Source organism: Balaenoptera borealis (assembly GCF_965194805.1).
Source record: "Balaenoptera borealis genome assembly, chromosome: 6".
Taxonomy (NCBI): domain Eukaryota; kingdom Metazoa; phylum Chordata; class Mammalia; order Artiodactyla; family Balaenopteridae; genus Balaenoptera; species Balaenoptera borealis.
The window spans coordinates 61,597,820-61,886,177 of record NC_138863.1 but is presented as its reverse complement, the minus strand read 5'-3'; the positions used below and the strand labels follow the sequence as shown (position 1 = coordinate 61,886,177).

At 37.5% G+C, this 288,358-nt stretch overlaps 2 protein-coding genes and 1 pseudogene across 4 annotated transcripts; 1 reads left to right on the top strand and 2 right to left on the bottom strand.

Annotated features, from left to right (window-relative positions):
- The first annotated feature begins 13,483 nt into the window (after nt 1-13,483).
- Nucleotides 13,484-42,637, top strand: GORASP2 (golgi reassembly stacking protein 2). Its single transcript, XM_082395415.1, has 10 exons — nt 13,484-13,708; nt 26,093-26,173; nt 27,754-27,957; nt 28,669-28,755; nt 29,537-29,667; nt 32,635-32,767; nt 34,466-34,589; nt 38,685-38,771; nt 39,785-39,895; nt 41,497-42,637. The coding sequence occupies exons 1-10, from the start codon at nt 13,646-13,648 to the stop codon at nt 41,835-41,837; spliced, it is 1,362 nt and encodes a 453-aa protein (XP_082251541.1). The 5' UTR covers nt 13,484-13,645; the 3' UTR covers nt 41,838-42,637.
- A 37,424-nt stretch (nt 42,638-80,061) lies between these two features.
- LOC309630334 (elongin-C pseudogene) lies at nt 80,062-86,535 on the bottom strand (annotated as a pseudogene). Its single transcript has one exon. The product of its transcript is annotated as an elongin-C pseudogene (transcript).
- A 131-nt stretch (nt 86,536-86,666) lies between these two features.
- Nucleotides 86,667-240,959, bottom strand: TLK1 (tousled like kinase 1). Of its 2 annotated transcripts, XM_082395396.1 has the most exons (21): nt 240,210-240,958; nt 196,069-196,187; nt 173,117-173,188; nt 152,638-152,713; nt 149,563-149,609; nt 147,966-148,061; nt 146,112-146,201; nt 144,982-145,074; nt 140,737-140,847; nt 140,486-140,622; nt 137,298-137,486; nt 118,271-118,337; nt 105,208-105,305; nt 102,877-102,958; nt 98,930-99,021; nt 98,755-98,844; nt 98,426-98,595; nt 97,968-98,103; nt 94,763-94,874; nt 93,224-93,331; nt 86,667-88,441 (listed from the first exon to the last, which is right to left on the bottom strand). In XM_082395396.1, the coding sequence occupies exons 1-21, from the start codon at nt 240,346-240,348 to the stop codon at nt 88,265-88,267; spliced, it is 2,301 nt and encodes a 766-aa protein (XP_082251522.1). In that variant the 5' UTR covers nt 240,349-240,958; the 3' UTR covers nt 86,667-88,264. The 2 variants fall into 2 exon arrangements, with proteins under 2 accessions (XP_082251522.1, XP_082251523.1); XM_082395397.1 differs by lacking the exon at nt 144,982-145,074 and having other exon boundaries at nt 240,210-240,959.
- Nucleotides 240,960-288,358: the final 47,399 nt, after the last annotated feature.

Below are 288,358 nucleotides of genomic sequence, written 5' to 3'. Positions count from 1 at the left end.
TCCTCGAGGCAGAGCACAATTGTTGTAATTCAAAGTTTATCAAAGTCAAGTCCTTATTCTTCCTGAAAGTTCAGGAGGGAGGAAACTATGGTTGGCCATGTTCTTGGCACTGTGCTAGGACATTTTGCATATTATCCCACTTAATCATCACGATAATCGTGAAAGGTAGACACTGTTATCTTTATCCTTATGGGTGAGGATGCAAAGTCTGAGAGAACTTATGTAGCTTAACTTACCTCAGTTGGCTCTCAGTTGGTTGAGAGCCAATAGCACAAAGGCACCATATTGTTTACATTTTAAAAACTTTGTATAGATAGTGTCATCCTATACATTTCCTTGCTTTTTTGTTTAACTTTATACTTTTGAGATCTGACAGTCAGAATTCAGAGTCAGGTCTCATTCATTTTCATTCATTGATTTATTCATATATATGTCTGTGTGTGTATATATACACACACACACATATATAAGCACACATATGTAATTATGAGGATGGCTAAAATAGTTCTGGCATATGAAAAAATAGAGAATCATATAACAAACATAGGGAATAATTTAAAATATCCATATATTCACTTCCCAGCTTAAGAAGTTAAATATTTTAGATACAGAAGATGATGCCTATGTACTTATCCCTAACTCCATTCTGTTCTTTTCTATCCAGAGGGAGCCGTTATCTTGAACATGGAGTTTATCATTCCCATGCAAGTTATTGTTCCTTTGCTACATATGTGATTATCCATAAACTATACTGAATCAGTCACTGTCCAGTCAGGAAAACAGAAACTATGTAGTAGACACAAGGGAGATTTAATACTGAGAATTGGTTATAGAAGTATAGAAAGGGCTGGAGATGTAAACGGGATGAGGAGGCTATGATCAGTTTCATCCACTTGCCCCTCCAGGTCAATTCTGCACCTTTCTTTGAACTCAGAAAGCTGAGCTGTACACACTGCCCCACTGGACTCTTGACCTGATTTCCGGTCAGTTTTGGACAGTGGAAAGTGCTGGCCAGAAGTAGAGGGGAAGAGAAAAATGAGATCAGAGTATCTACTTACCTGCATTCTTCCCTGTTGGGGTGCTACAGGTTGGCACTGCCACTGCTAAAATAGCCACCGATACTACTGAAATGCTCATTTTCAGTCACCTCCTACTATTGCTGCTGCCACGTGTGCTGGAAGCACTGCCAGGAATGGAAAGGAAAATGGCATCTCCCTTTCTTTGGTTTTGCCTGGCACTGGCAAAACCTAACTAGAAGCCAGGTAACAAGGGAAACTGCAACATGTAGTTCACAGGTTTCCAGCCCTTTGCAATACAGAAGGGTGCACAGAAAGGGCTGGAGTGGGGTTGAGAGCCAACAGCACAAGTGCACAATATTGTTTACATTTTAAAAACTTTATATAGAGAGTGTTACGCTATTCATATTCTTGCTTTTTTGTTTAACCTTATACTTTTGAGATCTACCATGTTGATATATGTGGCTCTAGTTTATTCATTTCAACTGCAATATTGCATTCAATAATGGTATTTCTGCAAGGGAACAAGTGAAGATAGAAACATGGCATTGGAAGAAAAGAGGTATAAAGATAATAAATGGCTAACTACCAATACTAGGTAAAATTAGATGAAAGGAAAATGTTTCCCAAAGCTGTTGATTCCTTCATTCAACACAGATTCATTGAACTTCTGCCATGTCCTAGGCATTGTGCTTGACACAAAGAACAGAAAATTGAATATGACCTGGTCCCTGCTCTCCACTTGCTGATGCGTACACAATTAGATATACAATTTTCATCATGGTAATAAGTACTATGTAGAGGCATGACTAGTGTGCTATAGAGGCACAGCTTGATAAGTAGAGAAAAGAAAACTACAGAGCAATTTCAGTTATAGGTATAGATTTTAAATTTCTAAATAAATAAAATACAGTATTACCAATGGAATGCAGCAGCATAGTGAAAAAATAATACCGTATCCAAAAAAACTTATTTCAAGAATGTAAAATGCTTCAACATTTTAAAAAACCTATAAACATAACAAGTTAAATGAGAAAAATCATGGATTAAGTGGAATTACATCCAAAGGCATTTGACATAAGCTGAAATTCAGCAGCTTTTCCTAATAAAAACTTGAAATAAAGTAGGCTTAGCAGGATTCCATCTTAACATGATAAAGATTAGTTAGCAAAAACTGAGAGCAAACATCGTATTAAGTAATAAATTGTTAAATACATTTCCATTTAAACCAGGAGTAAGATACCACTAGTAATCACTTCCTTTTGGAAGTCTTAAATAATACAGCAAGTTTTTTTGGGTTTTTTAAATCATTTTTTATTGAAGTATAGTTAATTTGCAATGTTGTGTTAGTTTCAGGTATACAGCAAAGTGGCTCAGTTATATATATACATATATATACATACACACACATATGTATATTCTTTTTCAGATTCTTGTCCATTATAGGTTATTACAAGATATTGAATATAGTTCCCTGTGCTATACAATAGGTCCTTGTTTATCTATTTTATAAATAGTAGTGTGTATCTGTTAATCCCAAACTTCTAATTTATCTCCCCCACCGTAATTTATTTCCCCTTTGGTAACCATAAATTTCTTTTCTATGTCTGTGAGTCTATTTCTGTTTTGTAAATGAGTTCATTTGTATCATTTTTTAGATTCCACATAGAAGTGATAACACATGATGTTTGATTTACTTCATTTAGTATGATAATCTCTAGGTCCATCCATGTTGCTGCAAATGGCATTATTTTATTCTTTTTTATGGCTGAGTAGTATTCCATTGTGTGTATATATACCACATCTTCTTTATCCATTCATCTGTTGATGGCCATTTAGGTTGCTTCCATGTCTTGGCTGTTGTAAATAGTGCTGCTATGAACATTGGGGTGCATAGATCTTTTCAAATTAGAGTTTTCTCCAGATATATGCCCAGGAGTGTGATTGCTGGATCATATGGCAACTCTATTTTTAGTTTTTTAAGGAACATCCATACTGTTCTCCGTAGTGGTTGTACCAACTTACATTCCCACAAACAGTGTAGGAAGGTCCCCTTTTCTCCATACCCTCTCTAGCATTTATTATTTGTAGACTTTTTAATGATGGCCATTCTGACCGGTGTGAGGTGATACCTCACTGTAGTTTTGATTTGCATTTCTCTAATAATTAGTGATATTGAGCATCTTTCCATGAGCCTATTGGCCATCTGTATGTCTTCTTTGGAGAAATGTCTACTTAGGTCTTCTGCCCATTTTTTTGACTGGGTTGTTTGTTTTTTTGTTATTGAGGTGTATGAGCTGTTTGTATATTTTGGAAATTAAGCCCTTGTTGGTCACATCGTTTGCAAATATTTTCTCCCAGTCCATAGGTTGTCTTTTCATTTTGTTTATGGTTTCCTTTACTGTGCAAAAGCTTTTAAGTTTAATTAGGTTTCATATGTATATTTTTGTTTTTATTTCCATTATTCTAGGAGACAGATCCAAAAAAAATGTTGCTGTGATTTATGTCAAAGAGTGTTCTGCCTATGTTTTCCTCTAGGAGTTTTATAGAAAATAAAAATTAGACATTGTCACAAACATCTAATTGGGAACTATGATATTGCTATTAAAATAGAAGTAGGTTCATCACATATTAAATGAAAGGAAGAGGGAAAGCAAACTGAAAAATCTGGTGTATAATGTAACACTTTTGTGTGTGAGAGAGAAGAAAAGAACAACGCATGTGTATGTACATAGGTTTGTATCAGTTTGTATTTGTCTAGAGAAAGAAATGGTACTATACATACCCAAATCTTAACACTGGTTATCTCAGAGGGGTAGAGTTAGAGTATGAGAGTTAGTGGACTTTTTATTACTTTAATTATACACCTTTGTAGTATTTTAAATGAGCATGTATCACTTTTATCATCTGGTAAAGTAAACAAAACTTTTCATCAGATGGGAGGTAGTCAAAGGGAGGCTTCCTATAGTGAGGCTTTGAGCTCAGTTTAAAAGATGAGCTGTAGTTCACTGAAGATAGAAATAGTAAGAAGGGCTTTCTCAGCAGGAAACAGCGAAAGCAAAGGCAAAGAATATATTAGCATGAGAACTCATTGATTTTCTCTACCTGGACTGAACTTTCTCATTGAAAGAAATTTTCCTCCAGGATAGGGCTGGAGAAGCACTTTCTGGTTGACCAGCAGAGGCATATCTCCAAAGAGAGAGTCTAGGCCAATGGTGGGGGTGGCCTAAGGAACATGGCATCCTTGGCTCATGCTGGAGGGGGTTGACTGAGGACATAAGCTCTCTGGGGGCAAACTCTTCATGGGCCCTTCCCTAGTCCCAAGGGTAAGTACCAATTCGTCTAAATCAAGCCTGGTATTTCTATTCTCTTTGTCAGAGTCTGGTTCAGGCGTGATACAACCTTGGCTGATAAAACATATGTTCTGGATGGCTTCTAAGAAAGTGTTCCTTGGTCTTAAAAAAGATACAGGGCTTCCCTGGTGGCGCAGTGGTTGAGAATCTGCCTGCCAATGCGGGGGACACGGGTTCGAGCCCTGGTCTGGGAGGATCCCACATGCCGCGGAGCAACTGGGCCCGTGAGCCACAACTACTGAGCCTGAGCGTCTGGAGCCTCTGCTCCTCAACAAGAGAGGCCGCGATAGTGAGAGGCCCGCGCACCGCGATGAAGAGTGGCCCCCACTCGCCGCAACTGGAGAAAGCCCTCACACAGAAACGAAGCCCCAACACAGCCAAAAATTAAAATAATAAATAAATAATAAATAATTAATTAAAAAAAAAAAAAAAAAAGCAGGATCTCAAAATTGCCTGACAGTTTAAAAAAAAAAAAAAAAGATACAAAGCCAAAATATGTTCTCTTTTCATATGCTGTCACATGATAATGTAACATGTGGAGCTGCCACCACCGTCTTGTTTTCACGTATGAGAAACTAAGAGAAGCAGAGAGAAGCTCACCTTCCCTGTGCCCTGACATCATTGAGACCATGAGTTAACCAACTCTGGAATTTCTCTGTCTCCAAACTTCTTCTTATATGAAATAATAAAATTTCCTCAACTTATAAGCCACTTTTAGTTGGCTTATGTTACTTGCAACTGAAAGCATTCCAACACAGCCCACATTGAGGACAACACAAAGGAGAAATACTTTACTGGAAACATTGTAAGAAACACGAGGACAGGATTAAGAAAAGCAAGAAAAATGAAACAGAGATGAACAGTGATAAAGAGGATTCAAGAGAAAATTATATATATAGAAAATAGCCAAGGAATAGCTAAACACATAGACATTTAATGTTCTAATAATGAGAACTAAAATATTAAATCTGAATGTATATTTGAATATATAGGAAAAAATTAAATATTACTGAAGGATACCAAATGAGCATTAACCAAATAGTCATTTCCCATTCTATGATAGAAAGACTCAACATCATAAAGGTATAGATTAATTCTCTCTAACTGATCTATACATTTAACAAGATCCCAGTAAAAATACTAAGATTTTTTTTTAACTAGGCAAATGAGTTTGTCTACTTCAGGGGCCAGCAAACTATAGCCTATGGGCCAAGTCTAATGCATCCTGGTTTTGTAAATAAAGTTTTGTTGGAACACAGGCACATCCACTGACTTACTTATTGCTGATTGCTGCTTTCACTATACAATGGCAGAGATGACTAATTGCTATAGAGATATAGTGGCTGCAAAGCCTAAAATATTTGCTCTCTGGCCTTCTATGGAAAAAGTTTGCCACTCCTTGATCTGGTACATGTGGAAAAATAAGCAAGCAAGGATAGAAGGAAAATTCTGAAAAGAAAGAATAATAAAGTGACCACTCTACCAGCTATTGAAATATATTGGAAAACTATAGTAATTTATGCAATGTGACACTGGTTCATGAATAGACGATGGGACAAAATAGAAAGATTAGATATAAAATAGAATGAAATATATATTGGAATTTAGTATTTGGTAAAGGTTATATTTCAAGTTATATTTCTTCTGGGAAAATGTGAATAATGCACTAAATAGTTTTAGAACAACTGAGTAACTATTTGGGAAAAAATTAGGTTGGATCTGTTACTACTCTCATCATAATAAATTACATCGAGTGATTCCAACAGGATACGCATTGGTTGCCTCCAGGGAAAGGAACTTCCTGGGTGACTTGGCCACAGTTGTCAAAGGGAGACTTAGTTTTCACTGTTCATTCTTTTTATCTGTTGAATCTTGTTACAAATGAGTGTATTACCTATTCAAAAATTAATAAGTAAAAGTTATTTTTTTTAAGTAATAAGATCTAAAAATATCACAAATGACACAGGGAAGTTGGAAAGCCCAAAGCCCTCACAATTTTGTATGTATTTCTAAAAGAATAATTATTAACATACCTAAAATATTTACAATAATTCTTTAATATTATCAAATATCTAGTCAGTGTTCAAATTTCCCAGGTTGTCTTATAAATGTCTTTACAGTTAGTTTGTTCAAATCAGGAGCCAAACAAGAGCCATACATTGTGTTTTGTTTATATACCTCTTAAGTCTTTTTTTTTTTAATCTATAGGTTTTTCCCTCCCCTATCTTTTTTTTTTTTCCTTGCATTTTATTCGCTGAAGAAACCAGGTTGTTGTCCTGTAGTTGCCCACAGTCTGGAGTTTGCTTGCTTAACATGTTCCTCAGTGTGCTGTATTTACTGAATATGTGTGGTTAGTTTCCAGAAGCTTGATCAGATTGGAGGGTTTTTTTCTCACAATATCTTAGAAACATCAATGTAGCAATATTGCCATTAACATGTTCTGACTAAAACCTAAATGTAGTCTCTGAACTTTTCTAAAATGTATTCTATGGGAATTCCCTGGCTGTCCAGTGGTTAGGACTCCATGCTTTCACTGCCAAGGACCCGGGTTCAATCCCTGGTCAGGGAACTAAGATCCCCACTAGCCACGTGGCCAAAAAAATAAAATAAAATGTATTCTTCAATAACAGGGCTTCTCCAGCTAGCTCTGAGATTTTTAAAATGTTAATAGTGAGGTCCCTAGTTTAACTTCCCTATTCTTCTCCACACAGGACTATGAAATAGGACAAACCCTCCAGCTACCTTCAGTGTTCTCCTATGTAGCCCTGGGCTGAATTCTCCCTCCTCCAGCTTGGAAAGAGAGGTAAGCGTGTAAACTCAGCTACAACCCTTTAGTTCCACTTCCATTCCAGGGAGAGGCAGCATGGTGTAGCTAAATGGCATGAACTTTGAAACTGATACGTCTGGATTTGAACTCTGATTTACATTTACTAGCTGTGGAATCTTGGGCAAATCACTTAACTTCTCTGCATCCCAGTTTCTAAAAAAATGAAGTTACCACCTTTCATTAACAAAGTTATTTTGATGATTAAAGATAATGCTTATAAACTGTTAAGGGTGTAAGACATATACGGCTGTCATTCAATAAATGAGGGCTACTATTAGTGCTCTAATTGTTAGTGCTCTAATTATTAGTGCAATGGAAGGATTTCTGAACATATGGTCAAAGACTTTGGTACCACATCTGGTTCTGACACACCGGCTGCTTCAATTTAGGCAAGTTACTTAACTTCTCTCTTCCTCCACCTGTATCCAGCCCAACTCATTCCCTCCATAAACAAATGAGTTTGTGGCCCCTGGTTACATCAGTAATATGTTACTGTTCCTAAAGTATCAATATTTGCAAATGACATTTTATATGCACTAAAGCAAGATCAAAGTTTTCCTGGAATAATATTACTCCCAGCCACTTAGATTTCAATACACTTTTTAAAAAAAGGACTTGAGAGGTGTGGCCAAGATGAAAGAGTAGGAAGACCCTGGGCTCACCTCCTCCCACAGGCACACCAAGATTACAACTGTTTACAGAGCGGCGATCTATGAGAATCACTTGAAGACCAGCAGGAAAGATTTTCTACCACTAAAGATATAAAGAAGAAACCATAATGAGACAAATAGGAAGGGCAGAGACACAGTATAGGCGAGACCCACACCCCCAGGTAGGCAACCCACAAACGGGAGGATAATCACAATTGCTGAGTTTCTACACAAAGAGCAAGGGGTCCAAGCCCCACATCAGACTACCCAGCCTGGGGGTCCTGCATTGGGAAGAGAAGCCCCCAGAATGTCTTGCTTTGAAGACCAGTGGGGCTTGAGTATGGGAGAGCCAGAGGGCTGTAGGAAACAGACTCCACTCTTAAAGGGCACATGCAAAACCTCACACACTCCAACACCGAGCACAGAGGTGTTAATTTGAAAGGTGCCTGGGTCAGAACCTTCTACTGATCTTGGAGGTCCTCCAGAGAGGCAGGAGGCAACTGAGGCTCCCCTGGGAACAGAGATGCTGGTGGCAGCCATTTGGGGAACTCATTCTACCATGAGGACACTGGTGCTGCAAGGCTATCATTCAGATTTTAGGAGAGATAAAGAGCTTTACAGACAAGCAAAAGCTGAAAGAGTTCAGCACTACTAAACCAGATTTACAAGAAATGTTAAAGGGACCTCTATAAGTGGAAAAGAAAAGGGTACTACTAGAAATATGAACATTACAAAAGCAAAAGTCTCATTGGTAAAGGCAAACATACAGTAAAGGCAGTCGATCAACCAACTATAAAGCAAGTAGGAAGGTTAAAGGCAAAAGAAGTAAATCATCTATATCCACAATAAGTAGTTAAAGAATACACAAAACAAAAAGATGTAAAATGTGATCTCAAAAAACATTAAACATGGGGGGGAAGTGTAAAAATGTACAGCTATTAGAATATATACAGATAACATTTTATCCAAAAGCAACAGAATACACATTCCTTTCAAGTCAACATGCAACATTCTGCTAGGTAGATCATGTGCTAGGCCACAAAACAAGGCTCAATAAATTTAAGGAGAATAAAGTTATATCAAGCATTTTTTCCAACCACAATGTTAGGGGACTAGAAATCAACTACAAGAGAAAAACAGCAGAAGAAACAAACACATGGAGGCTAAACAATATGCTACTAAACAACCAATGGGTCACTGAAGAAATCAAAGAGACAAATGAAAATGGAAACACAACAATCCAAAATCTATGGGACTCAGCAAAAACAGTTCTAAGAGGGAAGCTTATAGGGATAAAAGACTGTCTCAAGAAACAAGAAAAATCTCAAAATAACAATCTAACCTTACACCTAAGGGAACTAGAGAAAGAAGAACAAACAAACTCAAAGTTAGTAAAAGGAAAGAAATAATAAAGATCAGAGCAGAAATAAATGAAATAGAGACTAAAAAACAATAGGAAAGATCAGTGAAACTAAGAGCTGGTTCTCTGAAAAGATAAATAAAATTGATAAACCAGACTCATTAAAAAAAAAAGACCCAAATAAATAAAATCAAAAATGAAAGAGAAGTTACAACCAACCCCACAGAAATAAAAAGACTCATAAAAGATTACTATGAATAATTATATGCCAATAAAATAGACTACCTAAAAGAAATGGATAAATTCTTAGAAACATACAATCTCCCAAGACTGAATCAGGAAGAAATAGAAAATATGAACAGGCCGATTACCACTTATGAAATTGAATTGGTAATTTTAAAAACTCCCAAAAAACAAAAGTCAAGGATCAGATGGCTTCACGGGTGAATTCTACAAAACATTTAAAGAAGAGTTAACATCTATCCTTCTCAAACTATTACAAAAAATTAAAAAGGAAGAAATGCTTTCAAACTCATTCTGTGAGGCCAGCATCAGCCTGATACCAAAATGAGACAAAGACTCCACAAATAAAGAAAATCAAAGGCCAGTATCACTGATAAACATAGATGAAAAAATTCTCAACAAAATATTAGCAAACCGAATTTAACAGTAAATTAAAAGGCTCCTATACCATAATCAAGTGGGATTTATCCCAGGGGTGCAAGAATGGTTCAGTAACCACAAATTAATCAACATGATAACACCACATTACCAAATTCAAGAATAAATATCGTATGATCATCTCAATAGATGCAGAAAAAGCTTTTGATAAAATTCAACATCCATTTATGATAAAAACTCTCCACAAAGTGGGTTTTGAGGGAATATACTTCAACATAATAAAGGCCATATATGACAGACCTACAGCCGATATACCCAGCAGTGAAAAGCTGAAAGCATTTCCTCTAAGGTCAGGAACAAGACCAGGATGCCCATTCTTGCCACTTTTATTCACATAGTATTGGAAATCCTAGCCACAGCAATCAGACAAAAAAATAAAAGGAATCTGAATTGAAAAGAAGTAAAACTGTCACTGTTTGCAGATGACATGACATTATATATAGAAAATCCTAAAGACACCACCAAAAAAGTGTTAGAACGAATAAGTGAAATCAGTAAAATTGCATGATACAAAATTAAACACAGAAATCTGTTGCATTTCTATACACCAACAATAAACTATCAGAAAGAGAACTTAAGAAACCAATCCCATTTACAATTGAATCAAAAAAAAAAAAACCTAGGAATAAATCTAACCAAGGTGAAAGACCTGTACTTGGAAAACTGTAAGACATTGATGAAAGAAACTGAAGATGACACAAACAAATGGAAAAATACACTGTGCTCATGGATTGGAAAAATTAATATTGTTAAAACAAGCATACTACCCTAAGCAATCTGCAGATTTAATGCAATCCCTATCAAAATACCAAAGGCATTTTTCACAGGATTGGAACAAATAATTCAAAAATTTGTATAGAAACACAAAAGACCCTGCATAGCCAAAAGAATCTGGAGGATTAATGAAACCCAGAATAGACACACAAAATTGCGTATCAGATGCTTCTCCTTCCAGAAAAATAGATTTCATCTCATTTGACTTTTTTTAGTCTGTAGATATTTGCTTTTGCTGGGCTTCGTTTTTCTGCTGCCTGTGATGTTTCAAAATACCAACTTGCCTGCAGCAGATTCCAACTTCAATTGAGACTGACTTGGACAATAATTTCCCATGTGTTCCCCTCCATCATGTTATATTAATTTATATTAGCTCTGGCAACATCGTTGGTTGTTCTTTTATTTATTTTATTCTCTTCCCTCTGAGCATACTTCCCAAGTAAAAGAGGGAAATAAGTGGCACCAGGAAAAACAGGAGCAATGGTTATCACATAGTCTCAATCCCAGATCAGGTGAGCCTTGCACCTCACCCTCTACCAATTGCCGATAAAGAAGTAACACAGGTTTTGATGAGGCACAAATAGGAACAGCAGAGGTAACTTATTAACTGATCCTGAAAAAGGAAAGGTTTGGAAACTCTTCAATCACACACATTCAATTCAAATCAACAAATAATAATACTACCATGTTCCCAACTCTCAACGAGGAACTGGGAATCTAAAGGTTAAAAATATGGTCCCCACCCTGAATGAATGGACTGTAAATGGTGGAAGACAGGCCTGTGATGATGATGATGATGCTACCAGAAATGAAAGAACTAACTATTCCAGGAACTCAGGGTAAGGAGAGAGTCGTTCTGAATTTAAGGATAAATAAGTAAACATTTGAGATAGGCCTTAAGGGATTAGTTAGAATTTTCTGAAGTAGAAAATGTAGGAAAGAGCATCCCAAGATGTATGGATGAGCTTGAATAAAATCAAGAAGGTAAGAAAGTAAATGGCTGAGATACATTACAGCTCTAAGGAAGGGCTGGAGTTGCTCATGGGCTACTTCAGGTCCACAGCCAGGGTTCTGCAAACCATGGCTAGTGTTAGATGTCTGGGAAACAAAAATTTTGACCACTCAACATAGCAACATCTTATGACCCCACCACGAAGAGGATTATAATTGCCAAGCAGAACAAGAATATTATCATGAAACCTAGCTCTTACACTTATTCCTTTGTGTCAAATTCATTAATTCATTAATTTGCATCAAATTCATTAAATTAGCTGCCAGGCACTCTGCTGAGTATTACAAACACAGAGCTGACTCCACTGCCTTCTCTGTCCTTGACGAGCCTAATAACTGGAGAATTCATTTATGTATGTACTAGGTCTCCTAAAAACCTTGTATTGGTTTATGGGCAGCAAAGAAAGAAAAATGATTTTTTTATTTTTAAATACTCTTTTATTGTTACAAAAGCAGTCCATGAGCATTTTAGAATGTAGAACCAGCAAAAACAAAAAATAAAACATCTCTGTCACCACCCAGGGATCACCACTGTAACCCTAAGCTGGCATCCTACCACATCTTCAATACATACTATGTATTAACACATATTTTATTTACAAAAATGTTTTCATATTGTTTACAGACATATCCTGTCTTATAACCTGTTTTTTTTTCCAGCCAATAATTTCCACTTCTCCATGACAGTAAACGCTTTTCTTCAAACACACAGTATTCACATTTTCCCAATTGAGCCCAAAATGTCCTTTACAGCTAATTTCTCCAAATCAGCCCCCAATTCAAGACCTTTCATTTCATCTCCTGGTTATGTCCTTCATATCTCTTTTAACCCAGTACAGGCCCTTTCTTATTATTCTGACTTGATGAAAAGAACTGGCCAGCTGTTCTAAAGAACAGCCCATTTCTTTTATTTTTGCCTGGTTGTTTCCTTATGAAGTCATTTTACTTGTTCTTCTCTCCTTTGTATTCCTGTAAACTGGAAGATCTAAATAAAGGTGTGAGAGGAGCAAGGTAAACATTTTGGTCTGGAATACTTCATGGGTGATAATAGTTACTTCATGTTGCTTCACATCAGAATACACATGTTCTGATATCTGGTTGATCCACCGTTAGTGAGGGTCAAATTGACCCCTGGGCAATAACTGGGGATTTTGGAGGGAAGGGACAAAAGGAGCAACCGAGTAGGAAAAGTGTGAATACAACTTGGCTACCTAAAGGAAGTGGAATGGGGAACCCAGCATCAGGCGGTGCAACGCCAAGGTCATCCAACTGTGTTTCCCACTCTGGCATCGCTCAGGTTGTGATAGACTGATCTTGTTCTCACAATTAGGGAAGACAAAAAACAAAAAGAGAACTTTGGTGGGTCCTCCATAACTCTTTAGGACATTTTCCTTTATAAAACTGAGCTAAGCTGAGCGGACACGGTACTCCGCCCACGGAGAGCCACTACCACGATCCTCTGTGCAACCTGGGGACAAGACCTAGAGGTTCAGAAACCTAGAAATTAGGGAGCTCGCTGTGTTTGCATCCGCCCCTATTCTTTTCAGCAGGAGCCCCTTCCCGGCCTCTGGGCACCAGGGGGAGCTACAGTCAAGCGACCGTTCTTTCGGGAGCGCGGGAACGCGTCTAGATGAATCTTGTCAAGCCCAGGGACCCGTAGTAAGGTGTAAAGACTGGATGAACCGTATTTCTGCTCTCTCGCGAGCACGAATAGGCCTCTCCCCGCCCTCCACTCCAGCCCTGCCTCCCGGGCTCAGACCCCTGCCGGTGGCACGCGGCAGGTGGCGCTGTCTGCGGCGTCGTAGCGGCCCTGGCTGCCGCGGCGACGATCTCCCAGCGGGCAGTGCGGCCGGGCTCTCCTGAGGCTGCGAGTGCCACGTCCCAAGTGCTACGCGGAGGAGCGGAGAGGGCGGTGCGCGAGGGGGCGGGGAGCAGCGCGGAGCCCGGCCTGGCCACACTGATCGCCCGCCGCCATGGGCTCCTCGCAGAGCGTCGAGATCCCAGGCGGGGGCACGGAAGGCTACCACGTCCTGCGGGTAAGGGCTTCGACGGCGGCCCGGGGGCGGCGGGCTCGAGGCGGGGCCCGGCCGCGGGGAGGCGGAGGCCCCGACGGGCTTCTTCCCGGGGCAGCCAGGCCCGACCCCGCGAAGGAGAGGCGACCGCGGGCGCTGCGTTGGCCGAGGCCGGCTCAGGAGGCCGCTCACATCCCGCCTCCCCGTAGCGCCCCGGGCCCGGGTCCGCCGCTCCGGGAGGACGGGCTGGGACCAGAGGAGGCAGCCGGCGACTTGGCCAGGAGCGGCCCAGGCGAGAGGGCAACCTTGACTCCTTTCCTCTTCACGGCCTTCTCTGCCCCCACCCCTTCATTCTTAGCTCCCAAAGTTAGGGAAGGCTCGGGTGCAGTCTGCAAAAGAGGTGATGGTGAAGGTAGCATTTGAGTTTTCCGAGAAAAGGAAGCCTGGAACCCGCAGACTAGAGGCGGTGGATGCAACGGCAGGTGTTGATTCTCCTCCGCGCTGTCCGTGTGTCCGAAAAGGCCAATTAAGCAAACAAAACGAAATGGCCTAGAAGTAGGTTTGACGGACTTAAATCTACTTGATTTTGACTGTAGTTTTTTCTCTCCTGTGTCGCTCCTGACCTTACCAACCCTCCTCTTCCACATTTCCTGGCGGTGGGAACTTCCGTTCTCTTTTTTCTAAAGCTGCTCAGGGTGTGGTGGAGATTAAGGTTTAGATCCACAGTGTAAAAGAGATAATGGAGAGGAACGTTTTTTTAAAAAAAAATCCAGGTAAATAAAGGAAAGCAACTTCGGTCACCAGGATGCAGAGAAACATAGTATCTCGAAAGGCGTTAGCTAAGCCCCAGTTATGAACAGCCTGGGTTGTACGGAGCGTGTGGTCCTTTCCTCAAGGAACTGGGAGTCTTTAAAAGTGTCAGTGTTGGTTGTGTGCTGTGACACCTGCGTTGAGTGATAACATGATGGACTGTCAACAAAGTGGCCCCAATCTGTAGCACCATTTCAGGACATAATATAGTGTAAATAGATAGCTCCTCACAGGCAAGAGCATTTTCACTGAAAGTGGGAAAGTGCACTTCCTGGTGCTAGTCATCTTCTTCCTTAGGTCCCATGTTTTAGGTGAGACAACATTCTTAAACTAAATTACCAGACATCTGCTTGATAGGACCGTTATCAATCACCTTTCTGATCTTCAGGATTATCACGTCTAGTTGTCTCTCCACTCTGCTAAAAATCCCTCTTGAAGCCATACGCTTGGTGGGAAAGGATGATTTTCCCAGAAAATAAAGGGAATCTATAAATAAACCATAATACTTTCCTGTTCTCTTTAGCTAAACCAACCCCCAAGTGCCACACTGATAGGGGAAATGGAAGGAGAATTGTCAGATCCCACATGTGAAGTGAAAGTTAGTGGCAGTACTTTCTCTATTCTCTGGTTTGATTCTGAGTTCTCTGCGGTATGTTATCCAGTATTACTAGCTGATTCTCACAGTTGCTGATTGTGGCCATGAATCATTGGAGATTCGTGATATTTTTATAATAACGTGCTAGGTAAAGCACAGTATTAATGAGTGTTGAAAGTCTGTAAGAAAGTTGTACACATCAAAAGGATTCCAGTTCAGTGACTTCTGTTGACTTTTGTTAATGACTACCTTCGACGGTAAACAAGTTGAAGTGTATTTCTTTACATAGGTGCACCTCCGAAAATCAGCACTCATACATATTCAGTAGTGCAGATGCTGTTATTCTATAAATATGATTTTTAGAAGCACTAGGGACAACCTTAGTTTCCAGTCTGCATCTGGAGCATAAATGTTGCAAAAGATGAAATAATTCTTTTTTCATTTGAATTTTATTAGAGGGAGCTTTAAAATAGTAATGATCATCTAGTTTAGGAGAATTTTTAAAAATGTTTCTGAGTTCCTAACCCACTCTGCCCTGATTCTGTAATTGGTTTCTTTATCTTTGTTTTTAGAGGGGAAAAGTACTCTGTTAAATCTCAACATATAAAAATTTTCTTTTCATTTGTTATTGCCTAAATTATGGTTGTATATTTCATCTCTGGGTTACTGAGATTGTAAACCAGGGTAAATATCGCAGGATAATCATGGAATAAAATCACCCATGTTTACCAAGTTCTAGAATGATTTAATTAGAAGTTAGTTTTCTTTAATAATTCCCTGGCCATTTCCTTGCTAGTGATAAAAACTTGTATGATTGTGTTTTGAAATACCAATTTATAGTGACACCCATATACACTGCTATTTTATTACTGTTATTTTTAAATTGTATTCCTACAATTCAGAGATTGACCTTTATGTTTTCTCTGTTATTTTTTCATATCCATTGTTAGATTCTGCTTTAAAAAATATTTAGGGGACAACCTTGAAATGTTTCCAGATTTTCTGCTATGAACAGTATACTTACCTTTTTATCTATTATGTATTAATGCACATTTTCATTTTGTGATCATATTATATACCCAACTCCCCATACTCACCCTAGAAGTAACCAACATAGTTTATGTATCCTTTCAAAAATGTTTTATGCGTGTAAAAGAATCCACTCCCCTCCCAACCTTTCACTGTTTCTTTTTGTTTCCTTTTGTAACTGTTAGAATAACATGCTACATACCATTAAACACCCCGGTCGTCTTTTTTGGCAGTGTCTTGTCTATCTTTCCATAGCAGCGCACAGAGATTTGCCTCTTGCCTTCACCTAGCTCCATAGTAAGTCTGTTATACCATAGTTTGGTTAAGCACCACCTCCTGGTGTTAGACATTTAGTTTTTCTAGTCTTTTGCTGTTACAAATACATGTCTACAACCTTAAATCCTACCTTTCGTTTTCACTTAAAATGTATTTTTCCATATTATTGAATTGTAATGTCTTTATATAAACATTGGTCTTCATTTTAGTAAATTACTATATTGTTTTCTGATTATCAGCACGTGTTCATTAGAGAGCATTTGGATAAGTTCAGAAAGTACAACAAAAAAACCTAAATTACCTGTAATCCTACCATCTAAAGGTAAATACTGTTGAAGTATTTTTCCTCGTCTTTTTTTTCCCTGTGCTTACCATTGCCCTTTAGCCATGTTTCACAAAGATTTTGAGTAATATGATATAATCAAGTACAATATGGCCAAAAGTTATCATAGGATGTTGGCTTTACAACCTAAATATCCAACAAATGAGTAACTGTTAAATAAATCAAGGCCTAACTACAGATTGGAATTCTGTGCATTCAGTGAAAATTATGTTTCAAAACACTCTGTGGTCATAGGTGTGCCTCCGTGTGTGTGCATGTACATTTGAGTGCCTAGGGAAATAAAATGGAAAGGTAATAAGCCAAGATATTAAAAGGATTATTGGTGGATGGTGACATTTTTATTCCTTTTAAATTTTAATATATTACCCCAAATTTTCAGTGACTATGAAATATTTGTATATTTATAAAAATATAGTTATAAAAATTATTTTTTGAAAGTGGACTCCTAGTGAAAGATTTTAAAATTTGTTCAGAAGCTTTCTTTTGAAAATAACATTATAGGGAATTCCCTGGCCGTCCAGTCGTTGGGATCCCTTGCTTCCTCTGCAGGGGGCACAGGTTGTATCCCTGGTTGGGGAACTAGGATTCCACAAGCTTCAGGGCATGGCCAAAAAAAAAAAAAAAGAAAAAGAACACTGTATTTCTGATTCCTTTATGCATTGGGTCCCGTTCCGCGTTCACCATGCATACCACTTTTATTCCCATTCTCTTATCCTAACATAAGGCAGGAGAAATGTTAGCCAGGACTTCTCAGTTTTGTTATAAGTTACTACAGTTGCAGTATGTTGAATACAGAATTCTTGTCTAGATTTTCTATTAATTATCAAGTAAACCCAACAAGACCATTTTCAAAATTACGTTTTTGGAGTTGCCACATGGATGCCCATTATAAGATGTTTCTAAATTAAAATATTCAAATTAATTCCACTCTACACTTAATATTCTTTGAAACGGAGGGTATCTGAGGACATTCTGGAACCAGTGTTCACACCAGTATGGGGATATGGAAAATGTCATGTTCACTGTTTCTTATAATTTCCTCTGAGAGAGATTTTGAGATGATGGATGTTTTGAAGGAAAGGCCATTGAGATGAATTGCGTCTACAGTGTAATAACAGGCCTTTATCTTGTGAGCCATTTGCTACAGGCTGGGCAGCATTAGGTACTCTGCTTAGAGGAGAAAGTGAGAGTAAGTGGAATTATTTCTATAGAAAACAGAATACCTAGACCGTATCTACTATTATATAGATGTGCTCTTTTTCTTTTTTTTTAATAATTGCCTATACTTTTTAAAAAAATTAATTGATTAATTAGTTAATTAATTTTATTTTTGGCTGTGTTTGGGTGTTCGCTGCTGCGCACAGGCTTTCTCTAGTTGCGGTGAGTGGGGACTACTCTTCGTTGTGGTGCGTGGGCTTCTCATTGCGGTGCTTCTCTTGTGGAGCACGGGCTCTAGGCCTGCGGGCTTCAGTAGTTGTGGCACGTGGGCTCAGTAGTTGTGGCTCACGGGCTCTAGAGCGCAGACTCAGTAGTTGTGGCGCACGGACTTAGTTGCTCCGCGGCATGTGGGATCTTCCCGGGACCAGGGCTCGAACCCATGTCCCCTGCATTGGCAGGGGGATTCTTAACCACTGCGCCACCAGGGAAGTCCCTAGATGTGCTCTTTTTTAATGGAACCTAAGTAATCTACATGAAATCCTGCAAGATTTCAACTTGGTACTTGTTCTGAGAAAGTGAAATCCCATTATTTGATAGTCATAATTTTTTTAAATTCTAACCCAGTGTTTCTCTAACTTTTTAAACTCATGCCTCCATTTGAAAAACATAAAAATCTCACTATTATTCCTTCTCTTCTCACTCATTCTGAAACAGTGGGTATAAAAAGAAAACAGTTGGGTTATTTGATGTTTTCCAAATATAAAGTTATAATTGAAAAAGCTTTATAAACACCATTTGAATATTCTAACCTGCCCAAAATTGATCTCTTCTAATAAAAGGCTGTGAAATTGTTTAATACACATTCTTTGATATTGCTTTCAAATGTAGGAATCAGAATACTTCATTTTATTATGAATGAATGTTTTATTAATGCCATGAAATACAATGTTTGTGAACCTTAGGACACTTTTAGGAATTGTCAGTATCATTAGACATAAACTTTTCCTGATATTAATAAGCCTCGAACAAATTAATAGTGTCATGTTGTTTGTATCCCCTTATATATTTTTGTGATGAAGTGTGTTTTAATGTATGGATCTTCAGGCTCCTCATTTGGGGAGACCTGCTCTTGGTGGGTAATTATGGTTTCTGTCTCTGGTCAGTGAGTAGTAGAGTGCACAGAACTGGCTTCAGTGCCTTTCTGGGTCAGATACTGACAGGGCTTTTTAATAATTCCCCTGAAATTTTCAGAAGAATTGAACTTAGAATAACCACTAATATCAGTACATTCATTTTGCTGGCTTTAATATTCTACCAAAAGGATTATATTGATTGATTACTAATAAAAAAGCAGTTAACAATCTAAACTAGAAAATATCCATGAAGATTTGATATGTGCCTTAGAATCTGACTATAGATTGCCTTGGGAGTTGTGATTATCAAGTAAGATGACTTTTTTCCAAACAACATATGCAAAAACAGAATAGTTACTTTGAGAGACTGTATAGGTCCCCTTGGCATCGCATATCAATTTACTACAGCATGAAGAGAATAATGCTGGGGTTTTTTGGGTTTTGCTTGTGTGTTTGTTTTTTTAAGCATCAGTGAGAGATCATGTAAGCACATTATCAGCAGTAAGGAACCTTGTCATCTTGTGGACATGGATACATTGAGAGACTATCATAGTAGACCACTGGAGACCACCCTTGTGAATCACTAGATTCTAGTGTCACTCCATCACCTCATTGTCTTCCCTTGGGCAAACCTTTGAATTTCTTTGAGCTTCATTCTTTTTATCTGAAAAGTGGAGATAAGAGTAGTGCCTCCTCCACCTCTTTTTTTTTTTTTTTTTTTTAACTGAAAACCACATTAGATAGTGTACATGAAAATATTTTGAAAAAAAATTGAGCACATTAAATTTCTTTATTAAAAAAATGCTGTCTACTTCATTGGTTATTCTGAGGATTAAATGGCATATTCCATGTAAAGCACTTAACATAGCATCTGGAATATGATAAAAGCTCAATAAATGTTAGCTGTTGCCTTTATTATTAGCATTTACGTTATTGTGTCACCTATTGAGAACAACTATTATAGTGCCAATACTGCTTAAAATATACTTGTTGTAAACATTTTAATTAGTATTTCCGTTTAATTAGTCATTCAGCAGCTACTTTTTGTCCATGTACCTAACCCTGTATGTCACTGCTGTTTAAGTTTTGGATCAAATCTGACCCATTAATTTTATAAATGTCCCTGTTAATTTTTAAAGATCCTCATTTTTGAGGAAATTTTACATCTGTATTTTAAAAGATAGGTGAGTGCCAGTGTCCTTTTCATTGCTTTGCCACAGTGCTACTAAACACCTGAACTAAAATGACCTACAGTCTGTATAATTAAAAATGATCTTGTTGGGTTTGATCTACACTGTAAAATCTATAGATAGCTTAACAACAGACTTCTTTCATGGTGAGTCATTCAATCTTAGAGACTATCTAGTCAGCCTCCTCACTTTACAGCTAAGGAAAAGGAGCACAGAAAGATTATTGCCTGAGATCACACAGCAAGTTTTCTTTCCCTAAGAAACAAATACCTGAGTTGGTATTTGAAGAGTATAAAATGAGATGGCATGTTGTCAGAGTTTTAGTTTCTTTTGGAGCAGACCAGTTTCTTTCAGCATCGTTTTTCTAACATGCAGATCTTTTCTAGGAAGCTATGATGTAGTGATGGGTTTTTATTTCATTTAATTAGCATTAGAATTTTATTTCAAATTTCTTCATATGTCACAAGTTACATCATTGGGTCAGAATCAGGAGAACATGCTCTTTGAGTTATTTTGATAAAACATGTGAAGAGAATGTTTTAGCAGGTGAGCCTTGAACTCCTCCAGTCTAGCTTGGGGCTGTTACAGATAGTGCTGCTGTGAATGTTACATTGTGTATGCCTTTGGAGAACATATGTATTCCCATTCCTACTGGGTATACTAAAGAGTGGAATATTTGGCAAAGGTGTGTGTATTTTAGTATAGATATTGCCAAATAGCTTACTAACGTACATTCCCACTAGCAGCAATTAAGGTTTCTGATTGTTCCATATCCTCATAACACTTAGTATTTTCCGTCTTTTTCATCTTGGCCATTCTGATAGGTGTGTAGTGGTATCCCATTGTGGTTTTAATTTGCATTTCCTGATGACTGTTGAAGTCGACCACATTTTCATATTTATTGACCACTTCAGCATCCTCTTTTATTTAGTGTCTGCTAAAATCTTTTCTCCATTTCTTTAAGTTGTCTGTCTTCTTTTTTAAACAGCTTTATTGAAATATAATTTACATACCATTAAATTCAGTCTTTTAAAGTTTACAGTTCAGTGGTTGTTTAGTATATTCACCGAGTTGTGCAGCCATCATCAGTATCTAAATTCCAGGACCTTTTTATCACCCTAGAAACAAACTCCCTACCCGTTAGCAGCTGCTCCCTTTTCCTCCTACTCCCAGCCCCTGGTCACCACTAATCTACTTTCTATGGATTTACCTGTTCTGGACATTTCATATAAATGGAATCATACAATATATGGTCTTTGTGACTGGCTTCTTTCACTTAGCGTAATGTTTTCAAGGTTCACTCATGTTATAGCATATATCAATACTTAATTCCTTTTTATTGCCAAATAATATTCCATTCTATAAGTGTACCACATTTTGTTTATCCATTCATCAGTTGAAGGACATTTGGGTTGTTTCCACTTTCCAGCAGCTATGAAATTTGTATATAAGTTTTTACATGGACATGTTTTCATTTCTTCTGGTTATATACCTAGGAGTGGAATTGCTAGGTCATACAATAACTGTTTCACATTTTGAGGATCTGCAAAACTGTTTTCCACAGAGGCTGCACCATTTTACATTCCCACCATCAAAGTATGAGGGTTCCAGTTTCTCCACATCCTTGCCAATCCTTGTTGTTGTCTTTTTTACTTTAGCAGGTTTTGTGAATGTGAAGTGGTATCTCATTGTGGTTTCACTCTCCTTCTTAATGATTTGCAGTAATTCTGAATTTGTTCTGAATACAGTTCCTTTGTTGGATATTATGTTGTATCATTTCACTCTCTTAATTGTGTGTTTTGATGAACAGAAGTTCATAGTTTTAGTAAAGTTTATCAGTTTTTAAAAAATTTATGGTTAGTTTTTTGTGTTCAGTTTAAGAAGTCTTGGGACTTCCTGGTGTCCAGTGGTTAAGACTCTTCCAGTGCACGGGGCACGGATTTCATCCCTCGTCAGGGAACTAAGATCCCGCATGCCATGCAGCGTGGCCAATAAAAAGAAAAGTGTCCATACTTGATGATCTCAAAGATATTCTATGTTTTTCTCTAAAAGCTTTATTGTTTTACATTTGACCTTTAGATCTGACATCTATATAGAATTGACTTTTGAGAGACAACATTTTAAAAAATGATTTATCTCCTCTTCCTAGCTGACTAATGTTCTATGTCTTTTTCTCTTTTTTTTTTAAGAGGTGAGAGATAATTAATACATGGTTAGAAAAATAATGTAGTGTCCAGGAATTAATTGGTTATAAAGATTTGCCCTCAGGTGGTGATTGTGGAGTTAGGAAGAGGAGCTTAAGATTTGTAGGACTCCTATCGTATGTCAGAGACCTCACTAGGCATTTCATGAACTTAAATTCATTCAATCTCTACAATATTCTTGTAAAGTAGATGGCATTTTCCCTTCCTTGCAGATGAGAAAATTGAGGCCCAGGAAGGTAAACTTTCCCAAGCTCAAAAAGCTAATAATTAGGCAAACCATGACTCAAAATCAAGTCAGTTTGGCTCTAAAATTCTATTATCTGTACATTTTTTCAAAATCATGTAAAATCTTAATTATTAAACTTTCAAATTTAATCTGTTCATCTTAAATTGCTGTGATATTTGGCCCAATAATAAATTAAATAGCCCATGGAGCCGGGTATATATATTTTTTCTTTTCTTTTTTTCTTTTTTTAAATTAAGATGGTTTGAAGGAAGCAGACGAATCAACAATCATGAGATCTCATAGGGGACAAAGTATTGAAGTGGTAATCTGATGCTTGAGAGATTAGGTGCCTGAGAGATTCTTGTCAGTGGCTAATACTGCCAGAGGAACTTACCTTTGTGGATGTTTAATTTGTGGTGTAGTAGAATTTATTTTCCATGCTATGAAATGTAGGAAATTTTCTTTAAATGAATTAGGGTCAAAGAGAGCATTTTCTAGGGCTCCCTCTGCTGGCTTCCTAGTAGTAATTAAGATACCTAGATGCCAGAATTGTGCTGGTACTAATGATGTAAATAAATTTAGGAAAGAAATTAATTTCAGGGTCCATTAGAAACAGAGATATCGATGTTTCTAGCAAATGAAAATAGAAAATAGAGAAAGGATTATTTACATTTATTTATTTATTTTAGAATCCAAATTTAGCTATTAAATCTTTTTAGAGTTATGGGGAAGAACAATTCTAATGGTATTGGAAACTTTCCATTTCAAACAAATTGTGCTAAAACTTGATACTTGGAGGGTGACATGATAAGACTCAGTGTGTGGGATCACCTTTCTTGGTTGGTGATGATATTACAAAAGTATTCCCTTTAGCCCTTTTTAACTAAAAGGTAAAGTGTTGGCAGCCTCAGTGGAGAAGTCTGAAATTGATCAATGGACTAGTTGGTTTCTAGATAAAATGGTCATTTGGAAACATTTCCAGTCAGAGAATTAGATGATTAGATGTGGACCCAGTTAAATGAGAAATTCCCTTCTGAGGGGGCTCCTAGGGTCTGTGCTAATTATCCTCTTTTCACACCTCAGGCATTTCGAACCTAATTGATAGGAACCTAATAGACAGGCATCTTACACCTAGAGTATTATGACTTTTTTTGCCAGCTAGCTGTGACTTGACGTCTCTTTTCTTGTCATAATAGCTCCAGGCAGCCACCATTTTCCTTTCAGAGTTGCCATTTGAGGAGAAATCTATCTGCCATTTTGGAATATAAAATAGCCCCCATTTAAGAAAACTGAGTATAAAGAAAATAAACAGTATGTGCTGATTATTTTTGTTAGAGAGCCAACACCTTTAAATAATAAGTCCCTTTGATATTTAACTCGTTTAATTTACAAAAATGATTTAACCCCACATTTGCAGGAAATTTTACATAAAACAAGGTCAAACAGTTTTATCAAGTTAAACATTGAGCCATCTTTATAATGGACAACTAACTATTCCTTACTGTGACAAATGAAGAAAATCTAGTTTTACTTCTTCAGAGGCAATGATAGTATAATTTGGCTTTAAATGAATAAAAGGTAACAATAGTAATGAATGTATCATTAATCCAAGATCAAGTCTCATTAATCCAAGAAGTCTGGTATAAGAGGGACATATTCTGGGAACAATTTGGGTTCCATTTTGAAAGCATTAAAATGATTTGTTACTGTGTGAATAGCTACAGATTGATGTATGTATGGATGTGGATCTATTATTTGCATTAGCCTCAGAATTGACTATTAGAACTATTTAGACTATTATATAAGTTCAGCCTACAAATATCAATGCAAACTCTTTTCATAGGATAGTTTTGATAGTATTTAGTAACATCAAGCAGGATAAAAATTCCTTAAAACATTGTGAAAATATTTTAGAGGAAATGCAAAATGTTCTGTATTAACTTTTTGCTCTTTTGTCATATTACTACCATTACTAGCTACTAATATTATATTACTGCAAATTTAGGAAATTTAATAGTTTATTTTAATCCATTTCAAATTGGGGGTGCTGAACATTTGAGTTGTTGAGAAACTAGGTAATCTTAATCTTCCATGTAAAATCCTCTATAAGTCTAGCTCCATTCTTTCCTTCCAGCCTTCTTACTGGGCTAATAGTTATATACTTTTGAGTTTCACCTCTACCACTACCCAGCTGTAAGATCATAGGCAAGTCATAAGATGGTTTCTTCACCTGTAAAATAAAAGAATTGCACAAAATCCATGATTTTAACACTTTATTTGGGTTGAGGAGAAACCCTTTGAGAATCTGATGAAAGCCATGGATCTTTACACCCTGAAAACTGCTGATTCATACAAAATGTTGCATATAATTTATTTCTATCCCATACCACCCTGTTGTCTCTAGGTATACTATATTATGATCCTCATTTTTCAGACTCCCTCTGGGTTTTTTTTTAAAGATTTATTGATTGATTGATTGATTGCTATGTTGGGTCTTCGTTTCTGTGCTAGGACTTTCTCTAGTTGCGGCGAGCGGGGGCCACTCTTCATCGCGCTGCGCAGGCCTCTCACTGTCACGGCCTCTCTTGTTGCGGAGCACAGGCTCCAGACGCGCAGGCTCAGTAGCTGTGGCTCACGGGCCCAGTTGCTCCGCGGCATGTGGGATCTTCCCAGACCAGGGCTCGAACCCGTGTCCCCTGCATTGGCAGGCAGACTCCCAACCACCGCGCCACCAGGGAAGCCCTCCCTCTGGGTTTTTACTCATATTATGTCTTCAACTTTCAAATGTTTTTCCTCATCCCCTTATCCATCTGCACCTTTGAAAGTTCTACCCCCTTTTAAAGCACAATTCAAATGTCATTTTTTTTTTCTGTGAAACTTCTTCAGTCAGATTTAATCTTCCCCTTAGAACTTTGTACCTCCATTATAACCATTAACATCTTTGGTCTTGTATTACAGCTGTTAGAGGTCTGTGTCCTCCATCTCCCCTTCTTGCCTGTTCCTCAACAGATTATAAATGTCTTGATAACAGCGGCTGTGTTCCTACATTAGTTTTGTGATTGAATAGTGCCTTGCTAGTAGTAGTCATGGAATAAGTAGAATAAATTAATTTGAATTTGCCGCTCAGTTGTAATGATTAACTGTCTGCTATGTCATGTGCTAAATGCTGGGAGGATTGTCCCCCACCCCCCCAAAAAGCAGAAAGTGGTGTGAAATAGAACGATAGAGGAAAAACCTCATGTACGAGATGAATTTAAAGAATGAGTAGAATTTAGGGAGCTGCAGGGGCATTATCTGGGAGATGAAGAGAAATAAGAGAACTAGTGGGTACCTGTATCAATGAAATTAATCTATTTTTACTGAAAAGTGATGGGTATTAAAATTTAGCTTTTGATTCATAATTAAGCTGTGCATTTTTCATTTTTGGCATTTTTGTTTTTACAGGTACAAGAAAATTCCCCAGGACATAGAGCTGGACTGGAGCCATTCTTTGACTTTATTGTTTCTATTAATGGTTCGAGATTAGTAAGTTCAGCTTTTTGTAGTTACGCCTATGGTATTTTGTAATCTTTTGAAAATGGAATTTTTCAGATTATCTGGGATAGATGTTTATTCATTGGTTACAAACATTATTTAGAGTATGATACCAATAAAATAACCCTGTGTTAGTAAACATGAGAATGTCAAATATAGAATACTATACCTCACACTCCAGTGATTATCTTAGGAGAAGAAAATCAGAGACTTTTACTTTATATGTTAAATATTTAATTTTTACTTTTACTTTATATGTTAAATATTTAATTTTTTTAAGCAGAAAGAGGTGGTTTTGTTGCTTTTTCAAAGATGCCAGACTTTTGTAGGTTATTGACAAATGGATTAGTAAAGACTCATTCTCAAGTAACTTGTCAGTTTTCTTGTTGCTCAATTCCCTGATATATCAATAGAAATAATGTTACAAAACTATACAGAGATGTGTTCCAGAAGTGCACAATTAAAACCACCTTTTATAAGTTGCTTTCAGTTTACATGTAGTAAAGTCCAATAGGAAGGAAACTATAATTTCAGTAAAGGAAATTCTTATAACAATGGCTGCTTGGTTGGTTTATTTTTTCACAACAGTCTTAAGTTTTTGTTCATTACTACCAACATCACTTACGTAATGGCCTTTATTCATTTATGTAATGAAATATTTAACATACTGTTTCCGTTTTCTTTTCCTGCCAGTTTGTAATAAATAAAGTGTATATGTAGGAGTAGAGTCCAAAATTAAACTTCAACTCTAGCAAATGTTTTAGATTTTTAAAATCAAAGTCATACCAACTCTGTTAGTAATATGTCTTCTTGTGGAGTATTTTGGTTTTTTTATCATTGAAGCCCCGGATCATTTCAAATAATGTTGGCTTGCAAATTCTGTAATTCCGTAGTCAGCTATGGAGTTGTTGCTAATGTTACTTGAACACAAGTTCATGTGCCTGACGCACAGTGGGGCCAGACAGTACCAAAATGTCAGAGTCTGGAGCAGAGAAAGGTTTATTGCAGGGCCAAGCAAGGAGAATGGGTGGCTCATGTTCAGAAAAACCCGAACTTCCCGAAGGGTTTCAACAAAGCATTTTTAAAGGCAAGGTGAGGGGAGGGGTGTCCCAGGGTATGTGATCAGCTCATGCACAATTCTCTGGTTAATGGTGATCAATCCTTAGGTGCCAGTAGGTCTGGAGGCTACCTGCTCATGACCTTCAGGTAGTTAATTTCCTCCTTTTGGTGGTGGTTTTTAGCATTTGAAAAACTCAGGAAATATGCATGAGATACTATTATCTGGGTACTTCAGAGAGGTACTACAGCAGAGGATAGGGGGAAACGCCTGTCCCAGGAAGGCCCCATAGGGTCCTGCTCTGTTACACTAACATAAGTTCTTAATTTCTTGACATTCTTTTATTTTGAGGAGTATTTGAATGTTAATGAAACTTCCACCTATTGAATGTTTTATTTATGTTAATAATATTATTCCAATAGGGCCATGGGATGCTTAAGGTAAGATAATTAACATTAGATTTTTACTGTTAAGTAAATGTTTTTTATTAAGAAAAATTTCTATGTGTTTACAGAATAAAGACAATGATACTCTTAAGGATCTACTGAAAGCAAATGTTGAAAAGCCTGTAAAAATGCTTATCTACAGTAGTAAAACACTGGAGCTGCGAGAGACCTCAGTCACACCAAGTAACATGTGGGGTGGCCAGGGCTTGTTGGGAGTGAGCATTCGTTTCTGCAGCTTTGATGGGGCAAATGAAAACGTTTGGCATGTGTTGGTAGGTATCAACTGTGAACTGTTACTTGCAGTTTAAGAAACAGTGTAGAAAGGTGTTTTAATAGTGGTTGTTTCCAATTTGGTGAGATTGTAGGGGTATTATTAGGCTATTTTTAGTTTCTGAAAATCAGAATTGATTGCTTTTAAAATATGGATTAATAAAAAAGAAAAAGAACTTGAGGAAGAGAAGCAAATATGATGCCTAAGAACTATTTTTCTAATGATTTATCCATTAGAAGAAGGTATTTTAAAGCAAATAGCTACAGGAACTTCCCTGGTGGTCCAGTGGTTAAGACTCTGCACTCCCAATGCAGGGGGCCCGGGTTCGATCCCTGGTCAGGGAGCTAGATCCCACGTGCCGCAACTAAAGATCCCGCATGCCACAACTAAAGATCCCGCATGCCGCAACGAAAATCCCAAGTGAGGCAACTAAGACCTGGCGCAGCCAAATAAATAAATAAATATTTAAAAATAAAATAAAGCAAATAGCTACAGAAATGTTTTAAATATTTATTAAATATTGTGGGTTGTTTAATGCTTGGGAGATTAAATATATATATATATATATATCCTATAGTTTCTGATCTGACATCTCTAACAAGAAAAATATAGGGGGGGTTAAATTACTATAATTAAGGACTGAACTATACAATTTGGAAGATTATTTTATATGCAATAATTTGATGGGGGGGTTGTTTTTGTGTCATCCTAGGAAGTGGAATCAAATTCTCCTGCAGCACTGGCAGGTCTTAGACCTCACAGTGATTATATCATTGGAGCAGATATGGTCATGAATGAGGTAATTCGTTTCTTTATTAATACTAACAATTATTTAACATTTTCTCATTAATGGTTAAGTTCAGAAGTATATTTGCACACTTTACATTTAAAGTTGAAATTTAGGTCTTTGCTGATCAAGATAGCTTACGCTCCAGGGTGTTAAACAGAAATCTGGGAGGTGTCTTACTAGGTACAGCTGTGAGGAAAAACATACACTCTGTGGCAATTGCACAGATTTTGTGTATGGTATATGTTAGAAATCTCTTGTACCTCAAGATTAAATCGAATCCTCGTCTTGATTATTGATTTCCTTTTCTCTTTTCCTTTCTAAGGTAACAAAATTGGCTTAGCTGTGTTAGTTGGATCCTTTTCCTTGTCTGTTAGCTAGTGGAAGTATATATTGCTAAATCACAAATGAGAGAAAAAATAAGGTGCCCAGAGAACCAGGTCTTAATAATGGATAGTAAGCAGAATATGTAGAATTTGGGTATAGAAGACTTATACTAAAATTGCTGACTAGGTCTTACAGAACTGGACATGAGGCCTTGCGCTGTGTAGATAGGTAAAATATTGAATTAAACCTCGTTTGGAGTATTGGTTTTAAGAAATGATTTTTATGTCTAGCAGCAGGGCCCAGAATCTGGGTTTTGTGGGTGTAGTTTTTTTCGTTCTTGTTGTTTTAGGTGTGTTTTTTGTTTGTTTGTTTTAGGTTTTTGTTGTTTTAGATATTAGTCAGGTTTGAGACCCACTATTCTAAAGTTCAGTAACAAAAACATTTTTCTCCTGTAATGCTTTTGCAGTCTGAAGATCTGTTCAGCCTTATTGAAACACATGAAGCAAAACCATTGAAACTTTATGTGTATAATACAGACACTGATAACTGTCGAGAAGTGATTATTACACCAAATTCTGCATGGGGTGGAGAAGGCAGGTAAGGTCATTTTTTAGACTAAGTTATGACTACTTAAATTTACCAGTCAGATATGTTGTAAACATTGTTTTTATTTTGAAACAAGTTATTGGTTTATTGTAAGACTTCTCTTGAGAAAAGGAAAGAGCTGACCTAGAATATTGAATCCAATAATTCATTTTTTTAAAGCACATATTTAGTGAGCATGGTACACATACCCAGTCCTTTTTTTTCTGATCTAAGAACTAACAAACTTTTTTGTTTTGTTATTTTAGTAAAATAGTTTTCAGTTTTACTTTATTTTCTCAAAATCCCTCCTCAGCAGTGGGACAATACAGTATAACTTTCTCTAGCTGCTGGGGAAATTTCTTAGCACTTTGTGGAAACTGTCACCTTTTAGAAATGGACAGGCTGATTTTAACCAAAAGTTAGACAAAATTGCAACAACAATAAAAAGCAATTTAGAAAGAGGATCAAGCCAAGCAGAAAAGCAAACTTTATAAAATCAGTTTTCTGGGACTGTTCATCAAGTCAGTTCCCTAATTTCAAAAGGCCAGACCAAAGCAAAGCATGATGACTTAACATGGTATCTTTAGGTCTTCTGTCTACTATTTAAATTGAAATTTTTCATTATTTTGAAAGTTCTAAGAACCTTTTTTAATTTGAGGAATTGTTGAGTGTAAACCAGAATTATAGGAAAGCCTGGAGTTTGGAAACTTCTACCAGTGTTTTATAAAAGTTCCAGCACTTGCTGGGAAAAGGATGACTTAGTTGATGCAGACGGAGAAAGCCTGTTTGCTCACAGTACCTTTACCCACACTACCTGAGGTTCTACAGCTAAATGTATATTGTCACCAGAATGCTAACTTGTTGCAATTTGAGAAAATGAGATAGAAAATGTGGCCTGTCTGGGGGCCATACTTGACCAAGTTATCATTGTCCTTTGTCCAGGTTTGTAAACACACAGAAAGATGATCTTCTTAAGGTATTCAAAGTTGATTTCATTTCAGAGGGACTGCCTCATATAAACTAAATTTGCAAAGAAGCTTCTGTCTTCATTAGAGTGGCAAATTTTCCGTTTACAATAGAAAAATACCCCCTCTCCAGTTAGAATAATACTTAGATCCTATTACTACCACAAGATTGCTTGGTGAGCATGAAATGAAAGTCTAAGGAAGAGATTCTAGATGGTGAAGTTCAACAGCAAAGAACATTACTAGTTCATTAATTTTTAATTCTGTTGACTAAACACTGCTACATTCTTGTTCTTGGAGCCCTTCTTTTCTAGACTTTAGCAGTTATTCCTTTTCTATGGAAGACATTTTTCCTATTGACATGGTTTAGTACCACTGATCAGCCGTTGCTTTAGACAGGCCCATACAGACCACTTTCCTGAGTCTGCCCCCGTTTGGCATATGTGTGCCTCTGGTTTTCATTCCTTCCTCAGAGGCTGACCACATTGCTTTCATTACAGCACATTTTTCTTAGCTTCATTCTTGGGCTGTCTTTAAATTTATGGAGGTCTCCCTCTTGCCTCAAGTGCCTTCTCTACCACCACTTAGTTCTTTTGATTAATAAGCACCTTGTTTTTAAATGTAGCTACCTCTGAAAGGCTTGTATTGATCAGTATAAATTATTTAATCTTTCTTTCTTCCTCTAAATCTATCTGAGATCCAGTTCAGTAAAATTTGCAGCTTGATGGTATAAGGGAGGAAAAGTGAGAGAAGAGGGAACAAGTAATTTTTTAATATGAAGCATTCTTATGAAATCAGATTTGGATAAGGAAGAGCCGAAGTTGGCCACTGCCTGCTCTCCCAGCTTTTGGTGGTAGTAGTACCCATGGAAATAACAGATGCCCTGGCAGGAGAGAGGCACAGTGATACCTGTGTATGTCCTACTCAGAAAGTGCAAGTAGTTTGGAAAATAAAAGCAATTGTGATGGAAACATAAGTTGGAACCTGATTGTGAAAAGCCTTAAATACCGTGGTCTGGAATTTGGATATACTTCGGGCAGTGTTAGTTCTATAATATTGTAACAGTGAGGGTTCTTTGGTTCCAAATAGTAGAAACCAGCTGCAGCAGACATGAATTTATAGCTACGGAGTCACTCATATAATCAAAGACTCAGAATGGGAAAGGACAGGACTCAGACACCTTTAGGGATTTAGAAAGGAAGAACTAATTGGCAATTTCATCACTTTCTACTGAAGGGATAAAGCCATTTTGGTATTTTCTGTCACTTCCAAGATTTGCAGCCCTGGGCAAGAGAGGTAAATTGGCCTGGCTCTGGTCATGAGCCACTCCTTGTTTTGGGCAGGACAGGCCCCCTGCTTGACAGTCCCACCCGTGCTCCACAGAACGGCAGAGGAGTAGTTCTCCAAAGGGAAGAAGGAAAAGGGAATGTTGGGAAGACAACAGACTCTGGAAAGAAGACAACAGACTATGGAAAGATCACTCTGTAAAGTGATTGTATCTTATTAGAAAGATATCTCTGGTGGCATTGGGAGGATGCATTAGAAGGAATCTGGATTAATTTAGATTGATATGTGTCAGGTTCTGAAATAGACCTATAGGTTGTGTAAATGACATCAACATACAAAAGTGCTTGGAGCTCTTCAGTGGAAAGGCTATATGTCATTCATTGAGCAAATAATTACTTAGTGTCTGCCATGTGCCAGGAACTGTTAAGGCAGTAAACATAACAAGGTCTCTGCCTTCAAGGACCTTACCATTTTATTGGGAGAGACAAAATAAACAAATAAATATGCAATGTGTTGGATGGTGATAAATACTTGAAGAAAAATAAAGGAGAGTACGGTTAGTGTCTGTGGTGGCGAGAAGGGTGCTATTTAATAAAGGGTTATCAGAGGAGACTTTTGATAAGATGACAGTATTTAAAAGAATGGAGATTTGTTTTTCTGTTTCAAAACCTCAAAAATGCAAGCTGTGATTGATAACAATAACTTTAAGAAAAAAATATCTTCATAGCCTAGGATGTGGCATTGGATATGGTTATTTGCATCGAATACCTACACGCCCATTTGAAGAAGGAAAGAAAATTTCTCTTCCAGGACAGATGACTGGTACACCTATTACTCCTCTTAAAGATGGATTTATGGAGGTAAGATAACTTTACTGCCTGATTATACCATAACTTTCCACCCAAATGAGTAGATGTGTGGGGTGGTAGCACTTATTTGAGACTGGGCAGATGATGAGTTAAATATTGAAGTGTTGGATTTGAAGTTCCTGTAGGATATCCAAATGGATATTTTCTGGTTCTAGATTTCAGGAAAGAGGGCAAGGCTAGAGATACAGATTTGGGAATCAGCAGAGAGAGGGTAATTTAATCCAATGAACATTGATAAAAATCATCAAGGGACTGGGCCTTGGTGGGTCAGAGGACCGAGGCCAGAATCTTGAACATCCCTAGTGTTTAAATGGATGGGCAGAGAAAGGGGATTCAACAAAGGAAGCTCAGGAGAAGGCCAAAGGGAGAGAACAGAGCTTCAGGAAAGGGGGCATAGGCAGCTCTGTGAGGTACTGCAGAGAAGTCAGGTGAGAGAAGGAGTGAAAAAACATGTCCCGGGCTAGAGCACCTTAAGGCTTGATGAGATGCAGATACCAACTTACAGGAGATAGAGGGTGAGTGGTGAGTGATAAGGTGATGATAGCTGCTGCTTCCTATTTCAAGAAACTTGACTGGGAAAGCAAAGAGAGCTAGGGGTGTGGGAAGTATTACAGGATCAAAGCGAGGCTTTTTAAAGAATAAGAGGTATCTGTGCAGGCTTATAGGCTTTTCAAATGTTTCCTGTGCAGGCCTTACAGGCCAGTTAACTCTTCTGCATGACTAAATAAAAACCAAACATTCAAAAAGAAAATGCTACAGTTGTAAAGAAAGGGCTGCTGCCACTGTCATTTTATGGTGCATGGTTGGGCCATCCACAATTCTAGAGGAAGTGAAGGGGAGCTATGGGGAAGTGTAACCTCTCCTCACCCCCATCCATCATTGGCTCATGACCAGAACCAGTGTTGTTGTATGTTTAGACTCCTGCTACCATATCTGCTGCCCCAATCAGTGCTCTCTGCCCCAGATGAGGCGCTATGGGCAGTCTGAGAAGACCAGAGGGTGAAATGGCAGCTAGGGAGAAGGGCCAGAATACAAGTTATGTTGGAATGTGCCAGAGGGCACTGGAGCTGGCATAAGTTGGAGGATTCAGAGGTGAAATCACCCATCCACCCATCTGTAGAGTCCATATAGATTCATTCCCACCCCCACCCCATGCTCCCAGAAGGTAGAGATCTGGCTGCCACATTCATTCATTGATGAGAAAAGGTAAGGAGGGCTCATGAGGTTAGACATCTTAAGAAATTTTTAAGGAATCTATCATGGTGTTAAGACTTCAGCTGACTTCTTCCATGAGCAGTGAAAATTGAAAACACGAAACTGGCTGAGAATTCAAAGAAGAAGAAAGCAGTGGTGCTTTAAGGGTTGAGTATAATCTTTTTTGGCTGGCTAGGAAGGAGGAGAGAGAATCTCCTCCTGGTGTCGAAGTGGCTAGAACAGTGTGTATGATGGGCTAGATGCCATGTGTTAAAAGACTGGAAGTGACAGGAGGGGGAGATGTTTACAGTGCGTGGTCCTTGGCACGTATCAAAATTAGGAAGGAGTGTCTGAAAGCCAAAGTGCCAGGTGAAAACTTTTGACAGTTAGTACATGATCGAAAAAGGTATCTGTAGGACCGGTGAGAGCCAATGTTTATATTCTCTTTTAAGTAAATTTGAGTAATTTTCCTTTTTTCTTTCTTTTTTTTGGAAGGTCCAGCTGTCCTCAGTTAATCCCCCGTCTTTGTCATCACCAGGAACTACAGAAATTGAACAGAGTCTGTCTGGACTTTCTATTAGCTCAACTCCACCAGCTGTCAGTAATGTTCTCAGTACAGGTGTGCAGAAAAATAGATTCTGTTTTCAGTCTACTTTGTTTTACACGATATTGTTATCTGTCCCAAGCTGTAGAATTTTAAAAGTTGATGCCAGTGTACTTTGAAAACTGTAAACGTGCTCTGCATTGACAGGCCCTGTCTGAAAGCTGGTACTAAATCATCACAGGCATTTGAACCTCTTCTCAGACAATTTTAGACCTTGGGCTTGTCTTGTTGTAGAGTCAGGATTCTACCTTTAATTTCTGTTTAATAGCTCTATTTACTCAACAAATGTTTGCATATCCCCTAAGTAGTAGACACTGGGGATACAAAAGTGAGCAGTTTACCATTCCTTTCCTAGGGACTCAGTCTTGCTCAGGGGACATACGCCTATCTCCTCTTTTTCTGTACTCCTTGTTCTACCTAATATACTCCTTTTTTGTTTGTTTGTTTTGGTTTTTTTCAACAGCTTTCTGGAGATGTAGTTCACATAGCATTCAATTTACCCATTTACAGTATACAATTTAGTGGGTTTTGCAACCATCACCTCAATCAATTTAGAACATTTCATTACCCCCAAAAAACACCCTGTACCCGGTCACTCCCTGTTTTCCCCCAATCCCACAGGCCTAGGCAATTACTAATCTACTTTCTCTTTCTAATCTAGACATTTCATATAATATGTGGTCTTCTGTGACCTTCCTCTCTGGCTTCTTTTCCTTAGAATAGTGTTATCCAGGTTCATTCATGTCATAGCATATATTAATAATTCATCTTTTTTTATGGCTAAATAATGTTCCATTGCATGGATATGCCACATTTTGTTTATCCATTCATCGGTTGAGGGACATTTGGATTGTTTCTACTTTTTGGCTATTATGAATAATGCTGCTGTGAACATTTGTGTACAAGTTTTTGCATGGACATATGTTTTCATTTTTCTTGGTTATATACCCAGAAATTAGAATTGCTTGGTCACATGATACAGTTCTTAACTTGGTATGTTGATAGAGTTTATTTTTCCCTTTCCTTTATTTATTTATTTTTAACATCTTTATTGGAGTATAATTGCTTTACAATGGTGTGTTAGTTTCTGCTTTATAACAAAGTGAATCAGCTATACATTTACATATATCCCCATATCTCCTTCCTCTTGAGTCTCCCTCCCATCCTCCCTATCCCACCCCTGTAGGTGGTCACAAAGCACCGAGCTGATCTCCCAGTGCTATGCGGCTGCTTCCCACTAGCTATCTATTTTACATTTGGTAGTGTATATATGTCCATGCCACTCTCTCACTTTGTTCCAGCTTATCCTTCCCCCTCCCCATGTCCTCAAGTCCTTCTCTATGTCTGCATCTTTATTCCTGTCCTGCCCCCAGGTTCTTCAGAACCATTTTTTTTTTTTTTTTTTAGATTCCATATATATGTGTTAGCATACGGTATTTGTTTTTCTCTTTCTGACTTATTTCACTCTGTATGACAGACTCTAGGTCCATCCACCTCACTACAAATAACTCAATTTCGTTTCTTTTTATGGCTGAGTAATATTCCATTGTATATATTTGCCACATCTTCTTTATCCATTCATCTGTTGATGGACACTTAGGTTGCTTCCATGTCCTGGCTATTGTAAATAGAGCTGCAATGAACATTGTGGTACATGACTCTTTTTGAATTATCCTTTCCTTTTTTTAAATCTCCTGTTTTCTGGTTTTCTTTCTTTATACCAAGAGTATATTATATACTCAATGTTGACTAAGTGGATGAAATACTGTGTCATTGTTTAGTTTTATTTCATTAATAGCCTTTTATTCTTGAGCTCTTTTTTTAATATTTATATTCCAAATTTGATCATATTCCACTTTGTTCTCGAATGGATTTAAAACAGCCCATCAAGATGCAGTTAAGGTCAACAGTATGATCCCTGGAGTTTGTCCCCTAGGTTCAAATCTCAGACCTTTTCAGAGTCTTTGTTTTATTTCCCAAAGATATGTATGAAATTTAAATTTTTTATTTTTTATAATTAAAAACTTGAAACATATTCAAAAGTAGATGACTATTAATAAAGATTCATTTGCGTAACAAGTAGTACAACCAGCCCCCACCGCCCAGCATCACCAGTTATCAGTACGGTAACCTACCTCCCTACCCCCTGCTCTTTGCTGGGTTTTTTTCCCAGCTTTATTGAGGTATAATTTGCATACCATAAAATTAACTCACTGCAAGTATAGAATTCAATGATTTTTAGTAAATTTATGGAGTTGTGCAATCATCACCACAGTCCAGTTTTAGAATATTTCCTAGATGACATTAAATGTTAGTGTCATCAGTATCAAGTCATGGATACATCTGGAAGAGATTTTAAAGTTTATTTCATTCAAGCAGTGTTTGAGTTCTTTTTATGATATTAAGATTTTTTTCTTACATCGCATCAGATGTAAGGAATGGTTTTTTAGTTTATTCCTGAATAGACTTTCCAAGACAGCAATCCAATCTGTGTCTGATAACTCTCACCAGGCTTTACAGTAAGTGTTCCAGTGCAAAGTGTTCTGGCTTTAGGAGATAGCTGACATCTCTCTTCAAGTTCCAGTTTCTTTTGAGAGGCATTTTAAATCTTCCCTAATTACATTACAGTTATATTGTCATGTAAGCACATGCACTGAGATCCCTGGTCTTATTACACTGTAGAGAAATGGTTTCTTGAATATTAAAAGACAGAGACGTAAATAAAGCAGAAATTGCTCAAAGGAGACTGAAAGAAATCAGCATTTTCACTTTGAGTAAATAAATTTAAAAACACTCAAATGTTCTAGCATTATAACATGTGAGAAACCACTTTTTGTTAAGCATTTATTTCTCTGTCTTTGCTTTAATTATATTGCTGCAAAGTAGCCCAAACAGTAACTGTAGAAACATTAAAGTATGTGGTTTAAAAAAAAACCTCTGTAGATTTGAAAATTTTGGATTAAGAAATTTTCAGAAAATGAATATATCATTTTGAAATGACATTAATCGATGTGACCCTCTCACACTTCCTGTCTCCCTTTCTTTTTCTGCCCCTTATCAGAATGTAGATTTCCAGAAGGTAGTGATTTCTATTTTCTTTATGCTGTAAAGTTCCTCAGTGCCTAGAACAATGTCTGACATATAGTAGGTGCCCCCCACCCAAACTTTAAAGACTGAACACACCAACCAACCATCCAACCCCTTTGAGAATCTGATAAAACAAAGAACCCTCTTCTATTTTTGCATGGCTCCAATTTCTGCAAAAAAGTGAATACATTACTAAATAAATTTTAAAAGCTATCTGAAAATGGTTGCTTCAGACTTTTAGGCACAATTCATTCTTGCTACCATATTTAAGCAGATCTCTGTAAGACAAAATCTAGAATCCATGTGCAGTATTACTGTTGTTTGGACATCAGCAAAACCTCCCACTTGAGTAGGTGGTAAACATTAATAGGTAATCTTTATTAGGTGGTATCGTAAGAGTTACTTGAATGTAAAGAACATGACCTCCTCAAACTAACAGCAGTAAAAGTGGGAATGTACTAGACTTCAAAGGAGTGTCCCAGAATCTAAGGTCAAAAGGAAATGAAGATTCAGGAAGCCAGGTCATTCTCCCCATCTCTGGAGGTCCACATGCTCTTCTGTCTCTTTCAGGCCATGTACATCATTCTCTTTCACAGACCAGAATTCACTGTTTCATGGGGCACATAGCCCCCCAGCAGCCCCAGGTGTACGTGGCCTTTTAGGTCAGGAGCCCAATAGAGACTGATTAGGATCCTTGTGTCCCATTTCCAAATTTCCAAAACAGTTTTCTAATCCAGCCCTGCTTAGGTCAGGAGTAAAACTCTTACCCGGTTTTACTTAGCTGCGGAGGGCTTGCAGAGCCCCCCGCCCTCTTGGCTCATGGTCTGCTAACAGCCATTGCGAAGGGCCAAGGGCAGAGCAGGTGGATGAGCTGTGGCAGTGATGCAGCCAGAGACCAACTGACTAAAGTCACACTGAGTGAAGACCTGACCACGGCGGGAGGGAAGGGACTGAAGACTGTCTGAGATAGTCTGCTCATTCCTTATCAACTGAAATTTTTAAAAGGTTGTGCTTTTATTTTAGGTGTACCAACAGTACCATTATTGCCACCACAAGTAAACCAGTCCCTCACTTCTGTGCCGCCAATGAACCCAGCTACTACATTACCAGGTAAGCAGCTGGAGACATATATGTAATAACAATAGCTTTACTGATATTTTGCATCTTAGAAAACAGTGAAAAAAATTTATACCTTTGCGGTGACTATTTATGTCTTTTACTCTCTTTCTATCTCTGCTGTAACTTTGTGATAAGTGAGACCAAGTGGCAATGAACTGCTGTCACCAGCTAGTCAGCTGCTGAGCCTTGGGCTCCTTAACCCCAGCCAACCATCCTCCCTGCCCCCAGTGCAACCTGAGGCAGGAATAAGGAGTATATAGACTGTCCGTCCTTCATCACAGGGCTTTCTGGTCATTGTTTAGTGAATAAGACATTGTGTCGTGGAGGAGAGCAGTCCTTACTTGAGTCTTCAGTAGCTCTAATGTTAGGTTAGATTTTTGTTTATTTCACTTACTGTGAAGACCAAGTCCCTTTATCCAGCAGATAACGATCAGATATTATTTCAGTGATCAAATATACTTGCATTGTGAGAGCCTTTAATTGTATGGCTAAAGATGTCATTACACAGACATATTAAGCCATTAACCAAATGTGTGCACACACAGAATGATAAAGGAAGTGTGGTAAAATGTTAACATTTGAGAAGTTTGAGTGAAAGATATACATGGGGATTCCTCATATAAATTAGCAACTGTAAGTCTGAAATTAAAAAGGAAAAAGAAAAAATAAAAGCTGAGAGACTGTAAACCTCAACCATCAAAGAAAATCAGTTCCATATTTGCTGAGATAAATCAGCCCCTTCTCCAAGACACAGGCCAGGATCATTCTTGCTTTCGGGTTCAGAAGTGTGTGTTTGTTTTAACCCTTACCCACTTAGCCATCTAATCACTTAGGTATAGAAGGATGCTTCACTTGGGAGAGATTTTGTTATTGTTACTGTTGTTACGATACAAAACTGCCACACGGTAAGTGGACTTCTGGTATTCTCACTTTGAAGTGGGTAGTATTTTCTTCAATATGCAAGGATTGGATGGTTTATCTTTTGTCTTCTGCCTTCTCTTCAGGTCTGATGCCTTTACCAGCAGGACTGCCAAACCTCCCTGCCCTCCCCAATCTCAACCTCCCTGCCCCGCACGTCGTGCCAGGTGTCAGCTTACCAGAGCTCATGAACCCGGGTATGTTGCCCATCTTGCCTTCCTAGGACTCTGTCTAATAAAAAGCTTTATCCAGGAAAGGCAGTCCTCTATTTCAGTCTTTTTCTGGCAAGGGCAGATCAGTTTAACAAATTTCAGCTGCTTCAAATAAAAATCAATCTTTTTTATTTAAAAAGCTTGAAAAAGAAGAGGAGGAGGAGTGTCTTTGTGATGCTCCTCTGCCTGGCTGCCTTCCCCCCGCCCCCCCCCCCCCCGCCCTGCTTTCTCCTCTCCTGCGCCTGACAGCTCAAGCCCCACAAAGGCCAGCTGTAGAAGTCAGGAGCAGTGGCGTGGCCTTGCTGGGCTGAGTTGGATGGGAGGTGTGCGCAGTTCACTCAGTGGGGGCAGATGAACTCCCTGTGATTCTCCTCATGTTTTGGGCAGCTGCCACCCGGGGAGTAGTGATACCTGTTTTGCGTGGCTGAGGCTAGCTGGGCCTGCTGCTTGATAAATATTCTTCATTATTAACAAATTTTTTATAACAAAAACTGTGAGAGATTTTAGCTACAAATAGTTAAGTTCACAGATATTCAGAGTGTTTACGCTCAGATTTTATGCACTGATGAAAATGAAGCAGCAGAATGTCCCCACAAGTCTGCTCTTCTGGTTAATGATTGCCCAGATTATCTTTAGCTTTGAGATGGCCACAAGTCAGGTCTGACTTTTAATTGCTAATCTCAGGAATTTGGCCTATCAGTGATGTCAACGAGTGATCTTATTACACCGTGGTGTACATTGCCACGTTTCTAACGGCCCCTGTTGTAACACTCATCATCTACACGTATTCGTTACCCATTTGCTTTTCAGCGCAATGGGTTAAAAAACAAATGAAGTCAATAAGTTCAAACTAATGTTTACTGTCTCAGTGCTCCCTTTGTCTTTTCTTTTGTGCCCTGTATTCTTGGCTTCTGGCTCTGCCCTTTCCCCAGATTGACAGACTCTTAAGAGCATTAAGGGTTTCACCAGGCCCCAGGTTGCCGCAAACCTGTTTTACAACCTGCTTTTCCTTTGTTTCTTAAAGAAGTAATACTCTTTCCCTTCATCTGCATTTTAAAATCATTACAATAAACCTGCCAAGTGTACTATGAATAGTTATACTATGAATAGATATAAAGGCTGAGTACTTCTGGTGAGGCTAATGCCAGGGGCTACGCAGCAGGCCCCTCCCTTGTGAAACGTTCACCGGAGGCCTGGCCCCTGTGTCTCCTCTTCCGCTTGTGTGTCCAGAGGGCAGCTTAAACCCACCTGCAGCTGGCCCGGGAGAGGGGCTCCTCCTGCTGGGCACTCCGTGTAGCTGCATCGCAGGCTGGGTGGGCTCCTGTCCATCCTGGCTGGGGGAATCATTTCCTCCCTGAGCTCTGGGCTGAGTCACACGAGGGAACCTTTCCTCCTGGCCAGCTGGTCCTGCAGTGAATATTTAACTCTGTCCTGGCCTCCAACTGAGGATAATCAGAAGTTGTGATTTGTATTGTCTCTCCTCAGCTTCAGTTTCCTTAACGAAATGCAAATTAATAGTCGTGTGATGCTGACTGCTGCTCTTCTAGTGCTGGGAGGATGTGTGATCTATGCCGTTTTTGTCCTAGGTTTGCCACCTCTTCCTTCCCTGCCTCCCCAAAACTTACCTGGCCTTGCATCTCTCCCCATGCCATCCGAGTTCCTCCCGTCATTCCCTTTGGTTCCAGAGGTCTCTTCCGCAGCAGGCTCCACAGAGCTGCTGTCCTCTCTCCCACCCACCGGCAGCCCACCCTCCGACCCTGTCCCGACCACTGCAAGGGCAGATGCCGCGTCCGCACTCACCGTGGGTGTGACGCCCCCCACTCCCAAGGCCCCGGCCACTGTTGAGGACAGAGTCGGCGAATCCATCCCAGCCAGCAAGAAGCCTGTCTCTGCGGTCACGGATGCAAATGCCTCTGAGTCACCTTAGCTTTGGACCGGCCTTCGGAATTGGCGTGGTGTGCTTATTTCACCACAGGAGTGTGTCTGGAAATGCAAACTATCGTTAATTTCATACTAGTTTGTACCGTATCTGTAAGCATCCTGTAAGTAATTCTAAGGGGAAAACTAAGCAAGAGGACGTGGGTTTGTATCCTGCCAAGTGGGGGTGGGGCTCATGGGCCGGGGAGGGAAATGTCAGGAAGTGCTTGTATTTTAAAACAACCAAAAAGAATTGTAAGGGTGGCTTGCTGCCAGGTTTCCACTGCCATTCTTGGGGGCGTCCGTCCTTGGGAAAGGTGGTGACAGGGTGTCTGCTAGGCCCCCTGTCCTCCTGCTGCTCCTTCTGTAAGAAAATGAAATACTTTATGCCTAATACCCACACGCAACATTTCTTGTATTTTGTAAATCATTTGCGAGAATGCAGACCACCTCAGTAAACCGTGAAAGGAAAAGATATTTTACTTTTTGGTCTCTGAGAGTCACATCTCTATTAAGGTTTACACGAAAATTCCAATGAAAGATGTTGTTAAAGTTACACTATGTGCACTATTAATTGAACATCTTTTTATTCAGCCTATACACAGATCTTTGTTTTGAGCTCTCAAAAGTACTCAGACAACATTTTGTAACTGCTGCCGTTGTTATACGTCCATCAAAAAATGGCATTTAAAAAGAAATAAAGATGTTGCACAGTTTTAAACCAGAAGGTGGCACTTTGTAGCTACTTATAATATTATAGCTATACTGGGAAGCATAGATACAGCAATAAATTACAGTAGTTTTGCTTTTCTTCTTGTGGTACATTTAAATTACAACTCCTGACTGCCATGGTGCACTCGTTCCTCTCCAGTGCATCACACTGCGTTCATGTAATTTTTCATGTCTGACGTTTGCTGTCTCCTGAATTTTCTAAGAGATGGTAAGTTATGTGGAATTGATTTATTGAATGAAATTAAATGCATATTATATCTCTGTTTTTAAAATAAGATGAAAGATTGATCGGTTATTGACCTGGCACTAGCATGAATGTTGCCAGGGTAGCAGCGTGCGGAACTGGTCTGTGATCACTAGCTGGGAACTAGAGTTATCAGCGCCCACCCGGTGCCAGCCAGTTTCTAGGATAGGTCCATTTCTGGAGCCAGGTTTATAGTTAAAGCTAAATGATAAAAGAAGGCTCCACCTCTAATCATAGCTCCTTCTGTTTGCATTATAAATATTTCTAGAATATTTCTCTCAGTTAACAATCCTGTTTTTTGAAATGGAGCTTATAACAGGTAGGGAAAATATTCACAAGCATAACTTAAATGTTACAACTTTTTACTTTCCAGGATAGGAAAAGTTGAGTTGTTATTACTTTCTAAAAGATGTTCATATTTTTTAAAAATGTTAAGGAGATACTTAATGGAAAGCAAGTAAGTAATTTTTAAGCTTTAAAGACAGTTTCTTTAACAGTAGTTTTTCCAGTGCAGTGATTCTTAACTCTTGTGAGGTCACAGTTCTCATCTGAGGATGACAGCAGCCCTGATGACATCTTCCCAGAAGAATGTCTATAAGCATATAAAAAATACTAAGCTCTGGGGAGAGAGAGGGATTCTTAGTACTCACTTGGAAGATGGGCACAGACTTGGCCCAGATTGGCTCATTGGATCTTCCTGAGGTGGAAAACACTTATTTTAGATATTCTCTGCTTCCTTCAGAAAAACCAGTTTCGGTGTTTATAGACAGTAGCATATTCTGTACCAGGGGCCAGAAACACGGATGTAAAAGATAGTGTCCCTACCAGTAGACCACTCACTGTGGCCTTGTAGAGGGACAGCATGGGTGGTCAGTGCTCAGGGCACTCGAGGATAGCGCTCTAACCATGGAGATGTGCCCCGCAGTGAGGATGGCAGTCAGAATTAGCTTCGAACCCCTGGGTGGCTCAGTGTGCCTACGTTCACGTGAGAGGCACGAGGCAGTGACAGGGAGGGCGCTGGTTTGAATAGGCCCGGTTATCAGAACAGTTCTCAATATAACAGTGGTTTAAACAAGCAAGTTTATTTTCTCTCCCATGTTCAGAGTTGGAGGTGGTCTGGCTGAGGCAGGACCAGCCCTTGGCAATGTCAGAGACCGCAGCTCCTGTCTTGTAGTTCTGCCTGGTGTGGTTTCCATTTCCAAGGTCGTCACATGGGCCCAGATGGCAGCCAGAGCCCCCACCATGCCCTCCTCGTTCCAGCCAGGAGAGAAGGGCCAGCCCCCCTCTTGGGGGACATTTCAGAGAAGTTTCACGCAGTACCTTGGCCTACATTCTTCTGGCCAGTGTGGAGTTATATGGCCACTTCTAGCTGAACGGGAGGCTGAGGAATGAAGCCTATGCTGTCATGTACTGAGGAGGAAGAAGAGTGACTAGTGAGGCCCCGTGAGCAGCCCCCGCCGAGCCCTCACGTGGCCCCCGCACAGCACCTCCGTTTGCCCAAGATTCGATGGAGCCAGAGGAGGCAGTTTGGCCAGGGTGCTGGGGCGGGAGTAGGAAGATTTCTGAGAGATGACATTTGACATGAAGAATTATTTAGGCAAAGGAGGGGCAGAGACCATTTGAGGTTAGAAGAATGAATGGTGAGGAGTAGAGCGCACGGGGCCAGATCCTGAGTGCCGGGCTGGGGAGTTGGGACTTTGTCTTAAAAACAGGAGTCACTGGAGGATTTCCGTGCGGACAAGCTCATCTGCATTTGAGGAAGCCTGTCCAGCAGTGGAAGCTGGCGGGGCAGTCAGCCCTGAAATGAGAGGAAAGGAGGGAGGAGCTTCAGAGCAGACGGAGGAGACTCGGGAGGCTGCTGTCACCTGAAGGCCACTTTGGTAGCTGAATAGTCTGTGAGGATAACTTCATCTTTACACTTTGTGTTCCTGTTTTATGCTTAGTCCCATACTAAACACGCTTACCTTAGAACAGCTGGCATTAGCTCAATTACTGAAAATTGAAGAAGAAGGTGAATTGAAAAAGACTTTCCCCATTTGTGAGGCAGCAACTAATGTTCAAGAATGGCTCGGCCGGGGCCTGTGGGTGACGGCCTCACCTTTAATTATCTGACCACCGAGCAAGGGGGGTCAAATTGGAACCACTTCTATGAGAATATGGATTCCTGGGTTCCTGAGTTCTGGAAAGCTTTTCAGGGAATGAGAGACACTAAACCCATTTGTCTCCTTCATTATACCTGCCCCTCCCCAGGTCCAGTTAGCAGAGGCCCTGCACCGCCTCCTGGGTGATAATCGAGACAGGCTGGTCTATAACTTGAAGTAATAAGGCAACAGAAAGTCCATTGTCTACTGACACTTTCACCACTTAGCAAAGTGCACACGTTAGAGAAGGGATCCTTTTATCAATGATACTGTTTGTAGTAGATCTAGGAAGAACAGTTTCTAGTCTTGCTAACCAACACGTTCCTTTGTCAGCTTCTTACACGTGAGCCAGTTTGATTAACTACAAGAATGGGGAAATAACGCCAGAACCACAGGCCAGCGGAAGGGCAGGTGAAACCACTCCCAGGCTGGCATCACTCTGGGAGCTGGAGAGGGACAGAGACAGAGAGAATGCATTGTTCACAGGGATGCGGCCAGTGGCAGAGGCACCCACAAGCTCCAGGGCTGGGGACAGAGTTCGCTGTCTGTCAAAGAGCAGCTGAGGACTGACCAGTGCAGGAAAAGCAGCCTCTCCAGGGAGTTACATGAGCACCGTGCCCTCTGGTCACTCTTCGCCAGTTCAAACAATGAGAAAGCACACTGCATCTGCTGGTGGACGTGGGCTCAGGGACTTTGTTATTAGAGTTAAGGTTGCACCATATTTCCTGGCACTAGATAGAAACAGGCCTCGGCTCTTGGGGTAAATACTGAAGTGAGGAGCTGAACCAGCCCTGTGCAAAGCCCTCTGTAGGACAGTCTACACAGTGAACAAGAGGTAGCTTCCTCCAGACTGGTTCCTTTGAGCCACACTGTATATTTTTAAATGTGAATTAATTGCTAACATTTCAAAAATCAGAAAATTTCACATAAATCCAGATTTCTGGTTTCTCTTACCCCACATCTGGCAACACTAGTTCCTCAGCCCCACAAGGAAACAAACGCCCCCTTGAGCCTACACCCGCCAGTTTGCCACCTGGCCCACTGGTTTCTGCCACCTGCCCGGTCCACGGGCGTCTGAAGTTTTATCCTGGTAGGGATGAGTGGGAAGCCTGGGCTTCAAAAAGTTGGAAGGTCCAGAGCCTAGGGGATCCAGGATCAGAAAACAAGATCTTTCATGGACATTATTTTGGATCCATAATTCATGGTGAAATGGGCGCTAAGGTTGACAAAATTTGAAGCAGTCCCTTAAACTATAAACCTGGGGGAGACGTGGGTGTCTGGACAATGACAGGGACAGTGACAGGAATTTGGGTCTCCCCAGCCTCTTCTGGGACCAAAAACCCATTAGTTATTTACCTTAACAACCAAATCTCTTGAAATATATCATCAGTTCTCTTTTTTAGGGACCAAGGAGTAGGTAATGAGAGGTCCTGCCTGAATTCCCGAGTGGCTTCCTTGCCCTGCGCTCTATGGCCTCGAATCCTGGTGAGAGGGAAGCCGCTTACAATTGCCTGGCTCTGGCCAGGCTGGCCCAGTTTGAGACTGGAACTAGTAAGTCTGCTTGAGGTTGGGGGGGTGAGGAAAGCATCGCCGAGGAACACTCGCATTGGGGTGCCTGGGGTGGGGTTATGGGAACTTCTCATACACTTGTACATCAACCGAATTTTTAAAGACGTATTTGAATTTACTTTTCAGTCAACAAAAACAATAGGGTTATTTTCACGTAGGAGAGAAATGGGAGACTTAACAGAGCCAGGACTGCCTAGCCTGGAGGGGAGGTGCTGGCCTTCAGCAGCGGCATTTAAAAGCTCGCCACTGAGAAATCCCTAGCACTGGCCCTAGATTAGAATTATCAGTGACATTTGCCTTAATAGACCTGCACTGTAATGATCTGTGATACTATGTTGTGTTTGTAAATCAGTTTGGCCGGAAATGCCCCTGTGTGGTTCAGATAGCTCTGCTGAGCACAGAGACATGATGGCAAGAGTTCACATTGTCTCTAGGAATTGTTCTGGCATTCAGGTCTCCGGAAATGATGCCAGCTGTCAGGTATATGAAGTATTCGCAGTTCTAACACTGTTTCATTTGAGATCAGCAGCTGAAAAACCTGTGTGCTTTGGGGCGGTGGGGAACATAAATGTGAGAGCAAACGCCATCTGTCTTGTTAGGGAGCTGAATAAAAGCAAGAAGAAGCAGGTTCCTATTGCCTGAGTCCGGGGGCTCAGAGCTCATTGTGATTTTAATAAAGCATTTACCCTCCGTCTCTGCCAAGTTTTTGTTTTTCTTTTTCTGGTATGACCAGAAATAAAAAGGGTATGAAACGTCGGAGACAGTGAAATCTATTTTTCCAAATTCAGATCTCTACTAGGCAAATGGTATCAGGTGAGATGAGAACCCCACCCACTGGGGACTTCCAGGAGGAGACAGGTGAGGGGTGACTATGGCCATGGAAGGAGGCAGAAGAGAGAGAGAAAGAAGAGGGGCTCCCTGGGCAGGCACAGGTTCTAGACTTGATCCCACGGACTGGTGTTGACCGTTGTCCATGGAGGAAATTTTTGTTTTCTAATTTTATTACCTATATATTTATTTTAACATATATTGAAAAAATAGAGCTGCTTCCTAAGATGAGGCTAAAGTAGCTTCCTTTATAAATAAACTTTAGTGAGAAAAAGGAATCAATTTAAAGAGAAGCACTGAGTTGACAACAGGTTCCAAGCGGCGAGTTGGGCACGTTTTTCTACTAATTCTCCCGGGCATCCCAGCAGGTGGTACTGCTCTCTCCATTTACCAGAGAAGAAACCTCCTCCAGTTCACGCAGCGGGAAACTTTGGGGTAGGAGCTGACTCCTGGTAGGTCTGTCTGCTCCCAAGTCTCAGTTCTGTCCCCACACACCGGGTCGGTCGCAGGGCCCAACACTGACTTCTGCCCAGGGACTTTTGTTGTCTCCAAGGCCACGTGGAACGGGAGGCCGGCCCGCAGTGTGCGCGCCGCGGCCACCAGGTGGCGCCGCAAGCCCGGAAAAGCCGCGCCCCGTTGGAGGCCGCGGGGTCTCCGGGCCGGCCTCGCAGGGCCACTGGGCGGGGCTGGGGCGTCGCGGGAGCGGCCCCAAGGGTGTGGGCGCTTTTTTGTTCTTTGGAAAAGGGCTCGGGGACTTAGTCCCGTACTTCCCTTCCACCGCAGATGAGTTCAGCTGGGTGGGGTTGCAGAAAAGCACGGGTGCGTTCACCGAAAGGAGTCCTCTTTCAACATAATTTTAAAGTAAATAGATCAACCTGTGGATTGTTAAGATAAAAATGAAAAGCCCTACGGGTGTCTGTGAACCCCTCAGATACTTCAAGAAAAACGTCAGAAGTCTGAGGACCCGGTGGGGGAGGTGCGGGGTCTGGCTCCCCACCATTCCCAGCCCCCATCCTCCCTCACCCTCGGCCCCCGGCCCCAGGCTCCCCACTGAGGTTACGGCCTGTCTGTGGTGGGTGCACCTCCCACCGCCCACCAACCCTCCGAAGGCAGAAGGGCTCGAGGCCCCGCTCATCCTCCGCGCGGCTCCGCGGGGCACACACTCCCGCCTCACAGGCCCGGGCGCACCTCGTGGGGCAGCTGGGTTTGGGCCCAGGTGATCTGAATCCACAAGCTTCCCCCACGCTGCTGATAATGAGCAATTTAGTATCCGCTGTGTTAAGTGTAAGGCACGAGGATCCCGGGAGCGGGATGATTTCCACGGGAGGAGGTCTGAGAAGGCTTCCGGGGGAGGTGACGTCAGGGCTTTGAAGGACGGAGAGAGGCTCTCAGGCGAAGTGGAACCGCATGGTCGGCAGAGGCAACAGCGTCCGCAGTGACACGAAGGTACGTGGCACACAGTGTGTTCTGGAACCGCACATTGCTCCGGGTGTCTGGAAGGCGAAGGGCGACGTCTGGAGTGGCAGCAGTTGCAGCTGGGGGTTGGAGGGGAGCCTTGGGTGCCAGGGAGCTCAGACTGTACCTTAATGGGGAGTTGATAAAAGCTTTTTTGTTTTGTTTTTGCAAGGGAGTAAAGAGTTTGCCCTTTACAAAGATCAGAGGTTTGAAAATCTTCCCTTTTAGCAAGCCTTTTTAAAATGAAGTAGGTGGAACATAGACTTAAAAACCAGAAATTAAGGTGGAACTGCCGGCAGCTTCCCTCTAAGCAGGAGGGGAAAGCGTGGGAGGCATCCCTGAGGAACTGGCCCCAGTCACCCCAGAGCTGCCCTGCGTGGGGAAGAGCTCATTCCCACCCCCAGCACCCTGCTGTCGGTGTGGCTGGGGAGCTCCCTCACTTTGTCCTGGTCTGTAGAGGTCTGGGAAGAGCCAGAAACCCAGTGGGGTGAGGCCTCTTCCTCTTCTGCAGCCCCTCTCCAGGCAAGGCAACCCTTTACACCTGGGTGCAGAAAAGCCACCGACGGACCCGTGCTTTCTCAGCCCTGCGTGCTTAAAATAATTACCGATGTACATGGCTCAGGGAGAGAGCTTGGGAGGCCTTGGAGATCTTCTCCCTCGATTTCTCATGTTACAGATGAAGAGAGTGAAATCCAGAGAGGTAAAATGACTCTCCTTCGGGCTCACAACTACAGGGCTGGTCGAGCTGGGGCTGGTACCCAGGTGGAAATAGGAACCATTCATTTGTTCTTTCAGCCTGGCTGCAACCTGTGCGGTGGGGGGACGGGGTGGGTGGGCAGCTCCCAGCCTCGTGGGAAACACGCAGATACGGAGGCAGCGGGAGAGCTAGGGTAGAGGTAAGCTCGAGGTCCTGTGCCCGCACCTAGGGGATGGTCTTAGCGCACGCCAGAGCTAACAGTACCCTCATTTTTGTCAGAATTTAGAATGCCAGTGATTTTGTCAACAGTGAGACAGTGCAGTCATCAGGGTTCTTAGCTGAGATAAGAACCCCATTTGAAGCAGCCTAGTCAGTCGGTGGCCGTTTAACCGCGGGCTCCTGGGGGAGCGTCAGCAGCTGGAGGGGAGCCACGCGTCTGGGCTGCAGCTCTCTCTGGACCACAATCGTCCCTCCCCCCGGGGTGACAGTTGTCAGTGGGGACGAGAGTGGGGTCTGGCGGTGTGCTGTGCATGTGACCTAGGGTGACAATAGGGTGAGGGCTGCGCACAGCTGCTCTAATACCCAAGTCACAGGCTCTGTATTCTCTCATTCCCCATCTAATTGGGGTGGGGGAGAGGCGTGGGTTTGTTTTTGTTTTAGGATTGGGGGCTTAGCTCTTTGCTTAAGAGGAAACGGTAAGTTGTGGGAAGGAATTGAATCTAAAGAGAGTCTGATGGGATTCTCGCTCTCAAAAGATGATATTCAGAGACTTATTCTTTTACTTATAATAGGTTGGGGGAATTCATAAAACTTTTTTTTTTTTAAAGCCACATTTCTTTTTATTTTATTTTATTTATTTATTTATTTATTTATTTATTTATTTATTTATTTATTTATTTATTTATTTATGGCTGTGTTGGGTCCTCGTTTCTGTGCGAGGGCTTTCTCTAGTTGTGGCAAGCGGGAGCCACTCTTCATCGCGGTGCGAGGGCCTCTCATCGCGGTCTCTCTTGTTGCGGAGCACAGGCTCCAGACGCGCAGACTCAGTAATTGTGGCTCACGGGCCCAGTTGCTCCGCGGCATGTGGGATCTTCCCAGACCAGGGCTCGAACCCGTGTCCCCTGCATTGGCAGGCAGATTCTCAACTACTGCGCCACCAGGGAAGCCCCATAAAACTTTTCTTATTAATTAATTAATTTGTTTATTTTTGGCTGCGTTGGGTCTTCGTTGCTGCACGCCGGCTTCCTCTAGTTGTGGCGAGCAGGGGCTACTCTTCGGTGCGGTGCACAGGCTTCTCATTGCGGTGGCTTCTCTTGTTGCGGAGCACGGGCTCTCGGCGCGCCGGCTTCAGAAGTTGTGGTTCCCGGGCTCAGTCGTTGTGGCTCACGGGCTTAGTTGCTCTGCGGCATGTGAGATCTTCCCGGACCAGGGCTCAAACCTGTGTTCCCTGCATTGGCAGGCGGATTCTTAACCACTGCGCCACCTGGGAAGTCCCCATAAAGCTTCTTAACTGAAAAAAAGTTAAAACCTTGAAATATCTGAACATGTGAGATACTGCCAGCTCTTTGTTATCTTAAGAGAATGGAGTGGTGTCTGGAGAGACCTGCATTATATAAAATATTGGCAAAAGTATCAATAACATAATCATGGGGGGATTTAAGTTCATACATGTAATAAAAATGACTCAAATTATTAGAGTACCTTTTTGGAGAATTACCAAGGAAAGATTTTTAGCTTAAGTGATTTCCAATTTTTCACAGCTAACATTTGTCCAAAAGTTTCTCTTTTGAAGAGTCAAGGAGAATGGATAGCATTAAAGTATATCTATGAGCTGCTTCAGATTAGAATTCCCTAAATACCCGGAGTCCTGCCAGCTATTATTGCCAATATTCTCAGTTTTCAGCCCAGGGTATGCTTTGGCACTTTTGATAGTTTGGGGGGTATGACTGTGTCATGTTATTTCATTTCTGAAGTGAGGGGTTGTTACAGTGAAATGATCTTAATTATTTTACGCTAGAGTACCATAGACGTTCGACTTTTCTATGTACCTCTTATTATTTTTTTCAGTAGCACTTATCACATTATTGTCTTGCCACAATATAATTTCACTTTTTTGAGTGTGATTCTCTAATTGTTGTCTGTTTCCTCTATTGGATTCTATATTCCAGAAGGACATTTTTCTGCTTTCTTCTGTATCATCAGACTCCAGAGTGTCTGACATAGAATATATGCTCTGTAAATTCTTGTTGGATGAATTGGAAGGATCTTTGAGGAATTTTAGATTAGGCTAGATAAGAACCCATTTTATAGCATCCCTGAGTGCATTATTTTCTAAATGCTCAAACAGCATTTGTGAAGGATGGGATTCTCATTTAGCAGCTTATATCATTTAAAAGATATAAGCTGCTAAATCCCTCCCATTTTGAAAATCCTTCTTTGATTTACTTGAATTTATTCATAACTGAAACCACTTAGATATGTTGACTTGTCTGATTTTCCAAGCAACTTTTTTCCTTGAAGAAAATAATATATGACACTTTACCTTTATTTGAAGATGAAGAGATTGGGGTGAAGTAATATTTCTTGAGATATAATTGACATATAACAATATATTAGTTACAAATGTACAATATAATGATTCCATATTTGTACATATTGCAAAGTGATCACCACTATGTCTCGTTAACATCTGACAGCATACAGCATTAGAAATTTTTTTCTTGTGATGAGAACTTTTAAGATGTACTCTCAGCAACTTTCAAATATACAATAGTATTAACTGTAGTCATCATGCTGTATGTCACATTCCCTTGACTTATTTATTTTATAACTGGAATATGTACCTTTTGACCCCCTTCACACATTTCATTCACCCCTTACCCATCAACCACCAATCCTCTGTATCTATGAACATGTTTTTTTGTTCATTTGTTTAGATTCCGCACATAAATGAAGTCATATGGTATTTGTCTCTTTCTGTCCGACTTATTTCACTTCCCATAATTCCCTCAAGGTCCATCCATGTTGTTGCAAATGGCAAGATTTTATTCTTTTTAATGGCTGCATAATATTCCATTATATGTATATTTATCCCATTTTCTTTATCCTTTCATTCCATCAGTGGACACTTAGGTTGCTTCCATGTCTTGGGTATTGTAAATAATGCTGCAATAAACATGGAAGTGCAAATATCTTTTCAAGTTAGTGTTTTTATTTTCTTCAGGTAAATATCCAGAAGCAGAATTGCTGGATCATAATGGTAGAATAATTTTTAAAATATTTATCTCTTTATTTATTTGGCTGCGTCGAGTCTTCATTGCAGCACGCAGGATCTTTAGTTGCAGCATTTGAACTCTTAGTTGTGGCATGAATGTGGGATCTAGTTGCAAAACCAGGGATGGAATCTGGGGCCCCTGCATTGGGAGCATGGAGTCTTAGCCACGGGACCACCAGGGAAGTCCTAGAATAATTTTTTTTTTAAACATCTTTATTGGAGTATAATTGCTTTACAATGGTGTGTTAGTTTCTGCTTTATAACAAAGTGAATCAGTTATACATATACATATGTTCCCGTATCTCTTCCCTCTTGCATCTCCCTCCCTCCCACCCTCCTTACCCCACCCCTCTAGGTGGTCACAAAGAACCGAGCTGATCTCCCTGTGCTATGGCTGCTTCCCACTAGCTATCTATTTTACATATGGTAGTGTATATATGTCCATGCCACTCTCTCACCCTGTCACATCTTACCCCTCCCCCTCCCCATATCCTCAAGTCCATTCTCTAGTAGGTCTGTGTCTTTATTCCCGTCTTGCCACTAGGTTCTTCATGACCTTTTTTTTTTTTTCTTTAGATTCCATATATATGTGTTAGCATACTGTATTTGTTTTTCTCTTTCTGACTTACTTCACTCTGTATGACAGACTCTAACTCCATCCACCTCACTACAAATACCTCCATTTCGTTTCTTTTTATGGCTGAGTAATATTCCATTGTATATATGTGCCACATCTTCTTTATCCATTCATCCGATGATGGACACTTAGGTTGCTTCCATGTCCTGGCTATTGTAAATAGAGCTGCAATGAACATTTTGGTACATGACTCTTTTTGACCTATGGTTTTCTCAGGGTATATGCCCAGTAGTGGGATTGCTGGGTCGTATGGTAGTTCTATTTGTAGTTTTTTAAGGAACCTCCATACTGTTCTCCATAGTGGCTGTATCAATTTACATTCCCACCAACAGTGCAAGAGTGTTCCCTTTCCTCCACACCCTCTCCAGCATTTATTGTTTCTAGATTTTTTGATGATGGCCATTCTGAGCAGTGTGAGATGATATCTCATTGTAGTTTTGATTTGCATTTCTCTAATGATTAATGATGTTGAGCATTCTTTCATGTGTCTGTAGGCCATCTGTATATCTTCTGTGGAGAAATGTCTATTTAGGTCTTCTGCCCATTTTTGGATTGGGTTGTTTGTTTTTTTGATATTGAGCTGCATGAGCTGCTTGTAAATCTTGGAGATTAATCCTTTGTCAGTTGCTTCATTTGCAAATATTTTCTCCCATTCTGAGGGTTGTCTTTTGGTCTTGTTTATGGTTTCCTTTGCTGTGCAAAAGCTTTTAAGTTTCATTAGGTCCCATTTGTTTATTTGTGTTTTTATTTCCATTTCTCTAGGAGCTGGGTCAAAAAGGATCTTGCTGTGATTTATGTCATAGAGTGTTCTGCCTATGTTTTCCTCTAAGAGTTTGATAGTGTCTGCCCTTACACTTAGGTCTTTTTTTTTTTTTTTTTAAAGATTTATTTATTTATTGATTGATTGATTGCTATGTTGGGTCTTCATTTCTGTGCTAGGGCTTTCTCCAGTTGTGGCAAGTGGGGGCCACTCTTCATCGCGGTGCACGGGCCTCTCACTATCGCGGCCTCTCTTGTTGCGGAGCACAGGCTCCAGACGCACAGGCTCAGTAGTTGTGGCTCACGGGCCTAGTTGCTCCGCGGCATGTGGGATCCTCCCAGACCAGGGCTCGAACCCGTGTCCCCTGCATTAGCAGGCAGATTCTCAACCACTGCGACACCAGGGAAGCCCCACACTTAGGTCTTTAATCCATTTTGAGTTTATTTTTGTGTATGGTGTCAGGGAGTGTTCTAATTTCATACTTTTACATGTACCTGTCCAATTTTCCCAGCACCACTTATTGAAGAGGCTGTCTTTTCTCCACTGTATATGCTTGCCTCCTTTATCAAAGATAAGGTGACCATATGTGCGTGGGTTTATCTCTGGGCTGCTTTCTATCCTGTTCCGTTGATCTATGTTTCTGTTTTTGTGCCAGTACCAAACTTTCTTGATTACTGTAGCTTTGTAATATAGTCTGAAGTCAGGGAGCCTGATTCCTCCAGCTCCATTTTTCGTTCTCAAGATTGCTTTGGCTATTCGGGGTCTTTTGTGTTTCCATACAAATTGTGAAATTTTTTGTTCTAGTTCTGTGAAAAATGCCAGTGGTAGTTTGATAGGGATTGCATTGAATCTGTAGATTGCTTTGGGTAGTAGAGTCATTTTCACAATGTTGATTCTTCCAATCCAAGAACATAGTATATCTCTCCATCTATTTGTATCATCTTTCATTTCTTTCATCAGTGTCTTATAATTTTCTGCATACAGGTCTTTTGTCTCCTTAGGTAGGTTTATTCCTAGATATTTTATTCTTTTTGTTGCAGTGGTAAACGGGAGTGTTTTCTTAATTTCTCTTTCAGATTTTTCATCATTAGTGTATAGGAATGCAAGAGATTTCTGTGCATTAATTTTGTATCCTGCTACTTTACCAAATTCATTGATTAGCTCTAGGAGTTTTCTGGTAGCATCTTTAGGATTCTCTATGTATAGTATCATGTCATCTGCAAACAGTGACAGCTTTACTTCTTCGTTTCCGATTTGGATTCCTTTTATTTCTTTTTCTTCTCTGATTGCTGTGGCTAACACTTCCAAAACTATGTTGACTAATAGTGGTGAGAGTGGGCAACCTTGTCTTGTTCCTGATCTTAGTGGAAATGGTTTCAGTTTTTCACCATTGAGGACAATGTTGGCTGTGGGTTTGTCATATATGGCCTTTATTATGTTGAGGAAAGTTCCCTCTATGCCTACTTTCTGCAGGGCTTTTATCATAAATGGGTGTTGAATTTTGTCGAAAGCTTTCTCTGCATCTATTGAGATGATCATATGGTTTTTCTCCCTCAATTTGTTAATATGGTGTATCACATTGATTGATTTGCGTATATTGAAGAATCCTTGCATTCCTGGGATAAACCCCACTTGATCATGGTGTATGATCCTTTTAATGTGCTGTTGGATTCTGTTTGCTAGTATTTTGTTGAGGATTTTTGCATCTATGTTCATCAGTGATATTGGCCTGTAGTTTTCTTTCTTTGTGACATCTTTGTCTGGTTTTGGTATCAGGGTGATGGTGGCCTCGTAGAATGAGTTGGGGAGTGTTCCTCCCTCTGCAATATTTTGGAAGAGTTTGAGAAGGATAGGTGTTAGCTCTTCTCTAAATGTTTGATAGAATTCGCCTGTGAAGCCATCTGGTCCTGGGCTTTTGTTTGTTGGAAGATTTCTAATCATAGTTTCAATTTTAGTGCTTGTGATTGGTCTGTTCATATTTTCTATTTCTTCCTGGTTGGGTCTCGGCAGTTTGTGCATTTCTAAGAATCTGTCCATTTCTTCCAGGTTGTCCATTTTATTGGCATAGAGTTGCTTGTAGTAATCTCTCATGATCGTTTGTATTTCTGCAGTGTCAGTGGTTACTTCTCCTTTTTCATTTCTAATTCTATTGATTTGAGTCTTCTCCCTTTTTCTCTTGATGAGTCTGGCTAATGGTTTATCAATTTTGTTTATCTTCTCAAAGAACCAGCTTTTAGTTTTATTGATCCTTGCTATTGTCTCCTTTATTTCTTTTTCATTTATTTCTGATCTGATCTTTATGATTTCTTTCCTTCTGCTAGCTTTGGGGTTTTTTTTGTTCTTCTTTCTCTAATTGCTTTAGGTGCAAGGTTAGGTTGTTTATTCGAGATGTTTCCTGTTTCTTGATGTAGGCTTGTATTGCTATAAACTTCCCTCTTAGAACTGCTTTTGCTGCGTCCCATAGGTTTTGGGTCGTCGTGTCTCCATTGTCATTTGTTTCTAGGTATTTTTTGATTTCCCCTTTGATTTCTGCAGTGATCACTTCGTTATTAAGTAGTGTATTGTGTAGCCTCCATGTGTTTGTATGTTTTACAGATCTTTTCCTGTAATTGATATCTAGTCTCATAGCGTTGTGGTCGGAAAAGATACTTGATACGATTTCAGTTTTCTTAAATTTACCAAGGCTTGATTTGTGACCCAAGATATGATCTATCCTGGAGAATGTTCCATGAGCACTTGAGAAAAATGTGTATTCTGTTGTTTTTGGGTGGAATGTCCTATAAATATCAATTAAGTCCATCTTGTTTAATGTATCATTTAAAGCTTGTGTTTCCTTATTTATTTTCATTTTGGATGATCTGTCCATTGGTGAAAGTGGGGTGTTAAAGTCCCCTACTATGATTGTGTTACTGTCGATTTCCCCTTTTATGGCTGTTAGTATTTGCCTTATGTATTGAGGTGCTCCTATGTTGGGTGCATAAATATTTACAATTGTTATACCTTCCTCTTGGATCAATCCCTTGATCATTATATAGTGTCCTTCTTTGTCTCTTGTAATATTCTTTATTTTAAAGTCTATTTTGTCTGATAAGAAAATTGCTACTCCAGCTTTCTTTTGATTTCCATTTGCATGGAATATCTTTTTCCATCCCCTCACTTTCAGTCTGTATGTGTCTCTAGGTCTGAAGTGGGTCTCTTGCAGACAGCATATATATGGGTCTTGTTTCTGTGTCCATTCAGCCAGTCTATATCTTTTGGTGGGAGCATTTAATCCATTTACATTTGAGGTAATTATCGATATGTATGTTCCTATTCCCTTTTTCTTAAATGTTTTGGGTTTGTTATTGTAGGTGTTTTCCTTCTCTTGTGTTTCTTGCCTAGAGAAGTTCCTTTACCATTTGTTGTAAAGCTGGTTTGGTGGTGCTGAACTCTCTCAGCTTTTGCTTGTCTGTAAAGGTTTTAATTTCTCCATCTAATCTGAATGAGATCCTTGCTGGGTAGAGTAATCTTGGTTGTAGGTTTTTCTCCTTCATCACTTTAAGTATATCCTGCCGCTCCCTTCTGGCTTGCAGAGTTTCTGCTGAAAGATCAGCTGTTAACCTTATGGGGATTCCCTTTTGTGTTATTTGTTGTTTTTCCCTTGCTGCTTTTACTATGTTTTCTTTATATTTAATTTTTGATAGTTTGATTAATATGTGTCTTGGTGTGTTTCTCCTTGGATTTATCCTGTATGGGACTCTCTGTGCTTCCAGGACTTGATTAACTATTTCCTTTCCCATATTGGGGAAGTTTTCAACTATAATCTCTTCAAATATTTTCTCAGTCCCTTTCTTTTTCTCTTCCTCTCCTGGGACCCCTGTAATTCGAATGTTGGTGCGTTTAATGTTGTCCCAGACTTCTCTGAGACTGTCCTCAGTTCTTTTCATTCTTTTTTCTTTATTCTGCTCTGCAGTAGTTATTTCCACTATTTTATCTTCCAGCTCACTTATCCGTTCTTCTGCCTCAGTTATTCTGCTATTGATCCCGTCTAGAGTATTTTTAATTTCATTTATTGTGTTTTTCATCGTTGCTTGGTTCCTCTTTAGTTCTTCTACTTCCTTGTTAAATGTTTCTTGCATTTTGTCTATTCTATTTCCAAGATTTTGGATCATCCTTATTATCATTATTCTGAATTCTTTTTCAGGTAGACTGCCTATTTCCTCTTCATTTGTTAGGTCTGGTGTGTTTTGACCCTGCTCCTTCATCTGCTGTGTGTTTTTCTGTCGTCTCATTTTGCTTATCTTACTGTGTTTGGGGTCTCCTTTTCACAGGCTGCAGGTTCGTAGTTCCCGTTGTTTTTGGTATCTGTCCCCAGTGGCTAAGGTTGGTTCAGTGGGTTGTGTAGGCTTCCTGGTGGAGGGGACTAGTGCCTGTGTTCTGGTGGATGAGGCTGGATCTTGTCTTTCTGGTGGGCACGTCCACGTCTCGTGATGTGTTTTGGGGTGTCTGTGGCCTTATTATGATTTTAGGCAGCCTCTCTGCTAATAGATGGGGCTGTGTTCCTGTCTTGCTAGTTGTTTGGCATAGGGTGTCCAGCACTGCAGCTTGCTGGTCGTTGAGTGAAGCTGGGTCTTGATGTTGAGATGGACATCTCTGAGAGATTTTCGCCATTTTGTATTACGTGGAGCTGGGAGGTCTCTTGTGGACCAGTGTCCTGAAGTTGGCTCTCCCACCTCAGAGGCACAGCCCTGATGCCTGGCCGGAGCACCAAGCGCCTTTCATCCACACGGCTCAGAAAAAAAGGGAGAAAAAATAGAAAGAAAGAAAGAAAGAAAGAGGATAAAATAAAATAAAGCTATTATAATAAAAAATAAGAAAAAAATTATTAAAAAATTTATTAAGAAAAAAATTTTTTTTAATTTTTTAAAATAAATTTATTAATTTTTTATAATAAAAAATAAAAAATTAAAAAATTTATTAAGAAAAAAATTTTTTTATTTTTTAAAATAAAAAAATATTAAAAAACTTATTAAGAAAAAATTTCTTTGAATTCTTAAAAATAGAAAATAAGGAAAAAATTATTAAGAAAACACTTATTAAGAAAGAAAATTTTTTTAAGTAAAAAAAAAAAAAAAAAATCAAAAACAGACGGACCGAACCCTAGGACAAATGGTGAAAGCAAAGCTATACAGACAAAATCTCACCCAGAAGCATACACATATACACTCACAAAAAAAGGAAAAGGGGAAAAATTAATATATCCTGCTCCCAAAGTCCACCTCCTGAATTTGGGATGATTAGTTGTCTATTCAGGTATTCAACAGATGCAGGTACATCAACTTGTTTGTGGAGCTTTAATCCGCTGCTTCTGAGGCTGCTGGGAGAGATTTCCTTTTCTCTTCTTTGTTCGCACAGCTCCCAGGGTTCAGCTTTGGATTTGGACCCGCCTCTGCGTGTAGGTCGCCTGAGGGCGTCTGTTCCCCACCCAGACAGAACGGGGTTAAAGGAGCAGCTGCTTCGGGGGCTCTGGCTCACTCAGGCGGGGGGGGTGGGGAGGGAGGGGTACAGATGCGAGGTGAGCCTGCGGCGGCAGAGGCCAGCGTGACATTGCACCAGCCCGAGGCGCGCTGTGCGTTCTCCCGGGGAAGTTGTCCCTGGATCACGGGAGCCTGGCCATGGCGGGCTGCACCGGCTCCCGGGAGGGGCGGTGTGGAGAGTGACCTGTGCTCGCACACAGGCTTCTTGGTGGCGGCAGCAGCAGCCTTAGTGTCTCATGCCCATCTCTGGGGTCCGCGCTGATAGTCGCGGCTCGCGCCTGTCTCTGGAGCTCGTTTAGGCTGCGCTCTGAATCCCCTCTCCTTGCGCGCCGTGAAACAAAGAGGCAAGAAAAAGTCTCTTGCCTCTTCGGCAGCTGCAGACTTTTTCCCGGACTCCCTCCCGGCTAGCTGTGGTGCAGTAACCCCTTCAGGCTGTGTTCACGCCGCCAACCCCAGTCCTCTCCCTGCAATCCGACCGAAGCCCGAGCCTCAGCTCCCAGCCCCCACCCACCCTGGCGGGTGAGCAGACAAGCCTCTCGGGCTGGTGAGTGCTGCTCGGCACTGATCCTCTGTGCGGGAGTCTCTCCGCTTTGCCCTCTGCACCCCTGTGGCTGCGCTCTCCTCCGTGGCTCTGAAGCTTCCCCCCTCTGCCATCCGTAGTCTCCACCCGTGAAGGGCCTTCCTAGTGTGTGGAAACCTTTCCTCCTTCAGAGCTCCCTCCCACTGGTGCAGGTCCCGTCCCTATTCTTTTGTCTCTGTTATTTCTTTTTTCTTTTGCCCTACCCAAGTACGTGGGGAGTTTCTTGCCTTTTGGGAGGTCTGACGTCTTCTGCCAGCGTTCCATGGGTGTTCTGTAGGAGCAGTTCCACGTGTAGATGTATTTCTAATGTATCTGTGGGAAGGAAGGTGATCTCCACGTCTTACTCTTCCGCCATCTTCCCTAGAATAATTTTTAACTTTTGGAGGAAACTCCATACTGTTTTCCATAATGGCTGCACCAATTTACAGTCCCACCAACAATGCATGAGGGTTCCCTTTTCTCTGCATCTCAGCAACACATTTATTGTCTTTTTGATAATAGCCACTCTACAGGTATGAGGTGATATTACAGTTTTTATTTGCATTTCCCTGATGATTAGTGATGTTGAGCACCTTTTCATGTACCTGTTGCCCATCTGAATGTCTTCCTTGGAGAAAAGTCTACTCAGATCCTTTGTCCATTTTTTTAAACTGGATTGTTTAGTTTTTTGCCATTGAGTTTTATGAGTTCTTTATATATTTTGGATATTAACCCCTTATATATATGACATTTGCAAATATTTTTCCCACTTGGTAGGTTTTTTCATTTTGTTCATGGTTTCCTTTTCTGTGCAGAAGCTTTTTTATTTGATGTAGTCCCACTTGTTTACTTTCACTTTTGTTGCCTTTGCTTTTGTTGTCAAATACAAAAATGTCCTCACCAATAGCTTTGTCAAGGAGCTTACCACCTGTTCTTCTAGGAGTTTTATGATTTTAAGCCTTAAGTTCAAGACTGTCATCCATTTTGAGTTACTTTTTGTATATGACATAAGATAGTGGTTCAGTTTCATTCTCGTGTATGTGGCTGTCTAGTTTTCGCAACACCATTTATTGAAGAGCCCTCCCTTTCCCCATTGTATATTCTTGGCTCCTTTGTCATAAATTAATTGACCATATATGCATGGGTTTATATCTGGGCTCTCTATTCTGTTCCATTGATCTATGTTTGTGTTTATGCCAATACCATACTGTTTTGATTACTATAGCTTTGAAATATAGTTTGAAGTCACAGAGTATGAGGACTTAAACTTTGTTCATCTTTCTCAAGATGGCTTTGGCTATTTGGGTCTTTTGTGTTTCCATATGAATTTTAGGATTTTTTGCTCTATTTTTGTGAAAAAAATGCCATTGGAATTTTGATAGGGATTGCATTGAATCTGTAGCTTGTTTTGACTAGTATGGACATTTTAACACTATTAAATCTTCCAATCCATGAACATGGAATATTGTTCCATTTATTTGTGCCTTCTTCAGTTTCTTTCATCAGTGTCTTAGAGTTTTCAGTGTACATGTCTTTCATCTCTCTGCTTAAATTTATTCCTAGGTATTTTATTCTTTCTGATGCAGTTGTAAATTGGATTGTTTTCTTAATTTCTCTTTGTGATAGTTTGTTATTACTGAATAGAAACACAATAGATTTTTGTGTATTGTTTCAGAATCCTGCAAGTTTATTTAATTTGTGATTAGCTCTAACAGTTTTGTGTGTGTGTCTGGAGACTTTGGGGTTTCTATATATCATGTCATCTGCAAATAGTGGCATTTTTACTTCTTCCTTGTCAATTTAGATGCCTTTTATTTATTTTTCTTGCCTAAATGCTCTGTCTAAGCCTTCCAATATTATATTGAATAAAAGTTTTGAGAGTGGGCATCCTTCTCTTGTTCCTGATTTTGGAGGAAGAGCTTAAGATTTTTTAATTTAATTTTTACTTTATATTATAGTTGGTTTACAATATTGTGTTAGTTTCAGGTGTATGGCAAAGTAATTCAGTTATATATATCCATATATCCATTCTTTTTCAGATTCTTTTCCCCTATAAGTTATTACAGAATATCGAGTAGAGTTTCTTATGCTATACAGTAGGTCCTTATTAATTATCTATTTTATATAAAGTAGTGTGTATATGTTAATCCCAAACTCTTGATTTATCCCTCCCCTTCCTTTCCCCTTTGGTAACCATAAGTTTGTTTTTGAAGTCTGTGAGTCTGTTTCTGTTTTGTAACTAAGTTCGTTTGTATCTTTTTTAAGATGACACATATAAGTGATACCATATGATATTTGTCTTTCTCTGTCTGACTTACTTCACTTAGTATGATAATCTCAAGGTCCATCCACGTTGCTGCAAATGACGTTATTTCATCATTTTTAATGGCTGAGTAATATTCCATTGTATATATGTACCACATCTTCTTTATCCTTTCTGCTATCAAGGGACATTTAGGTTGCTTCCATGTCTTGGCTACTGTAAATAGTGCTGCAATGAACATTGGGGTGTATGTATCTTTTTGAATTATGGTTTTCTCCAAATATATGCCCAGGAGTGGGATTGCTGGATCATATGGTAGTTCTGTATTTAGTTTTTAAAGGAACCTCCATACTGTTCTCCGTAATGGTTGTACCAATTTGCATTCCCACCAAAAGTGTAGGAGGATCCCCTTTTCTCCACACCTTCTCCAGCATTTATTGTTTGTAGACTTTTTAACAATGGCCATTCTGACCAGTGTGAGGTGATAACTTCATTGTAGTTTTGATTTGCATTTCTCTAATAATTAGAGATGTTGAGCATCTTTTCATTTGTTTGTTGGCCATCCATATGTATTCTTTGGAGAAATGTCTATATAGATCTTCTGCCCATTTTTTGATTGGGTTGTTTTTTTGATTTTATTTTTTATTTTTAAAATTTATTTATTTATTGGCTGTGTTAGGACTTCATTGCTGCGCATGGGCTTTCTCTAGTTGTGGTGAGTGTGGAGCTACTCTTCGTTGCAGTGTGTGGGCTTCTCATTGCAGTGGCTCCTCTTGTTGCAGAGCACAGGCTGTAGACACATGGGCTTCAGTAGTCGTGGCATGGGGGCTCACTAGTTGTGGCTCGCAGGCTCTAGAGTGCAGGCTCAGTAGTTGTGGCACACGCACTTATTTGCGTGGCATGTGGGATCTTTCTGGACCAGGGCTTGAACCCGTGTCTCCCTGAATTGGCAGGCAGATTCTTAACCACTGTGCCATCAGGGAAGCCTGGGTTGTTTGCTTTTTTGATAGTGAGCTGCATCAACTGTTTGTATATTTTGGAGATTAATCCCTTGTCAGTCACTTCATTTGCAAGTATTTTCTCCCATTCTGTGGGTTGTCTTTTTGTTTATGGTTTCCTTTGTTGTGCAAAAGCTTTTAAGTTTAATTAGGTCCAGTTTGTTTGTTTTTGTTTTTATTTTCATTACTCTAGGAGGTGGATCCAAAAAGATATTGCTGCGATTTATGTCAAAGAGTGTTCTGCCTGTGTTTTCCTCTAAGAGTTTTATAGTACCCAGTCTTATATTTAGGTCTTTCATGCATTTTGAGTTTATTTTGGGGTATGGTGTTAGAGAATGTTCTAGTTTCATTCTTGTACATGTAGCTGTCCAGTTTTCCGAGCACCACTTGTTGAAGAGACTGTCTTTTCTCCACTGTATATTCTGCCTCCTTTGTTGTAGATTAACTGACCATAGGTGTGTGGGTTTATTTCTGGCCTTTCTATCCTGTCCCATTGATCTATATTTCTGTTTTTGTGCCAGTACCATACTGTTTTGACTACTGTAGAGTTGTAGCATAGTCTGAAGTCAGGGAGCCTGATTCCTCCAGCTCCATTTTTCTTTCTCAAGATTGCTTTGGCTATTCGGGGTCTTTTGTGTTTCCATACAAATTTTAAAATTTGTTGTTCTACTTCTGTGAAAAATGCCATTGGTAATTTAATAGAGATTGCATTGAATATGTAGATTGCCTTGGGTAATATAGTCATTTGACAATATTGATTCTTTCAATCTAAGAACATGGTATATCTTTCCATCTGTTTGGGTCATCTTCAAATTCTTTCATCAGCGTCTTATAGTTTACATAGTACAAGTCTTTTGCCTCCTTAGACAGGTTTATTCCTAGGTATTTTATTCTTTTTGCTTCAATGGTAAATGGATTGTTTGCCTAATTTCTCTTTCTGATCTTTCATTGTTAGCGTATAGGAATGCAACTGATTTCTGTGTATTAATTTTATATCCTGCAACCTTATCAAATTCATGATGAGCTCTTGTAGTTTTCTGGTAGCATCTTTAGGATTTTCTATATATAGTATCATGTCATCTGCAAATAGTGACAGTTTTACTTCTTCTTTTCCAGTTTGAATTCCTTTTATTTCTTTTTCTTTGACTGCTGTGGCTAGGACTTCCAAGACTATGTTGAATAAAACTGATGAGAGTGGACATCATTGTCTTGTTCCTGATCTTGGAGGAAATGCTTTCAGCTTTTCACCATTGAGTATGATGTTAGCTATGGCTTTGTCATATATGGCCTTTATTATGTTGAGGTAGGTTCTCTCTATTCCCACTTTCTGGAGAGTTTTTATCATAAATGGGTGTTAAATCTTGTCAAAAGCTTTTTCTACATCTACTGAGACGATCATATGGTTTTTATTCTTCAATTTGTTTTGTTTTTGTTTTTGGCCACGCCACCACACAGCTTGCAGGATTTTAGTTCCCTAACCAGGGATTGAACCCAGCTCATGGCAGTGAAAGCCCAGAATCCTGACCATTAGGCCACCAGGGAACTCCCCTCTTCAATTTGTTAATGTGGCCTATCACACTGATTGACTTGCGGATATTGAAACATCCTTGCATCCCTGGGATAAACCCCACTTGACCATGGTGTATGATCCTTTTAATGTGCTGTTGGATTCAGTTTGCTAGTATTTTGTTGAGGATTTTTGCGTCTATGTTCATCAGTGATATTGGCCTGTAATTTTCTTTTTTTGTGATATTTTTGTCTGGTTTTGGTATCAGGGTGATGGTGGCCTCATAGAATGAGTTTGGGAGTGTTCTATCCTCTGCAATTTTTTTGGAAGAGTTTGAGAAGGATAGGTGTTAGTTCTTTTCTAAATGTTTGCTAGAATTCACCTGTGAAGCTATCTGGTCCTGGACTTTTGTTTGTTGGAAGATTTTTAATCAGTTTCAATGTCATTTCTTGTGATTGGTCTGTTCATATTTTCTATTTCTTCCTGGTTCAGTCTTGGAAGGTTGTACTTTTCTAAGAATTTGTTCATTTCTTCCAGGTTGTCCATTTTAGTGGCATATTGTTGCTTGTAGTAGTTGCTCATGATCCTCTGTATTTCTGTGATGTCAGTTGTTACTTCTCCTTTTTCATTTCTAATTTTATTGATTTGAGTCCTCTCCCTCTTTTTCTTGATGAGTCTGGCTAAAGGTTTATCAATTTTGTTTATCTTCTCAAAGAACCAGCTTTTAGTTTTATTGATCTTTGCTACTGTTCTCTTTGTTTCTATTTCATTTATTTCTGCTCTGATCTTTATGATTTATTTCCTTCTACTAACATTGGGGTTTTTTTTTTTGTTCTTTCTCTAGTAAGGTTAGATTGTTTATTTGAGATTTTTCTTATTTCTTGAGGTAGGATTGTATTGCTATAAACTTCCCTTTTAGAATTGCTTTTGCTGCATCCTATAGGTTTTGGGTCGTCTTGTTTTCATTGCCATTTGTTTCTAGGTATTTTTTGATTTCCTCAGTGATCTCTTGGTTATTTAGTAGCCTATTGTTTAGCTTCCATGTGTTTGTATTTTTTTTTTTAATATTTTATTTATTTATTTATGGCTGTGTTGGGTCTTCGTTTCTGTGCGAGAGCTTTCTCCAGTTGCGGCAAGTGGGGGCCATTCTTCATCGCGGTGCGCGGGCCTCACCATCGCGGCCTCTCTTGTTGCGGAGCACAGGCTCCAGACGCGCAGGCTCAGTAATTGTGGCTCACGGGCCCAGTCGCTCCACGGCATGTGGGATCTTCCCAGACCAGGGCTTGAACACGTGTCCCCTGCATTGGCAGGCAGATTCTCAACCACTGCGCCACCAGGGAAGCCCCATGTGTTTGTATTTTTTTTTTTTTTAATTTTTATTTATTTATTTATTGATTTATTCATTCATTTATGGCTGTGTTGGGTCTTCGTTTCTGTGCGAGGGCTTTCTCTAGTTGCGGCAAGTGGGGGCCACTCTTCATCGCGGTGCGCGGGCCTCTCACTGTAGCGGTCTCTCTTGTTGCGGAGCACAGGCTCCAGACGCGCAGGCTCAGTAGTTGTGGCTCACGGGCCTAGTTGCTCCGCGGCATGTGGGATCTTCCCAGACCAGGGCTCGAACCCGTGTCCCCTGCATTGGCAGGCAGATTCTCAACCACTGCGCCACCAGGGAAGCCCGTGTGTTTGTATTTTTTACAGTTTTTTTTTCCTGTAACTGATTTCTAATCTCATAGCATTGTGGTCAGAAAAGATGCTTGATATGATTTTAATTTTCTTAAATTTACCAAGGCTTTATTTGTGACCTAAGATGTGATCTATCCTGGAGAATGTTTTGTGAGCACTTAAGAAGAAACTGTATTCTGCCGCTTTCATGAGGAGTGTCCTATAAATATCAATTAAATCTATTTGGTCTGTTGTGCCATTTAAAGCTTGTGTTTCCTTATTTATTTTTTGTCTGGATAATCTGTCCATTGGTGTAAGTGGGGTGTTAAATCCCCCACTATTATTTTTTTTTAATATTTATTAAGACATAGCTTCATCTCTCCATTTCATTATTCATTTATTTTTGGCTGCGTTGAGTCTTCGTTGCTGCACGTGGGCTTTCTCTAGTTGCAGCTAGCGGGAGCCACTCCTCATTGCGGTGCGCAGGCTTCTCATTGCGCTGGCTTCTCTTGTAGTGGAGCACGGGCTCTAGGCACACAGGCTTCAGCAGTTGTGGCACGTGGGCTCAGTAGTTGTGGTTCGTGGTCTCTAGAGTGCAGGCTCAGCAGCTGTGGTGCATGGACTTAGTTGCTCCATGGCATGTGGGATCCTCCCTGACCAGGGATTGAACCTCTGTCCCCTGCATTGGCAGGCGGACCCCCAACCACTGTGCCACCAGGGAATTCCCCCCATTATTATTGTGCTACTGTCTGTTTCCCCTTTTATGTTAGCATTTGCCTTATGTATTAAGGTGCTCCTGTGTTAGATGCATAAGTATTTACAATTGTTATATCTTCTTCTTGGATTGATCCCTTGATCATTATGTAATGTCCTTCCTTGTCTCTTATAATAGTCTTTATTTTAAAGTCTATCTTGTCTGATATGAGTGTTGCTACTCCAGCTTTCTTTTGATTTCCATTTGCATGGAATATCTTTTTCCATCCCCTCACTTTCAGTCTGTATGTGTCCCTAGATCTGAAGTGGGTCTCTTGTAGACAACATATATATGGGTCTTGTTTTTGTATCCATTCAGCCAGTCTATGACTTTTGGTTGGAGCATTTAATCCATTTACATTTAAGGTAATTATGTATGTTCTTATTGCCTTCTTGTTAATTGTTTTGGATTTGTTTTTGTAGGTCTTTTTTCTTCCCTTCCTCTTTTGTTCTCTTCTCTTGTGATTTGTTGACTATCTTTACTATTGTGTTTGGATTGCTTTTTCTTTTTTGCATGTCTATCTATTGTAGATTTTTGGTTTGTGGTTACTATGAGGTTTTGATATAGCAGTCTGTATATATACAAGTTTGTTTTAAGTTGCTGGTCTCTTAATTTCAAATGCATTTCCAATATCCTGCATTTGTACTCTCCTCTTCTCACAATTGCTGGTTTTAATATCATATTTGTTTGTGGAAGATTCCTACCTTTACTGTATGTTTGCCTTTACTGGTGAGCTTTCCCATTCACAATTTTCTTGTTTCTAATTGTGTCTTTTTCTTTTCCATCTAGAGAAGTTCCTATAGCATTTGTTGTGAAACTGGTTTGGTGGTGCTGAATTCTCTTAGCTTTTGCTTGTCTGTAAAGCCTTTTATTTCTCCATTGAATCTGAATGAGAGCCTTGGTGGTAGAGTGTTCTTGGTTGTAGGTTTTCCCCTTTCATCACTTTACATATATCATGCCACTCCCTTCTAGCCTGCAGTGTTTCTGCTGAAAAATCAGCAGGTAACCTTATGTGGATTCCCTTCTAGGTTATTTGTTGCTTTTCCCTTCTTGCTTTTAATATTTTCTCTTTGTCTTATTTTTTGTCAGCTTGATTGTTATGTGTCTTGGTGTGTTCCTTCTTGGGTTTATCCTGCATGGGACTCTCTGCACTTCCTGGACTCAAGTGTGTTTCCTTTCTCATGTTAGGGATGTTTTGGGCTATTATCTCTTCAAATAATTTCTCAGGCCCTTTCTCTTCTCCTTCTGGGACTCCTATAATATGAATGTTGGGGTATTTAATGTTGTCCCAGAGCTCTCTTAGACTGTCCTCATTTCTTTTCATCCTTTTTTCTTTATTCTGTTCCCCAGCAGTGATTTCCACCAATCTGTCTTCCAGCTCACTTATTCGTTCTGTCCCCTTTATTCTGCTATTGATTCATTCTAGTGTATTTTTCATTTCAGTTATTGTATTGTTTATCTCTGTTTGTTCCTTAAAACTTCTAGCTCTTTATTAAACATTTCTTGGGTTCTCTAGGTCTGTGCCTCCATTCTTTTTTGACGATCTTGGATCATCTTTACTGTCATTACTCTGAATTCTTTTTCAGGTAGATTGCCTGTCTCCACTTCACTTAGTTATTCTTCTGGGGTTTTATCTTGTTCCTTCATCTGGAACATATCTCATTCTGTCTAACTTTCTGTGTTTGTGGTCTCCATTCCTCAGCCTGCAGGATTGTAATTTTTCTTGGTTCTGGTGTCTGCCCCCAGGTGTGTGAGGTTGGTCTAGGGGCTTGTGTAGGCTTCCTGGTGGAAGGGACTGGTGCCTGCCCACTGGTGGGTAAAGCTGGGTCTTATCCCTCTGGTGGGCAGGACCATGTCAAGGAGTGTGTTTATAGGTGGATTTTGGCTCAGGGTGACTTTAGGCAGCCTGTCTGCTGATGGGTGGGGCTGTGTTCCCCCCCCTGTTGGTTGTTTGGCCTGAGGCCTCCCAGCACTGGATCCTGCAGGCTGTTGGGTAGGGTCAGGTGTTGGTGCCAAAATGGCAACCTCTGGGAGAGCTTATGCTGATGGGTATTCCCTGGGGTGTCTGCCAATGTCCTTGCCCCTACAGTGAGCCACAGCCAGCCCCTGCCTCCCCGGGAGACCCTCCAAGACCCACAGGGAGGTGTGGCCCCAGCTCCTATGGAGTGACTGCTTTGCCCTGGGTCCCAGTGCACATGAAAACTTGTGTGCGCTCTCCAAGAGTGGAGTATCTGTTTTCCCCAGTCTTGTGGAGCTCCGGCACTCAAGCCCAACTGGCCTTCAAAACCAACGCTCTGGGGGCTCCTCCCAATGCCAGACCCCCCAGGCTGGGGAGCCTGATATGGGGCTCAGAACTCTCATTCCTGTGGGAGATCCTCTGCAATATAATTACTTTCCAGTTTGTGGGTTGCCCACCTGGCAGGTGTGGAATTGGATTAGATCATGACAACACCCCTCCTATCACCTTGTTGTGGTTTCTTCTTTGTCTTTGGGTGTAGAATGTCTTTTTTTGGTAGATTCAAGACTTTTTTGTTGATGGTTCTTTAGCAGTTAGTTGTGATTCTAGTGTTTTTGTGAGAGGAGGTGAGCTCAAGTATTTCTACTCTGTCATCTTGTCTCCAGCTCCTGAATCACTGCAGAAACTTTCTGGAAATGAAGCATGCTAATCTCCTAAGCCCATTTAGAAATACCTTTGATCATAAGATTTTTATTCATTTTGTTAATGCAGCATATTATATTGCATTGCAGATGATTTACTCCTTCCATTCCTGGAGTAAATCCCACCAATTCAGTCATGGTGCATGATTTTTTTTAATGCATTGTTGAATTAGGTTGGCTAATATTTTGTTGAGGATTTTCACATTTATGTACATTAGGGATATTTGCTTGTAATTATCTTTTCTTGTGTCATCCTTGTCTGGTTTTGGTGTCAGGGTAATGTTAGCCTTGTAAAATGAGTTTGGAAGTGTTCTCTCCTTTCCTGTCTTTTTTTTGGATGAGTTTAAGAAGAATTGGTGTGTATTGTTTAATGTTTGGTAGAATTCAGCAGTGAAGCCATCTGTTCCTGGACTTTTGTTTGTTGGGAGGTTTTTGATTACCGATTGAATCTCCTTATTAGTAATTGGTGTGTTCAGATTTTCTATTTCTTCATAATTCAGTCTTGGTAGGTTGTATGTTACTAGGAATTTATCCTTTTCTCTAGGTTGTCAAATTTGTTGGTGTATAATTATTCATAGCAGTCTCTTATGATCCTTTGTATTTCTTTGGTATCAGTTGTAACATCTCCTTTTTCATTTCTGATTTTGAGTCCTCTTTTTTGTTGGTTAGTCTAGCTAAAGTTTTGTCAATTTTTGTTTATCTTTTCAAAGAACCGGGTTAGTTTCATGTTTTCTATTGTTTTTTTAAGCCCCTGTTTTCTCTCTGCTGAGTTCATAATTTCCTTTCTTCTAACTTTGGGTTTTGTTTGTTCTTCTTTTTCTTGAAGTGTAAAGTAAGATTGTGATTTGAAATTTTTCTTGTTTCTTAAGGTAGGCATTTATCACTATGAACCTCTCTTAGAACAGCTTTTGATGCATCTCTTAAGTTTTGCTATGTTGCATTTCCATTTTCGTTTGTCTCAAGGTATTTTAAAATTTATTTTGAGTTATTCTTTGAGTCGGTTGTTCAGCAGTATGTTGTTTAATCTCCACATACTTGTGAATTTTCCAGTTTTCTTCTTGTAATTGATTTCTAGTTTCAAGCCATTGTGGATGGAAAAGCTGCTTGATATGATTTCAATCTTACATTTATTAAGACTTGTTTTGTGGCCTAACATATGATCTATCCTGGAGAATGTTGCATGTGCAACTTGAGAAGAATGTGTATTTAGCTGCTTTTGGATAGAATGTTCTATATACAGTTGACTCTTGAACAACATGGGTTTGAGTTGTGTGGGGGCACTTATACATAGATTTTTTTTCAATAAATATACAAAAATATATGTATAGAACATTGTGCACAACACTTGTATTGAAGTGGATAGTCTATCTTTACATAGACATAAGGTGAGTGATATTTAATATGAAACTAATAATGTGTTAGTTTTCTTACTGTTTTATAACTTTGCTTTCAAAGAATTATATTACCATACAGTATGCCTCTCTCTTGTAATTAGAGAAAACTGCGTATCAACCTATCATCACAGATAAATTAAAAAAAAATGTGTAACAGTGTTTCCAATACTATATTATGAATATGACTGATACTTTGTGCCATAAAATTTTCACAGTGATTCATTCATTAGTGTGTAGGCTAGGATACTGTGATGTATTCCTGTGGATTACAGAAGACTACCATAAAACAATCATATTACTGCTTCTTCATTATGAATGCATGAATTGTTATACCTGTAAATAAATATGAATTTTTTCATTTTTGATGTCTAGTGTTAATAATACATATATCTGCAGTGTTTTGTATAAGGCAATATTTTACTGACAGATGATTCATCTTTTTTTTTTTAAACATCTTTATTGAACTATAATTGCCTTACAATGGTGTGTTAGCTTCTGCTTTATAACAAAGTGAATCAGTTATACATATACAATATGTTCCCATTTCTCTTCCCTCTTGCATCTCCCTCCCTCCCACCCTCCCCATCCCACCCCTCTAGGTGGCACAAAGCACCCAGCTGATCTCCCTGTGCTATGCGGCTGCTTCCCACTAGTTATCTATTTTACATTTGGTAGTGTATATATGTCCATGACACTCTCTTACCCTGTCACATCTCACCTCACCTCCTCCCCATATCCTCAAGTCCATTCTCTAGAAGGTCTGTGTCTTTATTTCCGCCTTGTCACTAGGTTCTTCATGGACTATTTTTTTTTTTCTTAGATTCCGTATATATGTGTTAGCATACTGAATTTGTTTTTCTCTTTCTGACTTACTTCACTCTGTATGACAGACTCTAACTCCATCCACCTCATTACAAATACCTCCATTTCATTTCTTTTTATGGCTGAGTAATATTCCATTGTATATATGTGCCACATCTTCTTTATCCATTCATCTGTCGATGGACACTTAGGTTGCTTCCATGTCCTGGCTATTGTAAATAGAGCTGCAATGAACATTTTGGTACATGACTCTTTTTGACCTATGGTTTTCTCAGGGTATATGCCCAGTAGTGGGATTGCTGGGTCGTATGGTAGTTCTATTTGTAGTTTTTTAAGGAACCTCCATACTGTTCTCCATAGTGGCTGTATCAATTTACATTCCCACCAACAGTGCAAGAGTGTTCCCTTTCCTCCACACCCTCTCCAGCATTTATTGTTTCTAGATTTTTTGATGATGGCCATTCTGACCGGTGTGAGATGATATCTCATTGTAGTTTTGATTTGCATTTCTCTAATGATTAATGATGTTGAGCATTCTTTCATGTGTCTGTAGGCCATCTGTATATCTTCTGTGGAGAAATGTCTATTTAGGTCTTCTGCCCATTTTTGGATTGGGTTGTTCGTTTTTTTGTTATTGAGCTGCATGAGCTGCTTGTAAATCTTGGAGATTAATCCTTTGTCAGTTGCTTCATTTGCAAATATTTTCTCCCATTCTGAGGGTTGTCTTTTGGTCTTGTTTACGGTTTCCTTTGCTGTGCAAAAGCTTTTAAGTTTCATTAGGTCCCATTTGTTTATTTGTGTTCTTATTTCCATTTCTCTGGGGGCTGGGTCAAAAAGAATCTTGCTGTGATTTATGTCATAGAGTGTTCTGCCTATGCTTTCCTCTAAGAGTTTGATAGTGTCTGCCCTTACACTTAGGTCTTTAATCCATTTTGAGTTTATTTTTGTGCATGGTGTCAGGGAGTGTTCTAATTTCATACTTTTACATGTACCGGTCCAATTTTCCCAGCACCACTTATTGAAGAGGCTGTCTTTTCTCCACTGTATATGCTTGCCTCCTTTATCAAAGATAAGGTGACCATATGTGCGTGGGTTTATCTCTGGGCTGCTTTCTATCCTGTTCCGTTGATCTATGTTTCTGTTTTTGTGCCAGTACCAAACTTTCTTGATTACTGTAGCTTTGTAATATAGTCTGAAGTCAGGGAGCCTGATTCCTCCAGCTCCATTTTTCGTTCTCAAGATTGCTTTGGCTATTCGGGGTCTTTTGTGTTTCCATACAAATTGTGAAATTTTTTGTTCTAGTTCTGTGAAAAATGCCAGTGGTAGTTTGATAGGGATTGCATTGAATCTGTAGATTGCTTTGGATAGTAGAGTCATTTTCACAATGTTGATTCTTCCAATCCAAGAACATAGTATATCTCTCCATCTATTTGTATCATCTTTCATTTCTTTCATCAGTGTCTTATAATTTTCTGCATACAGGTCTTTTGTCTCCTTAGGTAGGTTTATTCCTAGATATTTTATTCTTTTTGTTGCAATGGTAAATGGGAGTGTTTTCTTAATTTCACTTTCAGATTTTTCGTCATTAGTGTATAGAAATGCAAGAGATTTCTGTGCATTAATTTTGTATCCTGCTACTTTACCAAATTCATTGATTAGCTCTAGGAGTTTTCTGGTAGCATCTTTAGGATTCTCTATGTATAGTATCATGTCATCTGCAAACAGTGACAGCTTTACTTCTTCGTTTCCGATTTGGATTCCTTTTATTTCTTTTTCTTCTCTGATTGCTGTGGCTAACACTTCCAAAACTATGTTGACTAATAGTGGTGAGAGTGGGCAACCTTGTCTTGTTCCTGATCTTAGTGGAAATGGTTTCAGTTTTTCACCATTGAGGACAATGTTGGCTGTGGGTTTGTCATATATGGCCTTTATTATGTTGAGGAAAGTTCCCTCTATGCCTACTTTCTGCAGGGCTTTTATCATAAATGGGTGTTGAATTTTGTCGAAAGCTTTCTCTGCATCTATTGAGATGATCATATGGTTTTTCTCCCTCAATTTGTTAATATGGTGTATCACATTGATTGATTTGCGTATATTGAAGAATCCTTGCATTCCTGGGATAAACCCCACTTGATCATGGTGTATGATCCTTTTAATGTGCTGTTGGATTCTGTTTGCTAGTATTTTGTTGAGGATTTTTGCATCTATGTTCATCAGTGATATTGGCCTGTAGTTTTCTTTCTTTGTGACATCTTTGTCTGGTTTTGGTATCAGGGTGATGGTGGCCTCGTAGAATGAGTTGGGGAGTGTTCCTCCCTCTGCAATATTTTGGAAGAGTTTGAGAAGGATAGGTGTTAGCTCTTCTCTAAATGTTTGATAGAATTCGCCTATGAAGCCATCTGGTCCTGGGCTTTTGTTTGTTGGAAGATTTCTAATCATAGTTTCAATTTTAGTGCTTGTGATTGGTCTGTTCATATTTTCTATTTCTTCCTGGTTGGGTCTCGGCAGTTTGTGCATTTCTAAGAATCTGTCCATTTCTTCCAGGTTGTCCATTTTATTGGCATAGAGTTGCTTGTAGTAATCTCTCATGATCGTTTGTATTTCTGCAGTGTCAGTGGTTACTTCTCCTTTTTCATTTCTAATTCTATTGATTTGAGTCTTCTCCCTTTTTCTCTTGATGAGTCTGGCTAATGGTTTATCAATTTTGTTTATCTTCTCAAAGAACCAGCTTTTAGTTTTATTGATCCTTGCTATTGTCTCCTTTATTTCTTTTTCATTTATTTCTGATCTGATCTTTATGATTTCTTTCCTTCTGCTAGCTTTGGGGTTTTTTTTGTTCTTCTTTCTCTAATTGCTTTAGGTGCAAGGTTAGGTTGTTTATTCGAGATGTTTCCTGTTTCTTGATGTAGGCTTGTATTGCTATAAACTTCCCTCTTAGAACTGCTTTTGCTGCGTCCCATAGGTTTTGGGTCGTCGTGTCTCCATTGTCATTTGTTTCTAGGTATTTTTTGATTTCCCCTTTGATTTCTGCAGTGATCACTTCGTTATTAAGTAGTGTATTGTGTAGCCTCCATGTGTTTGTATGTTTTACAGATCTTTTCCTGTAATTGATATCTAGTCTCATAGCGTTGTGGTCGGAAAAGATACTTGATACGATTTCAGTTTTCTTAAATTTACCAAGGCTTGATTTGTGACCCAAGATATGATCTATCCTGGAGAATGTTCCATGAGCACTTGAGAAAAATGTGTATTCTGTTGTTTTTGGGTGGAATGTCCTATAAATATCAATTAAGTCCATCTTGTTTAATGTATCATTTAAAGCTTGTGTTTCCTTATTTATTTTCATTTTGGATGATCTGTCCATTGGTGAAAGTGGGGTGTTAAAGTCCCCTACTATGATTGTGTTACTGTCGATTTCCCCTTTTATGGCTGTTAGTATTTGCCTTATGTATTGAGGTGCTCCTATGTTGGGTGCATAAATATTTACAATTGTTATACCTTCCTCTTGGATCAATCCCTTGATCATTATATAGTGTCCTTCTTTGTCTCTTGTAATATTCTTTATTTTAAAGTCTATTTTGTCTGATAAGAAAATTGCTACTCCAGCTTTCTTTTGATTTCCATTTGCATGGAATATCTTTTTCCATCCCCTCACTTTCAGTCTGTATGTGTCTCTAGGTCTGAAGTGGGTCTCTTGCAGACAGCATATATATGGGTCTTGTTTCTGTGTCCATTCAGCCAGTCTATATCTTTTGGTGGGAGCATTTAATCCATTTACATTTGAGGTAATTATCGATATGTATGTTCCTATTCCCTTTTTCTTAAATGTTTTGGGTTTGTTATTGTAGGTGTTTTCCTTCTCTTGTGTTTCTTGCCTAGAGAAGTTCCTTTACCATTTGTTGTAAAGCTGGTTTGGTGGTGCTGAACTCTCTCAGCTTTTGCTTGTCTGTAAAGGTTTTAATTTCTCCATCTAATCTGAATGAGATCCTTGCTGGGTAGAGTAATCTTGGTTGTAGGTTTTTCTCCTTCATCACTTTAAGTATATCCTGCCGCTCCCTTCTGGCTTGCAGAGTTTCTGCTGAAAGATCAGCTGTTAACCTTATGGGGATTCCCTTTTGTGTTATTTGTTGTTTTTCCCTTGCTGCTTTTACTATGTTTTCTTTATATTTAATTTTTGATAGTTTGATTAATATGTGTCTTGGTGTGTTTCTCCTTGGATTTATCCTGTATGGGACTCTCTGTGCTTCCAGGACTTGATTAACTATTTCCTTTCCCATATTGGGGAAGTTTTCAACTATAATCTCTTCAAATATTTTCTCAGTCCCTTTCTTTTTCTCTTCCTCTCCTGGGACCCCTGTAATTCGAATGTTGGTGCGTTTAATGTTGTCCCAGACTTCTCTGAGACTGTCCTCAGTTCTTTTCATTCTTTTTTCTTTATTCTGCTCTGCAGTAGTTATTTCCACTATTTTATCTTCCAGCTCACTTATCCGTTCTTCTGCCTCAGTTATTCTGCTATTGATCCCGTCTAGAGTATTTTTAATTTCATTTATTGTGTTTTTCATCGTTGCTTGGTTCCTCTTTAGTTCTTCTACTTCCTTGTTAAATGTTTCTTGCATTTTGTCTATTCTATTTCCAAGATTTTGGATCATCCTTATTATCATTATTCTGAATTCTTTTTCAGGTAGACTGCCTATTTCCTCTTCATTTGTTAGGTCTGGTGTGTTTTGACCCTGCTCCTTCATCTGCTGTGTGTTTTTCTGTCGTCTCATTTTGCTTATCTTACTGTGTTTGGGGTCTCCTTTTCACAGGCTGCAGGTTCGTAGTTCCCGTTGTTTTTGGTATCTGTCCCCAGTGGCTAAGGTTGGTTCAGTGGGTTGTGTAGGCTTCCTGGTGGAGGGGACTAGTGCCTGAGTTCTGGTGGATGAGGCTGGATCTTGTCTTTCTGGTGGGCACGTCCACGTCTGGTGGTGTATTTTGGGGTGTCTGTGGCCTCATTATGATTTTAGGCAGCCTCTCTGCTAATGGATGGGGCTGTGTTCCTGTCTTGCTAGTTGTTTGGCATAGGGTGTCCAGCACTGTAGCTTGCTGGTCGTTGAGTGAAGCTGGGTCTTGATGTTGAGATGGACATTTCTGAGAGATTTTCGCTGTTTGGTATTACGTGGAGCTGGGAGGTCTCTTGTGGACCAGTGTCCTGAAGTTGGCTCTCCCACCTCAGAGGCATGGCCCTGATGCCTGGCTGGAGCACCAAGAGCCTTTCGTCCACACGGCTCAGAGTAAAAGGGAGAAAAAATAGAAAGAAAGAAAGAAAGAGGCTATAATATAGTGAAGTAAAATAAAGCTATTATAAAGCAAAGCTATACAGACAAAATCTCACCCAGAAGCATATACATATACACTCACAAAAAAAGGAAAAGGGGAAAAATTAATATATCCTGCTCTGAAAGTCCACCTCCTGAATTTGGGATGATTCGTTGTCTATTCAGGTATTCAACAGATGCAGGCACATCAAGTTGTTTGTGGAGTTTTAATCTGCTGCTTCTGAGGCTGCTGGGAGAGATTTCCCCTTCTCTTCTCTGTTCGCACAGCCTCCGGGGTTCAGCTTTGGATTTGGACCCACCTCTGCGTGTAGGTCGCCTGAGGGCGTCTATTCCCCGCCCAGGCAGGACGGGGTTAAAGGAGCAGCTGCTTCGATGGCTGTGGCTCACTCAGGCCGTGAGGAGGGAGGGGTACAGAGGAGGCGGGGCGAACCTGCGGCGTCAGAGGACAGTGTGACGTTGCACCAGCCTGAGGCGCGCAGTGCGTTCTCCCGGGGAAGTTGTCCCTGGTTCACGGGACCCTGGCAGTGGTGGGCTGCACAGGCTCCTGGGAGGGGCGGTGTGGAGAGTGACCTGTGCTCACACACAGGCTTTTTGGAGGCGGCAGCAGCAGCCCCAGCGTCTCACGCCCGAGACAAGCCTCTCGGGCTGCTGAGTGCTGCTCGGCGCCGAGCCTCTGTGCGGGAGTCTCTCCGTTTTTTCCTCTGCGCCCCTGTTGCTGTGGGGTCCGCGCTGATAGCCGCGGCTCGCGCCCGTCTCTGGAGCTCGTTTAGGCGGCGCTCTGAATCCCCTCTCCTCGCGCACCAGGAAACAAAGAGGGAAGAAAAAGTCTCTTTCCTCTTCGGCAGCTGCAGACTTTTTCCCCCGGACTCCCTCCCGACTAGCTGTGGTGCACTAACCCCTTCAGGCTGTGTTTACGCCGCCAACCCCAGTCCTCTCCCTGCGATCCGACCGAAGCCCAAGCCTCAGCTCCCAACCCCGCCCGCCCCGGCGGGGGAGCAGACAAGCCTCTCGGGCTGGTGAGTGCTGGTCGGCACCGATCCTCCGTGCGGGAATCTCTCCACTTTGCCCTCCGCACCCCTGTGGCTGCGCTCTCCTCCGTGGCTCCGAAGCTTCCCCCCTCTGCCACCCGCAGTCTCTGCCCGTGAAGGGGCTTCCTAGTGCGTGGAAATCTTTCCTCCTTCACAGCTCCCTCCCACTGGTGCAGGTGCCATCCCTATTCTTTTGTCTCTGTTATTTCTTTTTTCTTTTGCCCTACCCAAGTACGGGGGTAGTTTCTTGCCTTTTGGGAGGTCTGACGTTTTCTGCCAGCGTTCAGCGGGTGTTCTGTAGGAGCAGTTCCACGTGTAGATGTATTTCTACTGTATCTGTGGGAAGGAAGGTGATCTCCTTGTCTTACTCTTCCGCCATCTTCTCTCCTCCCCGATTCATCTTGTAAACCATGTAAACTTACAGTATCAACAAATACAGTAATGTAAATGTATTTTCTCTTCCTTATCATTTTCTTAACATTTCTTTTCTCTAGCTTTATTTTAGGAATACAGTATATAATACATATAACATACAAAATGTGTTGATCAATTATTTGTGTTATCAGCAAGGCTTCTGGCCAATACTAGGCTATTAGTTTTGGAGGAGTCAAAAGTTATACATGAATTTGACTGCATGGGGGGTTGCTGCCCCAACCCGTGTTGTTCAAGTCTGTTAAGTCCATCTGGTCTACTGTGTCATTTAAGGCTGATGTTTCCTTATTTTCTGTCTGGATGATGTATCCATTCATGAAGGTGAATATTAAAGTCCCCCACTGTTACTGTATTACTATTTCTCCCTTTACGTCTGTTAATATTTGCTTTATATACTTATATGCTTCTGTTAGGTGTATAAATATTTGCAAATGTTATATCCTGTTTTTGAATTGATCCCTTTATCATTATATAATGCCCTTCTTTATCTCTTATTACATTCTTTGTCTCAAAGTCTATTTTGTCTGATACACATATAGCTACTCCAGCTTTTGGTTTCCATTTGCATGAATATCTATTTTCATCCCTTCACTTTTAGTCTGTGTGTGTCCTTACGTCTGCATGGGTCTTGCCTTTTTACCTATTCAGCCACTCTTATCTTTTGATTGGAGAATTTAGTCCATTTACATTTAAAGTAATTATTGATAGGTATGTACTTATTGCCATTTTGTTAATTGTTTCCTGTTTTGTAGTTCCTTTGTTCCTTTCTTCTTGTTCTCTTCATTTGTGATTTTTCTGTAGTGGTATGCTTAAATTCTTTCATCTTTTGTGTATCTACTATAGATTTTTGCTTTGTGGTTACTATCAGGGAAAAAGGTTTTTACTAATAACTATGTGTGGATATATTCCATACCTCTGGGAAGGAAGCTCACAGGAATAAAATTCTAAAACATTCCCACTAATGAAGTCTAAATTGTCAAAAAGAAACATTAATTTTTTTTTTTTTACATCAGTGCAGCAACCACCATGATGATATTTAGTATTCATGGTGGCTTGAACAGAAACAATCTTGAGATCCAAATAGCATTTCTAAAGTGAAGAAAAAAGAGTTCTGGAAATAGAGACCAGTTAGGTCTCCAACCCAAAATAGTCATGTGCCTTGGATGTCCAAGTCATTAGTTGTGTAAACTTCCAAAATAGCTGCATGTGCTGGAGTGAAGGGAGTCATTTATGGAGTCTACCTTATGTCATTGACGACAGGCAGGGCTCATACTAAGCAATTATGCACAGATACGAGTTAAAATACAGAAACATCTCCACATTGATTGATAAATGGCTGCTGCTTGGAGTCTCCCAAGTTCCTACCCCAACTGGTCCCATCCCTTCCTCAGAGTGTCCCACAATTACTCTTGACCCTCTCTTCTGCACTATGGCCAGTATTTGTTCTGACTGGTCAGAGCTCATGCCACATTAGTTGGAGGACCTTCTGAACCCACTTCTAGTGCTAGGTGCATGAAAGGCAAGTACTATTTTTTTTTTTTCAGTCAATAGTCTTTATTAACATGCAAGTATCATGTGCCACAAGATATACAGTTTTTCCTAATCTTTCAGTTCTATTTCAATATTTTGAACTTCAGGTAACTTCTGGACCTAACATATAAAGTAACCTACTAAAATGGATCAAAGTTAAACTGTATTCTAGCTATCACCTTGACCTTTAAGATCACCACTTAGGTTTATAATTGGCATTATTTGTCACCAAGTAGCAGAATATATTTTTTAAAATTTTATTTATTTATTTATTTATTTATGGCTGTGTTGGGTCTTCGTTTCTGTGCAAGGGCTTTCTCTAGTTGCGGCAAGCGGGGGCCACTCTTCATCGCGGTGCACGGGCCTATCACTATCATGGCCTCTCTTGTTGCGGAGCACAGGCTCTAGACACGCAGGCTCAGTAATTGTGGCTCACGGGCCTAGTTGCTCCGCGGCATGTGGGATCTTCCCAGACCAGGGCTCGAACCCACGTCCCCTGCATTGGCAGGCAGATTCTCAACCACTGCGCCACCAGGGAAGCCCCCAGAATATAATTCTTGTACTTGATAATTCTATACTAAAATATGTAACAGTATGTCTTAAGATGTTACTAAAATATATGCAATTAACATTTATATTTAATTGCTTTCAATAACAATGTTAGGTCTTCTAGGAGGAAAAATTACTTTTATCGATCTTGGTTGTTTATGGTTTTTGCAGATTCCAGAAAAACTGGTCCATACTGAACCAGTCTTAAAGAAGTAAGCTGAAGACTTAAAATTTTAGACCCTATAATAACAGCTTTGTTTTACTACTAAGATAGAGACAATAATAAACCCAACTCTAGTGCTTCTTTTTCCACGACTAAGCAGAGACACTCTATTATAGTTCTTCAAATTTTTTTTTGTCTTAGCATAAAAGCTGAATGACCTCTTTTATAAGTTTGAGTTCAGAAGACCCACATTATGGATATCATGTCTAGTGGGACATACTTTAATAGAGGATAATTAATATACTATATCAAAGTGCATTATTAGATTTGCACTGCATCTCTCCACGTTTTTCATATTTTATAACATTTCAGTTGAATGGAGGAAGACTGGAATTGTCAGAAGTCTTGCTCTTAGGATCTAGACGAAGTTCATAGTGAGTCTTTTAAAACATATTTAAATAATGAGAAGTGTAATCACAACAAGGGACTGTGTAAGAATGAATATTGCAAAGCAGACTTTATAGTCAATGGATTGGCCAAAATGCAAAATGCACGTGAAACTAAAGTCATGTAGTTTACTTGTTGACCACGTGGCTACAGTTCAAAAAGTCTCTGCTCCAAAAGCTGTACCTAGTAATCTTCCAAAATTGATTTTAAATAAAGTTCTTAAATTGTAGCAATAAACAAAAAGACAAGATACACTTAAACAATACTGCAGTTTATCAAAAGACATGTAAGAAATTTCAACTCTGTCTTTGACAGTTATAAAAATCAATATTTTGGCTAAGTTATAAATATGTTTATAATGCAATTATATGCAGTTGCATACGTCTAGTAATGCTAATGACAGCTATAAGATCAGGTTTTTAAAACAACACTAAAAACATAAAAACATGTAGCCCCATTATTTACCTGTAGAACGTGTTGAATTTATGCCTAAATTTCAGCATTTACTATATCACCACTGTTCTAATTTTAAAAATCACATCCAAAGGATAAGGCAAAACCACCTACGAGTTGGCATATTTGTTTATTTCTCAATTTGTAAAAATGTCCTTAATTTGTTGATGTAGCAAACAAATTTCAACTGATTGCTATGCAAAAGAACAGAAGGCAATCTGCTTTGCAACGAACTTTAAAGTTCAATTGCACACAGGCAACATGCTATATACGAAAAAACTACTAACTACAGGTATTAAATACTGAAAAAAGTTAACAGTTTATTATAATTTATTTTATTTAACAATCTAGGAAGTTTGCAGCCATCAGCAGTTCCAGTGCAATTTCAGGTGCAACTGGAAATTCAGGAATCTCCGTGGAGCTGTTAGTGTAGCAAACCTTGTAGGTAAAATACATGCATACTTTTGACAGCACATGTGAAGGGATCTCTCTAAAATTGACTTCATTAGTTTTGTTCTCAGCAAACTGACCTGGGCCACTCAACATGCCTTTTTTGTCCTGATGTTAGCGCATGTTCTCTTTTTACAATAAATTCATGACAATCCGAAGATATCAATTTGACATACATGGCATCAGGGCCCTCACAGCCACCAGAGGTTTTCTCTTCTCCATCCATTGTGTTCTCGTGAAATTCTACTTTGCGTCCACAGGAACTTTAGTAGCTTCTCTTCAGCCCCGCAGCCACTGTACTGGGTCCCCGCGCACTGCCAGTCACTACACCAGGCCCCACCCCCAGCTGCCTCCCCGCAAGTACTATTAATATATACACTTTACAGATGTGGAAGGTAAGCCGAGAGAGGTTAGTCAGTGACTTCTCTAAGGTCATCCAATTATTAAGTAGCAAAGCCAGGTGCAAAGTCAGGTGCAAAGTCAGGTCAGACTTCAAAACCCAGACTTTCCCCACTTTTTTATTCTTCTGAATACCTCCTTAAAAGGAAGTTATGAATTTGGTCATTAGCAGGCATAAAGAGATGAAATAGGATCAATATGAATGACATAAATCAGCCATACTCATTCTTTAGATCAGGTAATTTTAGTATCTAAGTTTGTCCCATCCTAGAAAAAAATCCTCATCATCTGATCGTGTCAATGGTATTTAAACCAAATATACCATATACTCCACCAAGAACAGTGGGGTGCTGGTCATGCACGTCTACTGTTTAGCTTAGATATTTGGTTATGGGAACAGCCTAAGTTCTTCAGATGAAAATGGATCACATATTTATAGAAAATTTTAATTACAAACAGACTTTTAAAAATCAAAGTGAGAGTCACTTGATGAAGTCAGGATTACTCATTTGTGATCTTGGCACTGGAGCACCACACACAGGTAATTTCATTAGATTTATAAGACTTTCTCAAGTTTTTGACTTAATAGAGTCAGTTTTCCAGATTTCTTATTAGAGACCAACCAGTACCATTGCAGGGAGAGGAAGGAGAATATTACCTTCTATGCTCATGAAAGTGGGCTGAGGAGGAGAAAGGTGAACTGATCCCTGCAAGTTAAGCAGAACCTAATCTGATTGTTGACTTAAATTTAAAATGCAATGAAAAACAAGTGTGAGAACAGGAAAAGGTCTGTGACCCACTCTCTGCCTTGCCTAGAATGAATCTGGACAGAAGCCCCTCTCTAACATGACTCACAGCCAGCCATCAAGGCACAGCTCAGGTGGCACTCCTGATCTAACAATTGAAGAATTCTTTATATTTGCTCTTTTATGGTGACAATTATGTTTCTATCTGTTCATTTTTGTCATTTTGAAGAATCATGATAATTTAACACAGTAAACAAGTTTTATAATAAAGAGGCAAGCGAAATGTTAGCATGGTAAGAACCTGGCTCTAGGACTCCAAAATCCAGGCTTTAGTTCTGATGTCATTTACTAGTTATGTGGTCTTACCAAGTTATTTCTTTTCTCCAACTGTTTCCCCCTCTGTAAAACTGGGATAATACCACCTATCCTACATCAAATGGTTGCTACTATCAAGGAAAACCCTGGGATGTACAGTAGAATTTCCTCTGATGAAATAGCCTAAATGGTTAAGGTATGATCCTTTGGGTAATTACAGTTGAGACAGAGTTACTTTTTCTTGTTGCTGCACCCCACCACCTTCCCTTTTCAGGTAATCTAATCATCATTTGAAATGAATGAAGTATTGTAAAACTGTTTCTTAAAGGAAAATAATTTATCACAGGAAGCAAAGTAGACTGCATCTTATATGTAGGATAAAAGCAATAGAATAATTTTTGCGTCTTAAAAAAGAATAACAGCAGCTTTATATACATGGTATTACAACGTGCTGGACTTTATATATGTGAGCTAATTTACTCCTTGCAACCACTCTGTATGGTCGCACTGTTATCTTCATTTTCAGATGAGAAACCTGAAACACAGGTAGTAAATGGCAGTCAACATTTAATCCCAAAGAATCTGGTTCTAAAATATGAATTCTTAACCAGTATTATTGTTACTGCCTTTTTAAAAACAGTCATAGGTATGTAGGTAACCTACATCTCTAGTATTTTAAATGAGTGAGGATTTCCAGGTGAAAACTATGCATTTTGATCCTAATGAAAGATGACTCTTCTAAGTTCTCCTCTGGCTCTATGCAATCGTTTTGAAGTTAGTTTATATACATTTACTCAAATCTTTCCCATTCAAAAATCCAAGAATTCCCAGGGAGAAAAATCCTCAAAAAAAAGAAAAAAAGGAGGGAAATGAAAGCAGGGGAAGGTAAATGGAGATGTGTATGTTGTAATTCAAATCAACAGATAAGTTATAGAAATTCTAAAACTGTTATAGAATTCCTGAAATCCAAAACTAGAATTCTAACAATTTTATTTAAAAACTAGCTGCTAAAACACTTTTTGAAACAGATTAAGCTGGGGAGGAAAATGATCAGATAACATGTCAAAATTTAAAGTGGGATTAGAGTAAGACGTGCCAATGTGATTTTAAAGGACTAAGAGTTAAGGCTGTCTTTTTCACACAAATCAAACGGTAATGTAAATTCTAAGAGTAAACTCACAATCTAATAGGACTGGACCATCTGCACTACCACTGCAAAACATAGCTAATAACATCTGATGGTAATCAGCATTATTGCATTTAATAAGTAATGATCAACAGCAAAACACAATATACTCGTTAAATTTGTTTCACTGAAATTCTACCATTTTGGTTTCATGTAATGAGGTATTTGTAGAAGTATCTGTTCACATTGTATGTACTATTATTTAAATTGAAAATTATTTTTAAGGAGCAGGGGATGGCGGCAAGTAAAAAATAGACTTGAAACTTTATTTGTGAAAAACAACCAAATATCTACCCAACTCCAGACTTAATAAATTAGGGTGGTTTCTACACTTACTTCCTCTCAACATGCATGCACTAAAGCTAATTCATACCAAAGATTTCAAATTCTATGCAAAAACTGTACATTTACCTTGCAGTGCTTAAAGGGAGAAGACCTTGGCTACTGTCTTAGGGATATAGGAAATACTTTAATTCTGAGGACAGAATTCAGGAGACCAAAAAACAATGTAAGCTTCAAGATGTTAGAGCCAAAGATTGCCAGAGTGACTGAAACTACTTAGTGACAAATACCAGTTTCCCAGGTGAAGGTAACAGTACTCACTTTGGCTCAATTAGAGCTATCTTGTACCTGCTGGGATATGGGCATACTACCCCAAATCTGTATCATTTCTTTGGAAAAACTTTAGGAGGAATAGATGGTCTCTAAACTGATTTACTGCCTATACATCTTGGACTCTAAACAGATGATTACCTAAACCCAGGGAAGCACTTTTATTTTATGGCTTGTTTTCCTCCTTTTCTGCATTTTGACAGTAGCAGTCACTTTCATTCATTTGAAAATAGTGTGGTCAAGACCAATGATCTTGATCTAGGTCTGTACCACTTCTTCAATCTCATGTTAGCTGTACACATCCACTTAAATATCTCACCAAAATTTTAAACAAACTGGGTATTTTCTTTTAATTCAGGACTTCAAATAACTGTTACTATATGAACATAGTATTTTAGGATTCAGAAAGATGAAAACTCAAACAAAGTTGAAAAATTGGCCGACAGCACCTAAAGCACTCAATTGATGCTAACAAACATTCCATTACCACGTCAATATTTTTTTTAATAGGATTTCTATCTTAATCTACAGAGGAACAGGTATAGCCATTAAACCATTCCCAATAGGGCTAAGTGTTACTTACCCAGGATTAGCTTTGATAATGGTTATTAGGTACACTTTAACAGCTTGAAATGCTTCATACTTATCTTGAAGTATACTTCAAGAATTTATTCAGTTAATTCTTAAGGAGCCGAGTCAATGTCCTAAATCTTGAAAGCTCCCTTCAAATGTAACTTCATAGTCTTTAAATTTTAACTGTCATTGTTTATTACTGTTTTGGCTACATTCTCTACAATTTCAGCAGCATCTTAAAGAGACAATGTGTCTATGTACAATGAAAGAACAAAGAGCCATGGTTTAACTGTACAATATTAAGGGGAATCTGTGGTAAGCATAGCCTCCTTTTTCAGCAACATGGACAATTTACATGTAAGTAAGTATCAGCATTATGAATGTGATGATAAAGAAATTTCTTAGAGGAGTGAAATACAGCATCCTGAAAAATAATGGTTTCTACCATACAAGGCAGTTAGAAACTGTTCACATTTTAACAAATCTGTACAAACCACAAGAAACTCGTTTGAGGGACCATCATCCCACCTTGCTGATAAGAACCTTCTAGAAATGTAGAATTACCATGAACAATTTATAAATCTAGTATATATGTGCTCCACAGCCCTAGAAACCAAGAAACTGATTTCGAGAGCTCTTTATGTCCAACACGGATCATTTTTACATGCCTTGATTGTTAATAAATGCCTGCTTTTAATAATCTCTCTATAATGTACAGTCAACTTGCACCTTTAAGGAGGTCATTTGATTTTTTTAGCAAAGAAGCAACATCATTTAGCAGCAATTAAAGCGCCTTCAAGAAGACTTAAAAAAAATACAATATCCAATTAGAAAAGCCATATTTTTAAACATTTGTACAAGAATAAGCTGCTGAAACTTGGTAATTGAAATACGACATCTGTACACAATTTACAATAGAGCTAGAAGGGAATTTATCATTATCCTGCATAGAACTGGTCTGCATTTGGTTACGTATTGTCACTTGTTTGAATGAACAAGGCCTGGTAACAAAAGAAAAATACCTGTTCACAATTCTAACATGTTGAGAACACTGGAGATATTATAATTTAGTGAGTTCAACTGATTTCAAAACAAGCAGCTCACTTTGTCAAAGGTGTAATGTATCTAGGAATAGCTCTCCCTTTAACATGACCAGTGAAAAAAGCAGACATGTGATTTCGAGGTACAACTTGGTAAAAGCCAGAATAGGCAAATGACAAAAGTCTAACAACTTTGTCCAACGATTCTAACTCTCACATTCTATTACTATAAAACACAACTGTCACTGTCATTCAGTTCTTACTTTGGTTGCAGCAGATAAACTGCTAAATGCTGAAGAATGTATCCAGGCACTAGATAGTTCCTGTGTTAGAAATATGTCTCATATTTTTTCCATGTGTTTTTAAATAATGAAAAACCACCCTTCATATTAGAACTCTCTAGTAACAACCAAATGTATTTAAGTATTATAAACGTTATTTACAGTGTTCCCCCAAAAAAACATTTTTCTTTTATCTTAACATGGTATTCCTGTTTCTGTGCAACAGGCAGTCACCCTTCACTGCTCAAGATTACAGTCAAAAGTGTACATTTATTCACTGTCCATGAGCCACTCTCATACAAACGATGCTATGAAGAACTTCAGTTCACAAACAGTTCTCAACCATATCCTGTGTAAAAAAGAAAACAACAAAAACACTCAAAAGCTCTCAAACTCAAGTATGCATCTGGAAGCAATTCAAAGACATCATGCCAATTTTGGAGGAAAGTCAGTAAGTAATTATGCTTGAGGAAGGGGGTGTAGGGGATGCTGTCAGCCCAACCATGTGTAAGTTTCCTGAAGAATTGGATCTTCTCATGTGTGGGAGAAGGTAGGGGTCATTTGCCAGTTGGTGCACATCAAACCTATCTTCTTTTCGGTATGCCAAACAGCGTCTTATAAAGGCCTTAAAAAAAAAAAGTTAGCAATTAAAATCTTTTCCTCTTCTAAATATCAGTCAACTAAATACTACAGATGATGGACACATTTAAGACAATAAATAGATTTCACTTCACTGGGGATTCAAATTTTTTAAGAAATTGTAGCAATAGGGCTTCCCTGGTGGTGCAGTGGTTAAGAATCCGCCTGCCAATGCAGGGGACACAGGTTCGAGCCCTGGTCTGGGAAGATCCCACATGCCGCGGAGCAACTAAGCCCGTGCACCACAACTACTGAGCCTGCGCTCTATAGCCCGTGCTCTGCAATGAAGAGTAGCCCCCACTTGCCACAACTAGAGAAAGCCCACGTGCAGCAACGAAGACCCAACACAGCCAAAAATAAATAAATTAAAAAAAAATTGTAGCAATAAAATTATCACTCCAAATTCAACTCTCAACTCACAGCCCCCTAGTAGTTCACTTTACAATCTAAATACTATTGCTACCATTTAAACTTATTGCTGGAAAGCTGCATTTTTTTCCTTAATTTTTATTGAGATTAAAATATACATAACATAAAAATTAGCATTTTAAGCCTTGAGTGTACAATTCAGTGACATTAAGTACATTCACATTGCTGTACAACATCACCACTATCCATCTGCAGAACTTTTTCATCATCTAAAACTGAAATTCTGTACCTATTAAACAGTATCTCCCCATTCTTCCTTCCCCCAGCCCTTGGTAACTTCCTTTATGATCTGGCTATTCTAGGTACCTTATATGAGTGGAATCATACAATATTTATTTGTCCTTTTGTGTCTTTCACTTAGCATGATGTTTGAGTCATCCATGTTGTAGCATGCATCAGAATTTCATTCATTTTTAAGGCTGAATAATATCCCATTGCATGTACGTACTACATTTTGTTTACCCATTTATCTCTTGGTTGACATTTGGATTGTTTCTACCTTTTAACTATTGTGAATAATGCTGCTGTGAATGTTGGTATATAAATATCTGAGTCCTTGCTTCTACTTTTTTTTGGTATCTACCTAGAAGTAGAAATGCTGGATCATATGGTAATTAAAAAAAAAAATGACATATTAGTTTCAGATATACAACATAATGATTCAACATTTGTATTGTGAAAAGATCACCACAATTGTCTAGTTAACATCTGTCACCATATGTAGTTACAAAATTGTTTTTCTTGTGATGAGAACTTTTAAGATCTACTCTTAGCAACTTTCAAATATGCAATATAGTATTATTAACTATAATCCCCAGGCTATTCATTACATCCCCATGACTTATATAACTGGAAGTTTGTACCTTTTGTCCCCCTTCACCCATTCCCCCCCCCCCCCCCCCCCCGCCTCTGGCAACCACCAATCTCTTCTCTGTATCTGTGAGCTTGGGTTTTTTTCTGTTTGTTGTTTTTTAAGATTCCACATATAATGGCAAGATTTCCTTTTGTTTAATGGCTGAACAGTATTCCATTTTATATATGTATATACACACACACACACCACATTTTCTTTATCCATTCATCCCACGATGGACACCTAAGGTTGCTTCCATGTCTTGGGTATTGTAAATAATGCTGCAACGATCATGGGGGTGCAGATTTCATTTTGAGTTAATGTTTTGGTTTTCTTCAAATACTCAAAAGTAGAATTGCTGGATCATATGGTAGTTCTATTTTTAATTTTCCGACGAACCTCCACATTGTTTTCCATATTGGCTGCACCAATTCACAATCCCACCAACAGTGCACACAGGTTCCCTTGTCTCCACATCCTTGCCAACACTCATTTCTTGTCTTTTTGATAATAGCTATTCTACAGGTATGAGGTGATTTTGATTTTGATTTCCCTGATTATGAGTGATGTTGAGCACCTTTTCATGCACCTGTTGACCATATATAGGTCCTCCTTGGGAAAAAACCTATTCAGATCCTCTGTTTTTAATCGGATTGTTTGATTTCTTTATATATTTTGGATATTAATCCCTTATCAGGTATGATTTCCAAATATTTTTCCCGTTTGGTAAGTTGTCTTTTCATTTTGTTCATGGTTTCCTTTGCCATGCAGATTTTTCATTTGATGCAGTCCCACTTGTTTACTTTTACTTTTGTTGCCTTTGCTTTTGTTGTCAAATACAAAAAATCCTCACCAAGACCTATGCCAAGGAGCTTACCACCTATGTTTTCTTTTAGGAGTTTTATGATTTCTAGTCTTAAGTTCAAGACTGTCATCCATTTTGAGTTACTTTTTGTGTATGACATAAGATAGTGGTCCAGTTTCATTCTTGTTTATGTGGCTGTCTAGTTTTCCCAACACCATTTATTGAAGAGACCACCCTTTCCCCATTGTATATTCTCGCCTTCTTTGTCATAAATTGACCATATATGTGTGGGTTTATTCAGGGCTCTCAATTATGTTCCATTGATCTGTGTATTTTTATGCCAATACCATACTTTTTTTTTTTTTTAAAGAATCAATTTAATTTATTTATTTATTTTTGGTTGTGTTGGGTCTTTGTTGCTGCATGTGGGCTTTCTCTAGTTGTGGCGAGCAGGGGCTACTCTTTGTTGTGGTGTGCTGCCTTCTCATTGTGGTGGCTTCTCTTGTTGTGGAGCACAGGCTCTAGGCACGCAGGCTTCAGTAGTTGTGGCTTGTGGGCTCTAGAGCACAGGCTCAGTAGTTGTGGCACACGGGCTTAGTTGCTCCGCAGCATATTGTACTGTTTTGAATATTATAGCTTTGAAATGTAGTTTGAAATCATGGAGCATGAGGCCTTCAGCTTTGTTCTCAAGATGGCTTTGACTATTTGGGTCTTTCATGTTTCCATATGAATTTTAGGACTGTTTGCTCTATTTCTGTGAAAAATACCGTTGGAATTTTGATAGGGATTGCATTGAATCTGTAGATTGCTTTTAGTAGTATGGACATCTTAACATTAATTCTTCCAATCCATGAACATGGAAATCTTTCCATTTACTTGTGCCTTCTTCAATTTCTTTCATCAATGTCTTATAGTTTTATTCTTTCTGATGCAACTGTAAATGGGATTGTTTTCTTTTCTCTTTGGCTGCACCCCAACCAGGGATCGAACCTGGGCCCCAGCAGTGAAAGCGCCAAGTCCTAACCACTGGACTGCCAGGGAAGTCCCTGGGATTGTTTTCTTAATTTCTCCTTCTGCTCTTTTATTATTAGTATATAGAAATACACAAAAATTTGTTGCATTGATTTCATATCCCACAACTTTTTTGGTGGTGTCTTAAGGGTTTTATATATAAAATGATGTTATCTGCAGATAGTGACAGTTTTACTTCTTCCTTTCTGATTTGTATGCCTTTTACTTCTTTTTCTTGCCTAACTGTTCTGGCTAGGACTTCCAACACAGGCACACCTTGTTCTACTGCACTTTGCAAATACTGCAGTTTTTTTTACAAATTCAAGGTTTGTGGCAAGCCCATGTTGAGCAAATCTATCAGCACCATTTTTCCAACAGCTCACTTTGCTCACTTTGTGTCTCTGTGTCACATTTGGTAATTCTAGCAATATTTCAAACTTTCCATCATTATTATATTTGTTATGGTGATCAGTGATTTTTGTTACTATTGTAATTGTTTGGGGGATGTCATGAGCTGCACCCATGTAAGACTGCAAACTTAATTGCTGAAATGACAACAAAGGATTTAGAATATTACATAAACTTAGTTCATAAAGCAGTGGCAGGGTTTAAGAGGACTCCAATTTTGAAAGCTTTTTACCCACAGTAGAACTTCTTTCAAACAGCACTGCATGCTACAGAGAAATGGTTCATGAAAGGAAGAGTCCAAGAAATTGCCTCAGCAGCCACCACCCTGCTCAGTCAGCAGCCGTCAACAGCAAGGCAAGACCCTCCACAAGCAAAAAGATTACTACTGGCTGAAGGCTCAGAGGATGGTTAACAGTTTTTAGCAAGCAAGTATTTTTAATTAAGGTATGTACATTATTTTTTTTAAACATAATGCTATTGCACACTTAACAGACTACATTATAATGTAAACATAACTTTTATATGCACCGGGAAACCAAAAACTATGTGTGACTTCTTTATTGCAATATTCGCTTTATTGCAGTGGTACAGAAACGAACCCACAATATCTCTGAGGAGGTGTGCCTGTAACTGTGTTGAATGTGGAATACTGCATTTCTCCCTACAAAATTCTAGAGTCTTCTTTTTCTGGAATTTGTCTTCTGTAAAACACTCCTTTCACCCTCATTCCACTTTACTGTCAATTTAGTTTGGCCAAAGGGTATGATGCCATTTTGCCCTAATATTTTTTCTTCCTGTTGAGCATAGAGTGTACAGCACAAAGTGAATATATCTATATAACTGGCAAACAGATCAAGAAAAAGAACTTTATCAGAACTCCTAAGAAAGACTCTTCATGCCCACTTTCAGGCACTGGATCTGCCCCCAATCTATTGGGGTAACAGCTATCCTGACTTTTAAACACCATAATTGAGTTCTGCTTGTTTTGAACTTTATGTAAATGTAATCGTAGATTATGTTCTCCTTTGCCTGGCTTCTTAAAAGAATCACAGACCATATTTGCGTCCTTAAAAACTATCACAACCAAAGGCCTAAAGCAACTCTCCTCCAGAGCAAATCACCAGCCCCTACTGGACAGATTTTCCTGTGGCTGCAATCCCTTTTGCTTTACTTACTTATTTAACAAGTACTTACTTTGTTTTAAGCACAATTTATGAAATCAAAAATTTACTTCACAAAGCTTATTTTCATAAATTGAGTACCTTTGCTTCACTGCTTACAACCGGTTTTACAGGGAACTGGACATCTGTGGCTTTTAATATTGTATTTTCTTGAAGAATGTCTTGTTGAGATTGATTGTGACCAAATGGCTTAAAAAAAAAGAAAATGAATAAAATGTTGAGAAATTTATCTCACAAAATATTTAAACAGAGATATTATCAGAGAGTCCCCAAGATGCAAATGATTTGTGTTCTAAAAAAATCTTATTCTCAGTTACTTGCAAGCTGGGATGCATTCTCATAGAAACAAGGTTATAACTGATAGCAGGCTGAGGAAGAGCATCTGATCAATCCTTAGCATAGCCAAAACATTGTGACTAAGCAATAGAAAAATCATACCATTGCAATATAAGTAATTAATTAAGATAAAAATAAAAACAAAAAAATTTAAAATTTTATTCTGAATGTTTAAAATTTAAGTTTAATTAGAGAAGAGATGATGGAGAAGTAGTGGAAACATCTGTGAAAAGTCCAAAGAGTAAAATACCTTGAGTATGACACACTAACTTAAATGAAACAGCTCTGGGTTTGGTCCTAACATGCAGTGAATTCCCAGACAAGTCCCTGAATCTCTCTTTTCACACTGATGGAGGGACTGAATGGGATAAGGATATCTATGGTAGCTTATAGTTCTGACTTCAATGTAAAGAGAGGTTTGGGAAAAATTAGTACTAAGTTTGATGGAATTTCCCTGAGGAAGCACAGGGGGAAACATGCTCAGGCCAAACTGTGTGTGTTGGGTGGGAATGGGGTAGAGGAGGTGAGGAAGTGGAGAGAATGGAGGATCATGAACAGTTTTGACTCCTTTGTTCCTAGCAACAGAAAAACGTTAGCACTGTTAACAGGTTACTTCTCCTCCTTAAAAGAAAAAAGGCAAAGAGCAGGCCAAAGAAGCTGTTGTGACATTAAAATAACTCTGATCCACAGAAATTTTAGGAAGTGATAATATATTTAAGATCATTTAAAAAATCAAATGGAGTAACCATGGTTCAGGCATCCAAAATGGAGCTGGGTGGCCATTGTGGATGTGGTTTCAGACACATTCCTGCATCACAGAAAACCTGAACTTTCTGAACTGTATCAAACTAAAAGGAAACCACTAGATATTTTCAAAACCGTATCTGCTAGCAATTGCCAGCTGCAACCTTGTACTTTCAAAGTCCCCCCCACCAACTATGTAATCATTTCAAACCCCAATCTTTGCTTAACAAGCACCCTTACTTCTTGCCAGCTCCAATCCTAATTCTTGACAATTTGTGTAAGCTTGCAGTTTTTTGCCTATAAGCACCCTCCCCCGCTTTTGTAGTCCAGCGGAACACAATTCAAGTGCTTTCATGTATTTCTGCTTCCCAGGCTGCTCCTAACCCCAAATAAACGGTTATTTTGGGTTTTTTTGTTGTTGCCTCAACCAGGTCTCCATTCTTGGAATTCTTGACTAAACTGACTTCAAGTTAATGAAACTTTAAGAGGGGAAAATTCAACTTATCTCCATATAGCTGAATCTGTTATACTTGAACTTACTTTTCTACCATAAAGACACTGAAAGAAGATGACTCCGACTGACCACACATCAACCTTGTTGGAAATCTTCGGTGGTTCCTTTCCAACTACAAAACACTCAGGAGGTAAATACCTAGTTTTTTGGGGAGAAAAAAAGGAAAGGATATTAACAATTTATAATTTAAAACCTTCTAAATGTAAAATCTTAGAACACTCATTTTATCCATACGAAAACCTTAGGTGATTTTCACTGATTAAAGTCCTAACTTTTAAAGCATTTATATCCCTGTATCATTTGACTTTAGAGCCAAAACAAACAACTTTGTGGTTAAAGTGTGTAATATACAGTTGACTCTTTTCCAACACGGGTCAAACTGCACGGGTCCACTTATATGAGGATTTTTTTCAATAGTAAATACTGCAGCACTACACAATCCCTGATTGGTTGAATTTCGGGCATGTGTAGGAACCACGTATATGAAGGGCAACTCCAAGCTATACTCAGATTTTTGACTGTGCAGAGGGCCGGTGCCCCTGCACTGTTCAAGGGTCAACATACATTTCTGTAGTGTATGATCTACAGAAGTGACAAATTATCATTAGAAATTACAATGTTCTAATCTGAGTAAGTATCTACTAATAGAAGAAATCCTCTCCTATCCCCATTCACCAATCTTCAAACTGTAGGCAGTTCTCTTCCTAAAATACACATCTGATCAGCCAGTTCTTTTGTTTAAAGAACCTCAACCTCACTCACTGCCCAGGCAAGACCTCGTATCTCTTGCTTGTAATACGAGACCTGTCCTAATCTAGCAGCAACTTAAATTTCCAAAATCTCTTCTCCTGAACCCCAGCCCCTCAAACTGGCTAGGCAAAGCCGATTCACTTGGTTCCACTACACTGTGCTTCCCCCACATGCTTCTGAATATGACAACCTCTTATGCCTTTCTTCTTCAAGACCCGCCCAACTTTCACAAGCCTTCTCTGCTTCCCTCCAGACAGATGTTACCTCCATTACAGCGTTAATTCATTGTAGTTTTAAACAGTAGCAGCATCAGAAATATATGGAGCATTCAAAAATACTATTTTTATTTATAAATTCATAATTTTAGATAAAGAAAAGGTAAAAATAGATTGTAAAATTTATTTAAAAGGTAAAAATACATATAAGTAAATAAATTTTTACTTATAACCTTAGGTTATATGTATTGATAAAAAGCTCCATCAGGATGCAAGCATCTCACACTTCAAAAATTTAGATAAACTACAAAGTCCTGAAAAGGAATAATACAGCTAAATGGGAAGCTACTCTTTTTTTTTAGTTTTATACTCACTATGCTAAAATCGTTTAAATTTCAGCAGAACATTCACAGATGACCAATAACTTATTTGTGATGTAAATCCTTTCCTACCCTCCAAATCAAGTAAAAAGCCAGATTTGTTTTATGAATAAAAGTATATATTCTCTGTAGGTTTATGTGTGTGTAACTGAAACAAGAATGACTCTTAAACACTGTGCTATACCATCTCTCAAGGTAAAAGGGTATAAGCAAGGAGAGGAAGTGTAGGAATAGATACCAAAGCTACTCGGGGAAAATGACCAGCAGGATTTAGTGGATGCTTGCATTTGAGACCCAAGAGGAAGGGAGAAACAAAACTCGTTTTCTTCTAAGTGATACTGACAAATAGTTTAAGCTTCTGAGGATGATGTGTAAAAGCACTACATACCTATATTCTAAAAGTTTGTATAGGACATCGTTTACCAAATACATAGCTAAAAAACTAATATGAATAAAAAACTAACCATTTTGTGGAACGCTGTTTCTACAAGAAGTATATAATTCCAGGTTCCTAACATGGAAATGCCACGACTATATCTGCTTCCTGCACAGCACCCTAAACATACGCTTCCCTGTCTCATGCCCATCTGTCAGGGGGAAGTTTCCTTGCCCTGCCCTACACTAGGGAAGCCAGAGTGAGAGGGAAACAGTAAGGTGGGAGTCTCTGCAGAGGAAGGATGATCTATTACTTAGAACATGGTTTTCAAGCTGTCTGCCACAGAATACAGGGTTCTACCAAGAAGCCTTATTTTTGTTGGTTTTATTAGGATTCTAAGATTTTGTGGTGAAAAAAGGAGCCTTGTTGCTAAAAGTCTAAAGACTACTGACTGAGGGTACTGACTTTTAAGGAGTTACTAGTTTGAATGATAGATTTTTAAAGAAAGTATATATATTGAAAGAAAATTATGATACATTATTATCTTCATTTATATTCCTAAAAAATGCCACGAGCATAATTTGAAACTCTAAACTGGCTTTAAATGAATACATGGAACATGACTAATCCTTATTCTGACAAGTAAAGTCCACATAAACCTGTGGCATTTTATAGAATTGGTTATTACTGCCCAGGCTATGTGAAGATTGTTCTAAAAACTCTAATGTCACATTTATGTTTGTAGTCACCATCCTGCTCAGTGAAGCTGAGTAGTTATCTCCCTTCCATTTAAGATTTCACTCCTTTTGCTAAACTAATTTATTCTGAAAACTAAATTTGTTTTGAAATTTTATAGTCTATGTTCTCCACTTTGGCAAATTTGATACTAACTTTGAAAATTCACAGTGAAGTAATTTTTGTCAACACGTAGGTAACTCTGAAGGGAATGACATTCATTTAGACTCATATCAGTGAATCTATGGTTCTATCTAGATTTATATCTGTATGTATGAAGTTATTAAAAAGATTTTTGAGCGTTAAGGCCAAAGACCAAGATTTTACCAAATTTCTCTTTCATTCATTATCGACAAAACATCCATCTTAAACAAAAACTGTAACCACAGAACCTCTACAGGGAGGGCTTAATGCTTATTAGTTATTGCTTTTAATAGCTAAGATATTATATTAAGTATCATTACTCATGATAAACATCACTCTAACATTACAGAACAAGATTCACAAATTCTCCATGTTAGGAGTTTCTGGCTGGTAGGGAACTAGCTGGTAGTCATGTGCTGATGCCAAGTTTTTCTTCCTCCGGTTTGCTGATAGTTACAGTTAAGACCAGATGAGAAAACAGGACTGATGACAGTAGTCTCTCAACTCAGAGACTTCATATCAGTACTCTCATCACACCACAGTAATCTCAAAGGTAGGCAAAAATTAAACTCTCATTAAAAAGACTGGGCACTAATCTAGATAATTTTGGTGTTTTTAATAATACACTTACCAGTAAGTGCCTGCCCCTTGGGAAGTTAGATCCATTCCATCTACACCATAGCTGTCATCATCCATAATCTTGGACAGACCAAAATCAGTTATTTTGATTTCTCCACATGCTGTTCCATCTACCAGAAGGATGTTTCCTAAGAACAAAGTATAAATTTCTTTTAATGACACATAAATGAAAAACATTATCTTTACTACTAAAGCTGGACTTTTGGGAAATAAATAACACACTTGACATACATATGTAAAAATTTAATATAATTAAAATATACATTTAAAATATAGTTTTAAAATGTAGTGATAAAAATTTTAAAAACACTTCAGATACTACCACTAGTATTCCACTGACTTTTAAAAACTAAACCAAAAAGCGTATTTTCAGATAACTTAATAAGTATGACATTTAAAAATTACAATCTTTAAAGCTTAAATTATTTGGACAAAAATTTTATTAATTACCTGGTTTAAGATCATAATGTATAATAGGGGGTTTGATTTCATTGAGATATCTTAGTGCATTTACAATCTGCATTACAATAGACCTAGCTTCTTTCTCTGACATTAATTTATGTTGCTTCAGATAGAAATCCAAGTCATTGCCTTCACAGTATTCTAACACTGTACAAAACCTACAATGGAGAAGAGAAAAAAATCAGACATAAAATATTATCCAATAATTCAGAATCACAATGGACAAATGAAGAGTATTTATATCATCACTATGGAATAGGGGAAGCAAAAGCCAACATGTCTTTTCTTACAAAATAAATCCTTTTATATTCACTTACGTATCTGTATCCAAGGAGAAATAATCATAGAGTTTAACTATTCTGGGGTGATCCAGTTCTTTGTGTATTCTATACTCTCTGCAGGCATGTCTACGAGAAAGAGAATATATTAATTCTCCGTGACGATTAAATATATTTTCAAAATTGATAAAAATCATAAAGAATTAATATTTACTTGTGGTAGTTTTCCTTCTTCTCATCCCTCCAGCTTTTATTAAGCTGATGGATCTTCACAGCAGCATATCTTTGTTCATAAAGGTCAAAAGCCTAGGATTCAAGGAATAGAAGAGTTTGGACCAAAGACCAACTGAATAGCTGAAGAGATTTTTTTCTTTTGAGTGATAATTTTTGCAATAATATGGAATGAGAATACACATTACGATTTTTGGTAGTCATCTCTGCTAAGGTTATATATAGTTCAGTGGCACATTTATTATCAGAAACAAGATACAAATTCCATGGTGCTAAATCAGAGAAAAACGTTAATGTGAATTTTCATGTTCAAGTTTTATAAGTGCCAATATATTGAATCAAGATAAAACAATAAAGCTCTCTGGGTTTTGTTTTGTTTTTTTTTGGCTGCGTTGGGTCTTTGTTGCTGCACACGGCCTTTCTCTAGTTGCAGCAAATGGGGGCTACTCATCATTGCGGTGCGCGGTCTTCTCTTGTTGCAGAGCACGGGCTCTAGATGCGAGGACTTCAGTAGTTGTAGCGCACGGGCTCAGAAGTTGCGGTGCATGGGCTCAGTAGTTGTGGCTCGCAGGCTCAGTCGCTGTGGTGCACGGGCCTAGCTGCTCCGTGGCACGTGGGATCTTCCCGGACCAGGGATCAAACCCGTGTCCCTTGCACTGGCAGGTGGATTCTTAACCACTGTGCCACCAGGGAAGTCCCAAGCTATCTGTTTTTAATACAGATGTTCTTCTCTATACTGGTAGTAGCAGTAAGCGGCCAGGAAAACAGGCAGCTGTAATACTTTTTTGGTGGGTTCCTGTATCCTTTCCTAGCAACTCCACCTTTTTTCCCCCCCCTTTTTTGAAAATTAACAAGTTCCTAACAATTTCCTAACTGTTTTAAAAAAATTCTAAACTTTTATTATGAAACTGTTTAAACATAACCATAACCATTAATTATCACACCTAACTCTATCAGCAATATTTCCTTAATCTGGGCTCAAAAAAGGTTTTATACTGGTTTGTTCAAATGACCAGACTATTTCTTAAATAAAGAATGATCAATATTTTAAGGCTTCAGGTGACTTATAAATGTTTTTTAAAAAAATGAATATCATTAAAGAGGAATTTAATAATTTAGGTTCAACTGTGACTTTTACACAAAAGCACTCCCTTAAGAAAACACTAAAAGCTTACATATTTATTAGGAAGAAGGTTCCTAGTTCCCACTCCCTCTATCAATTTAACCTTAAAATAAGCAGTAGGGGTAAACTGCTTGTCACGAAATTATAAAAGCATGACATCAGAAATAATATAGGATGCAGTAATTAAGAATATTCACTTTGGAGTCAGATGAACTTATTAGCTGCATGACTTTGTGCTTAAATACCCTCTCTAATAGCCTCAGTCTCATAAAGTTTGGGTTGTCAACTAAATGGGGTGAAACATATAAAGTGTTTAGAATAATATATGATTCATAATAAATATCCAATAAACATTAGTTCATTATACTATTAAAAGTTAAGTTTTAAAAAATATAATAGAAAAGAATAAAAGTTCATGTGAGAGAAAGCAAAAAAGCTTTTATAAAACTCAAAGGCAATCATAGTAAAAATAAGAGAAAATAAAATTTAGTACTAATAAAATTATCATCCGTGTATATTGATTATAATAACTGTATATGACACATCTTTCTCCCAAGATTAGGAGAGTAAAGTATACCTTCCCATAAAGTTAAGATGGTAATCACTGAGCAACTGATTCAATGTTTTCCACCTTGGTATAGAGAAGAGTCAATTTTTTGACTTACAGTCCTCTACTTTGTTTACCAAGCGACCTGGCAACAATGAAAGGACTTGAAGGGGTTGGAGGGGCTGTCATTAGTATTTAAGTCAGTACTGAGGGTTCAAGTCATTAGGGCCCCACAATCTGCATTTTCTAATTTCTACAGAAGCCTTTTCTTCCAAAAGAAAAGTTCCTTTTAGACCCTATCTATGGGGCTCAAAACAATGGAAATACTATTGGGCAGTGGCAGAAGACTGTCATGAAAGCTATCAGTAGGCTCAGAAGCCGGGCAACTTCTAGGCGGAGCTAGCGCTAGCTAACTATACTTTTGGTGATTTTTAGATCCACAGTGAGCAACATTATGACCTTCTTTTCTACCTTGTGGCCTGAGTAAGACTACTCAACCATTAAGTGCCTGAGGATGAACTACCATTAGAATCAGAGAAATAGGAATTGGAAGAGAGCTTACAGATCACTCTTGATGGGTAACACTTAATGCTCGTCCAAGTTAACAAAACAAAAAATAGTTCATGGTTGAACCAAGATCAGAAATGAAGTTCTCTGAATCTAAACCCCATAATTTCCCCCAGAGTCAGAACTGGATACAGGTTGTCTCGTTGAACAGAGAGGATTTCTAATAACAATCTAATGAGCTTACATTTTCTCAGCAACAGAGTTCTATGTGATTTTCCTGTGATAGTTTGTTTAATCACTATAATGATCCTATGATGTAGGTACTATTAGCATTCCCAGCTGAAGACAGGCAGAGGATGGTAAGCAATAAGCCCAAGTTTATACAGTTAGTAAACAGCAGTCAGAATTAGCCAGGATTCAAACCCAGCCTGTCTGGCTTCAGAACCCAAGGTCTTAATCACTGACTATATCAATACATAATGAAGCACCAAGTGTTACAAGGAGCTAATCAAAGGCAGACTAACAGGGAAGCCTTCTATAGGAATTGAAGTTTAAGGTGAGACTATGACCTTCATATGACTTTATGCTAAGAGCAAATGGGAAGCCACTGGGGCTTATAAGCAGGGGAGTGAGATGATCAGACTGCATTTTATAACAAGGCCACTCTAGCTGCAGCATACACAAATGAACTGGAGAAACTCAATGCCCAGAAAAAGGTGATCAGCTAGGAGACTTGGGCAGCAATGCAACAAGAGACAATGAGGCCCTGAGCTAAGAGAGAGGGAGAAGGGTCATTGCTGGATTTAGGAGAGCTTAATGACATTAATAATGACAGACACCAGGGACTGGTTATGTTGGGGGAAGGGAGTAAGGGCAACGTGAATTGAAGGATGGCTTTTATGTTTTTCACTTGGGGGACTGGGCAGATAAATGGCAGTGCTGTGTATTAAAGTAGGGAGCAATGTTAAAAAGGGGGCGGGTTGGGAGAAGAGATAACTTCTATTTCAGATGTGAGTTTGCAGTGCTTATGAAGCATCCACATGAGGTGAACAGACTAAGTCATATAAACCAGCAGGTATGGGGCTCAGAAGGAAAGTGTGGGGTAGATAGCTATGTATCTATACATCTGTATCTGAAATCAAATAGGTGATAACTTAGTGAATGGGAGGGGGATATATTTGAAAAGGAGAACAAGAACGATGAGACCTTAGGAACTACAATATTTAAAGGTTGGGCAGAAAGATAACATAAAGTGGAAAAAAAGTAAGGTATAAAGCATTAAACATGATGAGTAAATATTTCTACATTTATAAATACACATTTGAGAAACACTGGCCTTAAAATAGGTAGCAATTAGGGTAAATTCAGGACGTGTAAGACTTGTGACACATGTTTAAATTAAGGGATACAACCTTTCCATAAATGTACTATATTAAATGGCTACCTGCCTATCTTGATTCTAATGGCTGTTATTACTTGTATCAGACTGGCTAGTGATAACCAGGTACCAAATATCAGAGGGACTGCAAAGGCACAAGGATAGTTTTTAGACTCTTGAGATAAGACAACATAAGCCACCACAGACTATTTTTTGTAATGAGAGGACATAAAACCAGTCAAAAAAATCATAAAATCAATAAAAAGACATGTACTTCTTAACCACATATTCCTATATCTTTGTCATATATCTTTATGACATAATGATATAATCCTATATCTTTAGTATGAAGAACAGGAAAAAAATGTACATTACCTTATACACTTCACTAAAGCCACCTCTACCAAGCAGATGGAGTAATAAATATCTTTCATTTAACGTTGGGTGATCTTTGAACCTTAAGGGTGGGGAAAAAAACACTCAGGCACATGAAAACACCCACAAAAAGGTTTCGTCCACAACAAAGTTAGCTCTCTTATTCTACTCCCAGTTGCTTCTTTTCTTTTTCAGCTACTCTTCTGCTAATTTTGAATTCCATTCCATACTTCTTTTCCTTCTCTAACTGCATGACTATCACCCATCTTAACGCTCTGGTGTTCACAAAGCTTAACATTTACAGTCGAATATTCAGGTTCAATGACCAATTATAGCACTGTGATAAAGACCTACTGACTACTGTATTACTATGAGCTTTATGAAATCCCATATCTATTCAGCAGGAATTACTTCCCTTGGAAAAATATACTTTCATTTTGGGAGTTATAGTTAATCAAGTTTTATAATATTGACATATGATTAAAAATAATTATATTTATAAACTGGCTTTCATCCATGGTGAAATTTTACAGCCTTTGCCTTTTATAAATAAAATTTTAATTCCTAATCAAAAAAGAAATGCTTTAAAAAAAAACCACCACAGACAATACTGCTATTACTATTTAAAGCTTATTGTACCTGCTATACATTAAGCACTCACCTGTATTATCTCATTTGGTTCTTAACCAACCCTTTGAAGTAGGCCCTGCTACTACCTCTATTTTACAGATGAGGGCACTACTGCACAGAAAGGTTAAGTAACTTGTCCAAGGTCAACAGCTAATACATGGCAGGGCTTAGCAGAAAAATGTGGTTCCAAAATGTGCACTCTTGATATTTAAGGAAAAAAAATAAATCAATGATAGCTTTATAATTCCAGATGCAAACACACGATATTTTATTCAATATCAACACAGCTTTGATAATTTAAGCTTTTCCTGAGAACTTATAAATAAAAGAGATTTCTGTTAGTTTTAAAGCAAAATGTAGGGAATTCCCTGGTGGTCCAGGGGTTAGGACTTGGCACTTGCACTGCCGTGACCCAGGTTCAATCTCTGGCCGGGGAACTAAAATCCTGCAAGCCACGCAGCCAAAAGAAGAAAAAAGAAAAGAAAAGTGTAAAGCTGTAACAATTTATTTAATTTTCATCAAGTGGATTAAGTAATATCCACAAACAAGTTTGGACATAATTTTCAGAAGAGCCAATTTTAAATTAGTTTTGTCTTATCTGCTGTATCAGAATTTTCATCTGGTACAATTAAGGATATTACATAACTATATTATTTCATTGACATTATACACTGGAATGATTGTGTTCATACAAAGATGATCATAAATAGGCCTTCTTTTAAGCAAGATATTTGTATTTCACGGCAGAAATAGGCCACTTCCAATTCTGACACTCATATTAGGTCATGAAGATTTAAATTACATAAGTCTCAAAGTGTAAAAAGACATCCTTCCTGTCCTCTACACTGACTAAATCCAATTAATGCCTTGCTTAATTTCTGTCTTCTTCATAAAGTTCCCACCAGTCCACATATATTTTCTATTCTTTGAATTCCTTTAGCATTTAATGTCATTTTGATAATTAGGGATTAAGGACAGAGACTATAACTTAAACTACTTTTCTATTTCTTCTACAGTTTTTACATAATGCTGGATACATGGCTTACTGAAATCCCTTTGGTTGAAATAATTTTTTCCTCACTACTGTAATATTAACTTTGGTATTTAGTTAACAAGTATTTATTCTGTGCCTACCATATGCCAGGCACTGGTCTAGGTTCTGGGGATATAGCAAGAACAAAACTAAGTCCCTGCTCTCATGTAGCTTACATTCTAGTGAAAGGAAACAGATAAAATAACTGAAAAAAAAAAAAATTTGTAATTCCAAATAGTGGTAAGTGCTAAGAAAAAATAAAGTAAGGCAAGGATACTGAGATAGGGGATAGAGTGAGGCAAGGACTGCTATTTTAGACAGGGTGGCTTCTCTAATGACCACTGGGAGTGAAATAAGGAGTAAGCCACTCAGATATTTAGAGGACGAACATTTCAGGAAGAGGAAATGGCGAGCACAAAAGCCTTGAGGGAACGAGTCAGACATGTTTGAGGGGGCCAGTGTGTCTACGACATATAAGTGAGGGGAGGATGAGAGAGATGGGGTGGTGAGGTGGCCAGAGACCAGATCATACGAGGCCTTCTGAGCCACGGGAAGGACTTTAGGTCTATGATGAGAAGCCCCCCAACAAGGAAATACTGTGTTTATGATCTCCAAGGGGAGAAAAAACTTTTATCATGGAAAACTGTGAAATACAAATAATGACTTACTGTGAATTATCTTCATTATTTATTCTTTTGAGCTCTCGAATGTGAAGATTTCTGACTCTTTCCAAACGTTCAAGTTCTGCCTGGATTTCTGCCTCTTCCTGAAAATGAAGAGAGGGGACTATAACAAGCTCAATTTATTTGTGATATAAAAAAGATATTTTTACTCATGCACCAATTTTTTACAGTGATGGGAAGAATAGTGTATTATAAAGTACCACTGAGTTAAAAGACCAAAGTGCTCTTTTCAATGCCTGAAAGATAGAAAGAGATACGGCAAAAGCCTATTTCAAGAAACCATCCTCCACATGAAAATCTATATACCTAACGAGATGCTGACTTTTATTCTGTACCACAAGAAATCTATTTTTATAATGTCTAAACTGAAAATGACTGCAAGGTAGTCTGAAACTGACTTATAACACAAAATGAGCTGAAAGTTTTATTTCTGGTACATCCAAATTTTAATTTACGAGGGAATAATTTACTAGTACAAAACAAATGAAATGGAGATATTTCACAACAGTTAAAAGAGGAAGAAAGGTAGAAGACAGAACTACTGATTATTCTGAGACCTGACAACATTTGGAATACACACACACACACACACACACACACACACACACACACACAGTCTGACCACTCACTTTGGAGAAATCCCACTACAATTTTAAAGAGACTCTTAAAACAAAAATTTTATGAATAGCTGTGGCAGATCCTTAGTTATCAGAGCAGACCTAGGCAAATCCTAAAGAAATTTACTTTAACATTCATTTAAACATTTTGATAAATATTTTTCATGTCTCAAAATATACAATTTTTAGAACATTTAAAAAAATTAGACACCAAAACAAATAAAATCACCCATTACACACATACCTCTTGTCAATATAAATTTAAATACTACTTAAAAAACAAGAACATACCAAATTTCAGTGAAAAGTTCTACAAATGCCCAATTTTATAATATTTTTGAATAACTATTTATTGAGTAAGTAAACAAATCCAGATTGCCTTGGCCTAAATGTGTACCACTACCGTTATAAATCTATACCACGTGGAATAGAGGTTATTTAAATATTTGTTTTTCATTAGCACTGTCTCTTAATAATTTATCTTCTGATATTTTTTTAAAAATCCTTTATCTCAAAAAATTAATAGTTCTGAAATTTACTTTGAAAATATAAATATTATTTCATCGTAAAGCAGATAATAGAGATATAAAGTCTATTACACCTTTATCTAAGGCTTAAACTGAAAGGAATATTCTAAGTATCATAAAGAAAAACAAACGTTCACAGATTAAAAAACTAAATCTAAGTATGTTGTTCATATTCCACCTGACCTTAAGATTATTTCAGTTATTTTAAAATGAAACAACCACTACTTGTTGCAGAGATATTTAATGTAAATTAGGCATTAGATGATACATAGAAACCTTCAAAATAAATTTAAGTAAAAAAAAAAGAAAAATAAATAAATTTAAGTGAAGATGAACTTTTCTAAAATTTTGGGGAGAGTTTTCTAAAATAGATACACTAAATTCTCTGAAATTTCCTCATTTAATGTAGCTTCAGTTACAAATATTTTTAATTTTAATGAAAAAAGAAAAAAGGTAAGATAATGTCCCAGGGGATTAAATAACTGAGGATTCATTATAAGGAAAGGAAATAGATTAAAAAGCTTTGGAACAATAAAGTCAAACCACAGTTCAGTTGTCTCCATTTAGTTATATAAAGTAGAATAAGAAACTGGCCATATAGCTGTGCCCATGAGTATGAAAAAATTCAAATTCATTTATGCCACAGAACACAGAAAGTGGTAACCTTCTTTCTTCAGATTACTAATGTTTGCTGCCTTAAAACCTGCCATTAACTTCTTATACATGTAGGAAGCTACTAAACACTTAGTAAGTTGGTATAATTTTAAATAATCTGATAAAATGGTGAAATGCCTATTAGAACACCAGCAAAAATACTTGTTTCAGCTTTCATTTGAAAATGTGGTATGGGGATACTATTTTAAAAATGAATTTATAGAAATTAAATTTTATTAACTCATAAATATATAATTATGAGATTCAACTAGATTGACACATAATTACATTTGTTTCATAATTTTTGGTAATCTTCAGATGTTTATACAATGGCAGTAATCAATATCACAATATACTTACTAAAGAAAATAAAACATTATGTCTGTGCCAGCTAAGCAAGCTTTTTACCCTCTATAAAACATGACAAGTATGCCCCATAAGATCTTACAATACAAAAGCAGAGGCAAGCTTCATTCAGTTTGAACTGTAGTGTTTACAGGAAGACAAAATGTCAGGAGCACTAGTTTAAAAAAAAAGCTGGATCCTAGGTATTTAAGAGGCATGTCGGGCTTCCCTGGTGGCACAGTGGTTGAGAATCTGCCTGCCAATGCAGGGGACACGGGTTCGAGCCCTGGTCTGGGAAGATCCCACATGCCGCGGAGCAACTGGGCCCGCGAGCCACAGCTACTGAGCCTGCGCGTCTGGAGCCTGTGCTCCGCAACAAGAGAGGCCGCGATAGTGAGAGGCCCGCGCACCGCAATGAAGAGTGGCCCCCGCTTGCCGCAACTAGAGAAAGCCCTCGCACAAAAACGAAGACCCAACACAGCCAAAAATAAGTAAATAAATAAATAAAAATTAAATAATGTATAATTCAGGTGTACTTAAAAAAAAAAAATTAAAAAAAAAAGAGGCCTGTCAAGGGAAGGAACTATAACAAAGTCATATGCAAATAGACATAAATCCTCCATAGTCATCAGTGAAATATATTTACATCTTCCATATTGTAATTTAATATTTATTCCACAATATCTTGGACCTTAAAACAAAGTGACACACTTCTAGAGGAAAGATAATTCAATAACTCTAAGTAGCTTCTCTCAAATCCCACTGAGAAAAAGTATACATGCTATTATGGATTGAAGGTTTGTGTTCCTCCCAAATTTTGTATGTCTAAGCCCTAAACCCCAATGTGATAGTATTTGGAGAAGGGGACTTTGTGAGGTAATTAGAGCTAGCTTAGGTCATGAGAGTGGAGCCCTCATGATGGTATTAGTGGCTTTTTGAGGAGGAAGAGAGAGACAGAGATCTCTCCTTCCAACCCCACCACCTCTTTGTGGGAGCACAGAGAAAAAATCATGTGAAGGCTTGAGAAGATGGCCATCTACAGATGAGGAAGAGAGCCCCATCAGAAACTAAACCCTGCTGGACCTTGATCTTAGACTTCCAGCCTCTAAAACTGAGAAATAAGTTTCTCTGGTTTAAGCCATCCAGTCTATGGTATTTTGTTATGGCAGCCTGAACAGATTAATACACATACTTTTAGGCAAACACTAGGCAATACTGCTTAGTATCCTCTCCTTATAGAAAGGGGCAAGGCCCAGTTTTGGTCTAGCCCCAAGGTACAACATCCAGAATATGGTAGTCTTAGCAACTAAACTTATCTTTACTGCAGATCATTTCCAAAGATCTATATACTGTAGGCCACGCTCTCCTTGCTTGAGACTGACATTAGCCTCTGGGCCATCCTCAGAATTAATCGTTTTCAGAGGGTTCAGGAGAGGCAAGGCAGACCTGGGCTCAAAACTGATCTGAATCATTATGGAATGGAAGCCTGAAACGCATGGCAAAGGTAGTCCAAATTATTAAAATAAAAAAGAGAGGCAATCCAGACAGCTAGATCATGCTTAGTAAGAACACCAAGTTTCAATCCTCAAGTCATCCACCAGCTAAGCAATTAAAGCAGAGAAGGTCTAAGAAGAAACAAACAGCATCTCTGGAAAGGAACTGGTCTCTATAGACAATTATGGTGTTGAAGGGACATGAGTAAGAAAAGATCCCATTAAAGAGAGAGGTAGGTTTGGTAATCACATACAATAAAAGGGCATGGCTCTTTTCCATTTAAACAAAAAGATATAGCAATGGACCTTAACAGTACACACTACAGCTATTTTAACAGTATTTTAAAATAAGATCTAATATTCTGAATTACTTAAACATATTAAAAAACCCAGGTCAGACACAGATGGAAAGCAACATGAAGACACACATAAAAAATGCCATGTGATAACAAAGGCAGAGATTGGAGTGATGCTGCCACAAACCAAAGAATACCTAAGGCTACCAGAATCTGGAAGAGGCATGGAAGGATCCTCCCCTACAAGTCTGAGAGGGAGTATGGCCCTGCCAAGTCCCTGATTTCAGACTTCTAGCTTCCAGAACTATGAGACGATAAGTTTTTCCTGGTGTAAGTCACCTGGGTGTGGTACCTTGTTATGGTAGCTGTAGGAGACTAATACAGATGCCATATTACCCTCTTGGTTATCTCTGCAGGGGATTCGAAGGAAGGAGGGAGACTATGGTCCTGCTCTACCATAAAACTGTGTATCTGACTTTAGTCTTTTTTACCTTACAACTGTGTTATTTATCCCCAGAGTCACCTGTCCCTCACTCTTGCTCATTCCCTTTTCCGTGCCAGCTGCTGAGACTCTTGCTGGCTTCCCAGCTTCCCTATTTGATTCGTAGCAAAAGCAAAGACTCTGTCTTTCTGATTTACATCTTAGGGACATAAAGAAAAGCAAGTGATTTTGTGTACAAGATTTGTTCTCCTAGCATCTTTGGGGTTGCAGGCTATATGAAGAAAAAAAGGCAGACAATATGCTGTCAATCATATTCCAAGATAATACATGCTCACTATCAAAGTAGATTTGCTTTTAAATTATTCATCTACCGGTGGTTCTGATCCATACCACCTCCCCTACCTTGTGAGAAGAGATAAGGAGATAAACTGTTGCTTCAAGATTGAGCAAAATTAATTTACCTACGGGGAAACGGACCTATCATCACAGATTCACTTAACATATTATAAGCTATACTAACTCATAAAACTAAGAAAAGTTAGAATTCTTCACTGCAAGTTTAGAAATCATTTCAAGCTGGTTTAAAAAAAAATTATTATAAAAAAAACAGAAGCAAAACAAAAAACTAGGGTGTGCCCAGACTGAAGGGCCAGCAGAAGGGCACTGGAAGTAGAGATAGAAAAGCCCCCTGTATTTGCTCTCTACTTTTCTCTGCTCTTCTCTCTATAACTGATTAAAAAAAAAAAAGAAAAAAAAAAAAGAAAAAAGAAAAAAAAAAAAAAACCCCAGGTCAGACAAGTATACAACAACAGATCTCAATATTGCCTCATCATTTAAGTAACCTGCAAAACACACCACCTTCTAAAATTTTTAACTTTTAAAAATTTATATGGAAGGTAAAACCAGTTTGTCCCTCACCAGATATTTAGCATAGAAATGCTTTCTATTTGTAATCAAAGTCCTTTCTGGCAACTTAGTATCCTCTTGGCTCAACATGCTAAGCTAAAATTACGTTACAGCAACAGTAGAATCTCTGTAAAATGCCAGATTAAAACTGCTAGGCAGATTTGGGGTATATTTGAGCATTTCCCTTAATGGCAACTTTTTTTAAGTGGGGGTGTGTAGGCATTAAACTATAAAGCTTAAAGAGTTATAAAATGCATTTTCACATGTAAAACTAATGGATATCCTGAAAAAATTAAACATCCTAGTTTAAACGTCTTTAGCAAATCTTTAATGTATGTTACATGTCAGCCCCCACAAAAAACCCCTCAATTTCGAAGAGCGGCCTTTCTATAAAGCCAAGATAAGATAGAAAGTATTTTCTGATATATCGTTCTCAGCTTGCCTATAATCCATCAGGGTTGGTAGAAGAATTCTGTGTGCTATATTATGAAGATGGTGAAAGCAGAGAAAAGCTTATCACTTACAATAGTATATTCAACAGCACCAAAACAGCATTAGTCGGTCTGGGAAAACTAGTTCAGAATGAGGTTTCAACAAGTTTAACACCAAATTCATTTTACTAGTATGAACAATACGAATCCCTCAAAAGTTAGTATCTCCAGGTCCTCAAATTAAGTTTTAATTTGATTAAATATTTATAATGTCATTCTAAAAGTTTATCACCAGGAGAGTGAAACGTAAAATTAGCAAAAGGCACTATTAAAGACTAACAGAAAGGGCAGTGCAGAAAAAAAGAATTAAGAAGAAAATTTTTACCGATTTACTTCAAATTTATCCTTATTAAATGTCCTCAAATTTTTCTCCATTATATTCTTTAATATATCTTAAATATAGATATGAGAGACATGAGCCATTGGAAATATTAACCAACCAACAAAAAAACCACGGTGAATGTATAGCGGTCGGTTTTGAAACTACTGCCCATAATCCTATTTTTGCTTGAGTATGGTTGTATAGATTGAGGAGTAGGGTAGGAGGAGGAGAAGGGACAAATATTATGAAATTCCTAAGGAGGTTTTCTTTCCTAACTATATATATGCTCCCTCCATGCCCATCCTCAATCACTGAGCTGGATATTACTGAGGGAAGCATACTGCATTTCCCTCAGGTATGTTTAACTGGCTTAGATAATTACTTTAGAACCTTAATGTTTTCCTCTCTCTGCACTTCATTTCCTTCTTTGGGGGGGTAGGGGGTCGTTAATCTCTCTTCAAATGCATAAATATATACATCAAAACCCTTAAATGGGAATAAATGTTAAAATGGACAGGTTTTGATTCTGTCAGTTCCCCCATTCTGTTTAAACAAACCCAACCCTATCTTCTCAGCAGCAAATAAATGTAACAGTTCAACTCTCTGGCAAACTTTAAATATTTAGTACACTTCCTGAAAAAGAAATCACAGCTACTGTATTAGGGGGATGAAATTCCTTGATGTTAAAAACATTAGCTAAGGTGCTGACACCAAGTCTTAGCACATACAGGTACAATGCCTTACTACTATACTTTCCTCCAGCTTTCTGCCTCCTTTTAACCTTTTTCAGGACTTTGGTGGATTCCATATTTTTTTTAAGTATGAAAAGATTTAACTTTCTACACAATAATGAGAAGAACCTAATCTTCTAGACCCTCTCTATACATATGCATATAAACGGCATGGAGTTACAGTTCTTGGCCAGTGGCCAAGCAATTGTTCTCTCTTTTTTGTGAAACAGTGATCTCTAAACTGAACTTACAAACCTGAATAAATTAAACCCTGCTCTAACCAATGGTTAACATGACTTCTAAGATTCTTTCCAAAATTTAAGAAATTCCATTGCCTATATAACAACTGGATTAATATCAAACACTACAGAAGTAAAACATGTTTTACTGCTAAATTTTCACTTTGGTAAGTGAACAATCATCTACTACCAAGTAGAGATGTATAATTATAAATGGTGGGGGAAAAGCCAGGAATATGTTTGTAGGTTTACAATGAGAGTAGGAAGTAGAGTATACACTGGGAGCTTTCCTATCTACAGCTAGTTCCATGTTCTCTCAGCACAGGCAGCTTTCACAGATAGTACTCATTTTTAAATGGAAGCAGTACTAAGCACAAAATGTCAAGTTTAGAATTCCAACACTCTTCTTGGCACTTTTCTTGCCCACACATGCCAAGAAGTCAGGAACCTCATAATCTTCTTCATGGGCTTAATGGTGACTTTTTCTAGTATAATGCATTTTCACTAGATTTCCACTGAAAACTACTTCCTACACAAGTAGCACCTTGTGTTATGTTCTAGAGAAACATAATGTACAATGTGGTTGGCTCTGAGAGAAAAATTTCTTGAATATAAAGGTGCACACACAGTTTTAGAGAGTAAGCCCTCTAGCATTAATTATTTTCATACTTTTATTCAAAACTAAAGTGACGAGATGCCACATATGCAAACTTATTCTTTGTGGTCATACTAAGGATTTGATAAATCAGATGACAATGGTATTCTAGAAAGAAAGACCAAAGGAGATAACAAACTTCAAGAATATTTGGGGGTTAATTCACCTAAAACCAATGCCCTGTATCCTCCACTGTTCAAAAGGCTTGCAGACAATCCATTGTCTTCCATTTCAACTAGTTGCATGGTCCACTGTGAAGGAGTGAGAAAAGAGCTGTGTGCTTGTTCTTGACCTGTAAAGATTTCATCATGGAAGATTAATACTGATGCTGCGGCTGCCTGTTACTGGTTGTTTCTCTTTGCAGGTGCCAAAATCGGTCAGAGAACAGGATTTCAGTGGCAGAGTTGTTGCTATACTGTTATCTCTTCAGAACGGAGGCACAAGGAGAGATGAATGCCACATCGCAAGGAGCAAAGGAGAGAGAGAGAAAGAAATGGTGTCAGGTGGCATGTTGGATGTGATTTTTGTTTTAGTAGAGATTGAGATGACTGTAATTGTTTAGCTGATTCCTTCGGTCTGCAAAGATACACTTGTGTTGGTGCTGATGGTTCTTGACTAATCCTGTTTCAATTACAAGTTGGTTATGTTTTTCCAATAAAAATTTCTGACACTTATATTCAGGGCTTCTCTCTCTCTCTCACACACACACACACACCCACACACCCACACACACACCCCAAAACACATACATTAAAGCCAATCCCTACAATACTATCTAATATTCCATATTGAGATGTCAAATCTTCTATATGCATTCTCTCCAACTAATCAAATATTTAAAATCCAGAAGACAAAAAAATTCAAAGACTAGAAAATAAGGAGCAACACCTCCACATGCTGTTCACATCACAAACTTGAATAATAGCAGTGGCATGACATAGTTATTGGTCCCAATAACTTTCAAATTTCTTACTTCCTCTTTATTTTGGCATATTATGATTGGTAACTTGTATCTTTTAAATAATAATATGACTACAGAGATAATCTATTACAAGGAAGACGGTTTTTCAGGGATTTTTTTAAAAAGTTGTTTGTGTTAGTTTAGTAACAATTCTTGGAAAGCACATCCATGTAGTTTTCTTCAATTCCAGAATAAAGATCTGAACTATACAAACAACAACCTAGCAGAACTCCTCAAATCACAAAGATAAATGACTTTCCCATAACTAGAATGTATCAAAGACTGGTATCAAAACAGGATCAACCATAAAAGCTAACTGGTATGTGGTTTATTAGTTTCCTTAAATCCAGAGATTCCACATGTGGCACAGGTGGAATGGGATTTTAAATGGGATTTAGTTGCTCTGCCTCAAAGGAGCAACTTTTTGAAGACAGGAAATTATTTCCATTGCAACTACAAGCTTTTAATGAGTGATAATTAAGGAAGTTTGTGCATAATTACTAGCAGCAAAAAAGTTATTTTTTAATAAGTTTTAGGAATAATTTGTACAGTCTCCATATACTTTACTATATAGTTCTTTTCCGTTCTATTCAATTAAATCTTTAGCTCTATAAAAGGTAAAATTATACTAGAGCATATTCACACATTTTAACCAAAAAAAAGTGCTTTCCCTGTTGACCTTTAAAAATAAACTTAGAATGAAAAACAATGAAGCAGCTAATAATAAAGAAATATTCTAGTTGATAGAACAGTCACTAACAGGATACCCAAGGAAAGTAATATATAAGAGAAAGAAAGAAGTATGTGTGTGTGAAAAACTTAACTGCTCTCCTTTATCTGCAATGAAAATGAAACAGCATGTTTCTGGGAGAAAAGAAAAAAGCAAACATTCACACTACTCTAAGAAACAGGCAGAGAAAGCTACAAGTGACTTAATTCTTCTGAATACAAAAGGATCAACTTGCTATTTATCTACAACTAGAGAACTGTAGGAATAAAGCGTAAGGGTACTGCCACTGAAACAGGAGAAAAAAAAAAAGAAAGAAATAGCAGTGAGAAAAGGTTCAAGTTTTCGCTTTGCCAGTTACTAGCTGTATTAATTCAGACAAAGCAAACAGAGAAGATCTTGGCATTCAAATTTAACATTAATGTTCACTTTAGAATGGTTAAAACTTCAAAGTGAAAAAAATGTAATATTATGTAATCCTCCTGAAATGGGAATTTGAATCGTGCCTCATTTAGGCAGTGTGGAAATAAATCACTCAGTGAATGAGTGAGCAATAACTTCACAAACTGATTAATAACTAAAACAATAAATATTAAATAATCCTTGCTATATTAAAAAAAGATGATGCTGCATAATAACTTTCCTAATTTCAAAAGAAAATAAGCCCTTAAGTAAGTTTACATTTACTATTTGGTGGTTACCAGAAATATGTATTTATTTTAGCCATGGACTTACTGCTCAACTCTCATTTGTTACTCTATCACATTAACAGATTCATTGGATTTGGACTTATTATGTTTCTAACCCTACAGAATAGTATAGAATATGAACTGAATTTTATGATTTATTCAATGGTAAATATACTTTCTCATATTTCAGCTTCTCTATTCAATTATTATGATTATCTTTATGAAATACAATGCACATCATAAATTATTTATCTCAAGAAAAAGTAAATAGGCCTTCTAGTCTCCTATGTCCAAATGGTATGGGTTTCGTCAGTGATGGACATTTTTTCCTTTGGTGTCAACAAATTTAATCTAATAATTCCATTTAACTTCAAGAGTTTTTATTAAAGGGAGAGTGAGAGTCACCTTTGCTAATGCAGGAGTATGCTGGGCTCCATATCTAAACCCTAAGCTGATGTAGGTCACATGATTAATTCCTATGCAGGTTACATGGACACCAAATACTCACAGATCAGATCCAGCCTATGGTAGAAGCTATATAGTTACATGTCAGGGTATAGTTCATGTTGGCTTAAGATAGAGGTGATAACATCTTTTCTTTCAAGTCAAGCTTGCTCTCTCTCTATGTGTTAAAAGTGTCCAATCTACCTGTGTTTTAGAAAACAAAATGACCTATTTTTAATGCCCTACTTTCCAACTGTGCTTTAGAATGCCAAATAACTTATTTTTAACACATGTAACTGAATGATTATTATTTTTAAATTGTACGACTCAAAAATTAATACCCAGTGGTAAGTAGACAACTGCTATTTATTTGTGCTCTAAGGTGACACTACTTACTCAATTTTGTTCTCTGTGTGTGCTACTAGCAACTTTCTTCATAATGCATTCATTCTCCTCACCCAAAATAGTCTTTCAGAAGAAAACGTGAGAATTCAAAAGACATGATAGTATATTTCAGCATTAATTCATCCACTCTCCCAAAATATTCCATGATGGAGATCAAAGAAAAGTAATGTTGTAAATTGGTTAAGAAGAAGATAAAGTTAGAAATCTAAAACTGCTCAGTAAATTTGATAAAAGCTGAAAAAAAATAAAATAGGAAAAAGATTATGGAGGGGACAATTATTAGAAAGAATGAGTAAATACAAAAAATGGAGAAGTCAACCACTGGGAAAGAAGATAATATGGAGGTTAGAAGAAAAGGTGTAGTAATCTACAACAGCTTACAACTGTTTATATAATATCTAGACATTTAAGTATATGTACCTCACTTACAAAATAGAAGTGTTTCAGAGAAATGAAATATTTTCAATGTACCAGGAAAGCTTTAAAATCAACCAACCACCCACCAACCAAAAATAAAAACAAACCCTCCTCTGAATCCTTTTAAGTGTTTTTGTAATACAAATAGCTGATTGCTAATTAAACTGCTTTATAATTTCAGATTTTATAATAAGTTTTCATAAAATAAAACACATGTAAAATCTCATCATTAGAAAGAGTAATTTGAAATTTACTATTATATGTGAAAATAATAACCCTCCAGTTAATTATATTCTTTAGTATCCCATTATCATGAGAGGCTGGTTAGAAAATAATTGATAAATCTTTATATGGGACATCAAACACAGGTCTCTGAATTTATTATCAAAATAGCATAGGTGGGCAGACAAATACTTGTACTAATTCTTAACTACAAAATCCCCTCTTCCCTTCTGTAGTCCCATTACAACTCCATCGGATACAAAACAGACTGAAGTTGCCTACTCATACCAAAGAGCAAGAGAAATGTGAATAATTACAACAGAATACAAAAACAAAACAGAGCAGAATAAATCATTTTAGAATTTACTGTTCAAGTAGTTTAGGTTGAAACTTTTCTGAGCAGGGGCATAGACAGATATGACACAGTAAAGAACACTAACACAAATTACACACACATATATATATGTGTGTATATACATATACACACATACATATGTACACAAAATATAATTTTTTTCTGTTCCCTGTAGTTAAATGGCAGGGATCTGAAGCACGGTGATAACATTCCAAAAACAAAGACATCCACAGTGAGATGGCGGCTGCTGCAAGGATGGGTTTCTCTGACCTACCTTACCCTACCCCAGGGAGATGACTTCATAGATACTATCTTCAATTAGTTCACTAACTCAGGTTTAGCTATTATTCAGCCTATTAAAAAAACGTAAGTAACGTGACAAGCAGAAAGCAGAATTTAAAAATTGGATCAAAGGAAAAGAATTTTATATCTGTCGGTAACTTCATTTTGAGGGGGAAAATCTACTCTATTATTTCTTTGAAGTGGTTTGAACTAAAAAACAATGAACTGATTACAATTTCTGAGTTTACAAACAAGTACAAAGCTACACATTATAAAAATTTACTAATAACATATAGCAATGTTTTTCTAAATTATATCATTTCGTATTATTACTGATGATCAGGTTCTTCTAAATTTGCCAATGTACATATTTTAATTGAAACACTTAATTGAGCATTCAATATCTTCAAAGTTAAGCCAAAGAAACATCTTTGTTATTAATTTATACTTATTTCAATTTATTATGAAAGGGTCACAAACAATATGGAATCTTACGTTTCATCTTAAAAATGAAGGATTTTTTTACAAAAAGATAGCATTTAACAGAGTAATCGTTAAGAACCTGGAGGTCTGGCCAGGACTCATTCCTCCATTACAGGGACATGGTATCATCAGCATCTCAAATGTCTCTAAGTTGCCACAAGGTAAAGGAATGTTATTTTAATATATTCAACATAAAAATGCATCTTTAATGCCCCTCTTTTTTGGTCCAAAGTTTTTAATTTGGGTGCTTTCTCTCTTAAGTTTTGACTTCTTCAATAAGAAACTTATAACACAACTTCCCACATCCTCTGGTAAACTAAAAAATCCAGCATATGCTTCACATACCTTTTTGAGATGTCCTAGTCTAAGTTTGAAAATTTCTTCCTGTTCATGATATTCTGCCAAAGTCAACCTGTCAAAATGAAATTGTAATTCTAGATATTAAGATTAACACTTATTATTTCTTATTAACAACCAACAAAAAATAAGATAAAATTAATCAAATGGAAATACTAAAATGCTGACAACTTTCAGCCCAAAATACATAAGCCAAAAGTATTCCTCAGAATACATCTTATTGAAGGTATTCTTCAGAATACATCTAATACTTACAGATGGAACAATTGACTGATTCATAAATTCAACAACTATTTAATGAGTACCATGAATCAAGTGATATTCTAGAATTTAGATCTTAAGGATACAATGATAAAGACAGTTTCTCCTTACACTCTGGTTTGAACTTACACTCCATAGTGGGGGTAAGAAAGCAGAAGAGAAACAACTTAGTCCAGAAATAAAATAATCCCAAATAACAGTAAGTGTTATGAAGAAAATTAGAAAGGGTGGTGTGATAATGACTGTATTACACTAACTTGCACTGAGTTTTAGGGAGGTAATCTTGATCTAAATATCAAAAAGGACCTAGGGGAGTATGTTCTAGACATAGGTTAAAACAAGTACAAAGACACTAAGATGGATACAGGTTGATATATGAGAAGAGGAAAAAATGCAAGTATCAGATCATAGTCAAAGAGGCTGTCAGCAAAAGACGTAAAGCAGTGGGGCAGCTTCTGTACGGACTTTTAGACCAAGCAAAGAATTTCATTTCACTTTAAGGGTACTGGGAAATCACTGCAAAGGGAATCAGTCCAATTTGGGCACTGGTTTAAAAAAAGAAAGAACGAAACTAAGACATTTTTCCCTTCTCTGCTTCCATGTGCTAGTGAATAAATGAGATATAAGCATGCTAAAACTATAGTCAAACCACCAAATTATTAATAAATATAAACAGACATAAGACTTGAAAGTACTTTATGGTTGTTTTATTATTAATTTCAAATATTCCTATATAAATTTGAAAAATAATTGCAGCTAACCCTTGAACAACAAGGGTTTGAGCCATGAAGGTCCACTTATACTAAGATTTTTAAAAATAAATACATATTACAGTACTACATGATCTGTAGCTGGCTGAATCTGTGGATGCGGAACTGCAGATACAGAGGCCAGCTGTAAAGTTATGTGATCAATTTTCAACTGTGGGAGGGGTGGAGCCCCAACCCTCATGTTGTTCAGGGTTCAACTGTAGCTTAATGTATGTAGAACCATAACAAGACATATACATATTATAACATTTCCTAAGAAAAAATGATTCTGTATCATTAAAGTGAAAGAGAGAGAAAAAAAAACCACTCACCAACAAAACAACTTCCATTTCATACACCAATATTGAAAAAATTGCTTTTATCTATCACATTCAAGCCCTTGTTTGTTTACTTATGTGTTCTGGGTGTATTTGGTTAAGCTCCTAACCCAAGTATGACTTATTTATGCTTGGTGCAGGCCCCTCAGCAACATTCAGTATAAATGCTATTTCCCTTTAGCTAGATGCTATTAAATTTACTAATTCTAAGGAAAGGGTATTCAAATGAAACAACAAAAAACCTCCAAGAAATTCAGTTAGTATTCCATTAGAAATATCTTAAGAGTGAAAAAATAAACATTTAAAATTAAATCTCTCTACCCAGTCTTAGGTTAATACAACCACTGGATTTTATTATACTGAATATAGCAGTATAGTTGCAGCGGCTGCTTAAATTCAGAGAACTAAATGTTGCATTGTGAATGTGAAACATTCACGCAGATGGAATGAAAGAAGAAGGGGGTAAGGTGATATTTTTAAAAAATGAGGTTTGAAAACTAAAATCGATAATATCTCAACTAGCCCAGTAAAGTAAAGCCATAGGAATTTTGGCAAATAGCTTCTGGATTGGCATATATGCCACCAATGGAAATCACCTGTATAACAATATCATAACTTCCTATTCTTAAAATATGGTTTTAGGCCCACTGGTAGACCATAGGATGGGCTCAGAACTAATTTTTTAAAAATATGTAAATATTTTGTTTGTTTCTATACAGGAATAAAATACAATTCTATAGTTTGGTTTTTACTGAGTTAAAGTATAGCTAAATTTAGTATTCATAAATTAAAATTCATATGACTAACTTAGTTTCCTAAAATTTTTGATACTGTATTCTAAACTAAGAAGTTTGGCTATCATGCAAAACTGTACAGCTACTACACACACAAATGGCTGGGAATTTCTGCAATTTGGAGGGAAGATATTTTGTTGTCTTGAGTTGGTAGTAGTTTTCAATAGCTACTTTTCTTCTGAGTTAATAATAAATCAATGTCAATTAACTCCATGATGACTTAGTTTGTTGAATACTGTTTAGTTAATCTTGTAGTATAATGTAATGCATATTTGCTATTTACTAGCATTTAGTTCCAGTTGTTAATATGTTTGTGCTGTGGTTCAAATATAAATCATCCACATCCCTATAGCTAAAGCAAATGCACACAAATACTCCCTTCCCTAATTTACTTAGTATAGTGATACTTCATTGATTTCAAAAGCTTTGACCTCAGAGCATTATTTTATAGGTCTAATCCTAATATGAAACACATACAATTCTCACTAAAGGTTAATGGTAACTTTCAGCAGCAGCAGCAGCAGCAGCAGCAGCAGAACTTTGCTATTTCCTTACTGCATTTTGATTATTACTACTATAAAACTTCAAATAAACAGTAAAAAAAATATATATGTATATATATATATTAATTTCTCTCTGCTTGGTTTTAAAGCATCAATAACCAGATTTCACAGACAGTATTAAATACTGGGCTACTGACTTTCTTGGGCAGTGACTTACCATTTTGCAATCATGGATATCTAAAAATAACCTAAGGACTTGCCTGGTGGCGCCGTGGTTAAGACTCCACCTGCCAATGAAGGGGGCACGGGTTCGATCTCTGGTCTGGGAAGATCCCGCATGCCGCAGAGCAACTAAGCCCGTGCGCCACAACTACTGAGCCTGTGCTCTAGAGCCCGCGAGCCACAACTACGGAGCCTGTGTGCCACAACTACTGAAGCCCGCACGCCTAGAGCCCGTACTCCGCAACAAGAGAAGCCACCACAATGAGAGGCCCACGCACCCCAAGGAAGAGTAGCCCCCGCTCGCCGCAACTAGAGAAAGCCCGTACACAGTAACGAAGACCTAATGCAGCCAAAAATAAATAAACAAATAAATAAAGACCTCTTTCCTTTAAAAAAATAATAAATAAAAAAAATAAATCATCTTAAAATTTGTATGGAGAAACAAAAGACCCCGAATAGCCAAAGCAGTCTTGAGGGAAAAAAACGGAGCGGGAGGAATCAGATTCCCTGACTTCAGACTATACTACAAAGCTACAGTAATCAAGACAATATGGTACTGGCACAAAAACAGGAACATAAATCAATGGAACAAGATAGAAAGCCCAGAGATAAACCCACATACCTAAGGTCAACTAATCTATGACAAAGGAGGCAAAGATATACACTGGAGAAAAGACAGCCTCTTCAATAAGTGGTGCTGGGAAAACTGGACAGCTACATGTAAAAGAATGAAATTAGAACACTCCCTAACACCGTACACAAAAATAAACTCAAAATGGATTTGAGACCTAAATGTAAGACCGGACACTATAAAACTCTGAGAGGAAAACATAGGAAGAACACTCTTTGACATAAATCACAGCAAGATCTTTTTTGATCCACCTCCTAGAGTAATGGAAATAAAAACAAAAATAAACAAGTGGGACCTAATGAAACTTCAAAGCTTTTGCACAGCAAAGGAAACCATAAACAAGACAAAAAGACAACCCTCAGAATGGGAGAAAATATCTGCAAACGAATCAACGGACAAAGGATTAATCTCCAAAATATATAAACAGCTCATGCAGCTCAATATTAAAGAAACAACCAACCCAATCCAAAAATGGGCAGAAGACCTAAATAGACATTTCTCCAAAGAAGACATACAGATGGCCAAGAAGCACATGAAAAACTGCTCAACATCACTAATTATTAGAGAAATGCAAATCAAAACTACAATGAGGTATCACCTCACACCACTTAGAATGGGCATCATCAGAAAATCTACAAACAACAAATGCTGGAGAGGGTGTGGAGAAAAGGGAACCCTCTTGCACTGTTGGTGGGAATGTAAATTGATACAGCCACTATGGAGAACAGTATGGAGGTTCCTTAAAAAACTAAAAATAGAATTACCATATGATCCAGCAATCCCACTACTGGGCATATATCCAGAGAAAACCATAATTCAAAAAGACACATGCACCCCAACATTCACTGCAGCACTATTTACAATAGCCAGGTCATGGAAGCAACCTAAATGCCCATCAACAGACAAATGGATAAAGAAGTTGTGGTACATATATACAATGGAATATTACTCAGCCATATAAAGGAACGAAATTGAGTCATTTGTTGAGACGTGGATGGATCTAGAGACTGTCATACAGAGTGAAGTAAGTCAGAAAGAGAAAAGCAAGTATCGTATATTAACGCATGTATGTGGAACCTAGAAAAATGGTACAGATGAACAGGTTTGCAGGGCAGAAGTTGAGACACAGATGTAGAGAACAAACATATGGACACCAAAGGGGGAAAACCGCAGTGGGGTGGGGATGGCGGTGTGCTGAATTGGGCGATTGGGATTGACATGTACACACTGATGTGTATAAAATTGGTGACTAATAAGAACCTGCAGTATAAAACAAACAAACAAACAAAACAACTAATACTAAACTTTCTTTGGGTTATTTGTATGGAAATATGTTAATATAATGTTTCAGACATTACATGAAATTTCTAAAAATCTTATATATTCTGGTATAATGTTATAAGTCATAATTCTAGTTATTACTTTAAAATGTATATCTCAGAAATAACAAAATTTCCTTGTCAATTGCATTATTATGAACTTTCATGAAATCTTTAACCGTGGTCATTTTTAAGTCTTTTGTCATTTACAGACAGTTCTGGGTGTACTCTGATGCTTTTGCAAAAATGTTTCTATAAAAGGGTTTCATCTTCAAGGAATTCATGGAAAAGACTCTGACAAGTACAGGTTTCTGGTAACTGACTATACTGTGGAACTGAATGAATAAGCATTTTCAGAACTCTAATGGAAAACTGATGAATTCATAAAAGTGCTAACAAAACATCAAGATGAAAAAAAAGAATTAATTACATGGGACTGAGTGAACCGATGAGGATGATTATAATTTTTGTGACTTTCTGTTTGAATAATAAAAAAAAAAATCCCACAAGGATTCATAGGCAAAAAATATACAAATCAATTTTCAATGCAAAGTAAAGGAGCTGTTACAATGGAGGATTACTGGACTGAATGTCAATATTATGACATAGTATGACTGTGTTTCGTGTTTGGTAATTGCAATCATTGTTGCTTTTGTTGTGGTCATCCATTTACAATGCTTGGTGTCAGTTTATTTATCTCTTGTAAAAATAAAATACAGTGTGTGTGTGTGTGTGTGTGTGTGTGAAAATAAATAAATAAATAAAAAATAAAAATAACCTAAAGGAATTTATAAACACTCTCTCCAGAAAATTTCACATATACATAATTTTGGAGTTCAAAGATACCAATTTAAGAATTCCTATTTCTGTCTCACCAAACAGAATGCAAACCCCCAAACAGCAAGAGACATTTCTTACATTTCTTTGCACTTCCATATCAGAAAGTACCTGACATGTATTAGCGTTTTAGATATTTCTGTTGTCTACTTCCATTAATGAAAAATACTTTTAGATAAAATGTAAATGTATTTAGATACAATTAATTGAGGATGATCTTCTTTAAAGAAACCGGATTTTATTACATATATGAAAAGAGCTAAGCTAGGAAAATATTAATTTTAATGACTTAATTGCCACATCAATTTATTTTATGATGTGCTTTTTTTAAGATGCTTAAAAAACATCCACCCCCTTAAACAAGTCAGTTGCTTAAATTACTTAGCAAATCTCTTAATCACAGAGAGTGCAAAGATAAAGTCCAGTCCCTCCGTATATGAATCATATCTGCTATTACAGGCTGAATATTAATATTTTATTACACATTTAGGTACATGTATTAGGAGCATGCTAAAGCTCTTAAATAAAGCTGTTCAGTAGATTAATGTAAAACTATTTAAAAAGCCAAGAAATGTAAAACTCAAACATAAAACTTAACCCCTGATAACCTGCCACAGTGAGTATGAATGAATGAGAATTTTATTTTTAATTCAAAAATTGTTTTACAAGAGTTTAATAGAAATGTAGGATGTCTGCAGAAGTAACCGTAGAAATAACAGAAAACAAGGAATACATATTTCAAAGAAATTTGATATTCAATTCTTTAAAGAAGTTCTGTTTAAGCAGGAAACTACCCTGAAGCCTCAGAGTTAAGGAATACAAGCTCTGGTAAACAAACTGTTAGAGGCACTTAGGAAAAAAAAAAGGATCAAGCCCATTTATTTGTACAATTTAGCAAACCTTTATTGAACATTTAACTATGAACCACATGTTGAAGATTAGATTTTTTTAAATGAGGGAGGAAGCCGATGAGACTACTCTGCCTTTAAAGAGCCCTAAAAAAAAAAAAAAATAGAAGTTTCTAGTTTTTTTCTAGTTTTCTAGAAAACTAGAAACTAGAAATAGAAGAAAACTTCCTTAACATGATAAAGGGCATTTATTTAAAAAACCACAACTAACATCATACTCAATGGTGAAAGAATGAAAGCTTTCCCCATAAGGTCAGGAACAAGACAAGAATGCTTTCACCACTGCTGTTCAATATTGTACTGGAAGTCCTACCGGAGGAGTTAAGTAAGAAAAAGAAATAAAATGCACTGAAATTTGAAAGGAAGAACCAAAACTATTTCTCTTCACAGATGATTTAACTCTGTATGTAGAAAATCTCAAAAAATGAACAAGAGCTAATAAATTCAGCAAAGTTCCAGGGTATGAGATCAACACACAAAAAGCAGATGTGTTGGGCTTCCCTGGTGGTGCAGTGGTTAAGAATCCGCCTGCCAATGCAGGGGACATGGGTTCAAGCCCTGGTCGGGGAAGATCCCACATGCCGCAGAGCAACTAAGCCCGTGTGCCACGACTACTGAAGCTCCCGCACTCTAGGGCCCATGCTCCACAACAAGAGAAGCCACCACAATGAGAAGTCCGGTGCACCACAATGAAGAGTAGCCCCTGCTCGCCGCAACTAGAGAAAGCCCGCGCACAGCAATGAAGACCCAACGCAGCCCAATAAATAAATAAATAAAATGATTTGGAAAAAAATCAGACGTGTTTGTATACACCAGCAATTGAACAATCTAAAAAAGATATTAAGAATACAATTCAGGGCTTCCCTGGTGGCGCAGTGGTTGAGAATCTGCCTGCTAATGCAGGGGACACGGGTTCGAGCCCTGGTCTGGGAAGATCCCACATGGCGCGGAGCAACTAGGCCCGTGAACCACAACTACTGAGCCTGCGCGTCTGGAGCCTGTGCTCCGCAACAAGAGAGGCCGCGATAGTGAAGAGGCCCGCGCACCGCGATGAAGAGTGGCCCCCGCTTGCCGCAACTAGAGAAAGCCCTCGCACAGAGATGAAGACCCAACACAGCCAAAAATAAAATATAAATAAATAAATAAATAAGACCCGGCACAAACAAAAAAAAAAAAGTAAAACTATTAAAAAAAAAAAAGAATACAATTCAATTTATAATAGAATCCAAAAGAATAAAATACGCAGGAATAAATTTAACTCAGGGTGACTTGCACACTAAAAACTACAAAATATTGCTAAAGAAATGAAAGCATACTAATTAAATGAAAGGACTTCTGTGTTCATGGATTAGAAGACTTACTATTGTTAAGAGGGCAATCCTCCCCAAAGTGATCCACAGACCCAATGTAATCCTGATCAAAATACACGTCACCCATTTTACTAAAATAGGAAAGCTGATTCTTAAATTCATATGGAAATGCAAGGGTCCTCAAACAGACAAAACAATATTGAAAAAGAAAAAGTTAGAGGACTTACACTTCCTATTTCAAAAATTAAAACAAAGTTATATTCATCAAAAGAGTGTGGTACTGCCATAAGGATAGACACATACTGTATGATTCTTTTTAATGAAGTATCCAGAAGAGGCAAACAGACATAGAGAAAACAAACATAGAGAAAGCAGATTATTTGTTACCAGGAGGATGTAGGGTGGGAGGAATGGGGAGTGATTAATTAATGGGCATTAGGTGTTCTGGGTGAATAAAATGTTTTGAAACTAAAGGGAGGTTGTGGTTCCATAACATTGTGAACGCACTAAATGCCACTGAACTGTATGCTTTTAAGTGGCTACTTGTATGTTATACAAATTTCACCTCAAATTTTTTTTTTTTTAAGTATCACTGGGAAAAAGAAACGGGGGTGTGTGGGAAGGATGAAACTAGTCTGCCTCTGAAGAGCCCAATGTTCACAGCAGAATAAAAACTGAATTGAGAACTAACGACTTACACCAAGTGCCAGTGTGGTGTGTAGAGTAATGGCCCCATAAAGATGTCCACATCCTAATCCTCAGACATGTGAGTACGCTAAGTTACACAGCAAAGGAGAATTAAAATAGCAGATGGAATTAAAGTTGCTAATTAGCTGACTTTAAAATAGGGATTTAGGGACTTCCCTGGTGGTCCAGTGGTTAAGACTTCACCTTCCAATGCAGGGGGTGCAGGTTCAATCCCTGGTCAGGGAGCTAAGATCCCATATGCCTCGCGGCAAAAAAGCCAAAACATAAAACAGAAGCAACACTGTAACAAATTCAATAAAGACTTTAAAAATGGTCCACATCAAAAAAATCTTAAATAAATGAAATAGGGATTTATTCTGGATTACCCTTTGGGGATGTAATTACAAGAGGCCTTAAATGCAGAGAGAAGGCCAGACATCTCAGAATCACAGTGACATAACATGAGAAAGACTTGACTTGCTACTGCTGGCTTGCAGATGGAAGGGGATCACGAACCAAGCAGGGCCTCTAGAAGCTGGAAACGGCAAGGAAATGGGTTCTCTTCTAAAGTAACACAGCCCTGACAACACCCTGACTTTAGCCCAGGGAGACCCATTTTGTATTTGTGATCTCCAAAACTGTAAGATAATAAATCTGTGTCGTTTGAACTCACTGAATTGGTGGTAATTTGTTACAGCAGCAGTAGGAAACTACTACAGATCTTGGTACCTGGAAATGGGATGTTCCGATAATAAACACCTAAAAATGTGGAAGCGGCTTTGGAATTGGGCAGTGGGCAAGAGGCTAGGAGAATTTTGAGGAGCATGATTTAAAAATAACCTTAGACTGCCTTGAACGGACTATTAGCAGAAATACGAATGTTAACAACTCTGCCAAGTGAGGATGCAAGGAATTCCATGAGGAGCACAGTACGGAAAACACAAACAACCTCAGAGAACACCTAAACTGTCATGAATGGACCGTCAGTAGATAGTAGAGGTGCCACTGGTGAGAACTCAGAAGGAAATGAGAAACATATTCTGAAAACTGGAGGAATCCTTGTTATTATGAAAGGAAGCTTAGCAAAACTGTATCCTATAGTTATGCAGAAAGCCAAACATGTAAGAAATGAATTTAGGAGATTTCCAAATAGAGTGTTGAAGGTGTGGACTGGTCTCTTCTCACTGCTTATGTTACAATGTAAGAAGAGAGAGGTAAACTGAAGGGGAGACATGTTCAACCAAAAAACCCCCCAGGATTTAATGTTTTAAGAAATTCTCATCTTGTTCAGAGTACGAAATACACCAAAATTGAGATTCATGGTCAAAGCTGCTCTTAAAAAGGAGGATGTAGCTGGACAACCTTTTGCTAATACTCCAGAGAAGTCAGGATATTCATCACATAAACAGTCTTTAAAAAGATGAAGTGGGTGACTCATAGATCCTCTTAGCCTTCTCCGCAGAAGCCAAAAATAGCAATCAAACTATCTAGAAAAGAATCATGGAGGATCCTCTTGTCTAATGGAGTGAATCCTTGTGTCATACATGAAAGATCCACAAGATTCTTGAGAACTTTATACCAGCAGAAACACTACTAGCTTGGAGTTTAAGGGACAGAGAGAGTACAAAATGGAAGGCTGTCGAACACTCAAAACTCTACAAACAAGAAACTGGTTGAAAAAGCTACTCAGCAACAAATACAGGCTAACCTTCATGAAAAAGAAATCTTCATGAAAAACGCTCAGAGGACAGAAACTTGCAGAGCCACACGCTACAGAAAAATTATTACCAGACCTTGAAACCAGAGTTTGCCTGGATGGATTTTGAAACTGCTTGGGATCAGTGACACCTTTATATTTTTCTGTTTGAATGGAAAATGTCTCTAACTCTTATCCTATGCCTGTCCCCATCACTGTATTTTGGGAAGAGATAACTTGTTTCTTGAGGTTCACAGATTAAGAGGAATTGTTCTCAGCGTGGATTATACACAGAGTCTCACTCATAACTGATTTAGATAATGAGATTTAGAATGTTTAAATTGATGAGATTTAGATAAGATTTTTAGATGTGGAGTTAAGGCTGTAATGAAGTTGAGACTCTGCAGATAGGATAAATGGATTTTGCATGTGGGAAAGATGTGCATCTTGGGTCAGAGGGCAGATTGTGTAGGTAGAATAATGACTTTCCAAAAATGCCACATCCTAATCCTCGGGACTTGTGAATATGTTTAAAGGCCAAGGATTAAATGGGATTAATATTGCTAATTAGCTGACCTTAAAATAAGGTGACTATCTTGGATAATACAGCTATGAGTACACAGTGTAAAGAAAAAAATTTTTTATCTGAAGGAAACTGGGAGAAGGCACAGAAGAGGTAACATCTAAGCCTGGTTAAACAGGAGCAGCAGAAAGAAGCCAGGAGGAAGAAAGAGGGCACACAGGGGCATGGTGACTCAGAAGCACAGCATGCAGACGTGCAAGCAAAAAGAAAAACCAATGTATACTGTAGATTAAAGAAGTTATCTTCTACTGTTTGCTAAGAGTTTAAAGACAGATCAATGCTGAATTTTATATATTTTGGCATCTATTAAGATGATCATATAATCTTTCCCTTTATGTAGAAAATTACATTGATTTTTCTTATATTAAACCAACCTAGCATACCTGAAATCAAACTTGGTCTTGATAAATTATCATTTTTATATATTACCTGTTGGTTTGCTAATATTTTATTTAATATTTTTGCATTTACTTTTTTAAAAAAATTTATTTATTTTTAAATTTATTTTTGGCTGCATTGGGTCTTCATTGCTGTGCGCAGGCTTTCTCTAGTTGCGGTGAGCGGGGGGCTACTCTTCCTTGTGGTGCGCGGGCTCCTCACTGCGGTGGCTTCTCTTGTTGTGGAGCACAGGCTCTAGGCACATGGGCTTCAGTAGTTGTGGCACGCGGGTTCTAGAGCTCAGGCTCAGTAGTTGTGGTGCACGGGCTTAGCTGCTCCACAGCATGTGGGATCTTCCCGGACCAGGGATCGAATCCGTGTCCCCTGCACTGGCAGGTGGATTCTTAACCACCCAGGACCACCTGGGAAGTCCTGCATTTACTTTTTTTTTTTTTTTCTGCATTTACTTTTAAAGGCCATATTAGACTATAACTTTCCTTCCTTGTACAGTCTTTCTTGAATTTTGAGAAGACTGTGCTGGCCTACATAAAATAAGTTGGAAGTATTTCTGCCTTAGCTACTCTTCAAAAGTTTTTAAAAGATTAGCACTATTTCTTCCTTAAATGGTTGGTAGAATTCATAGATGAAGTCCTCTGTACCTGGAGTTTTCTATGATCAAAGATTTTAATTACAGGTTAGATTTCTTTAACAGTTACAGAACTATTTGATTTTGTTTCTTCTAGTGTCAATTTTGTTAAGTTGTATCTTTCTAGAAATTTAACCATTTCACAAAAATTTTAAATTTAAGTCATTTACAATATTTTGTTTTCCTTTTAAATACCTGTAGACTCTGTAGCAACATTCCTTTTTTCATTCCTGATAATGGTTGTCTTTTCTCTCTTTCTTGTTTCCAATTTTATTAGTCCCCCTCACCCACAAAAAAACCCCACACACCTTTTTTGGATTGGTTGATTCTCTATATTGTATGTTTGTTTCCTGTATCAAAATTTCTGCTCTTTTCTTTCTTCTCCTCCTTCTGTGGTTAATTCTGCTCATCTTCTGACTTACTGAAATAGATGTTCAGTTTATAAAGTTTTAGTTTTTCTTCTTTTCCTATATACGTATATAAGGCTATAAATTTCCATCTAGATATTGTTTCAGATTTATCTCACAAATTTTTGCTATGTAGCAATTTCACTATCATTCATCTAAAAATGTCTTCTCATTTCCATTGAGACTTTTGCACTATCTTTTTTGTTTCTGATTTCTAGTTTAATTCCACCGTGGTCAGAGAACATATTCCATACGATTCCAATCCTTTAAGTTTCACCCATGAGTTCTACCAAACATTTAAGGAAGAAACAATGTCAGTCTTACATAAACTCTTTCAATCCTTTGAAATTTGCTGAGGCCTGCTTTATGACCCAACATGGTCAATTTTTATAAAAGTCCATGTTTAAAAAGAACATACATTCTGCAAATGTTAGGAGGTTACATGCTCATTAGGTCAAGTCTGTCAATCCCACTGAATTTTTCTATACCCACATTATATGTTCTGTTTTATATTGTTTTATTTTTATCTACTTGTTCTATTACTAAGACATGTGTGTGTTGAAATCTCCCATTATAATTTGTGGATCTGGCCATATCTCCTAAAAGTACTGTCAATTTTTTATCTGTCTTGAGGGTATGTTATTATGCACACAAATTTAGAATTACTATATGTTCGTAGTGATTTTAAACTTTTATAGTTATGAAACAATCACCTTATTTCCTGTTATTGTTTTTGCTTTAAATTTTACTTACTGTGTCTGATATAATACGGCTTTCTTTCAGATGGTATTTGCCTAGAATGTTTTCTTTCTTAACTTTTATTTCTAATATATTTTTTCCCCCTTTGGCTGCTTTTGAGAATTTCTCTTTGCCTTGATTTTCTGAAATTTCATTATCATGTGTCTGGGTGAGTATTTCTTTTTATTCATCCTACTTGGAATTCTCTGGCCTTCATGAATCTATAGACTCATCTTGCTCATCTGCTTTAAAATATTCTCAGTTATCTAATCTCTAAATATTGCTTTTGCTCCATTCAAGATTGTCTTTCTACAGAGTCAGCTGACTTGTCAACAGTAATAATTTAAGTCAGAAGACAGTAAAATAATATCTTCAAATAACTACCAACCTAAAATTCTAAAACCAGTAAAGGGACTTCCCTGGTGGTCCAGTGGGTAAGACTCCACACTCCCAATGTAGGGGGCCCGGGTTCAATCCCTGGTCAGGGAACTAGATCCTGCATGCATGCTGCAACTACAGAGTTCGCATGCCACAGCTAAGAGTCTGCATGCCACGATTAAGAGTCCACATGTCGCAACTAAGAGTCCGCATGCTGCAACTAAAGATCCCGCATGCCCCAACTAAGACCCAGCGCAGCCAAAATAAATGAATTTTTAAAAATAAATAAATAAATAAAACCAGTAAAAATATTTCAAGAATGAAGGCAAAATAGTTATTTTCAGACCAACAAAAACTGGAAGACATCACTACCAACAGACCCACACTAAAAGGCTATTTCTAAAGGGTATTCTTAGGCAAAAAGATCTTACTAGAGGTAAAATCAGAGATGTAGGATAAATGAAGAACAAAACAGTGATAAATACATCGGTAAAGTTTAGATGAACACTGACTATACAAGACAATGTCTTTAGGTAGGGGTGTGTGTGTATATATATGTATGTATATAAACACAACATACTTCTAATACAGAAAAAGAATCAAACAAAAACTAAGCAATCCAAGAAAAGGTAAGAAAAAAGGAAAAAAGGACAGAGACTAGGCAGGATAAATAGAAAGCATGAGAAGAAAGATGAGATTTAAGCCCTAATAAATAAGTAAATACATGAAATTAAAATGGATTAAATGCACAAATGAAAGATTTTTTCAGACAGGATTTTTAAAAAATCAATTACACGTTTGTAAAAACCCAGAAAATATACAACACCAAAAGCGAATCCCAATGTACACTACACTTTGGGTGTTAATGCTTGTCAATGTAGGGTCATCAATGGTAACACATATACCACTCTGGTGCAGGATATGTTGATAGCGGGAGAGGTTGTGCATGTGTGGGGACAGCAGGTATATGGAAACCGTACTTCCTGCTCAATTTCGTTGTAAACTAAAACTGCTCTAAAAATACATCTTATTACTTTAAAAAAGTCAGTTATGTTAATTACCAGGAACAAGTGATCAATCAAATAACAACTTCATGCTATATAAAATATAATCTTGAGTTAAAATTTAAGCTTTAAATGAGAAAAGAGTGACCTCTAAAACTTCACTCATATAAAATATAAGGTAAAATATTATTGTTTACTTTGCAATCATCCTCCATGAAACACAAAATATACAGATAAAATCAAAACAATTTAAAACATATTTAACATGAAGTCAAAATCTTGATTAACATGTATTAATAATATACAATTAAAGCAAGGATCATTTAGACATTATCCATAGCTAATACTAGCTATGCAAACTATTTACTCTGAATAGTAAGTCTTTGTGACTAAAATGAGAAATTACTACCTAAAAAACTTGACTGAATCTTGCTGGTAGTTAAAAATTAGTTAAGAGCCAGGAACCATGCAAGTACTTCATAAGCATCACCTCATATCATCCTTTCAACATTATGATGTAGGTACTTTCACAAGGAAATGGAGGCCTTAAGAAGTAAAACCGCTTACCAAAAAAACAACCTGGAAGAGTCAGGGCTGGATTCCATATCTGTCTGACTACAGAGCTTAAAATGCTAACCACTACATAACAGTGACTTTATTTTCTATATTAATTTCTTGATAGAAAAATAATGAAAAATTCATTATCTCTATTCTAATAACTATGCTAGATGTTCTGCACAAACAGGGATTCAAAAGAAGTTTTTAGAAGACAGTTGCAAAGTATGGCTGCTAAAATCAAATTAATATATATGAATCAAAGTGCTTCTGTGGCTTTTTTCCCTATTTAAATCTATATTTGTATAAGGATGCAATCTAACTGCCATGTAGTATTACTTCATTTGCCACTCCAGGAACACACAGCAGTATAAGTTCTAAGTCAACATATGCAGTAAAATGGGATGACAATGAGACAAGTCTACGACTAATAAACTACAGTTAGGGCTGTTAGCACCCTAGAAGACAAGTCGGAAGCAAAACACCTGTGGCAAACTAGAAAAAATGGCCTTCTGAGAAGGAGAAAATGAAATTCAATCAAATGCTTATGTATTGTAATTTAGTATTTACTGACCACTTTCCATATGCCAGGAACTGGACTAGATATTGGGAGTATAGAGATAAAATAGTGAGATAAATGTTACAGTATCGACAGGCATGTACAAAAGGCACCTAACTTGAGGGGAAATGGGAAAGAAACTGGGAAGAAAAAAGGTCAAAGAGGATTTCCTATTGGAATTGGCACTGGAGGCAAGACTTTAATGATAAATAGAAAATGAGACAGATAAAGAAAGGCAAGGAACAAGATGTACAAAAGCACAGAAACAAGAAAGCATAGTCCATTTAGATAGAGACCTGAAAGAGTTTAATATAGGATGCATAGGGTAGACATTGGAGAATGAGAGAAAAAAGAAGGCCTATAAAGGGTTTTCATGAGAGTGAATTTTATCTTGAAGGCCAGTGAAGGAGGTTAAACATGAAAATGACATGATGAGATATGTAAGAAACAGTAATTTAAGTTTAAAAAAAAAAAAAAAAAGAGAGATGCGGTCCTATAGTAAGATAGTGGTAATGAAGACTGACAGATACAAAAATGTTATGGAAATAGACACAGAGAACAAGGGAAAGGCAAACATCTAAGGCGTTTCTAGTGTCATTAACTGAGTGAATGATGATGCTGTGACTGAATACACAGAGGGCACTATGGCAATACCTCAAAGTGATAATTAACTCCTATCCTTCAAAGATCAAGGAAAAGCTCTCAAGAGGAGGAAATATCTAGTATGGGATTTAAAAGATGAGCAGAAATTAAGACAATGGGTTCGAGTTTAAAACTTGGTGGTGTACATATATACATACACTAATATGTCTAAAATAGATAGTTAATAAAAAACCTGTTGTAAAAAAACCCAAAACAAATAAACTTGGTGGTGAGTGGGAGGCACTGGTCAATGCCAAAAGATGAGGCTAGAGAGGTCAGAAGCTGCCAAGTCAAAAGTGCTTTCTGGATGATATCATTCAAGCAATGGAGAGCTATGTTAGGTTTACAAGGAAGAAAAAGAAAGGACCATATTTTTATTTTGGAAAAAAAGATTCTGACTACAAGTTGAAAATGGATTCAAGGCCTAGACCAAAGCTGAAAGGTGACGGGGTGGGTAGGGGTGGGGAGAGAGAACCCAAGTAAGAGGTGGCAGGGGACGCATTTGAGCTCTAGAAGATTGGGTGTCTACAGGGGTGGAGTTAAGCTAACACACACTTTCTCCTGTATAATCGCTCATCTACCCATCTACCCTTTTTAAAGCAACAAATTTACTAATTTATGAAAAGTAAATCGTTTGTTGTCGTTTTTTAATATCAAGAGCCAAAGGATTTAATTCCAACTTACAACAACCCCTCCAAAAATTAGGAAAGGCTTAAAGAAGGAAGTACATTTTAGACTTCAAAATATAAGATTATCATCACCTGTTTATTAATGGAAAATAAAATGAAAATGGATTAAGAAAAATAAATGGAATCTTGATCAAAAAGCTATAAGTGACAACCAGAATTCTGGCATGTGGAACTGCGAGGATGGTGGTACCATGTACTAATTGAAAAAACACGGGAGGTGGCAAGGGGTGTGTGTGTGTGTGCGTGTGTGTGGGTGGGTGTCTGTGTGGAGAGAGAGAGAAAAAGAGGGGGTGTCGGGGGGACTGAAATGGGAAAGATAAAAATAAACAGTTTTAATTTTGTGTGTTTAGTAAATACAGTTTTGAACAGGCTGCATTAAAGGCTCTTGTGAGGCATTTAAGTACCAATATCAACTAAGCAAGGATATGACATTCAAGACTGAGATACAAACATTTGATGATACTCAAGAGAGAGAAGTGGGCTGGAGAAAGAAGTCTGGATGTCAGCAGGACATACATGCTAACTGAAACCCTAGGAGTAGCTAATACTCAAGGAGAATACATAGAGTAAGAAGTAAGATGGCCTAGGACAGATTCTTAAAATCCTACATTTTACAAATTGGTAAGGTAAATGATGTCCAAAGAAGAGACTGAGAAGATGTAGCCAGATAAGTTAAAATGAAAATTAGGGGAACAGGTTATTTCAAAAACTAAGGCAAGAAAGAGCCTTTTGGGAAAAAGTCAACAATATCCAATGCTGCCAAGTTAAAGACTCAAATGTCTATGGTATCAAGGAGATAATCTTTAAAAGAACAATTTCAGTTAAGAAAGGAGAGATCTGGAAAGTGAGGCAGAGGAGACTGCAAGCACAGGCAAGTCTTTCTGGAAACCTAGTTATAAAGATGACAGAATATGGAGACTGGAGGGATTTAAATTGAGGGAGAATTTTTTTGTTTTGTTTTGTTTTCTAAAAGGAAGGAACCAGTAGAGAGCAAAAGGCTGAAGATGTAAAATAAAGGAGGTATCAATAGAAGAGGTCCCTGATGTAGCAGGGAATGGGCTTCAAAGCATAGATGAAACATTATTTCTCAACAAAGGAGAAACATATTAAAAATAAAATGGAGGGTGTGTGTATGTATTTTCTACTCACATATACTTATATAAGGTCTTATAGAACAGAAAAATTATATAAATTAGGTTGCATCTATACACTGAAATTCTAACAATGGTGTTCTCTGTGGGATGGGATCAAGGTCTGTACTGTTTCATTATGTTCTTTTATATTTTCTGAATTTCCTATGATAAGCACATAACAATTTTTTTAAATGTCTTTGACTTTTGAATTATAAAAAGTAATTCAGGGACTTCCCTGGTGGCGCAGTGGTTAAGAATCTGCCTGCCAATGCAGGTGGACACGGGTTCGAGCCCTGGTCCGGGAAGATCCCACATGCCACGGAGCAACTAAGCCCATGCGCCACAACTACTGAGGCTGCGCTCTAGAGCCTGCACGCCTAGAGCCCGCAAGCCACAACTATGAGCCCGCGCACCTAGAGCCCATGCTCCGCAACAAGAGAAGCCACTGCAATGAAAAGCCCACGCACTGCAAAGAAGAGTAGCCCCCGCTTGCTGCAACTAGAGAAAGCCCGCTCACAGCAACAAAGACCCAACACAACCAAAAATAAATAAATAAATATATAAAGAAATAAATTAACTTATAAAAAAAAGATAAAAATTTAAAGAAGTAATTCATCATTAAAGCAGAAAACCTAGAAAACAAAGAGAAGCAGAAAGGGGAAAACAATACCTATAACCTCTGAATGTGCTGCTTTCATAGGTTGAGATTACTTAACATTCTCTCAGAAAAAGGAACACTAATAGGAATGTTGAATTGGAATAATCAAAACTGATAACTGACTCTATCATTCAGACGTGGAAGAAAAAGTGGATTCCAGCCTCTTCTTAGCTACCTAAGTCTTCATTTTAAAAGAGGATTAGTAAATCTCCACTTAGGTAGAATTCAGATTTGGGGGCTTATTATTATTTTAGAAGTAAATTTTTTCAATACTGCCTTCCTTCCTGGCCATAATGATTTTTACTACTTACTTATAAATAACATCCATTACAAACATTCATGCTCACTGGCAACAATTTAAAAAAAGGAAAATTAAAAATGCAGGCTTACAGTTGTGGTAAATTTGGTCTAACAAAGGGATCATTTTCTGCTCCATTGACTGCTTTGTTTTTCCTTTGTTTTGGTTCAGAATTGGTAGAGGGTGCCTGAGAATTATTAGCTGTGGGAGGTTTGCGTTTGGCTAGAAGTTTCCTTTGCCTTTCAATATCTTCCCTTTGCTGATTCACCCACTCTTGTTGCCTGCATAAAAATAAACGTAAAAGAAAATTAACCTTCCATTACTTTTCACAGTTAAAACATGAAAATACATTAGTTAAACATGAAAAATCATATAATATAAATTTGTAACCTTATGGTCCCACCCTTGTGAACCAACACCTTCTCATTGTCCACGTCTCATTTGAAACATTCATTTCTGAATAAGGTCTTCCCTAAACCCCCTGAACTAGAAAAAGATGTGCTGCCACATATAATTTCATAGTACTTTGTAGCTCCCCACCTCCTCCTTTCTAACAAATATTCCTACAGACACTTGATCAGAATGTGTCTGGTTAGACTAAATCACTCCATGAGAATAGAGACCACAACTATTTTATACCCTATTGTACCCTTAGTGCCCAGCACAGTGACTGGCACATGCTAAGCATTCAATAAATATTTGTTGAATAAAATAAATGAGCTATTAAAAAAAAAAGAATTAACAGAGTTAAAGAGTAGGTTTTATACATGCATCTCATTACTTACTGTTTAAAGAAAAACTTACAAAAGACAAATGTGAATTTAATAGAGTGTTATTTTCTAAATGTATCTCTGTCAAATTTTGGGAATGGGTAGGTGATATTTTGAAATGAAACAAAAATTGACCTCAGAAATTTAGGAAGAAAGAAGGAATTTTGACACTTTAAAGAGAAAATAGCAAAAAATAAATAAATAAATAAAGAGAAAATAGCAAGAAAAATTTACATGGCTTTGAAAAATGGGCAATTAATATAAGTAAAAATATTACTGCTTCCAACTGAAGCTTTTTAAAACCATCCTATCATACAACGCCTTAAGCTTGTTCTAATATAATTATGTTCCCTCTTAGGTCACCTCACCACACTAGGAAAAAATTTTAAACTCTACATGGTGGTGATACTCAGATTTAGAACAAGTCAAATATTTCAATTCCTTGCTCCCCCACCCCTATTCAAACCAGAACTAGAGAACTTCTACTCTGCTGACGAAGAATTGGTTTTACATACATTTCCTTGTCCTATGGTTCTAGCCAGGTAGTAGCAGAACATGGTAAGAGGGAAAGAATCAAGAATCACCTAGGTAAAAGAGTAAAACGGTGGAGAAAAATCTCAAGAATAGCAAAGTTAGAATAAGACTTTAATCTAGTTTTCTCCTTGAAATGGTTATAAATAATTTCAATTTATTTAAAAATTAATTTTAAAGCTAGTTTCGGGTACAATCAAGATGTTATTAATGAAAATAAACAGCAATAACCTACTTAAATAATGAAAGAAAAGAATTACTGGAATGGATATATATCTAATCCCTGATTATTCAGTAATGACCTACATTTTAGAGATTAATATAATATTACTAATTTTTATTTATTTCTCTTCTTATCCTCCAACTACTTCGGGTTATATCACAGATATATAGCTTGATATACACTGATAAATATCAACTGTTTGATATAAAATATGTATATGTAACAACATACAGTAGGCCCTCAGTAAATGCTTATTAGTAATAAGAAATGCAAGTAATTTTTTAAAAACTAGATTACTGCTTTATTATAAAAGGATACAACTCAGAAATAGCCAGATGGAAGAGATGCATAGGGCAAGGTATGGGGAAAAGACATGGAGTTTCCATGCTCTGAGCCTGATACCCTCCCCAAATCTCTACATGTTCACCAACCCAGAAGCTCCAATTTTGCTTTTTTTGACAGCTCAATGGAGAAATTTTAACAACCGGCAGAGTTTATATTTTAAATTCATATTTTTAGTTTATATTTAAGGTTATATTATATAAACTTCTCTTTTATTCATTACCAGGACAACTGTAGATCTGGGTTTAGTAGCTCAGAAAAACACTCGAAAATTTTAAGTTCTATCTCAACTGTATTTCCTACTCTCCATTTCTACTGTTAATATTTTAGCTCAAGCCGTATCACTTTTCATTTGGATGCTTCTCCATCTGAACTGTCAACAATCTATGTTCTTTCCAATATTATTCCCACATCACCACCAGCTACCTTTCTAAAACTCAAATCTGACCCCACACACCACACATAACACTGTAAGAGCTCCCTATTATCCACAGAATTAAAACCCAAACTTCCTACCATCATAAAGACACTGTCCTTCATTATAGTATACCTCACACCCAGCACAGTTGTGTTGAACAGAAGCTGGATAAATCAACTGAGATAGAGAGAAGACCATTCTGTGCTTAAGTCCTGGGAACCAGTGTTTAAAACAGCAGTGTTTAAGTGATACTATGTGAAATAAAGCTTTGCCTTCATTTTCCATTTAACTGGACTGACTCTGGGAAAGCTGATTTAGATGCTGGCACCACTCTTGCTTTGCAGGTTTTTAAAAGTTTTCCAGCTTAAAAAAAAAAAACAAAAGGAGGAGCATAGATCCCGGCTCACCACATAAACAGTCAACCTACCCTTAGCTACCACCATCTGAACTCAAGAAAACATGGCAACAACGATTTCTCCATTTTAAAGTTTACCTCAGAAGTGCTAAAGCCACATGCTCAGTTCAACTGACTTATGAGCTACTATGTCTGAGGCTGCAGAGAAAATGTTCCTGTCTTTTCCATAGGAATAGAGAGCAGGCAAGTGCTGAAGTAAGGACTGGGGAATGGGGGTGGGGGTGGGGGGCGGAGAACTAAGCAGAAAAATCCCAAGATATATAGATATAATCTTCCAATGAAAGTTCAAACTTTTAACAATTTCCCTCCCAACTAATCTATAAAAAGCTAGGTCAGTTTATGTTCTGGAAAAGTCATATTTAGAATAATACATCATACTATACAGATGAATGCTAACTAATCAAGAAGTCTGCTAAAGCTAAAATTGTAATGCCTGTTCTATGTTCCTTTCAACTGTATTAAATTCTGATATCAAAGAGTAGTAAGGAGTATATGTAGAACATAATTCCAAATCTATAATCTTTGAAAGTAATGAAAACCCAAAGGAATACTAAATTTTTTAAAATGTAAGAGTGACTAACTTTACAAGATTCTGAAATGCAAAACCATCTGTCCATTGTTCAGTAAATGAAGCACCATGTCTAACGGTCGTGAAATGCCCAAGGCGTAATCTGTCTTGCATACTCTTCTCTCTGCTTGACAGTTTTTCTTGTATACTCTGAAAAAAGGAGGAAAAATCATCATTCAATTTTATTAATTTAAATTTTAAAAGCATACAAGGTAAAAGGGGCTAGTGAAAGGAGAGGGAAAATTTATTGAACTTTTAACTTACCTTTTCGATAAGTAGTTTCTTGCTCATTGATATGCACTTATTTAATCGTTCTTTGTATTTTTCAAGTAATTTTTGTTGTTCATCTATCTGCCGTCTGAGATCACAATTAGCCTACAACATAAGTAGACAATGAAAAAGGTCTACAATTTGTGTATATGAGACATTTAAGAATATACATTTTGAACAAATTTCATAAAGAGAAGGATTAATAAGATTAAGTATTTGAATATGATACTAAAAAATTTGTTAAAACATCTACTTACCATGGGAATAATACTGTTATATGCTGCTTAACTGTGTAGTGGAAAAGTACATGGAATTTGTATCCATACTCCATGGGTTCAAATCCACACTCTAGGATATATAATCTGGGCTAAGTCAAACAAGTTATCTGAACCTTAGCTCAGTTTTCTTATTTCTAAAACAGAGCAACACCATTCTACCTCATTTAATTAAAAATAACTGAAATATAGTAATACAAAGCGTCTAAACACTTAAAAATGAATGTGAGTTCTCTTCCATCTTTTGTAACTAATAAAACTTCTTTCTCCATTAAACTTGTGGAAGACACTGCAGATGCCTATCCAATAGCTAACTATTCTCACCATCTTTCTTGGCCATATGAATACAAATTTTGTTAACTTTGTAGGCAGCCATACGCTCAGGCAAGGGGCTTCTCTCTAAACTCAGAAGATGAGTCTGATTAGTCTAGTACAGTCAGTCACCAGGGAACAACCTGGAGAGCTTGTTGGAACACAGATTACTGGAACCCATTCCCAATTTCTGAATTAGTAGCTCTAGAGTAGGCTCTAAAAGTTTATTTCTAGTAAGTTCCCTAGTAATGTTGATGCTTCTGGTCTGGCGATCATTCTTTGAAAACCATAGGTCTAGGCCAATCATGGTGGAAGCCAAAAGACAGCGGCATAATACATCAAAAATGCTGGGAGAAAATATAGCTGCCAACCTAAAAGTATGTATCTAATAAAATTGTTTTCCAAGGAAAAGGGTAAAATAAAGATACTTTCAGAGGAACATAAATGGAATTTAGCATCAGACCCTTATCATTAGGTGCAATTCAAACAGAACCCCAACAAATTGTTTATGTGTGTGAAAACTGAAAAACTGACACTAACACTTCTCTAAGACAGCAAAGGGCCAAAAGTAGCCAAAAAGGAGATGATACTTGTTCAACCACACATCAAGATTTAATATAAACCTAGAGTAATTATAATCACCTGAATCTATTTTCTCCTTCTTCCGTAGTAATGGAAGACCAACATTTTATTCTGGATTGATATGTGTCTAGCTAAAAGACTGTATTTCCCAGCTTCCCTTGCAGCTAACGATGGTCAGTGAAATGTAAGCAGAAGTTGTTAAGTGGAACACCCAAGAAGGCTGAACACGGAATTGTTGCATTTTTTATTTCCTTCCTCTTCTTGTTTTCTGCTTAAGAACACAGATATCATAACTGTGACTCTAATAAATATTTTGTACCTTGATATGATCTTCAAGATGAAGGCCATGTACTAAGGGTGAAAGAGCAGAAAAACTGAAGGAGCCAAGATCCTATATGACACTGTGAAGCCATCACACCTGGGCTGCCCCGTTCTGCTCTTCTCTCAAAAAACAATATTGTGTCTCATTTAAAGTACTGCTGTTTATGGAAACCTGTCCGGACACCTACGGCCTGAGCAGCTCAGTTGTCTCTGCTTGATAGCAAGGCTCTGCCTGGCCGGAAATAAAGCACGGCCAGTGAAATGGCATTTCCACAAAACCTACTACCTTCCATTCAAAGGTCCGTGGCCCCTTATGCTTTGTCCAGGGGGATAACAGCCCAACCACACACGTGTAGACATCGCTGTCTGGACAGATGAACAGGCTCCAGGCCCTCCTCAGTCACATACGGGATGAATGGTCAGTGTGGCAGTAGCAGCTGCAATTGCAGTGCCCCACCCAGCCTCCCTCACTAGCCCAGGGGCCAGGGAAAGACTGCGCCTCCACCCTTCTCCTCACAGAGGTGAGCAGCATGTAGAGAAAAGGAAAGCCTGTCTCGGGTGTGTTAGTGAGGGGCACTGTGTTCCATGGGTTATCACAGCACCATTTCCTCCTGGGCCTGCTATGGAAGGGCCCACCTCCATCCCCAACTGGATTTGGTTTTGGGCGGATGACTCAGTGGGCAGGAGACACTGTACCCTCATGCTCTGACTTGGAGCCCTCCTTTCTGTTCTACTCTCAAAAAATAAGATTGTATCTCATTTAAAGTACTGTTGTTTATGTTCTCTGTTACTAACAGCCAAAGACAACTGCTAGATGATAAAAAGATGCTGTGGTACCAGTATAGGAATACACAAATAGAATATGGAACTTAACACAGAACACAGAAATAGATCCACTTGTATATGAAAACAAGATTGCATGATGGGGCTGGAAGTAAAAAGTGGACTTTTAATTCCGTGGTCTGGACAACTGGTTCTCTACATAGAAAGAAATTAAAATGAAACCTTACTTCACACTATACCCAAAAATAAATCCCAGTGAGATTTACAACTTGTACTGAAAAAGCAGACTATAAAACTTTTAAAAGAAAATATAGAAGAACATCTTTATGACATTAGGGATTAAAACAACAAATTATTTTGGTATATCTTTGATAATAATTTGGTACAAACTATAAATAAAAAGATATATTTAATCATATAAATTTTAAATGATCTAATCATCAAAAGACAGTACAAAGAAATAAAAAGATAATTCACACACTGGGAGAAAAATCAACATATATGGCCAACAAAAAACTGATATCAATTTAAAAAACGACAGGAACCCATTAAGAAAAATGAGCAAAAAAAATGATCATTTACTTCACGGAAGAAATACAAATAGTTAATAAATATTTTTAAAGATGCTCAAAAAATAAAGTGAATGCATAATAACAAATACCTAGTTACACCCATTAAATTGAACCCCCAAATTAAATATGATTATAATGAACCTTGGCAAGGATAATAAGCAATAAGATTATTTCTTGCTCATTGTTGGTGGAATGGAAACTGATCCAACCACCTTGGGAAAAATTTGCTATTATAAAGTATAGTTTAAGATATGCATGCCCTATACTCTGGCCATGTCTCTCCTGAGCATATACCATAGAGAAATTCTTCCACACGTGCCACAGAGATATGTACAAGAACATTCTTAGCAGAACTGTTCATACTAGCAAAAAGTAGAAATAAAATGTCCACCAAGAGCAGAAAAGATAAATTATAATATATTCGTATAATGCCTTACTATGTAGCAGTGAAATGAACAAACTATTATTACATGACAATCCCGCATATAATGTTTAGTGAAAACAAGCAGGGCAAAATGGTACAAACAGTGTAATTTTGTAATTTATATAAAGTTCAAAAATAAAGTGAAATAATACGTTGTTAAGAATGTGTAAGATATATGTAATATAACTATAAAGAAACATAAAGGCATAAGAAATAAATAAATACAAAATTTAGAATAGTGGTTAATGGTAAAGGGATGTGAGAGAGTGAATGGGATGGGACCAGGACAGGCACACTGGATGTTTCAAAGGTATCAGTAATTATATGATCACGGATGATGGTTTCATTGAGTTTCTATACCAACGGTTCTCAGTGTTGGCTAAATTAGCCGTTAAAACTACCAATGCCCAAGCCCTACGTCATATCAATTTAATCAGAAACCCTCAGGGTGGAGTTTAAGCATCAGTACTTTTATAAAGTGCCTTCCACACTTTCCATCCAATGATTCTAATGAGCAGCTAGGGGTGAGAACCACTGTTTTACCCCTTACTCACCTATTAGGCATACTTTTTGATGTGTCTTTTTATAAAGTTTCCATTAAAAATCTCACAAAATTGCAGTAGTTACTTCCTCTAGTATAGTGTCAAATGGCAGTCAGGTTTATAAGAAAATCAATTAACTTTAAAACTACCATGAAATGGATATCTGTCTTAGGATAGTTGATCAAGTAAAAATAAATTTTATAAACTTCTATTTCTCAAACTGTTTCTCAATTCACATTTAAAGAGCTAATAAAATAGTTTTTATCATTTAATAGTTGATACTTTCAATTATGTACTTACACTAAAAGAAAAGGCTTATTTTTTTTCCAGTAATAGAGTTTTTTTTACAATATAAGTATCTTCTCACCAGTGTTACTACTACCAAATAATTTACTCAAATTCTTCCCGCTCCATGACTTCTTACTTACCCTGAGCAAGTCATCTATACGACCTTCCTTTTTTTCCAGGTCCTGGTTTTTATTACTTTCTAATGCTGCTAATTTCAGCATTGTAAGGTCAGTCTAAACGAAAGAAAGCTATTTTATTACCCCATTATATATATATCACTGCATGCAAACATAAAATTAGATTTTACTCTGATTCTAAAGAGCAAAGAAAATATTGGAGTTTGTGTGTGTATGTAAAAAGTATCACAAGAAGTCTTACTGCAGTTTTAAGTTTTAATATCTTCAGAAGCATAAGTGCTATAAACTTAAAAAGAAAAATTTTAAAGGTTAATTATTTAAATTTTTAGAATATTGATATGTCCTTCATTAAAATTCAATATAAACACTGCTTTGTGCTGTCAACTCTAGCTGACTTTTGAATATGGCAAAAACTTTCACAAGCTGTTTGCTGACTGAAAGCAATGTACTTATAAATCCTGGCCTAAAGATCATCCAAAGAAAGAAGTTTTGATGCACGCGCAACAGTTTGGACATGACCTGAAAGAAGAAGTATAATGGCAATAAACTGCACAACTAAGGTGGCAAGCAAGAAGATCTACTTTTTCAATCCTTAATCTCAGACAGTCATCCAAAAACTGCCACATGTATGAAATTAAAATGAAAACCTTAGTACTCAAAATTCATAAAACTAAATAACTGTAAAAGATATCTGATTAATTTTCAAATGATTTTTAAGTGTGTAGCATATATGAATATACAAAAATACAGACACATGGAACAAACTGCTTTAATGTCCACTTATAACAAATATAACACTTTCATGAAGATATCGATTATATGTACTTGGATGTTAAGTTCAAAAAGAATCAGTAAACAGAATTGACATGTTATGGTTGTTCTGTTTATTTATTTTGCTTAAAATATATATTTAACCAGTGTGTAACAAAGGACAAGCTGATAGTAAATTGGGTGTTTCAATTTCTCACCCCCTACAAACTGTTTTTTTTTGTTTGTTTAGTAATTAGCTTTCCTGATGCAGAATTTTACTTTATGACTATGTCTAAAACAAAGAGAAGACATCTTAATTGTGTGTACAAAGTTGGTCACCGGTTTCTCAGAAGTCATACAAAGAAATTTTAATTACCATTTACCTGAGTAATTTTAAAGGATAACTGCTTTGGTTGTACAATAGGGTGGTCCCCAAAAACTAATGCAGTAGGAGAAGGGCTATTCGGTCGAACCTTAAAAAAAAAATATTAAAAATTTTACATTAGCAAGAAAAAAAATAGGCTTTTGCTTAGCAACAACTAAAAATTTCTTAAGTTTTTATCAGGATAATAATTCAAAACATAATTGGGGACTTCCCTGGTGGCACAGTGGTTAAGAATCCGCCTGCCAATGCAGGGGGCAGGGGTTCGAGCCCTGGTCCGGGAAGATCCCACATGCCGCAGAGCAACTAAGTCTGTGCGCCACAACTACTGAGCCTGCGAGCCACAACTACTGAGCCTGCGAGCCACAACTACTGAGCCCATGTGCCACAGCTACTGAAGCCCGTGCGCCTAGAGCTCGTGCTCCACAACAAGAGAAGCCACCGCAATGAGAAGCCTGCGCACTACAACAAAGAATAGCCCCCGCTCACCGCAACTAGAGAAAGCCCACACACAGCAACGAAGACCTAATGCAGCCAAAAATAAATAAATAAATTTATTTAAAAAAAATAAAAAATAAAGAATTAAAAAAAACATAATTGAACTTAAAAAATTTTTAATCACCATTTATTCAATAAGCATTCATTAAGTACCTCCCTCTTATAAAGCCCAATAAAAGAGACAACCAGCCATATATGCCCTGCCCTCAAGGAACTTAACAATCTGGTGCCATAAAAGCAAATTTAATGCTTTCAATCTGTTAACTAAAACAAGGCCAAATACATTATTTTAAAACAAAAATATTAAACAGATTATGATGGTTCAAAAAGTAAAACTGTAAAGACCTTAATACAGAACTCTTTTAGTAGTGGGTACAATAATGCATGCCCATATGTAGTATAATATCAATTTACTGATAAGTTTCATGGTTTATCTAGTCACTAGTTTTAAAATACATTCACTGAAAGCAACAGATTACATCATGCACCAATGCTATCACTACAACTCAAAGTTATTTTTGAGTCTTATGCTTTACTTAGTATATGGCAATATGATGTGCCCCAAGGTACAAAATGAATAAGACATTAAGAAATATATGTCTACAGACAGAACTAGAAAGGGACACTGAAAGTAAAAACAGGGTATCTGAATAAATAAGAGATACTCTGATTTTTAAAAATTTTTAATTCATCTTTAAATTACTGAAAGCCAACATTGTTTTTCTGGTTAGACAATGAACTTTCACATAATGAAAGTAAAAAAAGTAGAATAAAATCCAATATGTAGAAAAATGCATATAAAAGAACTAGGTCTTTAAAATGTTAGAAACAAACCAAAAAGTTATAAGAGAATTTTCAGGTCCAAGATCCTTCTCCTATGCCAAACTACATTATCCGAGGCTGATGGCTGCCTACTCTATTTCAGGATTCCCAGAAAGGAATTTATTATGCTACCATTTTAGTGGTTAAGAAATTTAATTGTTAAGATCCCTGACCAGGGATCGAACCCGGGCCCTGGCAGTGAAAGTGCCGAGTCCTAACCACTGGACAGCCAGGGAGTTCCTGATCCCATCATTCTTTTATAGAAACATTACTTCTTTGGGGAACAAATTCCCCCAAAGCGAAGAACACGTCTTATAATTAATTCAGGAAATCTTTAACTTAAGAATCTTACTTTCAGAAATAAAGTTCTAATAGCATCAAATCATTAAAAAGAATTCAACTCACCTCACAGAATGATTTTTTTAAAGATAAACGCTAATATATGTAAAAGGTCTCAATAAAGACAAATTATAAAAGTTATTCATTCAGTACACATAAACTCTGAGACACAAAGACTACATATGTAAAAACTTACAGATGAGGAAGGAGTGGAATGTGAATGTGAATTCTGAGGAGAACGGATTGCAGGAGGTATGCCTCTTACTGGACTTGAGCCATTTCCACCTTGGTACTGAGGGAGAAAGGAAACATCACTATTTATTAACACAGGTTTAGACAAATATTATTTTAGATATGCCATTATGAATTAATTTAAGTATATCTTATTATTATTTTTGTGGCAGACTCAAAGACAAATTCCCCCAAAGCAAAGAACAAGTCTTATTTTTCCTTCAAATTTTAGCACAGTTCCCTTGTTTGTTAAACCAGTATGATCCCTAATCCCAAGAAACTTTAACATGTTTACATGTAGATGTTAGTGAACATAATCAACTATCTTAAAACAGAGCTGTCAGTCCCAAGATCTGTTAAGTATCCAAATGTTCATAGCACTATAAAAGAACTATACAAACCAAGTCCCTTCTTTTTAACAGCACAAAGTCTAATAAAAATCAATCCTTTCTTACATGCATAACATGCATTATAGTGCATGACTTAACTGCATATGAAGAGAAGCCAACCTAATCTGTTCCATAGCTTTCTCAAGTCTCATGTTTCTGAACCAAGAATGGAAGGAGAAAACAATTTGCTGCTAATGGCTTCATCTCAGGGTACAGGTATGAACAGCAGAGATGGGAACTTCCTAGTGTGTTCATTAAACAGCTTCCTGCAACCTAGGAGCTTTGTCTGAATTTCTTATCTATAGTGCCTAGCGTAACACTCAGCACACAGTAGGCATCCAAGATGCTTGAGATTTGTTTATTTGATCCTACCTTTGGCAAAGATTTTTAATGATATTAACACTAAGGGACTGACATCAACTAAAGAGCATTAGGTGTATCTTATAGTCTGCAACAGTTTTAGCTTAGACACTGTAAACTCAAGAAAGAAAAACAATGGAGAATAAAAAATATATATATATTTTAAACACAGCCCTTCTCCTAATCAGCAAATTCTGCTCTCTCTCAAGGAAATATAAATATTTTTCAACTGAGTAGATGTTTGTTTTAATAATCACATTAATATTTTATAATGAAAACTGGTAGGCATAAGTGTTTCTGTGTAGAAGAAAGGAAACATTCCAGACTAAGTAAGAATTTAAATTTACCACTGTTTATTATTTTCAGGGACTCTTAGATTCACATCTCCATCATTATTTAATCTCTATCCACAGGGCTCAACTGTTGCTGTGGTACTGACAGCAGAAAGAATTCTAGAGGCTGGGAGACTTAAAGCTACTCTTTGCTCTTCCATTTAGAATTTGCCTTTACGTAGGCTACTTTATATCTCTGGCTCTCAGTTTCCTCATCTGTAAAATAGGAATACTAATAACACCTGCTTTGACTATCTCCTGGATATAAGCAAATACAGGAGAAAGTACTTTGAAAATTATGATGTGCCATACCAAAGTAAAAGTAAAGTTTAATATTCCTAGGAAGTCAGGACATCACATAGTAGTGAAGTTCTGCTCTAATTAAGTAGATAATCAAAAATTGACTTTGTGCTTCAAACAAATTATTTCAGCCCATAGCAAAATTATATTAAGAACTGAAGATATTTCTCAATGAACTTACTTCAAAATAGTCGCTAATTTTGTGGCCACGTCCCCCAATACTTTTTCCTAAAATACAGAAGTAAAAAATTTTATAGATTTAAAGTCAGTCATGACTATCTACCACATACTATATCAGAAAGAGAATGTGCCAAACTTAATTTCCCTAATACATACAAAAATAATCTATTTAATAAAAAGAATATATTTTAGTTGGGTAGTGATGGGCATCAAAAGAATATTAAGAGCCCTCAGAGGGTCAGATGCCAACTTCAGAATTCCAAAAATCAAACGATATTTCAATAGATACATGTCAATTTTTAAAAGTCCTGATTATGGGAGAATCAAATAAATAAATCATATTAAAAGATCTCTGCTTTTAAAACTATTCTATTCAGATTGCTTAATGGCTAATAATTTCATAAAAACATGTCAATTGATAAGAAAAAGACAAGTGGCAGCTGTATAACTGACAAACCAATTCATACCTGTAAATAATGAATAAAAAAGCTTGGTCAACACAAACCATAACAAACTGACAATAACATGCTTTAATATGAATGCTATTTTGTAAAATGTTTTGATTTTCTAAAAAGTATTTCCAAATTAATAGGATTTTTAAAAAAATAAACTAGATTTTAAATATTGTCCTTATATGACCATATTGATAGTGATCCAAATTATTACAGATCACAGTTCTTTAATTAAAATTTTGCTCTAAAATGGACTTTTCAAAAAAAAAAAAACAACAAATAACAAAGAAACAAAATGGACTTTTCATTAGTTTTATAAATATTGAAGTAAGAAGTTGCTAAGAAATATGGCGTTTTGGATGGGAGGCATCCATCCTTCACTGGAATTATACTGAATAATTTCTTCAAGCTACAAAAGAAAAACTAATGATAGCATGGAGTCAAAAGCTTTGGATAATATAAACATATACATTTATCAATTCAATACTGACTTATATACATTCATTCACATATTTTATTCAACAAATATTTCTTGAGTGGTTACTATGTGCCAGGCATTACTGAGATGAACAAACAATACATTTAAAAGTTCAACAACCTCAAATTCCTTCTTGGAACAAAGTAGGGGGAAATTTTTTAAAAACTACTAAGTAATCAGGACTATAAATACTACCCAGAAATTTTGAACACGAGTTTTGTACAGATTTATTCAGAGGTCAGGGAGCACTATAAAAGTTCTATACCAAAGAACTTCCCTTCTGCCTGTAACAACTTTCCTGCAGATTCTGAAGAGGTGCTATTTTTTAAATGAAGACAGAGACATTTTTTGGTTGCCTACCCAGAAACTATTTCCCCAATTTTTTTTCCCTAACTGAATCCAAATTTTATTCTGTTAACATTCCCTCCCCTACATAGCACATGTAAGTAACTTCAGGGGAGGCTGAGTCCTATCTGGCCTCTGTTCCTAGTTCCCCTTCCTTCCTTCGGATTAGAAATGCAATTTTGTTCAGGTATCATGCCTTCTCCACACAACCTGTACTTCTAAATGGAACTTTACCCCATTTTCATTTTCAGAGATGGGCCTGATTTTTTTAAAAAATATTTATTTATTTATTTATTTGGTTGCGCCGGGTCTTAGTTGCAGCAGGCGGACTCCTTAGTTGTGGCATGCAAACTCTTGTTGCAGCATGAGTGTGGGACTTAGTTCCTTGACCAGGGATCGAACCCGGGCCCCCTGCATTGCGAGCATGGAGTCTTAACAACTGCGCCCCCAGGGAAGTCCCGAGATGGGCCTCATTTTAAGGGCAATAATACCTCTCTTGGACATAACTGGTTTTGGAATAGACACATGACCCTATTCTGGCCAAGAAGATGACAGGAAAGGTTCGCTATGGCCTTAAAGAAGCCTACATCAAAGAAACAGGGAAAAAAGAAAAACACACAGAAAACCAGCCTCTCTCTAAAGCAAATACAAGTGTGGAAGATGAAATGAGGAAATGCAATTAAAACTGGCCACAGTCCTAAAACCATAAGAGAAAAGCAGACAATTCTGTGGATGGCAGACCACAAAGAAAAAGATGTGGCTTCTTAAAGACACAGGTTGGATCAACCAACCCAGAAGTCCCAGGCTATTTTGGGACCTGCTTTTAAAAGTGAGTTTTAAAATCTGAAGTTAAATCTATCATAACTAATATAACTAAATAAATCCAAGCCCATTAACCACAACTTGGGGAAACTACACTAAGATCAAAAAGGACCTCAGGGCAGATTGAAATACAAAGTACCACAAACTTAGAGAAAGGTGCTAGAGTGACTCAACTCCCTCCTTCCACAAAGATAGCTGTTGCAAATATATTTCTTGATGCCAGTGCCACATGTAAATACTAGTAAGCCATGGGTTCATGGCTCTAGATTTTGTGGCTCCAAAACATGTAATATATGTGTAAAATCATCATTACATATGATTTAAGAGCCCAATTTATTGTATTTAATTTTGAGAAGCCAAATTAAATGACAATACTATCTTGTCCATTATAAGAAGCTGTGTAGTCTAATGAAAGTAATTTTCTTACAGTTCATAATACAAAATGTTAAGTATGAAAGAAAGGATGAAGAACAGGTATGGAAAGAAAATGATGGCGTTTAATGAAGTACTTCAATCATTTTTATATAGTCTTTTTTTTTTTTAATAAAAGGGATGAGTAAGTTTGGGTACTTGTCTCAAAGTGAGATATAAAGTTCTTATTCAAAAACGAGAAGCCATTTCAATACCATAATTCATATAAAGAGAGAAAAAAGAAAGGTGATAAAGGCAATGCTTGTCAGGTTTGGACATGACACTTTTCTTTCTAATTCTCAAATTAAAAAAATAAGGGAAATGTCAAAAGCCTAAAAACAGTAACCATAAACAAACTACCTGTGGTACAAAAAGATTCTAATTTCATAAAATTATTATTTCTTACACAAAGTACATTCTTAAACTATTATTAATGCAGAAATTACATGGTATCTATAGAAATCACAAAAACACACTACTTTTTAAAAAAATTATTAATTGATTAAAAACCAGAATAATTAATTGTAAATGCCTCTTCGGCTCTGAAGGAAGATTTTGCTTCGCTTACCCTGACTACTTTCATTCTGATTTTCTGCTTTTCTCTTTCTTCCTCTGGATGATTCCGATTGTTTCTTCTCTGGTGTCTACAGAAAGCAAGTTAACAGAACTTTAAATTATAGTTTTAACGGACAAAATTTTACAATCACTATAAATGTCATTTTTATTTTCGAGGTAAAAAATTTTGCTCAATAGCGTTCATGCAATGTAAACATGTAATTACTTACATACAATTTATTTAAAAGATAAAATTTTCTATTGTGTAAATTTTTAAAATTTGAAGTGTAGGAGACCTGGTACACATTACCTGAAATTTACATTTACAGAATTTGACTTGAGGTGGATGAGAAATCTGAGAGTAATCAGCTTTTAAAAGATGCCCTTCAAATTCTTAACTGGATAGGGCAAAAAAAAAAAAAAAAAAAACCCCACAAAATAACAACAAAACACCGTATGTTTTTCCCATTAGTTTTCTACTATTCATATATATTCTACAGAAGTAAAATAAACTTGGACTAGAAAAAAAGAGCAGAACACAAACCTTAATATATACAATCCCTACTAAAAAGAACCATTCACCTAAATGCCTAAAAATTATTATCCAACAACAATCAAAGCAAATTCATAGATTATATCCTAAATCAGGTGTCTGCAAACTATAGCCAGATGGCCAAATCTGGCTGGCCACCTGTTTTTGTAGGGCCCATAATCTAAGCATAATTTTTACATTTTTAAATGTTTGAAAAATATAAAAACCAAACAAGAATATTTCATGATATGAAAATTATAAGAAATTCAAATTTCAGTGTCCATAAATTTGGTTCTATTGGAACACAGTCACACTCATTCATTTATGTACTGTCTGTAGTTCCTTTCACACTACAGCAGCAGAGTTGAGTAGCTGTAACAGAAACTGCATGGCCCATAAAGCCTAAATACCTGGCCCTTTACAAAAAAATAGTTTGCAGAGCCCTGTCCTACGTGATGGCTTGTTCTTAAATTACAGGTTTGCTCTTTTAACTGATAGGAAGTATTTCCATCAGGCTAAAACAACAAGTAATTTTTGTGCAGTCTGACAGAATGCTGTGCTTAGTGAAAAATTAAAACCAAATGTGCACAAGGCAATGGCACAGGGCCCTCAAATTCTAGAAGCTTGGCAAGTATGTCTGGTGACAGAACAAAGGATATCTGAATGAATGAAACATCAAGGCAGCTTAAAATAAATCTCTAAAGGCAACATAGTCCTCCAACAAGGAAGGGACTTAATCCGTATTTTGATGTCTCTTGTAAGTAGTTCTGTGATTAAATAGTATGAATGACAATATACAACCTAACTCATACTGAGCATCTATGGTTCCCCAAAGTATTATCTGGGGAATTTTAAGTTCTCTCACTGACATTCTGCCAAGAAGATAACAGATTCAGAGAGGTTTAAGTGAATGTTACTAATCTCTGAATTCTTTAAAGACAGAAGTTATACTTTCTCCCCACCTCCTCCTCCCACCTCCATACCTAGCATGATAAATAACAAATATTAAATAACTTACTCAAGGTAACCAGGATTCAAATCAAATTCAATTCTGTATATTTCCAAGGCCTAAATGCTTTTTCCCCCTTCTATGTGTCATGATTATATATCCTACATCAAGAAGTAACTGACTGAATCAACCATACAAAAATACTTCAAATTTTCATTAAGTTCATAAATAAAATTCATTATGTCCAATAAACTGCCTATATGTTTTCACATCGTAAACCAGAGATCTTAAAGAAATCCACTCTAACTATACTCAGGAGACAGACTGACATACCAGCAATTTAAGGTAAATAGTTCATTAGTTTAGTTTCATACTCAAAATTACCAAACTCAGACTTAAGTGGTAACCAATCTGTTATTCTCCTTGGAATAAAAATATCACCAAATTAAAAATTCTAAGTTAACAGTTTTATAAAGAACACTATAATCTATCTTAAAACAAAGGAGGGGACCTCCCTGGTGGCGCACTGGTTAAGAATCCGCCTGCCAATGCAGGGGACACAGGTTCGATCCCTGGTCCGGGAAGATCCCACATGCTGTGGAGCAACTAAGCCCGTACACCACAACTACTGAGCCTGCGCTCAAGAGCTCACAAGCCACAACTACTGAAGCCCGCGTGCCCTAGAGCCTGCATGCTGCCAACTACCAAGCCCGTGCACCTAGAGCCTGTGCTCCACAACAAGAGAAGACCACCGAAATGAGAAGCCCGGGCACCGCAATGAAGAGTAGCCCCCACTCGCTGCAACTAGAGAAAGCCCATGCACAGCAACAAAGACCCAACGCAGCCAAAAATAAATAACATTTTTTTTAAAATTAAAAAAATTAATTTTTAAAAAATTAATTTTTTAAAAAATTAAAAAAAATAATTTTTTAAAAAATTAATTTTTAAAAAAATTAAAAACAAACGAGAACTCCCAAATAATAATTTATTCATATCCTTCCCAAATTAATCTATGTAAAAAATATAATTTAAGGTCAAGGAAATATGGTTTTTCAGAACAGTTTTAATGTTATACTAATTTTTAAGCCTGGCACAATCCTTTTGGATTTCCATCTTAAATCCTGACTAGCTTCTTTGAATAAGCAAAACAAAAAACCAAACAGAATAATAAAATTCTGAAAGCTATACTGGAAACAACATTTTCTATCTAGAAAACTAAAGAATATATAATGTTGTAAATGGTTCCATACTATTTTCTAAAGTATATTCCAAGAACACTGGATCAGGGATAGATTGAGAGGCTACATTTTAAAATGGAAGGTATAGTAGGGTGGTTCAACTGGGGGTGAATAAAGTTAGATTTATTTACCACAAAGCTTCAAAGAACCATTAAAATACTAGCATTCACTGGCTATCTCCAAAAGGGGGATGGGATGCAAAGATACAGCATATGTGGCAATTCTCAAACTTATTTGGGATAATGTTCATTAAATACTGGATATAGACTTCAAGATATTTAAGGTCTTTTTTATTTTCATTTTTTTAAGACATATACGGTAACTTAGTAAAAACTTTTTCTCCAAGGCAAAATTTCCCTAAACTTAAAATTTTCTGGAATGGGGAAGTGAGAGTCTTTTGGGGGAAATGTCATTTTGTTTAGAACAAACTAACAAACCCCCCAAATGCATAATGATTACAGTGAAGGAAAAAAGGCAACAGGCTTCCCTCTTTTAAACCAGAGAAGAATTTGAGGAAGGAAGATGAAGAGAAAAAGGAGGATGAAGGAAAAAAAGGATGACAGGACTAAAATTAATTTTAAGACTGTAATCTAACACTAATGTGAGTAAGAAGTTGGAAATAGCTAATAAAAAACTGAAAAGTTGAACAAAGCAATAGATGAGAAAGGGAAACCTAGATATACCGAATTTGCCTATAAAGTAAATGTAGGCATTATAAACACACCATTTTGCCTTCCTATGAACTTGAATCTTTTTTCACCCACATCCTAGTATGACTACCTCATGCTGACCTTTGACTTCATTCTCATCTCATAGATTATTTTAGGGCTGTTCTGTCAGCCCCAATGGACCATAATTTCCTCAGAAGAAAGTACCATGAGTCTCTGAAAAAACACAGACTAAGAATCCAACTCTGGGTCCACTATTTACTATAACTTTCAGTATGTTACTTAACCCAAGACTCAATTTTCGCATCAATTTTAAAGGTGATAATATGGCCTATAAATATAAAAGGATTGTGGGGATTAAATGAGAAACATACCAGAAACATAAGTAGTATAGCATCTAGAACAGTGTATAGTCTATATCAGTAAGCTATTCTTATCTGAATGGCTATCCTTCTATTACTCCAAATAATCCGCGCACTTTTACGTTTCAAAACTTCAATCACGTGTCACTTGTTAAATAATTAGCGGCTTCTGCCCTAATAGTTTACAAATAACTTGTAGGGTTTGCAAAATAAGCAATATTTCAACTCTGATCTCAACCGTAAGCCACAGAACTTATAGTCTAGGCCCTAAGTATTACATCACTAACCCTAAGACAAATATACTTTAAACAGTTTTTTTGGCTTTGAATTTAAATAATCTGAGCAACACCTATATTAAACAAAACAAAAACTCTCAATGAAGCCTAATGCTGCCAATTCTCCTAAGACATCCTTTGTGTATGGACTTATTTGGGGATTTAAAAGCTAGAGGATTTAGGGTAGGCAGAAACTCATCAAATATTTAACCTCTAAAATGGCTCATCACTGAGAAGAAAAAGTTCAGAATACTATCTGCGACTTTCAAATTGTACTCCAGAGACACCTTAGAGGACAGAAGGTTGTGTCTCCAAAGTTACTAAAGGGAAGGAAGGAGCAGGTGGCTGAGCTAAGGCTCTAGCCACCAGAGACACATCCTGTCCCACCTCTACCCTATCCCTGGGAACACAGCATGTCTTATTTTAATATTGAGATTCTATATCAGATTTCTTCAAAGAAAGAGCTCGATGGCTTCAAAAATGTTTGAAAAACCACTGATCCTGACCAATTGATTTCCTAGAAAATCTAAGGGAGATCAACCAGGCCACTACTGTATTTCTGTAAAGTGTAAAACTTGGACATATTGAGCATTTTATATACAACATTTTCAAGCTTGTTACTGCTCTCACTAATGCTGTCATTCTTTCCTCTATTTTTTCTCAATTATTGCACTATAATTGACCACAATCGGGAAGGATTATTATGGAAGGCAAAATAATATGACTTGGCTTTAAAGTAAAGATGGAAAGCCTACAGTATTATAAAAAGTTAAAGAATTCCGACATACAGTGGAACAGTGGTTAGGAGAAAATGATGGAAGAAGAAATTGGTATTCTTTAAATCAATTCAGCTTTATAAATGCTAGTTTGTAATCATACCAAAACCTGAATGATTACTCTGATATTTAAATGTTCCAAGCTATTACTGTGAATTTATATAGCATTTTCCAGAGTTGGAAGGAAGTTCAAAAAACAAAGACAAATCTAAAGGACTCAAGAGGTGATAGTGATATACCTAATGTTCCAATTTCATTTGGAATTTAAGTCCGTGGTTATTAAACAAGGTTTTCATATCTAATCATGTGGCCTGTTGGTTTATCTTACAATAAAAATAAATCTGCCTTTCATCAATGCAAATAAGACCAAATATAAGGAAATAAGAACCTTAATGCTGTCACAGAATGAGGGAGAGAAAGCAATATGGATTGTTCCAGGAAAACAGATAACCACCTCTACAAGCCTCCAACTAGAGAGATATTTTAAATTACTGGCATAAATGCATTATAGAAAATTGTAACAGTATATGAAAAGATATTATAACATCAACAAAAGAGGAGTGGATATTAAAATTTATTCTTCACCTCTACCTTAGGTAGAGTCCATCAGCTCCAACTGAACAGAACAAAAAGAAAAGTGAGATAGCATCACCTGTAACAAAATTACTACAGTTAACAGACACCGATATATTTAATTTCTTTCTGTTAAAGGAGAAAATACTTTAAAGTAGAAAGAAAAGTTACTCTAATATTAAATAATATCTGTAACAAAATATTCAATCCTCAAACTTGTCAGAATGAATTTTTTTCTGATTGATTCATTTAGCTAAAGACTGGTTTGAAAAACACAATTCATTGGCTATTTCAATGATTCATATAGTTCTTCAGGTCTCAAATTCAAGGTCACTACACTTTGAACAAATGGCACATAAACCTTTTTGCCCGCAGCTGGTAATAACCATGTTTTATTCACATTTCTAGGCAAAACTTAAAATGTGGGAGAAATCTTTGTTATTTTAATGGCACATAACAAAACAACACTGAACTAAGACGGGAAATCTGGAGCCTTATAAAAATAATCAATGTAAAATAGATGTTCTAGTCAAGAATATCAAAGATACAAGATACTATTTCTTCCAACATTTTGCTATAAAAATTAGGTTAGAATAATGCACTGTAAGAAAACTGAAATTCTGTAGTGAAAACTTCCTTGCTGCTTTGTATCCAATTTACATTTAGATAAAACGTATCATAAAATATGTATATCCTAATTCCAGGATGATTTTGAGCTGGCATGACCTGAAATTCAGTCTTTCTCTGCCCAAGAGTCAAACTTTAATACCAACTATTATCTGTAAATGTTCGCTTGAATCTTTGACACCTAAAAGATCTATTATTTGGCTGATTTCCATATAAAAAGCATAAAAAGTTCATGTACGCAACATTTTGGGATCCTATCACCAAATAAGAGCATTTCCTTGCTGTTCAAAGTAAACCCAATCAACATATCAGCAATTTTTAGTGTAGCCTATTTTCTCCTGTATTGCCTTTATCATTTAATAATACGTAATATCCAAGATGGTAGAGAGCCAAAGAGATGAAATTAGGTAACCCTCAACTAAAATGCACGCTGCCTTACCAGTAACTAAAAGTGTGCCAGCTCACAACATTTTTAAAAGCCTGAAGGATTTTTACTCCCTCCACAAACATACAGCATCCATAACCACATCAGTAACTAAAAGAAATATAATACTTAATCTTGTTTTCAATTTTTAAAAACTACCTTACTTGCCATCCTCACAGTTGTACTTCTTAGGTTCCTATTACCTGGACCCATTTTAATTTACATTCACATATGCTTAAAAGGAGCATATTAAATCTTCGATATTGATAAAGCGCAGTTTTGTTTGCCATTTTCTTATCGTTTACATAGCATAACTATTTCTTGGCATTTTCCCTTCTCTGGCTTTCCCTTTGACTTAAGGCTTTATCTGTTAAATAGTATAAACCATAAAATTAGAATAAAGCTGGACTTCCTCCTCTGTTCATATGATCTGACAAGCAGTTTTCAAATCATACAATCAGAATAAAACAGCCATAGAGAGCAAATGCTGTGGAGGGTGGGGGGAAGCAAATTTTCAAGACAACTTAGTCTGGAAATGTTGGCATTTTGAAGAGTACCTGTAATAGTAAAATTGAGAACGTGATTTCACAGCTTTTCTCCCATTGTGACACTCATGATGAAGTAACATATCCTGTATAGTATCCCTATAGACACTGGCTGAACATGAATCCCTAGATCCTTATACAATTATGTCTTTGGAATAGACACTTTTAAGTGTAAATGTTGTGCCAGAGGATATGCACATTTAAAAATTTAAAGATATTTCCAAATTGTACCATCAAAGGTGATATTAAATCTTTACTCACACTAAAACTGTATGAGGGGCTTCCCTGGTGGCGCAGTGGTTAAGAATCCGCCTGCCACTACAGGGGACACGGGTTGGAGCCCTGGTCCGGGAAGATCCCACATGCCACGGAGCAACTAAGTCCGTGCGTCACAACCACTGAGCCTGCGCTCTAGAGCCCGTGTGCTGCAACTACTGAAGCCCACGTGCCTAGAGCCCGTGTTCTGCAACAAGCGAAGCCACCGCAGTGAGAAGCCCACACACCCCAAGGAAGAGTAGCCCCTGCTCACCGCAACAAGAGAAAAGCCCACGTGCAGCAACAAAGACCGAACGCAGCCAAAAATAAAATAAATAAAATAATTAAAAAAAAAAAAACCATTCACTTTATAGCAGTACACCATACTCAATAAATATTTGTTAATCAATAAGTATTATTTTTTTTAAAAAAACTGTATGAGAATGCCCCAAAATCCTTTAAGATGTTTACCTGATGTGGTTTTTTTTTTTAAAAAAAAGTGGGATTTCATTGTTACAGTTTTCTCTATAGCAATACTGCATTATAACCAGAAAAAAAGGGGTTGATTTTATTTTTTAAAGGAAATTGTTCTATCATTTATCTATTAGCACTGATTCTCAATGTTGACTATACTTCATAATCACAAAGCTGTTATTTAAAGCTCATGCTGGCATCCCCATTCCAAATTTAAACATCTCTGGAGGGAGACCAAAGGAATCCATATTTTTTACAAGCTCCAAAACTAATGCTGATATATCATCAGGATTAGCAATATAGCCAATCTAATATATAATAATATAGCATGTATTTCCTGCACATTCCACTCTAGAGAATCCCTAAAATTAGTAAGTTATTCTATATATAACCTTCCATTAAGAACTGCAGACCAAAATTGTGACATATAACAGAAAATTCATTAGGATAGAAGTCCAGTGCACTGTCATGGTTACTCAGTTATTTAAGAAAATGAGAATTAATCTTAAAGAAAATTAGTAAAATACTCACTATGTTCTGCTGATATAAAAATACACCTAATATTTTTAAAACTCTACTATAGTACAAGCATACCTCATTTTATAGCGCTTCATAGATACTGCATTCTTTTACAAATTGAAGGTCTGTGGCAACCTTGATCTAGCAAGTCTTTTGGCACCATTTTTCCAGTAGCATTTGCTTACTTCCTCTCTCTGTATCACATTTTAGTGATTCTTGCAATATTTCAAACTTCTTCATTATTATATTTATTATGGTGATCTGTGATCCATGATCTTTGACGTTACTACTGTAATTGTGTTGCAGCGCCACAAACTGTGACCATATGACAGTGATCTTAATAAATGTTGTGTGTGTTCTGACTGCTCCACTGACCAGCCATTCTCGCCCTCTCCTCGTGCCTCCCTATTCCCTGAGATACCACAATATTGAAATTAGGCCAACTAAAACTCTACAATGGCCTCTAAGTGTTCAAGTGAAAGGAAGAGTTGCACATCTCTCACTTTCAATCAAAAGCTAGAAATGATTAAGCCTAGTGAGGAAGGCATGCTGAAAGCTGAGACAGGCCAAAAGCTAGGCCTCTTGGGCCAAACAGTTAGCCAAGTTGTGAATACAAAGGAAATGTTCTTGAAGGAAATTAAAAGTACTACTACAGTGAACACACAAATTATAAGAAAGTGAAACACCGTTATTGGGGATGTGGAGAAAGTTTGAGTGGTCTGGATAGAAGATAAAACCAGCCACAACATCCCCTTAAGCCAAAGACTAATCCAGAGCAATTCTATGAAGGCTGAGAGAGGTGAGGAAGCATAGAAGAAAAGTATGAAGAAGCAGAGGTTGGTTCATGAGGTTTAAGGAAAGAAGCCATCTCCTTAACATGAACGTACAAGGTGAAGCAGCAAGTGCTGATATAGAAGCTGCAATGAGTTATCCAGGAGATCTAGCTGAGATAATTATTGAAGGTGGCTACACTAAACAACAGGTTTTCAATGTAGACAAAACAACCTTCTCTTGGAAGAAGATGGCACCTAGGACTTTCATAGCTAGAGAAGTCAACGCCTGGCTTCAATGCTTCAAAGGATAGGTCGACTCACTTGTTAGGGGCTTATGCAGTTGGTGAGTTGAAGTTGAAGCCAATGTTCATTTACCATTCTGAAAATCCTAGGGCCCTTAAGAATTATGTTAAATCTACTCTGCCTGTGCTCTATAAATGGACAACAAAACCTGGATGACAGCACATCTGTTTACAACATAGTTTACTGAATATTTTAAGGCTACTGTTGAGTCCACTGCTCAGAAAGCAAAGAGATTCCTTTCAAAATATTACTGGTCATTGACAATGCACCTGGTCACCCAAGAGCTCTGATGGAGATGTACAAGATTAATGTTGTTTTCATGCCTGCTAACACAACATCCATTCTACAGCCCATAGGTCAAGGAGTAATTCTGACTTAAAAGTTTTATTATTTAAGAAATACATTTCGTAAGGCTATAGCCATAGTAATTCCTTTGATATAATTCCTTTGATAGATTTGGGCAAAGTAAACTGAAAACCTGGAAAGGATTCACCATTTTAGATGCCATTAAGAACACCTGTGATCCATGGGAAGAGGTCAAAATAGCAATACTAACAGGAATGCGGAAGAAGTCAATTCCAACCCTCATGGACGACTTGGAGGGGTTCAAGACTTTAGTGGAGGAAGTAACTGCAGGTGTGGTGGAAATAGCAAGAAAACTAAAATTAGAAGTGGAGCCTGAAGATGTGACTGAATTGGGGCACTCTCATGATAAAACTTTAATGGATGAGTTGCTTCTTATGGATGAGCAAAGAAAGTGGTTTCTTGAGATGGAATCTACTCCTGGTGAAGATGCTGTGAAGATTGTTGAAATGACAACAAAGGATTTAGAATATTACATAAACTTAGTTTATAAAACAGCAGCAGGGACTGAGAGGACTGACTCCACTTTTGAAGGAAGTTCTACCATGGGGAAATGCTACCAAACAGCGTTGCTGCTACAGAGAAGTTGTTGGTGAAAGGAAGAGTCAATGTGCAGACATCACTGTTGTTTTATTTTTAAAACGGCCACAGCCTCCCTAACCTTCAGCAACCACCACCCTGATCAGTCAGCAGCCGTCAACAATGAAGCAAGACCCTCCACCAGCAAAAAGATAATAACTTGCTGAAGGCTCAGAAGATGGTTAACATTTTTTTCAGCAATATAATATATATATATTTTTTTCAGTAGAAAGGAAAGGTGCTTTAATCAGAAAAGCTGGCAATCTGGGAAGAAGGTGGACTCATGTCCCAAGAGTAACTCTGAAGATTTCTTGCTCAGCCATGACAGTTTTTAAAGGGAAAGGGGGGTAAGCAATATAATATTTTTAAATTAAATCAGGTACATTGTTTTTTCAGATATAATGCTACTGCACACTTAGACTACAGTATAGTGTAAACATAATGTTCATATGCACTGTGAAACCAAAAAACTCATGTAACTCACTTTATTTCGATATTGCTTTGTTATGGTGGTATGGAACTAAACCTGTAATATCTCTAAGGTACACCTGTATAAGATACTGAAACCAAATTGCTCAGTAATGTCAACTTGTGCTGAATGTACTTAAGTCTAAAAGCATATTTACCAGAAAAAACATCTGTGAAGTGCTGCCAGTCCAGGCATATATTGGATTGGCAAATTTTATAAATCATCTTAAATCTAAATATTTCCAAAAAAGAATACCACTTTTTTCAACAGACTAACTAGGGTCATTTATCTAACTAATAAGTTAGATACTACATTAGTTATACAGAAAGAGTATAGAACAATAGTTGAGAACATCACTTTGAAATAAGACAGACACTTTAAAATTAGAACTTTGACTATTAACTTACTATCTGTGGGCAAATTAACCTCTCTGGACTTCTGTTTTCATACCCAGAGATATGAAACTTATAGAGCTGTAATCTAGCTCCACAGGTAACATGCTACAACTTTATTTTCCCTCCTTCATTAATGGGGTGGTTCCCAACCAGAGGAGATCTGCCTCTACCCCCCCGAGGATACAGAGCAATATCTGGAGACATTTTTGGTTGCCACAACTTAGGGGTGGGGGGATGGGCTACAGATATCTAATGCATCATGCAGAGATGCTGGTAAGCACCCTACATTACACATGACAACTCCCTCCCCACCCCGAGAATTATCTGGCCCCAGATGCCAATAATGTTAAGGTTGAGGAAGCTTGCTTTGATGAATACATAAGAATCACATGTAGCTGACACAAAAACTGCCTTATACTACAACTAAAGTACATTATTAAATTTATTTATTCAACAAATATTTACTGAGCATCTACTACGGTTAAGTGCTATACCAGGGTCCACTTTAAAGTATATCTTCATTCTTAAAATGACATGGCATGTTCCTCTTCGAATCTTGTTTTCAACAGTCAGCTTAGAACTTTCTTGCTCTAAAAACCACCCACCCACACTAAATGTACTTTTAAAAAGGGAAACATTTAACAGCTGTTTGTTTGCTCTCTAAATAAATGGCCTACAGAATCAATATTTCAAGATTTATTGATTTATAAGAAATCAAAAATTATCTAGACAGAGTATTATCAGAGTTTCCAAGAAGGGAGCCTAAGTGCTTTTATTTTGAAAAGGTGATTCTGACACACATAGTCCTCCACCTTTATGGAAACAGGGGCAGAGTCAGCCAGTATCAGGCCATTTGATTTACAGTATTTTTCCTTCCAGAAGACTAAGGATGTATATATTCAACCAGGATAGACCTACTTCCTTTGCTGTGAACTCTGTCATATAACACATTTTAGAGTTAGACACTCCATAACTCTAGCTGAATATACTTCCTGTAAGAGCTCGTCCTTTAGGGACTGCCTCGGCCCTTCACTGCAGGGGGCTCGGGTTCGATCAACAACAACAAAAAAGAGTGTGTCCTTTAATGTTTAGTGGCAGAATTAAATAGTTTTCTCTTTTTAAATAAAAGGAAAATTTACAAGTTAATTCCAGGTATTTCACAGGAACTATAATTTCTAAGTTTGATTATTAGCCTTAACAGAGAGAGAAAAAAACAAATTTATTTCCTTACTGAGAAAATGTCTTTATTGCTGTTACAAAATCTTACTAACCTCACCTAATAATACAGTAAGAATAAGTCAGTGAGAAAATACTACCAAAATGAAGATAAGTAAAGGAGAAGACAGAGGAACCAATCAAACAGAACACCACAAAGGGCATTTATCAGGCTAAAACATTTCAGAAAATAATGTAGGTTACAGGACACAAAGAATATTTCTTAAAATTGATGAGGGCAGTAAACTAGGTATCTAACAATCTTTAGAAGCTGAACAGATTTAAACAGAATAAAGTCAAAAACAAGGTAATTCATTTAGGGGGAAATAGGCATAAAAATGTTAACTTTCAGCGACTCTTAACTATACATCACTAAATTCATTTTGCAAGTTTTCTTTCTTATTGGGTGCTCAGACTAAGACATTAAAGAAAAGATTTGTCCAGGTTATAACACATATATACATATACATATATTTTACATATATATATATATAAAACTTAAATGAATTAAAAAAATCAATCTAAAATCTGAAATTTTAGGCTGGTATTATCTCTATTTTCAAATAAAATCATAACTTCCAATCAATCTAAGGTAACTAACTGTTCCTTGAGGAAACATTTCAGCTAAACACTATTTAGACGGCAAAAAGGAAATATAAAAATGTAGAGATGGGGATGTATATAAAAACAAGGTGAAAACTGGAAATCCTCATTTCTTAATCCAGCCAATTCACTAATATCAGAGACATCCCATTTAATCAATTATATATGTCTATATATAATTTTAAATATCAAAAAAGGAGATTTTTTTAAATTAAAAAACTATTGAAGAACTATATAAATAATATGACTTGTTCAAAAAGTGAAAATAATGCCCCCCCCAAAGCTAGGTCTAAGGTAGTTTTAGTTCTAATTCCCTAGTATTCTTAATTTCTACTTCCTCCAAAATATGAAAATAAGAACTCACACATAATGTGGCCTTTAAAAATTATTTTTTAAAAAGAACAAAACAAAGCATTAATGCTTCAAAGTGTCTTCAGCTCCATAACTTCAATTCAAATAAGGAGGGGAAAAATCTGACTTAAATACCAAGACTACTTCTAGAAACTAAAATCAAATGAGAAAGTTAATTAGATCTTCTTTCATAAAATGGCCTTCATTAATCAACATTACAGGTAAATTAAGACAATCAAGGCACTATCTATATTATACTCCTCTTTCATTACAATCATTACAATTCTGAAAGTGCATCTAAGTTTAAATGTCTAGACGCAACAACTGTCCCAGCTTCTGTATATCTATAAATTAAAATCCTTAATCTTAAATAACTCAAAAATCCCCAAATGCACTTGGATCAAAAATAAACAGTAGGGACTTCTCTGATGGCGCAGTGGTTAAGAATGCGCCTGCCAATGCAGGGGACATGGGTGCAAACCCTGGTCTAGGAAGATCCCACATGCTGCGGAGCAACTAAGCCCGTGCGGCACAACTACTGAGCCCGTGTGCCACAACTACTGAAGCCTGCGCATCCTAGAGCCCATGCTCCGCAACAAGAGAAGTCACCGCACTGAGTAGCCCGTGGACCGCGATGAAGAGCAGCCCCCGCTCGCTGCAACTGGAGAAAGCCCTCGCGCAGCAAGATCCAACGCAGCCAAAAATAAAATATAAATAAATAAATTTTAAAAATAAAAATAAACAGTAATTCAATGCCAGTGGATAGAGGGTTAAAGAATTGACAATTACCCAGAAGGAAGTGGGAGATAAACTTTAGCTCTAGAAAAAGATAGTATATATTTTAAATTGTTCAACTCTGATTCAGGTTTATACAGAAGTAGTATAAAAGATAAATATTCAAAATTAAATTGAGACAAAAATAGAATAATTGACGTGTGTCTGCTTTACAAACATCATTATGTAGTATATTGTACGAACATGTAACAATAGGCTTAAAAATATATTTCAATGAGATTTATATTCAGTCTTATATTCATTTACAAATAACCAACCACAGTAAGAAATAAAACAGAAAAATATATTCTAGGACATCCAAAAGAAAAGGTAGGGAGGAGGTATGGATATGGTATTAATATTATAAATTATAATTCCTAATGAGCTACAAGATAATTTATCTCAGCATCGTGGGGTAAGGTACAGTGGGGACAGCAACTGTACAGAATTTAGAGAAAGTGAAGATGATCTTCATGTTTAGAGAGGGAAGGGTCCTGCAAGGAGAATGGCAAATGGGTGGATCCAGGCAGGTTCTGAAACTTGGAAAACATTGATAAAAGGAAATATGGGCTCCTTCTCTCATCCTCATAAATAATCTGAACTTTCAGCCAGTAGATAAGGCACACAGACCATGTCTCTAACTCCTTCAGGCATTCTAAAACATTTAAATGAGTGACCCCTCTCCCCTGTAAACTACTTCCTTGTCTCGCCCATAAATTTTTTATCATTCTCCTCACACCCCCAACCTACTCATGATTCTTCCTTCAGTTGGTAACCTCTATTTTCACTGTGAAGAAAGAGAAAGGTTATTAGGTATGGAAATTCATCTATCAGAGGAAAGGATGTTCCTAGTCAGTCCTGTCCACAACTAACCCTGTCCTCCCAGAGTCTGGAACTCACCATTCATACCACCTCCAGGAAAAGTTTAGCTTAGGACCTCCCTGGTGGCACAGTGGTTAAGAATCCACCTGCCAATGCAGGGGACACGGGTTTGATCCCTGATCGGGGAAGATCCCACATGTTGCGGAGCAACTAAGCCCATGCGCCGCAACTACTGAGCCTGCGCTCTAGAGCCTGCGAGCCACAATTGCTGAGCCCGCGTGCCACAACTACTGAAGCCCGTGCACCTAGAGTCTGTGCTCCGCAACAAGAGAAGCCACCACAATGAGAAGCCTGCGCACCGCAATGAGAAGCCTGCGCACTACAAAGAAGAGTAGTCCCCACTCACCGCAACTAGAGAAAGCCTGCACGTAGCAACGAAGACCCAACAAAGCCAAAAAAAAAAAAAAAAGTTTAGTTTATCCTCTCTCTTCAGCACTTTGCTTGTCCTTGTCCCATCACAGGTCTGCTATAACCCTTTCCCTAGCACATAATAGGTCTGTTAGACTCTGGATACTGCCTCCTTTTCTTCACAGTCAAGATTCTTCCAAGAGTAGTCAATATATGCTCACTTTCCAAGTGCTCCTTAATCAACTAATATCTGGCATCTTGCTCCCATTAGTCTACTAGAAGTAAGCCTAAGTGACAAACTCTTAGTCACTTTTTAGTCATTATCTTAATTCACTTCCATAACATTTAATTCTACTCATTATTCTCCTCCTCTTCTTTCTCCTCTTTTATCCACCTCCTTACCTCCTACTACTCTTTCTCCAGCACACCCGTCTCGCCTGCTCACATTTCCTAGCATTACACACACTATCAGGATGAGTTCATCTGCAAAAGCAGTTTTTAAATTTCTGGGTCTCAAAACCCATCTACAAACTCTTAAAAACTGTTGAGTTCCCCAAAGAGCCTTTGTTATGTGGGATATAACTACTGTTATTTACCGTTTTGGGATTTAAAACTAAAAAAATTTAAAAACACCAGAATACACAATCCATAAATCATCAGAATAATGATATCATCACATGTCTTACAGCCTTTGGAAATTTTCACTGTAAACTCATGGAGAAATGAAAGTTAAAAAGCCAAATATGTCTTAGCATTACTGTAAAAGGGCAAATAATGTCTTAGCACTGTTTGTATGCCAAAAACCACTAAGTCTTCATCTTTAGCCTGACCTCCTTCCTGAGCTCCAGACAGCTCCTCTGCCTTGGTCATTTCATAAGTATTCAAACTCAGTGCTGTCCAGAATTTAATTCATTACCTTCTATGCTAACCTATTCATCTTCTTTCTGTGTTGTCTATCTCACTCAAAGACACTATCATTCACCTAAAGCTAGCTACCTTTAAATAATCCTAGGCTCCTCCCTTTCCTTCTTTACCCTCATTCAGTAATCAAACCCTACTGCTTCTACTTTTAAAATCTAGTGGAATCTGAGAGCTTGTCAGAAATGCAAACACCCACTCCAGACCTGTAAGAACCCTTGGTAATTCACTTGCTATTAAAGTTTGAGAAGCATGGGCCTGGGTGGTGATAGCATCAATAGTTACAAAATCCAAAGAAGGCAGAGCCCAAAAGGCAAACTTGAGAACACTGTAATTAGAACCCCCACCTGAAGGTTTTCTTCCTGTTAAACCTTGGAGTTTTGTAAAGGCAGCAGCATTCCTTAACTAAATGGTCTTCCCAACTTAGGTTTCACCTCCCTCCCATCCTATCCTATACATTGCCCCCTGAGGGAGCCTTCTTCATCTCTACTTGTTTGTTTCCTCTCCTTTCATCTCCTAGAAAGAAGTCCAAATTCCTTACTATGAAATACAAGAGCATTCAAACCCTGACCCCTGCCTATCTTTCACCATTCTTGCGCATCTTCTCTATACCAGAAGTTTACAAACCAGATGAATCACCCAGGTAGCTTGGTTTTTTCTTTTTTAAGCTCCTCAGGTGAGCTAAAAGGCAGTTAGGATTGAGAACCACTGCCTTACATCTTGAACAAAACTATGTGCCATGCTTCCATGGAAAAGCAAAAGCACATCCTAGTGCCTCTGCCTGCTTTCTTCTCATACTTTGCCCTTGTCCTCTGGGATGAATCCATAGGCTTTCTTAACAATTTAACTATCATCTGTTCTATTTTTTTTTAAGATAAAGAGACTATTTTTTTTTCATTAATTAATTAACTTATTTATTTATTTTGGCTGTGTTGGGTCTTTGTTGCCGTGCACGGGCTTTCTCTAGTTGTGGCGAGCAGGGGCTACTCCTCGTTGTAATGTGCAGGCTTCTCATTGCGGCGGCTTCCCTTGTTGCAGAGCATGGGCTCTAGGCGCGCGGGCTTCAGTAGTTGTGGCGTGTGGACTCACTAGTTGCAGCACGCAGGCTCTAGGGTGTGTGGGCTTCAGCAGTTGTGGTGCGCGGGCTCTAGAGCATAGGCTCAGTAGTTGTGGCGCATGGGTTTAGTTACTCTGCAGCATGTGGGATCTTCCCGGACCAGGGTTCGAACCCATGTCCCCTGCATTGGCAGGTGGATTCTTAACCACTGCGCCACCCGGGAAGTCCCTATCATCTGTTCTTTGAGGGAAGACCTCTCTTTCTCGTCCTTCCCTACCTCTCGCCTGCAGGCAGATGGAATTAGGGGTTTCTTGCTCTTTGCTCCTATAGTACCTTGTGCTTACATCTATTACAGCATAGCCCACACTGTTTATCAAACAGTTCGTTTGTCCTACTAGACACTGATCTCATGTGAAAGCAGGAATTGTATCCTATTCATCTTCATATTCTCCGTGCTTGGGCACAGAGGCTAGAAGATAATAGATCTGTAACAAATGCTTACTGAAAATTTTTGCAGCCTGTTGAATAGACCTAGAGTGATGTAAAATAAAGCAAAACAATACCAACACCCTCCTATCTACTAGACGATTTCATTATCAAAAAAAACCCCTTTCTGTTTTACAATTCTACATTTAGAAATAAAAGGCAAGTTTAATTCATATATAAACTGCAATGAAAATTTTCAGTTGAAGTAGATTTAATCAACCCAACAGTGAATATCAGATGCTTTTCACTTTTAATAGTACAAGGATAGATGAAAACAAGAGGGTTCTGAGTGTCTGAAAACAGTATTAAGAAGAGGATAGAAAGCAGGGGGTTATTAGTAGGTTAAAATCTTCATTAAATACTAAGAGGAAGTCACAGATAATGTCCAATTGATGAACCAAAAAAGATATGCATATTATTTATATTAAAATGTGGAAATAAATACCAGGAAGAAAAGCTAAGAGAATGGAGAGCAGGGTGGGGTAAGGGTGAGTGGTAGAGAACTGTTATTAAAAAATAATAATAAATCTTTCAGCACTATTTGTCCATAAAAACAAAAACTGTTATTTTAAAAAATGTGATGGTTCAGGGGATGGATTACCAAAAGAATAAAATGACATCAGCAGACAACGAAATACTACATAAACGTTACTATTAGGTGTACTGGGGAAAAAAAGAAGTACTTCTATCCTGCAGCTGTTTACTGCCAACAACTTTATTCATGACTTATATGAATATCTGTATTGTGACGTATATGAAATTTCACCCCAAGGGAGTTCATTAAGGCATCTAGCACAGAAATAAAATCTGGGAATCATTTTCCAGACAAATCACTTCTTAAATGGAAAGACAGACCACCCCCCAAATTTCCTTCTTCAAATTTTAAGGAAAACATATAATCCATAGTCATTTCCAAAATATTATGCCACTTGACTTAATCATTATTTTGCAAAAATTCCAGATACAGAACACAAAACAGCAAAAGCCAAAAAATTTTAAGATTTTTCTATTGTGGCCCCAAATGTCAAAATTTCTACACAAATAAAGCTAAGTACATCCAATGGTTAACCAAATTGTATTTTAGTGCAAATACCATTATGGTCTTTAAAAAAAAATTTTTTTTAACCTAAGAACATAGCCAAAAGTGAGCCTTAAAATTCTTTTAAGGGAAGTGGTATTTTCTTACAAACTGATTCTTTTGGAAGAATTCAAATATTGCATCTACAACTCATACTGGGAATATAGATACCTATAAAGAACATAGAAATATATAACCATTACATGTGGTCTAACTTTTACTATATTTTTCTATTAAAAAAATCTATCAGAAACACTAGATTTGGTGAACAGAAAAGAGAAATATCTAAAATTATTTTATTGCCCTTCATAATACAAAAGCCTAAGAAAAGAGGAGGCATGTGAAATTACTATATAGACCCAAATCTGTGGAAGTATCAAGAAATGTTCCAAAATCCAGGAAATATAAAGTGAAAACATTCTTGATATGGTTTTTGAAAAAAGTGTACTTTGACAAGATCTAAACTTACAATTTTTAAGGACTTAATGTGTGTTAATTTGATAAAAACTAAACTGTGATAATCTGGTGCTACAGGGGCTACTAACGCTTACCTCAAGGGAACCTACTGCAGATAAAGTCCCGTCACTTGCACAGTCCTTTCAGCTGCCTGCCAGTTGTCTCTGTGGAAGGGAAAGCCTGATGAGTGAGAGCCCTATGCCACACTCCTTTGGAGTGTCAGGGTGCCTGCACAGAACTCCACAAAACTGTCTACCTAGAGATTCCTAGATGCTTTCAATAACACAGGGCTTAAAAAGATGCCACCTTTGATATTCCCCTTCCACTGAACACCAAAACCAGATGCCTAAGAGTTACTGGGTGCTAATGACCTATGGTATTATTATCATGGTGATATAGCTATACTAACCCAAGCAGAAAAAAGACTAAAATGGATCAAGTAGAAGTTAACACTGACAGGGAAAATACACACACACACACACACACACACACACAAATGTTGAAAAGTGACAGAACTCCATAATCTGAGAAGAGGAAATATTACAGACTGTATCTGCAAAAAGTGAAGTTGCAGCATCAATAAATGAATGCTACTACCCAAAGAACCTCGTGTCTAAACATTTTTTAAAATGCCATCAAGAATATCATGCTCAACGTGAACTATACCATGGATCCAAATACCTACTTATAAAATTCCATATATTTTCTTAGTGGGGAGAGTAAGTGGGTGGGGGAGGAGCGGATTTTTCAGATATTTTAAAATATGTAAAGTGAAAACCAACAGCATGAAATCCCACAAGAAATTTCAAAAAGAGAAAAAAAATGTGTTTCTGTATCTCAAAAAGTAAACAAACCTTTACTCAGGACCAAACGAAGAGGGAAGTATAACAAGAAATAATAGAAAACTGCAAAATACAACATATTGCAAAACCACATTCATCTCTTAGAATTATGAATGGCTAGTAACTTAAGAATATCTGTCTATACCATTAATGTACAAGTTCACCTACATAACCAAAGAAACTATATTTTCTTTCTAATGTCCAATACAGTCTTCAGTTTGAATGTTGTGCTTCATAAAACAGAATAAAATGCTCCTACAAAAAACTTAACAAGGATTAACCTTTAGCACAAGTATTAAAGAAGGAAAAAAATTAATTAAAAAAAAACAGTGATTCCAACTTTTACTTATAAATAGCACCATATTTAAAATGAAGTTACTTACCTCTGATTCTTTGTCACTCAAAGATCCCAAGCTTCCAAAACTGTGATTAGAGCTTTCATTATTTGTTGAGGCCTGTTAAAGATTTTTAAAAAGGTAAAAATTAGGAGTAATTTAAAATGGAACATTTTACAAAGTAAATAATATATCTTTATAATTAAAAATAAAATATGATTCCTTTAAATAAGGAAGACAAATGAAGTAAAAATAAGAAACACCAACTTCTTAACACTATATTTGGAAAGTTTTATCAAATCAATAAAGTTCTGCTGTGTTTCAGGGACTGACTTGTGTTAGCTGACTTTTTAGAATATCAAATTCAGAAGCAAAGGAAGTGAGATGTTGTTAGGATAAAAAGATCCCTAAAATTACTACCCAATGTATAAAAACTAATCTAATGTCTCCTTTAACTGAAAGTATTATTTGTGTTCCTTAATTTTCATCACAATCTTATGAAATTCCATCATATCTCACCCACACCCCTTTGCCTCTTCATATTAACAAACTGGTCAATCTTTGGTTTCTGTTTGTTTGGGTTTAGCCTTTTAAAAAAATCTTTTACTAACTTGACCATTTTAACTGCGTCACTCAGAAGAGTTTTTAAATTTCCTTTACAATATTTTTGAACTGTGACAGTAATGAATTGTCACTATGGTGGATAACATTTTCCATGTTTCCAATGTGTTTCTATGATGGTTATTACTTTGTCGACTTCTTTGGACCATCAGTACATTAGATCAATGTCTTCCAGGAATGTTTAGACCAGACAGACTATATAGCATATATGCCAAAGATGACATATGAATGAACTTCATGTATAAGCAGGCCAGCTGGTATCCGTTTCCCTTCAATTTGTAAGAGTAGCTGCTAATACTACCATTACAAGGTTGCAAGTTAGCCTATAATTACCCTTAGACTGACTAATTTCCAAACTGATGACTAATATGATACATTGCATATATGTCCAGTGCTATGCTGGACACTGTAAAGGCTATTTTCAACACAAAATAGCATTTGAACTAAGATTCAAACACTATTTAGAGGAATTATAATCTAATTAGGGCAAGATTATCAAACTTGAAAAAGAGAACATCATAAACAGCAATTAAGAAGTGATAAATTATAAAGATTCAGGGACAATGGAGGCAGTGGCAACGTTTCTGAGCATCCCTAAATCCCCAAACCCACGTACAACATTTACAACAAAACTGGGTGACAAGGAAATCTACATAAATCTCCCTAAAACAGCAAGTGGGAACAAATCACCAACAACCATAGAACCTGCATGGTATGAGAAGAAGCGAAAGAAAACAGTGTCTGACACATCTGAGAACAGAGACTCCCAAAACAGCTATAACTGGGTTTCTGCATTTTCCTAAGTCTGAAGTTGGGGCAGTTAGCCTCTATGAACTCTTAAAACTGATCCTTCACTAACAGTGTCACAGTGAGGATAAGCTACTGAGCATGGAATCAAAATTGAGCACATTAGGTACAATGAAGATTAAGGAATGAGAATAGCGGGGAAGGGAGCAAAGCCTTAGAAATCATAGAAAGCAAATGCCACACTTTTGAAGAGTTCCCAAAAACAACAGCAGAGGGAGCTCTGTAAGAAATGCCATCCTAAACCATAAAAAAGTAAGCAACAGAAAATGATGTAGGTCAATCCTATGAAATTATAGGGAAAAAAAGAAAAAGATACAGAATTACATCCTGACAACAAAAGCATACCAGAAATATATGCCCACGAAATAGGTGAAAATTATAACCAACTACTTCAAAATGAGATAAAAGTCATTACAAAAATGACTCAAGACGTGCAAGAACAACATAAATCAGATTTCAAAAAACTCAGAAATAAGGTAACAGAACTCAGCAAAGCATTAGAAATTGAAAAAAAATTTTTTCAGAAATGAAGATTAAGCCTGAATGAACCCAAGAGAAAATACATACAACAGATAATGTTTTAAGAGAATGAGAAGGTAAAATGGAGGAACAGTTTCAAAATCAAAAGAAATGAAGAGATTAAAAGGATGAGAGAAAGCAACTTAATGAAGTAACAAGGATCCAACATTCAGATAACAGAAGTCTTTAAAGAGCACTACCATAAGAGAATAAATAGTAAAGACTATAACTCAAGAAAACTTTCTTGAAAACAACAAAAAACAAAACCTGAAACTACTGACTGAAGGAGCACTGTGTACACTTAAGAATTCAGCCCAGAAGGCCAACATCTAACTTTTCAAAGTCAACACTTTATTTATGCCAGAAGAAAACAGAGTAATATATTTCAGATATTCAAGAAAAGAAAATCTGAATTAAGTGTCTTATATTTGGTAAAATTGATTTTTATCACATGGAAGACACAGATAAACTTATCGTAATGCCAAAAATTGGAAACACTGGCTCCCATGAGCCCTTCCAAAAGAATCTAGAGAATAAGCTTTAGACAACCAAAATGAATAGTTTCAACCTAAGAATTTATGGCAAGCAATATTATTATTTACTTGTTGATAAAGACTAAATGAGAAGTACAAGGAAGAGAGTATAAAATTTAATGGCTAAATGCATGCAAAGTTGTTAACACAATTTTTTAAAAAACTGTGCTATGGAAATTCATGGAAAGCACAAGCAAAAAATGTTTTAACTATTTTCCATAATCTCTTTGGTCACTGTGATAATACACATTGTTGAGACTGCTGTGTGTGTGAGATATAGAAAGGAGTAAATAAATAATTATGTGATATTCTAATTCTATCATCTGCTTTATGTCCTTCAGAACCACAATTCTTGGTATAGAAGAAAGAAGATACAGATGTAAATAAAAACATTATAGTTCTGATTTGAACTGGAAATATTAATATAAATACATGAGATTTTTACTTTTTAAAACAAACAAAAAAATCCTGCCGTGAGTAATAACAGAATACCTCTTATCAGACCAACATTCCCTCAGATAACAATAAATTCTAGACAAAAATATAAATAACAACTACCTGAAGGCACTTGAGCAGCCAAAAATAGGCAGAATCTGGTTAGGAGACAATATTTGGAAGGAGGAAATAGAACTGGATGGGTTTCCTGTTTTTACAGCTTTTGCCTGAGGGAAGACCCCTAGATTGAGCTGCACAGAGCAGTTGATATGTGAATCAAAAGATGCAGTCTTACTGGCTTGAAAAGCAGAGTTTGGAGCTACCACAGCAGCTGAAAAGTGAGAAGGCACATACTGGAAAATAAAGAACCACAAAGAGAGAGAACCACAGAGAACTCTACCCATGTCTCTGACTGGTCACTGTTCTATGCAAGAGTGGATCAGACTCTAAGCAGTCCAGGTAAGACTAAAATGACTCAGAGACATCAGCTGTCATCCTCTGTGGGGAGACATAGTTTAGATTTCAGTTCAGCCAAGTTAACTGCTTGCTAATACAAATAATAACCAGAATATTAACACTCTCCAGAAAAATACACTAAACCCCAGAGTCACTATAATGTATCATTCACAGTATGCAGGATATAACAGAAAATTTCTAAGCATATGAAGAAACAAGAAAATGTGACCCATACTCAAGAGAAAAGACAATCAATAGAGACCAACCACAAGGTAACCCAGGTATTGGAATTAACAAAGATCTTAAAGCAGCTACCTGCAAGTATGTTCAAGACACCAAGGGAAAATAAACTTATAATAAATAAAGGAACAAATTGTAAATTTCAGCAGAGAAATAAAAATATAAAAAAGAGCCAAATGGAAATAGCAAAACTGAAAAATTCACTTTCTAAAATAAAAAATTCACTGTATGGGCTTAACAGCAGAATGGAGAAAGTACTGAAGACAGATCAAAAAATTATTCCAACTAAAAAACAGAGAGAAAAATACTGAAAAGCAGTTGTCTGTTGAACACTATTAAGTAGTCTAATATAAATGAATTTGGAGTCATAGAAGGAGAGAAAAAGGAGCAAAAAAAAGAAAAAAAAATTTGAAAAAGCAGTAGGAAGAAAATTCTAAACACTGGTGAAAGACATAAATTTACCGATTGAAGTAGCTCACTGATGTCCCCAAACAGGATAAGTACAAAGAAGATCATACCTAGGTACATCATAGTCAACCTGCTGAAAACCAAAGATTAAAAAAAAAACACCTTACCTCATACCTGTTAGAGTGGCTATTATCAAAAACACAAGAAATAAGAAGTATTGGCAAGGATGTGGAGACAAGGGAACCCTCCTACACTGCTGGTGGGAATGTATTGGGTTGGCCGAAAAGTGCCTTCGGTTTTTAAGTAAAAATAAAAGACACATTTTTCATTTTCACCAAGAACTTTATTGAAAAATGTATTCACCCTTTTGTTCCACTACCTTCTGCCATTTTTCAGGCAACTTCATAATTCCACCTTCCCGAAACTTTTTAACTTTTTGAGCAAAGAACTGTTCCAGGTGCCTTTTACGGTCTTCCAGGGAACCGAAAATTTTTCCATTAAGAGAATTTTGTAAAGACTGAAATAAATGGAAGTCCAAAGGTGCAATGTCTGGTGAATAGGGAGGATGAATCAGAACTTCCCAGCCAAGCTGTAACAGTTTTTGCCTGGTCATCAAAGAAACATGCAGTCTTGCATCATCCTGATGGAAGATTATACGTTTTCTGTTGACTAATTCTGGACGCTTTTCGTTGAGTGCTGCTTTCAGTTGGTCTAATTGGGAGCAGTACTTGTTGGAAATAATCATTTGGTTTTCCGGAAGGAGCTCATCACAGAGGACTCCCTTCCAATCCCACCATATACACAACATCACCTTCTTTGGATGAAGACTGGCCTTTGGTGTGGATGGTAGTGGTTCATTTTGCTTGCCCCACAAACTCTTCCTTCCGTTCCACATTACCGTACAGTATCCACTTTTCATTGCCCGTCACAATTTGTTTTTAAAACGGAACATTTTCATTATGTTTAGGTAGAGACTTGCATGCGGAAATACAGTCAAGAAGGTGTTTTTCGCTTAACTTATATGGAACCCAAACATCAAAGCGATTAACATAACCAACCTGGTGCAAATGATTTTCAACGCTTGATTTGGATATTTTGAGTATGTCGGCTATCTCCTGCATGGTGTAACATTGATTGTTCTCAATTAATGTCTTGGTTTGATTGCTATCAACTTCCACTGGTCTACCCGGCCGTGGAGCATCATCCAGCAAGAAATCTCCAGCACAAAACTTCGCAAACCACTTTTGACATGTTCGATCAGTCACAGCACCTTCTGCATACACTGCACAAATCTTTTTTTGCATTTCAGTTGCGTTTTTACCTTTCTTGAAACAATGAAGCATAATAGGCCAAAAATGTTGCTTTTTTTCTTCCATCTTCAGTATTAAAATGGCTACACAAAAATTCACCAACTTTGTTAAGTCTTTTTCCTAAATGCACGCTGATATGACAGCTGTCACATATAATCTAACAAAATTGTTTCAAATGAAGTTAAAGACAACTAACTGCTACTAGAGCCATCTTATGGAGAAAAATGAATGAAACTTTTGGCCAATGCAATAAACTGGTGCAGCCACTATAGAAAACAGTGTGGAGTTTCCTCAAAAAATTAAAAATAGAACTACCATATGATCTAGCATTTCCATTTCCAAGTGTTTATCTGAAGAAAACAAAAACAGTAACTCAAAATGATATCCGCAACCATAAACAAGACCAAAAGACAACCCTCAGAATGGGAGAAAATATTTGCAAATGAAGCAACTGACAAAGGATTAATCTCCAAAATTTACAAGCAGCTCATGCAGTTCAATATCAAAAAAAAACAAACAACCCAATCCAAAAATGGGCAGAAGACCTAAATTGACATTTCTCCAAAGAGGATATACAGATTGCCAACAAACACATGAAAGAATGTTCAACATCATCAATCATTAGAGAAATGCAAATCAAAACTACAATGAGATACCATCTCACACCAGTCAGAATAGCCATCATCAAAAATCTAGAAACAATGAATGCTGGAGAGGGTGTGGAGAAAAGCAAACACTCTTGCACTGTTGGTGGGAATGTAAATTGATACAGCCACTATGGAGAACACTATGGAGGTTCCTTAAAAAACTACAAATAGAACTACCATACGACCCAGCAATCCCACTACTGGGCATATACCCTGAGAAAACCATAATTCAAAAAGAGTCATGTACCAAAATGTTCAATGCAGCTCTATTTACAATAGCCAGGACATGGAAGCAACCTAAGTGTCCATCAACAGATGAATGGATAAAGAAGATGTGGCACATATATACAATGGAATATTACTCAGCCATAAAAAGAAACGAAATTGAGTTATTTGTAGTGAGGTAGATGGACCTAGAGTCTGTCATACAGAGTGAAGTAAGTCAGAAAGAGAAAAACAGATACCGTATGCTAACACATATATATGGAATCTAAGAAAAAAAAAAAAAAAAGGTCATGAAGAACCTAGGGGCAAGACGGGAATAAAGACACAGACCTACTACAGAATGGACTTGAGGATATGGGGAGGGGGAAGGGTAAGCTGTGACAAAGTGAGAGAGTGTCATGGACATATATACACTACCAAACGTAAAATAGATAGCTAGTGGGAAGCACCCGCACAGCACAGGGAGATCAGCTCAGTGCTTTGTGACCACTTAGAGGGGTGGGAAAGGGAGGGTGGGAGGGAGGGCGACGCAAGAGGGAAGAGATATGGGAACATATGTATATGTATAACTGATACACTTTGTTATAAAGCAGAAACTAACACACCATTGTAAAGCAATTATACTCCAAAAAAGATGTTTAAAAAAAAAAAACAATAAGAAAAAATGATATCCGCACCCCAATGTTCACTGCAGCATTATTTACAATAGCCAAGACACGGAAGCAACCTAAGAGTCCATCAATTGATGAATGGATAAAGAAAATGTGGTGTGTGTGTGTGTGTGTGTGTGTGTGTGTGTGTGTGTGTGTGTATGTGTGTGTATATATATATATATATATATATGAATACATATATATATGAATACTATTCAGCCATTAAAAAAGGGAAATCTTGCCATTTTCGACGACATGGATGGTCCTAGAGGACATTATGCTAAGTGAAATAAGTCAAAGAAAGACAAATACCTCTGATCTCACTTATTTGTGGAATCTTCAAAAACAACAAACAGAAAAAACCCCAAGCTCACGGATACTGAGAAGAGACTGGTGGTTGCCAGTGGAGGGGGGGTCGGGGGTGGTGGGTAGAGGGGAGAAATGGATAAAAGGGGTCAACAGGTACAAACTTCCAGTTATAAAATAAATAAGTCTTGAGGATGTAACACACAGCATGGCAATGATAGTTAATAATACTGTATTTGCATATTTGAAAATTGCTGAGAGAGTAAATCTTTAAAGTCCTCATCACAAGGAAAAAAACTGTAACCAAGTATGGATGTTAACTAGGCTGTGGTAATCACTTTGCAACATATACAAATATGGAGTCATTATGCTATACACATGTAATCTAATCTTACACGTAATCTAATCTTACACGTAATCTAATCTTACATGTAATGTAATCTTAAATGTCACCTATACCTCATTAAAAAATTTATGATTTTTTTTAAAAAAGAAAAAAATCTTGAAAGCAGCCAGAGAAAGATAACATACTACATTCATGAGAACAAAAAAGGATATTACTGATGGCTAGCTTGTCATAATAGATATTGGAGGTCAGATTTCATCTCTGGAAGAGGTGAGCCAGGAGAACTCTGGATTGAGACACATAAGCCACAGCTGAGGAAAGAGAAGACATTAAGTGCATGTCTACACAGTAAATGAAGAGACTCTTAGCACCTTCCTGTGCTAAATTCTAGAAAGTCAGCAGCCAAACTTAAACTCTACAGGCTGGAGAGTACAGAATTTCTCTCTAGGAAAATAAACCATCTCAAGAGACAAGACTTAGAGACACCAAGAATCAAAAATCTCTCAGAAAAATGACCCAGCCAAGTCATCCTACTGTAATAAGTCCTGCCTACTCAAATAACGCTTCCAATAAGTGTTTCAGTGCCTAAAGCATAGATATGCAAAGCCCAATATCACCAGATGTCTGAAAAATATAAACAAATATTTTTTAAAAACCCATAAGAAAAAGACAACCCAGGGAGCAGAAAAAAAATTCACACAGAACTATTACTAATATCCTAGTGACAGCCAACTACGAAAATGAAACATTTCAACAACAACCCAAGGGGACTTTCCCTGGTGGTCCAGTGGTTAAGACTCCATGCTTGGGACTTCCCTGGTGGCGCAGTGGTTGAGAATCTGCCTGCAAATGCAGGGGACACGGGTTCGATCCCTGGTCCAGGAAGATCCCACATGCCACAGAACAACTAAGCCTGTGCACCATAACTATTGAAGCTTGTGTGCCTACAGCCTGAGCTCTGCAACAAGAGAAGCCACTGCAATGAGAAGCCCACACACCACGACGAAGAGTAGCCCCTGCTCACCACAACTAGAGAAAGCCCGCACGCAGCAACGAAGACCCAATGTGTCCAAAAATAAATAAATAAATAAATTTATAAAAAAAAAAAAAAAAGACTCCACACTTCCACTGCTGGTTGGGGAACTAAGATCCTGCATGTTGTGCAGTGTGGCCAAAAAATTAAAAAATAAATAACATTTTTTTAAATTAAAAAAAAAGAACCCCCCCCCAAAAAAAACAACCTCCTGGAAATTAAAAATATGATAGCTGAAACACAAAGGAAAAAAAAAGGGATGAATTCAAAGATAAAGTTGAAGAAATCTTCCCAGAAAGAGACCAAAAAACCTCGAAAAAAGAAAACTAGAGAATCAGTCCAAGAGGTACAGCTCCAAATGAGAGTTCCCGAAAAAAAAGAAAGAGAAAATTAATGAGCTAAAATTATCAAAGAAATAATTCAAGACTTTTCAAGAAGTGAGAGAGTAGCATTGACATATATACACTACAAATGTAAAACAGATAGCTAGTGGGAAGCAGCGGCATTGCACAGGCAGATCAGCTTGGTACTCTGTGACCACCTAGAGGGGTGGGATGGAGATGCAAGAGGGAGGGGATATGGGGATATATGTATACATATAGCTGATTCACTTTGTTGTACAGCAGAAACTAACACAACATTGTAAAGCAATTACACTCCAATAAAGATGTTAAAAAAAAAAAAAAGGAACTGGAAAACATTAGTTTTTGGATTGGAAGGACACACTTTTGAACCAAGCACACTGGTTCAATGAAGATCCATACCAAGGCACACTATAATAAACAAATTTAAATGCCAAGGATTTGAAGCTTCTAGAGAAGACTAAACAGGAATACCTACAAAGGATCAGGAATAAGAATGGCACTGGAGTGCTCAGGAGTAACACTGGAAGCTAGAAAGCAATGGAACAATGCCTTCAAAATTCTGTTAAAATGATTTCCAACCTAGAATTCTACACCCAAACTAACAACCAAGTGGGAAGAGGAGAATATGCAAGGTCTCAAAAATCTGACTACCCATTTACCTTTTCTCAGGAAGTGACTAGAGAATCTGCTCCACCAAAACAGAAGAATAAACCAAGAAAGAGGAATATGGCATACAAGAAACAGGAGCTCAAACACGGGACAGACACAAAAGGAATTTCCATGATGATAAAGAAGAGGGATTCCAGGATGACAGGCACCCAGAAGAAACAGAGAGTAACTAGCCTAGATAAGAATGGGAGAATGGGAGATTTCAGGGGTATGTCTACAGAAATATAAGAATAACATAAATTTATATTTGAAAATGAGAGGTTTACACACCTCTGCTGGAGATTATATGGATGCTTACACTGAACACTAACAAACTAAAGAAATAAATCAAGTCTAGGAAAAACAAAAAGTTGTGCAAAAGAAGAAACATAATCATGGAATCTCACAGCTGTGAATAAAATTTACAGTCATAACATAAACAATGAAATAATGACCTAACCCAAAACTAAAATATTTCTAAATCAGGATAGGGTCAGGGAAGTTTGAGTATTTCTACAGCGGTAGAGGGTTGGATCATTTAAGAGTTAACGCCTCATCTTCTATAACAGGAAGTCAATAAATATCTAAAACTGAAAAAACAAAAAAGACAAAGAACTATAATAGTCTTACTTAGAAATACAGACATAAATAAAACAAAACACATATAGTATAATAAAAAGCTACAGGTGAGAAGGACTACCTCTATGAAGGATAAATGTAGGGTTAAAAGAATGGGGCATGCTTCTACTAATTTTCATTATAGGCTTGGTAGGACAAGTTGGCTTTTAAAACTCTGACCATGGATTGTGTGTCTTTTCCTTCTTGATCTGTAGAAATTCTTTACATATCCTTGGTATGAATCCTCTATGACTTGGCCTTTTCACTCATACATTGGTATAATTTGAACACAGTTTCATTTATCAAATGGTTTCCTTTATGGCTAGAGCCTTTTGTGACCTATTTATGACATCTGTCATTATTCTTATTAAAGCTTTATTATTTTTCATATTTAGACCTACAGTCACTTGGAATTGATTTTTCTATCATGGCAAGAAATGAAGGTCAAGTTGTTGTTGTTTTTTCCCAATGTGGCTATCCAATTGATCCAGCATCATCTATTATAAAAGACAACCCTTTCCCCACTGCACTGCTGTGTCACCTCTGTCATATATCGAGTTACTATATATGAAAGGCTCTGCTGCTGGACTCTATTCTGTTCCATCGGTCTATTTTCCTTTCCTGTGTCAATATCACAGTGATGTAATTCTACTCCTTGGTACATAACTAAGAGAACTGAAAACATATGTCTACACAAAAACTTGTATCAGTGTTCACAGCAGCATTATTCATGTCAAAAAATGGAAACAACCCAAATGTCCACCAACTGATGAATGGATATACAAAATGTGACACACATCAATACAATGAAACATTCAGTCATAAAAAGAAATGAAGTATTAATACATACTACAACATTCATGAACCTTGAAAATATTATGCCAGGTGAAAAAAGCCAGACACAAAATGCTGGGTACTATGATTCCATTTATATGAAATGTTCAGAAGAGAAAAATCCACAGAGACAGAAAGTAGACTAGTGGTTGCCAGGGGATGAAGTGTAGGGTAGGAAAGCAGGGGAATGAGGAGCTGCTGTGAATGTTTATAAGATTTCTTTTTGGGGTGATAAAAATATTCTGGAATTAGTGGTGATGGCTGCACAGCTTTGTGATATACCAGAAACCACTGAAAAGTATACCTTAAAAGAGTCAATTTTATGGTATGTGAATTATATCTCAATATAAAAAGTTTCAAGTTATTGAGGAAAAGGGAGCACAGTTGGGGGGGGGGAGTGTGACAAAATCTAGTACATAATCACTTATACATTCAGACATACAGTATGTGCACATGCAAGCACACGCTCATAGACTTTTGAAGCCTTCAAAGCAGAGAATAGAATTGTCTTTTCTTTTGCAAACATTCATGAGACATTTTTTAAAATATAAAAGCAACACAGGCACATAGAAAAAATTTCATTACAGAAATATAAATATTTCCCTCCCACATCAGTCTACTATTCAGAGGCAACATCTTTTTTTTAAAATTTAGCTTAATTAAATTAATTAATTAATTAATTTCTTATTTGTGGCTGCGTTGGGTCTTCATTGCTGAGCACGGGCTTTCTCTAGTTGCGGCGAGTGGGGGCTACTCTTCCTTGCAGTGCACGGGCTTCTCATTGCGGTGGCTTCTCTTCGTTGTGGAGCACAGGCTCTAGGCGCATGGGCTTCAGTAGTTATGGCACTCAGGCTCAGTAGTTGTGGCTCACAGGCTCTAGAGCGCAGGCTCAGTAGTTGTGGTGCATGGGCTTAGCTGCTCTGCGGCATGTGGGATCCTCCCGAACCAGGGCTCGAACCCATGTCCCCTGTATTGGCAGGTGGATTCTTAACCACTGCACCACCAGGGAAGTCCGAGAGGCAACCACTTTTTTAAAAAGTTGTTTTTAATTAAAATTTTCAATAGGTAATGCAAACAAACTACTTCAGTTCATTTCTTATTATCTTTCTAAGGCTGTATGTCTACACTAACAAATTAAATATACGTTCATTGATTCCTCCCTTCTTACTCAAAAGATAACGTTATGCAGACTGTCCCACATTGCTTTCTTTTCTCTTTATGTTGGAAAAATTCCAAATCAATACATAGATAGCTTCTTCATTCCCCTTTTCCTTTGCTACTTCCTTTCTTTCAAACAGGTGCAGAGTATTCCACTGGATGTACTACATTTCAATAATTCTTTATTGACCTTGCCATAAAAGATGAAGAACTTAGCTCAATGGCATCACAACTTCCCCTTCTTCCTGATATATTTTTATTTTCAAATCTTCAGTTACTTTCACTTCAAATAATAAAAAAACTTTTTTATTCTTTAACTTTAAACTGTGCATGACTCCTTAATATGTAAAATAAAATAAATCTTCACATTTCCTCCTTCTCCCAACATGATAGCTACACTATAACTTTACATCAGTACAATTTATAACATTTACCTTTACCTTCTATCTGTATTCCTGCAACAGAGCCACAAACTCATGCCACAAGGATCTGTGGCAAGTAAAATAAACAGGTGAAGTAGGCTTGGGATAAGAGAAGAGAAGTGGCATATGACAGAATATCAGTTCTTTCTCTTCCAATTTTTGTTATCAGCTATGAACACTGAATTAGCAAATGGTGAATCCTTGATGCTAAGCGAAATACAGGATTAGGTTCCTGCAAGCTTCTCATCACAAGTTCATCAACTGATCAACACATAACCTTGTTTGGTTTTTTGTTTTTTTATATATATATCTTGGCTGTGCTGGGTCTCCATTGTGGGTTTCTCTCTAGTTGTGGTGTGCGGGCTGTCTAGTTGTGGCACACAGGTTTAGTTGCCGCGCAGCGTGTGGGATCTTAGTTCCTAGACCAGGGATCGAACCCACGTCCCCTGCATTGGAAGGCAGATTCTCAACCACTGGACCACCAGGAAAGTCCCCATAACCTTGTTTTATATAAAAGTGTGTTTCTGTTTAAAGACCCCTTGTTTAATATGTACTGTCGATTCATTCACATTGAATTCATGGCCAACAACACTGTAACTCATGCCTGCATGAAGCTAATCTAACAAGCATATTTTCCCCCTAAGGCACATCACAGTCCTCCTGTGCTTAGAACACTAGATAACACTTGACTACCACCCTGAGGGGCTATTTTAAACAGTAAAACTACCAACAAAAAGCACAAAAATGTGAAAAACATGGCATTAAGTAAACTGAGAAAAGAATACTTGTTTACAGTATGAGAGCTGAAAATGTAGGCAGAGTGCCACTTTATTCAGCCTCAGGCGACTCAAATTTTTCACCACTCTGCATATGCACAGGCCCGTGAATGACCAGCAAAAGCAATGTAAGTATTGGTTCTGAAGTCACAAATAAGTTGAATAAAGAGTATTGATTGTGTGTATCTATCAAATCAAGCATGTAATCATATTGTGCAAATCCTGTATAGCCTTGCTCTTTTATATGTTTGAACAGTCAAAATCCAGAAGAATTATATTAAAATCCCTCAATATAGCTGTATTTTAATAAATTTACCATGTATTTTTAGAACTGTTTGCTATATAAAAGTTTATAACTGTCTTATCTTTTTTGTGGATGCTTAGTCCTTAAAAAGTATCTACCTTTGGGGCTTCCCTGGTGGCGCAGTGGTTGAGAGTCTGCCTGCCAATGCAGGGGACACGGGTTCAAGTCCTGGTCTGGGAAGATCCCATATGCCGCGGAGCAACTAGGCCCGTGAGCCGCAATTACTGAGCCTGCGCATCTGGAGCCTGTGCTCTGCAACAAGAGAGGCCGCGATAATGAGAGGCCTGCGCACCGCGATGAGGAGTGGCCCCCACTTGCCGCAACTAGAGAAAGCCCTCGCACAGAAACGAAGACCCAACACACACATAAATAATAAATAAATAAATTAAAAAAAAAAAAAAAGTATCTACCTTTGTTTCATTCAGGCTTTTGGTTTTGAAGACTGTTTCATTTGATACTCATTCATGCATTCAAAAATAATTATTGAGGGCCTTAGCATTGTTGTAGATGTTAGGGATATAGGAGTGAAAAAAAAAAAGACTTAGGTCCAAGTGCTCATGGAGTTTACATTACAAGAAGGGAAACAGACAATAAACAAACATATAAATATTTAGTAATATATAAGGAACCAATAAGTACTTTAAAAAAACTAAGTAGAGAAAGGGAGAGTGGTATAGGTATCATACCTATACATAGAGCAGTCACAGAATGCCGCTCTAAAGAGGTGACATTTGAGCAGAAACTTGAATGCAGTGAGAGAGAAGTGTTTGAGGCAAATGGCAAATAAACCAGTGTGAGTGCAGTAGTGGGACAGTTATTAGTTGAATAGGGTAGTCTAGAGCTAGATCAGAAGGTCTACTTAGAGTACTGAATTTCATTTTAAATGTGATGGGAAGTCTTTGGAAGGGTCTGAAGTTGGGGAGAAACTGATTGCAAATTTGTATTTAATTCTACTTTCTTTTACTTTATGATTGTCTGAACTATTTTCTTTCCAGTTCCAGTCTTTGTCATTTTGGGGGGATGTTTCCTGTCAACAGCCTAAAGATGGATTCTCATTTATTATCATAATATATACTTGGCTTTATTTCTTCCATATTATATAATCGCAGGTAAAAATAGAATATTTTTGTTTCCTCTTTCTGTCTTCCTCACTTTTATTAGACTAAGTTTCTTTTTGTTCCTCCTCCTACACCCTATCACAGTAATTTAAAAGTTCTATGTATAGTATCTCTGTTGCTTGTGCTTATTACTTTCCTACTTTTAGCAAACATATAACCCTATTCTTCTCTATAGACAAATCAAATCTTAATGAATTATTCTGCAGTCCTAGATGATTTTCTTACTGTTCTCCCCTGTTCCTCTTCTCCCAGAGCATGATCACTATCAGAAATATGATCCTTCGAATGCTTTTATTTCCACATTACAAACTCCTGGTGTCACTATTATTAAAATTTGCCCCTACTAATACTGCATTTCACAGGCACATTATCACCATCAATTTAAATAAAAACACTGTAAGAGTCATTGCTCACCACTATGTTACATTCTGTAAGCTTTACCTTTATTTATTTATTTATTTATTTATTTATGGCTGCGTTGGGTCATCATTGCTGCGCACGGGCCTACATTTGTTTTTAAATTTAAATGAATATTTTTAAAATACAAGCTTACCCCCCAAAGAACAGTAAAACCAACATTAATTCAATATCATCATCCAACATACAGTCCATACTCAAATTTCCCCTGTTGTCTCAAAAATGTCCTTTAAAACTGTTTTTCTTCCAATCCAGGAGCAAATTAGAACCCATGGAGTCACACATTGCATTTGGCTACTAAGTCTCTTTCGTCTCATCCAACCTAGACCAGTCCCTCTGCTTCCCTTTGTTCTTCATGGCACTGAATACTTTAAAGAGTCCAGGCCAGCAGGATGTCCCAGGAATATTTCCTCATGATTAAATTCAAATCAAACATTTGCAGCATGAAAACTACATGTGATGAGTGTTCTTCCTATTGCATCACCCTCAGGATACATGTAATGTCAGGCTCTCTGTGACATTGCCAATGCAAAGCTTGACCTTACTTATTATGGTGGTGACCAACAAATCTCTCCTTTTTAAAGGCATATTTTCTCTTTTATAATTAATAACTAATCTATAGAGTGAAACTTTGAGACCTTGTAAAACACTGTTCTCCAAAACATTTTACTAAATGGTTTTAGCATCCATTGATGATCCTTACCTTAATCAATAATTATACTAGGAAATACTGTGTTGATTTTCTGATTCTATATTCCTTCTACATTAGGTAACATTCTTCTAAGAGACTGCCACATAACAATAAACATACCTAGCTTGGTTCCTAAGTACCATTCCCCACTAAAATGAAGCAGGGCTCTTTGAAAAGGTCTGTTCACATTCAGCACAGAGACCACAGTGACACTAGAGAGAGATGGTAGAGTTGTGTATGTATACATAAGCATAAAATTGGCAAAAATATTTATATTTCTTAAATCTAGATAAAGAGTATACAAGTATTCTTTGTAAAATATTTTCAATTTTTCTAAAGGTATAGTATTTTTTTCAAAGTAAAAAGTTGTTTAAAAAAAAAAAAAAAAACTGGGGGGAGGAGGGGAGACCCTGCAGGAATGCATAAATATCAGTTTGAGAGAACAGAAATAAATAAATGGGTATAGAGTGTCATCATAAAACTAAAACTAGAATATGTAACTTTAAAACATCAGGAAAAACTCCATTTGTCCAATGGAAAGCAACGAGTAGAAGGGAATAAAAGTCAAGTACGATTAGAAGATATCAGCCAATAGATGGCAGAACCAAGTCAGAAAATAAAAATAATTATAAGTACAATGGACTAAAACCCACCATTTAAGAGATAAAAATGCTCATATTCCATCAAAAAAAGTTGACATGTTGTCTACAAGAAACACACTTAAAAACAATAAAAATTAAAGAATAAAAAAACATATACCTAAGACAATATGAACCAAAAGAAAGTTGAGGATAGTATTCTTAAGATTTGAAAAAACAAATTTTTAAAAAAAATTATATAGTCATGAAACGAAAAGAAGATATATGCATGTAAAAATATAGCCTCAAAACACATCAAGCAAAAACTGATAAACTACAAGCTGAAATGAATAAAGCTGAAATGTATACATCAATAATCACAGTTAAAGATTTAAAAATACCTCCCTCAGAAAAAGATAGCTCAAGCCAACAATACAAGGAGATACCTAAGATCTGAACAAATACAATTAGGAGCTATTAGATATGAAATGTTTATAAAACAGGGCACATTTCAGGATTGATGCCATACGAACTGTATTTTCAAAATGTAATACAATAAATTATAAGTCTGTAACAAAAGAATAGCTCAAAATAACTAATAATCTAAGAGGAGGGAATATACAAATGTTTACAGTAGCTTTATCTGTAATTCTTAAAATACTGAAAGTAACCTAAATGTTCCTTATCTAGAAGAAATGGATTAAAAAGAACTGTGGTATACTTTTACACACTACTATATAAAAAATAGATTATCAACAAGGATCTACTGTATAGCACAGGAAACTATACTCAATATCTAATAATAACATATAATAGAAAAGAATCTAAAAAAGAATATATATATACATATATATGTATGTATAACTGAATCACTTTGCTGTACATCTGAAACACAATATTGTAAATCAACTATATTTCAATAAAATTTTTTAAAAAAATTGTTGTATATTTTATACAATAGGATACTATTCAACAATAAAAAGTAACTATTGGTAACATTACCACAACATGGATGAATCTCAAAGAAATGCATTATGCTAACTTATAAAAAGTCAGACTCAAAAGGCTACATATTTACAATACTTACCCCATTTATATGACATGCTTGCAAAGGCAAAACTATAAAAACAGAAAACAGATAGGTGGTTGCCAGAGGCAACCTAAAGGGATAGAGTGCAAAAGGACACCGGGGAGTATTTTAGGAACTATTTTATATCTTAATTGTGGTGGGAGTTACACAATTATATACATTCACAAAACTTATAGCAGAACTATATGATAAAAAGGGGTGCATTTTACCCTATGTAAATTATACATAACTTAATAAAAACAAGGGGGGGGGGCTCTCATAACCAAACACTTAAAATCTATACATTTTATCATATGTTAATTCTGTCTCTATATAAGTAAATAAATAATCTAATTCATTCAACTCAATAGCTGGAAGAAGAGCCACAGAGCAAATCCAAAGTAACAAGTAAATTATGATGACAGAAATCAATGGGAAAAAAAAGTGAAATAGATTAAAACCAGTATCTGTTTCTTTGATTAGTCGGAGCTCTGGCAAGAATGAACAGAAAAGGAGAACTGAAAGAATAAACAGAAATGAAATAACAAAGGAGATTTTTTAAAGTGTTATAACCATACACTAATAAGTTTGAAAAGCTTAATTGAAATAGATTAATAAACTAAGTAATATTAAAGAAATTTAAATGTGAAAGACCTTCCTTGCAACAAACCCCAGGCCAAGACAGTTTTACAGGTAAATGTCTACTCATCTTCCCATGAACATTTTCTACAACATACAGGATGTTGAAAAAATTGAAAATAGTGAAAGCAGCAGCAGTTCATTTTATGGGGCTAGTGTGACACTGTTTTATAAAACAGACAAGGTAGAGTGATGAAAATGTTCTGTATCTTAAAAGGAACATGGATTACTACGAGTGTACACATTTGTCAAAACTCACTAAATTATTACTCTTCAGGTCTGTGCATCTATTTCTCTTATAAGCATATATGTAAAAATCCTAACTAAAATAGTTAATCATGTATTAAATCCAAAAGTATTTTTTAATATTTATTTATTTATCTTTATTCTTTTGGCTGCGTCGGGACATCGTTGCACTGCATGGGCTTCTCTCTAGTTGTGGCGTGAGGGTTTTCTCTCTCTAGTTGTGGCGTGCATGCTCCAGAGCGCATGGGCTCTGTAGTTTGCGGCATGCAGGCTCTCTCATTGAGGCGCGCAAGCTCAGTAGTTGTGGCGTGTGGGCTTATTTGCCCCACAGCATGTGGGATCTTAGTTCCCCGACCAGAGATCGAACTCGCGTCCCCTGCACTGGAAGGCAGATTCTTTACCACTGGACCACCAGGGAAGTCCCCTAATAAAGTATTTTTTAAAATAGTGTATCAGGGACTTCCCTGGTGGTCCAGTGGTTAAGAATCTGCCTGCCAATGCAGGGGACGTGGGTTTGAGCCCTGGTCCGGGAAGATCCCACATGCCGCGGAGCAACTAAGCCCGTGAGCCACAACCACTGAGCCTGTGCTCTAGAGCCCACGAGCCACAACTACTGAGCCCACATGCCACAACTACTGAAGCCCGCACGCCTGGAGCCCATGCTCCACAACAAGAGAAGCCACCGCAGTGAAAAGCCTGCACGCCACAATGAAGAGTAGCCCCTGCTCACCACAACTAGAGAAAAGCCCATGTGCAGCAACGAAGACCCAACACAGCCAAAAATAAATAAATAAATAAAACAGTGTATCATAACCAAGTAGGGTTTATCACAGCAATGCAAACTTCAACATTTTTTTTTAAATTTGTTATACTTATTATTTTTAAAACAAACAAAAACGTCTTAACTAACCAGTAATAGAAAAGTTCTTCTGTAATTTGGTCATGGTTATATACACAAAACCTATAACAAACACTACACTTAATGGAGATACTTTAGATGATTCCTTCTCAACAAGACATAGTACTGAAGCTCATGACCAATATAAAAAAAAAAAAAAAATTGGGGGAACATAACTATTTCTCTTAGAGAAACCTAGAGGATCAACAGAGTAGTACAACCAATAAGAGACCAAAAGCAAGACTGCTACATACAAGACCAGCCTATAAAAATAAAAAAAAACCCTAGGTCAGCAATAGCCAACTAGAAAATATAATAAATAATACTTCAGCCACAAAAACTTTAAAGTATCCAGGAATAAGCCCCCAAAATTCATAAAAACTAGCCAAGAATTCTTAAGAACTCTACAGAGAGAACTGAACAAATGGAAAGACATTTCATGTACTTGGATGGGACAACCTAATCTTATAGATTTCAGTACTCCCAAAAGTAATCTATAAATTCAATGCATTCAGAATAAAAATTCCATTTGAATCTTTTAAGGAAAAAGATACAAATAAGCTATTATAGAAGAATAATCCCCAAATGCTAACAAGCAAATAAAGAGATGCTCAAATTTTATGAGGGAATAAAGATCCATAAATAATTAAGTCAACCTTACAAAAGAAGATTAAAGGAGAGACTTGCCCTACCATATAAAGAAGACATACCAAAATACAACTGTATTCTCTTTTATGTGATACTGGCACAAGAACACAGAGAGACCACCGGAACATTAGAGAAATCTCAGACACAGACTGGTATATACACATGGCAACTTAATATATGATACAGGTGCCAGTACAAGTCAGTGGGAAAATATGGATAATTTAAGAAGCATTGTGGAGAAAACTGGTTTACTACATGGAGAAAAATAAAACTCGATCTCTATCAATATTATGTAAAAGATAAGGCCTCGGACTAAAGAGTAAATATAAAAGTACAACTGTACAATTAATAGAAGGAGCTGTAGAATATCTTTGTGCCTCAGGGGTGGGGAAGAAGTATTTAACTTTTAGAATACCATCAGAGTCCACTGGACCCAATTTTAGTTTTTTAGCTTCTTTTTCAAGTAATTCTGTTTGTAATAATTAATATTTCAGGACTTTTATTCTTTCTTAGAGATCATCCATAGAATAAAAATAAGATTTATTTTTAATAGAATAAAACACATTCTAGCTTGCAATTAATTACCAGATGTCCACTGGCCTTTCATCAATCTACAATACATTATGGGATCTTACTGATCTTATTTTTCCTATATTTTGTTATTATACCATCCTAGGAACTCATCATTACTTATCACTGTTCATCAATTATTTCCAACTATGCTAATACAAAGAAAAACCACTAAAATAAAAAGAAAATGGAAGAATGATGGTATGATAGGCAAAATATTGGCCTCCCAGTAATGTCCATGCCCTAAACACCAGAATCTGTGAATGTTATTTTACATGGCAAAAGGGACTTGCAGATGTGATTAAGGATAAGAATTTTGAATTGGGGAAATTATACCAGCTTATCCAAATTGGGGTGGGCCCAATCTAATCACATGAGTACTTAAAAGTGAAGAACCTTCTAGACTATGGTCCAAAACATATGACTGCCAAAGAACTGTAAGAGAGATACAGCATTGCTGCCTTTGAAGATGGAGGAAGGAAACCACCAGCCAAGGATGCAGGCAGCCTCTCAAAGCTGGAAAAGGCAAGGCAAAAAGATCCTTCCCTAGAGCCCCCAGAAAGGAATGCAGCCTTGCAGACACCTTGATTTTAGCCCAATGAGAGCGGTATCAGACTTCTGATGCTACAGAACTGTAAGATAATAAATCTGTACTGTTTTGGGCAACTTGGTGATAATTTATTATAGTAGAAATAGAAAAACAACACAGATTAAATCACCTAAAAGGACGATGCAATAGTCAAATAAATTTTGATCTTTTAGTTATCTTCTTGCCTTGCCCAAAGTACGACATCATCTTTCAAAAATGTATAAATGACTAAGAAACCATCTTTGTAGTCTGATTTTAGCTTTCATTTGACTCCAGCTGAGAATTAAGAAATTTTCATTTTCCACTTAAGATAATCAAGAGAAGAAAATGACAGAAGACAATTTATAATTATTAGACAAATCAGAAAATAAATACAAAGAGATAACAGCACCTAAAACTGATGATGGTGACACTGACTATATAAATGAAATCTAAGTCTTCAAATGAGAGTATCCTAGATGAATTTTCACAAATTCAAGAATCAATGAATTGGACAATACATTTCTAAGGGGAAAAAAAAAAGGGAAACATGGTATTCTCATCAGTTAAGTCATTCAACTGAAGGACTTCACCATACAATATTCTGCAACAAGAACCTGGACCATTTCATTATGCTCAAAGGACACATAACAATATCCTTCATCTTTTATGATGTTTGTGCACCAAGATTTACTTGATACAAAGAGATTTTTAAGTATGTTTAGATTCATATAAAATTTCTAATAAAGTTGTTTTTCATTATAGTTTTATTCTTATTGTTGTAAATTAGTAAAATAACAAAATATAAACATAGCAAAAAGGTCTATTTGACCCAGATGGTTAATGGTGACGACTGTTTTTCTTAGGTACAGAACATAAAGCAAAAAAACTGGTGAGTTTGAATACAACAAAATTAAATAGTTCTGTACAATGATGGACACCATGAACAAAGTTAACAGACATGACAAAATGGCAAAAGTTATTTGCACTGTATGTAATCAACATGGAATAAATATGTAGAATATACAAGGAACATGGGAAAATCCGTTTGAAAAAGAAAGTAATTCTGACAGAAAAATAGGCAAAGAACTGGAACAATTTATAAGACTCCCAAAGAGCTAACAAGCATTGAACAAATGCTCAAAATAATTGGTGGTACAAGTAAGACAAAGATACATTATTTTGTACCAACTGGACTATCAAAAATGAGGAATCTGGATGATGCCAAGTGTTTCTGGGATACGGAGATAAAGAAACAGTTGTACAAAACTAATCTGCTGAGAGTGCAGGTTAGTTTTATTAGTTTTATACAACTGTTCTGAATAGCAATCTTGCACTGTTTATTCAATTTAAATCTATACATACCCTATGCCTTATCACTTCTGCTCTTGGGAATATATTCTAAACAAATGCTCACAAAGTTCCGTAAGGGAACAATTACAAGAAATTCACTGCAGTGTGAGGTAGTGGGGAGTTGGAGACAACCTGATATCTACCACTGGAAGGCCCAACAGATACACTATTAATTTTACGCAGCAGTGGATTAATGTACAGATAGGAACATACACAATAGAAACATGGGTGATGGGGCAAGGAAGAATCAAAAACAAAGGACAGGAGAGGTAAAAATTATGTAAATGGGAGAAAGGCAGTACAATCTACCAAACTCCTTTTTACCCCTGAAACCTGTTATGCTATATTATAACATAATGCCCCAAAATATATTATGCTATATTAGGAATCAGGTATAAAAACAATGGATTTTTTTCTACACATTATAAAAATTATAGTAAGTATAATTTGCTGTTAAGTACGTATGTAGGGATCCTTTACAAAATATATTTTATATCATTTAATACAAGGAAAAAATGTCAAAGATTACAATTTTACTCACTTTAGCTCCAACACTGCAACTGCCCGTGCTCCCAGTGCTCCCACTTGCAACTCCTGTAAATCTAGCTTCCAATAATTCTTGCCTTCTTGGATCCAGACTATGAAGCTCATCCATTGCACCTATTAAGATAAAAAAACAAACAAAAAAAGTACATGCACATACATATATATGTATTTATATACACACATCACAAAATATGTGTATATAATTAGTTGAGATATAAATATAAACTTAGTGAATTCTAAAAACAGATGAAAGTAAGGACTTAAAGATTTTTATAATGTCCACACTTATTTATCAAAATAATCTATGGTGATGGTGGATTTCCAATACTTTTGACTGCAATCTACATTAAGAAATATATTTTCACCCAAATCAGTACACACATACATACATATATTAAAAGTTCCACAAATACTTCTTACTGTATACAGTACACTCCAATATTTTCTAGTCTATTCTAGTCCATTAAAAAGGAAAAACACTGATTGTGAGCTGTTAAACTGATTTCATGAGCCATTAATGGACCCAGGTCCATAGCTTGAAAAATACCACTTCTCATAATGCAATCTCCCTATTCTAAGCTGATACAGAATTTTGGCACTAAGTGGTATTATTGCTTATATATACTTTATCTGACTAATTTTAAACTGGGAAGACTCTTATTACTGTCACATCCCCAAAATTTTTTGTACAGTATATAGTTTTCAGTTTCTATCAGACAGACAGAAAACACACACATATATCAAGCAGATAACTGAGGTAACATCTATTATTAAACAATAACCCTGAAAATTAAGGGGGAAAAATGAGTGCCCTCCTGTAACTGCTACTATGCAAACTAAAGCACTGATAAAACCTTAGAACTGACATAAATGATTGGTTCTCAAAGGGAGCAGGGAGGATATTATCAGAATTCAGAATCACATGTGGAGCATTTATAAATTACACTAGACCACTTCCATGTACCCTGACATTCCTCTCCTAAAGGTTAAGAGCTATTACTATAAATCTTACCCTTTAAAATTCCCTTCATTACCTTCCATCTTCATCTGGATAGAGGACTACATGGATAATGGCCATCCTTCCATGTTTATTAGCATTCCTGTACCTGCATATATCTTCCCTGGCCATTCCTCATTCTTCCATCTTAGACAAAAAGGTAGCTACCTTCAAAAAGCTAAAGGCTTCAGTTCTTGCTTTTGATCCCATTCCTTCTTGATATTCAAGGAATCTGCATTTGCATGTATCCCCCCCTCTCTCTTGCATCTTGTCCCTCCTTGCCTCCTCCTGCCTCATTTATATGTCTTTAAAAAAGAAAAAACAAAAACAAAAAAACTTTTGCTTGAATTTCATGCTATTAATATTACCATTTAATCCTTTCCTTGAACTAGTGATTTATAACCCTATCCTCCTTAGGTCCCTGGAATCTGGTTTCTATTATAAGTATACTCCTGACAATGTACTTTCAAGTATCATCAGTACTTCCAATTTTTTTCTGATCCTGCTATTACATCATAAACAGTCATTGTCAGATGATAGATCGACAGATAGATAGATAGATAGAGAGAGAGACAGATAGATAGACAGACAGATAAGAAGAGCATTTGCTCCAAGGCTCTGATATTTTTTTCCATTTTCTTCATAATGTTTGACAAGCAGAAGTGTCTAATTTTGGTGAAGTGAAAATTATCTAATTTTTCTATTTACAGTTATTATTTTTCTATTCCTTCCAAGAAAACTTTGCATGCCCCAAAGTAAAAAACATAGTGGATTTAACCAAGATGGCGGAGTAGAAGGACATGCTCTCACTCCCTCTTGCGAGAACACCAGAATCACAACTAGCTGCTGGACAATCATTGACAGGAAGACACTGGAACTCACCAAAAAAGATACCCCACATCCAAAGACAAAGGAAAAGCCACAATGAGATGGTAGGAGGGGTGCAATCACAGTAAAATCAAATCCCATAACTGCTGGGTGGGTGACTCACAGATTGGAGAACACTTATACCACAGAAGTCCACCCACTGGAGTGAAGGTTCTGAGCCCCACGTCAGGCTTCCCAACCTAGGGGTCTGGCAATGGGAGGAGGAATTCCTAGAGAATCAGACATTGAAGGCTAGTGGGAATTGATTGCAGGACTTCGACAGGACTGGGGGAAACAGAGACTCCAATCTTGGAGGGCACACACAAACTAGTGTGCGCATCGGGACCCAGGGGAAGGAGCAGTGACCCCTGGGGAGACTGAAGCAGACCTACCTGCCAGTGTTGGAGGGTCTCCTGCGAGGCGGGGGGTGGCTCTGTTTCACCGTGGGGACAAGAACACTGGCAGCAGAAGTTCTGGGAAGTACTCCTTGGCATGAGCCCTCCCACAGTCTGTCATTAGCTCCACCAAAGAGCCCAGGTAGGCTCCAGTGTTGGGTTGCCTCAGGCCAAACAACCAACAGGGAGGGAACCCAGTCCCAACCATCAACAGTCAAGTGGATTAAAGTTTTACTGAGCTCTGCCCACCAGAGCAACAGTCAGCTCTACCCACCACCAGTCCCTCCCATCAAGTCTCTTAGATAACCTCATCCACCAGAGGGCAGACAGCAGAAGCAAGAAGAACTACAATCCTGCAGCCTGTGGAACAAAAACCACATTCACAGAAAGATAGATGAAAAGGCAGAGGACTATGTACCAGATGAAGGGACAAGATAAAACCCCAGAAAAACAACTAAATGAAGTGGAGATAGGCAACCTTCCAGAAAAAGAATTCAGAATAATGATAGTGAAGATGATCCAGGACCTCGGAAAAAGAATGGAGGCAAAGATCGAGAAGATTCAAGAAATGTTTAAAAGACCTAGAAGAATTAAAAGACCTAGAAGAATTAAAGAACAAAGAAACAGAGATGAACAATACAATAACTGAAATGAAAACTACACTAGAAGGAATCAATAGCAGAATAACTGAGGCAGAAGAACGGATAAGTGACCTGGAAGACAGAATGGTGGAATTCACTGCTAAGGAACAGAATAAAGAAAAAAGAATGAAAATAAATGAAGACAGCCTAAGAGACCTCTGGGACAACATTAAATGCAACAAGCTTCGCATTATAGAGGTCCCAGAAGGAGAAGAGAGAGAGAAAGGACCAGAGAAAATATTTGAAGAGATTATAGTCGAAAATTTCCCTAACATGGGAAAGGAAATAGCCACCCAAGTGCAGGAAACGCAGCGAGTCCCATACAGGAGAAACCCAAGGAGAAACACGCCGAGACACATAGTAATCAAAGTGGCAAAAATTAAAGACAAAGAATAATTATTGAAAGCAGCAAGGGAAAAACAACAAATAACATACACAGGAACTCCCATAAGGTTAACAGCTGATTTCTCAGCAGAAACTCTACAAGCCAGAAGGGAGGGGCATGATATACTTAAAGTGATGAAAGGGAAGAACCTACAACCAAGATTACTCTACCTAGCAAGGATCTCATTCAGATTCGACGGAGAAATCAAAAGCTTTACAGACAAGCAAAAGCTAAGAGAATTCAGCACCACCAAACCAGCTCTACAACAAATGCTAAAGGAACTTCTCTAAGTGGGAAACACAAGAGAAGAAAAGGACCAACAAAAACAAACCCAAAACAATTAAGAAAATGGTCATAGGAACATACATATCAATAATTACCTTAAACGTGAATGGATTAAATGCTCCAACCAAAAGACACAGGCTTGCTGAATGGATACAAAAACAAGACCCATATATATGTTGTCTACAAGAGACCCGCTTCAGACCTAGGGACACATACAAACGGAAAGTGAGGGGATGGAAAAAGATATTCCATGAAAATGGAAATCAAAAGAAAGCTGGAGTAGCAACACTCATATCAGACAAGATAGACTTTAAAATAAAGACTATTATAAGAGACAAGGAAGGACATTACATAATGATCAAGGGATCAATCCAAGAAGAAGATATAACAATTATAAATATATATGCACCCAACATAGGAGCACCTCAATACATAAGGCAACTGCTAACAGCTCTAAAAGAGGAAATCGACAGTAACACTATAATACTGGGGGACTTTAACACCTCACTTACACCAATGGACAGATCATCCAAAATGAAAATAAATAAGGAAACAGAAGCTTTAAATGACACAATAGACCAGATAGATTTAATTGATATTTATAGGACATTCCATCCAAAAACAGCAGATTACACGTTCTTCTCAAGTGCGCACGGAACATTCTCCAGGACAGATCACATCTTGGGTCACAAATCAAGCCTCAGTAAATTTAAGAAAACTGAAATCATATCAAGCATCTTTTCTGACCACAACGTTATGAGATTAGAAATGAATTACAGGGAAAAAAACGTAAAAAACACAAACACATGGAGGCTAAACAATATGTTACTAAATAACCAAAAGATCACTGAAGAAATCAAAGAGGAAATCAAAAAATACCTAGAGACAAATGACAATGAAAACACGACGATCCAAAACGTATGGGATGCAGCAAAAGCAGTTCTAAGAGGGAGGTTTATAGCTATACAAGCCTACCTCAAGGAACAAGAAAAATCTCAAGTAAACAATCTAACCTTACACCTAAAGAAACTAGAGAAAGAAGAACAAACAAAACCCAAAGTTAGCAGAAGGAAAGAAATCATAAAGATCACAGCAGAAATAAATGAAATAGAAACAAAGAAAACAATAGCAAAGATCAATAAAACTAAAAGCTGGTTCTTTGAGAAGATAAACAAAATTGATAAACCATTAGCCAGACTCATCAAGAAAAAGAGGGAGAGGACTCAAATCAATACAATTAGAAATGAAAAAGGAGAAGTTACAACAGACACCTAAGAAATACAAAGCATCCTAAGAGACTACTACAAGCAACTCTATGCCAATAAAATGGACAACCTGGAAGAAATGGACAAATTCTTAGAAAGGTATAACCTTCCAAGACTGAACCAGGAAGAAATAGAAAATATGAACAGACCAATCACAAGTATTGAAATTGAAACTGTGATTAAAAATCTTCCAACAAACAGAAGTCCAGGACCAGATGGCTTCACAGATGAATTCTATCAAACATTTAGAGAAGAGCTAACACCCATCCTTCTCAAACTCTTCCAAAAAATTGCAGAGGAAGGAACACTCCCAAACTCATTCTATGAGGCCACCATCACCCTGATACCAAAACCAGACAAAGATACTACAAAAAAAGAAAATTACAGACCAATATCACTGATGAATATAAATGCAAAAATCCTCAACAAAATACTAGCAAACAGAATCCAACAACACATTAAAAGGATCATACACCATGATCAAGTGGGATTCATCCCAGGGATGCAAGGATTCTTCAGTATATGCAAATCAATGTGATACACCATATTAAAAATTGAAGAAGAAAAACCATATGATCATCTCAATAGGTACAGAAAAAGCTTTTGACAAAATTCAACACCCATTTATGATAAAAACTCTCCAGAAAGTGGACATAGAGAGAACCTACCTCAACATAATAAAGGTCATATATGACAAACCCAGAGCAAACATCATTCTCAATGGTGAAAAACTAAAAGCATTTCCTCTAACATCAGGAACAAGACAAGGATGTCCACTCTCACCACTATTATTCAACATAGTTTTGAAAGTCCTAGCCACGGCAATCAGAGAAGAAAAAGAAATAAAAGGAATACAAATTGGAAAAGGAGAAGTAAAACTGTCACTGTTTGCAGATGACATGATACTACACATAAAGAATCCTAAAAATGCCACCAGAAAACTACTAGAGCTAATCAATGTATTTGATAAAGTTGCAGGATACAAATTTAATGCACAGAAATCTCTTGCATTCCTATACACTAATTATGAAAAATATGAAAGAGATATTAAGGAAACACTCCCATTTACCACCGCAACAAAAACAATAAAATACCTTGGAATAAACCTACCTAGGGAGACAAAAGACCTGTATGCAGAAAACTATAAGACACTGATGAAAGAAATTAAAGATGATACCAACAGATGGAGAGATAGACCATGTTCTTGGATTGGAAGAATCAATATTGTGAAAATGACTCTACTACCCAAAGCAATCTACAGATTCAGTGCAATCCCTATCAAATTACCAATGGCATTTTTTACAGAACTAGAACAAAAAATCTTAAAATTTGTATGGAGGCACAAAAGACCCCAAAGCATTCTTGAGGGAAAAAAATGGAGCTGGAGGAATCAGACTCCCTGACTTCAGACTATACTACAAACCTACAGTCATCAAGACAATATGGTACTGGCACAAAAACAGAAACATACAGCAATGCAACAAGATAGAAAGCCCAGAGATAAACCCACGCACCTATGCTAAACTAATCTATGACAAAGGAGGCAAAGATATACAATGGAGAAAAGACAGTCTCTTCAATACGTGGTGCTGGGAAAACTGGACAGCTACATGTAAAAGAATGAAATTAGAACACTCCCTAACACCATACACAAAAATAAACTCAAAATGGATTTGAGACCTAAATGTAAGACCGGACACTATAAAACTCTTAGAGGAAAACATAGGAAGAACACTCTTTGACATAAATCACAGCAAGATCTTTTTTGATCCACCTCCTAGAGTAATGGAAATAAAAACAAAAATAAACAAATGGGACCTAATGAAACTTCAAAGCTTTTGCACAGCAAAGGAGACCATAAACAAGAAGAAAAGATAATCCTCAGAATGGGAGAAAATATCTGCAAACGAATCAACGGACAAAGGATTAATCTCCAAAATATACAAACAGCTCATGCAGCTCAATATTAAAGAAACAAACAACCCAATCAAAAAATGGGCAGAAGACCTAAATAGACATTTCTCCAAAGAAGACATACAGATGGCCAAAAAGCACATGAAAAATTGTTCAACATCACTAATTATTAGAGAAATGCAAATCAAAACTACAATGAGGTATCACCTCACACCACTTAGAATGGGCATCATCAGAAAATCTACAAACAACAAATGCTGGAGAGGGTGTGGAGAAAAGGGAACCCTCTTGCACTGTTGGTGGGAATGTAAATTGATACAGCCACTATGGAGAACACTATGGAGGTTCCTTAAAAAAACTAAAAAGAGAATTACCATATGATCCAGCAATCCCACTACGGGGCATATACCTAGAGAAAACCATAATTCAAAAAGACACATGCACCCCAATGTTCATTGCAGCACTACTTACAATAGCCAGGTCATGGAAGCAACCTAAATGCCCATCGACAGATGAATGGATAAAGAAGTTGTGGTACATATATACAATGGAATATTACTCAGCTATAAAAAGGAACGAAATTGAGTCATTTGTTGAGACGTGGATGGATCTAGAGACTGTCATACAGAGTGAAGCAAGTCAGAAAGACAAAAACAAATATCGTATATTAACGCATGTATGTGGAACCTAGAAAAATGGTACAGATGAACCGGTTTGCAGGGCAGAAGTTGAGACACAGATGTAGAGAACAAACGTATGGACACCAACGGGGGAAAACTGCGGTGGGGTGGGGATGGTGGTGTGCTGAATTGGGCGATCAGGACTGACATGTATACACTGATGTGTATAAAACTGATGACTAATAACTACCTGCAGTATAAAACAAACAAACAAGCAAACAAAAAAAAAACAACTAATACTAAATTTTCTTTGGGTTATTTGTATGGAAATATGTTAATATGTTTCAGACATTACATGAAATTTCTAAAAATCTTATATGTTCTGGTATAATGTTATAAATCATAATTCTAGTTATTACTTTAAAATGTATATCTCAGAAATAACTAAAAAAAAAAACATAGTAATCTTTGTAAGTTTTATGTTTTTCTGCTTAGGTCCATGATTTATCCTAAATTACTATTTGTATATGGTATGAGGGCAAGGATTTTTTCCCATGTGGTTTTCCTGTTTTATTAACCACCATTCATTGAAAAACAATAACAGCAAAATTCTGCATCCACCAATAAATAGCCTTGGTGGCTTTGTCAAAAGTCAAAAAATATATATATGGTCTAGTATAAAGACAGACATATAAACCAATGGGATAAAATAGCCCAGAAATAAGAGCACCAAGACCATTCTATGTGGAAAAAAGTCTTTTCAACAAATGGTATTTGAAAAACTGGATATCCACATGCAAAAATGTTAAGTTGAACCCTTACCTTAACACCATATACAAAAATTAACTCAAAATGGATCAAATACTTAAACATAAAGACGTAAAACTGATATCAATATCATTAATCATTAGGGAAATGCACATTAAAACCACAATGAGATAGATACCACTTCACACCCATTAGGATGGCTATTATCAAAAAACAGACAATAACAAGTGTTAGCAGGGATGTGGAGAAGTTTGAACCCTTGTGTGTTGGTGGTGGGAATGTAAACTGCTGCAGTCACTATGGAAAACAGTATGGCAGTTCCTCAGAAAATTAAACATAGAATTACTACATTATCCAGAAAGTTCCACCTCTGAGTGTGTGTATGTGTGTATGTGGGTGTGCTTCACCCCTAAAGGAAGTGAAAGCAAAGACTCAGATATTTGTACATCCAAGTTGATTGTATTATTCCCAACAGCCAAAAGGAAAGAGCATCCTAAGTGTCCACCAATGAATGAATGGATGAATAAATAAAATGTAGTATACACATAAAATGGAATACTATTCAGCATTAAAAATGAAGGAAATTTTGACTAGAACATAGATGAACTTTGAAGACATTACGCTAAGTGAAATATGTAAGACACAGAAGGACAAATACTGTATGAACAAACCCTTGTGTGTTGGTGGTGGGAATGTAAACTGGTGTGGTCACTGTGGAAAATAGCATGGCTATTATACTAGAGTCCTAGAGTAGTCAAATTCACAGAGACAGAAAGTAGAATCATGGATGCCAAGGGCTGAGGGACATGGTGGAATAGGGAGTTAGTGTTTAATGGGTACAGAGATTTGCTTGGGGAAGATAAAGTTCTGGAGATATGGTGGTGATGGCAGTACGACAGTGAGAATGTACTTAATGCCACTGAACCATACATCTAAAAATGGTTAAAATGGTAAATTTTATTTATGTATATTTTACCACAATTCTTAAAAATAATTTTTAAAAAAGAAAATAATAAATCGGATTTAATCAAATATTTGAATTTGCTAGTTCAAAAAACACGGTTATAAAAATGAAAAGGCAAGCAAGAGACTGAGAGAAAATGTTTACAAAACATGTATGTGCTATATATACTATGTCCACTCTTTGGCTTGGAAACTGGTTGCTGACCCAATAGAATTTAGCAGGAAAGATGAGGACATTAGTCCCTACTTTGACTTGCACCAGCTAACAATGTGGTATTTTGTTTCCCATTGTTTTTGTTTCTTAGATGTATAGCTTCCTCTCCTCCATGAGGTCCTAGAGGAAGCTGTACATTCAAGGGAAAACAAAACAAAACAATTAGCTTCTAACTGAAAACCCTTACTAGGGTTCCCAACCCCACTGTAGTCCTTAACACCTTCTAACAAGTTTTTGTGACATTTTAAAGAGTCAGTATGTCCCAAAGACCCTGGTATAACTCCTGGCACATAAGAGATGCTTAACAAATATTAGCATACCTGCCTAAAAATCTACCTAACCTTGACTACTAGAGCCTTGCTTCTCAAAATGCAGTCCACTGACAGCAGCATCTGTTATCACCTCAGATGCTTATAGGAAAAGCAAAATCTTGGGTTCCACTCCAGACCTACCAAATCAGAATCCATATTTTAACAAGAGCCTCAGAAAATTATGTACACTCAAGTTTGAGAAGCAGTGCTATAGAACAGAGGATACCACAAACTTTGGAAAGAGCCTAATCATAAATATTTTAGTCTCTGTAGGCCACTGGGCAAAATCATGTAGATGTTTATGTAACAAGAGAGAAAAGCTTCCCATAAACTTTTTGTTGACAAAATTTAAGATGTAATGGGACTTCCCTGGTGGCACAGTGGTTAAGAACCCGCCTGCCAATACAGGGGACACGGGTTCGATCCCTGGTCCGGGAAGATCCCACATACCGCGGAGCAACTAAGCCCATGTGCCACAAATACTGAGCCTGTGCTCTAGAGCCCATGAGCCACAACTACTGAGCCCGTGTGCCACAACTACCGAAGCCCACATGCCTAGAGCCCATGCTCCACAAGAGAAGCCACAGCAATGAGAAGCCCGCGCACCGCAACAAAGAGTAGCCCCCACTTGCCACAACTAGAGAAAGCTCGCGCACAGCAATGAAGACCCAATGCAGCCAAAAATAAATAAATGAATAAAATATTTTTTAGAAAGATGTATACGATAACTCTATATAATATATTGTAATAGATCAGTCTGATAATGAAAAGAATGGAATTGGCAGGGGAGGGGGGAACATTCTGCTTAATTTGAGTTTCCTATAATCAAATATATTCCAAGTACTCATCTGATAATGATCAGATTTTATGGATTTATCTTTGAAAAAGTCTTTTCTGAAAAATAAGTACTGCTGAATGCTGATATAAACCTGGAAACACATGACTTTAATTGAGCATATTCATTATCTCAAAGGCAGTTAGAGAAGTCTATTAGATTATTCTTTTGATATTTGCCTCTCAGTATGTCACTACAGTGCAGATTAATCACTTCCAATTGAAGGTTAGGTAGAAGTTCCTCAGATGCACAATTAAATTGATTCTGAATTATGGAAACATTCTTTGCACTTGCATCAATGTCTGAAAAATGCTGCTGGAACTGTAGTTTGAGGTTGGAAAATATATTCAAGCAAATTCATGTGGGAATGAAGATCTCACTTTGATGGGATGAGAAGTGTATAAAGCAGCTTGATGGTACTTGTAATTCAAACATTAAGTTATCACTCAAATGACTTTACTGCAGCTAAATTTCACGTATCAGCGCTATTTTGCCGTGTAATTCTAGGTTAAATTCATTTAAAAATATTTCCAACTCTGCAGAAAAAGCTGATTTCCAAAGCCAATCAGTATTTGATAATAGTGGTTGAGGGCAGTCCCATTTGTTCAGAAAAATTTCAATCTCAGTCCTAAAATCAAAAAACTGCAATAAAATGTTACCACTGCTAAGCCAGTCAGGATATTCAGCTTCTATTTCTAACAAAAATTTGTGCAGCTGATGCTAGTTAGGTCCATGAGAGCAAATGGAGTTCACCATTAACAATACTGATTCAATAACGTGATAAATTCACCTATTTTCTGCAAAGTACCTGTTGATGAATAATACAGTGAATAACAGTAGGCTTTGAACACCTCACATTTTTACAAACTTTGTAAATGTGTCCAACTAAGCCTTTTTCTGTTTCACACATATTTTTACCACCACCAGCTGTAGCATGTCTTAGCAGATTCCACCTCAGGTTGTACTTAGTGTTTTCTCAACTGTGAAAATACTCTTGCCTGTAGTTGTTCTACACAGATTATTCATAGAGGCTAATTTTTCTGCCACTTCAAACTTGGCATTGACTCCTCCAATAACCAACAACTGAGTAGTATCAATAAAATCTGTGAACTCATCAAGAGGCAAGGAAAACCACTCTAAATCTTTCGCCTTGTTTTTAAATTAACTATTGATGTTGTTTCAAATGTCCTCAACTCTTAAGTCAACTGTTCTTGCCAAAAAGTTAATAGTCTAAAACAAGTTTATTTTCTCTGGACACATTTCTTTGCTGCAATCAAACACAGTTTAATTAACTCACCATCAGTAAATAGCTTTCTTTGCTTGGCTAACGAATGAGTCACTCAGAAACTTATTTTGGTGGCAGCCTCATTTTCAATTTTATTTTTTATGAAGTTATGCTGTAATGAGATATTCCATTTTAAATGGACTGTTACTTTAAAAATTTGAGAGTTGAGAATACTGTGGTGTATGCTTAGTCTAGAAATGTCAACATATACTGTATTCTATCACACAGTGTCACTGCAAAATAAGAACAATTTCTTGCTATCTAATTCAATAATAAAATAATACACACTCCACTGTGCCGTAAAAAGCATGCCATTCAGAGTCCATTGTTCTCTTCTTTTCTTGTTTTGACATGATGGATATGCAGTGGTATAAAAAAAAAAAATAAATATTGCAGACTGGCAATACACACGGCACTCAAAATACTGTCAAGTTATAACTGCAGCACTGAAATTCGTAGTGCACCGAAGCAGTAAGAAGTGAAGAGAATGCCATATAGGGTCTCTGTCACAACTACTCAGCTCTGCAATTATAATGCAAAAGTGGCTGCGTTCCAATAAAACTTTACTTACGGGTACTAAAATTTGAATTTCACATGTCACAAAGTATTAGTCTTTTGATTTTTTTTTTTAAGCATGAAAAAATAGGTAGTTTGCTGACTCCTGTTACAGCTAACACATTTCAGAAGTTTTAATCTTTTATGAAATCAAACTGTCATTTCTGATACATCCAAAAATTTGGTTCTCAATTACAAGAGGTGAGATTTTTCTGAAGAATATGTAATTTTACAATGATCCATGAAATTCTTCATTATACAATAAACGCTTATACTTTTGAAAAAGAAAAAAATTATAAAAGGGACTTCCCTGGTGGCGTAGTGGTTAAGAATCCGCCTGCCAATGCAGGGGACACGCGTTCAAGCCCCGGTCCGAGAAGAGCCCACATGCCATGGAGCAACTAAGCCCGTGCGTCACAACTACTGAGCCTGTGCTCTAGAGCCCGCGAGCCACAACTATGGAGCCTGTGTGCCACAACTATTGAAGTCCGCGCACCTAGAGCCCGTGCTCCGCATCAAGAGAAGCCACTGCAATGAGAAGCCCGTGCACCGCAACAGACAGTAGCCCCCACTCGCCGCAACTAGAGAAAGCCTGTGCGCCGCAACTAGATAAAGCCCGTGCGCAGCAACGAAGACCCAATGCAGCCAAAAACAAAATTAATTAATTTTTAAAAAAAAACAAAAAGAAATGGCAGTGACCTGCCCAAAAGCCATTCTATGTTTAAAAAAAAAAAAATTATGAAAGACACTATGAAGACCATACCATCCTTAAAGAATACCCCATCTCAAAATACAACCACCTGTCTCCTAATTATGCTACTATTCTTACTGAACTGCTCCCCAAAATCTATTGTAAACCCAAAACTTCACATAAAACATGTAACAAGAGATGTCACTACTCAAATTAGAGATCAATCACATCCTATTTTATGAAGAACAATTTTAGGAAAACAACATAAATAAAACCACAATTTGACCCATTAGAGCAGTCTGTCATGGCCCCTTCTAATAACTTCTTTTTTCCTCTCTCTCTCCTTCTCTTTCACACACACACTCACAAACTCACTCAATAAATGTTAATTATTATACAAGTATGGCCTCCCAAGGTGGTCAGTCTAAAAAAGGACACATGTATTTGGACATATTAGCAGCTCTGGTTGGTCAACATTACTTTATAGTTATAGCACCTTTTTTAGGACAATGAATCAATTTTTCATTATTTCATTTTTAAAGTGCCTTAAGTCTTCATCTTCCTTAGCAGAGTCAAAACAAAATAAAAATATCTAGAAAGCATGTTTTCAAAAGGTTAAAACCAGAATACCAGTTACCAAAAAGAAATGAGTTTGTTCAATAAGACCTTTCTAATATTAGATTCAACTGCTACTCAGCCATTACTTCATATTTTTTTAAATTTAAAACTTCCTTTACTCTGAAAATATTTTAATTCATTCCAGGTTTTAATTGTTACTTTTCATATTACATATGATAAGCTGATTTATACAGAACAGTAAAGTCTTTCTTCAATTAATACTTTTCACATTATGCCTGACAAGGCAGAGATTAAAAACAGAAATACCATAATAAAGTTAGAAATTATTTCAACAAGATAAAATATTCCATTTAAATCATTCCTTTTCATTAGTTTTTAAAATGCATTTGAAAGTATAGGAAACTAAAAGAATTCAACAAGTTTACACTGTTTAACACTCCAGAATTACTTCTGACTCATCTTTAAACATCCACTCTAACATGGTTAATAAACAGAACATATCTATGTTCATATACAGTATTTTGTATACTTAGTGGATATACTTATTATTTTTGTTGACTACGTTGCACTTCATCATTTATTCCACTGTCTGATCTCCTATTTAAAACCAAATATTCTAATTTTTTGGCAGTTAAATGAACATGTTAAATGACCTATCACAAGAGCAGTCCAAATTCTTTATTTCCTAATATACTTTTTCCCTCAGGAATCCAATAAAAATACCACCCACATTTTTTATAATGATTTAAAATATTAACATTTGGACATTTAATTCACTTAAAATTTAACTGTACATATCTAGAATTTTTTCCAAAGGGAAATATCATACAATTTCTCACAAATTTGACCTTTCCCCACTGATCTGAAATACATCTCTAGTCATGTGTCACATTCTGATATAAACATGGGTGTGTTTCTATATTTAATTGCTTCACTAAACTATTTCTGAACCATATATATCTCCATTCTATCTATCTACACATACAAATATTTATGTATTGTACATATACACATAAATATTTCACCTAGAATGACTGAAAAGAGTATGTATAAAAAGCCAAGTTTCTGAATCTATTCTACTGATACACATTCAGTTACATAAGCCTGTGGTAAAGAGAAAACAGGTCTGATCTAGAATCACTCCAAGTCAGATTAATACCTCACCTTAACTTTAAGATAAGTCATTTTAAACACTTTAATTATAACCCTTCCAGCAAAGGATTCAGACAACCTGAGACCGAATTTTCATGTAACGATATGTAGCTTGCCCCAGAGGTGAGGCATAGAGTTCTCGTTTATGCTTCTCTATACTGTCATGACCTTGGAGCATGAGAATAATTTAATTTCAATTTTATTCTTATAAATAAAAAATGTCTGACAGCTACTTTTTCTTTCATCAAAAATAAAACACACACACAGATAGACAAGTTGTGTCAATATGACCAAGTTCCTTAACCTCTCCATGTTTCAGCTTCCTTATGTATAAAATGGAGATAATAAAAGTATATACCTTATAGTTGTTAGAGTAAAATAAGTTAACATGAAGAGTTCTGAACTATATCTGTCACTTAGTAGTCAATAAATGTGAACATACATGTATGCTAAAATACAAGTGCTCAATAAACACTGGCATGTATAATGTACATAATATAAGCTCTCTTCCAGCTTTCTCCCTGAAGCTAGAAGTTCCTGGTAGGTAGAATAGCATATACTTCAATGCCTCATTTCTTTAATGTATTAATAACATGACTAACTCCTCTTCCTCTAGCTTATAACAATTTACCTTAAAAAGCAATTATACACATATACACACATACATATATACATATATGTATCACACACACATACACATATGTATACACACATACATACATATGTATATATACATACATATATATATCTTAATACTAGGCTATTTTTCTATTTTAACATATAGTTCTCATTTTAAAGATAAGGAAATTGAGACACTGAGAGGTTATGTTACAATGCCTTTTGTTAGAACTTATATCCACTCAACTAAGCACCCTTGTCCCAAAGGAATGGTCCAAAAGAAGGGTGTAAGGGTGTGTGTGGGTGTGTGTGTGAAAGAGAAAGAGCGCCTGCCGAGAGAGCACGTGACTGCACACGTAAGAAGGAATGTTCTCCAGGAAAGCTCCAAAACAGGATTTTGGTAAAACCTCCTCACTACTAGGAAGTCAGCTGGTATCCTGTCACTAACCAAAGTGCAAATTACTTAAGAATCTTTTGTAGTTTCATGAGTTTTCCCATTATTAATACAAAACATACTTGTATTATAACAATAATAAACAATACAAAACTAGAAAAGTGAAAAGTCCGAGTACTACCCTGTCTCCCAAAATCCCACTCCTCACAGGTAACCACTTAACATGCCTTAAAAAGCACAGTGATGATTTACTGCCCACAGTACTCCTTCTTGGTCTATTCTTCTATCCCAATAGTGCAGGGTAAAAGAAGGGCTACAGAACAGTCTTAGAGTTCATTTGCAACAGGGAAGGAAATCTCTGACCAGGAAGTAAGTTGCATGTACTACATGTAAGAAGTCCAACTTGAGCACTATCTACCTATTAAAATACTACCTAAAACAATGCATTATAATAAACAAGGATAAAATATTCTAAATGTTTATACAGTGATTTCAACATAAGTATCATCTCACAACACTGGCTCTATCATGGCTTCAACAAGATTCCTGAAATGAATTTCTTCGGACATTTATTGTAGCAATGTAACTTTAGGGCTAAGGTGGGCTCTGCTGCAAGACTGAGTTCAAATCCCAGCTCTGCCACTTAAAGACCTCCTCATCCATAAATTTCTGGTAATAACAAAGTCTAGCTCACAGGATTGTTAGGTGAATTAAATGAGATAATACTTGTAAGCCCTTAGCAGGTTCCTGGAATACACAGCCTCATTAATTTTTGCTTACTCTTACTAAGTGCCAGAAAAATAAGCAACTTACCCAAAATTGCATACCAAACAAGTGATGTGAGGAGAGAAAGCAATAAAAGATTATCAGTAGACAGGAGAGCAGGCCAATTTACTCACTTACTTTTCAATTTCTCTAGCCTAACTCTTCACATAAAGAAGAAATATATATTTCTCTCAATTAACAGATCTACAAAATTTCCAGCAAAACAGACTACTCTGTTTAGGAACCCTACCTGCTCTAAGTGCATAAACATGTCCAACACAAATTATACTGCTCGATGAAAATAAAAATAATCTTTAACCATCACTCCTAACTCTGAATTGATGTAAAACTCCACAGTGCCAAAGTTTAGGATCCAGATACATAAATTAGCGCATAAGCCCACTGAGATGATAATGTTCCTCTAGAAAGACACATTTTCCAATGAACAAATACCCAAAAAACAAAAAAATTTTAATTTTAGTAATAACTTCTATTAGCTGCAACCTTAACAGAAACACCAACCTGTAACTTGAGATAAATATATAACACAAACTAAGTAAACCAATTTGAACAAAGGATGAAATATTATAATTTTTAACAGGTTCAACTGTATGAAGTTACAGGTATTCAACCATTTTTAATCTATAAAATAGGTTCAGATGGTTCAACCCAATACTCAATGGCCAAGGTATAATCAATCCCCTAGTGCCTTTACAAATGATTATGACTGCCATTTTTTACAGTGTTCAGCGATTCAAACAAATTGTGGGTCACATCATTCTCATACATCTTTATTAGTGTTTAAATCTCAAAACTGCCAAAACAGAGTGACAGATGCAAAGTCTTACTAAGTTTATAGCTTATAAGGTTGGCTCTCAAATTTTCACCATAGTCTCTAGCAAATCTAACCAATCATTTAAAAAGTCTGACTTATATACCAAGTTTTCTTTCAATTATAGCAATTTTCTGACATTTCTTTCCCAATGCCAATTTATTTGCCTTATGCAAAAAGGTACATGTATTTTTATAAAATTGTGACGATAAAGAAGCAATTTCAAGTCTTTTCCTTTTTACCCTTGGTCATGAACCCAAAATTGCCAACACTACAGAAAAATGCAAAAATGCAAAAAACTAGAACCTAAAATAATCCCCCCCATTGTCTACTACCCAAAGATAACCAAAGTTAACATTTAGGTTTATTTTCTTTTTTCTGTATACTTTTTACTCAACAATTAAGATTACACTTTATAGTAGCTCCCGGCATTCAAAGATGTTTCCACATTTCTAATTTCAACCATCTGCAAAAGACTCTGAAAGTTGATGACATAAAAACTGCTGAAGTGCTACTAAATGAGAGAAACTTATAACACAACCTCCATCCACCCAATTCTCAGTTTGGGTTTGTTTTTCCTTGTCTGTAGTCATATAGCCGGAAACTCTCACAGTTACTCCAACCCCCCACGAAAAACATTTTTTTGGGAAAAATGTTCCCCCCAAATAAACGCAATTAATAATATTAATGATGAAAATGACAGCGGCAGTTATTTGCCATAAAAAACAAGCTTCAGGGGACTTCTCTGGTGGTCCAGTGGGTAAGACTCTGGGCTCCCAATGCAGGGGGCCCGGGGTTCGATCCCTGGTCAGGGAACTAGATCCTGCATGCATGCCTCAACTAAGAGTCCGCATGCTGCAACAGCATGAATGAATGAATAAATATTAAAAAAAAAAACAAGCTTCAGGTAAATTACAAACTTATGTATTTATATAATACATTCACTGCATGTTAATGTTACTACCCTAATAATATAATGCAGTGTACATGTTTTAATAAAATTTATTTAAATTTCTTTACAAATAACTCCAACTTTTGTGTTAAAATTGATGAGTAGTGAAGCTGTGTGATGGGTACATTAGGGTTCACTGCAATATTCACTCACTTCAATAAATTAAATTTTTTCCCATAATAAAAAGTTAACTTCTTACATTTCCCCACATTTTTGTGAGGAAATTTGTGTTTTAAGGGCATTTGCAAATTTCAGAACTAGAAAGTTGTCTGGCATCCATTACTACTGTCAAGATCCTACACTAGTTACTGCATTCTACCCTATGTTCTTCCAATTATACAAAAGCAATTTTCCACATTATTATGTTTTCATGAACATTATTTTCATGGCTACCTAACATTCCATTAAATGGATATACATTAAAATGTTTAATTATTCCCCTACCATTGGGGATTCAAGTGGTTTCTAATTTCTTGCTATTAAAAACAGTGCTGCAGCAAACACTGTCCTACCTAAAATGCTTTATTTGAATGTAGGGTTATTTCCTTAAAACAATGACTCCCAAAGCATGATAGGAAAGACGACTGTAAATATTTACTATCCCTCCCCAGACTCACCTCAGCAATCTCCATCCAGAGTCATTAGGTAACTGTGCAGAAAAGTGCTAACACAGTAGACCTGAGGATGCTATCTTTAGAAAGTCCTCCCAGCAAAGAAATCCCCACCTTTCCCTAACTGATAAGGTGGCTCACAGTGCCTAGGTTATACAAACAATGTAGTATAACTAGGAAGAAGATGCCCCAGTAAAAACCTTGAATGCAGAGTCTCTAGTGGATTTCCCTGGACACACACATTGTACACAAGTTGCTGAAATTTCACTGCTGGGGGAAGTGTGTGCACTCCCTGTGCCCCCTCTTGTGAGGGAAAGAACATAAGGAAGCCTAAATATGGATCCCTCCAGGCTCTGCCTACGCTTTTTTCCCTTATGATCCAGCTGTTCATCTTTACTATGTCACCATAATACATCTCAACCATGAATACAACTATATGCTGAGCCCACTAGTCTTTCTAGCAAAACTGACAAGATATCTGAAGCCCAGAGACCACTCTAAGATACCATGTTCAGAGCTCTAGGCAAGAACTGGTGATTACCCTGCTTTCTGAGGTTATGGAGAACCCCCTATGTAAGTTAACTTTTCATATCTCCTTCCCATGCCAAGATAGGTGAATGCTTCTTAGTTTTGAAACTCCTTGGCAGACACAGTCATTCTGAGTCTGCAACTATATCAATGAGCTGGCTTATCTCCTCCTCTCACAAGAATGTAAGCTCCAAAAGAACAGGAATTTGGGGGCTGGGGGCGGTTTACTTGTTCACTGAAATATCCAGGTGCCTAAAAGAATGCCCAACACATAGAAGACTCTCAATAAGTATTTGTTTAATGAATAAATGGATATTCTCAGGTATCCTATCCCCAAATTCTCAAAATGAAGAAACCTACTAGGGACTTCCCTGGTGGCGCAGTGGTTAAGAATCCGCCTGCCAATGCAGGGGACACAGGTTCAAGCCCTGGTCCGGGAGGATCCCACATGCCGCAGAGCAACTATGAGCTCCCGTGTGCCACAACTACTGAGCCTGTGCTCTAGAGCCCACGAGCCACAACTACTGAGCCCGTGTGCCACAACTACTGAAGCCCACACGCCTAGAGCCTGTGCTCCACAATGGGAGAGGCCACCGCAGTGAGAGGCCCGCGTGCTGCGGCAAAGAGTGGCCCCTGCTTGACACGGCTAGGGAGGGCCTGCACGCAGCAACGAAGACCCAACGCAGCCAAATAAATAAATAAATAAATAAATAAATAAATAATAAATAATAAATAAATAAATAAATAAATAGATAGATAGATAGATAGATGCCGTAACACCCTTCTTACATAAATTCTTTGAGAAAAACGGTAAAAGAAAAAGTACTTCTCAACTCATTTTTATGAAGTCAATGTTACCTTGATAAAAAACCGAACCTTTTCAGAAATGAAGATTAAGCCTGAATGAACCCAAGAGAAAATACATACAACAGATAATGCTTTAAGAGAACGAGAGGGTAAAGAGTAGGAACAGTTTTGAAATCAAAAGAAATGAAGAGATTAAAAGGATGAGAGAAAGCAACCACTTAATGACATAACAAGGATCCAACATTCAGAAAACAGAAGTCTTTAAAATGCACTACCATAAGAGAATAAACAGTAAAAACTGTAATTCAAGAAAACTTTCTTGAAAATTTAAAAAAAAAAATTGAAACTACTGACTGAAGGAGCACCATGTACACTTAAGAATTCAGCCCAGGGCTTCCCTGGTGGCGCAGTGGTTGAGAGTCTGCCTGCCAATGCAGGGGACACGGGTTCGAGCCCTGGTCTGCGAGGATCCCACATGCCGCAGAGCAACTGGGCCCGTGAGCCACAACTACTGAGCCTGTGCGTCTGGAGCCTGTGCTCCATAACAACAGAGGCCACGACAGTGAGAGGCCTGCGCACCGCGATGAAGAGTGGCCCCCACTTGCCACAACTAGAGAAAGCCCTCGCACAGAAACGAAGACCCAGCACAACCCTAACTAACTAACTAACTAAGTAAATAAATAAATAAATAAGAATTCAGCCCAGTAGGCCAACAACTAATTTTTCAAAGGCAACACTTTATGCTAGAAGAAAACAGAATAATGTATTTGATATTCAAGACAAGAAAATATAAATTGTCTTATATTCAGTAAAACTGATTTTTAGCACATGGAAGACACAGATAAACTGTTATCAAAATGCCAAAAATTGGGAAATACTGCTCCCATGAGTCCTCCCAAAAGAATCTAGAGAATAAGTTTGCGAGAAAGTTATAGACCTATCTCATTCATGAACACAGGTGTAAAAATACTAAACAAAAGATCAGCGAAGTAATTTGTATAAAAAGAATAACAGTTCACAATTAAATTGGGTTTAGTCCAGGAATACAAGGTTGGTTTAATACTTAAAGAGCAATAAAATAATTTATCACATTAAAAAAAAAACCTGGAAAAAAGTTAAATGATTGTCCAAATAGATGCAGAAAAAGCATTTGATAAAATTCAATAGCCATTTGTGATTTGAACAACAACAACAAAAAATTAGTAACTAGTAACAGGAATTTCCTTGACCTGAGAAAGGACAGACCCAAAATAGCCATATAATAAATTGTAAAATACTGAAAAATTCTCCCCTCACTTCTAAAATTAGTAACAACACAAGGATTCCCACTATAACCAATGTATTCAATACTGTACTAGAGGTCACAGTCACTATAATAAGGCTGGAAAAACAAATTAAGCATAAGGATTGGAAAAGATGAAATGAAATTATCATTCATAGGTCATATGTTTATAGAAGATGAATCTAGCTGAGATAAATTATCAGAATTATAAGCAAGGTTGCTGGTTACCAAGTCGATATGCAAAAATTAACTGGATTTCTACATATCAGCAATAAATACAAAATAATAAAAGTTAAAAAGAGATTCCATTTACAATAACAAAAAGTAAAAATAAAACATCTAAAAGTGCAACAGTAATTATGCAAGTTTATTACAAACTATAAAACATTATTAAAATGATGAAGGGAATACACTATATACGTGAATTATAACACTCATTATTGTAAAGATATGATTAATAGATTCAGTGTAATCTCAATGAAAACCCCAACAGATTGGTGTGTTTGTTTGGTTTTTGAAATTAGCCAAAAATAGCCAAGGCAATGTTGAAGAAAATCAATAAAGTGTGTATTAATTCCCTACTGCTGTCCTAATAACAAGTTACTATACAAACTTAGCAGCTTAAAACACCCATTTATTATCTCCAGTTTCTATGGGTCAGAAATCTTGGTGCAGCATGGCTCAGCTGGTTCTCTGCTTAGTGTCTCACAAGGATAAAATCAAGGTATCAGCCAGGCTGTGTTCCGGTCTAGACACTCTAGGAGAGAATACATTTCCAGGTTCATTTAGGATGTTGGCAACACTAAGTCCCACGCAGCTGCAGGACAGAGGTCCCCATTTCCTTGCTGTCCATCAAGTGGGGTTTAGTCTCAGCTTTTAGAGGCTGCCTACATTCCCTGGCTCATGGTCCCCTTCCAAAGGCAGTAACAGCAGGTCAAGTCCTTTTCATTGCTTCTGAGTCAAATCCCTCTGACCTCTCCTTCTGCCCCTTTCCTCTTTTGCTTCCTTCTTCTGCCTTCTTCTCTTCTGACTTTTCTATTTTTAAGGGCGTGTGTGATTATATGGGACCCACCAAAATAATCTCACTATTTTAAGGTCTGTTGATTAGTAACTTTAATTACACCTGCAAAATCACTTCACAGCACTTCCTAGGTTAGTATTCAACTGAATAATTGGGACAGAAATGTTGGGAGAACACCTTTAGAATTCCATCTATCAAAAAACAGGGAAGTTTGATTTACTGGATATCAACCTAATTATGAAACTACAGTAATTAAGAAAATATGATACCGGCACAAAAACAGACAAACATAATACAGAATATAGAGCCTAGAAACTGACCTGTTTCTGGGCACAGACACTTGATTTACAAAAAAGGGTAGCACTGCAAAACAGTGGGAAAGAACAATTCTTTTCAGTAAATTGTGCTGGGACATCAGGACACTCACAGGGAAATGAAACCTACTCCCATCTCACACCACACAGAAAAAAATCAACTTCAGAAGGATTACAGATCTAAATATGAAAAGCATAATAACAACAAAGCTTCTGAAAGATAATACCGGAGAGTGGGACTTTAGGAATAGTGGCATGAGGGGCTTGGTGGACCATTTCTCCAGTAAAACAACGATTTAACTGGTGAAAAAAATTTATTTAAACAACCAACTATTTAATGCCTCTGAAAATTGTCCTAAGGGCATACAGCAAATGGAAAAACATTTATTCAAGAAAACATACTAAACAGAGGTGAGAACAGCAAGTATCCATGACATATGGGCCATAAGCCACTCCCAATTACACCCCACAACTCAGGGTGACAGAAGTTCTACACCAGACAGGTGCTACAGGAGCTCCCACACTCCAGCCTAGGACTAAAATTTCACCCCGGCAGGGGAAGGCTGCTGGCATCTCTTACCTGTCGCACCCCCCAGCTCCATGTTGCAGAAACTCTATGCCAGGGAGGCCTGGATGAGAAGACTAGGGGTCCCTCCATCCAACCAGCCCCCACTTATAAGGCAGAAAAGCTCTTCTCCAGGTGGAGTAGGCCAAAAACACTAGGTCCCTATTCCTCACTCATAAGGCAGAAGTTCTTTACCAGGAGAGGCAAGATGAAAGTAGGATTTACTCTCCTTGCCCAGCACGCTACTCCTAGAGTGGGGTGTCACTTCAAGAGAAGTGATCTCCTTGCCTCTGACCCTAATTTCACTGAGGCAAGGCAGAGGTTCTTCCCAGGGGAAAAGGTAGACCATTAAGAACAGAAAGCTCTGCTCCTCCCCCTACCTAACAGAATGACTTTACTAGGGCAGACTGTGGGGAACCTCATTTCAAAGGGCAATGTCCAAAACTATGGAGATCCTGGAGGTGAATTACTAAAAGGAGGCGGGTAGTTCCACAACAGTAGTACCAACAAGCAAAGCTACAAACCAGCTAGAAGTTTAACAGAGAGAACTAGGCAAAGAAAAAGGCGGTAAGATTCCTCAAGGCAAGCAGCACAAGTCTCAAAGGCTGGCAACACTTAGCTTCTGCAGAGACCTGACTTAATGCAATCAAACTATGGAGCAATTTATGCCCTGGGATGTTGGTGAAAACAATAGAGCAATAAGCTAGCAGTCAGTGGAGGCTGACAGCTGGCTGTGACAGCAATAGAGACAGACCAGCCAAAAGCTTAACGGGGAGATCAGGGAAAGAGGCAAAGAAAACAAGGCCAAAACCTATCAGCTCTGGTGGTCAGGGAGACTGCACATGACTTTGAGAGGGCCCAGATGTTGGATTCATCAGACAAAGAGTTTAAAGCAGCTATTATAAATATGTTCAAAGAACTAAAGGAAACCATGTTTCAATAATTAAAGGAAGGTATTATTACAATGTCTCATCAAGCGAGAATATCAATGAAAAATAGGAATTACACAAAATAATCAAATGAGAAAATATGAATGCTAGTAAAGAGAGCATAATTGCATATTTCTTCTCCTTTCTTCCCTTAACTAATTTAAAAAGCAACTACACATACAACATGTGTATAATTGTACTGTTGGGTCTATAACATAGAAAACATAATATATTTGACAGTAACAGCACAAAGCAGACAGGCGGAAACAAACTTTATTGGAGTAAGGAAATAACATCATATGGTATTAATCAAATCTACATGAGGTAAGATCGACATATATACACTACAAATGTAAAATAGATAGCTAGTGGGAAGCAGTTGCATAGCACAGGGAGATCAGCTCAGTGCTTTGTGACCACCTAGAGGGGTGCGATAGGGAGGGTGGGAGGGAGGCACAAGAGGGAGGGGATATGGGGATATATGTATACATATAGCTGATTCACTTTGTTATACAGCAGAAACTAACACAACATTGTAAAGCAATTATACTCCAATAAAGATTAAAAAAAAAACCTACATGAGGAAATGAAGAGAACCAGAAATAATACATAAGGTCAGTATAAAAACTATAAACGTGTCTTCCTTTCTTATCTCAGTTTCTTTAAAAAAGACTTTAAATTATATAAAATAACTATAACAATTTATTCTGGGGTAACATATAGTAACATGTATAACCAAAAAAGGGGAGGATGGAGTAGAGCTATATAAAGAATAGTTTCTATATATTGCTCGAATTAAGTTAGTGTAAATCTGAAGCAGATTTTGATAAGATGTATAACGTAAACTTAGAGCCATCACTAAAAAAATAACTCAAAAAAGAATTAAAAATCACAAAAGCAATTAAAATGTTACACTAGAAAATACTCAATGCAAAAAACAAAGAGTAACATAGGTACAGAAGGATAAAAAGACATGAGACACACAGAGGACAAAACGCAAAATGGCAGGCATAAATCCAACCATAACAAAAACATTAAATGTGGACGGATTAAGCAATATAATCAAGAGGCAGAGACTGTAGGAATCGATTAAAAAAGAACACAATCAAATTAAATACTGTCTACAAAAGACACACTTTAGATCCAAAGACACAAACAGGATAAAAATAAATGGATGGAAAAAGACCCTGCAAACAGCAACCACAGAAGAACTGAAGTGGATATACTAATATCAGCTTCTAAAATGATTTTAGAGATGAAGAGAAACATTTTATAACAAAGGGTCAATCCATCAGTAAGATATAAAAATTATAAACATATATGTACCTTATAACAGACCTTCAAAATACTTGAAGCAAAGCTGACAGAAACAAAGGGAGAAAAAGACAATTCAAAACTAGCTGGAAGATTTAAATACTCCATTTTCAATAGCAAATAAAACTAAGCAGAAGAATAACAAGGAAATAGGAAACAAATACAATAAACCAACTAGACCTAAAAGACATCTAGAGAATACTCCATTCGACAATAGAATACATGTTCATTTTTTTTTTAAAGTGACTTTTTTTTAAAAAGCTCCTGACTTATTTTTTTATTTTTTTTTTGCGTGTTGCGTCTCTGTTTCTATGCGAGGGCTTTCTCTAATTGTGGCAAGTGGGGGCCGCTCTTCATCGCAGTGCACGGGCCTTTCACTGTCGCGGCCTCTCTTGTTGCGGGGCACAGGCTCCAGACACGCAGGCTCAGTAGTTGTGGCTCACGGGCCTAGTCATTCCGTGGCATGTGGGATCTTCCCAGACCAGGGCTCGAACCCGTGTCCCCTGCATTGGCAGGGAGAGTCTCAACCACTGCGCCACCAGGGAAGCCCCCTAGAATACATGTTCTTCTAAGGCACACATGGAACACTCTCCAAGACAGACCATATACTAGGCCACAAACCAAGAATCAACAAATTTAAAAGAAGTGAAAGCACACAAAGTATGTTCTCTGACCACAATGGAATTAAATTAGAAATAAATTACAGAAGAAAATTTGGAAAATTCACAAATATGCGGGAATTAACATACTCCTAAATTACCAATGTGTCAAAGGAAGAAATCAAAAGGAAAATTAGAAAATGCCTGAGATGAATAAAAACAAAAACACAACATATCAGAACTTATGGGATGGAACTTGCACAAGCCTCTTAGATAGCTTCATCCACCAGAGGGCAGACAGCAGAAGCAAGAAGAACTACAATTCTGCAGCCTGTAGAACAAAAACCACATTCATAGAAAGACAGACAAGATGAAAAGGCAGAGGGCTATGTACCAGATGAAGGAACAAGATAAAACCCCAGAAAAACAACTAAATGAAGTGGAGCTAGGCAACCTTCCAGAAAAAGAATTCAGAATACTAATAGTGAAAATGATCCAAGACATCAGAAAAAGAATGGAGGCAAAGATTGAAAAGATGCAAGAAATGTTTAACTAAGATCTAGAAGAATTAAAGAAAAAACAGAGATAAACAATACAATAACTGAAATGAAAAATACACTACAAGGAATCAACAGCAGAATAACTGAGGCAGAAGAACGGATAAGTGACCTGGAAGACAGAATGGTGGAATTCACTGCTGTGGAACAGAATAAGGAAAAAAGAATAAAAAGAAATGAAGACAGCCTAAGAGACCTCTGGGGCAATATTAAACGCAACAACATTCGCATTATAGGGGTCCCAGAAGGAGAAGAGAGAGGAAAAGGATCCGAGAACATATTTGAAGATTATAGTCGAAAACTTCCCTAACATAGGAAAGGAAATAGCCACCCAAGTCCAGGAAGCGCAGCGAGTCCCATACAGGAGAAACCCAAGGAGAAACACGAGGAGACACATAGTAATCAAATTGGCAAAAATTAAAGACAAAGAAAAATTACTGAAAGCAACAAGGGAAAAACAACAAATAACATACACGGGAACTCCCATAAGGTTAACAGCTGATTTCTCAGCAGAAACTCTACAAGCCAGAAGGGATGGCATGATATACTTAAAGTGATGAAAGGGAAGAACCTACAACCAAGATTACTCTACCTAGCAAGGATCTCATTCAGATTCGACGGAGAAATCAAAAGCTTTACAGACAAGCAAAAGCTAAGAGAATTCAGCACCACCAAACCAGCTCTACAACAAATGCTAAAGGAACTTCTCTAAGTGGGAAACACAAGAGAAGAAAAGGACCAACAAAAACAAACCCAAAACAATTAAGAAAATGTTCATAGGAACATACATATCAATAATTACCTTAAACGTGAATGGATTAAATGCTCCAACCAAAAGACACAGGCTTGCTGAATGGATACAAAAACAAGACCCATATATATGTTGTCTACAAGAGACCCGCTTCAGACCTAAGGACACACAGAGACTGAAAGTGAAGGGCTGGAAAAAGATATTCCATGCAAACAGAAATCAAAAGAAAGAAAAAGAAAGCTGGAATAGCAATACTCATATCAAATAGACTTTAAAATAAAGAATGTTACAAGAGACAAGGAAGGACACTACATAATGATCAAGGGATCAATCCAAGAAGATATAACAATTATAAATATATATGCACCCAACATAGGAGCGCCTCAATACATAAGGCAACTGCTAACAGCTATAAAAGAGGAAATCGACAGTAACACAATAACAGTGGGGGACTTTAACACCTCAATTACACCAATGCACAGATCATCCAAACAGAAAATTAATAAGGAAACACAAGCTTTAAATGACACAACAGACCAGATAGACTTAATTGATATTTATAGGACATTCCATGCAAAAACAGCAGATTACACTTTCTTCTCAAGTGCGCACGGAACATTCTCCAGGATAGATCACATCTTGGGTCACAAATCAAGCCTCAGTAAATTTAAGAAAATTGAAATCATATCAAGCATCTTTTCTGACCACAACACTATGAGATTAGAAATCAATTACAGGGAAAAAAACGTAAAAACCACAAACACATGGAGGCTACACAATACGTTGCTAAATAACCAAAAGATCACTGAAGAAATCAAAGAGGAAATCAAAAAATACCTAGAAACACATCACAATGAAAACACGACGATCCAAAACCTATGGAATGCAACAAAAGTAGTTTTAAGAGGGAAGTTTATAGCTATACAAACCTACCTCAAGAAACAAGAAAAATCTCCAATAAATAATCTAACCATACACCTAAAGGAACTAGAGAAAGAAGAACAAACAGAACCCAAAATTAGTAGAAGGAAAGAAACCATAAAGATCAGAGCAGAAAGAAATAGAAACAAAGAAAACAGCAAAGATCTATAAAACTAGAAGCTGGTTCTTTGAGAAGATAAAATTGATAAACCATTAGCCAGACTCATCAAGAAAAAGAGGGAGAGGACTCAAATCAATACAATTAGAAATGAAAGTTACAACAGACACTGCAGAAATACAAAGCATCCTAAAGAGACTACTACAAGCAACTCTATGCCAATAAAATGGACAACCTGGAAGAAATGGACAAATTCTTAGAAAGGTATAACTTTCCAACAATGAACCAGGAAGAAATAGAAAATATGAACAGACCAACCACAAGAAATGAAATTGAAACTGTGATTAAAAATCTTCCAACAAACAAAAGTCCAGGACCAGATGGCTTCACAGGTGAATTCTATCAAACATTTAGAGAAGATCTAACACCCATCCTTCTCATACTCCTCCAAAAAACTGCAGAGGAAGGAACACTCCCAAACTCATTCTATGAGGCCACCATCACCCTGATACCAAAACCAGACAAAGATACTACAAAAAAAAATTGCAGACCAATATCACTGATGAATATAGATGCAAAAATCCTCAACAAAATACTAGCAAACAGAATCCAACAACACATTAAAAGGATCATACACCATGATCAAGTGGGATTTATCCCAGGGATGCAAGAATTCTTCAATATATGCAAATCAATCAATGTGATACACCATATTAATGAACTGAAAAATAAAAACACTATGATCATCTTAATAGATGCACAAAAAGCTTTTGACAAAATTCAACACCCATTTATGATAAAAACTCTCCAGAAAGTGGGCATAGAGGGAACCTACCTCAACATAATAAAGGCCATATACGAAAAACCCACAGCAAACATCATTCTCAATGGTGAAAAACTGAAAGCATTTCCTCTAAGATCAGGAACAAGACAAGGATGTCCACTCTCACCACTATTATTCAACATAGTTTTGAAAGTCCTAGCCATGGCAATCAGAGAAGAAAAAGAAATAAAAGGAATACAAATTGGAAAAGAAGAAGTAAAACTGTCACTGTTTGCAGATGACATACTATACATAGAGAATCCTAAAGATGCCACCAGAAAACTGCTAGAGCTAATCAATGAATTTGGTAAAGCTGCAGGAGACAAAATTAATGCACAGAAATCTCTCGCATTCCTATACACTAATGATGAAAAATCTGAAAGAGAAATCAAGGAAACACTCCCATTTACCATTGCAACAAAAAGAATAAAATACCTAGGAATAAACCTAATTAGGGAGACAAAAGACCTGTATGCAGAAAACTATAAGACACTGATGAAAGAAATTAAAGATGATACCAACAGATGGAGAGATAGACCATGTTCTTGGATTGGAAGAATCAATATTGTGAAAATGACTCTACTACCCAAAGCAATCTACAGATTCAATACAATCCCTATCAAATTACCAATGGCATTTTTTACAGAACTAGAACAAAAAAATCTTAAAGTTTGTATGGAGGCACAAAAGACCCCAAATAGCCAAAGCAGTCTTGAGGGAAAAAAATGGAGCTAGAGGAATCAGACTCCCTGACTTCAGACTATACTACAAAGCTACAGTAATCAAGACAGTATGGTACTGGCACAAAAACAGAAATATAGATCAATGGAACAAGATAGAAAGCCCAGAGATAAACCCACGCACCTATGGTCAACTAATCTATGACAAAGGAGGCAAGGTTATACAATGGAGAAAAGACAGTCTCTTCAATAAGTGGTGCTGGGAAAACTGGACAGCTACATGTAAAAGAATGAAATTAGAACACTCCCTAACACCATACACAAAAATACACTCAAAATGGATTAGAGACCTAACTGTAAGACCGGACACTATAAAACTCTTAGAGGAAAACATAGGAAGAACACTCTTTGACATAAATCACAGCAAGATCTTTTTTGATCCACCTCCTAGAGTAATGGAAATAAAAACAAAAATAAACAAATGGGACCTAATGAAGCTTCAAAGCTTTTGCACAGCAAAGGAAACCATAAATAAGACGAAAAGACAACCCTCAGAATGGGAGAAAATATCTGCAAATGAATCAACGGACAAAGGATTAATCTCCAAAATATATAAACAGCTCATGCAGCTCAATATTAAAGAAACAAACAACCCAATCCAAAAATGGGCAGAAGACCTAAATAGACATTTCTCCAAAGAAGACATACACATGGCCAAGAAGCACATGAAAAGCTGCTCAACATCACTAATTATTAGAGAAATGCAAATCAAAACTACAATGAGGTATCACCTCACACCACTTAGAATGGGCATCATCAGAAAATCTACAAACAGCAAATGCTGGAGAGGGTGTGGAGAAAAGGGAACCCTCTTGCACTGTTGGTGGGAATGTAAATTGATACAGCCACTATGGAGAACACTATGGAGGTTCCTTAAAAAAACTAAAAAGAGAATTACCATATGATCCAGCAATCCCACTACGGGGCATATACCTAGAGAAAACCATAATTCAAAAAGACACATGCACCCCAATGTTCATTGCAGCACTATTTACAATAGCCAGGTCATGGAAGCAACCTAAATGCCCATCAACAGACGAATGGATAAAGAAGATGTGGTACATATATACAATGGAATATTACTCAGTCATAAAAAGGAATGAAATTGGGTCATTTGTAGAGACGTGGATGAATCTAGAGACTGTCATACAGAGTGAAGTAAGTCAGAAAGAGAAAAACAAATATCGTATATTAACACATATATGTGGAACCTAGAAAAATGGTACAGATGAACCGGTCTGCAGGGTAGAAACTGAGACACAGATGTAGAGAACAAACGTATGGACACCAAGGGGGGAAAGCGGTGGGGGGGGGGGGTGATGAATTGGGAGATTGGGATTGACATGTATACACTGATGTGTATAAAATGGATGACTAATAAGAACCTGCTGTATAAAAAAATAAAAATTTTAAAATTCAAAAAAAAGATTTTTAAATATTGTTAAGTTTATTTATTTAACCTTTGCAAATTTTTATATTGTGTGTTTTACAACGTGTGTAATATATCAGCATATATTGTAACATTTTACAAAAAAGAAAAAGAACTTACAGGATGAATTAATTGAGTGCTTACAGGGAAATTTACAGTTGTAAATGCCTATATTAAAAAAGAGAAAACATAGGAAAACATTTTTCATGAACTTGAGATACTTCTTAAATACCATAAGGGAGTGGGGGAACAGGCCACAGAATGGGGGAGGGGTGTTAATAAAAAACAGAAAGTACTTATCCAAAATAGAAGAATTTCTTCAATTAATTTTTTATTTTTGTAAAGAGAAACAACACAAAGGAAAACTGATCAAAAGATCTGAACAGGCACTTCACAAGATATATCCAAAAGTCAATAAACTTATGAAAAAATGGTAAACCTCTTAACTCACCAGGGAAATGACAATTCAAACCACAAATACCACCTCATATCCACCAGAATATCAAAAATAAATAATATTAACAATTCCAGCTGTCGGTGAGGGTGTAGAGCAATGGGAACTCTCATACACTGTTCATGGGAATGTAAATTGTTACAACCACTTTGGGAAACTGGCAGTATCTACTAAAGGCAAACACACACATAGCCTATAACCCAGGAAATTTACTGTTTGGTATATATTCAACAGAAATTAATAGTACATGAAGAGACAGGTATAAATATGTTCATACAGCATTATTAGTAATAATAGAGAAGTGGAAACAACCCAAACATCTATCAACAGACTGTATAAATAAACTGTGGTATACGCATACAAGTAATATTATAGAGCAATAAAAGTGAACAACAGTTACAGGAATTAACATGGGTGAAACAAACTCTAAAACATACGTGAAACAAAAGCAGCTAGAAAAAATATACACACTGTGTGAGTCCATTTATATAAAATTCAAAACAGGCATAATTAAGTCAGAATAGTGATTGCTTTGGAGGGAAGGGAGAAGGTAGTGAATGACTGATGAGTGCAGGAAGAGAGCTCTGAAATGCTGCCAATGTTTTATTTCTTAACTGAGTGGTCGTTACGTACATCATGATTTATAGTAATTCACTGAGCATTATTTATCATGTGCATTTTCTGTATATATTAATATTATGATACAATAATGAAAGGTAAAGCACCATATAACATTAAAAAATAAAATCAATTGAATCACAGTAAAATTAGAGTACTTGAACTTTAGAGGGTAATAATTTTTTAAAGACTGGGCTTTTGATATAAATATTAAGTTCAATCTCACTAGCAATCAAGACATACCAACTGAAACAAGATGATAACATTTAATAGTTAAACTGGAGGAAAACTGTCTAATTCCCTTCTCTAGGGAATACTCTGTTCATACCTATTGAGAGAAATACAATTTCCTTCCTTCCCACTTTTCCTTTTTAAAAAACTTCCCTTCACAGCACTGGAGAGGGTTGCTCTATGATCCACAGGAAAATAGTGCTACTGTGGTTCCTGAATTTCCAGTTTCTAGTTCAGTCCCCTTGAGACCTAAATGGGTTCTAAGAGACACTCAGCCCTATATCCGTCTAATAATAAATTTGTTTTGCTAAAATTTTTTTCTAGCAACCAAATGACCAATGAATATAACACCCTGACACAGGCTATGCTACAACCACATTATATATAATAATTGTTTATATCAGAAGTTGAAACTGGCATCACAGATTGTTTTATCTGACCCACAGTGGTTTTTTTTTTTTTTTAAGTATAAATTACATGTTATGAATTGTAGTCTTCCTCACTAGACTTTGGCCAAGCTCCTAGGAGACAAGGACTGTATCTTACATACCTTTGTTTACCTAGTGCTATGCTCCAGGTCCAAAAATACTTGCTGAATGAATAAACAAACTATGCCAATAAGGTTTCTATAAAACTCGAAAGCTCTGACAATTGATTCACTTCTGAGAAGCAATAACAGATTTTAAAATCCTGGTTATCCCATAGGGAAAACAATAGTGACAATACACATTAAATGACATTAAAAAATTCATGCCCTTTTGCCCAGTAAAGCAAACTCTTAAAATGTAAAATAAAGAAATAAATCAAAGGAAGAAAAATTGTATGCATAATAAATGCCACAATATTATATAGTGAAAAGAAATGAGACTAACAATTATGAGTATCACTTGAAATCTGCCTCTGTCATACACAACCCTGCTAGAATTCTTCAACAAGCCAGGGAGACAATCTATGTATGTCAAGTGTACTCTGGCCATAAGGATCTTAATCCAGATGGTACGTGTTCCCTATTCTTGACATTGAAACAAAGAAGAAAAAATTTTTAATTGTAAAGCATCCTTGTATCTAAATATAATAGTAACAGTTAACACATACTGACTGGTTAACATGCCACAAATTTCTCATTTAATTCTCACAACCTTATGAAATAGTTACTATTTCTTATCCCATTCTACAAACAAGAAAACCTAGGAATTCCCTGGCAGTCCAGTGGTTAAGACTCCACGCTTCCACTGCAGGGGGCACGGATTTGATCCCTGGTCGGGGAACCAAGATCCTGAACGGCACATAGCCAAAAAAAAAGAAAGCATTTAAAAAAAAAAAGAAAGAAAGAAAATCTACAGATGCGTGGAGAGGTTAAGTAACTTACTACAGTAAGCGGCAAAACCTAAACTGATATCCGGGTCTAACAAATATGTGCTTGTAACTACTTCTACATAATAATGCTTCTAACATAAGGTACCAATATCTAAGTATAAAAAACTAAGTATAATGCTGTCAACTAGGTCAGAGAAGTAGGAGACACAGATAGGAAAGAGGAGTAGGGGGCCAAGGGCTTGCCGAGGACTGCCATTCGTTAGCCTTTTGGGTTTGTTGTTTAAAACTATAAAATAAAAAATTTTTAAACAGCGAGAGAAATGCCCAGAGAAAATATAATAAAGCATTTGATAAATTGGATTAGATACATGTTCAGTATGAAGATCACAACCCTTTGGTTAACTGCAAGGCACTGTGTGAATAATATTTAAGCCCAGTAATTCCTAGGATGAGGTGAACCCCGCCTGGTTCAAAAATACATGCCTATCTCATGCACTGCTGCTGTATGAGTGGAACACAATTCTTCAAATAATAATTTGACAATAGTTATCAAAAGCCTTTAATTGTTTTATACTTTTTGCCCTAATAATTCCATCACTGGGAATCCTCTTCAGGGGTTGGGGGGAGCTTTTACTCAGAGATATTATATCAATATCTATTGTAGCCAAAAAGTAAAAGTAAAAAGAAAAGAAATAACCTAAATAACTAACTATGGTAGTTAAGATGTTTTTGTTCACCATGATCCATTCCTCAGGAAAACTACCACTCACCCAATTTGTGTGACCTTCAGCGGTCTGTCAATCATGGCTTTCTGTGGATTCCCCAACTCACTCTACCTACAGTCATAGTGGCTACGTTGCTGTACACCTCCCAGGTACCAGTGATTGGTTAAGGAACTGACAATCATAATGCATGAGCATCAACCCAGAAGTGACATGTGGACATTAGGAAAAAGTTTTGTCTTCCAAGTGTGGTTGCTAAGCCAAAAGGTATGTGACTGGGCTCCAGAATCAAGAGGCTAGAAGAACCCAGAAATGGAGTCCAAGAGGCTCAGTGACATTATTTGAGACATTGGATCTAAGCTGTTTCCAAAGCCATTCCATCCTCCTCCACACATACAATTCCCAGTTACGTGAACCAGTAAATTCCTTTTTTAACTTACCGAAGCTTGTGTTAAGTTTTTATCACAGGTAAGCAAAAGAATCATGACTAACACACTACCAAAAGAAGAATGGTTAACTAAGTAAATTATAGTATCCCTGTGGTTAAAATTCAGTGGAGTAATGCTGACAGTACAGTATAACTGCTAAGAGCATGCACTCAGGAGCCTAGTCTGAATCCTGACTCTGCTACATATTCTCTATGCGTCCTTGGGTTAGTTAGTTAACCTCTCTGTGGCTCAATTTCCTCATCTGTAAAATAGAGGTACAACAGTACCTACTTCATGACTGTGAGAAGTAAATGAGTTACTATTTACAAAGTGCCTAGAACAAGTCCTACCATTAATAAGTATATGCATCTTTTCAATAAATGAGATAAGCAAAAATATATATACAAAGTTAACTAAACCATGTAACTTCACTGATGTTTTTTAAAATCTGTGTGCAGAAAAAGGAAAAACTATGTTTTTAAAAAAGCAAAAATACCCTATTTGTCAAAAAAGAAAAAAAAAAAATGAAACATGCCTCAGGTCTCATGAAAGACGGGATGAATCTGATTGGCTTCATACAAATCCCCCTGACCTTCTCCAGAGGCACCATATTCACCATCAGACAAGAAGCACATACATAGTGTCAAGTGTGGAATTATGAAATCACAATGTATGACATTTAACAATACCAGCAAGTACCAGGTTAAACTTAATTTAAACCTAGAAGTCATTTCTCCAACTAAACTAGTTTCCAGGGAAAGGTACAAATTTATGAGCAGAACGAACTCTTAATAATCCATATAAATGAAGGAGAACAAATATTATGTCAGCCCCCAAAACCACTCATATTTGGCTTTGTTCTGCATCCTTGTAGCATACAAGCATTTTAACTTAAATAGAGGTATAACCTGTCTTCGTGAAATTCACAAAATTTCAAACCTAACAGTGAAGCCACATTGAGAAGATTTAACTTTCACAACCTACCACCTGTTTCAGATCTGCATCTTTCTACATCATGCTTTGAATTCCTATCAACCCATTCAAATTCTGTCTCTCATTAGATACACTAAATAATACATGTTACCAAGGGATCTGTTTTGTATGCAATAAGGTAATTAAAGCTTTAAGTGTTTTAAAAAATACTTCTTACAAGATGAATCAGATTAAGCTTCAAGCTTCCTTTCCCTGCCATATTGAATACTAATAAAACTCAAACATCTGCCACTAAAGCATCTCAATTTTGTTCAGAGCCTCACGCACCAGGTTAAAACCCTCCACAATAAGTGGACTATTCCTATGTGGACAGTCAAAAATTCTCCATTCAAATTCTAATGTTTATTTGTTATTGCTGTAATGAGCTTATGAGGTCAAAATATTAAGATAAATGGCATCCCAATTTAATTATTAAACATGAAAGTAAGATTTTTCATTAGTATACCTCTAACATTTTCCATGAAACGTAAGATCTGTACAAATTGGTTTTGGATTTTTCTTTTTTTTAATCTTATCTCCACATACATACAAAACTCATGCAAAAAAATAATAATAACAAAGTTTACCAGTAAATTGAATGAGCCTAAAAGACTGATTAGTAAATTAAAATTTGTTAAGGAAAAACTAAGAAATTACCCAAAGCTAAATTTCCATATCTTAGGCAATATATCCCAGTGGTTAAAATGCAGACTTGATTCAAATCTTAGCCCTAACATTTACTACTCTGTGTCATACTGGGCATGTTTCTTTACTTCTCTGTACTTTGGTTCCTCATCTGTAAAATGAGAATGATAATTGTATATACCTCACAGAGTTATGAGAATTAAATGAATTAACATATACAAACAATAAACTTTAGCTATTATTGTTTTCCATTATCACTCTCTAAAATATAACTTGCCTATGAATTACTAAAATGAGTATCTCCCTGGGTCTGAAATACGTGCATATTAAGTATATAATCACTCCGTTTAAAAAAAAAAAAGCTTTAACAGATCTTCAACAAAACTTTTCGTTAGGTGCCACCTCTATAGAGCAGCAGTCCCCAACCTTTTGGCACCAGGGACCGGTTTTGTGGAAGACAATTTTTCCACGGACAGGGGTGGGGAATGGTTCAGGCGGTCATGCAAGCGACGGGGAGCAGCAGATGAAGCTTTGCTCACTCGACGCCACTCACCTCCTGCTGTGCAGCCCGGTCCCTAACAGGCCACGGACGGACCGCAGCTGTAGCGGTCTCCCGGGGTTCGGGGACCCCTGCTATAGAGGACATCCTACTATGCACTGAGAATATGCAAATGAACAAAACACAGTCTCTGAATTCAAGACCTTTCTGTCTAGTATGCAAAAAAAATAAAACTATAATAAAAGGTAGTATGACAAAGGTGCTATGAAATAGACAATCCTATACGACACTAAAGAGCAGAGGCATCTAACTCGGGGGGAAACACACCAGAAATAATTTCTGAGGAACAATCACCTAGTTACTTCACTTCAGGGCACCACATTATTATTTATGTAATTTACACAGCTTTTAATATATTCATAACAGTATTTTAGAATGTAGATCATTAAAAAGACAAGATCACCTAGCACACTACTGCTTACCATGCTCATAAATAAACTTAAAAATCTTTTGGTAATAATGAAGATGAGTATCTTCTCTTAACAAATTATAACCTTGAAAAGGTCACATTGCTTCTTCAAGAAACATTTCTTTCACCAATAAATAAAAGCTACAAACTTTCCTCCAGTAAATTATAATTAGCACTAATGTCAAAAGAATAATATTTTTGAGCTGTTAGAGAACTCTGAAGGCTTCGAATTCAACTCCCTCATTTTACAGATGAAAAGGAGCCACAAAGTATAATGGAGAAAGCAGTAAGTTGAAAGTCAGAAAACTGAATCTTGGTCCCAACTCTCCTACAGTAAAAGCCTGGGCAAATTATCTGTAAAATGAGAGGTTTGGATTCAATTGCTTCCAAGGTCCCTTTCAGCTCTGTAATTCTCATTTTATGAAACTGAAGCAGAGAGATAAGCAACTTGCCCAAAGTCACCCAGCTAGTTAATGGCAAAATTGGGACTACACTTGGATTCTAATTATCAATGCACTTTCTCTTCTCTACCATACTTCTTCTCCTACTTCACCATTCCTCTAAATTATTCTAAGATTTCTGGAAATTATTAAAGAGCATGAAGGAGTTTATTAAACTAAATGACTTAATCCTATGGCTCTTCTATAGAAAATGAGCTTTAAGTCTAAATGCAAGAAATACATGAAGTCTCAAGCTGTGTCACTTACTACACTTAAGTTGACCCCAAGAAAGTTACAGGAGTTTAACCTTGACTTCCCAGCACCTAAAATCTAACCTTTCAATACATCTCACAGAAGAGATTATGTTCCATATTAAATTAAAATATGAATTGCTATAGGTAATGATAGCTATTACATGCATAATTCTCTCAATAAGATGAGAATTTAAATTCTTCACTTTATGTTCTGGTTTTATTTAATATGCATTTTTAAATTCAAGAGAGATCAATTTAAACGCTTTGCCTTCATGCATCCTTTTTTCAGACTCTCTAGCTTTAAAACCATTAGATTAAGCACATTACTTCTGAAATCACATACACAATTACAAATGAAAGACTATACAGACTGCTGACAGTTTCTCTTTCTGAACTGAAAATCAGCCCCCCACAGCATTCTAAAATTCTGTGCCCAAGTATATGACAACTCTACTAAACTGTATCGTAAGCAGCATCTGATTCCCTAAAACGTCTTCGAAGCTTATTATATTTCACAGGGAATTCATTAGGATTTCAGGAAGACTAACAGTGTTGATTCCAGAAAATACAGAAAAATCCTCAGAGGAAAAGCACGATAAAAATGCAAAAGAGTAATAAAGTCAATGATAGTTTCATGCTACTGACTTAAGAGAATATTCAAAAACATTCATGGATATGTAAGTACAGTTTAACTATATTTACGAATTTTCAAAGAATCACAGAATGTTTGCAATTTTTAACTGGATGGGACCTTAAGTCACTTAATCTAATAGCACACAAAATAAGAATCTACAGAATTTATCTCTAGCTCCCCCAAAAAAGTCTCCGTAGTTTGCTTTAAATTCTTTAAAGCAGTTCTTTCATTGCTGGCCAAGTCTACTAGTTATACAGTTTTTACATTCTTGTCAAAAAATGATACTGAATTCATTCTGTGCCTTCCTAACTTTCACCTGCTGGTCCACCTTCTATAACACCATAATGAACACATTCTCTCTTCTATTTATGTGTTTGAAATGCCTGAAAACAGCTATACTTTTTCCCACCCTTTAGTCTCTTCTTTAGTCTAAATGTATAGTCCACAGATTTCTTGTGGGTCCTGAAGACACTTCCGGGATAAAATGTACTTCCACATCACAAGTACCTCTTTTTTCATTTATTTATTTATTTATTTATTTATTTATTTTTGGCTGTGTTGGGTCTTCATTTCTGTGCGAGGGCTTTCTCTAGTTGTGGCGAGCGGGGGCCACTCTTCATCGCGGTGCGCGGGCCTCTCACTATCGCAGCCTCTCTTGTTGCGGAGCACAGGCTCCAGACGCACAGGCTCAGTAGTTGTGGCTCACGGGCCTAGTTGCTCCGCGGCATGTGGGATCTTCCCAGATCAGGGCTCGAACCCGTGTCCCCTGCATTGGCAGGCAGATTCTCAACCACTGCGCCACCAGGGAAGTCCCCACAAGTACCTTTAAAAAAACTGTCACTTGTCGAATTTTGGTGTAATATCAAAGAATAACTTCCAAAAAGACTATTAAAATAATTCTTTTGCAACTACATATCTATGTGAAGTTGGATTCTCTTCACATGCCTCAATCAAAATATATCTCAACAGACTGAAAGAAGAAAATCCAGCTATCTTCTAGTAAGCCAGAAATTAAAGTGATTTGTAAAAATATAAAACAATGCCACCAGCCTCACTGAAGTGTGTTTTCGTTTTAATTTTTGGCTGCATTGGGTCTTCGTTGCTGTGCGCAGGCTATCTCTAGCTGCGGTGCGTGGGCTTATCATTGAGTGCAGGTTCAATGCAGGCTCTCATTGAGTGCAGGCTCAGTAGTTGTGGTGCACGGGCTTAGTTGCTCTGCAGTATGTGGGATCTTCTCGGATCAGGGAACAAACCGGTGTCCCCTGAATTGGCAGGTGGATTCTTAACCACTGTGCTACCAGGGAAGTCCCCTCACTAAAGTTTTTGTTTTAGAATATTTATCTTCATTTTAAAATTTGTTAACATGTAATCAGATTGTTATTTTTAGATAAATATTTTTGAAGTTATTTCATTTCAAATATAGTAAATATCAACAGACATAACCCACATAAACAAAATCTCTTCCTCAATACTTTTTAAGGGAGTAAAGGGGTCCTGAGGCCAAAAATGCTAAAGCACAGCCTATTTCTCAGGGGCAGATTCCCAGACTTCTATCTTGGATTTCCACCTCTCCTCTAATATGTACATATGCCTCTGTAAGGGAGGCACCTACCACATGTCTATATATTCATGAGCTAGAATCCTTAAACATACAACCCTGTCTTGCTCCGGCAGGTGACTTCAAGAAATTAAAGGGCCATCTGGTACACTTAACTGTTAACATCTCCCTACAGGTATTACTCAATCATCTGGAGTCAAATACTTCAACTCTTCTGTCTAAAGGATGCAGTCTATAAATATGGAAACAGAGAGCAAGTTTATTTAAACTGTGATATTATCTTTTTGACCAAACTACTCTCGTTATTTATATAAAAGTAAAGCAAATTATTCATATCTGGCAAGATGGAACAGAAAAGCCAAGTCTTTTGTATAACCATTTATTTGACTCTTAGCAGTAACCCATTCAAAAGTACCTATGTACTGATACGCAAAAAAACCACCTGCTCATCTAGCCAGTACACACATCAGGTTCCTCGGCCTCAGCAAACAAACCTGACCTTATTTGAAAATTTAATTTCTTAACTTCCTACATCCTTATTCACAGATTAGAAGATAAAGTGGGATAGAGAATTTAGCCACAGGTTTAAAAGACCTAATGTGAAATCTAGAGCTACACTGCTGAGCACCTCTCAGAGAATTTTAAGATTGATAAAGGAAAAGCTTTGGGACTCCGAGGGAAGAAAGAAGTCTACACTATATCATATAAATTCCTAAATCTTATGAGTTAGGCTTATGGATAAGATACTTATAGAACAACTTTGAAAATAGCCCATTTTCAAAGTAAAGTTTGCTTAAAAGGAGTTCATCACATATGTAACTTTATATATGTACATATACATATGTGTGTATCTCTTTTAAGTTTAAAAATTTCTATTATATATTACATTTAATTGGCTCAGTTTTTCAAGAAACAAAGTTTATTCTCTCCTTGATACATACACTCAAGTTCCATTAACAGTAATGGTTCTTACTATCTATCAGCCACCAGCAATCAAAGCTCTCAATTTACATCAATTTACACAACATACTAATGTTACTTGGAAAAGATGCAAAGCACTTGTTAAAATAAAAACTGGGATCACACTCAAAAGAAAATGTTTCCATCTTGACACCTAGGGCTTCATATATGCAATTCCTATTAGCGTTGGTGAAATCTGAAACTATAGCTTCAAGATGAATATATATAATCCAGAAGAGAATTAATAGTTTTAACTTACTTCCTGGTTGGTCAAAAAAACCAATGTACCACTGTCACCATACAGGTACTTGGGTGTGAAGTATAACTTCCACAAAAACATGTCCTGTTATTTAATTAGTAAATAGAGACTCACTATGCAGGTTACATAAAAATCCAAACTGCTGGACAAAATTTCTGGTTATTTGGAGGGTCAAGCTAAATTATTCCAACCCCTGAAAAATTTAAAACATCAGGAAAATTGCAGAATAGTATGAAAGTTTTTTAACTAGAGTTGAACCTCAGAAACTCACAATCTAGATTTTTCAGCCCCCAAATTATTAATTACAGATGTTACAGATGAGCAATTCAACACTATGCCCTCAGTATCTAGCACAGTGCTTAGCTCACAGAAATGGCTCAGCAAATATTTAAGAAATGAATGAAAAAAAGGTATAGCCTTAAAAGAGAGTCTTTCCCAAGACCATCATTTACTATCACTCATTACACTATCATTCCTAACACTATCATTAAGCATCTTAATGAAAGTACAGACAAAAGCAAAAGGATGCTAAAAGCAACAACTGCTCTGTTTACAAAATAGATTTTAAAACGTTCATTTACAAATTTTCAACTGCAAAAAGAAAAATTACCAGGTATACTAAATTTGAGTGCGTCAATAAATAAACTTTTATCTTCTAATAATCAGAACTCAGGGTTGGGGGTGAGATGGAAAGGGGAAATGTCGTGTCAATGTATTCAGCATGCTTAATGGATGCCATAAATCAAACCTTCCCCTGAATTTTCCAGAGCAAATTCATACCAATCTTTGAGCCTATTGTCACTTTCACACATGCTCACAGAACAAAATGACAAAGAATGCTGTGCCTGAACCACTGGATTCAGGGCACAAACCACTTGATTAACAAATGTCAAGGCTCTGAGTCGTAAATATTGACAGATATTTTCAAGATAAATTAATCCCACCGACTCCTGCATAAATCAAAGCTCCTGGTATCTTTAAAGGATTCACTAGACTACTGGACTTCCAGACGTTTTTTTTGAAAATGTGGCTACAATCTCCCTGTGTGACACAACCGGCCGTGAACAACCCATTTACCAATTGCTGATGAATACCGCTAAACGTTTTCCAGACAAAAGAGCGTTAAACGTGATTCTACGCACATTTATTCTTCCCCCATAATTCTCCCAAATTTCATTTTATGTCGTATACTTAAAGTTAAATACAGCAAGTTGAAATTTTAGTCAAAAGCACTCCGGTGTCTTACTAGCTGTGTAACTGCTACATCTGGTGGCAGCACACTTGCATGCAAGAAGCCAGAAAACTTAGAAAACAATTGTAACCGATCTGGTGCGTGTTTGCAGTAACCTTTACGCAGATATTTCCCACAAAACCCACGACCCTGTCGAAGAACAGTAGCCTACTTGCAGTAGAGAGAGAACGCACAAACACGCAGGAGGTGATGGCGAAGCAAAGTTGCAACCATCTGGAGGAATGGTTTTAAAAGCTTGCCCACGAATCAGTCTGTCGTTTAAACTGCTCTAGGGGGCCAGGCAAGGGATCAAAGTCGGCTTTGATAATTTCAGAGGCTCCCCCCAAAGGGCAGAGACCCTGCAAACGAGAGGCATCCTCCAGGTCCCGGGCAGCAAAGCTCGCAGAGCGGGGACCGCCTCTAGGGGAGGAGTGCGCGAGGGAAGGGGAGGGGGCTCGAGGATGAATGCTTCACCAAGAGGGAAAATCCACCAGAGACCCGAGGCCAGGAGGTTAAGAGTACTGAGTGTACTAGCAAATGGAGCAGAAAGGGGCTCCCGTCCGGGGTCAGGCTTCCCATCCCAGCAGGACTGGCTCCTAGGAAGCCCAGGCGACTCTGTGCGCCGCGCCTCGCTCCGTCCCCTCCAGCGAGCACCCCCTCGTCGGTCTTCTCAGCCACCCGCGAACCACCACCCACACACGGAGCTCTACCTCCCCGGAGCCGGGAGGCCTCGAGTCCACCTCGCCCCCTCCCCCACCCCGGGGTCGGAGGAAGGAGACGCGGGGGCGCGGGGGCCGCGGCGCAGGAGGGGAGGCCCGCGAGCGGGCGCGGGCGCGGGCGCGACGGCGCTTACCTTCCCTGGGCCTCCCGGATGGCGGCGTGTGATTCAGCAGGGACCTGGCCGCCGTCGCCGAGCCCGGGGTTGGAGACGTGGAGAGCTGGGACCAAGATGGCGGCCCCTCCAAACTTCCACTGCTACTTTGGACACTCATCAAGCTACTTTCTGGGAACCCGACTCCCCCCCTGCGACGGCAGCGGCGGCAACGGCAACGGCACCGGCACCCGCCTCCGTCATGGCGGGGGCCGCGCTGAGGGCGAGCGAGAGAGCGAGGGCAGGGAGGGGAGATTCAAGGGGATGGGGGAGGAAACCGAGAAGGGGGGAGGTGGGGAGGGTAGAGGGGAGGGTAGAGGTGAGGGGAGGAGAGGGGACGGGGAGGAGGAAAAGGGGGAGAAGTGAGGGAGCCGGCGAGCGCGCCGGGGAAGAGGCGGAGGGAAGGAGCGCGGCGGCGGAGATGTCGAGGGGGCGTCCGCTGGGGCCGGGGTCGGAGAGCGGGCGGAGCGCGGGCTGCGCCGGCCGAGAAGACTTCCGCGGGCGGAACCTGCCGGCACCTCTGCAGTGCGTCGGCCCCCGGCGTCGCCCGAGTGGCGGCGGCGGCGGCGGGTGGGTGGCGGCTGAGGCGGCGGGATAACCTCTGCATCAGTTACAGGCGGCGGCGGCGTCACGCGCCGCCTGTGCAAACACTATCGCGAGGCTCCTGCGCCTCCGGTAGCAGCGGCGGCGGCCGCGGCCGCGGGAGCAGGCTGGGGGGAGGGACTGCCAGGGGTTGGGGGCGGGGGGGCTGGGGAGGGAACGAGCGCGCGAGGGAGGAGACGCGGGCGCCGGGCGCTGCTGGTTCACCCGCGGATCGCAGCGCTGCGCGGGAGCCCGGCCGACCGATTGGCGTGCGCGGGGGTGGCCTCCCCGAGCCGGCCGGAGGGAGGCGCACCCCGCACGCGCCCCCGCCGCGCTGCACCGGCTCCCGCGCCCGATCCGCTGCCACCTGACTCCCCCTCTCTCTCGCGGAAGCGCGCCTGGCTTCCGACCCACACCCAGCCTGGAGAGAAATGCTTCTGCTCTCGCTGGGCTGTCGTTTCTCAGGAGTTCGATGTGATCATTTCTCAAAATGGAACTGAAAAGTTGAGAGTTGCTTCTTTCTTGCCCCTCTCTACTGTGCAAAAAAACCGGTGTGCCTCTCCTCGTCTACAGAATGGGAGTGATTATCGAATAAAAGAGCTAAGAAAATAAGTTGGGGGGGGATGGAAATAAAACTTTATGAATGTTTTCCAAAAAAGAAAATCTTTACCGGTGTTCTGCGCTGTATGTGTGGTCTAGCAGTTCTTTGTTTTAAAACAGTAGGTGGGAAATCTAAGAAAATTTTGATCACCGAATTCACATATTTAGGGAAACTATCCAGGGTTCATCTTGTAGAAGAGGGTATGGTTTCTAGAAAGTTCCAGGGCCGCTGCTGAGCCCTGACTACAAAATCCTAAAGCAAATTGCAGCATTTGCTGAAATTTATAGGTACAGTGTAACTTTCTACACACCCACACACGGACAGACACATCAGGGATTGGGCATCTTGTACATAAAGGAGCTGTCTAATAGTTCAGGAAAAATACAAGGCGATTGCTCTCTTTAAAAAACCAAGTTGAATAGAACACTAAAAAGATTATGATATAGAGCAACTGTACTGGCACGAGGAAATGGCATGCAGGGGGACAAAAATGTCATTTCTATTTTTTATTTTTATGACTTTGCATTTCTCATAGTAATGTTTTGTTCAGATAAACTATCATACTAGAATAGAACCTTGGTTGTCAGTTATCTCCAGAGGTAATTTTAGTTTTCTTATGCTTCAGATTCTTCAGTGAGTTTTTAGTAATGTTCTGCTTTTCAAACTTAAAAGGGACATCTCACAAATTAAACAATTTTATTATTTTTTAAATTAATTATTTATCTATTTAGGCTGCTCCGGGTCTTAGTTGCTGCACGTGGAATCTTCGCTGCAACACGCGGCTCTTAGTTGCGGCATGCATGCAGGATTTAGTTCCCTGACCAGGGATGGAAGCGGGGCCCCTTGCATTGGGAGCACAGGAGTCTTACCCACTGGACCACCAGGGAAGTCCCCTAAACAACTTTAGCGAGTTATAATTAACATACAGTAAACTACACATATTAAACTGTACAACTTGATAACTTTTGATGTGTATACAACCCTGAAACCATTTATACAATCAAGATAGTGAATATATCCATCAGCCTCCAAAATTTCCTCTACCCCTTTGTGGTTCCTCTTCCCCTACACCCCCATTCCCAAGTAACCACAGATATGGTTTTTGTCACTTAGATTAGCTTGCATTTTCCAGAACTTTAGATAAATGGAATCCTACGGTTTGTACACTTTTGTCTGGCTTCTTTTACTCAACATATTTTGAGATTCATCTACATTGTTGCATTTATCAGTAGTTCATTTCTTTTTATTGCCGAGTATTCCATTGTGTGACTATACCACACTTCGTTTATCCATTCACCTGTTGATGGACATTTGCATTGTTTCCACTTTTTGGCTATTATGAATAATGCTAGTATGAACATTGGTGTACAAGTCTTTGTGTGGACATATGCCTTCCTTTCTCTTGGATACATATCTAGAACCTTACCATTAGATTTTTATACCAAAGCACATTCACCCTAAGGCAAAACAAGAATTCCTATATGATAGGTAATAGGCAACTATATGCTCTTTCAGTATTTTAAGAGTAAGCTTAGTCAGCTGATTGTGGTGGAAAGAGCACAGGACAGGAAGGAAGTCAAGAGACCTGGGTACTAGTCTCAGCAGGTAACAATCCTTCTCGATTCAATTTCCTCATCTATGAAAAAGAGGTTAGAGTCACTAGGTGATCTCTAAAGCTCCCACCTATTCCAAGACTTTATACGGAGCTCTAGAGAGTAGTAAACAAAACCCAACCAAAGAGATTTGATAGTAGGTTATCTTCCTCCCAACCCTCCCCAGAGCCTCAGGTTACCTTTACACCAACCCTGGTTACATTTTATGCAGACTGACTCCTTTTATTTTAAATGGTAACTAGAGGATCCCAGCAAATAACATAATCCAATTACTTTTGATTTATTTTTGTTACAAGTGCTGCCTTGGAAAGACAATTAAATGATTGATTCCTGCTTTCTTGTAGCTTATGATAAAGATAGTCAACACTGACTTACTTATAGAGGCTACTGCCAGCAATAGGGAGCTACTTAAATAAACTGCGGCTTAGCCTGAAAATGGAATGTTATGCCATCACTTAAAATCATGTCTTTGAAGAATACTGAAAAGGATGATAAATTTTCATGTATATTTTAAGAGAAAACATGGGTATGATCCCGATTTGTTTGTAAGTATGCAAAACAAATGACTGCAAGGATGCACCCCAAAAAAAGTGCATGGCCAGCCTTGGGCTGTAAGATTGCATAATTATTCTTTTCTACTTTCTGCTTTGCCAAATTTTGTGCAATGAATCATGTATTTCTTAAGTAATTTAAGCATAAAAAGGGCCTGGATGCAAATAGTGCAAATACATAATTTTATTAAATTATTGTGATAAATGAAAGCTTTTAAATGGTAAGGAGAGGCTCCCCCACTCCTTGCACATCAGCTAGTACACAGGCATTCAAATAACGTTTGATAGAGAGATAGATGGGATGGCTAGAGTGTTAGCTTGCTCAACAGGAAAAGATATAAGAAAGTAAGGAAAGTCCAGATTCAGCCACTCTGGGGAAAGAGAACTATCAAGAAAAGCAAGAAAAGATCATTGGAAGGGGGTTTAGGGCAAGATTTCTTGGGGAAATATTCCCAGAGGGAAAGCCAGCATGAAAACACAGGAGTAAAACTGCCTACAAAGAATTGGGGAGAATATTCTTTCTGTGAATTGAGAGCTCCATGAGGACAGGGACCCAAGCCCCTAGTGCAATGCCCGGCACAGAATCAAGGACTCTGTCATGGAATGGGTGATGAGGATCAACGAGCTGGGATACAGGTGAGGAAGCAGTCCAGGAGAGGAGGTCTTCAAGCCTCTCCTGATAGAAGGTCACATACAAAAGGGGAGAACTAAGCCCTGATCTATAGGCTAGTCATAATTTACAACTATGTTTATTAGACTCTTTTCTATTTACATACCATAGTAAAAAATATTTACAAAGCACCCAATATCATAGGTATAATAAATTTTTTTTATATCTCTTAACATTTGATTCCTTCTAAATTTGAGGAAACAATTAATGCTTAAGTCCCTTTCCCCCAAACCAGTCAGAAATGAGCCCAGAGACTGGATGAAATGTCCTTTCTTAGTACTCCCCCATACAGGGGCTGCTGGAGTCATTTCATACCACCCAGAGAGCAGGTTGTACAAGTCTCTCCCTCAACTCAAGAGTTCAATGATGTCACATTGGTAGCTTGAAACTGGCCATGGTAAGAGTATTTACAACACCAAAGTCAGCAAAATCTACAAATCAAGGCTTGCTCACCAGCACACCACTGCTCCCACAGTACATAGATCATTGCCTCATTATCCTCCATTTCCCCGCCTTGGCTAAAAGCCTGGGGAGGGCAAGGACCTTGTCTGTCATGTTTACAGTGATAGTCCCAGCATCTAGCACCTGCTCGGCATACAGCTGGTGCTGATACATATTTGTTGAGCCAATCAATTACCCACAGAGCTGGTTAGCAAGCACCTGAGCCCCCTGAGCTAATCTGCTCGTAAACAACTCTGTTGGCCATGCTAGCAGAGGAAGAAAAGACCAAATACTCCCCCACCCCCTCACACTTTCACTTCATTGGCCAATGTTTGTGATTTGGTAAAGTTCACTGACCTTGTTAGGGTTGCCAGATGAAATATAAATTTTGCAAGGGCCATACTGATACTAAAAAGTTATTTGTTGTTTACGTAAAATTCAAATGTAACTGAGCATCCTGTATTTTTATTTGCTACATCTGGCAACCCTAGCCCTTTTGAACTAAGCGAAACATAGTTAATAATGTATTACCTAGTAAAGTTGAAGATACTATTACCTGGCAATTCCATTCCAAATAATATATCTTAGAGTAATTCTTGTTCATGTGCACCAGGAGAAAGAACAAGCCTGTCCGTAGCACTACTGTTAATAGCTGCCGAAAACTGGAAACCACCCAAATGTCCAACAACAAGAAAATAGGTAAATAAATAGAGTTATGTATATTCACACAATAGGATACTATACAACAATTAAAATGCTCACAGGCATAATGCTGATTTATAAGAACAAATTAAAGAAAGATGAAGGCAGTTTGATTCATTTATAAAACATTCAAAAACATTCAAAACTAAATAATATAGTGTTCAGGAATATATATGTGGCAAAACTAGAAAGAAAAAAGAAAAATGAATGAGAAGCCAAAATCAGAGTAGGTACTTCCATCAGGGAAAGGGGGGGATGTGATCATGGAGGACCCACAGGGTCTTCAAAAGCATCAATAAATGCACTACTGTTAAGTCTGGTGAGAATGTGGAGGTATGTTTGTCTTACTCTTTTTCTTTAAACTATATATATTTATAATGTATATATATATCAGATCTGCTCTCATATGTATGAAATATTACATTACAAATGTTTAGGAAATGGAGTGTGCTGGGCCTTTTTATTAGAGTGAACTGAAATGCCCAGCCTGTCTCCTCTTGCCTGAACTCACCCCCAGATTTGATTTCCTTCTTTGTCTGAATGTATGCACACAGATCAGAGCTCTCAAGATACCTGCCCTACCATCGTGACATGTCACCCTAGTAGTACTCTTTTTGGTAGATGCTTAGACAGATGACTCCATTGCATTGGATTATGAAGAATTCTCATTTCACTGAGTATGTTCTACCTGCCCTGCACAATTCACAAAGCCACTGCTTGAAGATTATGGTTTCCAAATCCCTGCAGAGATAGTTTCAGGGTTTTGTGCATAATACGCTAGGTTACACTTCCTCTGCTCTCTCTAGCAGTGGAAGTGGTTTCCTTCTGGTTTGTCAACTCATTGGGGGAGGGGGAAGTAGTGCAGGAGAGGAGGTCTTCAAGCCTCTCTATACATAACAAAAGCTGGAATTATTAGATTCTCAAAACAGATTCATTTCACCTTAGGTTAAAAATTATGATCAGCTTCAGAACAATATTACCTCCCCCAAAGAGCACTAGAGGCTGTTCTCCAAGGGCATGAGTATTATGAAATGTTTACAAAAACAAAGTGCAACAAGCAAACAGTGCTCATAGCAGATTTTAAATCAACAATGTACCCCTTAACAAAGCAGTCTACTTAGAAAAGTGATTAAGAGAACATATAAAACCGATTGTAATCTACTGTTCCACTTCACTCATCCTAAGTCTTACTGATTAAACTAAAATATAAATTCATCACTTCAGAGGGAAGAACAAAGATTCCCAAAACCTTACTTCGCTGGACTTTGTTTCTGCAGTCCGAATTTTTTTGTAGGCAAAGAAACTGATGTTCCTTTTCATAAACATTAATATCAAATATCCTTGATTTTTGACAATATCTTTCCAACTGTATAGTTTCAAGACTTTCAAAATCACTTAATGCAAAAAAAAACAAAAACAAAAAAGCAAACAAAATCACTTAATGTGTGACTTCCCTGGTGGTGCAGTGGTTAAGAATCCGCCTGCCAATGCAGGGAAAACGGGTTCAAGCCCTGGTGCGGGAAGATCCCACATGCCACAGAGCAACTAAACCTGTGCACCACAACTACTGAAGCCCACGCACCTAGAGCCCATGCTCTGCAACAAGAGAAGCCAACGCAATGAGAAGCCCACGCACGGAAACGAAGAGTAGACCCCGCTCACCAAAACTAGAGAAAGCCCGCGCACAGCAACAAAGACCCAACGCAGCCAAAAATAAATAAATAAAATAAATTAAAAAAAAAAAGACCCAACGCAGCCAAAAAATTAATTAATTTTAAAAAATCACTTAATGCTTTCCTAGCAAATAAAAAATGCTAAATCTTTCTTAGATACACGACAAAAATAATGTGAGATGTATATAACCTCATACATATTTAGAAACTTTGAAACAATACAAAAACATCAAATATTGATGAGAATTTCTCCCCCTTCCCCCGCAAAAGTCAAAAAGTCACCATGAAGCAAGAGGGGGGTTTCTGAGATGCAAATAGTATTCTGTTCCAGGTGCTGGTTAGAAGTGAGTGTCTAGTTTGTGAAACTGTACACTTACAGTAAAAAGTTAGAAAAATTTTTTTAGAAAAAATTCGGCATTTTGTGATTCTAAGTATTTTCACACGTCCGTGCACACACACGCATGCGGGCATACACTCTAAAGAGAAATTTCTTGTTTAATGAGAAAATAAAAAGGAGTATATTTTTAAAAAGGAAAATGTTGTTAATATGAGGGGAAATGAATGGCAGTTTCTTATGGAAAGAAAATGTCTTGAAATCAATAAACACATGATGAAATTTCCAAAACTGCCACCATGAAAAATTCCTCAAGTAACTATTTATCTACTTAGCTATTGCTCACTTTGAGCACTTAATAAAGTTGTTTGGGAATGGTTTATAACTTGTATATCCATTGGTTTTGAAAACTGTTACAGACTGATAAGCATTGGTTTCAGGAATTATTTGTTGAGCACCTATCGGGGATAAAGCAATTTGCCAGCTGCTGTGGAAGTGCAGAGGTGAGTCACACATGTAGCTTAGAGGTAATGATCAAAGAATAGTCCAGCAAATGACTACTATCCAAAGTAGAAAATGATGCATTTTCTAGAAAAATGGGAGAATTTGAAGGCAGGAAAGATTACATTTGAGGCTTCCTAAATGAGGAGCAATTTTAGCTGGGCCTTGAAGTGCATCAAAGTGATCTAAATTATTATTTCCTTTTCAAGATTCAAAATTTATCCATCAGAGTCTGAATCTATTCCATACACCAACTTAAGACTCTATTCTATTTTTTTATTATATTTTCAGTTTCAGATAGTCTTGAGCACCTAGTTAAATCTTTGCTTATTTCCCTTCTTTCCCCTGTTTAGAAGCCTCAAAACACTTTTCCAATCCCTCCTAGAACTGCATCTTCCAATTTACCATAGGCTTCTCCTTGCTCTATGAGTTGGGATAGGACATGGACACTAGTATCAAAAAGTAATTTTCCTGGCTGGTTCACTTTGTTGTGCAGTGGAAACTAGCGCACCATTGTGGAGCAATTATACTCCAATAAAGATGTTAAAAAAAATTATGGACAGTTTCAAAAATATAGAGTAAAACAGAAGAGAAAGCAGAAAAAAAAAGTAATTTTCCTCACTGAAACTAAGTCACCTGCTATGCAACATGGAGAAAAGAAACCAAATTAAGTTACATAAAGCATTGACTTTATTGGTAATCAACAAAAAAGCATATCAGGAACATTCTCCCATGAATCTGACACAATTTGATGAATCATAAAATGAGTCACTGAATCATACAAAGAACTCATAATTTGGAAGATAGGGTTGGAAAGAGTTGGTGGAGATGCCCAAAACAATAATGAGAGATGAATTGATGCTAAGTCTGAAATGCTAAAAGAACTATAGCAACAACACAGTTATACTGAGATTTTGTCTAAAATGATGGGATTTCTTTTGGGAAACAATTTAGCAATATGGATCAAAAATCCTTTAAAAAATGTATTCCTTTTGGGACTTTTCTGGTCCAGTGGTTAAGACTTCCCGCTCCCAGTGCAGGGGGCACAGGTTCGGTCCCTGGTTGGGGAGCTAAGATCCTGCATGCCGCACACTGTGGTCAAAAAAAAAAAAAAGTATTCCTTTTGACCCACTAATTTCATTCTGGAAATCTGCCCTAATGAAATAATCCAAAATTAGAAAAAAAGTGCTCTTTCTCCTTTCGCACAAAGATAATTTTATTCAATATTATTTACAATAATTAAAAGTTGAAAATAACCTAAATGTACAATAATAAGGATGTGGTAATAACTTATGGCTCATCTAATATGATACGGTCATTAAAATGATTGTGAAGATTTTATATAACCAAAAACAACTGGTTTGCTTATAAGAGCATTTCAGTGAATAAAGCAGCATATAAAAATTATATATACAATATAATCTCAATCACATAAAATGTATATAGTAAAAAGACTGAAGGGACATATACTAAAATATTAACAGTGGTTGTCTTCATGTGATAAAATGATGGCAGATTTTTGTTGCTGGCCTTTGTACTTTTGGGTATTGTCCAAATATTTTATAGGAATAGCAATTACTTTATGAGAAAAAAAAAAAACTGTATTTTTCCAAAGGACTGGGTTTACTACCCCAGATTAGATTAATGAAGGCAAACAAAAGGAAGGGTCAGCAGGTGATAGGGAAAGAAAAAAATGTTTGGTGCCTCCTTTTCCATAGTTTCCAAAGGTTATTGTTTGGCTTTTTATTGGTACAATTAAACAAGTGTAGATTTTAAAAGTATTTGTGGAAAGCTCTCAGGAACCCACTAGCAGAATCAGAGGAATGTCCACCTTCAAAAAATCACAGTAGAAAATAAGAGAAAACAAAACCAAGCCTGCAGAGCAAATGACAAAACTGAAAAGAAACAGCATGCATGTATGAAAACAAAGGCACAAAATCATGGCAGTAGTGAGACTAAGCATGATCAGTTTACTTATTAAATTTAGATTCCCTACTAATAGAAAAAGCCTCTCAGATTGTGTTAAAGATCAAAATCCAATATTTTGCTGCTTATAAAAAATACATCTAAATAAAATAACATAAAAAGACTAGAGAAAAGGATGGGTGAAATGTAGTAAGCAAGCTTGCAATAAATTAGAGAAGCATTATTAAGTCAAAATAGAATCCAAGGCAAAAAATCTTAAAGGGTATTTTGATTTAATATTAGATACCCCAAAAAGATAAGTGGCAATAGACACAAACAATTCACACAGTGGAAATATGATTAGTTAATTGAGGGAATGTGATGGAATCATGATCTCTGTGGTATCTGTTTTTCCTCTCCACCCTGGGCACATGGGAAAACTATACTTCCCAGATTCCCTTCAGTGAGATGGGGCCGTGTTACTAGATATAGACCTCAGAACATGAGCTGAAATTGGGTGTGTCCCATCCAGGCCAAGAATTTAAGAGTCAACGTGCCACCATCGCACTCTCTCTTTTCTTCGAACAGGGATTATAGAGACCACATAATAATGTGAAGTCACATGATGGAAGTGACCTGGATCTCCCAGTCACTGCAGGGAGACCAGCTGCCTTATAAATTGGCCCACTGGCACTGGACTTTGCATGAGGAAAAACAAGCCCATGTTATTTTAAGCCTCTGAAATTTGGTGCTTTATTTGCTACTGCAGCAGAGTCTATCCTGTCTTAATTAATACAATAAAGAAATGGCAAACTGCCCAAACAATCAAGAAATGTGAGTCTAACAATGAGGTTCCACTTCCCATGTGTTAAACAGAAGAGAGGAAAAAACCCTTAAAATATTAATACTCAGTGCAGTGGGGGAAAGGATAATCTTTTCAATAAATTAGACTGTGTCAAATGGATAGCCACATAGAATATGCATCTTGATCCCTACCTTACACCAACTACAAAAATATATTCCAGATGGATTGCAGATCTAAATATGAAAATAAAAAATAAAGCACTTAAAGGAAAACTTGGGGGGACTTCCCAGTGGTGCAGCTGTTGGGAGTCCGCCTGCCAATGCAGGGGACAGGAGTTCAAGCCCTGGTCCGGGAGGATCCCACCTGCTGCGGAGCAGCTAAGCCCATGCGCCACAACTATTGAGGCCCGTGTGCCTAGAGCCCGTGCTCCGCAACAGGAGAGGCCACCGCAGTGAGAGGTCCACGCACCGCAACGGGGAGTGGCCCCCTCTTGCTGCAACTAGAGGAGGCCTGCGCGCAGTAACGAAGACCCAACGCAGCCAAAAATAAATAATAAATAAATAAATTTTTTTTTAATTAAAAAAAAAAAGAAAACATGGGGAAATATCTTCATGGCTTACAGGTGGGCAAAGATTTCTTAAACAGAACACAAATGTGCTGACCATAGGAAGAAATTTGACAGACTGAACTATATTAAGAATTTCTGATCACTGAGAGACTTTATCTAAGATAGTGGAAGCAAACATGGAGTCGGAAGATATTTGCAATATATACACCTGATAAAGGACTCATATTCAGAATATGTAAAATAACAACAATAACCTCCTACAAATCAATAAGGAAAAGACAAACAATACAGTAGAAAAGTAGACAAAAAGATTGAACAATTACTTCAAAAAGAGCATATCCAAATGGCTAAAAAACATATGATAAGGTGCTAAACATCTTTGGTTAACAAGGAAATGCAAATTGAAGCCAAATAAGATACCATTCACCAGAAGACTAAAATGAAAAAGACAAAATATCAGACAGCATGTAGAGCACCAGGAACTCCCATACACTGGTGGAAGTGAAAAGTGGTGCCCTTGGAAAACGGGGCAGTAATTACCAAAGCTGAAAATATACACATATTATGATCCATCAGTTCATTCCTAAGTACATTGCCAATAGAAATGCATACATATATTCATCAAAGGACATATATGAGAATGTTCATAAAGCAGCACTGTTCATAATGGCCCCAAACCAGAAACTACCCAAATGCTTACCAGAATAAATACATTGTGGAACTTTCACACAATAGAATACCATACAGAAATGAGAATTAACGAATCATAGCTACACCAGTGACATGATGAATTGTACAAACATAATGTCGAACAAAAGAAGGTAGACACAAAAGATTACATATTATGTGATTCCATTTATACAAAGTTCAAAAACAGTTAAAACCATCCTATAATGTTAAATCATTCAGTACACCTTTGGAGGGTATATGAGGGAGAATTCTGGGATGCTGGTAATGCTCTGTTTCTTGATTTAGGTTCAGATTATACAGTGCATTCACTTTGAAAATTCATCAAGCTGTACACTTAGATTTGTACACTTTGGTGCATGTATATTTTACTTCAATGAAATGTTTAACATATATAATAAAAATATATACATTCCACAAATACATAATACCAAATTATAGCAAGGACTTAATTAAACTTGTATTCTCATACATTATTGGTATCAAGGAGAAAATGGTACAACCATTTTGGAAAGTAATTTGGATGTATATGTGCAACATACATTAACTATATAACAACACACATATATTCCCATTTCTGAGAATCTTTCCTAAGGAAAAAATCCAAAACATGGGAGAAAACTATGAACAAAAGTTTTTATCACAGAGCTAAGGTCAACTATAACTATAGCATATCCTCTTGGTATATTTTTATTCAGTTTTGACTGCTTTGAAAACTCTAGTGCAACATGAGAAAAACTTTTGGTATAATGTAAGGTGAAAAAGGAAAAAGGAAATTGCATATACCTAATTATTATAATTAAATAAAGATACAACTTAGAATAAAATGACTGGAAAGGAAAACACACAAATGACACATACACAACATCCCTGCCCAGTCTCAACCACTCCATAAATCACATAGGTAATGATGCCTCTTTAATCTGTATCTCCAGCCCACACATATCTTTTGAGCTCCAGGATATTCAAACTCATCACTACACATCTTCCCTTGGATGTTTCACAGGTCCCTCAATTTTTTCCTCCTATATTTTTTACCTTGGGTGGAAACTCAGCCAAGAATAAGAACAGGGATAGTTATCTAAACCAGAGATCTTAGAGTCATTCTTGTCATCCCTCACTATACATTCCTAATACCCCCATCCCTTACCATTCCCTAAGTCCACACTGTCTCCTAAAGAGCCCTTTGAATTCATCCCTCTCCATCCATCCATCCATCCATCCATCCATCTATCCATCCTTCTGTCATTGCCTTTACCATTTCCCACCTAGATTATTGCAAGATCTCTCTAACTAGTCTTCCTGCTTTCAGCCTCTTTCAATTCAGCTGCTGTGGTTATAGTTGTAATACCAAATTTGAGTGTGCTTTTCCATTTTAAAATTCTTCTGGGGACTTCCCTGGTGGCACAGTGGTTAAGAATCCGCCTGCCAATGCAAGGGACACGGGATCGAGCCCTGGTCCGGGGAGATCCCACATGCCGCGGAGCAAATAAGCCCGTGAGCCACAACTACTGAGCCTGCGCTCTAGAGCCCACGAGCCACAACTACTGAAGCCTGCGCGCCTAGAGCCTGTGCTCCGCAACAAGAGAAGCCACAGCAATAAGCCTGCGCACCACAACGAAGAGTAGCCACCGCTCGCCGCAACTAGAGAAAGCCCGCGTGCAGCAACGAACACCCAACACAGCCAAAAATAAATAAATAAAAAATAACTAAATTTTAAAAATAAAATAAAATAAAATTCTTCTGTGGTTACTCATAAGTGACTGGATAAAGTTCAAACTCTCTAGCACAGCCTATGGTGATTCTTTTTATCTTGTCATCTCCTGCCTATCTTTCCAGTTTTATGTCTGGTTACTCCCTCCCGGGAATCCCACACTTCAGCAACACCAAAGTTATTACAGTGGCCAAACAGGTTGTACGCTCTGTCTCACTTCCCTTGACTTCTTCCGGCTCAGAATTCTTTCTCCCACCTTTTCCCAACCTTATTTACCTGGCCCATCATCCAAAACTCAGTTCAAGATTCTCCTTGACTGGGAAAACTTCAGGGATCATATTTTTATATGGTTGTAATCATGGGGTACACTCAATTTTCCACCTGGTTTCTATCACTAACATTACAGCATGAGCAATTTTCTAGTTTGCCAAGGTGCTCTTCATAGTTATCATTTAACATGCAATAAATTCTCTGTCTTCTTTGCTCCCACCGTATGCTCCATATAACCTTTATTACATCACTTATCACTTTGTTTTGTAGTCATTTTTTTATGTGTTCACCTCCCCCTCTAGGCCGTGAATTATTTGAGGGAAGAGATTTTTGTTGTATTTGTTTCTACACCACCAGCACAGAGTCTGCTGCAGAGTAGGAATTCACTAAATAAAAGCGAACGAATGACTAAATAATGGTTGAGTTAGCTCAAGAGAATATGGTAATATATTTTTTTTTCTTTTTCTCAGTTGCCCAAACTTTCTGTGGCTACTTATTTGCTTAGATTTGCCATCTTAAAAAAAGGGGGGGGGGGATTTAGAATATAATTTTCAGTAGTATTATATTACCTTTACTACTTTAAATTATTTTTGATTTATCAAATATATTACAACTCCCAACTTTGCTTAATATGTATGTGTACAATGAAGAAAGACTGGAAAAGCATTTGTTTTCTCCTGCTCTATTTGTAACACACTTTCCTTGTACCTAATTAACAGTTAACGCTCAGTCCTTATCATAATAATCCTTCTAGTATGTATTTGATTCAGCTGATTACTCTGTCCTCCTTGAACCTCTGTCTTTCTTTGACCTCTGGAACAAACACTATCCTGGTTTCCTTCCTACCTTGATACCTTCGTTTGATCAGTCCTGTTGCTGGGTCCTCTGCTTCCTCTTCTGATCTGCTAAATGTTGGAGCCCACCAAGGCTCAATCCATGATTCCCCTCCTCTTCTCTTCACTACCTCACTCCCTTTGGCCCTGGTTCTCAAGCCTAGCTACACATTAGAATCACCTGAGAAGCTTTTAAAAAGAAACGCCAAATCCAGGTCCCTTTTCTATCAGAAACTCTATCAGAACCTCTGGGGGCAGAGGCAGGATTTCATAGGTTTTAAAGCATCTTAAGTGATTCTAATGAGGGACCAGTATTGAGGATCACATTGAATGGGTTTAAATAACATCTCTCTGCAGATTAGTTCAAAATATATGTCCCCAGCCCTGACCTCTCTTTGAGCCTCAACCTCAAATATCCAATTGGTTCTCAACAGCTTCTCTTGGGCTAATAACTACCATGTCCAAAACTAAATGCTTGATTTTTGCCCCCAAACCTGCTCTTTTCCCAGTCTTCCCACCTCTGCAAATGATCCCATCATTTAGTAGTTGCTCCCACCAAAATCCTAGGGATCATCTTTGAATCCACACTCCTCTCACTTCTCACATCCACATAATTCAGTCCTGATCTGTTGTACACTAAATGTATTTTCCGAATTTTACCATTTCCCCTCTCCTCCAAGCCTACTGCCCTAGCCTAGGCTAGCATTATCTCTTATAGAGCTAAAGCAATAGCTGGTAATTAATCTCCCTGCTTACACTCCTGTATTCCTAATCTCCATTTTTTTCCCCTGTGATGGGGACTTTTAGGATCTACTATTAGCAAATTTATATATACCATACAGCAGTGTTAACTAAAGTCATCATGTTGTACATTATATCTCCAGTACTTATTTATCTTATAATTTAAAGTTTGTACATTTTGACCCCCTTATTCCAATTCCCCCACCCCCCCACCAATAGTCAATGTAATTTAGACTCAATGAAACATGGTAGTAAGTACTCAAAATAAATAACATAATGGGCTGGGGGAACTGAATAAACATATAAGTAATTAGAATAAATGTTATATATCTGGGCCAAAAAAATTATATCCTGGTTAATATAGAGAGAGAGGAAACACACCATAGAAATAGGAGATTTTCATTGGTGTGAGAGGGGCAGAAAACCCTGGGTTGCACCTCAAACACTGCTGTGGGAGCCCTTGGCATGCAGAACCCTAGGTGTCTTGAGGGCAGAGAGAGAGTCACTGGAAACAGAAATCAAATTTAGAACAGAACTGGTCACCAAAGAAAAAGAAGTATCAAAGATACTGGACAAAGGTTTGTCCAGAACCTGTCTCTTCTCAACTAACAAAGTGATACAAGTATAGCATTTTTATAGGCTCAAAGTCATTGCTGAATAAGGTCCCCCAAAAGATATGGGAGTATCTCCTACCGAGGGTTTAGTGCATTTTTAAAAAACAAATATATTTTTATATTAATAGCACCAGTGGTTTTTTAGCTAGCATTTTTTGATTTGGTTTGGTTTGGTTTTTGGCCACATGGTGCAGCATGTGGGATCTTAGTTCCCTGACCAGGGATTGAATGTGTGCCCCCTGCATTGGGAGCCCGGAGTCTTAACCACTGGACAGACAGGGAAGTCCTAGCTAGCATTTTTTAATGCTTACCATATGCCAGGTACCACGTGGAGTGTTTATATGCATTATCTAATTTGATTCTAACAATAAACTATACGAGACAGGTACTATTGTTAACCTCATTTTACAAATGAGAAAGCTAAGGCTTACAGGAATTAGGGAGCTTGTCCAAAGTCATGCAGATATTAAGGGAAGAAACCAGAATTGAAACCCAGGTCTGCTTGGGGCCAAAGTCCATGCTCTCAACTGCTCTGGATACTGCTTTTTATATATTTCTATCCTCACAGACTATGCTTCTAAATTTCTGGAAGGAATGTCATGGAGCTTTCAATTACAGACTGGCGCCAAAAGGAAGTGTGCTTTTTAGCTTTTCACCCTTTCCTACTTCCTGACCATCTTTCTTCTTCCTTGAAGAAGAAATATAAGATAAACAGACTTGGTTGCAGACATACTTTGAGACAAGGGTAACAAAAGCTATCGAACCACCAGAACAACAGTGGAAAGATATCTCCAAGCTTGATGATCAAAGTAACCAAGATACAGTTAAGCAAAGTATTAGCCAAAATGGACTGTCAGGTTATAAGGAAAACTACACAGAAGCTTCAGATCTCACTTCCTAAATAGATTCAAACAAAGCTGCTATAATGTATATTGCCTTTATACTTTTTGTTAAACATTTATAGACTTAATAAACTAAAGAAATATAAGTGTGAGTTATGCTTTGTGTCACTTTTCTGGCTTGGGGTATCAATTTAACTTAACATTATCAAAACAGGCTTAATTTTCAAGTACTATAGCCTTTTACCCTGATGACTTTTTTTTTTCTTCCAGAAATGATGTTCCATTTATTTACTGAAAAAGAGGGAGATTATGCCTTCTTGATGAATTTCTTCCAATCTCCCAAAACTCCCTCTCTTCACTTTTCCAAAATAACACATTGAGAAACATGTTTGTATAAAAACCACATATCATTCCCCCCTCACAAAATCATGTGGCCGTATCACAGGAATGAAACCAGATCAAAGACATAAAGAGAAAAAGTCACCACTTATACTGAAACATAACAGTGTAAGAATTCAGGTGTTCTGTAGAATTATTACCAGCATAGTAAAAATACTTCCACCTGGATCTTTTTTTTTTTTTAATTTTTATTTATTTATTTATTTATTTATTTATTTATGGCTGTGTTGGGTCTCCGTTTCTGTGCGAGGGCTTTCTCTAGTTGCGGCAAGTAGGGGCCATTCTTCATCGCGGTGCGCGGGCCTCTCACTATCGTGGCCTCTCTTGTTGCGGAGCACAGGCTCCAGATGCGCAGGCTCAGTAATTGTGGCTCACGGGCCTAGTTGCTCCGCGGCATGTGGGATCCTCCCAGACCAGGGCTCAAACCCATGTCCCCTGCACTGGCAGGCAGACTCTCAACCACTGCGCCACCAGGGAAGCCCCCACCTGGATCTTTTAAATTTGAAAGTGATCACATTAAAGACCTGAGGTTACAAGAGACCACAGTATGAACCAGAATTCCATTTTCCTTCTAAAACCTCAGTGGAAAAGGTAAGTATTTGGAATGAGTTTCCTTTGGGAAAGACTGGTGTGAAAATAAAACCCTGGGCATCGTCAAAAGGCACAGGGGTCTTTCTGGAGTCAAAAGCAATGGAATTAAACTCCAGTGGGAACAAGCTCATTTCCACTCCAAGAGTCCAGAGTAAACTCAAAGAAGGAACAAGGTCTCCTTGGTTCCAGTACTCTGATGGTGACCAGGGCCACCTGGTTAGAGGTAACACCTGAGGGTTTGAAAGGCAAATCTTAATTGTGGTTTAATTTTTTTTTTTGCTGTCTGATATTAAGGAAGAAAGTTCTAGGGTGTTTTATAAACACCTTCCCACACCCTCACATATGTAAAGCTTTATAGAATATATAGGAAAGGTATCCAAAAGATGTTCCACTTTGCATTCTAAATGAAACTGCCACTTGAGACTGTGAAGAGGCCAGGTGCTTTGGAAATCAAGCTCTACTTAAAACACTCTTTCCCGACCCATGGAAAGACAGAGGGGACGGAAGAAGGACAAGAAGAGAAAACCAAGAACTCTTAAGCCACTCATACACTGATGACTATTAAATCTTATATATACTTTTTAAAAATATATACACTTTTTATAGCATTGGATAATTCAGTGTCTTTTCAGTGCTGTAATTTTGAATGACTCTTTCCAAGGTTCTGAGGTAGCTTGCATCTGCTCTAGTTACAGCTTTTTATAGCCTCATCTAATGATGGATTTGAAGACTATTCTAATATTTATTGTTACACCAGAATAGGTCTTACATTCCATATAAGAAGGTATGGAATAGCAATTACCAACTGTATAGGGAAATTGACAATGCTTCTCTGATGACAAGCACAGTTGTGGTGGTGTGACCAATTTACTCATTTCCTTAATAACCTTCATAGCTGTAATGAGTCATCCCTGTTTCTTATTCTAAATTATAGGGCACCCTTTTATTCCCAAATCAAATGAATATACATGATGACATTTTTTTCTTTCTTACTCTCATTTCCAAGACTTAATTTTTCATAATCTGCAGTTAAGAACATCAGACAGACATGAGTTGGAATCCTGGCTAAGAGGAATAAAAGATGAGAGAAGGTGTGGATTCCTCTGCTGCCCCCTCCTTGTCCTCTAGACATCTTTCAGAGGCTTTGAAACACGGCCAGGCTCTTCGTTGCTGTGAGACTGACATTAAGCAGCTAGCCCCTTCCATTCATTTTATGAAAAAGGAAAGAGGAAGAGAAAGAGGAGAGGAGGAAGTAGTTTTTGGTTTGACAATCAAGCAGACAGTATTCGCTCTATACATCAATTTCATTATTCACAAATATGGAATTTTTAAAGGAGCCATTAAAGAAAAGTCATCTGAGGGTGTGGAGAAAAGGGAACCCTCCTACACTGTTGGTGGGAATGTCAATTGGTACAACCATTATGGAGAATAGTATGGAGGTTCCTTAAAAAACTAAATATAGAACTACCATATGATCCAGCAATCCCACTCCTGGGCATATATCCAGAGAAAACCATACTTCAAAAATATACATGCACCCTAATGTTCATTATTGCAGCACTATTTACAATAGCCAAGACATGGAAGGAACCTAAATGTCCATCAACAGATGAATGGATAAAGAAGATGTGGTACATATATACAATGGAATATTACTCAACCATTAAAAAGAATGAAATAATGCCATTTGCAGCAATATGGATGGATCCAGAGATTATCATACTAAGTGAAGTAAGTCAGACAGAGAAAGACAAATACCATATGCAATCGCTTATATGTGGAATCCAAAAAAAAAAAGATACAAATGAACTTATTTACAAAACAGAAACAGACTCACAGACCAGACTTAGAGAAGGAATTTATGGTTATCAGGTTGAGGGGTGGCACGGGGCAGGGGGAAGGTTGAAGGGGAGGGATAGATTGGGAGTTTGGGATTGACATGTACATGCTGCTGTGTTTAAAACTGATAACCAACAATGACCCTACTGTATAGCACTGGGGACTCTGCTCAATATTCTGTAATACTTAAATGAGAAAATAATTTGGAAAAGAATAGATACATGTATACATATAACTGAATCACTTTGCTGTACACCTGAAACTAGCACAACATTGTTAATCAGCTATGCTCCAATATAAAATAAAAATTAAAAAAAAAAAGAAAAGTCATCTGAGGGCTTCCCTGGTGGCGCAGTGGTTGAGAATCTGCCTGCTAATGCAGGGGACACGGGTTCGAGCCCTGGTCTGGGAAGATCCCACATGCCACGGAGCAGCTGGGCCCGTGAGCTACAACTACTGAGCCTGCGCATCTGGAGCCTGTGCCCCGCAACGGGAGGGGCCGCGATAGTGAAAGGCCCGCGCACCGCGATGAAGAGCGGTCCCCGCACCGCGATGAAGAGTGGCCCCCGCTTGCCGCAACTAGAGAAAGCCCTCGCACGAACTGAAGACCCAACACAGCCAAAAATAAATAAATAAATAAAGTAGCTATAAAAAATAAAAAATAAAAAAAAAGTCATCTGAGAAGGCAGAAGAACACGTCCACCCTCCAGGTCCCAGTGTGTTAGTAGGTGGTATTTATCATAGGAATTCTGATGCTGAGCTGATGAGAAAGCCAGCCTCAGCATACTCCTAGTTGTTTTATCCATACTGCATTCTTTCTTCTGGAGTATGGATAATTGAAATCACAGGTTAGCAATATAGTAGTGCTGCAAACTAAAGAGACCAATTGTTTTCTCCTATGATTCCTCGAAACAGAGGAGGAACTATCTCAGCAGAGAAGATTGCAACATGTTTTAACTTGTTGCTTCAGCAGCACACAAGGCTTTTCTAAATTGGCTTAAAAATGAGTGACTGTTATTGAGACAAAGATTAGAAACCAAATTTTCAGTCACGTAAATTCTGCAAATGAGTCACTTGGCATGTTAGAAGGAGTATACGGGCATGAAAACAATGGTAAGAGGAAGTATTTTTTACTTTAACATAAAGTTCAAAGTTAGAGAAGATGCCACTCATAAAACTAGAGGCCTAACAAAAATGTTGAAAAGTTCACAGATGATTAACTCTGATAATGATGATTGAGGAGTTGTATTTACATGAAGGAACAGATTCCTTCTGTAAGAAACCTTGAGCACAAGAAAGTTTCTGTTTGGATTATATACAAGGACAATAAAGGTCTGCCATTTTTCTCATCTTTCAACAGAAGCTGGAAGAATTAATGTCTCATTAAGGAAAATAGTAGCTGAAACAAAATATGGTGTTTCTTTTAGGAAATGGAAATAAAATATCAAAGTTGGTGGTGTAAAACTCTAACATCACCAAGACCCCCAAATTGTCAGACTCACAAGTGAAGGCAATGTTGTTTTTTTTCTTGACTCCAATAAGTATGGATCATTCCATGAGCTTAAGCAGTGAGGTGAAAATATAAACACTCTAAAGCTTTAGTGAACATCTGAGAAATCCAAAGTGAAAAGCCATGCCAACACTTGAACCCAAGTGTTCTAATGTCTTGTATGTCTCCAGACCTGCCCCTCCACCATGTTAACATCATCAAGGTTCTAGGTCCTCACCTCTCTCCATTTCTTCCTAATCTGTCAGCTCACTCTGGCTTCACTTCCTTCGTTATCCAGTCAGACCCCACAGTCCATCTCTTCAACCCCACTCTTGCCAAAGCAATTAACTTCCTTATTCCTTTGAAAGGTCATTCACTGAACCCACTCTGAATCAATCCAAGCACTGGCTTCTCCCTCTTATACCTGAACATCTGGAGAAATAAGAATCATCAAGCTATCAAAAATTGATGTTAGGGCTTCCCTGGTGGCGCAGTGGTTGAGAATCTGCCTGCTAATGCAGGGGACACGGGTTCAAGCCCTGGTCTGGGAGGATCCCACGTGCCGCGGAGCAACTGGGCCCGTGAGCCACAACTACTGAGCCTGCGCGTCTGGAGCCTGTGCTCCGCAACAAGAGAGGCCACGACAGTGAGAGGCCCACGCACCGCGATGAAGAGTGGCCCCTGCTTGCCACAACTAGAGGAAGCCCTCGCACAGAAACGAAGACCCAACACAGCCAAAAAAAAAAAAAAAAAAAAAAAAATTAAAAAAAAAAAAATTGATGTTAGTAATAAGAATCACCAGGCTAGGGCTTCCCTGTTGGCGCAGTGGTTGAGAATCTGCCTGCCAATGCAGGGGACACGGGTTCGAGCCCTGGTCTGGGAAGATCCCACATGCTGCGGAGCAACTAGGCCCGTGAGCCACAGTTACTGAGCCTGCGCGTCTGGAGCCTGTGCTCCGCAACAAGAGAGGCCACGATAGTGAGAGGCCCGCGCACCGCGATGAAGAGTGGCCCCCACTTGCCCCAACTAGAGAAAGCCCTCGCACAGAAATGAAGACCCAACACAGCCATAAATTAATTAATTAATTAATTAAAAAAAAAAAAGAATCACCAGGCTATCAAAAATTAATGTTAGTACTAGAGATCATTTTGTAATATATAGAAATATCAAACTGCTATGTTGTATACCTGGAAGTAACATGGTGTTGTAGGTCAATACCTCAATTACAGAAATAAAAATTAAGATTAAAAAACAATGTTAGTAATGGATATCTCTGGGAATATAGGGATATAGGGAAATTTCACTCTCTGTACTAATAAATGTAGAAGGAATGATGGAATTAGAAAATCAGATTTTGGCAATCAGCATAGTAACAATTCAGGTACGAGGCGTCAATGGATGCTAATACTAAAGTCTGAAAGAGGAATGAGGAACAGAGTTCTATACAGTCTCAAAGTACTTCCTTCAAATACCTATTAATTACAAAAAGGTAGAGGAGTAATTTTTCAGTTGAGAAACCTGTCAGATACCATCTTAAGCAACTGATCAAATCAATGCCACCAGAAATGGGACAAATTGACGTCATAGGCTACATATTGGGATTCAATAAGAAGAATCCAGCTTCACTTCTGTGATGTTCCAGGATGATCTGGGTCTAATCATAAGGAAACTTCAAATAAACCTATATTGAGAGGCATTCTACAAAATTATTGGCCTGTAGTCTTCAAAAATGTCAAGGTCATGGAAGTCAAGGAAAGACTGAAGAACTGTTTCAGGGTGAAGGCAACTAGAGAAATGTGACAACTGGGTACAGAACCAAAATATGTGTTTTTACAACATCACCAAGCAATTAACTCAATTCTGACATCACCTACCTGGAGACAGCATCAGATCCCACAGGTTAACGTCTCAGTCCAACAAGACTGCCTCCCCCACTTCAAGATGCCAGTCACAAATCTAGGTTGTTATTTGTACTTCTGGCTATAAATTAGAAGCTTTCACAGCCCTCTCCTCGGGTTCAGTTAATTCAATAGAGCAGCTCACAGAACTCAGAGAAACATTTACTTATGTATACCAGTTTATTATAAAAGGATATAATTCAGTAACAGCCAGATGGAAGAGATGCCTAGGGCAAGGGATGTGGTAAGGGGTGCAGAACTTCCACGCTGTCTAGGTGTGCCACTCTCCCCACACCTCCATGTATTCACCAGCCGAACTCTATCCTTTTGAGTTTTCAAGTAGGCTTCATTACATAGGCATGATTAACTAAAGCACTGATCATTGGTAATTGAGTCAACCTTCAGCCCCTCTCCCTCTTGGAGGTCAAGGGGTGGGACTGAAATTTCCAACCTTCTATCTATCACATGGTTGGTTACCATGGCAACCACCCCCCACCCTTGCAGGCTTTCCAACTCACTTCATTAACATAACTCAGGTATGGAACTTCCCTGGTGGCGCAGTGGTTAAGAATCCACCTGCCAACGCAGGGGACACAGGCTCAAGCCCTGGTCTGGGAAGATTCCACATGCCATGGAGCAACTAAGCCTGTGCACCACAACTACTGAGCCTGCGCTCTAGAGCCCATGAGCCACAACTACTGAAGCCTGCGCGCCTAGAGCCCATGCTCCGCAACAAGAGAAGCCACCACAATGTAAATCCCATGCACCGCAACAAGGAGTGGCCCGCTCACCACAACTAGAGAAAGCCCGCGCGCAGCAACGAAGACCCAATGCAGCCAAAAATAAATTAATAAATTAATAAATTTAAAAAAACATAACTAAGGTCTGGTTGAAAGAGGTTTGTTATGAATATCAAGAACCTTTATGGCTTAGAAAATTCCAAGGGTTTTAGGACCTTTGTGCCAAAAAAATGGGGTGAAGACCAAATATATATTTCTTATTATAAATCACAATATCACAAACACATGAACCTGGAGTAAATCCTTTTGCTATAAAGAATATTATTGGGACAATTGCCAAACTTGAATAGGGCTTCTAGACAAAGGATATATGGGAGTTCTTTGCATAATTCTTGCAACTTTCTGTAAGTTTGAAATTTTTTCAAATACTGTAAATTGTTTCCAAATAAAAAGTAAAAAACAAACCTGCTTTTCCATTTTTGAAATCAAGAATTATTGGATACATACACACAAAAAATAAGTATAATGTATATATGTTATCACCTTTAAAAATAAAAATGAACTCCTCTGAATTTACCACTCAATTTGAGAAATTAAATATTTATCAATAATGTTAAAGTTTCCAGTGTGCTCCTCTCCACCTCACCCCCACCCCAGGAAATAGTATCCTGAATATGTTTTATCATTCCCTTGCTATTCTTTAAAGATTTACCACATATATAGAAATTCCTAAATAATATTTTCTAATAACTAAAGAAATTTAGCTTTTCCCTCCTTCTTTATTTATTGGTTGCTTTGATTTCATCTTTAAATCATCTATTTTTATCATTTGCCCACTTTTCTAAGTTTTTTCCTTATTGGTTTGTAAACACTCTTTATATACTACAGGTATTATCTTTGTTATGTATGTGGCCAATATTTTTTCCTAGTCTGATGGTTGTCTCTTAACTTTGTAAATTTCTTGTGGTGCTTTTCACTTTACAGATGTTTTGAATATTTATTGGGTCAAGTCTGTTGATAGTTTTATTTACGACCTCTGGATTTCTTATCCTATCCAGGAAGGTCTTCCTAATTTAAAGATATCCTCCTGTGGTTTCTTCTAATACTTTGGTAGTTTGGTTTATTTTTATGTTTAGATCTTTAATCCATAAGTAATTTATTCTTTGTTTATGGTGTGAGGTAGAGATCTAAATTGACATTTTTCACCTGTGATAGGCAGAATAATGGCCCATAAGAGAGGTCTATACCTTAAACTTCAGAACCTGTAAATGTCACCTGACATGGCAAAAGAGATTTTGCAGATGTGATTAAGGTTATGAAATTTGAAATGAGGAGATTATCCTGTGTCATCCAGGTGAGCCCAATCTAACCGTATGAGTCCTTAAAATTGGAGAACATTTCCTGGCTGTGGTCAGAGGGAAATGTGACCATAGAAGAATGGTTAGAGGGAATTCCCTGGCAGTCCAGTGGTTAGGACTTCACGCTTTCACTGCCGAGGGCCTGGGTTCAATCCCTGGTCGGGGAACGAAGATCCTGCAAGCTGCACAGCATGGCCAAAAAAAAACAAAAAAAAAAAAAACAGGTGGGGGTAGGGGGAAGAAAGAAAAAGAGTGGTTAGGATGGTTAGAAAAATGCATTGTTGCTGGCTTTGGAGATGGAAGGGAGGCAAAGGAATGAGGATGGCTTCTAGAAATGGAAAAGACAAGGAAATAAATTCTCACCTACAGCCTCCAGGAAAGAATGCAATCTTGCTGACACATTGATTTTAGCCTAGTGAGCCCCACGTCAGACTTCTGACCTACGGAACTGTAAGATTATGCATTTGTATTTAAGCCACCAGGTTTTTGGTAATTTGTTAATTGGAAAACTAATATACCCCTCTAACCAACACTTTTTTTTTTTTATCAAATATTCCATCTTGTTCCTAGTAAATTAAAATGCAATCTTTATATAATTCCCAGGCACATGCTGGTTTCTGAACTCTCTATTCCGATCCATTGATCAGAATGGATCTCTTTTCCTGATCCATAATCATATTGCGTAATTACTGTTACTTTATAATTTTTTTATATTTAATGTCTTAAATCCTTCCTCTCCTTTTAATCCCCACTCTTACTTTTCTATTTAGGACCTCTTCATTTCTCTCCTCTTTCCTGACATCTTAACCACTCTGTCTCTGGTTTATCCCTCCTCCAGTTCATTCTCCACTCTATTGTTAGAATGATTTGAAATGCAAGTATCCTCAGACTTCTATCCTTTAAGTCCTTCACAGCCATCCTTCATCTCCAATTCAAAGTCCAAATTCCTTAGTATGGTACATAGAAGTGTTAGGACAAATGATGCTGCCTATCTCACCAGTGTCATCTTCTGCCTCTCCCTAATAGACACCAAAGAACTTGAAGCTCACAGAATGCACCACACTGAATCCTTTGTAGCTTGGATATGTTACTGCATCTGCCCAGAGTATCTTCAGTTCCTCCTCCAAGCCAATGAGCACTGTACATTCAAAACTCAGATAAAACATCAGATTCCCTCAGCAAACTTTCCACATTCCTCATTGTGAGATTGAGCTAGTGCCCTTCCTTTGCATTCCCATAGCCTCATAAGTATACCCCTTCTAGCATGCACTTATATGTTCATACTGCAATTGTTGGTTCACTTGCCTCCCTACCTTACTAGATAGTGAACTCCTTAAAGGCAGGAATTGCCTTTCATTTCTATACCCACAGTACTTAAAACAGAGTGCTAACAACATTGAAATAATAACGAATATGAAAAACAATGAAATAAGTGGTATCTGTTATTAAAACCTGGGTTAAGTGCTTTTCATAATTCAATAACTACGAAGTGTCAGCTCATAATTTTGTGTTTTGTGGAATTGTTTTTAATTACAAGTAATATTATCCAGCTTGTTCACTCATCTTATTCACAAGGCTTGGCTACAAGTGACTTTGGGTTGTTTCCAAAGGAAGAAAGTTTCCTCTGTTGAACAAATTCAAAAGAACATGACTCAGGCTCTAAAAGTAATCCAGAAGAGAATTTCTAAAATATTTTGAGTAGGAATGGTATTATTGGATTTTTTCGGTAGGAATAACACTTAAACACCTGTGAGAACCACCAGATTCATTTAGGTGCCCCTCCTCTGTGCTCCCATACAGATGAACACAAATAGCTAGCCTAGCACATATCATATGGGAGTAAGGTACAGTCATCCCTTGGTACCTTGGTACCCTTGATATTGGTTCCATGACTCCTGTGGATACCAAAATGTGCAGATGCTCAAGTCTCATATAAAATTGCATTGGACAGTCAGCCCTTGGTATCCCCAGTTTCACATTCATGGATTCAACCTTGAATATCTTTCTACCAGTGGTTTTCAATCAGGAGGATAATACAGCTCCCCCCTCCCCGTAGGGGTGTTTAGGGAAATTTTTGATTGTCCTAATGATGCGGGAGGGTGGGGGGAGGGTGTGCCCCTGTCATTTAGTGGCTAGGAGCCAGAGATGCTAAATATCCTACAATGTGCAGGACAGTCCTGCACGACAAAGAATTATCCTGCTAGTGTTCACTAAACTTACTGTGGTAATCATTTCATGATGTATGTAAGTCAAATCATTACTCTCTACACCTAAACTTATACAGTGCTATATGTCAATTAAATACCAATAAAACTGGAAGAAAAACATATCCTCCCCAAATTGCCCATAGTGACCCATTAAGAAGCTGACTTTTTTTTTTTTTTTTTAAATCTTTGACTTCCCATTGGCTTGGAAAGCCCAGCAACAAAAGTCACTCTGAACTGAAACTGCAAAGGGATGGGGGCAGGAATACTTAGCCATAGACTGTAGGTTATGCGGGCTTAAATAATCAGCCCGTTACTTTGTGATCACCTTTCATAATTACTTCTATATTTCTCTCATATAACTGATGAAACATGAATGATTAGAGAATAAAGTCATTAAATTCAGCTATTTCTTTTTTCTTTATTTGGTTGGTTCGGTTAAGGTTAATTCTAATCGAAATAGCAAGAAAAATAAAGTTCATCTTCGGTACTTTCTTCCATTAATCCACCCATCTCTAGGAGTCTCCTTCATATTTTGGCATCCACCTCCAAAAGCCTCCCCAATTTGGCGCCAATCTAGGAAACAGACATCTTGGCCTGGAATATGTACACCTGATAACACCATTCCTTCAGGGTCCAAGGTCTTAATTGTTTGAGCTGATAATTCAGGTAGCTCTCAGATAATACAGTTTCTACATTATATCCAAATTCCCTTCCGATTTTAACATTCTCTGATTCAATACCATTAAAAATCTACAATATTTTCACAAGTCCTTTCTAAATTTACTCATGACACTAAGCTATTTATCAGTGTTAACAGTTTTTACAAGAATAGTGCCAGTGCCATGAGTTGAAGTGCAAGAGAGAATTTTAAGGAGAAGGGGGCACAAGACCGTTTCAGCCAAATGGGAGATATTTTTTGAACTGCTGGATTTTGGGTTCCTCTAATCATGATTTTTAGGAAAGCAGCTTGCCACCATTCCCTAGATCCATTCCTAGTTTTTATTTTATTTTATCTTTTTAAGATTTCTTTTTTAATGTGGACTATTTTTAAAGTCTTTATTCCATTTGTTACAATATTGCTTCTGTTTTATGTTTTGTTTTGTTTTTTGGCTGCAAGGCATGTGAGATCTTAGCTCCCTGACCAGGGATCAAACCCGCACCCCCTGCATTGGAAGGCGAAGTCTTAACCACTGAACTACCAGGGAAGTCCCCATTCCTAGTTTTTAAAACAGCATTGTTTATTGCTTGCTTCTGCTAAAATGTCAACTTCATAGGAGCAAGAACACTGTCAGCTTTATTTGTACTGCATCCCCCAGCATCCAGAACCATATCTATTCTATGGAGGCGCTCATTAAATATTTGTTGAATGAAAAAGTAATTTACTATAAGTAGAGATTTAATCATTTACCAATACAAGGATACAGTGATATTCTAAAACAAAAGGAAACTTCATGTTTAGAGGAGATTACATGACATATTGTGAACCCTGTACTGAATTGCAAAGTCATGGGAGGGGAGAGAAGCAGGAACCATCCATATGCATAACATGAAATATAAAAACAGATATCACTGAATTATAAGGAGCACTTAACCATGGTGCAAAGGTCAAGTGAAATTCATTTATCCCTATGTTTGATTTAGGTGAAGAATATCTGGTAGGCTCTCAGCAAAAATAAGATCAATTTTAATGTATTACCCTGAAAAGCCCAAAGTCCACTAGTTTAAGCAATAATTCTGGACACACTTAAAATATTATTTTGCAAGATCCTAATATGCACGTTAAGACCTAAGCAAAATACTTCATGAAATAATGTTTAATACTTTACTGAGGACATACAAAGAAATTATAACAAACTCATTTACCTCATTTACGTTTAGTAGGAACCAGCAATTATTTCCATTTTACAAAAGGACAAAATAAATATAAATGAAATGTAAGTCAACCATGGAAAATCATCTTAAATCAATACCACATCCTAAGTGAAATTTCCATGCAACAAGATAATATTAAGGGAATTCAAATAAAACTGAAAAAAATCAACTCAAATATTGATAGTATAATCTTAAAACTTCAAATATTCCTGACTTTAAAATGTCAATGAGAAGCATGGGAAAGACTTGTGAAAACACTGTGCATTTTTCATTGCATAGGCAACCAATTTTTTAAATGTTCCAAGTCCCACAGAGGGTTGCAAAAGAAATTCTGTCTCCTGGATCCTTAATTCAAAATCAATACCAAGGGAAGCATTTTAATTTGTGATTGCATTCAGCAGCAAATAACAGAAAACATGACAAGTTTTTTTCATGTACCAACAAGCTTGAAGGTAGAGAGTGACCTCAGGTTAGGAGCCTTATATCTTTCTGCGCCTCCATCTTAGCATATAGTTTTGCCTTCATGTTTTTATTTTGTGGTCACAAGATGGCTGCTCTACCTCCAGCATTGCACATGAGTTCCAAGTAGGAAGAAAATGACAAAGGCAAAAGGCATATGCCAGCTAAAACTTGGAAAGAGATTTATCAGAAGCCTCTATTCAGTGAATTTTTGCTAAGGTCTCATTGACCAGAACTTGTCTCACATGGCCACTCCAAGCTGCAAGGAAAGCTGTGAAAGGTACTGTTTCGCTGGCATTATGCCACACTCTTCATTTCTATAGGATTTATGCATAGTAAGCTGTTCCAAGTTAATGTAGTATTGACTATCCAGCTGCGGGGTCCTGAGTAAGAAAGGGTGTGAAACTCAGAGGCAAATTTACCCTGATGCTAATGAAGCTTAAACTCAGCTTCCCTCACTTATACAGATCCCTCCAAGACCCTGGGAGAAGTTCTGGAAATATGTTCACAAGGTCATAAATTTTTGTAAAATTTGTACACTTAAGATTGCAATTAATTAATACTACTGTTCTTTCCTACTCTGACTTTCCCACCCCTCAGGACACAATATAAGTGTTGTTGGTGTGGCCATGGGTATTTGGAGGATCAAGCTAAGAGGAAGCTAAATTGAGGACACATTCAGTTTGAATTTAGTGGATTATATTAAGGAGGGTCACAGGTGCTTCAATGTATAGTTGAGTTACTGCCACTCATCAAAGTGTAGGAATCATTTTCAGGAATACTCCTGCTGCCCACTGTGTTAACTCACCTGGCACCATGATGGGAAGGTAAGGGCTCAACATAAAGGTCATTAGTAAGCCACTACAATAGGACATTGGTGACAAACTATTCAACAAATGTCTTCAACTCAAAGAGTTACATTAATTACTGACAAGAAAATTTGAAATGCTAAGTCTCATATATGAAAGACACTAGGTAAAAGTTTGCCAAAATTTGAAAATAATCCTAAAATTCTACATGCCATTTCCAATAAGTTTTGATGCTGAAAGAAACTTTTCTGAATGATCAATAGCAAAAAACAAAATTCAAACTTGTTAGAGAAAAGCCTGGATCATCTTTCTATTCTATATAAAATGTTATTTCAAAATTTGAAAGCTTCATATGAAGAGACAAATAACAAGGATGCAGCAAAAAATATTTTTTAAAAAATAGAGGTGTGTTAGGCAGTTAATAAAATGTGTGTTGTTTTTCTGGGTTTTGTGATATTCATGGTTTTTTGCCAGTTTTAAAATTTTAATTTTTTGTGATTCCTTTCCTCATTTTAAATAGTCACTTTTGTTCCTGATTTTGTATTTTATTTCTCTTATCAAGTTCCCCCAACCTCCAAGTTGGGTAATTTTCAAGCTCCATAGAACCTGGTTCTGCCCTTGTGCCTTGGGACCCCAGTGAGTCCCCTAACAAGAAACACGCCCTAAGGCCTTCCAAATTTACCTCCACATCCATTTTGGGAAGAAAGTGTAAGGAGAGTGCCATTCTCCTAAGTCAGAACTGGAGCTGGCCAGAGGTGCCTACTTGAAGTGTCCTTTCCCCTGAACTGCACGCTGAATTCACTTAGCCTTCTTAGATGGTCACCGTCAGGCATCTCACAGCAGCCAGGAGACGGCCACAAGAAAAAACAAAAGGGAAATAAGTTTAAAATTCTCTTACTCCTCCCAGTGAAAACTAAACCCCTTGGTCCCACCTAGGAACTCCATTTTGTCATTGACCCATATTGGCATTCTTTCTAGCTGGATGTAAGAAGGGGTTCACCCAGCATGGCCAACACACTTCCCTGAGGGTGTCTTGTGAAACAGCAGTCTAACAAATCTCTGCTCCTTGGTATTACAGAATATAAAACAGAAATAGGGGCTTCCCTGGTGGCACAGTGGTTAAGAATCCGCCTGCCAATGCAGGGGACACAGGTTCAAGCCCTGGTCCGGGAAGATCCCACATGCCACGGAGCAACTAAGCCCGTGCACCACAACTACTGAAGCCCGCGTGCCTAGAACCCGTGCTCTGCAACAAGAGAAGACACTGCAATGAGAAGCCCACAAACCTCAACGAAAAAAGTAGCCACCGCTCGCCTCAACTAGAGAAAACCCACGCGCAGCAATGAAGACCCAATGCAGCTCAAAAAAAGAAAAACACACAGAAAAAACCAGAAATAGACCCATAGACATAGAAAATGAACTTATGGTAACCAAAGGGGGAAGTTGGCGGAGGGGTCGCGGGCAGGAGAGGGATAAATTAGGAGTTCGGGATTAACATATACACACTATTATATATAAAATAGATGACCAACAAGGACCTACTGTATAGCACAGAGAACTCCACTCAGTATTTTGTAATAACCCACAAGGGAAAAGAAACTGAAAAAGAATATATATATGTATATATTCACATATATATCTAGCTGAATCACTTTGCTGTGCACTTGAAACTAACACAACATTGCAAATCAACTCTACTTCAATTAAAAAATAAATAAATAAAAAATAAATTGGGGGAATGCTGCATACTAGAATCTTCTCTAAAGAGTCCCAAGGCACACTAGCATCTTCAGAGCTTTCAGAAGTACAGAAGTGAGTTGACTTTGATTCCACATTTTCTAATCTAATTTGTCCATAGGATCCTTTCTACCCCAGAATACACCTTGAGAATTTTTGCTCTAAATACATGTACAAACAGTATTACTATTATTATTATATTCATAACATAAGCCACAAGCCTCCAAAGGGCATTTGGATTTTAAAGATTCTTGGTAACAAAAGAAAGCAATCTGTAACACTGGACTTCAAGGGGTCATGGCCACAAGGTCAGAGAATTTAAGACAATGTTAGGGGACATGTTTCAAATCCCAACATCTTGATAGTTGTTGTTCTAGCCATTCATAAGTCTTGAGCCTGTTCACAAAAGAGAGGATTTATGATGCAGGATGTTATTTGTTACTTGATTATGTTTCCATGCTATTATACTCAGATTTGGAATTAGTTGCCTAATGGATCAATAATACTTTAACACATGAACTTGTTAGTTTTTAGTTACAGAATCTATAGAATGATTAAGATATAAAGCCTGCTAATTTTCCTTGGTTAATAATAAAGCCAATTTAAATTGCTATGAGAAACTTTGTTTAAATTTGCTCTTTAACACATTCTGCTCAGGTACAAACTTGTACAGTATTGTACAGTATTGGTAACCACACATTTGGTAAAAGAAGGAAATCTGTGAGCTCAGCCATATGCTAAGATAAATCAGGTATGTGAAGCCAGTAGCCACGCTTAGAAAAATCAATACGAGGAGTGAATGAATGAAAGGCCTAATTTAGGGGGAATGGACTCACTATCACTAGGACTTCATAAACCTAACCAAAACCCTTGTGTCTTCAAGGATATAAAATACATCTCCATGGTGACTTTTAATTTTTTGTTTGGTTTTATTATTTATTTATTACTTTAATAATGCAATTGCCCTGGTCATGGCATGTCTGGATCTTTTTCCCCTCTTGTGCCAAAAGCAAATGGTTTACATGCCAGTGTGTCATGGATATAGTTGGGGCTCTCCATTGATGAAATGTATTTCTTTAATTTCTCTTCATATTAATCTGCAAACACAATGCTCAGGAAATGTAGGAAAATGAGCCTCTTCTATTAGGGCTACCATATATAGTTGTGCAGGTTGTGGACTGTACAACAGTCCACAGAAGTTGATCGTTCATTATGTAATTTTAGTTTCCACATTCTTTACTATGGAATAAACTAAATTTTTGTGGTTGAGAAAAAAGTTCAGTGAAATAAAATTTGAATAAAATTAGAAGTGAAAGCCATTGTATTTATTTTCCATTGAGAGGAAAAAATCCATTTGTTTAATATTAGAAAAAAAAGAGAGGAGATTGAAGTGCAAGGCTCTTGGCAACCACTATGTGAATCATTATTCTGCTCATTCTTTGCTCCTTTTCTAACATACCCTTTTCCTCAATCAGTTCAAAATGCAGAATGTCTGTGTCTGGCAAGTGGAGTCAGCAGCAAAATTTCTCTGAGATGCATTTTTATATATTTGCTGTCAGTAGAGATGAAACTAGTGAAATTCTTCTGGCCCTCACCATTGAAGACATGAAATACTCTTCACAACCCCAAACACCCTTTTCCCAACAAGATAACGTCAGGCACTAAGAAGAGAACAGTACCTGAAGAAGATCTATAGTCTATCATTTTCCAGGGGGCAATAATTAAATATATCCTCATGTTTTGCTCCTGAAATTACACATATAGTCCCTGAATAATCAATACTGTTTATTTTGTGTGCTATCGTCTTCTTAGATCTCTTTTTGGTTGAACGTATGGATAAAAACCTAAAAATGATTGCTCTTGTAAGATTTTCTGTTGAGATCCCAACTGGCTCAAAGGCATCATAGCTGCTTTAAGTGAGATGTGGTGGGACTTTTCATTTTGTTTAAATGTAATACAGACAGTTGTCTCTTCCTTATTAGAAAACATCAAATCCAGGAGGATTTTTTTTTAATGATCTCAAAAATTGACATATATATGCCAGTATTACATATATAATCATATATATATAATATAGGGCAGCCAAGTAACTGTCAATTTATATATATGTATATATGTATATGTATCTCCTCAGGTGCATCGACAGAGGTTGTAGAGAACTAAGGCGGGGGGAATAGATTTCCTCTCTGTAGGGTGAGTGAGGGCATCCCTTTAATCGGCTCTAAAAGACTAAGCAGCTGGCAGTTGAAATACAAAAAAGGTATGGGAGGAAGGAAGTAGTCTGGAGGCCATTATCAGCCTGGTTTTAAGAGAAACTTCACAATGAGTTGAAAAAGAAAGTTTAAGTACTTCCCTGGTGGCGCAGTAGTTAAGAATCCGCCTGCAAATGCAGGGGACACGGGTTCGAGTTCCTGGTCTGGGAAGATCCCACATGCCGCAGAGCAACTAAGCACGTGAACCACAACTACTGAGCCTGTGCTCTAGAGTCCGTGAGCCACAACTACTGAGCCTGTGTGCCACAACTACTGAAGCCCGCACGCCTAGAGTCCATGCTCCGCAACAAGAGAGAAGACACGGCGAGCACCACAATGAAGAGTAGCCCCCGCTTGCCACAACTAGAGAAAGGCTGCGTGCAGCAACGAAGACCCAACGCAGCCAAAAATAAATAAATTAATTAATTAATTAATTTAAAAAAGTCACCCAAGCGTATGTTCTTGAAAAAAAAAAAAGTGTAAAACTGGAATTGGGGTAGGGAGTGGGTGGTGGGACTCTGCCTGATCAAACTTAAGCATTAGTGAAAAAAATACCAAATTCTACCTGTATGAATGAATAGGTCTCCAAAAACTTACCTGGTAGATTATTTAATGTTTTGCTTTGTTAAAACTTATTTTCATAGTCTCTTTCAAAGTAGTGAAATATGGCTAGAATCTGCTTCTCAAGTAAATCATGATTTGGGTCTTTAGTTAGACTAGAAAAAACTAAATGTTCCTTTCCTCCTGGAAGCAGGAGACCCTACTTTCAGGAAGAATATCTGTGAAGAAAAAGACTCAGAGTAGTATACTTCGAAATCTGGACTTCTACAAAGTGATAACATTGCTGTAATAGTGTTATAAAGTGTTTAACTGTATGGTTTAATGGGGGGGGAAGTGGACGAGACGATATATGATAAATGTCTAGGTTTTTAGCAAAGAACTCATACTTTAAATCTTCTTATACTTAAGCATTAATCTCTGAATATGAGAAGATTTCTTAGTTAAAAGTGACAGAGAAAAAATATTTATGGAAAAGGAAACTGGTTAAATAACATTTTCCTTTAAATAGCATTTTGAAAAAAAACTTCATGATAACAGTCCAAAACTACAGGCACAAATATTAAACATTCAATAGGATTTAATGTGGTGCTTTCAAAGGCTTATCAAGAGACTACCTGCAACAGACTCACTGGGAGGGTTTACTAAAATACAGATTCCTGGGCCCTACCCCATACTTTTAAAATTGGGGCAGATGACAACTCCAGAATCCGAATTTCAACTAATACCCTCACATGACTCCTAAGAACGCTAAGCTATGAGAACCACAGCACCCAGGTTTCTTGTAGGTAGAATAAATACAATGTACCCATTTTTGTACCCTCAGTACCTAGCATCCTGCCTGGCCCAGAGCAGATGTTCAGTAAATGTTTACTTAAGCAACTTGTGTAGGGGAGATGGTCTTTCTCCTCTAATCCTAGCGTTAAGTCCAGGTGTTTACTTAAGGAAAGAATTCATCTATGTCCTATAATTACCAGGGGAAAACAAGTACAGAAGAAAAAAGTGAAACCCAAAGGACATGGGCTGGAGAACTGGAAATACATTATAAATGTATTTGACATGCATATTTAATGTGTGATATAAATGCATAAGCTCAATTAATGTGCTATAAAGGTGTCAGCTCAATTAATTAAAGCATGAAACTTTTCTGCTCAGAGGCACCATTTAAGAAATAGCAATGGATCAACATAGCCCAACATCTCAATTGCAAAAAATATGTAAAATATCTGCCTCTTATGATGAGTAGGATAATTTTCAATATAAAAATTAACACATTTAAAACTGCAATGGAAAGATCCTGGAATGAGTGTGCCAAAGTAGAGGATTGGAATGGCTTTGGATAGGATAAATAAAAGGGCCATTAAAACTATTCAGTTAGCAGGTTGTGAGACAGCTGGGCGGGATAGACTTGGTGGTTGGGTTGGCGGTAATGAGAATGGGAAGTTAGACCAGTATCCAAAGATGTACCAGAAGTAGGTCTGATTGACTGAAGGATGGAAATGAGAAATGATTGCAAATGCCCTTAAAACCCTGCATGATCAGAAAAACCTGAACCTAATATACTTATCCTCCCATCTACAAAAGAAAACATTTGCCTATTTTAGCTCTTTTCTGATTACAACTTAAAGTCTTTCCTATCTATTTACCTACTGATCAACTTTAAAATAAATTTATAGCACATTTCTGCAGTTAAGGAATTTATTTAAAAGATTAAAATGAACAAAGCATGGCTCTGATAGCGCCAGAATCAACCTTTTTTGGTAATATGTAATGTGCATTATTAAAAAATAAAAATCAAGTCCTGTCCATCCAGTAAGTTTCCAATGAAAGGGTCACGTACCCATTTTTCAAAACAATGGAAGAATTGCTTTTTTTTTAAAGGTTATCTGTAACTAAGTTGTTTGCTACTTGGAACTATTTCTCTTAGAAGTAGTGTTATGTTAGTCATGTGCCCCTTTTAGATTAGTTTTCTACGCTAGCCCACAAAATCATCCCAGGGTCACTCTGAACTCAGAAGTCCCAGGAGTAGTGAGTCTTTCTGAGCCTTGAGATCTGAAACCCAGAGTCACTCTGAAGTTGGAAGGATCCCTCACCAGTGGGTCTTCTGGGAGGTATGTGTTGGGGTGTGGCACAGTCAAAGCGGTAGATCCAGCGGTCCTCTCTGTTGGGGAAAAACTTCTCTGTCGTGGGAAGGTTCATCTTGTAAATTCAAAATTTGGAGGTTTCAGAGCCTGATCTATTGAAAAGGTTCTACAAGGCAGAAGTCATGGAATATGAGGTTTGGTATTTTCATGTCTTCATCATACAGAATACCAGTGAACAAGTAACCTGAGATTTTGTTGATATTTCAGACAGAGCAAGTCTAACGGGAAAAAAAAAAAGCTATCTCAAAATGGATAATTAGCAATCGCCAAGTAGATGGTACACCTTTGACACAGCTTACAATAATGGCTCATGGACTCCCTTTTCCTTGAAAACGTGGGAACCACTAGTATTAAAGTGGGAGACTGTAAAGAGGCCAACATGGCAAAAGTTTTTTCCCTTAATTAAATCAGAACCAATACTAGTAGAAAATAAAGCCGCATTGAAATATACAAATAAGTGTATTGCTTCTTTGAAAAACATGATAGAAATAGAAATTGTAGGTTTTTCATTTTCCCCTCCCATCAAAATGCTATTTCTCAGCATTCCACAGTTATACTACATTATTTTAAGTGTGTTTCAGTGTATCCTTCAGGTGTTTCTTTTGCCATCCCATATCCTGGGCTGTTAAATTTCAGTTGAGTGATACCTTTGCACACAGGAGCTTTAAATTTTTGTTTGTGTAGCAATAATGATTTAGGTTTACCTTTATCGTATGACTATCAGGAAATGGTTCTTTTCTCTGCATACCATTGGGATGACTTACATAGCCCACATTTTATAATCTTGGTGTGATGTATTGGGATCCATAAAGGTAGGCTTCATTGCTAGTTCTAAAAATCCATGGACCTCCAGGTTAAGAACCCATTCTTAGAGGGTTTTTTTAACTCTCCATTGCAAAATTTACTAAAACAGCTATTTGATATAGTGTTAATATTGTTAATCTTCCAATTAACTTCACTAAACTTTGAGGAATAAAGCTAGTGCTTTTTCCATTGTAAAAGTAATTTTAGGAGAAATAGGTACTCTCATACTGTACTGTTGAAAGTGTAAGTTTTAAAAACATCTTAATTGTGGTAAGATACACTTAGCATAAAACTTACTATCTTAACTATTTTTAAGTGTAAGTTTCAGTAGTGTTAAACACATTCACATTGTTGTGTAACCAATCTCCAGAATACTTTTTATCTTGCAAAAATAAAACTCTATAACCATTAAACAGCAACTCTTCATTCCCCCCATCCCCAGCCCCTGGCAACCACCATTCTACCGTCTAGCTCTATGAATTTGACTAATTTAGGTAACTCATATAAGTGGATTCATACAATACTTGTCTTTCTGAGGCTAGCTTATGTCACTTAGCATAATGTCCTCAAGATTCATCCATGTTGTAAGATGTGTCAGAATTTCCTTCTTTTAGAGGCTGAATAATATACCACTTTATGTATATAACCACATTTTGTTTATCCATTCATCTGTCAATGGACACTGGGGTTGCTTCCTCCTTTTGGCTATTGTGAATAATGCTGCTATGAGCATGAGTGTGGAGAGTAAAAGCTTATACAAAATTTCTTGGAGGAAATTTAGCCATGTCAATAAAGTTACTGTGGATTGGCGATTGATGACCTAAATAAGGATTATAAAAGAGAGGATGATAAAATTATGGTTAAGTGAGGGGTTAAACATTTAAGTAGGTATGTTGTATAGATAACAAACTAAAAATTTGTGTATTGGATCAGAATTTTGAAGGATTTAGAGTTAGATTGGAATATTATTGTTAAAGTGGATAAATTAATGTAAACTCGAGATTTTCTAGAGAAATACCTTTTCCAGCTCTGCATTAAGGTGGCCTAGCAGTGTTACCATCCCGGCTACACCAGGACAACATGAAATGATATAATTTGTAACCTGAGCATGTACCCAGATTTTGGTCTTTAATTCTAGCAGCCATTACAAGTAGCTAATTTCATGTCCTACAACAGGGAGAAAAATCAGCATAGGCTTAATATATCTTAATGTTTTCAGAAAGCAAGGATGTTTTTTAATAGTCACTGCAATGTTGAAAGGACAATGGAGCCAACTTAAAGTTAGTCCTGGTTAACTTACGTCAATTTGAACTTTCAAAAAAGAAAAAGATAATTATGGCTAATTGAAATGAGTTGCATCTGTGAAAATCCATGAGTCTGTAATGGTGCTCAAAAAAGAAAAATCTACATATATTGTATAAAAGGAAATTGTGACCTAAATATGGCAAATAAAATAGAATATGCTAAATTTTTTTAATGTATTTAATTAAGTGTATGTAAATGTATTTAAATGTATTTTTAATAAATAGGGAAATGACATTTGTGGATGTCTTATTTTTTCTGTTAAATATATGACAATTAATAAATTATAGATACATATTTATGATTCTAAGATAGCTTTTTTTTTGCATTTTAATATGTCTGAAATTGTGCTTCTACAGTGGATGATGGCCTTTTCAGTTGCTGTTGGTGAAGAGCTGTATGTTCATACTTGGTCAGAGCTGTTTATAATGTTTTCACTTCAGTTGAGTAATGTGCATTGTTGGTATTTTACAGGTTGAATTTAACCACCATTTGAAATGTCTTTTAAAAAGTTTCTACTGTAATTTTGGCATTGAAATGAGGTATTGTGTACACAGAGAGGCAGTGAAACAGAGCAATGGAATGTGCCTTTGATATTAGCGAAGGCTTCATCTTCTGAGGAATGTCAACATATTTTCCATATTTTCTTTCAATCCAACAACTATGTGCTTTATGGAAACTGAGAAAGAGAGATACCCACAAGTAGATGAAGCTATGTTATATTTTGTCACTAGGATACATACAAAAAGATTCTTATTACTCAACAAGAAATACAACTGAAGGCAGGAAAAATTGCCAAATCCCTTGTAATAATTTCAGAGCAATGAGAGGCTAGTTTAACTGATTACTAAGTCATGCAAGACTATTGTTAAGGCATTTTGTCATAGTTTAGTTTTTTCCTTCTTATATAAAGGACATAAGGTACATAAAGGTATATAAAATAATGGAGCAGCTGACAGTAGCATCTTATGCTTGATTAAAGTATGGTGTGCATTTTTTTCTCTATTTGATTAAGAAGGGAAAGAAAAAGTTATGGAACTCTGAGATAGCCAAATAATAATGGAAAAAAGGCAGAACTCTACAAGGATAGGAAGAATGAGGAAAGAGAGTCCAAGAGAGGGTGGAAAGATGGTGGATTAGACACATGTTCCAAAAAGGCAGGTGGGGGCTTCCCTGGTGGCTCAGTGGTTAAGAATCCACCTGCCAATGCAGAGGACACGGGTTCGAGCCCTGGTCTGGGAAGATCCCACATGCCGCGGAGCAACTAAACCTGTGCGCTACAACCACTGAGCCTGCATTCTAGAGCCCGTGAGCCACAACTACCGAGTCCCCGTGCCACAACTACTGAAGCCCGTGCGCCTAGAGCCCGTGCTCCACAACGAAGGGTAGCCCCCGCTTACCACAGCTAGAGAAAGCCCGCGCATAGCAATGAAGACGGAACACAGCCAAAAATAAATAAATTAAATAAATAAATGTATTTTTAAAAAATAGGAGAATTGTAAAATAAATTACGATGTGTCTATGACAGAATACTATATAGTGATTAAAAGTGATGTTGTAGGTATATAAATTCATAGAGAAATGTTAAAAATATATAATGGGTAAGAAAAGCAGGTTATGAAAAGGTAATAATGTAGGATCCTATAATTTGAAGAATTATATTCACTTCTTTAGTATAGCTTCCTAAAGGTAGAATAACTCAGTAAAGTGTCCTTTTTTAAAGTCTATTTGTTTAAATCCTAATCCCCAGTAATCTCACAATATTACTATATTTGAAGGGACTTTAAAGAGGTAAAGTTAAGTTAAAATGAGGTCATTAAAGTGGGCCCTAATCCAATATGACCTGTGTCCTTATAAGAAGAGGAAATTTGGACACAGATACATACAAAAGGAAGATCATGTGAAGACACAAAAAGATGGTCATCTGCAATTTAAGTCCTCGGTACTTCTAGCATGTAACTTCCCAACTGTAATAAACATTATAAATCCATTCTGTCCTCATCATTTTTATCATCAAGGAGCGAGGCCTCAGAAGAAACCAACCCTGCCTATACCTTGATCTTGGACTTCTAGCTTCCAGAATTGTAAGAAAATAAATTTCTGTTGTTTAAGCTACCCAGTCTGTGGTTTGTTATGGCAGCCCTAGCAAATGAATACACTATTGATCCACCTTCTCAAAATTTTCAGGAGCTTGTACCATGAGTGATGTATGAGAATACCTGTTTCATACCTTCTACTAGTTAATTAGTCAGCCAAAATATAGTATCATATCCTAGCTTGCATTTCTTTGCATTTTCCTTATGTTAAAAAGTTGTATGACTCTTCTGAATTTGGATGTCATTACACTGCCATGATCGGTGAACCAATTGATTACTCTTAGATGAATAAAGCTGAGCTGGTGACCAAGGTGTGTATTCATCGTGCCCCTCTGAAGGGGAATCAGTTATCATGCCACCCACACCTTCACTGTCAATATCGCACCCCCTGTGTGTGTGACAGCCCTGGCTAGGGCTGCTCCCCACCATTCCTCCTCTTACCACCCCTTCAGGCCTCTCCATGACTACTATTTTTCCAGTTTTAACACCAGTTCTCCCAGAAACCACACCCAGGCAAGTATGTGGGGCAGGCAAGTATTTCAGTCCCAGAAATAATCAGAAAAATCTCCATAGTGAGCACATCTAATGAGCTGAGCCCCGCAATAAACAAAGACAATTTCCCTGTGCAAAACCTAAGTAAAACAAAACAAACAAAAAACCCCCCAAAACCCAGTCTTAAAGCTCAGGGATACTTTGGAAGCTGAAGTTATTTGCCTTGTATTGCAACATCCTTATACCTGAACCACCTAGTGACTAAACTAGGATGCTTTACAAGGGAAAACTTGCTAGTTAATTAAATTAGGGCAAGGTTAATTCATAGAGAATGCCATGAAATGTGAAGGAAATAGGCTTTTCTGACTGTTACCAGCAGGAGAATGGAAGCTGCATTTGAACCTGAATATATCCCAGAGGCTGAGAGTAACTTCACCCAGCAGTTGTGTACAGCTGGGCGGACCAGGGAGAGCAGTTAGGAGCAGGCAGCCCAGAAGGTAGTTCTAAAGATACGTCTACTTATCTCATAAGATCTCTGCGGCGACCTCCTTTGGGCACATGAAAACCTTCCTTCTGGTTGATTTCTCTACTTCCTGCCCCATGTTACATTCTTAGAAACTGAAAAGTGCTCTGAAGACGGATGCTCAACAACTCAGAGAACTCGAATCTTACACGACTGTCACTGTCCATAACACGGTACATATTGCTGTAGAAACTTCATGCAATAAAATTTAAAAATATCATTTTGTTACTTACCTGGCTCACTTTCTATAACAGATTTTGGTGGTAGGAAGTCTTTTGGTTTTCACCACGAGTTATTTCAAACCGTTTGCCATGGTAAATTCACTTCCTCTTCCTTTTCTTGCATAAACTCATCTAAGGTGCCACAGTGTGGTTACCCCACATTCTAATACACCAGAAATATAACTATAATACTTCATTGATGTGCACACCAAAGCTTAATTTTTCAATGCTATTTTCTACTGACAACTCTCAGTCTAATATTCTACACCATAAATATGTTTGGTGATATCTGAGTTAAATGGACACTCCTTCTCCCTTTCCTCTCAGTTTAAAGCCTGACTAACAAGCCTTGCCAGTTTGGAACTCCAGAAATTGATTAGCATCTGCATAAGTGCAGCCTGGCCACTCCAACAGTTGTGTTTTATCATAGAAAAACATTCCAGATTCCCTCCCCCCCATCCACTCCTCCTTATGCTGACTTTTTGCCGCTTGAACCTAACATCTCCAAATTTCCTGAGATCTCTTGGGTTGATATTATCTTTATATCCTATAATAAGTCCTGATGTTTGATTCCATCGTATCTTTCTTGCCTGGGTAAGTTAATATGGTTCCCTCAAGCACACAAGAGACCTCCTATTATACTTCCTTTGTCAACGTCAGTGTGGTCTAAGGGAGAAGGACTCTGAACCAGGAGACAGAAGATTTCAATTCCAGCACCAGCTCTTTTTATAACTGGTTATGTGACCTTGGAAAAGCAATTTAAGTCCTCCGTGCTCCTAGCATGCAGTTTCCCAACTGTAATAAATATTATAAATCCATTTTGTCCTCATCATTTTTATCATCAAAGAACATTTATCAAATGCCTACTTGGTGATGGCACCTTGCAGGGTGAGGCAGGCAGTCAGTGCCCCTGTTATTCAGGGGTCTAAAGCAGAGAGTTTGAGCCTCATATGAGCATTTGATCACAAAATTTTACTGCTCTTTGGAGAAATAAGAGGAAAACACACAGTAAAAAAAAATTTTTTTAAGGTAAATGTATTTAATATTTAAAAAAATCTGTCTTTTATCTAAAGATTAAATCTAATATATTTTTGGTATAAAAAGTCATCTCTTTTATGAAACATGTCATTTCTTTTATGAAATTATGGTCATGGTAAATGTTACTTTCTAAAACTGTTCTCACCAAAATAAAAAATTTTGCTTTTTAAAAAATTTTATCTCCAAAAGTTTTTACTCATGGGGGAATTTCAAATCGGAGATCTGGCTGGGCCATATATCCCTTGAGAAGGGGTTTTCATCCCACCTCTAGAAGCCATCTTCCACTTGGAGACTCTGTGGTGTGTAGTTCTAGAACATTCTGAGTTGGTAGTCTCTGGGCAAGCGGGGACCTAGTGCCCCTACTGCCTTTTAGTGTCCGTGTGGTGTGGGTAAGCCCTTTAGTCCCTCTGCACCTTAGGCTCCTCATCTGTAAAATGGGGTTGAGAGAGGTCACCTTTTATCCTAATGGGTGACAAAGACTCTCTTCTTGACCTAACTCTAGTCTGGTTCCTCTAAACTCTCCAGGCCCTGACCTCAGGCTCTGTCCTTGAGCCATTAGTCCAGTTTTAGCAAGAATCCTGCTGGGTCAGTTTAGTGGAAAATCCCGCACCCTTGATATCTGATCAAATTCCTCATCCCCCACTCTTAATAGCTTATCACCCTGGCTTGCCTTCAGCAAGAATCCTGTTGAGTCAGTCTAGCAACAATCCCACTGGCTTTGATATTTTATCTTAGTAATTTTCCATACACTGATCCCCATCCTGCTCTTTGGCTATAAATCTCCACTTGTCCTTGCTGTGTTAGGAGTTGAGCCAGATCTCTCTCCCCTCCAACACACCCCATTGTGGTAGTCCCCTTGAATAAAGTCTTCCTTTTAACAAGTATCACAAAGAACTTTTTCTTTAACATAGGACACCTGAGAATGACATGTGTATTTGCATAGCTCTCTGGGCCCCATTCCCTGGCACTAATTGTATACAACTTCACCCCTCTCACTCTCCCTTGATAAAGCACACCTGGATGCCAAGTGAGTTAAATTAATTCCATTTTAACAGTGGTTCTCAAACCGGAGTGTGCATCAGAATAACCTCTAGCACTGGTTTATCACAGGCTGCCCCACCCTAGAGCTTCTGATTCAGTAGGTCTGGGGTGGGACTTGAAAATTTGCATTTCTGTTAAATTCCCAAGTGATGCTGCTGCTCTTGCTGGTGGTCCTGGAACCACACTCTGAAAACCATTGTAGGGTAAGAACTTTGAATCCACTAGAATTTAGTGATCGATCAACCAATCAATCAGTCAATCATTCACGAACTATACTCTTATTATTTGTAATAAATTACTTTCTATACTTTGGTTTATCTGCTGAATTAGCGACCTCCAAGGACCGTCCATCTAAACAATTCTTTGATGTTTAAGTGAGGCAAGACAACGGGTCTTGGTTCAGTTGAAGCCTGACTCCCTCTGCAATCATATCCTCTTTCAACTCTTTCCAGTACCCCATCCACCCCACCTACCTAAAGACTCTAACACTCAGTGTCGTAGGGACCAAGGAGGGCACACCGTGTCTTGGTTTCCTGCATAAAAATGGAGTACTCTTCTCCAGGTCTTGTCAGCTGTAAGGAGAATCTTCTATTTTCCTCAGGGATCTACCTAAGGGGATCAAATCTACATTCTGGCTCTCCTGAGGGTGGAGGGAGGTCATTCCAGGCCCAGCAAATGCTACAATTTGCTTTTAAGAATGTCCAAGACAGGCACCACGGTGATATATTGCTCTTTCTCTGATAAAGCCTACAGGTCATTTTAAGTTGAAATCCAAAAGGAACCAAAGAAAATACACACACAGACACACACACACACATATGTGTGCGTATATATATGTATGTTTTCCTAATAGTGACATGTTGTCCGTGAAATATTTTAATGAATTGTTCTTCAGAGGCTGGTGGTCTAAAGAAAGAAGAAATATTTCTCCGGGGATTTTGGAAGTCTACTGGAAGTCTGCCAGAAGCCAGGAAAGACAGCTTAGCATTACAGGGAGTGAGAAGTACACTGGGCAGCTGCCCCTTCACTCCAGGTCCAGTGTCTTTTAGAAGGAGGCTCTGGTAGGTGCATTCACACAGTGGAACGCTTTATCCCCTCAGGCTTTTTTACAACAAACTACCACCATGCCTTTCTAATGAGAATTAATTATAAGAATAGTCAACTCATGGTAGCTCATTTTTAATTAAAAAAGCTAACATGTACTACAGTTCTCTATGTGGCAGGCATTATTACACGGACTTTCTTGGTATTAATTCATTTAGCCTTTACAACAATCGCATAAGTACTATTATTATCACCATGTTATAGACAAGGAAACCGAGGCACAAAGAATTAAGTTGCCCAAGGTCACACCACTTAGTAAGAGGTAAAGGTAGGATTCAAACCAACTCTGGCCCCAGAGTCGCATTTTATGCTGCTTTTTTTTTTTTTAAATAGAGGACAACAACCTTGCAGATTAATTAAATCCATGATTCAATGTTTTGTTTGTTTTTTTTCAGTTTTTTATTCTTACTGAATTTTTTTTTTAATCAGTCATCAATTTTATACACATCAGTGTATACATGTCAATCCCAATCGCCCAATTCAGCACACCACCATCCCCACCCCACCGCGGTTTTCCCCCCTTGGTGTCCATACGTTTGTTCTCTACATCTGTGTCTCAACTTCTGCCCTGCAAACTGGTTCATCTGTACCATTTTTTAGGTTCCACATACATGCGTTAATATACGATATTTGTTTTTCTCTTTCTGACTTACTTCACTCTGTATGACAGTCTCTAGATCCATCCACGTCTCAACAAATGACTCAATTTCGTTCATTTTTATGGCTGAGTAATATTCCATTTTATTGAACCACTCAACAATCAGAAATTGTACTGGGTTAAATTGTGTCCAACCTCCCTCCTCCCCACTGTGAATATCTCCAACTCCTAACCCACAGTCCTCTGGAATGTGACCTTTAGAAATAGGGTAGTTGCAGATGTAATTAGTTACGATGAGGTCACACTGCAGTAGGGTGGACCCCTAATCCAATATGACTGGTGTGCTTATAAAAAGATGGCCATTTGTAGAAGACCTTAATAGACATCTCTCTAAAGAAAACATACAGATGGCCAGTAAGCACATGAAAAGATGCTCAGCATCACTAATTATTAGAGAAATGCAAATCAAAACTACAATGAGGTACCACCTCACACCAGTCAGAACGGCCATCATTAAAAAGTCTACAAATAACAAATGCTGGAGAGGGTGTGGAGAAAAGGGAACTCTCCTACACTGTTAGTGGGAATGTAAGTTGGTGCAGCCACTATGTAAAACAGTATGGAGGTTCCTCAGAAAACTAAAAATAGATTACCATATGATCCAGCAATCCCACTCCTGGGAATATACCCAGACAAAACTATAATTCAAAAAGATACATGCACCCCTATATTCATGGCAGCACTGTTCACAATAGCCAAAACATGGAAACAACCTAAATGTCCATCAATGGATGAATAGATAAAGAAGATATGGTACATATATACAATGGACTACTGCTCAGCCATAAAAAAGAATGAAATAATGTCATTTGCAGCAACATGGATGCAGCTAGAGATTATCATACTAAGTGAAATAAGTCAGAAAGAGAAAGACAAATATCATATGATATCACTTATATGTGGAGTCTAAAATATGGCACAAATGAACCTATCTACAAAACAGAAACAGACTCATAGACATAAAGAACAGACTTGTGGTTGCCAAGGGGGAGGAGGAATGGGGGAGGGATGGACTGGGAGTTTAGGGTTAGTAGATGCAAAGTATTATATATAGAATGGATAAACAACAAGGTCCTACTGTATAGCACAGAGAACTATATTCAATATCCTGTGATAAACCATAATGGAAAAGAATATTAAAAAAGAATGTCTGGGCTTCCCCGGTGGCGCAGTGGTTAAGAATCCGCCTGCCAATGCAGGGGACACGGGTTCGAGCCCTGGTCCCGGAAGATTCCACATGCCGCGGAGCAGCTGGGCCCGTGAGCCACAATTACTGAGCCTGCGCGTCTGGAGCCTGTGCTCCGCGACAAGAGAGGCCGTGATAGTGAGAGGCCCGTGCACCGCGATGAAGAGTGGCCCCCACTTGCCACAACTGGAGAAAGCCCTCGCACAGAAACGAAGACCCAACACAGCCATAAATAAATAAATAAATAAATAAATTAAAAAAAAAAAAAAAAAAAAGAATGTCTATGTTTGTACAATGGAGTCACTTTGCTGTACAGCAGAGATTGCCACAACATTGTAAATCAACTCTACTTCAATTAAAAAAAAGAAAAAGAAAAAAAAAGAAGATGGCCATTTGAAGACAGAGACCCACAGAGATAACACCACGTGACTATAAAGGTAGGTGTTGGAGTTAGGCAGCTGCGAGCCAAGCAGCACCAAAGATTGCCAGCAAACCATCCGAAGCTAGGCAGAGGCAAGGAAGGAGTGCCCTCCTAGCCCTCCAAGGAAGGTTTCAGAGAAAATGTGGCTCTGCCAACCAACACCTTGATTTCAGATGTCTAAACTCCAGGACTATGGAGACGATAAACGTTTGTTATTTTAAACTCCCACTTTGTGGCGTTTTGTTA

Bases quoted from the DNA above. Each gene is read 5' to 3' on its own strand.
- GORASP2 (XM_082395415.1), top strand. From the start codon at position 13,646: ATGGGCTCCTCGCAGAGCGTCGAGATCCCAGGCGGGGGCACGGAAGGC. The intron at 27,958-28,668 runs GTAGGTATCAAC...GTGTCATCCTAG, and splicing joins AAAACGTTTGGCATGTGTTG to GAAGTGGAATCAAATTCTCC. The intron at 34,590-38,684 runs GTGTGCAGAAAA...CTTTTATTTTAG, and splicing joins CAGTAATGTTCTCAGTACAG to GTGTACCAACAGTACCATTA.
- TLK1 (XM_082395396.1), bottom strand. From the start codon at position 240,348: ATGAGTGTCCAAAGTAGCAGTGGAAGTTTGGAGGGGCCGCCATCTTGG. The intron at 140,623-140,736 runs GTAAGTTAAAAG...TCCTTTTTTCAG, and splicing joins AGAAACTACTTATCGAAAAG to AGTATACAAGAAAAACTGTC. The intron at 94,875-97,967 runs GTAAGTGTATTA...CCAAAAAACTAG, and splicing joins CAAGGGGCAGGCACTTACTG to GTATTTACCTCCTGAGTGTT.